The sequence below is a fragment of the Schistocerca nitens genome, chromosome 5 (genome assembly GCF_023898315.1).
Source record: "Schistocerca nitens isolate TAMUIC-IGC-003100 chromosome 5, iqSchNite1.1, whole genome shotgun sequence".
Lineage (NCBI taxonomy): Eukaryota > Metazoa > Arthropoda > Insecta > Orthoptera > Acrididae > Schistocerca > Schistocerca nitens.
The window spans coordinates 860731399-861019756 of record NC_064618.1 but is presented as its reverse complement, the minus strand read 5'-3'; the positions used below and the strand labels follow the sequence as shown (position 1 = coordinate 861019756).

The 288358-nt window shown below is 39.9% G+C and overlaps 1 protein-coding gene across 1 annotated transcript; it reads right to left on the bottom strand.

Moving 5' to 3' along the window:
- Nucleotides 1-86951: 86951 nt before the first annotated feature.
- LOC126260764 (kinesin-like protein KIF17) lies at nt 86952-274343 on the bottom strand. The gene is made up of 8 exons (XM_049958103.1): nt 274272-274343; nt 271057-271209; nt 252179-252464; nt 239407-239661; nt 146248-146387; nt 121294-121528; nt 100152-100318; nt 86952-87008 (listed from the first exon to the last, which is right to left on the bottom strand). Exons 1-8 carry the CDS (start codon nt 274341-274343, stop codon nt 86952-86954), a joined length of 1365 nt encoding a protein of 454 aa, XP_049814060.1.
- Between the last annotated feature and the right edge of the window lie 14015 nt (nt 274344-288358).

Here is a 288358-nt window from a genome sequence, read left to right as displayed (position 1 = left end):
ATGATGGTGATGGATGCACATTCAAGATGAAAATGTGCCTCCAACACATTAGTAATCCCAGCCTTTGGGATTCAGTGGTTGAGCTGACATCACATCTGCATTACTTCAACTTTACTTCAACTTCACAAATACTACAAAAACATTTAAAATACAGAAAAAAATTATCAGGGTTATAAAAAAGCTAAATGTAAAGATTCCTGTAGACCCCTTTTTAAAACTCTGAAAATATTGCCACTTCCTTGCTTGTATGTATAATTTTCACAGAAGGGAGCATCTTAAAAAAGGAAAATCTCTTCAAACATGACTATGATATATGCACACATGAAACTAGACAGAAGATGAACCTACACAGGAACACAGTAAATACAAACTTATGCAAAAGACGAGTGTATCATTCTGGAGCTATATTATATAACCATATGCCTTCGTACCTAAAATGCATACCAACATTAAATGCATTTAAAATAAAGTTAAAACAGTTCTTGATTGACAACTGCTTCTATTCTTTGTCTGAGTTTATGGAATATCATAATAAGTAAACTTCATTTACCAAATTTTGCTAATTGTCAATTCATAATATAGTTTACGTTGTGCTTATCATGTCATCTCACTTAATAACTGCTATTATCACATGTACAAGCAATGTTGGTACACCAACCTACATTATTATGCATTTTTAATATGTCAACAATGTAGTCAAAATGAGTACTGTATTGTAAACTAACTAGGTTTACCACTGTTCTATATCACATGTACAAACAATGTACGAAACTAATTCTTGGACCGATAAATAAATTTTTCACATACACTTGGCGAAGCCACCAGACAATGGTCAGGATATGTGGAGACAGGGTCTACACAAGTCAGTACAGGGACTAAATCCAGCACTGCTGCTGACTACACACACAAGCCCAGCTGGCACCGCAGCCAGCTTCTACATCATGGAGCACGTGCCATTCAAATGCCACTCACAAGCAAACCCTCTCGTTCACACATAAACACAATTGTTGTGTCACAGGGTGCAAATTCTCCTTGGGTTATGGACCTGTCTCTGGGTCTACTAAGGATACTGCTTTTGCATGAGCACCTTGAAGGATCCTCTCTAGTTACAAAAAATCGACTGTTTCCTTCTTTAAATTAGAACTAGAATGGAAATTCTGAACTAAGTCCTTGACCTGGAACCAGAGACGGTGGCAAGGGGGGGAGGGCTATGGGGGCTATAGTTCCCCTCTCCCCCAAATGGAGTATCATATAACACTGGATAAAATGACTTCAGAAACCAGTGAATATATTACTCCAACAGATTCAATCTTTTTTTTTTTTTTTTTTTTTTTTTTTTTTTTTTTTTTTTTTTTTTTTTATAATTAAGTAGCAATATAGGTTGCAATGTATTTCAAACACAGGTTAACAAAAAAATAAGAGTGGCAAATAGATTACTATTTAAACCAATAAATATCATTTAACTTAAAATGGGCATCTTATTATTTATTAATACACATTTTTTACCCCGAACTGTAAAACAGTTACCAAAAACTACTTTATGCAACACCAAATTTTACCAATTTGTTGGTGTTGGACCACAACTCTCCTTTTCTTAAATGATTTTCCATTCCACCAAAACCCCCCTCACCCCTCCATTAGCCCCCACTTGATTGACTTCTAGAATTGCCCCTGCCTGGAATGCAGGTGTAGTAGGTTTTATATTGTATTTTCATCTCCTGCATTTCACCTGTTTTTATACATTACCATGTACCTTATGCTGTAATATAAATTTAAACATGCCAATTCTTGTGTAAAACAAATATTCTCTAAGTTTCATTCTGATTTATTCCATACCCACAAGGATTAACTCACTATATGTCTATGAAATTAATAATGAGTCTAATTTAATACATCATAAAAAGTAAAGTAACTTTATGACCATTTCTCATCCATTTATATGCAATGATAGCATTTAAGCCAAATTTTGAATAAATTACGTTGAAAGATGCCTTCATATAAGGAAAAATCTACCCAAACACTTCAGACAATATATTTACCTCTATACTTTCTTCATCTGATGTAGTACGACGAGAAATAGTCTTACGCAAAGTTTGTCTCATGTTAATGTACCGCGCCTTCAGTAAGGAGTCATGTTTTCTTTCTCCACCTACAAGGCTTTTTTGCAATTTTTTCCACCTGCAAACAGATAAACACGTTTCTGTAATAGTTCAAAATCAAAAATAACAAATTAACACTACATGCACAGTTAATACAGAGAGTTATTATTTCAGTGTAAATAACTTATCACATTCAGAATGAACTTCCACTCTCCAGCAGAGTTTGTGCTGATATGAAACATCCTGGGAGCTTAAAACTTTATGGCACACTGGGACTCTGGGCATTCATGGGCAAATGCTCTACCAGCTGAGCTATCCAAGCACAGCCAATGACCTGCCCCCACAGCTTTATGTCCACCAGTACTCCCAGAAGAAAGGATACTGCAAGAGAAAAACTTAGCCATCATTTTGAGGATTGATTCCGAAATGAATTTTTATTCTGCATCCAAGTGTTGTCCAATTTGAAACTTCTTGGGAGTCTAATCTGGAACTTTTGCCTTTTGCAGGCAAGTGCTCTACCGACTGAGATACAAGAGTACAGCACATGACTTGCCCTCACAGCCTTACTTCCACCAGTAGCCCTCCTACCTTCCAAACACAAGTGACACCTAATACAGAAGTAACCATAATGATCTAGGAATCTTCCTCACATAAAACAACATTCTCAAGAAGTCATTTAATAAAAATATATGAAAGAATTTTAAAAAAAAATATGAGAGAAAAAGTGGGTCACATGTATACAATTATTCTGTACAGGACAGCAAGCATACTAGTATGCTATGTAATACATGCCCAATGTAGCTTGGCACTTTTTTCAGGGGATGCTGGGAGTGGAATAATTGATAGAAAATTTCAGACTGATACAGAGCCAATTCTGATTACTATCAAACTTAAATAAGCAACATCACTGAGTGCTGTAATAATATTTCATTGCAGAACCCATTGAAAATGCAATTTGTGAATAACAGCTGTTATTATATTTAAAAATTGGCAATAGACTATGACTTAACCTTCACACAGCTTGCTATCACCTGTGTGCAATCACCTATGATGACACTTATCCAAAAAGGAGGTCTGTTGTTTCTGTTAGTGCTTGCAAAATAATGATAAATGTTACAGTGCTACAGTGGGGAGGAGGAAAAAGATGCACTGCTCCATCCTATGTTAGTAGCATAAATAGTTAGAGCATACACAGTCAAAAGTGAGCTCAGCCAGAAAACGCAGAAGAAGTTATCCAGACTGAACCTGTTATTTAAAAAAAAAAAAAAAAAAAAATTAAAAAAAATGCATTCAACAGTCTTGAAAACAGTAAGTACCTGTTGAGTTAGACATGAGTTACTCTAAGAATTATTCCTCATCTATTTCATTTAGGCAAAAAACAGGAGAGCAACAAAGTATTGCAGATGACTTCAATAAGCTTGCAGTCTTAAACAGTTTAGCTTAACAGATCCAGATTTAAAGATAGAATCACCAAGCCTGTTTTAAAGTTATTTGTTTATATGTTTACTGTTCTGTAAAACTCTGCACCAGCCACAATGCTACCCCATTATAAATTTGGTTCTCAAACACAGGATGAAATAGTTGACTTTTGTAAGCAGCTGGAAATCCCCCTGACTATTATTAAACAATTGGAAGCTGTTGTGAAGGGATGCATTGGGAGATCTCCCAAGATTCATGCACCAGAGATATGAAAGGTACCTCAAGCAGTATCCTCTCCTATGGATCCTGTCTCCTCTACAGGAAGTATGGGATCTGTCACTGATCTCCACTAGGTGTTAGTGGCATGTAGGTGGTAGGGCAAGGCACCTTGTGTAGGGGATCAGGGAGAACTCCGGGTGTTTACTGATCCTCCTAACCAACAACTTTGAGTTATTGTCTTCCAGTGAAACCAAAATAGAGCCAATGAGACTCACTTCTCCAGTTAAGAAGCCTACTGTGTCAAGAGGAGGCAGTTTAGACATGTGGAAAATAATGTTACCCCTTAGGAAAACGGCAACAATGGATGGGAAGGAGACCAGGCACACTCAGTGTGTAGTCCTGTGGACCTTGTTCAACATGCTGAAGAGGCTATCCTGTCAGCCACTGAACAAACAGGATGCAACCAACTGTACCACACTTTGGAACAAACAGTGGCTACCGTCTGAGCTCTGAAATCATACATGAATCATTCCAGCAAATGTCAGAGAATGATGAGAACACCAGCATGGCATAAAGAGTTCCAATAAACTTCACAATCTGCAGTGTTGTCCTCAAAGCTGATCATGGCCCTCAGGTTTTTAGTTGATTTGCTACCTACAGGCAAGAGTATTAAATTCCTAGTGATGAATTGCTAAACAAAGGATTCACAAAAAATAGAATGTGATGTGCTCTTAAAAAACTGTGGAGCTCACATTATGCTAGTACAGAAAACTGATCTCCTCTTTTAAGTGTCTCGTCCTCCAAGGACATGTGATATTTGTCCATAGCCTTTTTGAACAGCAATTCTATGCCCAATCCAGAAAGCTGACTTAATTTCTGTAGCCAAGATAATTTCCTATGTCCTAGACAACATCTGAAATCAGTCTTTTCTTGATGTATTAGCTGCAACAGGTTTTATTTTTTTTAGTGTATTATATGACCAACATATTCAAGTTTTCTTCTGTTGATAGTATTGATAATTTCTAAACCTTCGTTCACATGCCACAGTACTGTAAAATTTCTGACTTTATCTGTCCATTGTGTCCTTAACGTGCTTCGATACATCCACATTTCAAATGCATCCGATTTCTTCTCAACTGTGAGCCTCTGATATGCTGATAGAACAGCTAGAGTTTGGGAAAAAAATAAAATAAAATAAAGAAATAAAAGAAAATCCAATCCTGATTCAAAACCACCATGTCTTAAAGAGGTAAAGGAAATAATCAATTATTTGAAGAACAACAAGTCTCCCGGGGAAGACAGAGTCACACCAGAAATATGGAAATTAAAAGACAATAATCTCAAACAAGCAACTCACAGAATTATATCAAACATTTGGGAAACTGAACAAATACCTGCAGAGTGGAAATGTGCATTAATTCATCCTCTCCACAAAAAAGGAATCAAAACCAATTCAAATAACTACAGGGGAATTTCACTGCTCCCTGTAGTATGCAAAATTATTTCAAAGCTCTGTTAAGTTGACTAGAAGAACAGGTGGACCACTTAATAGGAGAGTGTCAGGCAGGATTTCGCAAAGGTCAATCTTGCACTGAACAGATATGATACCAAAAGACAATGTTTCAGATGAGAAGGCGTAGAAATACAGTGGTAACTTTTGTTAATTTTAAAAAGACTTGTTATTCAATAGATAGGCAAGCATTATTTCACACTTTAGAGGAATTCAAGATTGACAGAAAAACAAGATCAATTATCCAACAGGCATCAACAGGTGCAACCTCAAAGTTAAATTCACAGGAAAAGCATCAGAAGCATTTCATATTCACATAGGTGTTTGCCAAGGAGATGTCCTCTCCTCCCTTCTACACTATGTTATCAAAAGTATCTGGACACCTGGCTGAAAATGACTTACAAGTTCATGGCGCCTTCCATTGGTAATGCTGGACTTCAGTATGGTGTTGGCCCACCCTTAGCATTGATGACAGCTTCCACTCTCGCAGGCATACATTCAATCAGGAGCTGGAAGCTTTCTTGGTAAATGGCAGCCCATTCTTCACAGAGTACTGCACAGAGGAGAGGTATCAATGTTGGATGGTGAGGCCTGGCATGAAGTCGGCATTCCAAAACATCCCATAGGTGTCAGGTCAGGACTCTGTGCAGGCCAGCCCATTACAGGGATGTTATTGTTGTGTACCACTCTGCCACAGGCCATGCATTATGAACAGGTGCTCGACCATGTTGAAATTTGCAATCGCCATCCCCGAATTGCTCTTCAACAGTTGGAAGCCAGAAGGTGCTTAAAACATCAATGAAGGCCTGTGCTGTGATAGTGCCATGCAAAATGACAAGTGTTGCAAGCCCCCTCCATGAAAAATACAACCGCACCATAACACCACTGCCTCCGAATTTTACTGTTGGCACTACACACACTGGCAGATGATGTTTACCGGGCATTCGCCATACCCATACCCTGCCATCGGATCAGCTCTGTGTGTACTGTGATTTGTCACTGCACACCACGTTTTTCCACTGTTCAATTGTCCAATATTTATGCTCCTAACACCAAGCGAGATGTCATTTGGCTTTTACTGGTGTGATGTGTGGCTTATGAGCAGCTGCTCGATCATGAAATACAAGGTTTCTCTCCTCCTGCCTAACTGTCATAGTACTTGCTGTGGATCCTGATGCAGTTGGGAATTCCTGTGTGATGGTCTGGATAGATGTCTGCCTATACATATTATGACCCTCTTCAACTGTCGGTGGTCTCTGTCAGTCAACAGATGGGTTGGCCTGTATGCTTTTATGCTGTACATGTCCCTTCATGTTTCAGAAACAGTGGACCTAGGGATGTTTGGGAGTGAGGAAATGTTGCATACAGATGTTTGACACAAGCGACACCCAATCACCAGACCATGTTCGAAGTCCATAAGTTCTACGGAGCACCCCATTCTGCTCTCTCACGATGTCTAATGACTACTTAGGTCACTGATATGGAGTACCTTGCAGTAAGTGGCAGTACAATGCACCTAATATGAAAAACATATGTTTTTGGGGGTGTCCGGATACTTTTGATCACATAGTGTATTTAATGTGGTTCTGAAAAAAATTGTGAGGACATGGGAAACACAAAAAAGGGAATCCAACTTGGTATTAAAAAAAGGGCAGAGAATCAATGTGAACTGTCTGGCTTTCACAGACAATCTTGGAATTCTAACCAACAATAGAGAAGACGCCAAACTTGCACTGGAGAAGCTTCACAAAATCTCATAGAAAACTGGCCTACAAATATGTTATGAGAAGAATCAATACATGGGAAGCAAGCTTGCAGATAATCTCCTCATTACAACTAAGTACAGGAAAGTGGTACGGGTTGCACACTTCATATAAGAGCTTGTGTGAACCTTTTTGTTGTGCCTTTCATGACTCAGCATCTCCGCTATATGCTGAGTAGCAACTTTCCTTCTCTAGTATTGTTACATTCCATCTTGGATATTCCATTGTTTGATTCATATAAGAGCTTAATATATTGTCAGTCCCCTGTATTTATAGAGAGTTTTTTTTGTCAAAAAAAAAAAAACATGATCTCTTTACAAATGGGAAATCCACAGCTGTGACACAAGAACAAAAGCAAACATTCACCTGGTTAGGCAAGGATTAAGCATAAATCACAAGAGGGTGAGAAATAAGGGTAACACACTTTCCAGCAAAGTACCCCCATCAATAAGAAACAAAAACAATAGCTTTAGGAAGAAAGTTAACGATTTACTAATGAAACATACTTTTTATTTTGTTGATGAGTACCTGAAGACAAAAATGCATTAAATACTTGACCTTATCTTCTCCCTAATAATTACTTTATACACTGACCTCCTGCTTGAGGTAAAATTTCTGTTTCTCACTGTTTCATAGAGTTATATTGATATAACATGCTTGCACTGATATGTAACATGATGTATTAAGATATTACCATGTATCTGCTCAATTTTTGTGTATTAAAATAGATGCTTAGTCTTTTGTCATTCTTTTTATTATAGCCACTACTGCATTCTGCACAATATGTGCACTGAATTTTCATGTACATTTTAATCTGTTTAGCTGCTTAATATAAATGTTAGATTATTGCTGTCCTTCTAAACATCTGATGTTGTTTGCAAATACAGTGTGCTAAAAGGTATCAGCACCATATCTTTGTGGTTACACAGTATAAGATTTCTGGGCTTTAAAGAAACAAATACTAAAATCTCCTCATGTTGTCTGACACATCCTAAACCCCTCCCAGTTGCCCGAAATACTTTCTCTCTCATCTGACCTATCCGCCAATGAAAGCATTCATAAAAAAAGGGTTGTCAGAGAGAGAGAGAGAGAGAGGGGGGGGGGGGCGGGGAGGGAGGAAGGGAGGGAAGGAGGGTTGGAGTAAATGGCACACGAAATCTACTTATGGAATGGCTGAGTAGAATATCGTCTGCTTGTGAAATACCTGACAAGGGCATACTTAAGGGAAGAAAAAGAGAAGAAGCTAGTAGAGTTTCTGGGCTGTTATTTTTGACTTTGTGCTTCCCATTAATAACAAAGTCAACATCACGGGAACATCCAAAATTAGCTGGAAGACTGCCAAAATGATGTTCAAACTGAGTACTTACAACAAACTGATGGAACCTATCACCTAAAGCAGTATATTCATTCTAGCAGCAGAAACTACACAGAGAAGTAATAAAAGGTAGAATATTTTGTGGCTGTGCTAACATTCACTAGCACAAAAATTTAACATAATAATAAAACAATTTATGTAACTAAAATGTGAATTTTTGCAGTGTGAAAAAGCAAAAGCAAAACAAGACAAAGCTTTAGAGTGAGTATGTTTATCTAGTCACTATAGCAGTGGAATAATTAACAGCTATTCTTAGTTCAACTAAACATAGACATCTCTGATCTCTCACAAAACAAAATCTGTATAAAAAAAAAGAATGTAAACTGTGTGCTTTTGTGTGTTCCAAAATATACAGAATAAAATGAAACATTGGATAACAGTGGTGTTATCAAAAGGTGTGAAATAAAAGACAGCTGAAAACATTTTCATACATCATCAGTCCACAGTAAATAGTGCAGATACTGTACATAAATATTTATTTGTTTGCTGATCCAAAGCAAAGAACACGGACAATTACAAAAATGTTATGCATGATCAGAAAAATTCCAAGTTATGAAAATTCAGTACCTAAGTGATAAGTCCCCCCCCCCCCCCCCCCCCCCCCCATGAACCATGGACCTTGCCGTTGGTGGGGAGACTTGCGTGCCTCAGCGATACAGATGGCCGTACCGTAGGTGCAACCACGACGGAGGGGTATCTGTTGAGAGGCCAGACAAACGTGTGGTTCCTGAAGAGGGGCAGCAGCCTTTTCAGTAGTTGCAGAGGCAATAGTCTGGATGATTGACTGATCTGGCTTTGTAACCCTAACCAAAACGGCCTTGCTGTGGTGGTACTGCAAACGGCTGAAAGCAAGGGGAAACTACAGCCGTAATTTTTCCCGAGGGCATGCAGCTTTACTGTATGGTTAAATGATGATGGCGTCTTCTTGGGTAAAATATTCCGGAGGTAAAATAGTCCCCCATTCGGATCTCCGGGCAGGGACTACTCAACAGGACGTCGTTATCAGGAGAAAGAAAACTGGCGTTCTGCGGATAGGAGCGTGGAATGTCAGATCCCTTAATCAGGCAGGTAGGTTAGAAAATTTAAAAAGGGAAATGGATAGGTTAAAGTTAGATATAATGGGAATTAGTGAAGTTCAGTGGCAGGAGGAACAAGACTTTTGGTCAGGTGAATACAGGGTTATAAATACAAAATCAAATAGGGGTAATGCAGGAGTAGGTTTAATAATGAATAACAAAATAGGAGTGCGGGTAAGCTACTACAAACAGCATAGTGAATGCATTATTGTGGCCAAGATAGACACGATGCCCACACCTACTACAATAGTACAAGTTTATATGCCAACTAGCTCTGCAGATGATGAAGAAATTGATGAAATGTATGATGAGATAGAAGAAATTATTCAGGTAGTGAAGGGAGACGAAAATTTAATAGTCATGGGTGACTGGAATTGGAGAGTAGGAAAAGGGAGAGAAGGAAACATAGTAGGTGAATATGGATTGGGGGAAAGAAATGAAAGAGGAATCCGTCTGGTAGAATTTTGCACAGAGCATAACTTAATCATAGCTAACACTTGGTTCAAGAATCATAAAAGAAGGTTGTACACATGGAAGAATCCTGGAAATACTAGAAGGTATCAGATAGATTATATAATGGTAAGACAGAGGTTTAGGAACCAGGTATTAAATTGTGGAAGTGGACTCTGACCACAATCTATTGGTTATGAGCTGTAGATTAAAACTGAAGAAACAGCAAAAAGGTGGGAATTTAAGGAGATGGGATCTGGACAAACTGATTAAACCAGAGGTTGTACAGAGTTTTAGGGAGAGCATAAGGGAACAATTGTCACAAATGGGGGAAAGAAATACAGTAGAAGAAGAATGGGTAGCTCTGAGGAATGAAGTAGTGAAGGCAGCAGAGGATCAAGTAGGTAAAAAGACGAGGGCTAGTAGAAATCCTTGGGTAACAGAAGAAATATTGAATTTAATTTATGAAAGGAGAAAATATAAAAATGCAGTAAATGAAGCAAGCAAAAAGGAATACAAACGTCTCAAAAATGAGATCGACAGGAAGTGCAAAATGGCTAAGCAGGGATGGCTAGAGGACAAATGTAAGGATGTACAGGGTTATCTCACGAGGGGTAAGATAGGTACTGCCTACAGGAAAATTAAAGCGACCTTTGGAGAAAAGAGAACCACTTGTATGAATGTCAAGAGCTCAGATGGAAACCCAGTTCTAAGCAAAGAAGGGAAAACGGAAAGGTGGAAGGAGTATATAGAGTGTCTATACAAGGGCGACGTACTTGTGGACAATATTATGGAAATTGAAAAGAATGTAGATGAAGACAAAATGGGAGATACAATACTGCGTGAAGAGTTTGACAGAGCATTGAAAGACCTGAGTCAAAACAAGGCCCCGGGAGCAGACAACATTCCATTAGAACTACTGACGGCCTTGGGAGAGTCAGTCCTGACAAAACTCTACCATCGGGTGAGCAAGATGTATGAGCCAGGCGAAATACCCTCAGACTTCAAGAAGAATATAATAATTCCAATCCCAAAGAAAGCAGGTGTTGACAGATGTGAAAATACTCTCTTTCAAATTCTAAAGGTGGCAGGGGTAAAATACTGGGAGCGAAAGGCTATTTACAATTTGTACAGAAACCAGATGGCAGTTATAAGAGTCGAGGGACATGAAAAGGTAGCAGTGGTTGGGAAGGGAGTGAGGCAGGGTTGTAGCCTCTCCCCGATGTTATTCAATCTGTATATTGAACAAGCAGTAAAGGAAACAAAAGAGAAATTCGGAGTAGGTATTAAAATCCACGGAGAAGAAATAAAAACTTTGAGGTTCGCCAATGACATTGTAATTCTGTCAGAGACAGCAAAGGACTTGGAACAGCAGTTGAATGGAATGGACATTGTCTTGAAAGGAGGATATAAGATGAACATCAACAAAAGCAAAACGAGGATAATGGAATGTAGTCGAATTAATTTGGGTGATGATGAGGGAATTAGATTAGGAAATGAGACCCTTAAAGTAGTAAAAGAGTTTTGCTATTTGGGGAGCAAAATAACTAATAATGGTCGAAGTAGAGAGGATATAAAATGTAGACTGGCAATGGCAAAGAAAGAGTTTCTGAAGAAGAGAAATTTGTGAACATTGAGTATAGATTTAAGTGTCAGGAAGTCGTTTCTGAAAATATTTGTATGGAGCGTAGCCATGTATGGAAGTGAAACATGGACAATAAATAGTTTAGACAAGAAGAGAATAGAAGCTTTTGAAATGTGGTGCCACAGAAGAATGCTGAAGATTAGATGAGTAGATCACATAACTAATGAGGAGGTATTGAATAGGATTGGGGAGAAGAGAAGTTTGTGGCACAACTTGACAAGAAGAAGGGACCGGTTGGTAAGACATGTCCTGAGGCATCAAGGGATCACAAATTTAGCATTGGAGGGCAGTGTATAGGGTAAAAATCATAGAGGGAGACCAAGAGATGAATACACTAAGCAGATTCAGAAGGATGTAGGTTGCAGTAAGTACTGGGAGATGAAGAAGCTTGCACAGGATAGAGTAGCATGGAGAGCTGCATCAAACCAATCTCAGGACTGAAGACCACAACAACAAACAACAAGTGATAAGTGATTGTGTTTCATGCTCTACAACTAAAGAGAGAAAAGTATGCTGCGAAGTATTACTTGTAAAAATTTTCAGAAAAACTTCACCGAAACTATTTAAAAAAGAGGCTTCCAAACTTACCTGCATAAGATATCACCATATGCAGCATTCCTGGAACAATGCCCACTAAAAAAAGACAAACTTTTTTTACAATTTAGCAAAAGAATACAATAAGCAATTATTAAGGCCATTGTTAAACAACAAACAATAATGATGTGAGAATTTTATTGTTCAGTATTCTACGTATAACTAATTTCTAGTGTTGAATTCTTGAAATAAAATATTTAAAATGATAACAGTTAACAAAATTATGTTAATCCAACATATTTTAGCCATATAATATTTGTCTTTCAAATATTTCAGTTAGTCAGATCTCTTAAAATCATACTAAGCATATCTTTTGTCATATTATTTGAAAGTAGGTTTATAAGAAAGCACTAGAGTCAGACTCAAGAGGTACATTGGTGAAGGCCATTTGACTAGCTTTTTTGTAACTTCTGTAGGCAAAGAATATTTAAAAAATGAATATGTCAATCCATGTCATAGGTGTTACAGCCACAGATCTGACAGTGAAGACATTGATCAGATAGGTCATATTATACCAATGGAAAATTACTGTCTCTATGGCCTCATAAAGACACATAAGCAAGAATTACAACTATTTTTTTTTTTCCACTGATGAGAAATATTTATCTCGTAGATGTAGCTTTTTGTCTAATAAGATTCTGTTCAGAGTTAAGCATTGTAACAATTGTAACAATATTGGTTTGTGCCTATTTTGGTTGACAGGATTCCCAGCTAATACAGACAAAAAATATGTTGTGATTCTTAAAAACTTTGGAACTAACAAGTCTGATTTATTAGTTACCTTTTACCTTACTCCTTGTTTACTTAAGTGCCTATTCTTGATTCTCCTTCTCTTATTGATAGCAGGTTTGAGTAACACATAACAGTATTATTTAAGCATGTGCCAACCTCCAATTAAGGTTTATTTGATAACCAGTTACTTGAACAGTCTGATGTTGTCACTGTCACTCACTGATTTATCTATGGAGAATTTTGAAGAAAAACACCTAACTTCGCAGTTTTAAAACTGACAGTGTTGTGGAGACACACAGATGATGTCTTCATAATGTGGCCCCACAGTGAGAATAAATTGAGAGTTTTTGGAGCACTATAACTCCATTTACAAACCTATCAAGTTTACTATGGAGTGGGAGAAGAATGGCTGTGTGCCATATCTGGATGGGCTCACAGGGCATTCTGTGTGCATTATGCCAACCCATAAAGACTATATTGGCACACCTCATGGGCTGCTGCCCCAGTGACACACTCTATGGGGAATGAAGGCATAGTGAACACCAAAAGATGAAGCAGTCGATCCGATAAACGGAAAAAATGTATTGGAGGCCTCTATGAGCAGGAAGACTTGTCTGATAATGTGATAGAAGAAGATGTATACTTGGAAAAGGCCAGAAGATACGGGAAGGTTTCAGTTAGATCACATTACAGTTAGGCAGAGATACCAAAATCAGATACCGCATTGTAAGGTATACACAGAAGCCAATATAGACTCAGATCACAATTTAGGAGTGATGGAGAGTAGGCTGAAGTTTAAGAGACTAGTCAGAAAGTATCAGTTTGCAAAAAAGTTTGATACAGAAGTACTAAGGAATGAAGAGGTTCATTTGAAGTTCTCTGTGTCCGTAGAAACTGTGATAAGGAATAGCTTAACTGGCAGTTATGTTGAAAAGAAATGGACATGTCTAAAAAGGGCAATCACAGAGGACGGAAAGAAAACATAGGTACAGAAAGGTAACTGCAAAGAAATCATGAATAAGAGAAGAAATGCTTTAGTTAATTGATGAAAGGAGGTAGTACAAAAATGTTCACGGAAATTCAGCAATACAGAAATACAAGTCATTTAGGAATGAAATAAATAGGAAATGCAGGGAATCTAAGGTGAAATGGCTGTATGAAAAACAAGGAGAAATCAAGAAGAAATTATTGGCAGAAGGACTGACTCAGCATTTAGAAAGGTCAAAACAACATTCAGTAAAATTGAAAGCAAGGGTGGTAACATTAAGAGTGCAATGGGAATTCCACTATAAAATGCAGATAACTGGGATATAGGCAGAACCAGCTTTCATCAGAAAACACAATGGGCCCCCACCCTGCCCTTCAATGAGTTCTCATTTGACACCACTGAAGTCGCAAATGGTAGGTTTGGGGTTGGAGGAATGTATGCTACAGATGTCTGTTGTGGAGCTTTTCTTGACATAACTGATTTGTAACACTGTGTTGTGTCACCCTGATGCCAACTGCTGCTAAAATTGCTGCTTCAGATGCAGTACAATGTGTCAGAGCCATACACCAAACATGATGGTCTTCCCTCTTGGTAGTGCCATGTCGCATTCAAGAGAAAAGCATTCTTGTGACCATATGGTCTCATGGCCACTGCTGCCAGCCATCATATGTTGTGGCAACATTCCTGCCAGGTCTTTCTGCAATATTGAAGACGGAACATCCAGCTTTTTGTAGTCCTGTTACATAACCTCGTTCAAACTCAGTGAGGTATTGATAACAGCATTGTTGTTCTGTTAAAGGGGTTCTTGACTAATACAAACTCACTATGTTCAACCTCAAAGATAATTAATGCTCATGACTGTTACAGTGTGTATTTAAAACAAACTTGATTTTCATCCTCACAGTGGTGCTACTAGTCCCCCTCTTTTGTGACTAGTGTGAAATCTGAATAGACATCATCTTTCAGATGTAGAAATGCGACTGCCAACTGTTGTTTATATTGCACAATTCGTTCTTAGTGGTGCAACTTTTTTTCTGTTAGTGTATAAACCTAAAATAATCTTCAGGTATTGCCTGTAGAAACAAGGAATACAAAAACATTACGCACAATATGTTTAAGAAAGTGTTAAAAAGAGGCTATTAACAAACTAATAGCTGAAATAAGATCTCTTGGATCTGTGGAGGAGACCAGTGACCTCAGTAAGTTTAAATTATAGAACTTGTGGCGATCATCGACCACTGGAATAGAGCAGAGTGGTATCTCTGCGCACTGACACGCTCTTAAGATGCGGGTCTTGGCACGCGCCTTTGTGCAGTGTGTGTTTACGTTTCGACCGGAGATGCTCGCCAGGCTTTTTTATGTGTGTATATGTGTAATTGTGCAGTTAGAATAAATACAAGTTTCATACAAGTGGTGTTCAGGTTATTACGGCAGCTAAGTGACCTGATTCCCATAGTGGTGACCCTGGACTTTTTCGATACGACCACAGTACGCGCATTTCTCATCTTTCCTCCTGCCACCGTTACGCACTGATGAACCACCACATTGTTTGTGACCCAGAGATTGCCATGAGTTTGCCTACAATTTCATTCATGGACAAATTGCCGGTTATTCAGCCATCGACGGCTCCAACTACAGTGTTAAACCCATGTGCACAACATAACCCCACTAGTACAGTCCATGTACCGTGGCACACACATGTTGCAGTGCATCCAAACGCATGGCAGTTTCCGGACTTCGTACCACAGGTGAAACAAGAACTTCCCTCACCACAGTGCTCAGCAACATCCCGTATGAATATATTACATACCAGCCCAACACATGACCAGGTACTTTCGCTCGAAGCACATACCGCTACGTTCCCAACATACCAACAGTATGCAACCGCATTTGCAGCAGCTGCGATGCCCGCGCCTACCACGTTTGCTCCGGTGCTGTGTGTGTTGTGTGGTCAGAGGCCTAATTGCGCTACAGTACACACACTCAACCCTACACCAGTTTCCGGGCCTCCACTGCCCCCCCCCCCCCCCCCCCCCCCCACACCGGCCACCATCGCCAACTTCCCACAACGCCACAGCAGTCACCTGTAGGGCGGTTTCCGAAGCTGCTGCAACTACAGAAGGACAACGCTATATCATGGTTTGTGTTAGTGGACAATATTCTGGACATTCACAGAGTGTGGGGAGATGACGCATGTTTCATTTGTTTAATTACCCACCTCCACGACTAACCGGACCTTGTCAGTGACCTATTGCTCTCGCCACCAAGCCAGCACAAATATGCCATCACAAGAGCTCACATCATCGAGTGCTTATCGCACCCTCCAGCAGAAGCCATCCACTACATAATTCACGACGTGCCAATAGGGGGCCGTACGCCTTCACAACTTTGGCGCCACTTAAGGGCCCAGGTGGGCAAGGAGCAACTCCCTGACCTCACACTCTGGGCATTGTGGCTTGTGAAATTACCACCAGACCTCCAACTACACCTGTTGGCTTACCAAAACACTGCTCTGGAGAAAAAACTACGACTGGCGGAGCAGGCATATTCCATCATCAAACATCGACAGGTCGCGCCTCCTGTTTTTCCGACACTCCAAATGTTGGCGACACTGCCGTCATGTCTACTACTTTTCACCGGCCGGTCGGCAGAGGCCAGGCGCGCGGCTCAAGCAACAGCTGATGGAGCTCCCTGGTGGCCAGATGGCCGTACATATTTCGGTTCCTCGACTGGTTGCCCTGCCCACCTCCACACGGGTGCAAAAGAACACGCCACGTCATGTTGCCGCCTCGCTGGCTCAGGCACAATACCCAGCATACCCACTATGCTGGTATCATATCACATTCGGCGATGCTGCGCATTCTTGTGGCGCACCCTGCAACTGCCCAAACGGGAATTGCGAGTCAGAATAGGTGCCACGGCTTGCACCGACACTTTAGTGCGCCAAAAACATTATCGACTGACCACCCCCACTGCCCACCATGCCGACAGACTGTACATCCACGACAGGATGAGCACACTCTATTTCCTCGTAGACAGGGGCGCCGATGCTTGCGCCATTCCTAAGTCGAGCGCCCCATCTTCGACACTGATGCCCGCCATGCCACTGCGAGCAGCCAACAATTCCGCAATTCGCATCCACGGTTCAGCGGAACTCCAACTAAATCTCTCACCTGATTTACACTGCACCTGGACATTTTGCATCACGGATGTTGACTGCCCCATTATCGGTATGGATTTCCTGCAAAACTTCCATCTCTCGCCAGATCTCGAGGCAGCAGCCCTCCTGCATCACGCTTCCGGCAACAGGATACCAGGGATTTTCGCCACCTTCCCCTGCCCCCTGCCACACACTGTGCAGAACGTGCCCATCTCATGACAGAGCTCTCCACCGCCCGGTCACACCTGACAACCCAGAGCCTCGAGATCACCGACCTTCACGCTGAAAACGCACGCCAGCAACAGCTGATCACTGCCACGTCAGCCGAACAGTCACGCACACGGGAGACAGCAGGGGACGCTTCCGCACTGCGGGGATACACCCAAGAGAACTCCACCGAGGCGCAGATACCTCCGCAACGATGCATTTTCCAGCAGGTCAGTGACATTCCTACCTCTAATGTAGTGCGTGTTACCCCACCTCGCCCCAGTGTGGTTCCCCAGGGTGTCCCGCAGGTGATAGGCGCGATTACTAATGGTACCTGTCACCGCTTGAACACCATGGAAGGCCCCCCAGTACGCAACAAGGCTCGACGCCTTAATGCCACCGAATTACAGCATGCAAAAACAGCTGTACAGGAGCTGTTAGATTCAGGTATTGTCCATCCATCCAACAGCAATTTGTCCTCACCTATCCATCTAGTGCCCAAGAAGGACGGTTCATTTCGTTTGTGTGGCGGCTACCGACAGTTGAACGCCAGAATGATTTTAGACATCTACCCTATACCAAACATACAAGATTTCGCCCAACAACTCCATGGTGCACGCGTTTTCAGTGTACTTGATTGCTGAAAAGCATACCATCAGATCCCCATGTACCAGTACGACATCCATAAAACAGCAATTATCACCCCTTTCGAACTGTACAAATACTGTTACATGCTGTACGGCCTCAAAAATGCTGCACAGACTTGGCAACGGTTTATCGACTCCATCCTTTTCTCACTCCCATACTGTTACACGTATTTGGACGACATCCTCATTTCATCAACTACCCTCGAGGAACACGAACAGCACCGATCAACAGTTCTTAGTATTCTCGTCAAGAATGGATTCCAAATCAACGACGATAAATCTCAGTTGTTGTCCGCTAGTGTGACATTTTTGGGCTATACTGTTTCCGCAGAAGGGACCTTCCCCACGTCAGACAGAGTCGTCTTTATACGCGACCTCCCCCTGCCCGAGACTTACCATGGCCTACGTCATTTTTTAGGGATGATAAATTTTTTCCGGGGGCACATCTCACACGCCGCATCCCTACAGGCTCCGTTGACTGACGCACTCATCAGAAAGAATACTTCAGGGCTCCGCAAGGTCCTGTTGGGCGACGACATGCGACGCACATTCGACGCACTAAAAACGGCACTAGTGAATGCTGTCACGCTCACGTACCCGGAATCTGACGCCTCAATATCAATCAATCAATCAATCACAGGGTTTTGGAGCATATATTGTATTTAAACATTATGAATCACCTCGAAGGGAACGATCTATTGATACGTAATCAGCATGGTTTCAGAAAACATCGTTCTTGTGCAACGCAGCTAGCTCTTTATTCGCACGAAGTAATGGCCGCTATCGACGGGGGATCTCAAGTTGATTCCATATTTCCAGATTTCTGGAAAGCTTTTGACACCGTTCCTCACAAGCGACTTCTAATCAAGCTGCGGGCCTATGGGGTATCGTCTCAGTTGTGCGACTGGATTCGTGATTTCCTGTCAGGAAGGTCGCAGTTCATAGTAATAGACGGCAAATCATCGAGTGAAACTGAAGTGATATCAGGTGTTCCCCAGGGAAGCATCCTGGGACCTCTGCTGTTCCTGATCTATATAAATGACCTGGGTGACAATCTGAGCAGTTCTCTTAGGTTGTTCACAGATGATGCTGTAATTTACCGTCTAGTAAGGTCATCCGAAGACCAGTATTAGTTGCAAAGCGATTTAGAAAAGATTGCTGTATGGTGTGGCAGGTGGCAGTTGACGCTAAATAACGAAAAGTGTGAGGTGATCCACATGAGTTCCAAAAGAAATCCATTGGAATTCGATTACTCAATAAATAGTACAATTCTCAAGGCTGTCAATTCAACTAAGTACCTGGGTGTTAAAATTACGAACAACTTCAGTTGGAAAGACCACATAGATAATATTGTGGGGAAGGCGAGCCAAAGGTTGCGTTTCATTGGCAGGACACATAGAAGATGCAACAAGTCCACTAAAGAGACAGCTTACACTACACTTGTTTGTCCTCTGTTAGAATATTGCTGCGCGGTGTGGGATCCTTACCAAGTGGGATTGACAGAGGACATCGAAAGGGTGCAAAAAAGGGCAGCTCGTTTTGTATTATCACATAGTAGGGGAGAGAGTGTGGTAGATATGATACACGAATTGGGATGGAAGTCAGTACAGCAAAGACGTTTTTCGTCGCGGCGAGATCTATTTACAAAATTTCAGTCACCAACTTTCTCTTCCGAATGCGAAAATATTTTGTTGAGCCCAACCTACATAGGTAGGAATGATCATCAAAATAAAATAAGAGAAATCAGAGCTCGAACAGAAAGGTTTAGAGTTCATTTTTCCCGCGCGCTGTTCGGGAGTGGAATGGTAGAGAAATAGTATGATTGTGGTTTGACGAACCCTCTGCCAAGCACTTAAATGTGAATTGCAGGGTAGTCATGTAGATGTAGATGTAGATGTAGATGTAGACATCTGACACATGCGACACTTCTATCGGCACTGTGCTCCTGCAGCAGGTGGCAGGCTCCGCACAACCACTACGTTTCTTCTTGCAGAAGTTGTCAGCCTCCCAGCATAAGTGGTCTGCTTTTGACCAAGAACTCTTTACTATTTACGAGGCAGTTTGGCATTTCCGAGAGGACATTGAGGGTACGTCAGTGACCATAAATAAAGACCACAAACCGTTGGTGGATGCTGTGCATAATCCCACAACCAACCTCTCCCCCCTGCCGTTTCAGACACATGGACTTAATATGTCAATTCACAACAGACGTCCATTATATCAAGGGTGCGGACAACATCCTTGTTGACTACATGTCATGGGTTGGTACGATCTCGTTTTCTTGGGACTTCAACGACCTAGCTGCCCAGCAACACGCAGATGACAACATTCAACAGTTACTGAATAGCGAGTCCACCTTGCTCTCAATTGAGCCCCGCCGAATTCCGGGTTCAGCCTTACCACTCCTCTGTGACATCACCACAGGTACTGCCCGCCCCCTAGTACCAGCCGCCTTGTGCTGTAAGTTATTTGCCACTATCCACGACTTAGCACATTCCAGTATTCGGGCTACCACACACCTCATAACAGAGCAATTCGTATGGACTGGGGTTAGAGCAGACTGCAAAAACTGGACACGGGCATGCATATCTTGCCAACGTGCTAAGGTCGGCCATCACGCATACCCACCATTGGGCTCGTTTGAGGTACCGAAAGGCAGGTTCCATCACGTCCATCTTGACCTGGTCGGACCGCTCCCTCCTTCTGAGGGTTTCCGATACATTTTATCTATCATCGACCTGGTTAGTCAGTGGGTGGAGGCGATTCCTTTAACAGACATTACCACCAACTCTGTCACACAGGCCTCCATCGCCTCCTGGATTGTGCGGTTCGGTTGCCCATCTTCGGGCTCGACGGACCGAGGACGACAATTTGAAGCTCTGCTCTTTGGCAAATTATGCGATCTATGCAGTGAAAACAAATTACATACAACCACCTACCACCCGCAAAACAATGGGTTGGTCGAGCACTGGCACCGCACATTAAAAGCAGTGCTGATGTGCCACAACAGATCTTGGTCCGAAGCTCTCCCCTGGCTACTACTAGGTGTCCGTTCAGCTTACAAAGACGATTTGCTAGCCTCCCTAGTGGAATTGTTGTACGGGGAACCCCTCGTCCTCCCAGCACAGTTCATCGAGGATTCTGATCCTCCCCCCCCAGTCAGAAGTTCCGACGCTTATAGAACGCGTCCGACACTTCGCCACGAAAGTATGCCCCCTACCCACATGAGCACACACGGTCCCTCATGTCTTCGTGCACAAAGACCTACATGTTTGCGACTACGTGATGCTGCGCGATGATACGGTATGACCTGCACTACACCCACCCTACTCAAGCCCACACAAAGTGATAAGCCGCTCGCCGCAGACCTCGACATTCTGTGCAATGGTAGAATACAAACAGTGTCCATCTCATGCCTTAAACCAGCTTGGCTCCTCAATGATGTGGCAACTTCAGAATACAACTTCCACCCTGACCACACTCTCATGCCACCTTCCATCACTAATACTTCAAATGCGCCGAACCCCCCCTTCGGTACCCATGACGCGTGTGACAATGCGTGTGATGATGCATGTGACACCAGTGGTTCGTGTTCTCCCCACAGCTCAGAGGCTGCAGGAAAGGTCGCGTGTGAAGGTTTCACCCCTCCCTCCCATCACCTTAGTGTTTCCGTCGACCGGCTGACGCAGACCAACGACGCCAGCATCACCGTTTTCGACGTCAACATGTCACCTTTTCCGGTCGAGGACCGGTCTCTCCAGCTATGAGATGGGACGCTGTTCGTCCTGCACGTTCCCCCCCCACACATTGGACGATTCAGCCACCCAGGTTACACTCCTATGCACGTTTGCAGTACTGACAGATGCGGAGGAGGCGGTAATCACTGCTTCGATTGACGAGGACGGCCACCTCTGCATTCACGTGCCACTCACAGCACACCACGCCCCCGCATCGCTGGGCTGCTCGATCCCAGTTTCCCGTTTTGGCCGCCCACTATGCCCACCGGCGTGGCACCGTGACTTCATCACAACGGACCGATCACCATGACAACCTACATCACTTCCTCTCACACTGTGCTCCGCACTGGTAGGGGGGGGGGGGGGGGGGGGGGGGTGGGAGGAGGCCTCTGTGGCGGTCATCGACCACCCAACCACCGGAATAGAGCAGAGTGGTATCTCTGCGCACTGACACTCTCTTTGGACGTGGGTCTTGGCGCACACCTTCGTGCAGTGTGTGTTTATGTTTCGACCGGTGACACTCCCCAGGCTTGTTTAAGTGTGTATATGTGTAACTGTGCAGTTAGAATAAATACGAGTTTCATACAAGTGGTGTTCAGGTTATTACGGCAGCTAAGCGACCTGATTCCCTTAAACTCAATGTCTTGGTCACATATTAGTTTATTACAATTCATAATTGGTTTTGGCTTTGCACTTATCATCGGATCTAAACATGAGAAGATAAAAGAAAATTATATAAATAGTTTTATAAAACAAGAAATGGGCATTATAAAATGTGTGAAGAAAGAAAAAAATTACACAAGAATTATGGCAGTGAACCAAAAGTGCATAGTCAGTACATAAAAGAACAAGAGTGGGAAGCATATATTTAAAGATTAAGTAACAACGTTTGGCACTGGTCATGAATTTTTAATAGATGACCAAGTAATATACTCTTGTCTTGGTCATTATATTTTTTTTTATAATTGCTCCTGATTATGTGTTTCATTTTAATAACATCATCAGATCATATCTGTAGTACAGAGTAGTAACATTAGAATGGATGGAAAACACTGTTATATAAATGATGTCCAGAATAACTGTGGAGATGCATAAGATGATATGTACCTTATGGATATGTATTAATTTTATTCAGCATCAAAAGTCAGGCTGGTTCTTACTGTGCACTGCATTACAAAGTAAACATGTCCAGCTATCATGTGGATGTCAGGAATCATGTACACCAAATATAATTTTCCACAAAAATTTTAATGTGAACTATTATTCTCCTTCTTAAATATACTAATTAAAGTTATCTAAATAATGCCTGAACATATAGTACTTTAAAATCATGTTACAGTAGATGTTACTGTGGATCAGAAATATGTGACTTGAATCACATTATGCCAAATTTGCAATATAAATCAATTTTTGATAATGTAATGTAATTGGATAGATAAAAAACAAGTACTCACCAAGAGGCGGCAGGAGAACACACACACAAAAAGGGTAAACTTATGCAAGCTTTCAAAGCCAGTGGCTGCTTCTTCCAGCAGAAGAGTTCAATGGTAATTAAGAGGGGTGAATAAAAAGGACTGGAGAGGTTTAGAAAAAGCTGCACAGCTTGGAAAAGTCACCCAGAACCTCAGGTAGGGGGTCTTACTGTCCAGTAAGCCATTTAGCTGACACAATGTAGAAGGACCAGTTGATGTCAACAAGATCATAAGATATATAATTTATTCACATAAATCAATATAAAAGTATTAGAAATGGAATGCAGGTGCTATTAATTCACCATTCTACATCAATAACTATATGAGGGCTGTCCACTAAGTATCCAACTTTTAGTTATAAAATCAGCGTTTATTTAGATGCATCTGTTTGACACTAGTCAGCTTCATAATTGTCCCCTTCAGCCTCTACACATCTCTCCTATTGCTGCTGCCCCTGCTGGAGGCATAACTGGAAAACTTCTTTCAGTATGGCTCACAGCTGCTCTATCAAATTCTGTACAATGTCTTCATTGCTCTGAAATCTGGTTCCTGTCAGGGACATTTTCAGTTTAGAGAAAAGCCAGAGGTCACTTGGTGCTAGGTCAGGGGAACAGAGAGGCTGAAAAACCACATCTGTGTTGTGTTTGGCCAAAAAACTCTAAATTAATTGAGAACAATGAGTGGGTGCAATATCATGGTGACCACTGCCCACAGGTCTGGTCATTTGCATCTCAAGTCTCCATGAAGGCAATGCAGAATCCATTAGTATTATTCCTTATTTGGATCAGTACCTTACCTTCTGGAGTGTGCTTTTGAGGGATCACGCCATGATATATGCTTCCATTATGATGACTGGAACTTTTTTCTGGGTCATACCCACAAACCCAGGACTCATCACCAGTGATCACCGGTTTAAGAAAGTTATGATAACTGATCACAGTGTCCTGGTTGCTCTGTGTAAATTCCAAATGAAGTTTTTTCTGCCCAGATTGTGCTGAGATCTCTTGGGGCCAAAATGTTGTGATAAACTGTGTTGAATGGATTCAGTACTAATTTTAAACTCGTTTGCAAGTTCACTGACAATGATTTGTCTATCCTGCATCACCAAAATCCTTACATGACCAATAACAATCTAATTTGTGGATGTTGAGGGCCTACCTGAATTTACTTCACTCTGCAGTGATGAGCAGCCATCTTTCAACTGAAGTCCTTTCTTTATGTGGTACTCATTGGTTTGTACCCAAACAGTTGTCAAATCTTGCAAATTGTTTCAACTTAAAAATTGCTGAGCTTAAAACATAATTTGATCCAATAACATTGTTCCACTTTTTCTGTCATTTTGCCCACAACACAAAATCTGATGACTACCATTTACATGTGTTCACTTGTCAACAGTCTGCCCCTGGTAGCTGAGTGGTCAGCACGACAGAATGTCATACCTAATGGCCCAGGTTTGATTCCCGGCTGGGTCGGAGATTTTCTCTGCTCAGGGATTGGATGTTGTGTTGCCCTCATCATCATCATTTCATCCACATCAACACACAAGTCGCTGAAGTGATGTCAAGTCGGAAGACTTGCACCACGCGAACGGTCTACCCGACGGGAGGCCCTAGCCCCATGGCATTTACGTTTTTACTTGTCAACAGCTAGCCAACAACTAGTAATTTCTGCAGTCAAGGAAAAAAATGTGGCACATGCATACATATGCCTACAGATGTAGGGAGAGCAGTGCTCTGATACCATTTCTTGTTTCAACAATAAAAAATAATGTTTTATACTTTGTGTGAGTAGCCCTTGTATTATGTGTGAACAGTAATTGAATAAGTCAACCTCTAAAACAGTAGCTTTCTTTCAAATAAGCCATATCTTTATGTTGCTGTTGTGGTATGTAGTCTGAACACTGAATGGATGTAGGTTTACCAACTAGTCTATCATCTGCAAGTCTTTTCATCTATGCTTAACTACTGCAAACTGCACTCATTTTAACAACCTTGGTGTCCTTCTACAATTCTAACATACTTCCTATCAAGATGTTACTCCTCATAATCAAGGAATGAAATATTGGTGCTTACTCCTGTAAGGGATCCGTGATCCCTCAAGCATAGATGCTAGTATCCAACACCCAGGTTGACAGTAAACAGGAGTCAATTGTTGGGCGCTGCAGGAGGCAGTGAGGCGAGTGTTGAGTGAGAGGTAGTGTGGGAGAGATGGGCAAGAATGGCTGTCGAGTGAGTTGTAAACCGTAAAATTTATCGAAGTATGACAAATGAGCACGTCCCCCTGATCGTCGTGGGGTTGACCCTCATTAATACTGATTCGCGAGTGATATGAAACCAAAAGTCACAAGTGCCGAATTACGTGTTTCGCGTCAACCGCGTCGGCCAGCAACAACCATGGATTGCAGTGAGGATTGTTGTGAATGTTAACCATCAGCATTGCGTGTGACGAAGTACTGAAAATCAGCAACCAATAAAAAGATATAACTGTAATTAGATGTGTAAGGTGAAGGTAGCAACTGCCTCAGAATTTGTGTATTAGTAGGATATATATATATATATATATATATATATATATATATATATATATATATATATATATATATATATATACCAGTTTGTACACTGCTACCTTTGTGGTCCTTAATAACAGACAAACTTTCAATCATTCCACTATTCATCTCAAAACAGCCACACTTGGTTGAAATACCCCTGAAATCACAGCAGGAAAACTGGTAGCCTTCATCCATTAAGCACACGGTCATATAATCATAATAATTAACTATTTGGTGACTTCAATAAATTATGCAAAACCCAATAAAGGAATTTAAATGGGGGTGTTTCACTCCCTAATTCAGTTGAGTATCTCTTCATTAGTTACTCAAATCACCTATATAAGCTTCAGCATTCTCCTATAACATCACATTTTTAAAAATTCTTCACTTATCTTTACCATTTATCAACCATTTCACTTCCATATAAGGCTACACTCAAGATAAAAATACTTTTAACACTTTATATTTGACATTAACAAATTTCTGTGTCCCAGAACAGCTTTCCTTGCCATTGTCTGTCTGTATTTTAATTCCTCTTTAATTCAATTATCAGGTCCACAAATAACAAAACACATCTACTGCCTTTAGTGTCTCATTTGCTACTCTGACTCACTCAGCATTTAATTTGATTACATTCCATTACCATTGTTTTACTTTTGTTTATGGTGATCTTATAAGCTCTATTTTAGACAGTATTCATCCTGAATGAGATTTTCACTCTGCAGCGGAGTGTGCGCTGATATGAAACTTCCTGGCAGATTAAAACTGTGTGCCCGACCGAGACTCGAACTCGGGACCTTTGCCTTTCGCGGGCAAGTGCTCTGTTGGTAGAGCACTTGCCCGCGAAAGGCAAAGGTCCCGAGTTCGAGTCTCGGTCGGGCACACAGTTTTAATCTGCCAGGAAGTTTCAGTATTCATCCTGTTCAACTGAATTTCCAAGTCCTTTGCCCTCACTCACAGATTATGATATCATTGGCATATCTTACAAGTTTTTATTTATTCTCCCCGGACATTTACTTCTTTTTCAGTTTTCTGATGGGCTTGCTTTACTGCTTCCTCTAGACACAATTGTGTAACATTGGGGCTACGCCATGGCTTTGTCTCACTCCTTTTGGTCAACATATCCCTTTGGTGAAGAAATGTGTTGCCCAACATCTACCTAACTAATGAATGTATTTTTATTAATTAACTAGTTTAGAATCACAAACTGTTTGGGAGTTTTTGTGATTATTTGTGCATATCTACTGTTATGGATAGACATGAGGTGTTTTAAAAGTTGAATGATGATAGCAGTTTCCTACGTGTGGCAGTACATCTACATCTACATCATACTGTGAAAGCCACCTAATGGTTTGTGGCAGAGGGTACTTCTGGTACCACTAACTGATCCTCCCTTCCCTGTTCGTCTTGTGAATGGTGCGTGGGAAGATTGATTGTTGGCAAGCCTCTGTATTAGCCCTAATTTATCAAATTATTTCATTATGGTCATATCGTGAGATCTATATGGGAGAAAGTAATATATTGACTCTTTCCAGGAAGTGTTTTCTCGGAATTTCAACAGTAAACCTCTCCTTGATGCACAATGCCTCTCTTGTAATGTCTGCCTCTGGATTTTGTTGAGCATATCTGTAATGCTCTCACACAGAGAAAATGATCTGGTGACAAAATGCACCACTCTTCATTAGATCTTCTCTTCCTCTTCTACCAGTCTCACTAGCACTCAAGAATTAACTTAACAGGTGCCATGTAAGCCACTTCCTTTGTGGACAAGTTATATTTCCTTAAGACTCTTTGTATGAATCTCAGTCTGGCATCTGCTTTTCGTACTATATGTTTTGTGTGGTCATTACACTTAAGGTCACTCCAGATACTTACTCCTAGATATTTTATGGTAGACATTGTTTCCAACAATTTCTCATCAACAGCGTAGTTATACAGTAGTGGAATTATTTTTTTTTATGTATGCATAATATGTTATGTTTATTAACATTCAGGGTCAACTGCCAGAGCCTGCACCATTTATCAATCCTCTGTAGATCATTATGTAAATCAGTACTGTCTTCTGGCATTGCCACTTCATTATAGACAACTGCATCACCTGCAAACAGCCTCAAAGAACTTCTGATGATTCCTACTAGATTATTTACATTCATTGTGAACAGTAAAGGTCCATCCTGCACACTTCCTTGGGGTGCTGTAGAAATTACCTTTACATCTGTCATTTTTGTTCCATTACAGGAGACATATTGACTTTGATCTGCAAGAAAATCTTGAATTCCATGACAACTGTGGTCCAACACTAATAAGTTCATAATTTTTCATTAACTGGCAGTGCGGAATGCTGTTAAATACCTTTCTGCAGTCAAGGAACACAGCATCAACCTCAGCGATATTGTACTTTCTGGCCTGCAGTTATTTCATGCTACTGTCTTCCAGCTTGGAGAAGCAAGGTGTGCCATTGAATAAAGAGCATACCATGGCAATTGTGCTGACATCTTCAGAAACGTATGACACATAGTTACCTTTCAGTTTGTACAGAAATGTCATTCATTACTGTCAGAAAGAGTTCATGCAATGTCATATCAAATGTATGAACACTAATTGTATATGCAGAGGTGCCTTATGTATACCAATTATAGCAGGAGTCATAACATGCACGGAAGTTCTTTCCTTTATTTAGTAGAAAGTTGAAAATTTGTAAAAGTTTCCAGAAATGTAATTTTGCAATGGTAATGCATATCCTAACTGAATCAACATCCTCACATGCGCGTGCGCGCACACACACACACACACACACACACACACACACACACACACACACACACACGCACACACTGCTTCATTTTCCCAGCACTGCACTCCAAATGAGGTATGTGGCTATCTGGAATAGTGGGAAACAGATCTAGTGAACACTGGACTCGCATTCGGGAGGACGACGGTTCAATCCCGTCTCCAGCCATCCTGATTTAGGTTTTCCGTGATTTCCCTAAATCGTTTCAGGCAAATGCCGGGATGGTTCCTTTGAAAGGGCACGGCCGATTTCCTTCCCAATCCTTCCCTAACCCGAGCTTGCGCTCCATCTCTAATGACCTCGTTGTCAACGGGACGTTAAACACCAACCACCACCACCACCAGATCTAGTGAGACAGAGAGTTGAGAGACAGGGGAGAGCAAAGTAAGGGGCTTATTGTGCAGGAAGACAGTATATAGAACTAAACAATGTGAATCTTATATGTCTGGGAATGGGGTAGTAGAGCTGGGGAAGGTGGTGCAAACAATGAAGTGGTAACAGGAGCAGAGATTGGCTCAGGGCAGGGAACAAATGTAAACTGGAGTGAAGAGGATTGTGGGACCAAAATTATAATGCAGAATTTTTTGCTGAACAAACCCTTCCTGACTACGGTTTTCCAGTTCCTGTATCCATTAACTATTCATTTTAAACAGATAATTTTCCAGACCACACTATAATGAGCAACACATATTGATATGTCTGGGTTGAATTTTTCTTCCATGTTTTTGCCAAATTAGGTGATTTAGTTGCTAGCTACAATAAAATTTGATACAATCAAATAGTTCACTCTTAGTTTTGAATAAAATACTGCATTAATTCTATAATCTCATTTGCTTCTGGTTCTGCTGAAGTTTGTTATTCTGTTACTGGTCTAAGCTCATTTCTCACACATGGGAAGTGTAATATCACAGTCGTCTGCACTGGTGAACTAAGGCTTAAATTGTTTATTCCAGGCGGATTACATGGGTTATTCTACATAATATATTTATTAAATGTGAGTGAAGATTATTGTCTTCCATCTGCTTAATGGCATTGTAATATTGTGTTACAAAGAATAATTCTACATATTCTTAAAGGGACAATATTGTTCAGAATTACAAAAGAAGGCCTATAAACATGTATCAAGAAACAAATACTTGTTGAGACATGGGCCATCCTGTCCTAAGACAGCTGGGCCACCCTGGCCCAGGACAGCCATTTTCCTGTTGACAGTGCAAGAGGTGCTCAATGTGGTTACTACTCTTCTTATACATCCTTCAGCCCTTCTCCTCAAAGAATCAAAAACTCATACACAAAAACCTTGCTGCTCTTGGATTTGGCCATATTCATGGTACACATGCTCCTGCAACATGTGGTATGGCATACAATAGTGCCTCTAAGTATCCTAATAGGTACAAAACTAAGAAACTAAGATAAGGTGAATAGGGACACAATGCAACTGGACATCCTTGACTAATGCATCTCTTATTTAATATATGGTGGCTGTAATATACGAAAAAAATTGTAAAAAAAAATTGTAATTTGCATATGGTTGTTAAAATGTTCTGTCCTTATTGTTATTCTTTTGGGCATCAGACTTCCTTACATTTTTGTTGAAGCTGCAGGCGGCGGAGGACTCCAGGGACACCGGTGCTTGTCGTAATCACGAAAATCCTCTTCCTGTAATTTACACTTCTTTAACATTATATTATTTACTCACGTATATAATACATCAAGATCATAATACTTCATCTCTAAAATCGTACATCATCATCATCCTTCTACATACAAGCAAAGTGACTGTCTAAAACAATAAAAACTGTACAACAAATTGAATGAGAACAGTTTTTGTTTGTTTGTGCTTTACTGTGCATTCATAATTAACATCTTTGCCAACCCTCTAGTTACTCAGTGTTTCATTTTTTTTTTTTTTTTTTTTTTTTAATAAATCTTAATTTTACAGCATCCTGGGGGCCTTTCATCATGTACTTATACAATCGCTCTCACACTGTACGTTGACATGATATGGAGATGTTCAGTGTCCTTTTTACTTTCATTTGCGTTTAGGGGTTGATATCCTTTATTGTCGGCTTCTTTTTTATTTAATTGAATGGAGATGTCAGCTTATCCTGTGTATGTCAAAGTTCTACAAGAAATTAAAATATTATGTACATAATATGTGAGTCCATTACATATTTAAATTTAGCATGCTGACAATAATGTCCAGTTTGCTCCATTCTCACTGCTGGGTTTTGCACTGGCTGATTTGGTGGCAAGAACTAGTTGCCAATGGTCAACATGCTGTATGCTGCTGTTACACATGCATGCACTCATTTTCTTGGTGTTGATGTCACACTGAGTGTCACACTTTCACCTGAGTGCCATGTATCGAAGAATTTCTGTGTCATTTATCTTCATTCCGGGTGCAGTGAGTGTGCGCTTATTGTTCAAAATCCAATGCTGTGGCAGAAGATCTCCATTTTTGCAGCCCTGGCATCATTACTACCCGTCGTACCCGCATTTTCAGTGCAGAGAACCCTTACCAACAGCATCCGTCGATGAGGTGAGTACCTGCTCGAACAACTATAGTTCACTTGTTCGTGCATCAAGTGTTGTGAGCCATGATATTCATAAGTTATTCCATTGCACACACATGTTCATGTCACCACACTTGACTGTACACTTGTTGAAAGACACATATAGCCATCCAGAACATTGTATAAATTGCTTGTCTTTGAAGATCATTTCTTCATATAAAGTTTGGTTTCCAGTGAAACTTCATACAAGTAGTGAGTTACAGAAAAATACACAACATGATAGCTTATACCTATGGCTGACATTCCATCCATTGGTTTTATAATGAATATAAATCTCTTAAGTTTTAAAATGTTATAAAAATTTTCATTAACTGGGCTCTGTTACTACAGTTTATTTGTTAGCTTGAACTTATCTTCTCCATTCACATCACATATACAAATTAATTACATATCACATTTTTATGGCGCATTACAAGCATATGATACATTTTTGCTTCATTTTATATATAGGCTTTTATCACTTATGGGAGCTCATTTCTTTCTTAGCTAGAGGAGGAAGAAAAAACATTGGAAATAGGACTAAAACATTGTGCATTGCTGGCCTAACTATGGTTGGCACTGCCTCCTTTGTGTGGTGTCGATCCACGGATTGATAGGCCAGAACATCATATGTGTATTATGTCTTCAAGTTGATCTTTGTTTTGTATACTTCCAGGACCTCAGTTCCCACCTAGTCTTTGACCTATACGTTTGTCGTGGAATAAAAGTATTGAAAATTAGAAGAGAGAACCGTGGTCATTACCTTACCACCTTGATATCTCCCTCAGTGGTGACCCCGAAGTTCGAATAATCCGTTGAACCGTGTACAAAGTGACTACCGCATCAGCTTCCGTGTTCCACATGGACCTTTGTCCGCTACACAATGGCCTTCTACAACATGCCACTGCCGCCCGGTATTCACCAGCAACAGCAACTAAATTCAAGCACGCCAGCTGCAGTCGGTGCCTGATGTGAATTTCCGCAGTCCTATAGCCTCGAGAACCCAGGGACCTCGTCAGGTGCAGTGGTTTTGAAGATGATTCCAGCGGTCTCTGACTCCGGCTTTGTTAGCCCTGAAGTGCTTCAGTTTTCGCCGCACAGTAGTACAAGAAACCACTACACACTGATACCGAACTTTAATGCAAGTACTGTAAATAGTGGGGAGCATAGTTTTCATAATGTGCCACAACAGGACGCCTTTTTGAATATGCAAGCTCCACATGTGTATCACTCCATGCCGGTTGCACACTACGTGAATGACATTCGCCAGCCTGTTACTCCGAGTGTTCATCAATGCAGTAATTTGAGTGCATCAGGTTCCACCAAGCTCTCTAGTGACTCTGTATGGACAATGCAGATGTGGAGGACTAATTGCATAATAACCTGTTGAGCAACCGCCGTGACCAATTTGACCTTCCGCTCCACGCCGGGCTTCCTGCTAACAGATTTCGCTTTCCCTCCAGCTACTATGAACACAGCCGGCAAGTCTGCTTCTCCTCTACTGCCCTCATGACGCAGAGTTAACTTTGACATGCCTACTCCTGCGTCCACGAGTGGCTGCCCGCATTCTTTGACCGCCAGTTCGTCAAACCTACCAAAACTTCCGGCATTCAAACCTGCTCACCCGGAATTCTGGTTCAACCTGGTCGAGCAAACTTTTAGTGTCTGTGCACTTGATGACAACGCCCATTTCACATGCCTCATGAGCCACCTCCACAACTGTGCTGACTTAATTTATGACCTGATTAAGTCACCTCCTCCAAACGAGAAGTACGCTACGGCTAAACAAGCAATACTGGAACATGTCTCCAAGACAAGAAGAGAAAATGTTCGACAGCTCGTCTATGAAGAATGCCTCGGTGACAGATCTCTGTCCCAGCTGTGGTGATGCCTTCGACTTCTCATCAGTGAATGCGACATGCCAGATGCCATGCTCACTGAGATTTGGACGGAAAAGCTGCCTCTGTCTGTCCAAATGGCCATCTCCACCTACGAAGATAGACCAAATAACGAACGCTTGCGTGCTGCCATCTGAGCTTACTCGGCTCTACTACGTGAATGCCGTGCCCAGCAGTCCGGCAGCTACTCCAGTTTCCAACCACAACCAGGGCCCCAATGTGGACGCCCCACTAAACCTAAGTCTGTCAAGCTCGCCGCACTACCGGCACCTTCACGTCCGCACAACAACAGCACATCTGACTCTGCAGAAGATTCTGGGGCGCTGCAGTCTGACCACCCGCAGGAGCTGACTTCCACCCATAAATACTGTTTCTTCCATGGAAAATTCAGGCAACATAAACCGCTGTGCTCCTAGCCAAACTTCAACCGCAGGTAGGCAGCGGCGCCACCTCCTGCGATGTAAACAACAGGTGCCGGCCCACGCTCCATTCTGTGTATAACACTAATGCTTTGAATGGATGAGTCTATGTCTGCAACTTGAACTCTGGCACAAACTTCCTCATCGACGTGAGTGCAGATGTTTCCCTACTTCCATCTCGTCTTGCTACCAAAAAGATACGACTACACAAAACTGTCCTACGTCCTGTAAAATCATCTAGTTTGTCTTGCTTAGGTTCTACTTCATATGCAGTGTCCCTCTCGCCTGAGTGCAACCTGAAGTGGTCCTTCCTGGTGGCTGACATCAACGATCCCATTTTGGGCATCGTCTTTCTAGTCAAGTGTCAGTAGTACTGCTAAACAGGTCCACCTGGCTAGGAAGTGTAATAACCCCTCCTCCGAGCTCTTGTCATGGACCAATAAGTGGCTCACGGGGCATGTTGAGTCTACACACCTGCACTTGGAACAACTTGAGCTACACCGTCGCCTCAACAACCTAAGTAATGAGTTATCTTTGGCACAGCAGCAGCTTGCAGCCGACAACGCCTCGGCAACACACAAGGTTAGTCGGTATCACTACAGTGTTCTCGTGCCCGAGTGCATTTGTGACCGTGTGCCACATAAACTGTACAGTGTCCGCGCTCCTGCCACCTCTAACTGTGTTAATTTGAGCGCACATTCATCCCCCTCCTCACTTGGGCAGCTAACTTCCCAGGTGCAGGTTAATGTTTTTGATTTACTGCCACCAACTGTTCATTTGCACCCGCTACCGCCACAAAGCTTGACAGCGGCGCCTTCGGTTACTAATAAACAGAGTACCAACCTTGTTTTGTGTAGCTCACTTGTTTGCCATTCCCAGCAACCCAACAGTTGGCACTAATGCAAACTTTCGCCACCCGCACCACAACTCAGCCTAGTGGCCACCGCGCACACTACACCACAGACAGTCGCATCGTGTAACGCGTCGCGCGTTTCCGTGGTTACAGACGGCACCGCCCACAAACTTTGCTTGCAAGATGGACCGACTATCTCTTGTTGACCACACTGTCTCAAGCCAGAACGCATGAAAGTGGCTCGCGAACAAATAGACAATCTTTTAACAGCTGGCATCATCGAACCATCTGCCGGATGCTGGGCCTCGCCTATCCATTCATCACAAAAAGCGATGGCACCTGGCGTATGGTTGGCGACTATACTAAGTTGAACTCTCTTACTATCATAGACAAGTACCCACTTCCTAACGTCGCGGATTTTAACCATGCTCTTGCAGGCGCCAAATATTTCTCGGTAGTGGACTGTAGGAGGGCCCATCATCAAATTCCGATGGCACCAGAGGATATTGAAAAGACAGCTGTTACAACACCTTTCGGCCTTTTCCAGAACCGGTTCATGCCCTTTGGCCTCCGCAACACTGCACAAACTTGGCAGAGATTCATAAACAAGGTATTGTTTCACCTGGATTTCTTGGACGACATTCTTATTTTCAGTCCTACTTTGCACAAGAACAAGGAACATTTGCAGATTGTTAAAGACACTCTTACCGCTGCCGGTGTTGAACTGAATAATAAGAAGCTTCTTAGGCTACATCGTGTCAGCTAAGGGCCTCACTCCTGCCGAGGATGAAATCAAACCTGTTTTGAATTTGCCACGCCCTCACTTGTTTAAGGAGCTGTGCAGGTTCATTGGAACAGTTAACTATTATAAGAACCACTTGCCTGCCACAGCCGAGGTTCAGGCTCCCCTAACAGACGCGCTTGCTGGCAAAAATACGACCGGTATCCGCCCGGTCCCCTGGACCCCTGTCATGGAACAAGCTTTTGTGACAAACTGAAGCACCTACTAGCAAACACAGTGACTGTTGCCCACCCGCATCCGGATACTACATTTTTTTATTACCACGGATGCCAGTGATACCACAGAAGGTGCTGTCCTCAGCCAAACTGTCGGAGATATTACCTCTCCTTTGCAGTTCTTTCCCAAGAAGCTCAACGGCGCTCAAAAATAGTACTGAGCCTTTGATAGGGAGCTCTTGGCAGTTTACAAGGCTGTGAAACACTTTTGCACCGAGGTTGAGGGTAGGGACTTCTACATTTTAACCGACGTCGCTTCAAGACTTCAGCATCAACATTCCAGGATTTGCTCCACGCTCTCCTCCCACACGGCCCGTGCCATTAGACACGGAGGAACTCACTGTAACCCATTTAAACTCTCACCAATGCCCCCCCCCCCCCCCCCCACCTCTGGGTATGTACTCCATACTGCGGGGGGGGGGGGGGGGGGGCTATGTGGCGTCGATCCATGGATCGATAGCCCAGAACATCATATGTGTATTATGTCTTCGAGTTGATCTTTGTTTTGTATACTTCCGGGGCCTCAGTTCCCGCCTAGTCTTCGACCTGTACGTTTGTCGTGTAATAAAAGTATTGATAATTAGAAGAAAGAACCATGGTCTTTACCTTATCACCTTGATATCTCCTTCATTTGTTTGGAAGGGAAGAAAGGATATACTCATCTACTGGTTCAAGGATTTATGAGGAAATGTTACTCATACAATCATGGACTAGTTGCCAAGGAACTTTTGCTTCATTGAAATAATGTGTACTGACTGATCATTGATGAAGTGTCATGTTGTTTCTTCATGTGCTAGTGCTGTTTACTTCAATCCATGTGTAGCTTAGTGAGAAATCTGATGTTTTAACCATCGTAGACCTATCTTTATTAAATACCTAGAAAGTCATTATTCAAGCTCTCATGTAACATGATAAAAAATTAATTGGTTTTTGTAAAATGTCATGTTTAAATGTTTATTTGTACTCTGCAGTGAATTATTGTTGTTGTTGTGGCATTGGCTGAGCCATAAGCTAATTATGTTTATAGTTTTGTTTTGCAGGAAATGGTGTGTTACTTCTCATTGCTGTTAATTTTTATGCCTATGTGTACAAATTAAAAGGATTACTTATGCCTACACACATTAATTTATCTTAAAATACACTCCAGAAGGAAAATTACACTTAGAATTATGTACAATTATCTTGTGATAAAGGAAAAAAATGTTACTGTGCTTCATCATTCTATAAAGTCTTTTATATCTTTGTGAGGGTAGAGACCCTTGTCTCTTCCTGTTTTCTCATAGGCCAGTCTGTATGTCCCAGAATATGATATTTTGGAAATTACATATGGTCCTGAATAGAGTAATTGCCACTTCTTATTCAGTTTGCCAACTTTTGTCGATTTAGAGTGAGTCTGTGAGAGGTCTCATTACCCTTCAAAAAACTGTTTAATACATTTCAGTTCCTTGTTATAAATTTTCCTTCCATACCCGTCCCTGTTTTCTAGAGTAACTATGGCTTGTTTGATTTTGTCTTGTAGTGTCATTTCTGTAGTGGGTACCTTTGGTATGGGCTACTCCCACTCATTTGTTTGCTTTGTTCAGAACATAAATTCATTAGGTGTGAAACCTGTTGAAGAATGTGGAAGGTTACTGACAACTTGCATGAAAGGAGTTACATACTCTACCCATTGGGTATATTTGTGAGGGATGTATGTCCTAATTAATGGGTTAAATTCCTTAAAGACTTGTTCAACTGGGCTTGCTTCTGGGTGAAAAAACATACTAATATGTTCTTTATGCCCTGTGAGGTCATAAATTGTTTCCACTTCCACCCAATGAAATATGAGGCATTATCAGTTAGTAGTACCTTTGGTTTACCTACTCTTCTCAAACAGTCTCTCTCAATTCTTTTTCTGATATTTGTAGCTGTTGCACTTTTAATGGCATACATTTTGAAATGTTTTGAGAAAATGTCATAGAGTGCTACTACGCATTTTACTCCTTCTTTATTTCTTGGATATGGACCAGCTATGTCCAGGGATACAATATCTAGAGGGTTTTGTAGTGAGTATTGGGCTTAGCTCAGTATATTTTGACATGTTGGGCTATTTTGATTTTTGACATATTGCACACTTTCTTAATACCTGTAGGACTCGCCTTCTCAAATTTGGAAAATAACAAAAGTGTTGCATTTTTTCAGTACATTTTCTCACACCATAATGTCCCCATACTTCACGTGTGTGTCTTATAAATTTGTCAGTATAATCTTCTGGGGTACACACACACACACACACCATTGACCAGATTCTTCGTGTTTCCTATGAAACAAAACGCCCTTGTACTCCTGATACCATTTACTTACCTTTCCACCTTCATCTTACTTGAGGTTTTGCATGACCTTGCTCCATCTTCGATCTTGCTGTTGTATAATTTTCATCTTCTTACAAAACTTGTGGTAACCAGATTGCTGTGCTGTACCTTGCATTAATAATGTTTTGATTTCTGCATGTTGCTCTGTTAATTCACCAAATTCCAATAAACCTTGTTGTAACCCAGTATCCTTCAGTATAAATGATCTCAAAATTGAATTCTTGTAAATATAGACACCACCTAGCTAATCTATGGTGCAATAGTTTACATTTTAAAATAAATGACAATGACTGGTGGTCACAGTAAACTTTGGTATTCTTGCCCCACAAAAAATATTCAAACTTTTTAAATGCCCATATTACCACAAAACTTTCCAATTCTGACACAGAGTAAGACCTTCCTGCTTCTGATAACATGTGACTAGCAAAACTGATGACCTTGGGTGCTTCCTTACCTTCTTCCTCCACACCTGGAATAAGCATTCCCCAGCCCTTGAGATGAAGCATTTGTGCATAGACAAAAATCCTTGGACATGTCAGGCTGGCTGAGAATGATTGCATTTACCAATGCCTGCTTAATGCTATTAAAGTCCTCTTGACACTTATAATCTCATAACCAAAGCCTATTTTTTCATAACAAATTGAGCAACACATCACTGCTCATCAGTTGTTGTGGTACGAATTTACGAAAAAATGAAACTAGTCTTAAAAAGGCTTTTAGTTGTCTTTTATTCCTTGGAGCTGGGCAGTTGTGTATGGCATCAAGTTTTTAAGATCAGGTAATATACCTTGTTCTGACACAACATGTCCTAAAAATTTGGCTTGCTCCTTACCAAAATAAGACTTTTTTAAATTGGCTGTTACTCCATAATCTGCAAATCATTGAAGCACCTGTTCAAGAGCCTGATATGTTCTAACCAAGTAGGTGTGGCTATTAGCAGGTCATCTACATACACAGTGACTTTGCTAAGTAATACTGGTCCTAAAACCTTCTCCAATGCAGATATAAACACTCCTGTGCTAATGTCCAGTTCCAAAAGGTAGAACACAGAATTCATAACTTCAGACCCCACAAACAAATACTGTATATTTTCGAATTTCTTCATGGAGCTTTATTTGCCAGCAGGACATTTTGAGATTGAGTAGACTGAAATATTTTATATTATAAAACTTAAGAAGCTGTTCATCCAAGTTGTCTGGTCTTACGTGTACTGGTACTATAATCTTATTGATACCTCTAGCATCGAGAACTAATCTTACAGAACCATCTGGTTTGCTTACTGGTAATATTGGACTACAATAGAGTGAAAATGAAGGTTATATAATTCCCCATTTAATCATATGATTGATCTCTTTCCTTACTGCCTCTCGTTTTGCCCATTGAATGGGATATGACATTACAAAAAATGTCTCATGTGGATGGACTTCAAATTTATATTCATAATCTTTTATTACTCCTGGCTCCTTACTGAAAACATTACATTACATTTTTATTGGTCCTTTTGATCATTTGTTCTACAAGGTATACAATGTGATATTGGACAAGTCATTGTGATTTACAATACATGTTTTTAAATCATACAAGAATATTTACATTGATTTAGACTTACTATCATCACAACTGAAGGTTCAGATTCCATACATTACATTTAACCTTGGCAAAAAAAAATTTATGTTTCGTGATATTCATCTATACTATAACAACATTTTTGCAATAAAAATTTATGGACAGCAGTTTTAAATTTTGAAGTGTCTTTTATTGTTTTAATGTTTGTAGGTAGCTTATTGTGTAGTATGTTTCCTGTTTGCAGAGGTCCATTCTGTTTTAATGTTGTGTGTGCATGTTGAACATGTATGTCCTGCTTTCTCCTTGTGTTACACAGGTGGATACTCTGGTTAGTTGACACAAGATTGTTGTTATTTTCTAAGATTTTCCTTACAAATATGATTACTTGTAAAATGTACAGACATGGTAGTGGAAGGATATGTAGTTTCTTGAATAAGGGCTTGCATGAGCTTCTTGATACAGCACTTTATATGGCTCTTATAATTCTCTTTTGGCATATAAAAAAACTTTTGCTTCGATGTGCAATCAGAAAGAATTTTGATAGTATAGCAAATGGTATCTGGCATACTTAAATAACAAGTTAGAAAGTTCTTGTCATTGCATCACATTTAGTACCTGTGATTCACTTAGTTTCTGCTTTACCATTTCATAACTAACCTCAGTGTTTGCTTCTTGCTCACTATCAAATTTGTTTGCGAAATACACAGCTGGAAAAGAATATTGTACTATGATTTTATGTCATTTGACTCTGGTTTGTTTTTATTACTTTCATCAGGTGTTTTGACTAAATCAATAGAAAAGATCTGATCCTTTACATAAAAGTGGCATTTACCATTACCTATGTCAATTTGTGTTTTGTACGTTCTAAACATGTCCATGCCAATAAGATAATTAAAAATAAGTTTGTCAATTATAAGAAAGTTGCACTTCACTGTAAAATGTTCAATTTGTACTGGAATAAGTGCCTGATGCTTAACCAATTTAGTCTTACTGCCTGTAGCAGTCAGCACCTAGCAATTTTGTACAGGAAAGGTTGGGAACTTGCCTCTCTTCTTCAGTTCACAAAAAATGCATTTGACATTAGGTTGATAGTTGAACCTGTATCTAAAATTAACTTTGTGTCAATCTGAAATATTTTCACCTTAATGGTTGCTTGTTCTTCTTTGACTTTATCTGCTATATCCAACTCATGCTGATACAAATCATCCTTGATGCCACCTTGTTAGTCAAATCTTATGAAACATGTTTGTAGTTCTGCCTTGCCCCCACTCCCTGAGAGGTCAATAGCCTGGGGCTTAACTACAACTGGTTGGTGTTTTCCGACGGTGTAGTGTGACTTAGTTCATTAGCTGGAGAAATTTAAGTGAGTTGCACTGTGTGTGTACTTCACCAATTTGTGTTGTTAGCTGCTGTGCAGTTATTTTGCTGCCCAAAGGTTGGCTGCAGTATGCCAAAAGTAGTATTATGTCAAATAATTTGGACTACATTGTTAAGTTCCTATTATAAAGTAAAATTAGATTGTATACTTTTGTATTGTACTACCAATTGTTATGCATGTAATTACATGTTTCACACAAATAAATTACAAATTACTATGAGGACCTGGCAAACCACACAAACAAGACAATCATTTATATGAACTCTCAGACAACCCCAAGACAGACCTACAGCTTGAACAAATAATGTTACCTGTCTCTCACATCAAATTAAGATGTGACACATCACAGAGCAGGCCATGTCCACTGATCCTCATGCCATTTACAAAATCAGTTTATGACACCCTTCACAGCCTGTCACAGCTTGCCAGGTGGCTCATTACAGAATATTTTGTATGGCCGAGGGTTGAAGCAGATTGTAGGAAATGGGTGACTGTCTGTATTCCATGCCAGCATAGCAAGACCTGATGGCATGCATTTCCCCCCGCACAGCATCTTAACTGTACTGAAAGGACATTTCCGAATCATACTTTTGGATCTAGTCGGCATTATACCCAAGACCAAAGGGTACATTTTTTTGGCCATCAACTGCCTTACCCATTGGAAAGAAGCAATCCCTTTACACAATATAATAGCCAAATCAAATGGCATCAACTTAACATACGGGTTTCCCATTTTGGTTACCTGATAACTATCATAACTGACCAGGGCCAATAATTTGAATCCCTCTTCTCTGCTGAGTTGTGCAAAGTATGCAGCATGTGAGGATTTCACACAACGTCCTACCACCCACAGAGCAAGGGGTTAGTGGAAAAACGTCATCAGACATTCAAGGCCGCTTTGATGTTCCATGACACCCAATGGACAGACACTCTACACTGGGTTCTGCTACGAAACCTGGCAGCATACAAAGACGACCTGATGTCATTGCTTGTGGAGGTGCTGTGCAGTGAATGCCTCACACTCCCAGCAGATTTTCTCCTGCCTTAACCACCATTAACGCCTACTGAACTGCCTTCATTGGTATAGAACACCCAGCAGGGTCATTCCATGTAAATGAGGAATCATTATAAAAAAAATAATTTTTCTGTGGGTTGGGTTGTTACTTCTGTCGGTTGGGCATTGAATTTTGTTGGCAATATTGATTTTTCCCTCCAAAACCTATTGTTTACTTGTGAGAGCCATTATTTTGAAGATTATATTGTTGAGTTTGTTCATGCAGAAGATTTGATCAATTTCAAGGTAAGAAAAAATCATGAAATTTATAATAATTCTTTATGGTTTATACATCACTTTAAATTGCTTAACTTCTTCTTCTTTTTGGTATATTTTTAGAAGCAAACAATTTAAGCATGATAAACAGAAACATTTATATAAGCTAACCCAAAATGTGTAACATGAGTTACCAAATGCAAATTTTTTAAGATTTTCACAAAATATTTAAAATACAGAAACTTATATTCCATGCTGTCCTTCACATAAGTGTACCTGATAATTTGGTGTCTCAAATAAATTTCCTCCTGGAAGCCTTCTCCTAGTATAGGACATTTAATTCATGTAACGTGAGTTACCATAATTTTTGTAGGATTAGTTATAATTTTGAGTAGTCACATTGGTTCTGAATTACATACAACACAACTAACAATATATTTCAACAAGTTTAATGTATATTTATCTCGATATGTCACATAAAATCCACAGGGAATAGGTATTTCTACTTTATAACAATTTGCAATTTTTGCAGAATGCCTTTAAGTGCAGCTGAAAATATGAGACGAAGAAGGCAGAAATTTAAAGATGAAGGCAGATATGAAGAGTATAAAATCAAACACAAGGAAACTATGAAAAAATTCAGGAAAAAGCAGCAGGAACAGGAAAAATGTTTGAGTAAAAGAGAAAAAGAAAGGATTGCTGCAGACAGGAAACGGAATATTAGAGAAAGAGTTGCCAAGTACAGGAAGTGGCTAAAGGAAGCATCTTCAGCTACACCAAGTAGTTCTGCCTCTCCACCATATAAAAATATGGTCTTCATCGGGAATAAACATATCAAAAGTGAAATGCGTACTTCCAGCATTGCCCAGAAATCAAAAATGTGTTATTAGAAGATTGTATCATACATATGTTGAACCTTTAGAAGTATAAACAGTCTCTAAACAAAAAATAAAGCTGAAATAATAAGTGCAGTGAGCAAATTCTATGAAAGGGATGACATTAGCAGACAGGCCCCTGGACGCAAAGACATTGTGACTTTAAAAGATGAGAAAGGTAAGAGTCAGTTGCATGCGCAACACTTGATGTTTTCTTTGAAAGAAGCCCATGCAATGTTTTGTGAAGAAAATGGCAAAGTGATTGGTAAAAGTAAATCACAAAATTAAGACCCAAACATGTAATGCTTGCCAATAAACTTCCACACAACGTGTGTCTCTACAGATATCACAAAAATTTCATCTGTGCTATTAACTCTCTTCATAGCATAGGACCTCAAATACCTAAGTAGACCAGTAACTGGCCAGAAATTTTTCTATGTGCAGTGCCTACAGCCGATTGTTGGTTGAGAAAGTGCATGAAATGTAAAGATTTATTGGCAGTTAATCTTCTTGATTTATGTACTGGTGTACGAGAGTACAGCGTGAAATGATATGTGTGGCAAGAGAGTGATGACTGAATTTTGAAAGCAGAGGAAGAAGGTACACTACAGAATCTTATTGATCGTATTCTTACCATGGGACCTAAATTTTTGGAGCACTGCTACTTCAAAAGAGAACAGTCAAAGAACTATCAGAGTGATAAGGAATCATTATCTTCTGTGATGCTAACTGCTATGATGCAAATCGATTTTTCTGAAAATTTTACATGTGTAAATAAAGATGAAATTCAAGGTGCACATTGGCAGCACAATCAAATTAGTATTTTTACTGCCATGATTTGACATCAGGTACTTCTCACCCCTACGTGTTGCTATCTGATAATCTGGACCACACAAAAAACACTGTCATTCCCTATGTTGATAGACTTCTTGAACAACTACCAAAAAATATTAGAAAAGTTACAATCTGGTCAGATGGTCCTGCTTCCCAGTTTAAAAACAGATATATTGCAGAGGCTATAAAAGTTCTAAGTAAGAGTCATGCCAAAAGAATTACATGGAAGTACTTTGCAACTTCTCATGGGAAGGGGTCAGTGGATTGAATTGGTGGAGCTGTCAAACACCAAGTTTGGTCTCTTGTGAAAAGCCGGAAATGTGTTGTAAAGAGCACAACAGATTTTGTAAAAGCATTGTGGAATTCTTCTTCTAATGTGACAGCAGTTCTTATGGGTGTAGAAGACTTTAGCTGAAGAAGCAAAAAACTACATCTCTTGGCCTTAATCAAGAACCGCAAGCCTTTCTTGAACATTTCTAAAATTCATCACTTGGAACTCTATAATAATGAAGTTGTGAGACACACCACTTCATCAGCTGCAGAGGAAAGCACTAACAAAACAGAAAAATCACTAGATATACAAGTAGATGACTGGGTGGTGGTAAAATATGACAGTTCATATTTTCCTGGTAATGTTACTAGAATTGAAAATGGAGAGCTTAAAGTTGATGTTATGATGAAAGATGGGAAATTTTGGAAGTGGCCTGAAATTAAAGATGAGATTTACTACACTAAAGACAAGGTGAACCCTCCAAGTGTTGTAAATTCCCGTGGTTATTTCAAGTTTGACTATGATGTGTGACAATGTAACGTGAGTTACCATATGTTGTAACGCGAGTTACCTGTTCATTGTGTTTTAATATTTATTTTATTGGAGATTAAATGTTTGGAACTTTGTTAAAATACTTATTAGATCTTCTGGTATTGTGTGTAAAACTTACAAGAAATGTTCACATAAAACAGAGCAGACTTTTGTATTTTCTTTAACATATGCAAAAGGCATTTCTTGGAAATGTAACGTGAGTTACCAACAATAATTATAAGATTTAGTTTTATGAATATAGCAATGTAACAATTATTGTGATAAAGGAATATAGAGCATTCTGTATAAACTATATTTTGAGGTATAAAAATATTTAATAGAAACATTTCCTTCCGTTAATTGTTCAAAACTTATATTATAAATATCACTTTGTAACGTGAGTTACCACGGAATGACCCAGCACCACATTAACAACACTCTCACATCCCCGCCTCATGCTGACAGGCTATGACCAATCTTCATCCACAAAAAGCTAAGCAGTTTCCCCAATGTACTGCTACATAGTGACATAGCTCATGCTGTTCATTCAAAGCACTCCAACAGGGGGAACAAACCTTCTCAATACTAGTGAAAGATAAACCCATCTCAAACCTTCTGTATGCTAATGGCAGAGGATGACAATGAGCTTTCCGGCTCCCTTGTCTCAACGTTCCCCTCTCCAAACCCTTCAGAAGTGGATCTTCATGACAATATGACAGCTTCAACATCGGGACTGGAGATGCATTCACACATCACACACATTGCTGATGGTGATCCTCCCCACCCCCATGCTATCGCAAACCCATCCCCCATCTCCCCCTTCTTCCCAGTCATTTATATCAGACTATGTACATGAGTGGACTGTCACCCCATCTGCTGTGCAGTGCTCCATACTGCAAGGGGTGCGAGGGTGGGGGGAGGATGACTGTGGCAGTGTAGCTCGGTCAGGATTGACTCTCCCTATCATATAAACTGCCACAACTGTGAACACGTTTCATCTGTAATAAAAAATCATGATCTTTGTTCATCAGTTCCTACTTGTACCTTGAGTAGGTAATGCATCTTGTATCTGTTTGGTACATAACAGTGGCAATAAAGTATGGATTTCTTCACCAAGGTGTCTGTAAATCTTTCTAATCAAATATTTATGATTGGTACACTCATAGAAGGCAAAGGAAGTGGGGTAGTGTTTCACCATGCATAAAGTACATCCATTGTCTTTCTCCAAGAATAATGTTCTGTACTAATGAAGACAAATTTCACTGTTTGTATTTTCAAACTCTGCAGAATTACTAATCTTTTCTGGTGATGGCACAACATCCAAGGAAAATGTATGAAATGACTAATGCAGAAAACAGGTGGAAATATTATCATTGACAAGAACATCACAGACAGAAAACTAAGGATATGTATGAACAAAATCAATAACAAATCACCAATGAACATTAAGAGGTAACCAACCTACACCACTGAATACTGACCATTCTTGACAAGTATACACATCTCAACAAGTATTTGATTTCAGACATATGTTTACAGGACATTTTTTTCTAGTTTGGATCAGTACTCTCTCTTTCATGAACATGGTCGCTTTTAGGGTGCTGTAACTCAATCAGTAAAAATGAAACCCTTATAGGATCACTATACTGGTCATTTATCTGTCTGCCTCTCTGTCTGTCCAACGGTTAAAAACCAATTTCCTCGGGAACAGGTTGATGAATCAAGTTAAAATTTATAACACAGTATTGTGTTTTCAATCTCTCATCAAAAGCACTTTCCCTCCCCCCAAATTATCTGTATTATCCTTGGGTCTCACTTTCAGCCATAAACCTGTATTTAACAATGCTGCTTTGGTGAAGGACCTACTTTCCTTTACACATAATGTCAACTGGAAATATCGCTTTGCAGCTCAATCCCAAAACCTTTCCAATAGCAAACCTGACATTGAACCCTGCCTTGAACAGTTCTATGATCCCAGCTTGATCCACCACCACTACCTCAGAATCATCCTTTACAAGTCTTCCAAGAATTTCTCACATCCAGCACTGCTTCATAACCTTTCCTCATGTCCATATATGACACTAACTTGTCCTCTACAGAACTCCAGGCTCTATATTCCCTAAAAGCTGATGACTCCATCATTATCCTCCCAGCAGCAAAAGGATCTACCATAGTGGTACTTGTCCGACAGGAGTACATTAGTGAAGGTCTACATCAGCTGTCTGACATCTCTACATACAGCATCTGCCATCAAGATCCCATCCCTGTGATTCAAACTGACATGCAGTCCCTCCTAAGAACCTCAGTCCCCTGACGAGGACTTACACCTCAATGCATAGAACTTCTTACCCCATCCAAACCACACACCCCACCTTTTACTTTCTTCCCAAGATCCAGAAACCCAATCATCCTGGCTGTTCTATAGCTGCTGGCTTCAAAGCACCTACTGAATGTATATCTGCCTTAGTTGATCAACACCTGCAATCCATAGTACAAAGAGCTCCCTCCTATTTTAAGGATACCAACCATTTCCTAGATCATCTGAAATCTGTGCCCGTCCCACTATAACCACACATCTTGTTTGTCACCACTGATGCCATCTCCCTCTATACCAACATCCCCCATGTGCATGGTCTGTCTGCTGCTGAACATTTCCTCAGTCTATGCCCACCTGATTCCAAACCTGTGACATCCTTTTTGCTCACCTTAATTAACTTCATACTTACCAACAATTACTTCACCTTTGGGGGGCAGACATACAAACAGAACAGGCCATGGGAACCAGGATGGCTCCTTCCTGTGCCAACCTTTTCATGAGTTGCATGGAGCGGGTTTTCCTGGGATCCATAAGCCTTCAGCCCTGTTTTGGTTCAGATACATTGATGACATCTTAGCCATGTGAACTCATGGTGGGGATGACCTGTTCAAATTCCTGGAATCTCTAAATACCTTTTCCAATTAAATTTCACATGGTCCTATTTCAAATTCCATGCCACTTTTCTTGATGTTGGTATTCTCACTGAAGGCTAGTAACACACTTCTGTCCACATCAAAGCTACTAACAAACAACAGTACTTAATTCTGACAGTGGCCATCCTTTCCATGTCAAACATTCCCTCCCATACAGCCTTGGCATTCGACACAAATGTATTTGTTCAGATGCAGACTCTTTACAGCAATACACCACCACTCTCACTTCAGCCTTCACTGGATATAATTATCCTAACAGCTTAGTTCAAAAGCAGATTTACTGGGCCATCACAGCCAATCCTGGTACTGCTGATCCCTCCAAAAAACAACCTTAGAGCACACCACATATCACCCAGTATTATCCTGGTCTTGAATCTATCGATCAGCTACAGCGACAAGGCCATGATTTCTTAAAATCGTGCACTGAAATGAGATCCATTCTGTCTGAGATTTTGCCAACCACACCTTGAATGGCCATTTGTTGCACCTCCCAATCTCTGTAATATCCTTGTCAGAACATATGCTCATTCGGCAACCATCTCTCCACCCTATGGCTCCTACCCCCGTGACCATCACTGCTGCAAGGCTTACCCTATGCACCCCTCCTACCACCACCTATTGTAGCCCTGTAACTGGCAAAACATATACTATCAAATGGAGAGCCACATGTGAAATGACACACCATATACCAGCTGTTGTGTAAACACTGTTCAGATTTTTACATCGGTATGACCACCACCCAGTTGTCAGTCAGGATGAATGGGCATAGACAGGGGGTGTATACAGGCAACACACAATATTCTGTTGCAGAGCCTGTTGTCCAACATGCCAGCCATGATCTTAGTGCCTGTTTCACCACATGCGTGATCTGTATTCTTCCCCCAGTCACCAGTTTCTCAGAACTCCACAGGTGGGAACTAGCACTGCACCATTTCCTTGGTTCTCGCCACCCACCTTACATTAATTCCTCTGTCTCAGCATTTCTTTACAATAACTTCTCCTTTCTTCACTCCATTTTAGTTTTCTACATCTTTCATTTTCTGGCAGGGATTCTGGGTGACTTTCTGAACTGTACCCCTTTCCCTAAACCTCTTCAGTCCTTTTCCTTCACCCCTCTTCCTTCCCTTTCAACACTTATGCCCTAATAAGGAGCCACTGGCTTCAAAAGCTTGTAAAAGTCAAAACGTTTTGTGTGTGTGTTACACTGCTGCAGCTTGGTGAGTAGATTTTTTATCTATCCATTTACATTAAGTCAAAATTTATGTCACGTACTGAGATCTACGGTCCCTTAATAGTGTGAAAAATTGAAACATGTAGGTTAATGCAATCAAAAGCAATTTATGTTACATATTGTGATATTTGCAAACTCACTTGCTGCAGCCTTCCTATTGACATAGAATCATGAAATTAGGCAAGAGGAAACATTTCACAGTACAAGAAAAGAAAAAAAATCCGAAAATTGTTAATTTTTAATTATGTCACATGAAAAATATTTCTTTTGTTATTTCTTATCCAAGTTCAAAATAAAAATTAAGAGTCTTGGAATTCCCAGGGCCGATATCTTGCCATCATGAATGTCAATAACAGACAAAAATCATCAAGATTCTTGATTCTTGGCAAGAATAAACTGTCTATATACATAATTAAGTTTGTACAGAACCCTCAGTGCACGCGACCTACTCACATCTGGCCATATTTTAGATAACCTGTACATGATTGGATCATGATCTGTTTGGATAATTTTTATGATTCTGTTATGAAATTACCTGGTTTCCTCCGGACAGTGCTCATCAGGGAAGTAATGTAACTCAATAAAGTGTTCCTGGAATAAAAGCAAATATAGAGTAAGTTGCCAAAATATATTAATATCATAAGTATATTAATATAAGATACTTGATCAAAGCTACAGCTTATATTTCTTTGAAATATATGCAGATTCACATAAGCACCTTATACTGAGGTTACCATTATAACAATATAGCAAAGAAGCAGCATATCTACACATACTTTACACAAAGTGAAAGCCATTTGATAAATTTTATGGCATTTTACTATGAAGGATAACCATAGAATCAGTCATGAAAGACAGATTAATGAGTTACTTGAATAGACATAAATTTCTGAATGAAGGACAGTTTGATTTATAAGGTGGTAGAAGCACAATATCTACCATACAGATTTTACAAAAGTGATAATTGAAGCTCTTGGTGGAGAAGACAGACATATTTATACACCTGTCCAAGATTTTTGACACTGTTTACCTTAAATTATTACTAAACATACTAGAGACACAGGTATAAGATGAGCAGCTGATGACTGGATCCTTTTGTACTTCGAAAAGAGGGTGCAAAAGATAGAGATTTTTAGAGAAACAATTATCAGACCCCAAACATATTAACACATGTGTTTGTCAGGGGAGTATTCTGGAAAGGGTTTCATTATCCAAATTTTATCTATTAAGTTCATTCTACAACCCCTACAAGCCTGTAATAGGAACTTTGAAATGTCCTATATATCAATGACTTTCTAAACAGCAAAATATATGGAGAAACAATTTCTTTTGCTTATGACAGCAATGAAACAGCCAGTAATGAAACACCAGAAGTTCTAACTCTGATGAGAAATGAAACCTTCATGGATATATACAACTGGGCAGTTTGTAATAAATTAACCCTCTAGGGGGCATGCCTGTGTATAAAGTGTACCACTCACAAATAACATCATTTTGTACCATTTCTTTGTTGTTTTACAACTGCAAGCCCATACTTATTCCTTCATTATTGCTTCAGCTAACACAGTAATAAATTGTGTTGTCATACTTCCAAGTGTGCAGCAGTAATATAAAATAAACAGCAAGCTAGGTGAGAAAAATTTATGATCATGCAAGAAAATTACTCAGATTCTGAGCTACCAGCAAAATCCCACAATGAGGCAGTTATCTACAAGACAATTAGTAATCAAATATGTGGTTGGCAGGGATCTGACAGAACCATATTCTTTAATGCTTCAAGAGGGTCATTACTGTGAGATAACACTTTTGTATGGCAACAGAGTAATGCAATGAAAGGTATATTTTATTATTGTTTGATTAAACAACAGTGATTTAGCTCATATAATGTTGGTTTATTTTATTATTGTTTAATTAAACTATGAGTGAACTATAATTTTGTTCATACATGTTTATTGGTAACATAAAGACGGCTATTCTTTACATGTGCGGTGTGCAATGTGTGCAACATGCCTGCTTGTGTTGATGGTTAATACTGAACACAGAGAAAATAAATATCATGATTCATAGATTGAAGAGGGAAAATAAGTCTGTCATTTTATACATAGACTGCATAGCAAAGTTTTTAGGGAAGTATATTCATTGGCAGTTGACAATGAATGAATGCATGAAGATACTGACAAAGGGAGTGGCATCAGGATGTTATGACTTTAGGATCCTATCATCATTATCTAAAATCCAGTGCCTAGTGGTGCTGTACTATTCCTTTGTTCACTCAGTTCTTGCTTACAGGATTCTGTTCTGGGCATGAAATGCACAAAACAAGGATGCAATTTTTACACTGCAGGAAATGACTTCAAGGGTAAGAATTACATCATTTTAATTGAATCAGCTATGGGTTCTTGGTGAAACATTGTAAATTAACTAAACAAACACTGTTTTTTGCCTTTTTTATGAAACAAGGCAAAAACAGTGTTTGCCTTGTTTCACAAAAAGAAGCAAAAAAGTGTTTGTTTAGTTAATAACAATTAAAAGTAATAATCAGTTCTTTGTATGGAAATATTTTAAAAATTGTTTATCCTTTTTTGTAGATGGTGCAGCCATCTATAATGAAGTACTATTTGAAAAATTTGCAAAAATATACAGTTAGATACAGATAACATTTGATTGTGTTGCAAAATGCTGTCAACTTTCTTTAAAGTTCAGAAATTTAAAACTGTACACTTCATAAAACACAAAAACATAGGCCACTGTGGTTAAATTATCAATGACTCACAACATTAAAGGTGACCACATTCCATGGCAGTATCTACTGAACCTGACAGTCCCATCTTTTCAGTCTTGTGTGTGTGTGTTTCATTTGCGCGCGTATGTGTGTGTGTGTGTGTGTGTGTATTGTCTATTTTTGACAAAGACCTTGTTGGCTAAAAGCTAACTTTCTGACAGGCTTTTTGTTGTGCCTCTCTGTGACTCAGAATCTCTGCTATATGACAAGTAGCAACTATCATTTTCATTGTTCTGTTGAATTTACATCAGAGCTGTTTGTGACTGATATACTTTGTCTTACAGGATACCTTTATTCCTTGAGTAGTCAATGGCTTTTTATAGACTTTGCTCTAATCTGGGTTAGTTTTGGAGGAAACAGTTTACAAATAAATTAAAGGCATTATTAATAAAAGTGTTGCACTTCCCATTCATGCTATGAGCATTGTACATGTCACTCCAGTTCATGTCTTTGAGGAGTTTCCTAAAACAATCAATTTTTTTACTTACTGACTACCTTCTTGAGCTCAGGTTTAGTAGATTTTATACCCTGATCAGCACCAATATTTAGCAAAAGGAACTGCATCTCATGTTCAGAGAGAGTACTTATTATTGATTTTATAATATAATTTTCTTCGTTAGACGTTTCTATACAAATATTATCAATGGCCATCTTTGAGCCCTTAGCTATTCTAGTTGAACAGTATGAATTCAGTTGAATGACAATGCTACTGATGCAATAAGTTCTTAATGGAAGAGTTTTCAAGAAAATCTACATTAAAATCATCAGCAACAACTAATTCTTTCCTTTTTGTTGTTAAATAGGGCAACAGAGTTTCAAAGTGGTTTATAAACAGATTAAAATTACCTGCTGGTAGTCCATATACATTTACTATTATGAATGATTTATTATGAAATTCTATTTCTGTTGAAAATGCTTCCATATGCAGTTCTAGGCAGAACTTATGAATGTCTATGTTATTAAATTATAACAAGCACATACAGCTTCTCTCTACCCATCTATTCTGCAATGCAAGGTAATGTGTTTCTTTATTTTAAAATGTACTGAGCTATATTGGAACACTATGACTGCTTAGTCAATGTTGTCAAATGAGTAGGATTGAAAGTTGTGAAACTGTGGTTCAAATGGCTCTGAGCACTATGGGACTTAACATCTGAGGTCATCAATCCCCTAGAACTTAGAACTACTTAAACCTACATCTGAAGTCATCAATCCCCTAGAACTTACAACTATTTATTTACTTATTTTATTTATTTATGCATTTATTTTACCTGGCAAGATTATGGCCTTCAGGCCCTCTCTTACACCTAACCAGGCATACTCAGATTGAACAAATTACAGTTTCTACAGAACATTAAGGACATATAACGTGTTATACAGTATTAATGTAAAAGAAAAGATAATAGAGATTACAACAGTAGTACAATGATAATTATAACAATCAAAAAAATAATTACAACAATCAAGAATAATAATAATAATAATAATAGTAATGACTATGTATATGAAAGTAAACATATTTTTCTTTTATGAATGTCAGTCCTATTGCTAGTTGGGAATTTTCTCGTTATGTTCATGCAGCTTGTGAGTTATTCTCATCGAGCAGAGACATAAGACAATAGAAAGAGGTGAAAGAGATATAGAAGAGGTAGATAGGGTAGAGGAAGAGAAATAGAATGGTAAAATTCGAAGCTATGATGGAGAGGAGAAAGAAAGAGATGAGAGGGGCACAACAATGGTAGCTATACCGTCCCTAATATGTAAGTTTTGAGTTCCCTCTTGAATGTTGAGTGGTTCTGGATAAGACGCAGATCACAGGGGAGCGCGTTCCATAGTCGTATGGCTGAGATGGAGAATGACACGGAGAAAGATTTTGTGTTATGTAAAGGTACAGCCAAGATGCTAGATGTATCCGATCTGGTATTGCGGTTGTGGAATGATGATAGGTGTTAAATGTGAGAAGATAAGTATTGGGGGCATCAGTGGCTAAGAAATCGATGAAGTAAGCACATCGTGTGGAGATCGCGTGCCTTACATGGGCATATCCAACCTAGCTGGGAGTATGAAGGACTGATATGATCATACAACCATATATTGCACACGTATCTAACGCAAGCATTCATCACTAGCTCGAGGTATCTCGAATTTTCACAATTTGTGCCGTGTTGAACTACATCACAGTAGTAAAGATTAGGCAAGACTAGTGTTTGGACTAATTTTTGTTGAACATGGGTTGGAAATATTATTCTAAATTTTTGAATTGCATGTAGGGAGGAGAGTGATTTCCGGCAAGCTGTGACTGTTTGTTCTTCCCAGTTTAGGTGTTCATCCAAGATTATTCCAAGGTCTTTTACTGTTTTTTGGTATGGTAGTTGGGTACCAGTGAGGAGTATTTGAGGGACTGTTTCGCGAAAGTACCGGCTGATTAACTTTGGATGAGATATAAGTATGACCTGGGATTTCTTGGGGTTTAGTTTCAGACCTAGGTTCTGTGCCCATCGAGAAACAGAGCAAAGATCTGCGTTCATACTCGCATTGCAGGAGTGAATCACTGAAGGAATATCATTAATGTACAGTGAGAAGAGAAATGGACCAAGGACGGAGCCTTGGGGAACTCCAGAGCGCATGTTTTTCCATGATGACTTTTCCGACCCACAAATGACTTGTTGACTTCTGTTTTTGAGGTAGCTGTCGAACCAGTGTATTGCGCTGTTTGGTGTATTGCACTGTTTGAGAAATTCAGCTGTTTCATTTTAATTAGTAATATATCAAAGTCAACTGTATCAAAAGCCTTGCTAAAGTCAAGCAGTGTTAGGATGGTAGCTTCACGTCTGTCCATAGCATGTTTAATGTCATCAGTTACTTTGATTAATACTGTTACTGTACTATGGTGCTTTCGAAAGCCTGACTGATATTTGTCATGGATGTTATGAGTTTTGCCGGCCGAAGTGGCCGTGCGGTTAAAGGCGCTGCAGTCTGGAACCGCAAGACCGCTACGGTCGCAGGTTCGAATCCTGCCTCGGGCATGGATGTTTGTGATGTCCTTAGGTTAGTTAGGTTTAACTAGTTCTAAGTTCTAGGGGACCAATGACCAAAGAAGTTGAGTCCCATAGTGCTCAGAGCCATTTTTTTGTTATGAGTTTTGAGGTAATCTGTCAGCTGTTCATGGACAACGTATTCTAGGGCTTTAGATATCGCAGGCAGTATGCTGATCGGCCTGTAGTCACCTGGTGACTTAGGGTTGTCAGTCTTGGGTATAGGTTGAATTAAACTTTGCTTCCACTCAGTAGCATATGTACTACTGACAAGAGACGGGTTGAAGATGTCTGTGATAACTGGAATAATAGTGTCTACGATGTTCTTAATCATGCCAATGCTCACTCCATCATTTCCTACTGCCTCGGAAGAGATTCTCATAATTGCCTTGTGTACTGTGCCGGTAGTGAGATGTTTTAGGAAAAACTTGTCTCTCAAGAGATTGATATCTTGGGGCTGGTAATTTGTCACTGCGTGGCAGTTTACAGCTGTTGAGAAGAAATCGTTTAATTATTCTGCAGACGCTTGATAAACAGCGTCAGATCTTTGCTTCCCTATACCGAAACTGCACAGCTTTTTCCACAGTGCAGCAAGTTTTGATATGCCGCATATGACAGAGCGGGCATGTCTGATTTTGGCATTCCTCACGCTTTGCTTGTTTCTGTTTCGGAGTTTCCTATAAGCTTCGTATGCCTTGGGAGTTGGGTTACGCTTGAAGGCCCTATGTGCAGCATCACGTTTATTCATTAACTGGCGTAATGCAGTGGTGAGCCACGGAGTGGGAGCTCTCTTTACCTTGACAGTGCATTGAGGAGCATGTTTATCATACAGTGCAATAATTTTGTGACATAATTCCCGAATTTTTCCGTCTAAAGTCGGTTCATTTGCTTATATCATGCCAAGGGATATCTGAGCAATCCTTTTGAAGAGCGTCATGTTAACATTTTTTAGGTTTCTGTAGGTTACCAGGTGAGATTTTTCTTTGGTAGTATGCATCGAGTAATATAAGACTATCACGTCATGAGCAGAGAGTCCCGGAGCGGATGTCTGATTGGCGCGAATTATTTTATCTGGTCGCTTTGTTGCTATTATATCTATGAGTGTATGGCTGTGTGGCGTGTGGTGAGTTGGGTCCAGCGGTGTTAAACTCATATCATTGGAGTGGAACAGTCTCCTTAGTTTTTCTGCAGAGGGAGATTTTAACTGTAAGTTGATGTTTGTGTTGCCCATAATGATTATGTGTTCATACCGTGACACGACCGAGGACAGGGCAGACTGAAAGGAGGACATGGCACCGACGTTTGGAGGTTTATAGATTACTCCAAGTAGCAGTTTCTGATCTGATGTATTAATTTCGAAAAACAAGAACTCTGCTTCTCCTTCCCCTTTGCATCCTATGTGCATAGTATAGTAGGTGTCAGGTCAGAGCGAACATAGGCACCCACACCACCCCCGCGTCGTGTTTCACGATCTGCCCTTATGAGAGAGTAACCAGTGATTCGGAAAGCGTCGGAAGAAATGTTTGGTTTCAACCAAGTTTCAGAGACGAGGATAATATGGAACAGCGATTGGCAGAACAGGTCACAGAACTCGTCGAAGTGAGCCGTTAGCGACTGCGCGTTTGCGTGGGCCACAAAGAGCCCGCCGCTGGAACCGGTCCGTCCCATTGTGGCCGCCTGTAGGACCTAGTGCGCTCCGTTTACCTGCTGGCCGGAAGAAGGACAAAAGCTGGATTTCGCGGGGGAAGACATATTTACAGGTGTGCCCAAGGTCGTGGCTGACTCAAGCTTCTGTGGGCTAAAGGTGAAAGACAGGCTGGAGGTATCGGAGCAGGGAGCAAAAATAAAGATGGAAAGTGGCAGTAGTGGTTACGAAAAAGATAATAGTAGTAGTAGCGGTAGTGATGAGGATGAAAATAACAGATATAGAAAGGCGGATTTGAGGAGATTCCTGTTAATGGAGAACGTAAATTCCTGTTTGACTGACAATATGAATATACATGAGCACTTATGATAGACAAATAAAGAAGCAATATTTATTTGAAACAATTGACTGATTTTAAATAGAGAACTTATAGAAATAACGAAGCAATATTTATGTTAAAAAATGAAAAAAAAGAATGAAAATTAACTTATATTAGACAGAGTACAATATCAGACTTTGTGTCTCGTGAGATTTCGCTCAGTCTTTCAGTTTGAACATGTTCGTCACCGTTTTCCTCCCTCCTTCCGTCTTGACTACGATCCTGCCATCCTGGGTCCATACATGTTGAAGGCCGAACTGTGTGATCGCAGTGCTCAAAACTTTTAGTCTTTCGTGCGTCAGATCTTCCCTCAGGGTAACCCCACTCTTGGCAAGTTTTCTTTTCTGAGCAAACATGTCAGCTCTTTTCCAGTATGACACAAATTTAATTATTATGGGCCTGGGTTTCATGGCACCTGGTATTCTGCGCCCAACACGGTGGCTTCTGTCAATATCAGCCACGTCAATCTGCACATTAAGTTTATCATGCACGAGGCTAATGGCCAGGTCGTTGGTGTTTTCACGATCGTTTTCAGCTACCCCGAACAAGCGCAAGCTGTTCCTTCGCTGATACTGCTCAATTTCATCGGTGGCTGCAGACAGTTTAGCTTCTAGGTCGGCGGCTTTTTTCTCTTGTGCAGCCAGAGACTTTCTAAGAGACTGGATTTCAGTGCTGTTGCACCCGACTTAAACCCAACTAACCTAAAGACATCACACACATCCATGCCCGAGGCAGGATTCGATTCTGCGACCATAGTGATCATGCAGTTCCAGACTGAAGTGCCTAGAACCGCTTGGCCACACCGGCTGGCTGTAAAACTGTGGTTACAATCAATGTGGTGCAGTTCTTGTTCTGTTTACATGTTGTTTCTGATTTTTTATAATACTGATTGTTCTGTGTAAAATACTTGTGCTTTTGGTGATGAAATAATAACACTGAAGTTAAAAAGATAACTTAATGTCTTTATTACTATTTCATTCCCTTCATCAGTTTAAATAAAAATTATTAAACTACTTTTGCAAGACAGTAGCACTGATGCCTTTGCAGAAGTAATTACAGACCTATTACCATGTTTTAATTTGACATGTAATTTGATTGGAACCACTTCTGTTCAAGGCAATTTACTCAAATACTAAGCATTTCATAGCATTAGTAAATTAATTTCAGATCCTAGATGGTAAGTTGGTGTTAAAGACTTACAGGGCAACATGTGTTTTGACATCTCAGTATTACGATCTGTGACAAGGTTACATTAATAGTCACCATAATCAATAGATCATTTCAGGTGACAAAAGAATTTCCATTCTGTTATGCATTTAGGCCTGAGATGAATTATTCCTGAGGATTGCCAGATTGCATAATAACTTTGTCTCCTTTGACTGTATTCACTTCTAAAGAGGGCTTCTTTCATAAAGACAATTTCACGTGGAACTTAATGTCCATAGCTACTATTGATGTCTCATCACTTTAACAGACACTACACATCTGTTGACTTTCCTGCCATGATTAATAGAAGGAGGTTTATGATTTTCTATAAACTGTTTGATTAAAAGAACAGGATTTTTTGGTTTTCTGTAGAATGCTCAAATAAAAGAGCAGAGGTTTTGTTTTCTGTGAATTGCTTAATACAAATCCAGGATGGACTGTAACAATATTATGAGACGGAAAGTTGCTATTCACCATATAGCAGAGATGCTAAGTCACAGATAGGCACAACAAAAAGATTTTCACACTTAAAGCTTTCGGCTAATGTCCTTTAATAATAATAATAATAATAATAATAATAATAATAATAATAATAATAATTTTATTGTCTTTAAGCCATTACAGCAATAGACAAAGTCATACATATAATACAATACAGTACAGTACATGCTATAGAAGGACAGAATTGTTAAGATCTTTACAGTTTAATATCACAGGTCATGAAATCCTTTACATTGTAGAATGGGTTTACAACTAACCAGTCATAAAGTGTTTGTTTGTATTGTTGCTCTGGTAAATTTTGTATACCTTGTGGAAGTTTGTTAAATCATTTGTGGCCCATAAGTTCATAACTGTTAACTGATTTTGACAGTCTGTGGTAGGGCATATAGATAGAGCTGTTTGTCCTAGTGCTGTAACAATGTATATTTGCCCTGCGTTTTACTTTACGTAAGTTCTTTTTTGTGTAGATTAAAACATAATAAATATATAGGTTTATTACTGTCATGATTTTTTGTTGTGTAAACAAAGGTTTACAATGAGCCTTGTATGGTGAGCCTGTAATTATCCTAATAACTTTCTTTTGCAGCAATAGTATATCATGCACACAAGTGGAGTTTCCCCATAAAATAATGCCATAGGATATGATGCTTTGGAAAAATGAGTAGTAAGATGCTCTAACATAATTTTTAGGTACACAGTGCATTAATCGCCTTAACAAGTAGATTACCCTAGACAATTTACCGCTAATATACTTAATATGTGGATTCCAAGAAAGTTTATCATCCAAATATACCCCCAAAAATTTAACACAACTAGGATCATCTGATGGAAACTTGTCTTTTAAACTAAATACCATCTGCTGGGTTTTGCTTTCATTAAGCAAGAACCCATTTGCTTTAAACCAGAGTGAAGCTTGCTCAATTGTCTCTGTAACACATGTTTTAAGGCTATTAAGATCATTAATGCTGTTCAGAAATGTTGTATCATCAGCATAGAGTACTGTTCTGGATTTGATAAATGATGGCAGGTCATTTATCATTATTAGGAAAAGGAAAGGGCCCAGCACGGATCCCTGCGGAACACCTACCTCAACTTGTTCTATACTGGACATTTCTTTCCCAACACAGACGGCTTGCTTACGGTTTTGTAAACATGATCTTAATAGCTTAAGGCTGTTACTTTTAACACCGTAAAAGTCCATTTTTTCGAGTAGTATTGTATGTTCTACACAGTCAAAGGCTTTGTTTAGGTCACAAAAAGTCACTTGGGCAAAGCATTTATCTTCAAATACTTGATGGATGTATTTAACAACATTGTCTATGGCATCAATGGTTGACAGGTTTTTCCTAAATCCATACTGTGATCCACTTATTAATCCTATGTTATCAAAGTAAACAGATAATTGTTGGTAAATTATGCGTTCTAGAACTTTTGAGAAAACTGGGACTATGGATATTGGCCTGTAACTTGAGACAGAATTTTTATCTCCTTTTTTATGTACTGGAACTACCCTAGGCAGTTTAAGCTCATCAGGGAAAAAACCCTCCAGTATACACTTGTTTATACAATATGTTAGGGGGTACACTATACAGTCTACTAGTTTCTCAAACATGTTACAAGACACGTCATATATGTCTACACTGTCTGATGATTTTAACTGCTTCACTATTCTTAACACAAAACCAGGTGAGACCTCAGAAAAATTGAAGGTACTTGTGTTTGTTGATGACCTAGCAATATTTTTTGACAGTAACTGTGATGAGCTGATTTCAGGTTTAATTATAGCACTTCCTACTTCCTCAACTGATTTAATAAAAAAAGTCATTAAATTCCTGGGGAGAGATACTAATTTTGTCACTTCTTTTATCTTTGGCGACACTATTTGTTAGAGTCCATGCTGCTTTGCACTTATTGGTGGATTTCTCAATACTTCTGAGATTGTGTGCTTGTTTGGCTTCCACAATTGCTTTTTTGTACTCATTCCTAGATCTAACATAGGCTAGTTTAGCATGGTTGGTTTTCAGATTTTTATAAATATTGTACAACAACATAACTTGATTTTTCATAGTAGACAGCTGTTTTGTGTACCATGTATTTTGTCTATTTGGAACTTTTGCTTTTAGGACTCTGTCAGTTACTTTGCATTTCTTTATTGGTATGCAGTCATTAAAGTGTCCCAAAAATGCTTTGAGAAACCTATCAAATAGTACCTTTGCTGGCAGATAGCTGCTTAGAGTATAATGTGTCTCATCATAACACAGGCCAAACCAATCTCTGTTAGAAAGGGACGTACGAAACCTGTCAATTTTCTCATCTGTGACTGGTCTAGTGACCACAACTTCTGGGACAAACTTATTTACATAACTCTTATCAAGAGAGAACCTACTTGTATAATTTAAAGATACTGAATCATGATCAGAATATGGAAATACTGTCACAAAACATGATTCTTCTGTTGTTTTAAAATTTACAAAAATATTGTCAAGACATGCATGTTCTCTTGTAGGTTTGTTATTGACTGAATGTAAGTTGCACTGTCTTAGTAGGTTTTGGAGTTCAGTGACAGTACGTTTTTGTGTTGTGACATCGAATTCAGCATTCACATCTCCACCTATCACAATATCATAATGTATCCATCTAGTATCTGTAAGTACATGTAACAGCAGGTCCAGTTTTTCTAAAAATACATTGGTTATACCCTTAGGTGACCTGTACAGGGAAATTACAACTAACTTAAAACTGTCTATTACTATACCAGCAGCTTCAAAGTTCCGTTCATCACACAGAAAATCTAGATCTAATCTATTGAATGTACCGCTAAGTGATTTGTTAACATATATTGCCACACCACCTCTTAAATGCAATTTTCTGCAGTAGCTACTGGCTAGAATATAATCATCAAATTTAATAAATGTAAGTTCATTCTCACTAGCCCAGTGTTCACTTAAACAAAAGATATCAAACTTATTTTCTAATCCAAAGTCATTGACAATAAATTCTTTATCCCTTACTCCTTCAATGTTAAGATAACAGATTATAAAATCAAACCTGTCTTTCTTTACAGATGCACTATTTTGCTGAGAGGCTATTAAATCTCTGGCACTATTTATCTTATGGGCTTCTTCCCCTTGCTGCCTTCTACTAAAAAATCATTTAGACGTAATGGAGGTACAGTTTTCCGTTTGTCCGCTACACTTGATACTGCTTCTACTCTTGGATGTCTCTTCGCATCTTCTTGTTCATGGCATGATCTAAGTGGCTGGGTTCCCACTGTAGGTAGTTCAAATGTTGCTGCAGAATGGACAGCTGGATCACCTGTTGGTACACTTGTTGCTGAATATGCTGCCAGTTTTGCTGTTTCTGTTATCCTAGTTCCTGAATGAGGTGTTCTACCTGTTGTAACTGTAGTTACAGCTTCCTCTCTCCCAGCACATTCTTTTGTAATCAGTGATACCTGATGTTGTGTTACTGCTGCAACTGGAGTACATGGTAGGGAAGATACTTTAAAGGCGTCCTTTACCAGTGGTAGTGGAATAGGATCACTTTTCTTACATCTAGGAGAAACAATATCCACTACCATTTTGATCTTTTGACTGAGCAGCGATTTGCCCCATTTATTTAAATGCATACCATGTGTTGTGAAGTGCTGTCTTTCAAGATCGTCAATACTGAGGAAAAAAGCATTTGAAGTGGTGTTGCAGATCTTTTCATACATCCTGTTTGCTTTTTGGATTTCTCTGTTCACACAAGAAGATTCAGTAAGGTCATGTCTGTGTGGAATGCCTACAACAATAACTTTTTGATCCTCTGTTGTACGTAGCGCATCTCTTAGCACTCTGTTTGCTACTATTAGTTCATTCTTATATACATCGTTTGCACCGCCCAATATTGCAATGCATTCACTTTGTGTCACGTGATTATTGTTTTTATAGTTTTTCAAAACTTCTTTTAGGCCTGTTCTAGGTTTCACAACATTTGTCACATTGAGATCCTGCTGGAAACAAAGAATTCCTGCAATTCCTCTTCCGTGGCTGTCAGCAAGCAAAACTGTAGGCCTACTAAAGTTTTTAGGAGTCACTTTGTCAACAATAGACACACATACATCTACATCTACATCCATACTCCGCAAGCCACCTGATGGTGTGTGGCAGAGGGTACCTTGAGTACCTCTATTGGTTCTCCCTTCTATTCCAGTCTCGTATTGCTCATGGAAAGAAGGATTGTCGGTATGCCTCTGTGTGGGCTCTAATATCTCTGATTTTATCCTCATGGTCTCTTCGTGAGATATACGTAGGAGGGAGCAATATACTGCTCGACTCCTCGGTGAAGATACATTCTTGAAACTTCAACAAAAGCCCGTACCGAGCTGCTGAGCGTCTCTCCTGCAGAGTCTTCCACTGGAGTTTATCTATCATCACCATAATGCTTTCACGATTACTAAATGATCCTGTAACGAAGTGCACTGCTCTCTGTTGGATCTTCTCTATCTCTTCTACCAACCCGATAGAATCCCACACTGCTGAGCAGTATTCAAGCAGTGGGCGAACAAGTGTACTGTAACCTACTGCCTTTGTTTTCGGATTGCATTTACTTAGGATTCTTCCAATGAATCTCAGTCTGGCATCTGCTTTACCGACGATCAACTTTATATGATCATTCCATTTTAAATCACTCCTAAAGCGTACTCCCAGATAATTTATGGAATTAACTGCTTCCAGTTGCTGACCTGCTATATTGTAGCTAAATGATAAGGGATCTTTCTTTCTATGTATTCGCAGCACATTACACTTGTTTACATTGAGATTCAATTGCCATTCCCTGCACTATGCGTCAATTAGCTGCGTATCCTCCTGCATTTCAGTACAATATTCCATTGTTACAACCTCTCGATATACCACAGCATCATCCGCAAAAAGCCTCAGTGAACTTCTGATGCCATCCACAAGGTCATTTATGTATATTGTGAATAGCAACGGTCCTACGACACTCCCCTGCAGCACACCTGAAATCACTCTTACTTCGGAAGACTTCTCTCCATTGAGAATGACATGCTGCGTTCTGTTATCTAGGAACTCTTCAATCCAATCACACGATTGGTCTGATAGTCCATATGATCTTACTTTGTTCATTAAACAACTGTGGGGAACTGTATCAAACGCCTTGCGGAAGTCAAGAAACACGGCATCTACCTGTGAACCCGTGTCAATGGCCCTCTGAGTCTCGTGGATGAATAGTGCGAGCTGGGTTTCACATGATCGTCTTTTTCTAAACCCATGCTGATTCCAACAGAGTAGATTTCTAGTCTCCAGAAAAGTCATTATACTTGAACATAATATGTTTTACAAAATTCTACGCACACACAGGCTCTCGAAAATGCAACTCACACACACGACTGCAGTCTCAGGCAACTGAAAATACTCTGCCAGTGTCCACGGTTCAGATGAATAGCCTGGGAAATGTTATCACAATATGAAAAGCATTTACATTCCACTATATCATCCACTGTACAGTCCCTCTGAATGTGTGTTGAAAGAGCTTGAAAAATTGTACAGACTCCACTGTTTAACATGCCATAATTTATAGCATTCCTATATTCAACAATTTGAGGAACTCTTTGATGAATTTCCTAATGACTTGACATCCTTACAACCAGTTCAGGTACTGAAGATTGTTTCCATGGGATAAGACAGAGTGATTTGCAGCTAGCTTTAATGAATATCAGAAGGGCTGCTGAGGTATGCCAGAGGAGTGATAAGCACAGGAGAGTTTTGTCAATTCCTTAAAAGAGATCATTCAAATCATCCAAAAAATTTGGCAGACAAGAAAAATTGCAAAAATTCACATAAAAAATACGTCAAACAGGGATACATTCAAAAGCAAAATTGGTAAGTGGAGGTTTATGCCAGAGACAGAACCAAAACCATACTGACCAAAGTGGACTGAAGAAAGTAAGAAGGCCTTTGGAGAGGAGATGAAGGAATATTGGGAAAATAAGAAGAACCCTAAGAAATATGGAAAATCACCTGCCTATCATTCTTCAATGGGGACATCTGCTAATAATAATAATAAGTGGTTACATTTAAGAAGATCAAACAATGGAAAATGTAAGATGGAATGTAACAATATTACGTAATCCCCACCTCTTCCCCATCCTCTGCCCAATCTCCTGACTGCACCTAGTTGCCGTACCCTCTTTCCACCTTGTCCCTGCGTGCTCCCCAGCAGCACTTCAATGTCCACCACCCCTATCCCTCCCCATCCCTATCTCAGCCTCCTCCTTACCCCCACCCAGTCACCACTCCGATCATGCATTGTGTGCGTGAATTGCCTTTGCGCGCGCGTCTTTATGTGTATGTGTGTGTGTGTGTGTGTGTGTGTTGTGGGGTAATTAAAGTGGATTAGTATTGGGAAGACTTTTTTTAAGGAAGTTACATATCCACTGGAACAGTTATTAGTAAAAGAAGAATACTTTTAAATGAGTTATTGTTTAACTGTATTGATGAGCAGTATGGATCATCATTTAGATCTATTCAAAAACTCCACTGAACAGTTAAATAAACTAGATACAAAATTAGATGCAACTAATACATATTTAGTAGAGCAATTAAAAGATTAAGGTGAAAATTTAAAAGGAGACTTACAAGCAACCATCAAAAACTATATGAGCACATTGTTGATTTGTGATGAAAAAAATTACAAATAAACAGTACAATATCTAAATTGCATGCTGCAGTTTTACCTTTACGAGTAGATTTACATTATGAAATTATTGAACAATGTCACATACATGCAAAGAGATTAATAAACATTTCAGAGATGTAACTAGAGATGTGAAACGGATTAAGAAATTCACAGAAAAGAAAATTACAGAGGTAGATAGGCAAATTTCAAACACTACAGTATGAATAAATCATTTAGAGAAAAATGTAGGTGCTGACAGAACTGGAATCTCAGGTTCTACTCTTGCAACCTTGCATCTGTCACTGCACCTCATTCAATAGCTAACCAATACATCCTAAAGAGTAATGAAAGAGATTGGAAGGTTTTGTCATACACACTGTTCAAATAAACATATCACTTGATCTCAGATGATACCAAAATTTCAAATTATATTAAATGGACTATCCCATTTATATGCTGCAAATTCTGAATGTATGTATTAAGGGGAGTTTACAGGTGCATAAAAAATGACATTTTACAAAACAAGTCCTACAATATTGTTCACTCTTTCCTCCACAAAATGGTGAATAACTTATCTTTGTATAACATTTAGAAATATTTTATTTTTAATTTTGTTATACTTTGTGTATCCCTTATAAAAGAACGTAAAATCATGTATGTCAGTAATTTCTTTACATGTAATGTTTTATGTAAATATAGCCTTTGACTGCGAGTTTAACAACTAAGAGATGAAACTTCCTGGCAGATGGTTATCTTTGGTCATGCGGGAAGGAGGAGGATCTTGGAAAGAGGTGGTTGAGGGTCTTTGGATGGGGAGCGTGGGGTGGAGGAGGTGGCGATACAGATGTAAAACAATGTCTTGTTTCATATTATTGTAGAAGTGTTAAATGTGAATAAATGAATTAAATAATGATGTGCAAAACTAATGTAACGTTTGCTCTCTAAAAATCAAAATACCACATCACCCTACAAACCAGTTAGTCTCATCCAAACACAAAGAAAACCACGGGAACATTGCAGTGGAATCACCTCTAGACTTCACGAAGACAACAACGCAGCCATCGATATGAGTTAAGTACCGAGGTGTTCATACTTGTTAATGACCTCGGACTATGAATTTGAATCTCCTGTAGTGCCTGAAGTCACCATGTGGACAAAGGAGTAGGATAACTTATAGACTGTGGAAAGCTTAGGAAGAGGTCTGTTAAACCCGGAAACTATATAATTTTGGATGTGCACCTCTTTATATGCAATTATAAAGGCTATTAGTGTGTAGTTGAATTAAATCCATACAAAATGTGGAGCTAAAGAAACTGGAATCCATTGGACATGCACAATAGAGGATGGGCACACACCTCAGAAAATTAAAACTCTTCATACCACTACACTTGGTTCAAGAATCATGAAAGAAGGTTGTATACATGGAAGAAGCCTGGAGATACTGGAAGGTTTCAGATAGATTATATAATGGTAAGACAGAGATTTAGGAATGAGGTTTTAAATTGTAAGACATTTCCAGGGGCAGATGTGGACTCTGACCACACTCTATCACTTATGAACTGTAGATTAAAACTGAAGAAACTGCAAAAAGGTGGGAAATTTAGGAGATGGGAACTGGATAAACTGACAGAACCAGAGGTTGTAGAGAGTTTCAGGAAGAGCATTAGGAAATGATTGACAAGAATGGGGGAAAGAAATACAGTAGAAGAAGAATGGGTAGCTTTGAGAGATGAAATACTGAAGGCAGCAGAGGATCAAGTAGGTAAAAAAATGAGAGCTAGTAAGAATCCGTGGGTAACAGAAGAGATGAATTTAATTGAAAGGAGAAAATACAAAAATGCAGTAAATGAAGCAGGCAAAAAGGAATACAAGCATTTCTGAAGAAGAGAAATTTGTTAACATCGAGTATAGATTTAAGTGTCAGGAAGTCATCTGAAAGTATTTGTATGGAGTGTAGCCATGTTTGGAAGCGAAACGTGGACGATAAATAGTTTAGACAAGAAGAGAATAGAAGATTTCAAAATGTGGTGCTACAGAGGAATGCTGAAGATTAGATGGGTAGATCACATAACTAATGAGGAGGCATTGAATAGAATTGGAGAGAAGAGAAATTTGTGGCACAACTTGACTAGAAGAAGGGATTAGTTGGTAGGACAAATTCTGAGGCATTGAAGGATCACCAATTTAGTACTGGAGGGCAGCGTGTAGGGTAAAAATCATAGAGGGAGACCAAGAGATGAATACACTAAACAGATTCATAAGGATGTAGGTTGCAGTAGGTACTGGGAGATGAAAGAGCTTGCACATGAGAGAGTAGCATGGAGAGCTGCATCAAACCAGTCTCTGAACTGAAGACCACAACAACAACACAGCTACAGTGTCATATGGTAAACCACTGAGGGGTTGACTAACTGATAAAATAATAGGTCAGTCTCAGAGGTATTATGGAATGATCATCAGATATAGCAGAAGTGATTTAGAAAGAATGAAGAAAGCAGTATTGGTTTCAAATTTCAAAAAAATCTCTCAAATGACAGAAAACCAATACATTCACTTTGCCCATCTAGACCTGAACCATGGCATGAACTTCAGAAAGCTGTAGTTTCAGGAGTGTGTTTTAAACACAAGAACTCTATTCCTGAAGCTGTTGTGGAAGCCATCAAGTGAAATTACACCTCTCCCAAAAGTGTCTACATGGGTGGACTCAGAATCCCAATGAATCTTTCAATAGTCTGGACATGAATGCCCAAAAGTGTGTTTGCAGGTTTAAATACAATGAAACAGAAAATCAGTGATGCTATACTAACATTTAATGATGGAAGGATGGGGATAATAAGAGTTCTAGCCCATCTTATCACAACCACAGGCTGTCATACTGTAAAGGAGTTGAAATCATTAGACAAGTCTGGACTTACCAAGACACAGCATGCAGCAAAGATCATCACCAAGAAGCAAGTTCAGCCATCAGTAAGAAGCTTTTAGAGAAGGAGTGTGGCAAAGATGATGGCGACTCTGCTGTAGGTGCTTTTATGCCTTAGTTTAAAAATATTAGTGAGCGTTAGCATTTTTTATATTTTTTTTTATTTGAGTCATCTGTCTTCTGATTGGTTTGATGCAACCCACCATGAATTCCTCTCCTGTGCCAGCCTCCTCATCTCAGAGCAACGATTACAACGTACATCCTCAAATATTTTCTAGATGTATTCCCGCCTCTGTCTTCCTCCATAGTGTTTACCCTCTACAGCTCCCTCTAGTACCATGGAAGTTATTCCCTGATGTCTTAATAGAAGTCCTACCATCCTGTCCCTTCTTCTTTTCAGTGTTTTCTGCATACCTATTTCCTCTTTGATTCTATGCAGAACGTCCTCATTCCGTACCTTATCAGCCTCCTAATTTTCAACATTTGTCTGTAACACTACATTTCATATGCATCAATTTGCCTGTGTTTCAGTTTTCCAACATTCCATGTTTACTAAAATACAATACTGTGCTTCAAACATACACTATGTGATCAAAAGTATCCAGGCACCCCAAAAACATATGTTTTTCAAATTAGGTGCATTGTGCTGCCATGGGTACTCCATGTCAGCAAGCTCAGTAGTCATTAGACATTTTGAGAGAGCAGAATGGAGTGCTCCACAGAACTCACGGACTTCAAATGTGGTCAGGTGATTGGGTGTCATTTGTGTCATACTCTGTGAGAAAACTTGGATTTCATGGTTGAGCAGCTGCTCATAAGCCACACATTACACTGGTAAATGACAAACTATGCATTGCTTGGTGTAAGGAGCATAAACATTGGATGATTGAACAGAGGAAAAACATTGTGTGGAGTGACGAATCACAGTGCACAATGAGGGAATCCAATGGCAGGGTGTGGGTATGTTGAATGCCCAGTAAACGTCATCTGCCAGCATGTGTAGTGCCAACAGTAAAATTCGGAGGTGGTGGTGTTATGGTGTGGTCATGTTTTTTGTGTAGGGGGCTTGACCCCTTGTTGTTTTGCATGGCTCTATCACAGCACAGGCCTTCATTGATGTTTTAAGCATTTTCTTGCTTCCAACTGTTGAAGAACAATTTGGGGATGGTGATTGCACCTTTCAACATGATTGAGCACCTGTTCATAATGCATGGCCTGTGGTGGAGTGGTTACATGACAATAACATCCCTGTAATGGACTGGCCTGCACAGAGTTCTGACCTGAATCCTACATAACACTTTTGGGATGTTTTGGAACACCGACTTCAAGCCAGGCCCCACCATCCATCATCGATACCTCTCCTCAGTGCAGTACTCCGTGAAGAATGGGCTGCCATTCCCCAATAAACCTTCCAGAACCTGATTGAATGTATGCCTGCAAGAGTGGAAGCTGTCATCAATGCTAAGGGTGGGCCAACACCATATTTAACTCCAGCATTGCCAATGGACGGTGCCACAGACTTGTCATTGGCAGCCAGGTGCCCAAATACTTTTGATCACATAGCGTACATTCTCAGAAATTTCTTCCTCAAATTAACACCGCCTATTTGATACTAGTAGACTTCTCTTGGTCAGGAATGCCCTTTTTGTCAGTGCATCTCTGCTTTTGATATTCTCTTTGCTCCATCCATCATTGGTTATTTGGATACCTAGGTAATAGAATTCCTTAACTTCATCTACCACATGATCATCCATCCTGATATTAAGTTTCTCGCTCTTCTGATTTCTGCTACTTCTGATTACTTTCGTCTTTCTTCAGTTTATTCTCAATCCATATTCTGTACTCATTAGACTGTTCCTTCTATTCAGAAGAACATGTAATACTCTTCACTTTCACTGAGAATAGCAATGTCATTAGCAAATCATATTGATTTACTTTCACAATGAATTTTAATTCCACTCCTGAACCTTTCTTTTATTTCCATCATTGCTTCTTCAAAGTATATACTGAACAGCAGGGGGAAGCGACTACATCCCTGTTTTACACCCTTTTTAATCTAAGCACTTTGCTCTTGGTCTTTCACTCATTATTCCCTCTCATCTCTTGTACATGTTGTATATTACCCCTGTCTCTGTGTAGCTTACCTCTATTTTCCTCAGGATTTCAAACATCATGCACCATTTTATATTGTTGAATGCTTTTTCCAGGTCAACAGATCCTGTGAACATGCCTTGATTTTTCTTCAGTCTTCCTTCCATTATCAACTGCAACATCAGAATTGCCTCTCTGGTGCCTTTACCTTTTCCAAAGCCAAACTAACTGTCATCTAACATTTCCTCAATTTTCTTTTCCAATCTTGTGTATATTATTCTTGTCAGCAACTTTGATGCATGAGCTGCTATGCTGATTGCATGATAATTCTCACACTTGCCAGCTCTTGCCATCTTCAGAATTTTATGGATGTCACTTTTGTGAAAGGCAGATGGTGTATCACCAGACTCATCCACTATGCACACCAATGTGAACAGTAATTTTGTTGTCACTTCCCCCAATGATTTTATAAATTCTGATGGAAGACTTCCAAAGCTCTCTTAAATTCCGATTCTAATACTGGATCCTCTATCACTTCTAAATTTACTCCTGTCTCTTCTTCTATCAGGTCAGACAAATCTTCCCCCACATAGAGGCCTTCAATGTACTCTTTCCTCTTATCCACACTCTGCTCTGCATTTAACAGTGAAATTCCCATTACAGTCTTAATGTTACACTTGTGATGAGCATGCTGGGATAGTTTTTTTCCCCTTTTGTTTTGCCATTTGCCTACATAGAATTCTTTTTCATTTTTGAATTAATTACCATTAACATATATGAGAATAATCTGGATTTTCATAAAAGGAAAAGGTTCATCCTCAGCTTTAAAGAATATAGCACCAGATCTAGTTTTGTGCTTAGTTTTATGTATTTAATTGATTTTCTAATTTATTCTGACTATTCCTGGTTAGTATCTTTTGTTATAGGGTGAAATCAGTAATTGTTTTGTAACTTAAATTCTATTTATTTTGACTATTCCTAGTTAGTGTCTTTTTTTACAGGCTGAAATCAGTAATTGATTTGTAACTTGAATTCTGTTGATGATGTATAAACAAATATAAATTCTGTACTAATTATACACATTTGGAGGAACAACAAATACACTCCTGGAAATTGAAATAAGAACACTGTAAATTCATTGTCCCAGGAAGGGGAAACTTTATTGACACATTCCTGGGGTCAGATACATCACATGATCACACTGACAGAACCACAGGCACATAGACACAGGCAACAGAGCATGCACAATGTCGGCACTAGTACAGTGTATATCCACCATTCGCAGCAATGCAGGCTGCTATTCTCCCATGGAGACGATCGTAGAGATGCTGGATGTAGTCCTGTGGAACGGTTTGCCATGCCATTTCCACCTGGCGCCTCAGTTAGACCAGCGTTCGTGCTGAATGTGCAGACCGCGTGAGACGATGCTTCATCCAGTCCCAAACATGCTCAATGGGGGACAGATCCGGAGATCTTGCTGGCCAGGGTAGTTGACTTACACCTTCTAGAGCACGTTGGGTGGCACGGGATACATGCGGACATGCATTGTCCTGTTGGAACAGCAAGCTCCCTTGCCAGTCTAGGAATGGTAGAACGATGGGTTCAATGACGGTTTGGATGTACCGTGCACTATTCAGTGTCCCATCGACGATCACCAGTGGTGTACGGCCAGTGTAGGAGATCGCTCCCCACACCATGATGCCGGGTGTTGGCCCTGTGTGCCTCAGTCGTATGCAGTCCTGATTGTGGCGCTCACCTGCACGGCGCCAAACACGCATACGACCATCATTGGCACCAAGGCAGAAGCGACTCTCATCGCTGAAGACAACACGTCTCCATTCGTCCCTCCATTCACGCCTGTCGCGACACCACTGGAGGCGGGCTGCACGATGTTGGGGCGTGAGCGGAAGACGGCCTAACGGTGTGCGGGACCATAGCCCAGCTTCATGGAGACGGTTGCGAATGGTCCTCGCCGATACCCCAGGAGCAACAGTGTCCCTAATTTGCTGGGAAGTGGCGGTGCGATCCCCTACGGCACTGCGTAGGATCCTACGGTCTTGGCGTGCATCCGTGCGTCGCTGCGGTCCGGTCCCAGGTCGACGGGCACGTGCACCTTCCGCCGACCACTGGTGACAACATCGATGTACTGTGGAGACCTCACGCCCCACGTGTTGAGCAATTCGGCGGTACGTCCACCCGGCCTCCCGCGTGCCCGCTATACGCCCTCGCTCAAAGTCCGTCAACTGCACATACGGTTCACGTCCACGCTGTCGCGGCATGCTACCAGTGTTAAAGACTGCGATGGAGCTCCGTATGCCATGGCAAACTGGCTGACACTGACGGCGGCGGTGCACAAATGCTGCACAGCTAGCGCCATTCGACGGCCAACACCGCAGTTCCTGGTGTGTCCGCTGTGCCGTGCGTGTGATCATTGCTTGTACAGCCCTCTCGCAGTGTCCGGAGCAAGTATGGTGGGTCTGACACACCGGTGTCAATGTGTTCTTTTTTCCATTTCCAGGAGTGTAGTATTCTTCTATTTGGCTCTATTCAAACAAATTTGTTAGCAAAGTCAGCCCTTAATTAATTTCCAAGTAATTTTCAATTTTGTAAAAAGTATTGTTTGCGTAACTATATGCGCTAATTTCATGATTCAAACAAATAGTTTGGCATAACTCTTGTAGAAGAAACTGTTGTGGTGTCGATAGTTCGTATCGACCACAAAACTTAATATTTGTGAGGCTCTGTCGAGCCTCCATCTTAGCTTTACTTTAGTCAGTTATATTTCATTCTGTATGGATGCAGTGTCAAGTGTAAATATATATGAGCTATGACATATATGCAAATTAAGTTTTCTATATCCCGATTACTGATCCTGCTCCCATACTGTTAAAAAGAACCAATTTTTCAATGTATTCAGTTAATTGAATGAGTTAAGTTTTAATTGCAAACTGTGTAAATTTAACTTTGAACAATGTGTAATTTCGGTACCTATTATTGTGAGGTTATATAAGGGCCTGATTTTTGGTTCTGAGACAGTCAGTCCATGGCTGAGTTTCAGACAAGAAACCTTTATTGGTTATAACAACAACAATGCATCCCTGAAATAAGTGTAACACAATTAGGCCATATGTTAAAACAATGACAGTGTCTGTTCAATATGTACTGCAATATTCTGCAAGACTTGTGAACTGTGTGGTTAGGTTTTTACTGCTAGTAGATGTTCAACAGTTAAATATTGTAGCAGTATGTGAATGTTCGCCTATTAATGAGGCTTATCGAAAGTTAAACAATAGCGCGCTGGCCATATGAAATGTGTATTTGGGGGGTTGTGAACTGCGAAAGTAAACAACTGTGGAACACAACTGTGCACCTGTCACCTACATCATTTAAAGTATTCAGTGTTGTACTTCCACATCCCATTTTTCAGCCAGTATCATAACACAGTACGTTGATATCGAGGACAACAAACAAAGAAATAAAGTGGGTGAACTGTCACACACTCTTGCTTATAATCTCATTGAAGATGGTTTTGACTTTTCCATATGCTGAGTCAGTCCTTCCAACAGTCATTTCTTTTTCGATTTCTCACATTTTTCATGCACCCGTTTCATCTTAGCTTCCCTGCACTTCTTATTTATTTCATTCCTCAGTTACCTGTATTTCTGTATTGCTGAAATACCCTGAATTTTCATACTTCTTCCTTTCATCAATCAACTGAAGTACTTCTTCTGTTACCCACGGTTTCATTGCACTTACCTTCTTTTCACCGATGGTTTTCATTTGAACTTCTGTGACTGCAATTTTTAGACATGTCCATTCCTTTTCAACTGTACTGCCTTCTGAGCCATTCCATATTCCAATATATCATCATTCCTTAGTACTTCCATATGGCACTTCTTTGCGTATTCATCCTTGTTATATAATCTCTTAAACTTCAGCCTACTCTTCGTCACTACTACATTGCAATCTGAGTCTATATTGGCTCCTGGGTATGCCTTAAAAGCACTCATACAATTATAGTTGGTGGTGACTTCAATCTGCCCTTGATATGGTGGAAAAATTATATATTTAAAGCCGATGGAAGGCATAACATGTCATCCGAAATTGCACTGAATGCTTTCTCAGAAAATTATTTTGAACAATTAGTTCATGAGCCCACTCAATGCATAAATTGATGCAAAAGCATGCTTGACCTCTTAGCAACAAATAATCCTGGACATATAGGGAGTATCATGATGGATACAGGTATTAATGACCACAAGGCAGTTGCTGCTAGGCTGAATACCGTAACACCCACAACCATCAAAAGAAACACCAAGTACATCTATTTAAAAAGCTGATAAAATTGCTCTTAATGCCTTTTTAAGAGACAGTCTACACTCCTGATCTGGTCATGTAAGTGTAGAAAAGATATGGAATTATTTCAAACAGATAGTATTGACAGCAATTGAGAGATATATACCAAATAAATTAATAAGTAATGGTACTGATCCCCCATGGTACACAAAATGAGTCAGATTGCTGCTGCAGAAGCAACAAAACAGCATGCCAAATATAAAAGAATGCAAAATCCCAAAGATTGGCAAAGTTTTGCAGAAGTTTGAAATATAGTGCTTACTTCAATGCGAGGTACTTTTAATAATTTCCACAATGAAACTCGGGCACAGAATCCGGCAGAAAACCCAAAGAGATTCTAGTCATACATAAAGCACACCAGTGGCAAGACGCAATCAATACCTTCACTGTGTGATAACAACAGTAATGTCACTGGTGACAGTGACACTAACGCAGAGTTATTGAGCATGGTTTTCCAAAACTTCTTCAGCAAAGAAGATGAAGTAAATATTCCTGAATTCCAGTGAAGAACAACTGCCAAGATGAGAAACATAGAAGTAGATAACATTGGCGTAGCAAAGAAGCTTAAATCACTTAATAAAGGCAAGGCCTCCAGTCCAGACTGTATACCAGTCAGATTCCTTTCAGACTATGCTGATACAATAACTCCATATTTAGCAATTATATACAACCACTCACTCATAGAAAGATCTGTACCTAATGACTGGAAAATCGCTCAAGTCAATCCAGTACCCAAAAAGGGAAATAGGAGTAATCCAAAGAATTACAGGCCCATATCACTAACGTCAATTTGCAGTAGTGTTTTGGAACATATACTGTGTTCGAACATTATAAATTACCTTAAAGAAAATGTTTAGTGACACATAGTCAGCACAGATTCAGAAAATATCATTCTTGTGAAGTGCAACTAGTTCTTTATACTCATGAAGTAAGTGATATTGACAGGGAATGTCAAATTGATTAAAAATTTTTAGATTTCCGGACTACCTCTTGTCACAAGAGTCTTCTAATCAAACTGCATGCCTATGGAATATCACATCAGTTGAGTGACTGCATTCGTGATTACCTGTCAGAAAGGTCACTGTTCATAGTAATAGATGGAAAGTCATTGAGTGAAACAGAAGAAATGTCTGGCATTCCCCAAGGAAGTGTTATAGGCCATCTATTGTTCATGATACATATTAATGACATAGTAGACAATCTGAGTAGCCCTCGTAGATTGTTTGCAGATGATGCTGCCATTTACCATTTTGTAAGTCATCAGATGATCAAAACAAATTGCAAAATAATTTAGATCAGATATCTGTATGGTGCAAAAAGTGGCAATTGACCTTTAAAAAGAAAAAGTGTGAAGTTATTCACACGAGTACTAAAAGAAATCAGCTAAATTTCGATTATGCGATAAGTCAAACAAATCTGAATGCTGTAAATTCAACTAAATACTTAGGGATAACATTTATGAATAACCTAAATTGGAACTATCACATAGATAATGTTGTGGGTAGAGCAAACGAAAGACTCTGATACATTGGCAGAACACTTAGAAGATGCAACAGGTCTACTAAAGAGACTGCTTACAACACGCTTGTCTGTCCTATTCTGGAGTATTGCTGTGTGGTGTGGGATCTGCTTCGGGTGGGACTGATGGTGACATGGAAAAAGTTCAAAGAAGGGCAGCTTGTTTTGTATTATAGCAAAATAGGGGAGATAGTGCCACAGACATTATACGTGAATTGGAGTCGCAGTCATTAAAACAAAGGCATTTTTCATTGCGATGGGATCTTCTCATGAAATTTCAATCACCAATTTTCTCCTCCAATTGCAAAAACATTTTGTTGGTACCCATCTTCATAGGGAAATTAACTTCATGTTAACATAAGAGAAATCAGGGCTCGCACAGAAACATTGAAGTGCTTGTTTCTCCGCATGCCGTTCAAGAATGGAACCGTAGAGAGACAGCTTGAAGGTGGTTTATTGAAGCCTCTGCCAGGCACTTTATTGTGAATAGCAGAGTAATCACATAGATGTAGATGTAGAATGTAGTATCTGATTTCAGAATCTGTCTGACCATGATGTAATCAAACTGAAATATTCTCTTATCTCCCAGCCTTTTCCAAGTATACCTCCTCCTCTTGTGATTCTTGAATATAATATTCACTGTTACTAGCTGAAATTTACCACAGATTTCAATTAGCCTTTCTCCTCTCTCATTTGTGGTACCAAGCCCGTATTCTCTTCTACTCTTTCTGCTACAACTGCATTCCACTCCCCCATGACTTAGATTTTCATCTCCCTTTATTAACTGAATTACCCATTCATTATTCAAATACTTTCTCTGTCTCTTCATCTTCAGCTTGCAATGTTGGAATATATACCTGAACCGCCATTGTCGTTGTTGGTTTGCCCTGCATTCCTGATCATAATGAATCCTCCTCCCGTTCTACCACTTTCTCCTGCTGGTGATATTACCCCGAACTCATCTGACTAGAAATCCTTGTCTTCTTCCCATTTCACTTCACTGACCCTCCACTATATTTAAATTGAGCCTTTGCATCTCCCTTTTCAAATTTTCTACTTTACCTACCATGTTCAAGCTTCTGAGATTCCATGCCCCAACTCGTAGAATGTAATCCTTTAATTAGTTATTTAATCTTTTACTCATGGTCCCTTTCACCTTGGGAGTCCCTCTCCACAGATTGGAATGGGGAACTAGTCCAGAATCTTTTGCCAATGGAGGGATCATGATGATACCTCTTTAGTTACAGGCCACCTGTCGTGCGGATACATGTTATGTGTCTTTAATGTAGTGGTTTCCATTGCCTTCTGCATCATGATGGTTCTGATCATTACTGATTCTTCTGCCTTTAGGAGCAGTTTACCACCCAAAGGGCAAGAGAGTGCTCTAAACCACTGTCTGCTTCTCCATCCTCTTCGAAGAGGCCATTGACAAAATGAGGATGATATCTTACACCAAAGACTTTGGCTGCCAATGCTCATTTTTGTTATAAATTTAAGTAGTGGTGGGGTTTGAACATGGGACAAGGATGTTTCGGTTACTAATCAACAATGCTACCATTAGACTACTTTATATTGTCATCTCCATTAGTTCCAGGATAGTAAAACCGAGGGCACCCATGTCTGAAATCACAACAAACATAAAAGTTGGAAATCGCTCCAGCACAACTCAGTGTACAATTATAATAGGTGGAGCTAATGATGTCTACAAGAATGAACTTTACAAATCCACTAACAATTTGAAAGAAATTTTGAGCTTTGCTAGAACACCAGTAATTGTCGTTGGTATTCCCCATAGACACCATCTTATGACTACTTCTATTGTAAATAAAGAAATCATTAAGGCTAACAGACAGTTCAAGAAGATATGCAAAGCATTCCAGAACTCACATTTCATGAGTGTAGATTCACTGGAGAGAGAACATTATAACCAACATGGCCTGCATTTAAACAACAGGGGAAAGAATCTATTAGGTCATAAAAATCTGAGACTTCTTTTGTTCACTAGGCAGATGCAAGAAAAGTGAGCCCATTATTCCTCCACCTCCAGTAACCCAGTCTACAGCATCGTGTGTAGGACAACAATCACCATCTTCATCAGAAGCAGATCAGCCTACACTGCTGGCAGCTTCAACAACAGTACCTACTATGCAAAGTGAGCCCATTATTCTTCTGCCTGCAGTAGCCCAGTCTACGGCATCTTCTCCAGTACTACAATCACCGTCTTCAGTAGAAGCAGATCAACTTACATCACTGACAGGTTCAACAACAGTACCAACTAAACCAGCAGAAGCAATGAAAACCACCTGCCCCTTAAGCAAAAGAAGAGTGACACTACCAGGCCATCTCAAAGATTTTTTATTGGAGGCAGGCAGCAATCAGCCAATGCGGTGAGCACTGCAACAGATGCTAAGCATAAAGAATTAGTAGTTTTGTATCAAAATGTACAGTGTATAATTAGTAAGATTCCAGAATTAGAAGTACTATTGCTTGATGAACTAAAGGATGTTTCAGTTTTATGTGTATGTGAACATTGGCTAAAAGAAAATCAAGCTTTTACTGCCAGAATAACAGGATTTGAAATCGTTAGTAGCTTCTGTAGAGAAATTTTTAAAGGGGGAGGAACATGCATTTATGTCAGACAAGGAATTGAATGTAAAGAAATCAAGTTCAGTAAGATAAAAAACATTGAAAAAGTATTTGAATATTGCGTTTGCAAACTTACAGACCTTAAAATAATTATTATGTGTGTGTACCGTTCCCCATCAGGCAACTTTATGGAATTTTTGGACAAGGATGAAAGTCTTTTTAGTGAGTTAAGACATTCTACAGAAAGCATTATTGTACTTGGAGATTTCAGTGTCAACTTTAAAATCAACTTGTAATCTCCCCACGGAAAATTACCCTCTACCAAGCAATAATTAATAATTATCAATCAAATCATCCACATTTATTCACTTTTGGAAAGTATCTGATCGGATTTTCTAGTAATATATGCGCCGACAGCTCGTCGACGCCATGGTATTTTTCTAGTACGTTTATTCTTTGGAAGAATAGAGATACAGATATGTATTCTCCATGGTTGTTAGGGAGGAGTAACGAGGACCACTTCGGAAGTATCTGTTGGAAGATTATCGGGCTGCTAAAAGAGACATATTTGCTCTTCTTCTCGCTAAAGCGAGCTATTAACGTTTGTGCCACTAGCAGGTTATTTGGAGAGAGAGAAAAACTGTAAACGCAAATTAAGTAAGACTTGGAATCAACAGAAAACGGAACATGTACTGGAGATGGATTGAATATACAATTTTTCCTCAGAAATAAGGTTTGTGACCCTTTTATTCTAGAGTGAATGACGAATGAGTTCTCTGTCTGAGTCATTGATGACTGTCTTGGCCCTGTAATTAGTGGGGAAGTTTCAGTTGTCACGAAGAGAACCTGCAATCACCGCTATTTTATAAGTCGTCCAAAACGGCTTCAGACACATCTGAAATTCTAAATCTGTCGTAAAATGAACAAATTGTTCAAACGATCAATTTTCCCAACTGAATGCAGCGCTTAACAAAAATAATAGATATAAAGATCTTTTACAGCAAGCCAGCCACTGAATATTGAGACGAAGGGCTCCACCAGGGATTCTATTGGGCTGAGTTCACGTAATTAAATAATATATTTAAAACTGTATATAGATAAAGGACAGAGAGAGAGAGAGAGAGCGGATGAAATCAGAGAAAATATGCAGAATCCTCCATTAGTATAATTGTTTGCCTGTCTTATCACGGATCAGCCTAAAGATAAAACAGGAGGCCCTTACTTTGCTATACAGGTTCATGTGTGAGAGACATTACACCAAGTTAGCGGCAAGCTGCATTCACACACTTTCATCATTTAACAGTATAAATCCAATTATAAACTGTTTAAATGTTACAAAACTGACCAATGTCTTTTGTTCGCATAATTTAGCACCAACTATCTTTGAATACACTAGACATGGAAAGAACTCTGAAGCAATAATAGACCAAATATTTCTTGACTTACATAAACTAGACAATGTTGTAGAAGTGATTGACACTTGATTCTCAGATCATAGAGCACTAAAACTTAGTATAAATAATGTACTATGTAAAAACTCTAGGCTAAGTGAGAAACACATCCACAGGAGATGTATTAATGAGGACAACATTAGGATTTTTAATTCCTTGTTAAAAAATACAAGTTGGGATCCAGATAAACATGATAGTATAGACATGAAGTTTGAGTCATTTTTAGCTGATTACAAACATAACTTTGAAATTGCTTTTCCCCTTAAGAAAATGAAAGTAAAAGGCAAAATTAACACATGGATAACACAGGACATAAGAAAATCTGGGGAGCAACTCAGAATGTTAAGTAAATCAGCAAGGCAAAATCCCGCTTTGAAACAACGTGTTAAGTGTTATAGGAAATTATACAAGAAAGTAATTACTGCAGCAAAAAAGTTAAATAATGATTCATATATCAGTAGAAATAATGGCAACAAAAAATGAAATCAGTTTGGAAAGTGATCAATAGTAACTTAGGAAGAAGCAAAGTAAGAAACAACAACATTGTTATTAAAACTGAGGACAAAACTATAAATGATCCATTACACATTGCCAATATATTCAACTGTCATTACACAAGTGTAGTTCAAAACCTCATAAGAACCCAAAGTAGTACAGACATCAGTCATAACATCACATTGAATCCCAAAACTCTGTTTCTGTATCCTGTAACAGTACATGAGGTAGAGAATGCTATCAGCAAACTAAAAAATAAATTATCCTGTGGCACTGATGGCATTCCAGACAAATTCATTAAACACAGCGATATATTACTCCTCTTCTTGTAGATATAATTAATGCATCTTTGCATCTTTCAGTACTGGCACTTTCCCTAGAAAGCTGAAACAATCAATTATAAAACCATTGTACAAAAATGGGGATCATTATGATGTAAAAAATTACAGGCCTTTATCAATGTTATCTTGTTTTTCAAAAATTATAGAAAGAGTTATGTATGGAAGACTCTCCACTTTCCAAAAAAAAAAAAAAACTCAATATTGGTCAATGAACAAAATGGCTTTCGAAAGAATAGATCAACTGAAACAGCTACAGCTATATACAACTTTCTAAAACTTGTCCTAAATTCCATTGATAATAATGAAGTAAACTGTGGGGTCTTTTTAGATTTATCAAAGGCCTTTGACATTACTGATCATAAACTACTGCTCGAAAAACGTAGTTGCTATGGAGTCCATGGTACTGCTCATGCATGGTTTAAGTCATACTTATCTGGCAGATGCCAGAAAGTAGAAATAGTTCATGATGGTTAGTCATACTTTTCTGGTTATAAGGAAGTTAGTTATGGGTTGCCCCAAGGTTCGGTGCTGTGACCCCTATTGTTCTTGATCTTTATAAATGACTTGCCAGACTATTTAACACAAGCTGATTGTGTACTTTTTGCTGATGATACATGTCTCTCTATTAAAGTTCAGAATGAGACTGACCTTAACAGGAAAACTGAAATGACAACAGTTGAAACAAGTAAATGGTTCAGGGACAACAGTTTATTTGCGAATGAGAAAAAAACATTATGGATGAATTACAAACATGTGTCAAATAATGTGAAGCCAAATATAACTGTGAAGCTAGTCCAACAGAATATACTACAAACGCCAAATACAAAATTCTTAGGAATTTGGTTAGATGAGCAGCTAAAGTGGGACAAGCATATAGATGTGCTCAATAAAAAATTAAGTAAATGTTGCTATGTATTTAGAATGCTCAAAAATTGCTGCTGTGATCAAACAGTATTGCGTACATATTATGCATTTATGCATAGTCTTTTGCGATATGGTGTCATATTTTGGGGCAATTCAAGTCAGGCAAAATGCTCTTTTATTATTCAAAAATGAGCGATAGAGATCATAAAAGGAGCTGCACCTAGAGGTCCATGTAGGGAATTTTTCAAGGAATATAAAATCATGACTCTTCCATCCATTTACATCTATGAAGTCTCACCCCCAGTTTTCTTCTTTAAACAGTGAGTTCCATGACTATACAACAAGACAGAGTAATGACTTTCACAGAGAACTGCATAAGAAAGCCCAGTACAACAAGAGTACAATATCCCACCTGAAAATTCTCTACAGTGCTCTTCCCTTAAAAATTAAAAGGATTCAGAAGCTGAGCAGTTTTAAAAGTGAACTCAAAATAATGTTAATTAGTAATAGTTTTTACAGTGTCAGTGAATACATGAATTCTTCTGAAAGATAGTGTGCCTTCACCTATCTTATAATTCACTAATATACAAACTTGTGTCGCAGGGTAGACTCTTTTATGGACACACAAAAATTAATTAATTTGTCAATATAGAGGGTTATAATCATTGTTTCTTGTTGCTGTCCATTATACACAGAATATATGTAACTTATTTGTGTCCTATACTGTTACAAATTTATATCATGTAAGCTATAATTGTGTTTGCCTGTATATTTAATTCAGATTTGTATACTGATATTTTTTACATAATATGTTGTTATTCATATTTTTTCTGTATGTAACACATGATAAATCCCATATCATTGTACATGATAAAATGGGTGCTCAATAAATCAAATCAAATCAACTCATATAAAGGTACGTTGTTGTTGTGGTCTTCAGTCCTGAGACTGATTTGATGCAGCTCTCCATGCTACTCTATCCTGTGCAAGTTTCTTCATCTCCCAGTATGTACTGCAGCCTACATCCTTCTGAATCCGCTTAGTGTATGTATCTCTTGGTCTCCCTCTACGATTTTTACCCTCCACGCTGCCCTCCAATACTAAATTGGTGATCCTTTGATGCCTCAGAATATGTCCTATCAACTGATCCCTTCTTCTAGTCAAGTTGTGCCACAAATTCAAGAAAATATAAGGCAAGAGTGATTTGGAGGGTAGAATAAAGGACAAAGGAGCATAACGCAAATGTAATAAGGCCAAAGTTTGAGTTAGGTGATATTAGGTTGGTGAAAGTTTATCACCTTAGCTCAAGTTTAGAGTAAGAGGTGTATAATTTGTTTCATAAATATGAGTGTCTTTACAAGGTGTTAAACATAGCGCATTCAAAAGCAGTGTTCTTTTAGCAGATTCCTCAAACAAATGAGCAAAATGGACTATATAATGTAAATTTGTTTAAAATATTTATTAAATAGAAACAAGTAATCAGGGAGTTCAAAATCTTTGTGAGTTTAGGAGAGTGGTACTTATGAGGCTTACATGTTGATTTCTGTTTAGTGATTCTTCCTCTTTTACTATTCTATCTGGTTTCAACTACATTTCCTTCTACACACATCAAAAGAAGTTTTGCATCACCCCAGTTTCCAGAACTCCTGAAGACAGACGTTGACTGCGGATGTTGAATCACAGACACAGTCACTTTGACTGTTCATAAATGTCATTAAACCCACTCAAAGATGTAAACAACCATGCATGAACAGCGTCTATTAGATGGAGGGGTCCGACAGCCGATGAAATCCAGTCATTCCATCATGAAGGAGGTACATGGCACATGTTGTCTGTGGTTCAACCATGCCTATATGTCCAATACCACAGTTCAATCATGTCCACATTATTACTTTGTGCCAGGAAGGACTCTCAACAAGGGAAGTGTCCAGGCATCTTGGAGTGAACAAAAGCAATGTTGTTTGGACATGAAAGAGATACTGAGAGACAGGAACTGTCGATGACATGCCTCGCTCAGGCCACACAAGGGCTACTACTGCAGTGGATGACTGCTACCTACAGATTATGGCTCAGAGAAACCCTGACAGCAATGCCACCTTGTTGAATAATGCCTTCTTACTTTCTTCAGTCCACTTTGGTCAGTATGGTTTTGGTTCTATCTCTGGCATAAACCTCCACTTACCAATTTTGCTTTTGAATGTATTCCTGTTTGATGTATTTGTTATGTGAATTTTTGGAATATTTCTTGTCTGCCAAATTTTTTGGATGATTTGAGTGATCTCTTTTAAGGGATTTGGACCAAGGTTCTGCAGTAGTTGAGCTACAATTCCATCTTCTCCCGATGAATTATTATTTTTGAGCTTTATAATGTGATGACAAATTGCTTCTGAATTCATGTATTCTTGTTGTAATCTGGGGAATCTCATACTTGGTTGTGAGCAATTTAGAAGTTGTGAGAAATATTTGGATAATTCTTGACAATTTTCTTTGTTAGTTAGTGTCAGTTTTCCATTTTGTTTCCTGAAACAGAGGTTTCACAGAGTGTATCCTTTGATTTGATTTGCAAAAGTTTGATTTGTAAAAGTTGTATGTTTTGTGTTTCCTAAAATCGTCTTAATTCAGTTTATTTGTTCATTAAGATATTTTCTTTTAGTTTGTCTAAGTATTTTAACTGTTTGTTTTCTGACTGTGAAAAAATTCTCTTGTGTGGTTTCTGATTTGTCGCAATTACAGTTTAAGAATGCTTGTTGTGTCTGCTCTATTGCATTATCACAATTTGAATTCCACCATGGGTGCTTGGATTTTTTCTTTAATTGGATCAGTTCTCTTCCTGTTTGTAGATTGTTTTTCACATACTTCTGTAATGTTTGATTCTTGGGTTTTTTCAAATAAAATTTGAGAATTGGTGGTGTTTTCCTTCGGTATTTCCTTTTTGGTGTGAATTTAATTTTGCCTCTGGTAATACAGTGGTCAGAATCTATATTTGCCCTTCTTCAGACTTGAACGTTGTGTATTTCTTTTTGGAAATCATAGGAGATTTCAACATGGTCTATTTGAAATTCGCCTTGCTGAAGGATCAGAGATTGCCATGGTTTTTGCTTCTTAGGGTTCTTTCGAAGTGATGTTGAGATGATTTTTAGATTGTTTTGGTGGCACAGCTTGATAGTCTGATGGCATTCTTGTTCATGAATTTGTGTGCAGGGTAACTGCCAACTGTTTGTTTGTCTTTTTTTTCTTTTTTATTTTTCTTTTTTCTGTTTTTTAATTTACATTTCCTCTCTTTGCCAATGTGTGCAATGAAATCACCAAGAAGAATTTTTACATTCCATTTGATCTGGATTTTCTTCTTAATTTGTATCAATTTCTGGCAAAGAATTATTCTTGGCCTGTCAATGTCAACAGAATGCAATGTACCCCTTTAAATATATGTGTGATCAGATTAAAATTTGTTGTTACTTTGAAGTTCTGAAATGCTGCATGCATAATTAAACTTTCATGTTGGTCCATGCTGGAGCAGCTTGATGGACTTCATTAGCACTGCAGTTGTACTGGTGCTGGAATCTGTTAAAGTTCACCAACTTTCTATGAAGAAATGTGAAATACTTCTTCCCTTAACACCTGCTTGTATAGCATCACAGTGTACAATCACTTATTATACACACATCAAAAAAAGGTTTGCATCACCCTGGTTTCCAGAATTCCTGAAGGAGAGACATTGACTGTGGTTATTGTATCACAGACACAGAGCCTTTGACTATTCAGGGATATCACTATACCTGCCCAAAGATGTAACCAACCATGCATGAGAAGTACTGATTAGACGGAGAGGGTGCAACAGCCAATCAGTTCCAGTCATTCCACGAGGAAGGACATACACGGCTCGTGTTGTATTTAGTTCATCCATGCCCAGATGGTCAATACTGTGGTTTGATAAAGTCCACATTGTTACTTTGTGCCAGGAAGGGCTCTCAAGAAGGGAAGTGTCCAGGCGTCTTGGAGTGAACCAAATCGATGTTGTTCAGACATGGAGGAGATACTGAGAGACAAACTGTCGATGACATGCCACTTAGGCCTCTCAAGGGCTACTACTGCAGTGTATGATGGCTACCTAAGGATTATGGCTTGGAGGAACCCTGACAGCAATGCCACCATGTTGAATAATGCCTTTCATGCAGCCACAGGACGTCGTGTTATGACTCAAACTGTGCGTAATAGGCTGCATGATACGCAACATCACTCCTGACATACATGGCGAGGTCCATCTTTGCAACCATGACACAGCAAAAGCAAACACACTATCATGCCTAATACAGTATAGAAAAACCATTCGCATTCTGAACAGCTTCCATTTATCTTGGAATGGATAAATACAGGTCCTGTATGGTTTCCAGGAGAATCTTATAGCATTCCTCCTGCAAAATAGTGGCAATATGTGGTAACATTGATTGAAGTGGATAGCAATCAACACCAAATACTCCAAAGTAGACTACAATGTTTCAGTAACATTGAGATCTGGTGACTGTGCTGGCTAGGTGAGAGCAACCATTGATCCACATGCTTACAAAACCAGTCCTGCATGATGCGAGCTATATGAACATGGTCCCCATTGGTTTGGAACACAACACTACCACTGGAGACAAAACCATGGGATGTACATGATCAGCCAAAATAGTCACATAATCCTAGGCACTAATGCAACCTTGCAGTGTAACCATTAGGCCCATGGAATACCATGACACAACAGCCTAAATCCTTGTCATGATTCACTCTTGGGATGTAAACTTGGCCAGAAATAGGAAACAGTGTGAAACAAGATGGCGCCAAGTGTAAATTGTGGTTGTGTTAATTACCAGAATAAACTTAACATAAACATTAAAAATTCTTTAACATGTAAAAACTTTGATGTATATCATGATGATATGTGTATTGCATGTTTTGTTATTAAAAAAGTTTCGGAAGGAAGACATGGGGTGGTCCAAAATCACGAAACTGAAATCGCACATGGAGCTAGTACCTCGTCTTACGAATTGCGAGAGCCAATCCAAAGACTTTGCTACTACAAATCACGCACTGTGAAGGACATAACATACATAAACTGTAAAACTGTATACCATTTCGCGTGTGTAAAGGCAGATCCAAGACGAAAACTATGGTGTTGCAGAAGGTGTAATGAATATGACCTAGACAAAGCACTACAGAAGAGCGACTGCAAAGTCGAAATTATTGCTATGCTGTTAGAAGAGGTACACACCTTGAAATGCAAATATACCAATAACAATCAATGTGAGTGTAAAACAAACAGTGATCTTGTAATTGATAATGATACTAGAACCAGCAGTAACAAATATGTTACCAACTGTAAAAAATGCGGGAAAACTGCCAAAAGTGGTATAGCATGTGTAAAATGTGAAATAAAATTTCACTGTCAATGCACAAAGGTGGACTGCTGACTGAAAGGAAATGAGAAATTCACGAAAATGTGGAAGTGTAATACATGTAGGCCTACCGATACACTAAGAAGGGCCGCAAATACCCCACTAACAAACAGATTTGAAGTGCCTGATGTAGACAGTAACGATGATGCTCTTGGAGCTCATACAGAACATTCTCAATCATCGAATGCTACAGTAACTCTTCCTGAAAGCACTACCGCTTCTGAACTTCAACAAGGAGATATTCAAATTCCATGTGATGCTGCTGTTCCTGTTCAGAAAACCATTAAACAAATTTCCCAAGAAGAGGTTAGCATCCTGTACACAGAACCAAGCAATCAATGTAGGCCAGTAGACCACCTACAAAGACAATGGCAGGCTGTTTCTGTCACAAAACATGGTAGAGACTGTGTAAACTTTCCACCATTGGAAAACAGATTTAGTGTCCTTGAGCATGTTGATGCTACAGGAAAAAAATTAATGTAGACTCACAAGTCAAGGTGCATAACACAAGTAAGGTTAATGAAAGTGAAGTGAGTAATAGGTGTAGCAACAATATTACATCAACTGCCAATAGAAGTGAAGTGAATAATGGGTGCAGTAAAAATATTACGTCAACTGTCAATAGAAGTAATGAAACCGAAAACCCCAAGAAAGCAAGCTGCAGTTGCAGACCTAGGCCTGTGAAAATACATTTATATGCAGACAGTCAAGGAAGGAAATTAATGGATATAGTTGAAAACAATTCAAGCCATCATATCTCAGCCACAATAAAACCTAGTGCAAAATTTAAAGATGTTGTAGCAGGTTCTTCATCAGCAGAAGCTATGGAACTGGCAGTTTTTCTGGCTGGATCAAATGACGTAGGAAGAAAAGAAGAAACTGCAGGAACTACAAAATATGAAAATCCTCAACTTTTCAATACCATGTCAGCATGATATTCCATCCTGGTCTTGCGTGAATGTTGAAGTGAGAAGAGTAAATGAAGAAATTAAGAAAATTTGTAAATACTTTAAAAATTTCTGTTTTGTAAACATAACTAACTTAGGTACATGATTCCACACTGCTCATGGTCTCCGTCTGAATCAACTCGGAAAGAAGTATGTGAGTAATGAAATCATAAAAGTAGCCAATGAATTAGGCATAGCAAAAATCGATAGCTCTGAGTCAATACAACTTAGATTTAGGGAAAACTCTTTTTGAGAGATAGCAAAGAAGGGCCGAGACTAACAGGTTTGCCCAGATTCACACTGGACGACCAGATTAAAGATAAGAATAATATAATAAATGTCGGTAACACTAGAGAGAAATATAGCAATAATGACGATTGCCCCCAAAAAAAAAAAATTACTCGCCAACTTTGTCTCTCAAGATAGGTTATCTCAATATTGAAAGTATAAGTGGAAAACACGTAATTTTAAACGAATTTGCAAATGAGAACCTATTTGATGCATTATGCTTAAGTGAGCACTGGTGTAAAGGAAACAAAACATCTTCTCATGTACCAGATGATTTCCACTTAGCAAACAGTTTCAGCAGAGACCAGCATATTCATGGGGGTGCATCAATTTACATTAAGAAAGCATTAATAAATTGTAGTAATGAACTAGATCTAGGATTTCTGTGCAGTGAGATACATTTTGAAGCCACAGGTGTATATGTGGATCATCTAAAAATTGCTATTGTATCTCTTTATAGATCACCAGATGGAAGTCCACTAATATTTTTAGAAAAACTTGAGACTTTACTAAATTTCTTTCTTAGTCCCCAGTGGAAGAAATAGAGTATAGTGATTTGTGGTGACATCAATGCCGCATTTGATGTAAGCAAAGACGTGCACACTGTAAATAAATATAAAAACCTGTTACGACAATTCAACTTTATTTTTGCAAACTGCAAACCCACAAGACAATCCGCTTGTGGCGACTATCGACCAAGTCGCGGTTAATATCTTTGTTTTTGGCAAGCTCTTTGCTTAGTCTGTGGTCGCGCGCGAAAGTGTACGGACGTGTACCGAGAATTCAGAATGTAAACAACTGTATATGTGTGCTTACAAAAAATAAAAACAGTGTTTATTACATGTGGTGTAGCGTGCATCATTGAATTCGGCAACCCTAGTACGCTAAACCCATACTGGTGACCCCGAATTTTGTTCGCGAGTGCTACAACGAAACCTTAGACCGTCGAACAGTACACAATGGAGCGCTTGCCACCTGCTACACCGACCACGTGCCAACTAAGTGTTCCAACGGACGCTTCGGCATGGTTTTACAACTATCCACCGGGTGTCCGCAATAGTTCTACTAGCTGTACTCAACAGGACAGTGTTTATACAATTCCACAGCCACGTGTTCCGAGTGCTCAACAGCCGACACAATGTGCTCAAACCCCAGTGACTATGTTTACAGGTTTCCCAAGTGCAAGTGTGAATTTTCCACCCGAATCAGTGACTGTACAAATCGAGCCGGATGCTCAAGACTGGAGAGTTCATATTTCTGCCGGAACTCCGGATTTTGCACCAACCCCCCCTACACCACCAGCGACCGCTTTACCAGTGTTTCCGACGGCACACGCCGTTCCTGCCGCGTGTGTTCCACAAACATTAGGTGATTTTAACTATTTTAATGCACCTGTAGGGGAGGGGCCTGGAAACTGTATTCCGTCGTTCGCCGCACATCGGTCGACTATGGTCGATTCTACCGCGCCGGTCCATTCTACGCCCGTCGGCGTTACTCCGTCGACCGCCCGATTCGTTGATTTCTCGACCAAGGTCGAGCCAGCCGCGCCTACCGTGCCGCGTGCCACTGACAGTGGCGGAAGCTGGTGCACCGCTACTGCACCCGAGACAATTATGTTGCAGAACTATGGACAGGGAGAGACAGTTTCTGATAAACATTTACATCAAGACTTTCCCACCCGTTGGCCGAAGCTACCACCCCTTCGCAAGGATCACCCACGCACATGGTTTGCCTTGGTCGACCACGTCCTGCAGCTACACGGCGTCGCCGACGACAATTCGAAGTTCCTATGCTTACTGTGTCACCTCCATGACGAACTGGATCTGATCTGCGACATTGTGGCTTCGCCCCCCGCTACGGACAAATATGCGTTCACCCGACGCACCATCCTCGAGCGACTATCCACATCGCCAGAGGAAGCTATCCGCCTCATCAGTCAGGAATCGCTGGGATCCAGGTCCCCGTCGCAACTCTGGCATCATCTCCGCGCTATTATTTACACGCATCACATGCCGGACATTACGCTTTGGACCATCTGGTTGCTGAAACTTCCCCAGCAAGTTCAACTTCACCTTCTACATGTAACTTCGGCCCCACTAGATGCCAAACTGAAGATCGCAGACCAGGTTTACAACATTCTGCCCCCCCCCCCCCCCCCCGCATACCCCCCCAGGGTGCCCTCAGGCCTCAGGGGTTGGCACACCTGCGCGGCAGTTCCCATCCTGCAGTACAGAGTGCGCACGACTCGCTCCACGCATGCGCGCGGAGCCAACGCCGCCTGGCAACCGCCGCAGTAACTCCTCTCCTACCAGCACTACTGCAGCGTCACCATCAGAGGGAACTACAAACAAGTCCCCCTCCACTGCCGCTTCGACCTCAACCAGCACGACGGGCGACGGCACGCGCCGCCCCGCTTGGTGTTATTTCCACTCCCGCTTTGGCGACGCGGCTAAGAACTGTCGTTCTCCATGCGCGTTCCCAAACTAATAACGCGACCCAATTCAGGCGCTACGGGCCGCGTTGAACCGCACAGACGCCTATCACTAAATACTTCTTCTCCTCACGCACCAGGACGCTTGTACGTGAAAGATGCAGTGTCTTGCCTTTCATTTCTAGTCGACACGGGGGCCGAGGTTAGTGTGATACCTTTGTCCGCAGGTATTAAATTCGAGCTTCAGCCTTGCCCCCCGCTTCGAGCCGCCAATAATTCCCTGATCCGCTCTCATGGAATAACGAATTTAAGCCTTAAACTGCAGGACATTAATACGCCCTTACAGTGGACTTTCGTTATCGCGGATGTGGATGAACCCGTGCTTGGGGTAGATTTTCTCTTAGCCCACGCACTGTCACCCGACCTACAACGAGGTACACTAACCTTTAACTCGGGAGACCGTACCACCGGTTCAGATATCTTACCCCTCTCATCCGAAAGCGCCATTCTGCTGTGTGAGCTAGCGGAAACTGCTGTTGCAGTGCTTTCTCTTAGATCACACAACGACGAACTTCGGGACAGCAATGGGGCCCTCCGCTTACGCATCGCCGCCGTGCAAGCCAAGCTCACAGACACGCGTAAGCGGACCGCCCAGCTGTCGCACACGGCCACGCCCCCAACCCCCGCACCACTTCCTCGCACCGGCAGCCGACGCCGCGTGACATTTCTACTGCCGGACGGAAGCTGTACCCGCGACGCTACCAGGTACCCCACCGAGCTCTTCGACAAGGACTACCAGTGGATCACCGCCACTGCTGCTGAACTGCCGGCCTTGGACACACACACGTGTGCATTACAGGTTAGTCACAGTGCAACGGGTGCTGGTCCAGCATCCCCATCGGTGTTCGCGATCAATAACGGTACTGTCCACAGAATAAATACCACAGAAGGCCCACCGGTACGTGCAAAGGCTAGGCGTTTAAATCCGGAAAAACTTAAACACGCTAAAGCTATTGTTCAGGAACTTTTAGATAATAAGACTATCCGCCCTTCTTCTAGTTGTTGGTCGTCACCCATTCATTTGGTGCCTAAGAAAGATGACACTTTCCGCCTCTGCGGTGACTATCGGGCGCTTAACGCCAGAACAATTTTAGATAATTATCCCGTCCCAAATATTCAAGACTTTGCTTCCCAGCTGCATGGGGCACAAATTTTCAGTGTAGTCGATTGTCATAAGGCGTACCACCAACTGCCAATGGCACCTGAGGACGTTGAAAAGACCGCTATCATCACCCCGTTCGGGTTGTTCGAGTATTTGTTTATGCCATTCGGCCTTAAAAATGCTGCACAGACGTGGCAACGGTTCATCGACTCGCTGGTTGGAAAACTGGACTTTGCATATGCGTACCTGGACGACTTGTTAATTTTTTCTTCCTCCCTCGAGGAACATGAACAACATTTAAATACAGTGCTCCAACTATTAAAAGCAAACGGTATCGCAGTGAACAATACTAAGTCACAACTCCGCCGCACCAGTGTCACTTTTCTGGGCCACAGAGTTTCTGGCGACGGCATCCGCCCCCTAACTGAACGGGTGGAGGCCATTAGTACGGTGCCTTTGCCCAAAGATTTTCAGGGCCTCCGCCGCTTCCTTGGAACGGTAAATTACTACCGCAAACATATTCCCCGCGCCGCCGACATACAAGCCCCACTGACGGATGCCCTCGCAGGAAAAAACACATCAGGGTCTCGGGCGGTCACGTGGACTCCAGATATGCGTTGCGCATTCGATAATCTAAAGTCAGCCTTACAGACAGCTGTTACGCTTGCTCACCCCATTCCTGATGCTCCCATCTCGCTTACTACAGACGCAAGTGATACAGCAGTGGGGGCAGTACTTCAGCAATCCGTGGGTTCTGTTGTACAGCCGCTCAGATTTTTCTCCCACAAACTGACCGCTTCCCAACGTAAATGGTCGACCTTCGACCAGGAACTGTTTGCTATTTACGCTGCTATCAAATATTTCCAAGACGATATCGAAGGTCACCATCTCGTGGTATTTACCGACCACGAGCCATTGGTTTACGCTTTCCGTAACCCAGGTAAGGACTCATCCCCGAGACGTTTTAGGCATATGGACCTTATATGTCAGTTTATGAATGACATACATTACGTCAGAGGCGCAGACAATGTCGTCGCTGATTTTCTGTCTCGGGTGTCGGTTTTATCTTCACAACTGGACCTCAGTGAGCTCCCTAAATTAGAGACAGAGGATACTGAACTCGCAGCATTGCGTTCCGATATCAAAACAGGACTCAAACTAGAGTTACGGACACTTCCTGGGTTTTCATCACCCATCTGGTGCGACATTTCAACAGGACGCATACGCCCGGTGATTCCTGCACCTCTCCGCCGGGACATATTTAATAGTATCCACGACTTGGCACACCCTGGCATTCGCGCCTCCGCACGTCTGGTATCTGAACGTTTTGTTTGGCCCGGGGTGATAAAACAGTGTCGCAGTTGGGCACGAGCATGTGTGGCTTGTCAGCGCGCAAAAGTAGGACGTCATGCACAGCCCCCCATGGGTACGTTCGATGTGGCAAAAAGAAGATTCCAGCACATACACATCGATATCGTCGGGCCCTTACCCCCCTCAGGCCCCTTCCGTTACATACTGTCCGCAATTGACAGGTTTACCCGCTGGGTAGAGGTAATTCCTCTCACTAATATCACAGCCGATGCAGTGGCCCGAGCCCTGCTGTTAATGTGGATCTCGCGCTTCGGCTGCCCAGTCTCTGTCACCACCGACCAGGGCCGCCAGTTCGAGTCTGCCCTCTTCCGACAGCTTTGTGAACTGTGTGGGGTGAAACGATTTAGGACTACAGCATACCACCCCCAGAGCAATGGGCTTGTGGAACGCTGGCACCGAACGCTTAAAGCTTCCCTGATGTGCCACGGAGGTGAGTGGGCCGATGCCTTACCATGGGTAATGTTAGGCGTTCGGGCCGCGTACAAAGAGGACCTTGGCACATCCCTGGCAGAGGTACTGTATGGAGAACCCCTCACACTCCCAGCAGAGTTAGTCGAGCCTTCACTTCCTCCAGATCAAATCTGCGACTCGACATTCGTCGGGCAGGTCAAAGAGCTAATTGCTAACATCCGCGTGCCGCCTCCTCGACCACACACGCCCCCTCCCGTATTTCTGCATAAGGACTTGGCGTCGTGCACTCATGTCATGGTGCGAGATGACACCATCCGACTGGCACTCAGACCTCCATATACGGGCCCGCACAGAGTCATATCACGGCGTACCAACACGTTCGAAGTGCTCATTAACAGCACGCCTCAAACGGTATCCGTCTGCCGCCTCAAACCTGCATGGACTCTGGGAGAACTGCCCGATACCCCACCCAGTCAGACCCCATCCCCTGCTGCACCCACCTCGCATGAGGCATCTACCGACAGTCCATGGATGAGCGACGCCCATTCCCACACGTGTGACGTTCCCCACTCCCAGTCGTGTGACAGTGCTACAGGTGCGTGTGACATTCCTATGCAGAGTGATGCGTGTGATGACTTACCCTCCTACAGGCAGCCCCTCGCCTCTCCCCTGTTAGGATTCAGTGATGTATCAGGGACCAGCCCCAGAGCGTGTGATGTCACCGATGACGACTCGTGTGGAGATTCTGTCAACCCGTATCAGGAAGTAGTAGTGAATGTCAACACTGATCTTATTTGCAGCTCTAATGTGTTTTTTGTTATACAGCCGGGTAATGTGTACATCTTCTACGAACAAGCCAGCTTCCCCAGGGACAACTTAACTCACATTCATGTCCTCCAGTCTGTCCCCTTGCCTGTTGGTACTGACCCATCAACGGTCAAAGTCCTACGTACCGCCACAGGCATTCAGATCCGCTATCCTGGCCCCTCACAACCCACCATCCCCTCCCCAGATCCCTCAACTGCTGTACGAGGATTCACCCGGTCAGGCAGGACCATCCGCCCCCCTCGCTGGCTCGAAGACTTCAATTACTAACATAATGTAATGTAAGGTATGGTTTCTGATTAAACACCCTCTCCCTCCCCCTGGGTGTTCCCTTTACATGTATGCCCCAATATTTATGTTTGTGCTCCACACTCTAGGGGGGGGGGGGGGGGGGGGGGGGCGGGCTAATGTGGCGACTATCGACCAAGTCGCGGTTAATATCTTTGTTTTTGGCAAGCTCTTTGCTTAGTCTGTGGTCGCGCGCGAAAGTGTACGGACTGTACCGAGAATTCAGAATGTAAACAACTGTATATGTGTGCTTACGAAAAATAAAAACAGTGTTTATTACATGTGGTGTAGCGTGCATCATTGAATTCGGCAACCCTAGTACGCTAAACCCATACGCTTATCTCGACAACATACTTACAAATGTCAGTAGAGAGTTACTGTCTTCAGATGTAGCTGTCTTCGATATCTCGGACCATGACTCAGTTTGGATAAAAATAGGTACAGATAGGTCTAATATGGGCTATAAGGAGTTTAAAGAGCCTAAAATAGTCATCATAAGACCAATAACACAAGAAAAATTGTCTAATTTCACGGTCTCACTCAGTAATTATGACTGCTCACATATGTTTAACAATAATGCCCAGGGCTCTGCCAGTACATTGTTCGACAGATTTTTTTCATTCTTTCATAAATATATTCGAGACTAACTGCCCTCAACACAAATGTAAAGTTAGCCCTAAAAGTAACAGTAATAGACATAGGGATAAGAATCCATGGTATACCGCTCAACTAGCCAATATGAAAGGAGGTGGTTGTTGTATAGAGATTCTTACAGACTTCAGAAAACTGATATGGCTAAACAAAGGTACTCAAGAGCACAAAAGGAATACAAGCATTGTGAAAACACAATTGCTGAACCATTAACTCACCTCTGTGACTGTTCTTTCCAGGCAGGTATCATCCCTGAAGCTCTGAAACTTTCTAAAGTAATTCCTGTCTTCAAAAAAGGTGATAATAAAGATATGAATAACTACAGGCCCATCTCAATCTCATCCTGCTTTTCTAAAGTTTTTGAAAAAATAATGTACAAAAAAGAATGTTGGACTTCATTGAAAAAAAAGATTTACTAAGTTAAGCTCAACATGGATTCAGAAGCAACAAATCTACTGAAACTGCAGTATATGATTGCATAAATACGCTTTTAGAACTGTTAGATAGAAAACAACCCATAACAGGCATATTTCTGGATCTGTCAAAGGCTTTTGACACTGTTGACCACAAAATATTACTGGAAAAATTAGAACACTACGGTATCAGAGGAATTGCAAACAACTGGATTGCTACATTCCTAACCAATCGGATGCAGTGAGTCAGCATGAAATATACTTATAGACAAAGCAACTCAATAACCGAAATACTGTCAAGTAATAAAACAGTAAAGCAAGTTGTTCCACAGGGCTCAGTATTGGGACCCCTACTTTTCCTCCTGTATATTAATGACTTGAGCCTGAATGTTGATGCACACAAAACAATAATATTTGCTGATGACACAACCGTACTCCTCAAAGGGGAGAATACAGAGGCTGTGCAAAAAGCTGTGAACTTGGCTACTGATCAACTCAGCAACTGGGCAAAAATCAACAGGTTAACTATAATCACCAAAATGGCAGCTTCCATGAACTTTCACACAACACAAAATGCAAATTCCTCTCAGCCATTTGTCACTATAAATAACTAGTCAATAGATGCCGACACTGTTTTCAAATTCCTAGGTCTGTGGTTCCAAGATAACCTGAAATGGAATACACATACAGGAAAGGTAAATGCCAGGATTTGTACTGGCTGTTATGCATTGAGTGTACTGAAAACATGTGCTAGCCTGAAAACATTAACCAGTGCGTACTACGCTTACATACAAGCCCACCTAAAATATGGTGTAATATTCTGGGGAAATTCTCCAACTGCTCTGATCACATTCTGAATCCAGAAGAGAGCAATGAGGATTATTACTGGGAGCATACCCAGAGACTCCTGCAAACCCATCTTCAGAAAGTTGGAAATCCTTACACTCCCTTGCCTCTACATTCTTGAGACTCTAAAATTTTTCATAAACCACATAGTGCCAACTGACCCCAGAGTCGTAAAAAATAATGAAATACATGAACACAACACCACGAAAAATGCAAACCTGCATGTTATACGTACAAACACTCAACTGTGTAAAAAGGGAGTTTTCCACATGGGCCTCCAACTGTTCAACAATCTTCCCACTAGTATTAAGTCCATCCAAGGCAACATAAAATTTAGCAAAGCCGTGAAGTCATATTTGTTGTGTCACTGTTTTTACTCTGTAAATGAATACTTAGAATGGTAATCTTGCTGTTTGTGCTAAATTGAAAACATTGAGCAATATAATACATTAGGATACTATAGGCCTACGTTAATATATGTCAACAATGTTAAATGATATTTTCCGACATCTGCAACACACTGTGTACCATCAGATCACATGGAATAAATAAATAAATGACGACAAGAAACAACATAACCTAGTCAGCATTGAGTCATCAAAAAATAAATGCAAAAAAGCATGGACTATAATAAATTCATTGGCCAAAAGCAAGCAGAAAGCTGAGGTAGAAATTTCAGCAGATGAATTTAATAACTACTGTATAAAATCTATTAACCAAAATAGGGAAAGCAATGAGAGGCAACAAGAACCTGTAGCTGATCTCAATAGATATCATAATGTAGACTACACTCTGAAAGATAAATTCCTTTTAACAGAGGTCACACCAGATAGTGTTTTAACTACTGTAAATAATTTTAGGCCCTCTGATAGTGAAGATATATATGGTATTTCTTGTAATATGTCAAAAAAGATAATTGGGCACGTAGTATATCCTCTTACTAAATGTATAAACAGCTGTCTAATTGAAAGAGTATTCCCAGATGTATTAAAATTATCCAGGGTAGTGCCCATTTACAAGAAAGGAGACAAAAATTACCCATCTAGCTATCGTCCAATATCTCTGACACCTACTTTATCTAAAGTTTTGGAATCCATCATCAACTCCCAGTTGTGTGATTATCTGACATGTAATAACATTATTACTGCGGTGCAATATGGCTTTAGGAAGGGCAAATCCACAGTCCATGCCATTGGCTCCCAGATTAAATAAGTGCTTAATGCTTATGAAGTAAAAACTTTTGCTCAGGCTACATTTTGTGGTCTTAGTAAAGCCTTCGATTGTGTGGAGCATATTTCACTCCTCAACAAACTAGTTTATTGCGGAATCACAAACAGTGAAGCTGACATTTTCGAATCTTTCCTCAGCAACCGTAAACAAATTGTTTGTATTGACAAACAGAGATCACAGCTAGCTAAAGTTAAGTGCGATGTGCCACAAGACTCAGTATTAGGACCTCTGCTATTTATCCTAATGACAAATGATTTACCATCTTACATAAATACTCACTCCATTCTCTATGCAGATGACACCACTTTTTCAATATCAGCTCAGACATGGATATGCTCCAAACTGTGGCAAATGACACTATATCACAAGCATCAGTCTGGTTTTGAGCTAATGGGTTCCTGTTTAATGAGAGTAAAACTCAAAAGATTGTATTTAGTTTAAGAGACTTCATGGATAGTGTTAAGTTCTTAGGTATTGTTATAGATAGTAAATTGACTTTGGAGCCACATATTAAATACATTAGTGCAAGGCTGTCTAGAGTGACGTATTTGTTAAGGAAAAAAAAAAAAAAAAAAACCATGTACCTGCGGCCTATGCAAGATCAGCCTACTTTGCTTTTTTTCAAAGCATTATATCTTATGGGCTTTTAATATGGGGCAACAGCTCATACCTTAAGAAGAAAGAAATTTGAATTATCACAAACAGTGATAAACTGGCCCACTGGAAACCACTGTTTATCAACTTAAAAATATTAACTGTTATAAACATGTATAATTACACTGCACTACTGCATATAAAGAGCAACCTATCAAAATACCAGCGTAGAAGATGTACACTCTCATGGAACCAGAAATAGTAGCCATTCTGACATACCTTACTACAGATTATCCAAGTCACTGAACAGCTATGAAGTGGTGGGTATGAAGATGTTTAACAAACTGCCAGTAGTATGGGTAGAAGCTCCATTTGATTTATTTAAAGGCAAATTATTCAGTTGGTTAGCTGCAAATCCTTGCTACTCACTTCAGGAATTTTATGACTGTAAAATATCATAGTGGTATCGGTTTGGAGAGTAGAGCATAATTTCTTCAACTGAGTAATTTATGATGCAATGTTTTCATATTATTTGATTTTAAATATTGTATTTTATGAGAAACCAATAGTGTCATATTGATCTTCAACCCCCTTATATATGCTGTATAACTTGTATATATGTAACTTGACTTTGTCAATTGCTGTAATAGCTAAACGACAATAAAATTTCATTCAATTCAATTCAATTCAATTCAAGGCTCATCCGAGCAAATGACTTTCTTCCATTGCACCATAGTCCAGTTTTAATCGGCTCCATCCATCCAGCACTTCCTCTTCCTGTCCTGTTACAGGCTTATTCTATTCTATCAGAGTCTGATCCAGCTGTGAAAGCAGCCACATCATATACCAGCTTTGCTGCAGTCATTCCAGTTTTTTATGCTGGTATGACTACCGACCATCTTTCAACCAGGATCAATGGCCACCATCAAACTGTGACCAAGAACAAAGTGGTTCACCCTGCAGGACAAAATGAAGCTGAACATGACATGCTTGATTTCAGTGACTGCTTCAAGAAATCTGGATCCTCCCCTCCACTGCCAGCTTTTCTGAATTATGCAAATGGTAGTTATGTTTACAACACATTCTCCATGCCTAAATTTATCCTGGTCTCAACCTACAATAACCTACTACCCCACACCCTCTACCAAGCAGTTTCCACCCCTTATCCTGTCACCTATTCCCAATTCACACACCCTTATCCTCCTAATACGCCACTCTCTGTCAATGCATCCACCAGCATTTACTGCTCTCTGCTCCTCTCCTTTTCCATCATCCACTATCCTTTCTTCCCCTCCCCACAGCCTTCTGACACTTCACCTGGCAGCCATGACCTGTTGCCTTGTAGTCCCAGCATGCTCTTCTCTCCTCCCATCTGTACCCTGCTACTATAAATCCCCTTTCCCTGCCCCACTCCAGATTGTTGCTTTTGTTCAATGGAACACTTGCACCCTGACCAGAGTGACCAGAGACAGCAGTTATGTATGCATGAAGTGTGCCTGCTTGTGTGAATGTGTGTGTTTTCTTTTTGAAAGTAGGCTTTGGCGAAATACTTAGTGGGTAACAGTCTTTCCATAGTGCCTGTCTGCAACTCAGCGTGTCATATTTATGATGAGTAACAACCTATCCTTTTCATAATTGTTGCTATTACCAGTAATTGTTTGCCACTTATTCCAAAGGTGACTGGACTTGCTCAGTGTGGAATAGTCTTTTCATAGTGCATGTCTGCAACTCAGCATGTCCTCATTATGATGAGTAGCAATCTATCCTTTTCATAATTGTTGCTACTAACAGTATTTGTTTGTTCTATTGTCCCAAAGGAGACAGGACAACTGAAGACAGTAATTAATGTATCCATCCATACTGTAACATGTAGACTTCTTTATGTTATTTTATGTTAAACAATTAACTTACAAGAATGAGCATATTTTTAGAATTACAGAGGTTCATTGCATACCTTAGTATTGTATCTCTTTGATTCCAAATTGTTTCTTAAATTTTGCATCTCTATTTCCAGCTTGCACTTAGAGACATGTTCAACTTCCCAGTCTTGTCTCATCTTATTTAGCTTTTGTTCATACTCAACACGCAACTTTTCTTTCTCTTCTTCAATTTGTTCATCTGCTTCAAAATCAAAATAATTTATAATTTGATAATTGACTTTATAAGGTACAAAAATCAAAATACAGGAGTCCAAAACTAAATTCACACTATGAGTGTTAACATCTGGGAACAAAATGAGTAGTTATTTGCATCCTTATATTATAGTGGGTGAACGAAATGACATTCTTCAGGAACTAAATAATAGTGATGTTACTAAAATTATGGCTATGAATTATTTCGTGTCATGCTTGCATACAAGACCTTCTACACTTTCTTCTAGCACATTAAGAGTAGCAGGAATAAGTCGCATAAGTTAGTCCTTCAACACTCACTATATGTAGTAGAGCATGAAAGATTTCAGGATCTGAGATCAACAGCACTTTCTTGACCTACATATAATCCAGTGAAAAGTTTGTTCAAATGTGTCCCAGTATGTGCATTAGAAAATACAAGGCTATATATGAAAGAAAATCGATATTCTGCCCACCTCTCCTTTTGAAATTAGGAAAATAATATACTCAGTTAAATGTGAAAACTCATATGGAATTGATGGTATTTCCATCAGACAACGAAAAGCTTTTTCACAGTGGATAAATAGGACTCTAAGCCACAAATGTAGTAGCTCACTGAGACAGGGCACTTCTGCTCATAGACTGAAATATGCTATTTTTAAATCATTGCATAAAAATTTGGGCAGGCGTGATGCCAACAACTACTGCTCAGTCTCACTTCTGATAGCTTTATCCAAAATTCTTGAAAAAGTAATGTATTCAAAAGTAGCTTCACATATTTGTAAAAATGAAGTACTAACAAAATATCAGTTTGGTTTTGAGAAAGATGTTTCAACATAAAATGTAGTATATTTTTCACTAATCAAATATTAAATGCTCTGAACAACTGAACATCACCTACAGGGATTTTTTTTTGTGATCTCTCAAAGGCTTTTGATTGAGTAAATCATGGAATCTGCTAGATAAGTATGATGGAACAGTGCACAAATGGTTTACTTCATATTTAACTGGAAGAGTGCAGAGCTTTCAAATAAACAGTTCACATAATGCACAAAAAATTAGCAGGTTCCTCAAACTGGGGAAGTGTCAAGAATGAGGTCCCACAGGATTCAGTCTTAGGTCACTTATTGTTCTTATATATATATTATTGTATTGTATTGATGCAGGCAATCATAGTATTGTACAGTTGTACATATGATATTGGACAGGTCAAGAGAGCATATTTACAAGTAATTTTTACAAATTGATTTTTACATTATTTTGTAGTGAGGAAATTATCTATCTTAAACAAAACAGTCAATACAGATCATAGCATGACTTGCCACACTATCTCCATGAAGATGCAAAGCCAGTTATTTTTGGTGATGATACAAGTGTAGTAGTCACATCCAACAAACAAGAATTAGCTGAGGAAACTGCAAATAATTCAATAATTATTAAGTGGTTTTCTGCCAATTAACCCAATTAAAATTTGACATACAGATCTAACAGTAAATGGCATAACATCATTAATAACTGTAGAGTTTGAACAGAAGTCTCTAGTTAAGGCAGAATATTTAAAATTTTTGGTTACATGCATTGATAAGAAATTGCATTGGAGAAATACATTGATGATCTGCTGAAACATTTGAGTTCAGCTACTTATGCTATTAGGGTTATTGCAAATTTTGGAAATAAACATAGCAATAAATTAGCTTACTATGGTCATTTTCATTCACTGGCATAATATTTTGGGTGATTCATCTTTATGGAAAAAGTACTCATTGCACAAATGTGTTTAATCAGAATAATAGCTGGAGCCCATTCAAGATGATCTCTCTCTCTCTCTCTCTCTCTCTCTCTCTCTCTCTCTCTCTCTCTCTCTCTTCACTTACGAAATTTGTTATTAATAACACATCCCATTCAACAGCAATGTACATAGCTACAACACTAGGAGAAAGTCTGATCTGGTATGCATTATTCTCATTTAAACCTAACATTGGCACAGAAAGAGGTGAATTATGCTGCCACTAAAGTCTTTACCAAATAGCATCAAAATTCTGATAGATAGCCAATCAGCATTTAAAGCAAATTAAAAGAATTTCTGAGTGACAACTTTTTCTACTCAATAGATGAATTTTTACATATAAATTACTAATTTAACAATTATTAAAACATACTGAATTATGTATGTAAAGAAACCTTTAATAAAACTGACAGATCGTGTATCGTTACAAAGTGTTGTATTGTATTGTATTGTATTGTATTTTTATTGATCCAGGCAATCATAGTATTGTACAGCTGTACATATGATATTGGACAGGTCAAGAGAGCTATTTACAAGTAATTTTTACAAATTGATTTTTACATTATTTTGTAGCAAGGAAATTATCTATCTTAAACAAAACAGTTAATTCAAATCATAGAATTGTAAGGTTGTACATACGATATTGGACAGGTCAAGAGAACATATTTGCAAGTAATTTTTAATAAATTAATTTTACATTATTTTGTAATGAGGAAGTTAGCTATCTTTAACAAAACAGTAAATACAAATGTTGTATGGTAAAATACAAACAGTTAATACAAATGTAATAGTAAAGTAGTCCAGTGTATTTCATGGAGATGCACAGTATATAATAATCCAGTATATTTCATAGACATGCACAGTATATAATTTTCAGACCTAATTGAACATTTATCATAAAATTGTTTACAATTTTAACCCCTTTCAAAAAAATGATCAACTGCATAAAAGCAATGGTCCAAGAGATATTTTTTTAACTTATGTGTGAAGGCTCTTGGGTTCTTTGTTGCTTTGATTTCATTTGGTAAATTATTATACATTTGTATCCCAACATTTAAAACACTTTTTTGGTAGCAGGTAGTTCTAGACTGAACCATATGTAGGTCAGATTGCTGCCTTGTTGCATAGTTATGAATATCTCCATTGAATTTTAGTGTGCAGTCATTGTTTAACAGGTATGACTTGACAAATGAGATGATATTATAAATGTAAGCAGAGGGCAGTGTCATAATGCCATTTGTTTTGAAATGTTGTCTGCATGATTCGTTATGTCTTAGATTGCGTATTATGCATATTGCCTTTTTTTGCATTTTGAAAATATATCTACCTCCAGGTGAGTTCTCCCGAAATATGATTCCATACTGTAATGTAGAATGGAAGTAAGCATAATATACATGTATGAGAACAGATTTTGTGACTGATTTTTTGAGTATCCTTAAAATGTAACACAGTTGATAGCTTTTTTGAGATATAATTTGTGTGAGTCTCCCACTTAAGATTTTCTTCAAGCCATATTCCAAGAAACTTGACAGAGTCCACACACATAAGCTCTTGGTTATTCAGAATCACATCAGGCATTTCTCGTTTTTGGGAAGAGAGTCTGAAGTTGATGTACGTTGTTTTCTGTATATTTATAATCAGTTTGTTTTCGTTGAACCATTTGCTGAGTGACAACATAAGCAGTTTAATTTTTTTGGTTGTGGTCCTCTGTATCAGTACCTGTTATTAGTATACTCGTGTCATCGGCAAATGGTGTGGTATTCGTGATTTATGAAACAAATATTAATCTAATCTAATCTTGAAGACACTGTTATCACAAAATTATCAACAAGATGAGTCCCAATTGTAAGTCTAGGATTCTCAATTAAACAGTGAAGCTTTTGTCAATTGCAAAAAGCTACACAGGCTCACAAAAGAAATCTACATGCTAGTGACAATCATACGTATTACAGGTCATCAAGGAGAACTTGGATCATTAATTGTCATTAGCAGCCACAACTCATCCAAACAGTATGTGTATAGGGACAGCTGAACTGGTCCAGGAATGTCAGCTTAATACCACTAATGAAAAATCATATTCTGCTGTCACTACAAACCGTCAATAGGATCTCACCTGACTGAGGAACAACATGGTGAGTGCTAGCTGTTCTCTGCCAATTTTTTGATGCTTTCAAACAGAGAGGACTAAGGAGCTCCTGATAAAGACACCATATAAACTCTGGGGATCATCCATCTATTAGCCAATGTTCATATTGCATACTGCTGTCTGAATGATGGATAACCTTGGAGGAAGTCAAGAAAATGCTGCAGTATATCAGTGAACCGTTAAAAATTCCTTGATCCTCTACTGTTATTCTTGTGAAGAAGGAACTGTGGCATATCACTCTTCTGTGCTGACAACTGTTGACTGAGAATGAAATCACAGAAAAAGATTTCTCCCATTGCCAGGCATTGATGACACGCTAGACTGCTGGAAATGAGCACAGTATTTCTCAACTACGTACATACAGACAGGTTGCAGGGAAATCAACACTGACAAGGCTGACCACCAGGAAAAGGCTGCCTTCAAGCTCATTAAGGCCTCCAAGAGTTCAAAGTTGTGCTTTTTGACTATGTAACACTCCAGCTACGTCTGAGCTTATGTGTTCAAGTAAGTTCACACTGCAGGCACTTCCTGGATCTGAAATGTGCCTCTTTGCTGCCTAAGAAATAAAAATTTTGGAGTTTCTATTGAATGGCAATGGAGTCTGTCCAAATCCAAAGAAAATAAAAGCCTTCACAGATTTTCTGACTCTTTGGCACATTCATATTGTGACAGGTTTTCTTAGAATGTGCTAGTATAGGACTTCTGTGCAAAAGCAAGTACCTTGCAGGAACTACTGTAGGGAGACAATAAGTTTTCGTGGAAGGGGACAAGAAAGATTTTTCCTTGTCCTTAAAGAGAATCTAACATCTTCCGCTGTCATAGCATTGTACTATGAGGATGCTGAGACAGAAATTCACACTGACACTAGCGGTTATGGGATAGATGACGTTCTAGTGCAAATCAAGACAGGTATTCAATATGTTATAGCTTAAGCTTCCAGAGTATTATCCAAGTCTGGTATGAACTACTCTACAATCAACCCTATTTATTTGGCAAACAATTCACTGCTTTGATGGACTATAATTCTCTATGCTGGCTCATAAACCTGAAGGATCTGTAGGCTCAACTGGCAAGATGGATACTGAGGCTTCAGGAGTATGATATCACGGTTGTATACAAAAATGGATGCAGACACACAAAATGCTTTTCAAGAAATCTTGTCATTTAACTCAGCAGTGTGGACAATACCTCAGTCATCACAGCATTAAATGGTGCTGCTGCTGAACAGAGGGAAGATCCAGTGTTGTTGAAAACCATAGAAACCTTGAAAATGAGAAACTGAAGAAAGCATAATATATCAATTAAGAACTGGAACACTGTATAAGACAAACTGATGGGGTGGAAATGATTGCCTGGCATCCGAGCTCATCTGCAGCTAGCTATCCTGAAGTTTTTCCATTACACTCCAACATCTGGTCAGATGAGATTTGTGTAGAATCTGGACAGAACCAGGCTCACTATCCAGGTCTCCACCATTTCATTATACACTATGTGAACCACTGCAAGAAATGTCAACAATGGAAGGAATTGCCACAGTTACCTCTGGGACATCTGGTACCAAGTCCACCTGCAGTATTACCATTCCACTGAATTGAAATCACCTTCTTTGGGAGGTTCCCAGTTTTGACAAACAGAAATTGATGGGCAAATAGTCTGCATTGATTACCTCATCCACTATGTTGTCAGCAAAGTCGTGCTGACTGCCAAAGCTCTGGATATTGCAATTGTAGATCACATAATTTTGAAGCACAGATTGCCCAGAGTGACAACCTCTGATCATGGAAAGCTTTCCATCCAAGAAGAGCCCTTCTTCTTCTTCTACTTAAAAGTTTCTGTTAGTATATGTCATTCAGATAGCCTGTTACAATTTTTTCTCCACAGTCTACCATTCACTGTTTCCTCCCATTGTAGACCTCTTTGATTCACATCATCCTTCGCTTGGTCTCTTTATTTTGTTCATGGTCTTTCAATTGACCTTCCTCCAGATTCTGTCCAAGGCAGTGCTCTTCTTGGTAATCTTTTTTTTCCTGCTGGTTTAACATATTCAAAACATTTTAGCTGATTTCTCTCTATAGTTTCAATTATGGGACTGATCTGAAGTGTTTCATATTGTTTCATTTCTTATCATGTCCCTTTTGATCTTATCGAGGATTACCCACAATGCACAATCTGTCACTTTTATTCCACTCATATATTTCCCTGTCCAGGTCCAACATTCTGATCTATAAGTCAATGCTGGTAGATAATATGATTTGTGTGTATCATAACCTTTGCTCTGACTGGTATTCTCTAATTCCTAATTATGTCTTATATACAATAATAGAATTCTGAGTAATTTTCTTTCCTTTCTTAAATTTCTTCCTTAATGTTTCCTTTCCTAGTTAGATTACTTGCTGGATATTTAAAGGCATCTACTTCTTTAATACTTTTTCCAATACATCTTAACTCCATTTTTTTCGTTTTCCCCACTGATTTTCAGTACCTCGCTGTTTATTAAGCTTATTTTTATGTCTGCTTCATCAATTACCCTCTGCCAGGTATTTAGGTATTCTTCCAGTTTCTGCTCATTGTCTTCTCATATCATAACAGCATTTACATATGCTTTGATTTTCGTGTAATCTACAGTTGACCCTTGGTGAACTTTCCTTGTTGTGTCCATGACTATACTAAAAGAGCACTGTTGTGATCACACTTTCTTGTCAAACACATTTATCTTGTTCTAGGCCTTCCTGAATTATTTCCATTTGTTATAACATAATTCAGGCATCTGTTATACATGTTCCTGACTCTGAGTTGCACTCATTTTTGACAGTTCAAGCCTGTTCAGATCAGTTCCAGTCTATTCAGAGCTTGCTGTATCTCTTCACTTCATACAGTGTCATAAGCCTTTTTTATACCTATGAATGTAACTAGGATGTCTTTCCTGAATTCCCATTTCTCTTCTACTATCTGTCTAGCTGTAAATATGGCACCTATACCTAATCCGTCAGGCCAAAATCCTTGTAGTTCTAGTCTTAACTGTGGTTCTTTCTTGTTCCTGACTTTCTGCAAAAAGTAACAATGTAGGAAAAGACAGATTGCTACTTACCGTAAAGAAGACACATCAAGTTACAGACAGGCACAATTAAAAGACACTTACATTGTGTCTGTCTACAGTTTGATGTGTCTTCTTTACAGTGAGTAGCAATCTGTCTTTGCCTACATTGTTGATATTCTTATCTGGAGTTTCCTTGTTTGATTTCTGTAAAATTATATTTTTGTAAACATTCATGCAATGGCACTAGTAGCTGCAATAGGATTAAAGGATTCATCCAAAAGCTAAAGAAAATTTCATTCTTTTTTTGTGTGCCTTCCAATGACTCAGTGTTTCTAGTAGCTGCGGAGTTACCACATATATTTATTATGTCAGAACATGGGCTGAAAGAAAATGAAATTAATGTTTACAACATACATGAATATAAAAAAGTTGCAAATGTATGCAGATCTGATCACAAATGTGGAGGGGTGGCAGTCTATGTACACAGTAAAATAGAGGGTACTATTCCATGGTCAGTAGACAACTGAACAGAAATGATATTTGAAGCTGCAGCAATACAGACAACATATTATGAGGAGAAATGTGTGATAATAGGTATCTACAGATCAGATAAATGGATTTCTAAAAGAGTTAGAAGTGCTGTTGGATAAGGCTAGCAGGGAATTCTCCTATATTATTGTTGCTGGTGACCTAAATATTAACACACTAAAAGACAACTGTTATACAAGGAGTTTTCAAGATCTGATTGAAACTTATGGACTTCATTTAGCAGTAGACAGTCCCACGAGATACTGTAAAAATACAGAAACATTAATAGATCACATGATCACTAATGTACAACAGAGCAGGCAGACAGTACAGCTCATAAACACAACCATTGCAGACCACTATGGGGTAGTAGTTGAATTAGTAGGCAACATAGGGAAGCCAGAAAAATATTTAAAGAGTTTAGACAAACAAAGTAAACAAACATAGATAGGCTACAAAGGCTATTGGAAAGTGAAGACTCTAGTGAAGTATACTTAACAGAAAATGTAGATAAAGGATGCAGACCACTATGGGGTAGTAGTTGAATTAGTAGGCAACATAGGGAAGCCAGAAAAATATTTAAAGAGTTTAGACAAACAAAGTAAACAAACATAGATAGGCTACAAAGGCTATTGGAAAGTGAAGACTCTAGTGAAGTATACTTAACAGAAAATGTAGATAAAGGATGGGAATCATTCTGCAAAACAGTAGGCCATTACATAGATGTGGCATGTCCATTAATACATAGAGAAATAAATAAGAAGAAAAATAAAAATTTGGTCACAGTAGAGGTAAAAATGGAGAGGGGAGAGGTGAAAAGCATGTATGAAAAATGTCACTTAAGGCCAACCCAAGAAAACAGGGATGCATATAGGGAAAAGAAGAAAACATACAACAAACTTATAAAAGACACTAAATTGACATATTATGAAATATTGAAAAGACCATATGGTCTCTCATGAATGAAAATGTGAGACAAAATACTTATTTCTGACCCCAACTAATGAATCAGAAATTGTAAAAGTAACACAAGCCTAAAAACAAAAAACACTGAGGGACTTGATGGTATATCCACTAAACTAATTAAATGCTGCTCACAGTGGGTAGTAAAGGCATTAACCTGTCTGATAAGCTTATCTATAGAAAAAGGAATATTTCCAATGTGCTTGAAAAAGAGTAAAGTAATCTCTATACATAAAGGAGGCTGCAAAAAAGACCCAGGAAACTACAGACCTATAACCATTACATCTGCACTCTCTAAAATAATAGAAACCATAATAAAAGGACAGGTATACACTCGCACACACGCACATATCCGTATATGTGTGGATGGATATGTGTGTGTGTGCGAGTGTATACCCGTCCTTTTTTCCCCCTAAGGTAAGTCTTTCCGCTCCCGGAATTGGAATGACTCCTTACCCTCTCCCTTAAAACCCACATCCTTTCGTCTTTCCCTCTCCTTCCCTCTTTCCTGATGAGGCAACGGTTTGTTGCGAAAGCTTGAATTTTGTGTGTATGTTTGTGTTTGTTTGTGTGTCTATCGATGTGCCAGCGCTTTCGTTTGGTAAGTCACATCATCTTTTTATATATATATATATATATATATATATATATATATATATATATATATATATATATATATATATATATATATATATATAGACACACACTCTCCTGGAAATGGAAAAAAGAACACATTGACACCGGTGTGTCAGACCCACCATACTTGCTCCGGACACTGCGAGAGGGCTGTACAAGCAATGATCACACGCACGGCACAGCGGACACACCAGGAACCGCGGTGTTGGCCGTCGAATGGCGTTAGCTGCGCAGCATTTGTGCACCGCCGCCGTCAGTGTCAGCCAGTTTGCCGTGGCATACGGAGCTCCATCGCAGTCTTTAACACTGGTAGCATGCCGCAACAGCGTGGACGTGAACCATATGTGCAGTTGACGGACTTTGAGCGAGGGCATATAGTGGGCATGCGGGAGGCCGGGTGGACGTACCGCCGAATTGCTCAACACGTGGGGCGTGAGGTCTCCACAGTACATCGATGTTGTCGCCAGTGGTCGGCGGAAGGTGCACGTGCCCGTCGACCTGGGACCGGACCGCAGCGACGCACGGATGCACGCCAAGACCGTAGGATCCTACGCAGTGCCATAGGGGACCGCACCGCCACTTCCCAGCAAATTAGGGACACTGTTGCTCCTGGGGTATCGGCGAGGACCATTCGCAACTGTCTCCATGAAGCTGGGCTACGGTCCCGCACACCGTTAGGCTGTCTTCCGCTCACGCCCCAACATCTTGCAGCCCGCCTCCAGTGGTGTCGCGACAGGCGTGAATGGAGGGACGAATGGAGACGTGTCGTCTTCAGCGATGAGAGTCGCTTCTGCCTTGGTGCCAATGATGGTCGTATGCGTGTTTGGCGCCGTGCAGGTGAGCGCCACAATCAGGACTGCATACGACCGAGGCACACAGGGCCAACACCCGGCATCATGGTGTGGGGAGCGATCTCCTACACTGGCCGTACACCACTGGTGATCGTCGAGGGGACACTGAATAGTGCACGGTACATCCAAACCGTCATCGAACCCATCGTTCTACCATTCCTAGACCGGCAAGGGAACTTGCTGTTCCAACAGGACAATGCACGTCCGCATGTATCCCGTGCCACCCAACGTGCTCTAGAAGGTGTAACTCAACTACCCTGGCCAGCAAGATCTCCAGATCTGTCCCCCATTGAGCATGTTTGGGACTGGATGAAGCGTCGTCTCACGCGGTCTGCACGTCCAGTATGAACGCTGGTCCAACTGAGGCGCCAGGTGGAAATGGCATGGCAAGCCGTTCCACAGGACTACATCCAGCATCTCTACGATCGTCTCCATGGGAGAATAGCAGCCTGCGTTGCTGCGAAAGATGGATATACACTGTACTAGTGCCGACATTGTGCATGCTCTGTTGCCTGTGTCTATGTGCCTCTGGTTCTGTCAGTGTGATCATGTGATGTATCTGACCCCAGGAATGTGTCAATAAAGTTTCCCCTTCCTGGGACAATGAATTCACGGTGTTCTTATTTCAATATATATACACACACATCTAAAAACAATGATGATGTGACTTACCAAATGAAAGTGCTGGCAGGTCGACAGACACACAAACATACACACAAAATTCAAGCTTTCGCAACAAACTGTTGCCTCATCAGGAAAGAGGGAAGGAGAGGGAAAGACGAAAGGATGTGAGTTTTAAGGGAGAAGGTAAGGAGTCATTCCAATCCTGGGAGCGGAAAGACTTACCTTAGGGGAAAAAAAGGACGGGTATACACTCGCACACACACACACATATCCATCCACACATATACAGACACAAGCAGACATATTTAAAGACAAAGAATTTGGGCAGAGATGTCAGTCGAGGCAGAAGTGTAGAGGCAAAGATGTTGTTGAATGACAGGTGAGGTATGAGTGGCGGCAACTTGAAATTAGCGGAGATTGAGGCCTGGTGGATAACGAGAAGAGAGGATATATTGAAGAGCAAGTTCCCATCTCCGGAGCTCGGATAGGTTGGCGTTAGTGGGAAGTATCCAGATAACCCGGACGGTGTAACACTGCGCCAAGATGTGCTGGCCGTGCACCAAGGCATGTTTAGCCACAGGGTGATCCTCATTACCAACAAACACTGTCTGCCTGTGTCCATTCATGCGAATGGACAGTTTGTTGCTGGTCATTCCCACATAGAATGCATCACAGTGTAGGCAGGTCAGTTGGTAGATCACGTGGGTGCTTTCACACATGGCTCTGCCTTTGATCGTGTACATCTTCCGGGTTACAGGACTGGAGTAGGTGGTGGTGGGAGGGTGCATGGGACAGGTTTTACACCGGGGGCGGTTACAAGGGTAGGAGCCAGAGGGTAGGGAAGGTGGTTTGGGGATTTCATAGGGATGAACTAAGAGGTTACGAAGGTTAGGTGGACGGCGGAAAGACACTCTTGGTGGAGTGGATCACTTAGGGGAAGCCTTCTTGGTTACCCAGGCCTGCCAACCCAAAGTTTGGTACAGATTTATTGATGACATCTTCATGATCTGGACTCACAGTGAAGAAGAACTCCAGAATTTCCTCTCCAACCTCAACTCCTTTGGTTCCATCAGATTCACCTGGTCCTACTCCAAATCCCATGCCACTTTCCTTGATGTTGACCTCCACCTGTCCAATGGCCAGCTTCACACGTCCGTCCACATCAAACCCACCAACAAGCAACAGTACCTCCATTATGACAGCTGCCACCCATTCCACATCAAACGGTCCCTTCCCTACAGCCTAGGTCTTCGTGGCAAACAAATCTGCTCCAGTCCGGAATCCCTGAACCATTACACCAACAACCTGAAAACAGCTTTCGCATCCCGCAACTACCCTCCCGACCTGGTACAGAAGCAAATTACCAGAGCCACTTCCTCATCCTCTCAAACCCAGAACCTTCCACAGAAGAACCACAAAAGTGCCCCACTTGTGACAGGATACTTTCCGGGACTGATTCAGATTCTGAATGTTGCTCTCCAGCAGGGATACGACTTCCTCAAATCCTGCCCTGAAATGAGATCCATCCTCATGAAATCCTCCCCACTCCACCAAGAGTGTCTTTCCGCCGTCCACCTAACCTTCGTAACCTCTTAGTTCATCCCTATGAAATCCCCAAACCACCTTCCCTACCCTCTGGCTCCTACCCTTGTAACCGCCCCCGGTGTAAAACCTGTCCCATGCACCCTCCCACCACCACCTACTCCAGTCCTGTAACCCGGAAGGTGCACACGATCAAAGGCAGAGCCACGTGTGAAAGCACCCACGTGATCTACCAACTGACCTGCCTACACTGTGATGCATTCTCTGTGGGAATGACCAGCAACAAACTGTCCATTCGCATGAATGGACACAGGCAGACAGTGTTTGTTGGTAATGAGGATCACCCTGTGGCTAAACATGCCTTGGTGCACGGCCAGCGCATCTTGGCGCAGTGTTACACCGTCCGGGTTATCTGGATACTTCCCACTAACGCCAACCTATCCAAGCTCCGGAGATGGGAACTTGCTCTTCAATATATCCTCTCTTCTTGTTATCCACCAGGCCTCAATCTCCGCTAATTTCAAGTTGCCGCCACTCATACCTCACCTGTCATTCAACAACATCTTTGCCTCTGCACTTCTGCCTCGACTGACATCTCTGCCCAAATTCTTTGTCTTTAAATATGTCTGCTTGTGAGATGTCTGCTTGTGTCTGTATATGTGTGTATGGATATGTGTGTGTGAGTGCGAGTGTATACCGATCCTTTTTTCCCCCTAAGGTAAGTCTTTCCGCTCCCGGGATTGGAATGACTCCTTACCTTCTCCCTTAAAACCCACATCCTTTCGTCTTTCCCTCTCCTTCCCTCTTTCCTGATGAGGCAACAGTTTGTTGCGAAAGCTTGAATTTTGTGTGTATGTTTGTGTTCGTTTGTGTGTCTCTCGACCTGCCAGCACTTTCATTTGGTAAGTCACATCATCTTTGTTTTTAGATATATTTTTTCTACGTGGAATATTTCCCTCTATATATATATATATATATATATATATATATAGATGTCTGCTTGTGTCTGTATATGTGTGGATGGATATGTGTGTGTGTGCGAGTGTATACCCGTACTTTTTTCCCCCTAAGGTAAGTCTTTCCGCTCCCGGGATTGGAATGACTCCTTACCCTCTCCCTTAAAACCCAAATCCTTTCGTCTTTCCCTCGCCTTCCCTCTTTCCTGACGAGGCAACCGTTGGTTGCGAAAGCTTGAATTTTGTGTGTATGTTTGTGTTTGTTTGTGTGTCTGTCGACCTGCCAGCACTTTCATTTGGTAAGTCACACACACACACACACACACACACACACATATATATATATATATATATATATATATATATATATATATATATATATATATATATATATAAGATGATGTGACTTACCAAATGAAAGTGCTGGCAGGTCGACAGACACACAAACAAACACAAACATACACACAAAATTCAAGCTTTCGCAACAAACTGTTGCCTCATCAGGAAAGAGGGAAGGAGAGGGAAAGACGAAAGGATGTGTGTCTGTCGACCTGCCAGCACTTTCATTTGGTAAGTCACATCATCTTTGTTTTTAGATATATTTTTCCTACGTGGAATGTTTCCCTCTATTATAACTATATATATATATAGAGATGATGTGACTTACCAAACGAAAGCGCTGGCACGTCGATACACACACAAACAAACACAAACATACACACAAAATTCAAGCTTTCGCAACAAACTGTTGCCTCATCAGGAAAGAGGGAAGGAGAGGGAAAGACGAAAGGATGTGTGTCTGTCGACCTGCCAGCACTTTCATTTGGTAAGTCACATCATCTTTGTTTTTAGATATATTTTTCCTACGTGGAATGTTTCCCTCTATTATAACTATATATATATATAGAGATGATGTGACTTACCAAACGAAAGCGCTGGCACGTCGATACACACACAAACAAACACAAACATACACACAAAATTCAAGCTTTCGCAACAAACTGTTGCCTCATCAGGAAAGAGGGAAGGAGAGGGAAAGACGAAAGGATGTGGGATTTAAGGGAGAGGGTAAGGAGTCATTCCAATCCCGGGAGCGGAAAGACTTACCTTAGGAGGTAAAAGGACGGGTATACACTCGCACACACACACATATCCATCCACACATATACAGACACAAGCAGACATATTGGGCGAGTGTATACCCGTCCTTTTTCCCCCTAAGGTAAGTCTTTCCGCTCCCGGGATTGGAATGACTCCTTACCCTCTCCCTTAAAACCCACATCCTTTCGTCTTTCCCTCTCCTTCCCTCTTTCCTGATGAGGCAACAGTTTGTTGCGAAAGCTTGAATTTTGTGTGTATGTTTGTGTTTGTTTGTGTGTCTATCGACGTGCCAGCGCTTTCGTTTGGTAAGTCACATCATCTCTGTTTTTAGATATATTTTTCCCACGTGGAATGTTTCCCTCTATTAATTTTATATATATATATATATATATATATATATATAACAGAGGGGAAACATTCCACGTGGAAAAAATATATCTAAAAAGAAAGATGATGAGACTTACCAAACAAAAGCGCTGGCAGGTCGATAGACACACAAACAAACACAAATATACACACAAAATTCAAGCTTTCGCAACAAACTGTTGCCTCTCCTTCCCTCTTTCCTGATGAGGCAACAGTTTGTTGCAAAAGCTTGAATTTTGTGTGTATATTTGTGTTTGTTTGTGTGTCTATCGACCTGCCAGCGCTTTTGTTTGGTAAGTCTCATCATCTTTCTTTATATATATATATATATATATATATATATATATATATATATATATATATATATATATATATATATATATATATATATATATATATATATATTCAATTGTACTTTAATGACATTTTCTGTGAATATTCTATAAAATATATGTATACGTACTACTTTTTTGTAACTAGCTATGTAAATGTAAGATTTATGTAAAAATGAAGTGTCAAATATCATTATAAGAAATGATCCATGGACAAATAAATAAATAAAAATTTAAAATTTTTCAGAGTGTTGTCTCCTTTACTCCTAAACTATTTACATTCTGCCAAAACTCTTCTTATCATAAACGAAGAAATTTATTTAGTATGATAAATAGTATTAGCTCTGTAACCTTTCAGTAAAAGTTATTCCCAAGGATAAAATCCAGTGCATTTCAAATGCCACTGACACAATTTCTCCTGTTTTAATGTGCAATACATAACCAACAAATTATGCTCAAAGTCCATATATGTTTTTTTGAGATTTTTAGTTTAAAATCTGGTGTCTAAATCTGTCTTGCCACTACACAAAGTATCCAAAATCTTCTAGTGTCACTAGATCTCTTCCATGCAAACAACCTTCTTCCATGTTAGTAACAATTATATTGCACTCTTGCAAAATTATCACCAGACAGCTAATTCTGACACTATTTACTTTCAGTTCATGTTATTTTCTCTCATAATACATTATTTCAATTTCTTCATCTTCTGTGGAACTAGCTGGTATATACACTTATACTATAGAGATGAGTCTTGGTATTGTGTCCATCTTGGCTATGGGATGCACACACTATCTTGCTCATAGTAGTTTGCACACATTCCTATTTTCCTGATCATTATTAGACCTACTCCAGCATTACCCCTACTTGATTCTGTGTTGATGACCATGTATTCATCTTACCATAAATGCTGTTCATGTTACTAAAATACTTCACGAAGTCCTACTGATGCAAGTTCATCTTCATGAAACCTATTTTAATTTTGACCCTCATTTTGTTTCCAGTTTTCACTCTATGATTGTCTCACATATGTTTGTCTACGTTCTGTATCTTAGGATTTCTAATATAACATTCTCCTTCCATGAAATTTACTCTAGAGACTTCCATTTTCCTATTTCTCCCCATAACATCTATTAGTTTTAAATAATTCACCAAGCATTTAATTTACTCCATCTCTAAAAAAAATTGTTGTTGTTGTGAGCTGGCAACTTATTTATCAAATTTATCAGCATGACACTTAACAGTCGCAACCAAATATTTTCTTGAGTCAAGATCTTTCCAAAATATTATATGTAACTAACTAAACCCTGTAGGATTTTGTAATTCTCACATCATCTTCCAGTGCCTTTCATCCAGCCAGAGATTTTGTTTTGAAGCTACCTCAAATAGTATACAGATTTCACATTATGAATCATACCCTATTGTGCTTTGTCACTCTCTAGGGGTCTGAATACAAATCTCACTCGCTTTTTTTCTGAATCTTGGAATCCTTGACCCTTTCAGGCCTGAATTTTTTCTGGAGGAAGAAAAATTTTTCTTTTTGCTCTAATGCTCATAGGCGATTTTTTAATGATTTTAGGTGTATGGTTTATACAAATATATGCACCCATTTTCAAGTCATACTTTGAACATTTGTCTTCTTTTTATGGACTAAAATTAATAATTTTGTAATATTCACTGTTGTAATAAATAAACCGATAATTCAATAAGTACAATGCAAAATAATAATAACAATATTCAACAATAATAATATTCAAATATGCAGTGGAGTATAACTAACCAACAACTTCTGTGAATCCTGGCTGTGCACTGCTACATTCACTTGTTGATATTTTTTACAGTAATGCTCAACAGGTGGTAGCAGTTGTGCATGATGAAAAGACTGAACATTCACAGATGTGTACTGAGGTTTTCATTGTGGTAAACATTATGTGTCTGTTGCAGCTAATACACACTAAATATTAATGTATACAGTTGTAGCCAGAGGATCTGAAATGGTTAAAAATATTAGAGCCTGAATTTCCCTATTGTGTGCTTTTCATCTCCCATTTTCTTCAATGAAGACCCATGATTTTGCATTTCTTTTCTTAAAAATGGATATTCAATCTTTCGTCCACCTCACCACCTTACATTCTATATTTTGATACCACTCATTTTGACTTCCTTGCAGAATTCCCACTTAATATGGGTACTTCACTCATGTTAGCTCTCTGTGTTAACAATCCAATGGGGCAACAAATAATGTGTTTGTTGATCCAAAGGCATCTTCTTTACTGATATTAGAGACATTCCTAAATGCATTTATTAGCATGGTGAATGCATCTTTATTACTTTCTACAGTTTGTGTCATCGGAAGTTTCTCATTCTGATCGTCTCACCATGGGTAAGCTAAATGAGAACAACATTTTCCATTGTTATGTTAATTTTCTGATATTTAAGAGTATCAATGATTTACCATAGGCATGAATTCCTTCTGAAATGATTCTGGTTTCTCACTAAGTTTTTTGGAACCAATTGTATGAGACCTGAACCCCTCTATTACTCTTCACAGATTAGAAGAGGTGAACATAGCCTCATTCTGCAAATCTTTCAAACTTTGCTTTACTTAAGCTTTTAGTATTTACAACTTATTTCTAAATGGCCATGTAGCAGATATGCTGAATCGCAGATAGGCAGAACAAAAAGACTGTCACAAATAAAGCTTTTGACCAGTAATGACTTCATCAAAAATAGATCACAGACACACACACACAAATGCAACTCACATGCATGACTGTAGTCTAGGCAACTGAACCCACACTGGGCACTGGGCAGTGTGGTTTCAGTTCTCTGAGACCGCAGTCCTGTGTGTGAGTTGCATTTTTGTGAGTTTGTGTGTGTGTGTGTGTGTGTGTGTGTGTGTGTGTGTGTGTGTGTGTGTGTGGTCTATTTTTGACGAAGGCCTTACTGGCCGAAACCTTTATTTTTGGCAGTCTTTTTGTTGTGCCTATCTGTGACTAACCATCTCTGCTATATAGTGAGTAGCAACTTTCCTTTTCATAATACTGTTACATTCCATCCTGGAGTTTTCACTGTTTCATTTTTTCTAAATGACTGTTTCAAGCATATCTGTAATACACTGAAGAACCAAAGAAACTGGTACACCTGCCTTACATTACATAGGATCCACCGAAACATGCAGAAGTGCTGCAACATGATGTGGCATGGACTCAACTAATGTATGAAGTAGTGCTGGAGGGAATTGCCACCATGAATCCTGCAGGGCTGTCCATAAATCTGTAAGTGTACGAGGCGGTAGAGATTGCTTCTGAACAGCATATTGCAAGGCATCCCGGATATGTTCAATAATGTTCATGTCTGCAGAGCTTCATGGCCAGTGGAACTGTTTAAAACTCAGAAGAATGTTCCTGGAGCCACTCTGTAGAAATTCTGCACTTGCTGGAATTGCCCAAGTCCATTGGAATGCACAATGGACATGAATGGATGGAGGTGATCAGACAGGATGCTTAGGTACATGTCACCTGTCAGAGTTGTATCTAGATTTATCAGGAGTCCCATACCACTCCAACTACACATTCTCCACACATTTACAGAGCCTCCACCAGCTTGAACAGTCCCCTGCTGATATGCAGAGTCCATGGATTCATGAGGTTGTCTCCATACCCGTACATGTCCATCCACTCGACACAATTTGAAACAAGACTTGCCCGACCAGGCAACATGTTTCCAGCCATTAACAGTCCAGTTTCAGTGTCGACAGGCCCAGGCAAGGTGTAAAGCTTTCTGTTGTGCATTCATCAAGGGTATACGAGTGGGCCTTCAGCTCAGAGATATGATGTGTTAACAGATTCCTAGTACACTCTTGAAATTGTCATATGGGAAAATACCCACTTCATTGCTACCTCAGAGATGCTGTACCCAATCGCTCATGTGCTGACTGTAGCACCACATTCGAAATCAATTAAATATTGATAACCTGTCATTGTAGCAGCAGTAGCTGATCTAACAACTGCACAGACAATTGTTGTCTTATATAGGTATCGCTGACCACTCGCCATATTCTGCCTGTTTACATATCTCTGTATTTGAATACACATGCTTATACTAGTTTCTTTGGTACCTCAGTAAATAATTTCCAAATTACATTCCTGGATTATCCTTTATCTAAAACTAATTGTAGATAAAATTTATTCCTCGCTCCGACAAACACACACATCATAATTTCAATCAACTGTAAATAAAAAGTGAGAAATAAAAATTCTTTACTAATTTGTTTTGGTTCACTCCACTGTCTTTTCTGCTAAACAGTTGTATGGTGTCACTTGGTTATACTTTGTTTTGGCAATGAAACACCACTCTTCTACTCTTTTTATCTCTAGATCACTTCAGTCCCTTCAGAAAGTGAATCAAACTCACTGTTCTGCATAGTCATTCATCAACTGTTCAGATAGGTGAAATGAAAATCATGGCAGCAACTAATCTCATGGGTAAAAGTTAGACTGGAGACCTTTCTCAAAAGCCTATTTCATTGAGACAGTAGTGAAGAGAGTTGATTTAGACCTGACAGTTAACAGTTCCCATGGTATCACTTGTATCATAAAAGACAAGGAAATGTGTAATTCAACACACATATGCGGCAAACAGTTTTCATTGTATTTGTCAGGCTGGATAACTTAGCACATTGATTGGTTGTATGGTGTCTTAAGATCAAAGACCAAACATTGATAAATAAATTATCAGCCAATGAACTCCTGAGCGAAATAAATTAAACTTATGTGTATGTCTGTTGTGGATGCTGGGTGTGTGTGTGTGGGGGGGGGGCTATCAATCTTCTGGTGGGTTGACATGGCCTGCTATGTCTTCCTGTCCTGTACCAACCATTTTTTCATCTTAGGAGCACCCCGCCCAATGTCCCCCCATCCTGTCCCTTGTTCTTCTCCATGTTCTCCTATCCTAAAAAATCAGTTTGTCAGTTTTCAAATCCTTCTATAGTATCACATCTGAAACTCTTCCAATTCTCTTCTTTTCCAGATTTCCCATGGTCCATTATTCACTTCCATACAATGGTTTAATCCAAATGTACATTTCTCAGAAATTTCTTCCTCAAATTAATTGGATTATACCATAATATCACTTACATTATTGAAACTTTCTATCAGGACCATCTTCATTCACAACATATAATATTCTTGGTATGTACATCTTCCACTTTTTCAGTCTTAGACATCTGATTTCATTTTGACTGGCCTACCTCATTTTTGTATGTGCACTGATGTAACTGCTTTGATTGTGCAAAGTATTCCAGTCAACAGCATTAGCAGATGTACTTGCTCCTTTCCACAGTTTCCAATATCTCTGTTATCCATGCCTTGAACCATATCACTGACTTTAGCAATTATTTGATTTGTTGGTCCCAGAATTTCTACCTCACTTCGTAAATGTTCTGCTTATTGTTCTCATTTGTCATCAACTCACCCTTGTTTTGCTTCACCTCATCCTAGCTTTGCACAGATTTACAGAGTATCAAAATAATGAAAATGCAACATTCATTTGCAGCAGAATATGTGCAAATGATTGATTTTTCTCTCAAAAATACACACTGACAGTACCACACTAAATTGTGGGATCATCAACTCTTAATAGCACAAAGTGAATCCAAACAATATGGGATTGACTAATGAAGAGGATGAAAGGCTCTGAAAAAATAATGAATCTATGTGTTTCAAAGGGTGGCTACAGATCTTGGCATGCACATAAAAATTTTTGAAAATGATAAATATTTCTCCAATGTGTTCCATGAACTACTCTGTTCTATTCATACTGTTCATGTTTAGCAGATGTAGTGGTCAGGCCATTTTCTGAAGTTCTCTACAATGTCCATCCAACCACTTTCAAATATTACTTGCTCTGAGAACAAGTGCCTTACCCTGTTGTAAAATCCCACATATCTGGTAGGTATGGAAATGAATGGCATCCAGGAAGCTTTTATGCAATCACCTTCAGTTGTGTAAAAATACCAATGAACTTTACTAATTTCAATATAACACACTTCTGTGTATTTCTTTGAGACATAAAACTAATAAGAAGGACAAAGCTAGAAAGCTATTAAGAGTGAAGTACCTGACAACCAAGCACGATTAGTGCAAGATGTTTCTACAAGGTTTTTCAATCTTTGTATTTCCTGTTCATACTCTCTCAGAAGTGCATCTTTTGCATCTTCATTGATATGGGGCTTATTCTTGATATTTTTTGCTCTGTTAGCATAACGCAGTGTGCTCAAACTTTCTTCATAGTTACTATCAGCTGGTGAAAGGCATGCAATCATAAGTGTCTTTGTGTTGCCACCTAGTGAATCCTGAAAAATGATCAATAACAGATTTACAGTAGCAAATTACAAATATATTTACATTACATTTTTACAAATAGAGGATTAACAGTTCTCTGAGAAGTACTGCTGAATAAAGAACACACTCATGTATATGCATAGACACAAGTGTTACTCCATACACTAGGGAGAGAGGAATGCCCAAATTTTCAGAAAATGTTCTTCACATATTGGAGGAGAAAATGTGGTATATAGATATGGGTCTAGAAACAATTTATTTCCATGTAAGAAATCACCTTCAACAACTTTCATACTATGTTAATTATGGGAAGCACACAACACTATAATGTTAGAATACGAAGTATGAAACTCTTTCTTACATGAAGTTTTCAGTATGCCCCCATGGTAATGTCTGGTTAAGTTGTAAATCTTGGATTTACCTAAATGTAGCATAAACTGTTTAAAGTAATATTAGGGACACAGCAAGCACATAATGGTTTCCTATTGTCCATCATGGATTTGGTTCCTGAACAGTTTAGTGTAAAAGAATGCAAATGCTCACGTGACAAGCCAATTAGCACATGATCATGGCTGTGCCACTCATTATGCATATCACACAAGATAATAGAATAAAGGTGTCCCAACAATAGAACAGTTGAAGAACCACTCATCATCTTGGGTAGTATGGGATGCTGACATCTGCTACTTGCAATTGAAAGACACACAGAAGGATGAAAACGACTTCACCTTCTAATATGCCCACCCATTTTCTGTTTTTAACTTCATTAGTTGCAGTAGTACTGCAGAATCATGCCAAAATTAAATGTGACCTCTATCTGTCTGTTTAGTTTTTAGAAGAAACAATACACTGTTGATGATAACAGGATCACTCATCTACTGCAAATGTGTGTTAGTAATGTGCATTTGCATACAGGTACAATGAGCTCTGTGTGAAACTAGCCATAATTATGTGAAAGTATAAATTGCCACTAGCAGCAGCTATTCTTGGCCCTTCATTTAATAACTGTTGGATCAAGAAAAACAGCCATAACTAAATATCTGATCTGAGTTCCCTAATCATAAATTGTTTTTAAAATCAGAGGTCAGTTTCATACAATAATTCTTACCAGAGCCATAATTTAACTACTGCTCTCTCTCAACCAAACAATTTATGTGGTGTTCCATCCTCATACAATGACTGGAACACATCAAAATAAACTGATTTTTCCTTAGTACTAATTTTGCTTTGTTCCCTCATAGAGCAGCAACCAGAACTGCAAGAAAAGTTTATTTGTTCATAAGTGATCTGTTATATCTCAGTGTTCTGGGTACTGATTTCACCTCTGGCTGAGTTCGGTACATCACAGAGGTTAGTTGCATGATTTGCAGATTGAAGTGGGTTATCAATGCAGGTTTTTTTGTCAGTGTTTGGGGCAGCATTGTTGGCGACTTTCTGTTAGGGCCCCATCTTCTTCCACCCACAGATGAACGTCTGTTGCTTTCTTAAAGAACATGCTACTTGATGTGCTGGATGATGTGCCTTTACCTGTGATGTCAAAAGAAGTATTTTAGGCACAATAGAGTATCATCCTCATTTCAGTGTTAATGTATACAGGCTTCCACATATCATATTCCATGAACCCACTAGACTTAAATTTGTAAGAGAATCTGAAACTTTTGTTTCTTGAATTCTGGTACAAAATGAAGAGAGACTTTTTGCCTACATCGTGGAAGGCTGTGAAAACATGCAAAAATACTACACCAGTGCATCTGAGATTATGGAAAATATTTTAACATTTTGTGTAAGAAAGAGTTACATGTGATATGGTGACACATTCTGTTTCTTTGTGTTTCCCATGATTAACGCACTATGAAGAGTTGTAGAAAATGAGTTTTAATGTGGAAATTAAATGTTTCCATGACCATGTTCCTATAACATATTTTCTTCTTCCGTGTGTGAGTAATGTCTTCAGAAAATTTGGCTGCACCTTTTTGCTACATCTGAAAATCAGTTAACATTAAAAAATGACAGAACAAGGAAGTGATTAAGACAGTATAAAACATAACAGCCCACCAATCATCTCCAATAATTGATTAGTCTTTCTAAAATGAACACTCATTTGATTTAATCAGGGACACAAAACAACAGTGATCTTCGCTCCCTATTGCCCACACTGAAATTAAGTTCAGTGTCATTCTAATCAAGCTAGGCAGTGTTCTTGAAGAGTAGTAGCAGATCTTTTACTAGAATTTTGTTAGATACAATCTCTTCACATATTAATGATCCAAATGTCTCGTGTCTTTCGGTCTCCAGTGCTTCACATTGGAAGAATAAATATGGCACAGTTTCATCTCCCACACCACACAGTTTGCACGTAGCGGCTTCTTTTTTTCCATTCATACTGTGCAGGTGTTTCCTGAAGTTCCCATGGTAAGACATTGGACCTACAATGAGGAGGAGGAGGAGGAGGAGGTTAGTGTTTAACGTCCCGTCGACAACGAGGTCATTAGAGACGGAGCGCAAGCTCGGGTGAGGGAAGGATGGGGAAGGAAATCGGCCGTGCCCTTTCAAAGGAACCATCCCGGCATTTGCCTGAAGCGATTTAGGGAAATCATGGAAAACCTAAATCAGGATGGCTGGAGACGGGATTGAACCGTCGTCCTCCCGAATGCGAGTCCAGTGTGCTAACCACTGCGCCACCTCGCTCGGTATCTACAATGAGTTTACTCTGCCCTTTGTTGAGTCCAGGATTGAAGAACTTCTTTTAAAACATGTTTTCTGCATCATTAGTTCACCATATTTTGTTTTTGAATCTTAATTCAATATCCTAAGTGCAACCTCATGATCCAGCTACGTAGTGAAATTACTATCACCTTTGTGGTGATTATGGCAGGTTCTACTCCAACAATGAAGTCATTACTCCTCCCCAGCTATCTCTCATTACCAATAATATCCGAGTGACAGGAAGCATAACAGAATTGCCCTATTGCTTTCCTCCACCCTCACAAGGGATCCTGTAATGATCTTTCTTCTTGTAGCAGAGGCTTATGGAGATTTCAGAGCTGCTTGGGTGTCTAGATGAATAACCATTGTATCACTATGTAGATCCTCTTCTGTGGACACTCTGATAGAGAACATCTTCTCCTGGGAAATTGTAGCCAGGATCTTTGGTGCACTCTCTAATCTAGGCTGTACCCACCCCCAGCACCTCCTGAACAGTATTGTGGTTCATTCTACCACTGCTACCTACTTCCAGTTGTTACACTGAAACATTGTTGAAGCGCCTGTAATCTGTTGTATAGTTGGCTGGCATTTTCCAGGCCATTTCTATATTCACCACATTCATTATAATAGAGTGACATTCTGGATATTGTTAAGGTTTCCAGTATTTTCCAATTCAAATGGATATAAACAAGTTGGATTATAGTATGCAGAAGAAAATCATTGTTCAGGAGAGGGTCAGGAGTTACACTTCTTTACCATCCTGTCTCGAATCTTAATAGTTCTGTCAAGATTATGTAAGGAAGTAGTTATTAATAAGATTCAGTATAACACTGTAAAATATTGTATTATTGTAAACAGTCATTTTGAATTTCAAGAAGGAGATCATCATAAGCAAATCTGTTACAAAGATTAGTATACCAGCAGATAACAACATTCATGTTGGAGGTGTAATACACAAAGTCATATCTGTGTCATAGGATTCTGTTTGAGTGCAGCGTTTAAGTCGTGCACCAGCTGTGCCGAGGCTGGGTGGTGGTGCACAGTGCACGTGACCTGGCTCCATGTGGGCTTTTCAAGGGCTGAGCATGGTGTCAGCATCTGGTAGCTGTTGAAACTTCCAAACTTCTTTGTACTTATTTGTGCACGAGCAGCATGAACCGTGCTGATTAAGGGTGAGCACAAGGTAAGAAAAGAAACAGAATTTGATTATGAATCCAATGGTACACAGATATGACTGGAAATGTTATATGAGAGGAGAAACAGATACAAATAGGGTTGAATACAAATAATTCACTAAATAATTTATAACTGATACACTGTTCAACCCACAAAAGAGATCCAGCACTCAGTTTTTAGCTCTTGGTAAGACACATCTACGTAGCTATGTAGTTGCATGTTCAATAACTTTAATAATCAAATTGCAAAATTAATTGAAATCAGCATATCACTGACATCATGACACTACATGTGGACAGTGATAACACCCCCGCCCCCTACCCCCACCCTCTCACCCCCGCCCCCTTTGGATTTTAAGATTTATTATTTTTAGTGTCAAGGATGTAGGTTGCAATAGGTACTGGGAGATGAAGAAGCTTGCACAGGATAGGAGAGCTGCATCAAACCAGTCTCAGGACTGAAGACCACAACAACAGTGTCAATTTTTATTGTTTTATGTTTGTTGTTGTTGTTGTTGTTGTTGTGGTCTTCAGTCCTGAGACTGGTTTGATGCAGCTCTCCATACTACTCTATCCTGTGCAAGCTTCTTCATCTCCCAGTACCTACTGCAACCTACATCCTTCTGAATCTGCTTAGTGTATTAATCTCTTGGCCTCCCTCTACGATTTTTACCCTCCACGCTGCCCTCCAATGCTAAATTTGTGATCCCTTGATGCCTCAAAACATGTCCTACCAACCGATCCCTTCTTCTAGTCAAGTTGTGCCACAAACTTCTCTTCTCCCCAATCCTATTCAATACCTCCTCATTAGTTACGCGATCTACCCACCTTATCTTCAGCATTCTTCTGTAGCACCACATTTCGAAAGCTTCTATTCTCTTCTTGTCCAAACTGGTTATCGTCCATGTTTCACTTCCGTACATGGCTACACTCCATACAAATACTTTCAGAAACGACTTCCTGACACTTAAATCTATACTCGATGTTAACAAATTTCTCTTCTTCAGAAACGATTTCCTTGCCATTGCCAGTCTACATTTTATATCCTCTCTACTTCGACCATCATCAGTTATTTTGCTCCCTAAATAGCAAAACTCCTTTACCACTTTCAGTGTCTCATTTCCTAATCTAATCCCCTCAGCATCACCCGACTTAATTTGACTACATTCCATTATCCTCGTTTTGCTTTTGTTGATGTTCATCTAATATCCTCCTTTCAAGACACTGTCCATTCCGTTCAACTGCTCTTCCAAGTCCTTTGCTGTCTCTGACAGAATTACAATGTCATCGGCGAACCTCAAAGTTTTTACTTCTTCTCCATGAATTTTAATACCTACTCCGAATTTTTCTTTTGTTTCCTTTACTGCTTGCTCAATATACAGATTGAATAACATCGGGGAGAGGCTACAACCCTGTCTCACTCCTTTCCCAACCACTGCTTCCCTTTCATGCCCCTCGACTCTTATAACTGCCATCTGGTTTCTGTACAAATTGTAAATAGCCTTTCGCTCCCTGTATTTTACCCCTGCCACCTTCAGAATTTGAAAGAGAGTATTCCAGTTAACATTGTCAAAAGCTTTCTCTAAGTCTACAAATGCTAGAAACGTAGGTTTGCCTTTTCTTAATCTTTCTTCTAAGATAAGTCATAAGGTTGGTATTGCCTCACGTGTTCCAACATTTCTACGGAATCCAAACTGATCTTCCCCGAGGTCCGCTTCTACCAGTTTTTCCATTCGTCTGTAAAGAATTCGCGTTAGTATTTTGCAGCTGTGGCTTATTAAACTGATAGTTCGGTAATTTTCACATCTGTCAACACCTGCTTTCTTTGGGATTGGAATTATTATATTCTTCTTGAAGTCTGAGGGTATTTCGCCTGTCTCATACATCTTGCTCACCAGATGGTAGTTTTGTCATGACTGGCTCTCCCAAGGCCATCAGTAGTTCCAATGGAATGTTGTCTAGTCCCGGGGCCTTGTTTCGACTCAGGTCTTTCATTGCTCTGTCAAACTCTTCACGCAGTATCTTGTCTCCCATTTTGTCTTCATCTACATCCTCTTCCATTTCCATAATATTGTCCTCAAGTACTTCGCCCTTGTATAAACCCTCTATATACTCCTTCCACCTTTCTGCCTTCCCTTCTTTGCTTAGAACGGGGTTGCCATCTGAGCTCTTGATATTCATACAAGTGGTTCTCTTCTCTCCAAAGGTCTCTTTAATTTTCCTGTAGGCAGTATCTATCTTACCCCTAGTGAGACAAGCCTCTACTTCCTTACATTTGTCCTCTAGCCATCCCTGCTTAGCCATTTTGCACTTCCTGTCAATCTCATTTTTGAGACGTTTGCATTCCTTTTTGCCTGCTTCATTTACTGCATTTTTATATTTTCTCCTTTCATCAATTAAATTCAATATTTCTTCTGTTACCCAAGGATTTCTATTAGCCCTCGTCTTTTTACCTACTTGATTGTCTGCTGCCTTCACTACTTCATCCCTCAGAGCTACCCATTCCTCTTCTACTGTATTTCTTTCCCCCATTCCTGTCAATTGTTCCCTTATGCTCTCCCTGAAACTCTCTACAACCTCTCATCCTTTCAGTTTATCCAGGTCCCATATCCTTAAATTCCCACCTCTTTGCAGTTTCTTCAGTTTCAATCTGCAGATCATAACCAATAGATTGTGGTCAGAATCCACATCTGCCCCTGGAAATGTCTTACAATTTAAAACCTGGTTCCTAAATCTCTGTCTTACCATTATATAATCTATCTGATACCTTTTAGTATCTCCAGGATTCTTCCAGGTATACAACCTTCTTTTATGATTCTTGAACCAAGTGTTAGCTATGATTAGGTTATACTCTGTGCAAAATTCTACCAGACGGCTTCCTCTTTCATTTCTTCCCCCCAATCCATATTCACCTACTATGTTTCCTTCTCTCCCTTTTCCTACTGACGAATTCCAGTCACCCATGACTATTAAATTTTCGTCTCCCTTCACTACCTGAATAATTTCTTTTATCTCATCATACATTTCATCAATTTCTTCATCATCTGCAGAGCTAGTTGACATATAAACTTGTACTACTGTAGTAGGCATGGGCTTTGTGTCTATCTTGGCCACAATAATGCGTTCACTATGCTGTTTGTAGTAGCTAACCCGCATTCCTATTTTTTTATTCATTATTAAACCTACTCCTGCATTACCCCTATTTGATTTTGTATTTATAACCCTGTGATCATGTGATCAAAAGTCTTGTTCCTCCTGCCACCGAACTTCACTAATTCCCACTATATCTAAGTTTAACCTATCCATTTCCCTTTTTAAATTTTCTAACCTACCTGCCCGATTGAGGGATCTGACATTCCACGCTCCAATCCGTAGAACGCCAGTTTTCTTTCTCCTGCTAACGACATCCTCTTGAGTAGTCCCCACCTGGAGATCCGAATGGGGGACTATTTTACCTCTGGAATATTTTACCCAAGAGGACGCCATCATCATTTAATCATACAGTAAAGCTGCATGTCCTCGGGAAAAATTACGGCTGTTGTTTCCCCTTGCTTTCAGCCGTTCGCAGTACCAGCACAGCAAGGCCGTTTTGGTTAATGCTACAAGGCCAGATCAGTCAATCATCCAGACTGTTGCCCCTGCAACTACTGAAAAGGCTGCTGCCCCTCTTCGGGAACCACATGTTTGTCTGGCCTCTCAACAGATACCTCTCTGTTGTGGTTGCACCTACGGTACGGCCATCTGTATCGCTGAGGCATGCAAGCCTCCCCACCAACGGCAAGGTCCATGGTTCATGGGGGGGTGTTTTATGTTAAATTTGCATAATTTTTCCCACAATTTAAATTTTATTGATGATATACAAATTCTAATAATATCCTACAGAAAGGCATCATTTATAGTTGTACCGTAGGTAGTAAAGATACAATGAGAATAAACTATTCTCACCATTGCAAGCACAAAACTTTGATTTAAGGGCAAACTATGGTACCCAAAAATTATTATTTTATATGTGTATAGGGTAGAATTTTTCCACACAGCTAATAGCACAATGAGAATTTAATGAAACTTACGTAATTGTGTAAAACGACTGGCCATCACATGACATCCTTATGAGATATTAATGTGCATACTTTATGTGGGTGGGGATGCTGAGAGCTGGAAAATGGTGACAGTTTTCTGGAGGGGGTGACCAAGTCTTTAGAAACTCAGTGGCCACATTCCTCATGGTCACTCAGTATGGAAAGGTGGCAGACTCAGTTTGACTTGAGTTGAAGGAGGTAGCATGTACATGGATATGAATGGTGATAAAGCCACATTTGTTAGTCTCATAGATTTGCGGTAACTTCATTTAAATTTCTTGACTTAAAGGCATTTAGGACTGTGAACCATTGTGTTTTCAAAGTAATTAATTAATTTGTATAGTGAAGTTACAGTCCATTCTTGGGGGCTTGAACCATTTTATCATTTCAACATAACTCATGTTGTTCAGCAGTCAGCAGTTTTGTGGGAGATCAATGGGTCAATAAACTATTTTATTAAAACTTAGTCACCAATAGTTGGCATGTCATTTTGAAGCGGCATCTATGTTGAGCCTAGTAGACTTTAGAATTCCAACTAGATGTCAGCAACTACTTTTTATTAAATTTGAGGTGACTGAACCTTATGAAGAAGTCTGCCCCTAGACTAACAGAGAGAGCCAGTGATTTACGCATGGGTTAATTGCATTGCAAGAAACTGTCAGTAATGTCCCAACGGCTTTGAGTATGTTTCATTCTTCTAAATTTTAAACACCTTAACATCTGGAGGACACCAAAGTTGTAGAACAGAAACAGAAGGAGCATGAATGCTACACATTGCAACTCATCTTGCTAACTATTGTCTATCATCATGTAAAGATGGTGCTGGTCGGATTGTGTGGTGATAGGATGCTCCAAAATCAATTGAAAATAAATGGTTCTTCGTGCAGAAGGTGTAAAAAATGTGTAGTCAAAGGAATTCGGTGCATTAAGTGCAACTCTTGGTTACATGAGAAGTGCGCAAATGTGTGTCTGAAATTTATGAATGATGTTATTCAGTGGACATGCCTCAAATGTAAAAATGATGAAAATGCACGATTAACATCCACCCGAAGTCCTAAGGACAAAATTATTCGTCTTCTTCAAAGTGTCACTGATGCTCTGAAAGCAGAACTGACGATGCTAAAGCACGAAAATATTGCATTGAAACATGAAGTGTTGTGTATGTGAAAAAACTCCAGTACCAGATGGACATACTTCAGCAATACAACTGACAAACCACAAAAAAATTCAGCTGCCATTATGAAAGAAAAAGAAACTGATTAGTTTTGTTCCATAGATCATGAATACGACACTTCGTAATGATGTGGAACGTGTCAGGTTAATAAAAGGTGTCTACACAAGATACTACATTACACAAAATATTACATGACACTTAATTTTTTTTTTCTTTTTCTTTTTTTTGGGGGGGAAGGGGGTTGGGGGAGGGATATTACCCATTTACTATATCCAAAAATTTGTCTAAGTAGAAGGAGTTGCCATTCAGAAATTCTTTTAATTTCCTTTTAAATGCTATATGGAAGAATCAAACAAATATAAGTGGACCAGCGTAATGTACAAAACAGACTGAAAGAAACATTATAATAAGAACTGAATAAGTGAAATCTTTATTATAGGTGACTCATTGTTGAAAAACATAGTTGTTCCAAACTCCGAAATCAACATTTGAACTGGAATCAGGACACATCAATTGCATACACACCTTAACAATGTCTTAAGCTCATGAGAAAATGCAGCAAATAAGCATAGCAGAAATCCAGAAGGTATTTTTATCCCCATGCAAACAAATTCGCTTCGAAACAACAGTGAGGAAGAAATTGTAAACCACACAATGAACCTCATCTGAATGGCCAGAAGACTGTACTCAAATTCCAGAATAATAATAAGTGGGACTGTGTACAAGCAATCGGTGAGTGACAGCTATGTGCAGATAACAAACAGCAATATTAAAGAACAGTGCAATAAACTAGGAGTTGTTTTCATTGATCCCAACAAATTCTAAGTGCAAAGTGTCTTGCCAAAGGTGGTCTACATCTGAATAGGTTGGGCTCAAAAATATTCATTAAGATGTTCATGGATACTTGCCAGGTCACAAAAAATAAAGCAAATTGATAAGTGGTGAAGGGGGTGAAAAACTTGTGTAGCATTAAGAAAGACAGAACCAAACCATTATCATCTGGCAAGAAATGTGCTAAAGCCCATAACTAATAGTCAAAGCAGGTATGTTATCCACTGGAATATAAATGGTTTAAACACTGATGCTTCAAACAATAAAAACTCCAAAGTAGATGAACTGGAAATCATTCTGTCAGAATGTGCAAATATTAGAGTTGTTTGTTTAAATGAGCACTGGTTTACTGAGGACACAATTAAAATTCTAAACAAGATAGGGAACTACAGATTAGCAAGTCGCTTTTGCAGAAGAAACAAGTCACGTGGTGGCTCATGTATACTTCTACATAGTGATATACGTAATGAGACCAGAAACTGTTTTAATTACTTAAATGATGAATGTGTGTTTGAGAGCTGTTGTGTAGAAATAGTGGACTCACAAGCAAATGTTATAATAATCTCAAAATACAGAATTCCAGGGACATCAACATCAGTCCTATTTTTATCTAAGCATCAAATTATGCTAGAAGAAATATGGTGTCAAATTGAATTTCCTTGAATCTATTGGAGACAATGGGCAATCAGCAACATGTATTGACAATGTTCTAACTAATTATGTATATAAAGATGTGTATAAATTTTGTCTAGATCTAGGTATTTCAGATCATTGTGCAGTTTTCATTTAGCTGCCACAGACAGACAGGAACATTTCACATATGAAAACCCATACGAGCAGGAACTTTAGCAAAGAAAACTTGCTAACATTTAGTGAGAAACTAAAAGAGAAAACATGGCTTTTGATCATTGTAACTCAAGTGACGAAAACTTTGAGAAATTCATAAATAGTTTTCTTGGTGTCTTTAATGAAACATTTCCATCTAGACTGTGAAGCAATAAAATAACAAATAAAGTGGTTTACCCAGGGCATAAAAATTTCCAGTGTAAGGAAAAGGCAAGTGCATAGAGAATTAAAATATAATAAAGATATTGATTTCATTAAATATGTTAGACTCTATACAACCATATTTAAAAGAGTTGTCAGAGCAGCAAAACAACTGGAAAATTACAGGCTAATTTTAAATCATAAAAATAAGACAAAGGCTGTGTGGTCAGTAATTAAATCTGAGTTAGGTGTTAAAGCCTGTAACCAAGACATTTCAAAAATTGACATTGAAGAATAGAATAGAATAGAATAGAATAGGATATTTTTATTAGCCTTTCAGTATTTTTCATACAATTGGCTTTGTCAAAGTTTGCAGAGGGTTTTAGTTTCAGTAAGATATTCAAATATTTACAGAAAGGGGAGAAAATCATTATGTAAAACAATGTTTTATACAATAATTAAATACACACATAAGGAAAGAATCATAGTAAATAACTAGCTTATATAATATCAAAACATTTTCTTAATAACTTAGGTAAAACATATATTTTGATGATCAGTTTCTAAGAATTCTTCAGTTGTATAGAATTCGTTGTTTTTTAGCCAGGTTTGCAATGTATTCTTATATTTATTTAGTGGTACTGTATGAGCTGAGCATGGTAACTTATTGAAAAATTTTATGCTTAAGTACTTATAGTTATTATGGACTACAGCAAGTCTTGTGGAAGGCAAGTCCACCAGGTGACTGTTTCTTGTACTGTGTGCATACACATCACATCTCATGTTCAATTTTTTCAGATTTTCTCTGGCATATTTTAAACTGTTATATATGTACATTCTTGGCACTGTCATTACGCCAAGAGATTTAAAATAATTTCTGCAGGACTCTCTGGGTGCTAACCCTTCCATGCACCTGATTGCTTTCTTCTGCCATCTGAAAATACATTCAGCCCCTGGAGAGTTACTCCAAAGCAATATTCCATATTGCAGTTGCAAATGAAAAAAAGCATGTATGAGTGGAGTAGCAATTGCTTACTCACACTGTTTCTTAATTTATACAATAAGAAAAGTACTTGTGCTAGTTTACTACATAGATAATTGGTGTGTCCTTCCCATGAGAGCTTTTGGTCTATGATTAGTCCAAGTAATTTCACTGTTTTGTTTTCATTTTTAGTTACTTGAGATTAAATATTATTTCTTCTGTTTTTGTTTGATTTGTGCGCAGCTGGTTAGCCTGACACTAGTAATTAGCCATTTGCATCATTTCTCTATTTTTGTCCAGTACACTCTGTAAGTTATCTCCTATACTTATTAATGTCATATCATCAGCATATAGTATGTTCTTACACAGTATGTAATTCGAGAAGTCATTAACATAGACAATGAACAGGAAAGGTCCAAGAACAGAGCCTTGGGGTATTCCTCTTTCTATAGGGAGTATTTCTGACCTCTGCTTATTTGCATATACAAGTTGTAACCTATTGCGTAGATAAGATTTGAATAGATGGAGTGTATCATCTTCAATGCCATAGTATTTTAACTTTTTGATGACTATGTCATGTGACATTGAGTCAAATGCTTTACTTAGGTCAATAAGTGTTCCAGACATTGATACCCTTTTTTCATACCCTTCATAAACATTGCTCACCAAAGCTTCTACTGCTTTCACAGTTGATAGGTGTGACCTGAAGCCAAACTGTTGTTCATTTAAAATTTTGTTGGTTTCAAAATACCTGTATATCTGCTTATGCACACAATTTTCTACTAACTTGGATATGATTGGTACTATTGAAATGGGTCTGTAGTTATTTGGGAGGTTTCTTTCACCTTTTTTATACACAAGCAATGTAACAGTGAGCTTCAGTCAGTCGGGGAATATTCCTTCATCAAGTACTCTGTTTGATAGTGAGAGAAGTGGCATTTTAATTTCTTTTGCTATACATTTTATGATGAGATTACTGAGTCCATAATAGTCTTCTGTTTTGGAATTACTTAATTTGTTTATTGACTTATGAATATCATTTAATGTGATTCGGGTCCAAGTGAACTTCTCACTTCTTGTTGTTTTGCACAAGTGAGCAATGCTTCTGCATCAGAGGCAGAATTGATGGGTGGGGTGGTGACGCTATTTACAAAATATTCTTTGAGAATATTGCAGTCAATAGGGATACTCCTTTCTTCATTAGTATTATTAATTTCCCTTTTAATGACAGTCCAGGCAGCTTTACATTTATTTTTAGAATTTAAAATATATTCATCATTTGCACAGCACTTAGCATTTTTTATTTCTAATCTGTAAAGGTTTCTCATTTTAGTGTAATTTTCCTTGTCCCTATCACTGTTATGAGATTTGTCTTTCCTAATCATCAGTAGTATTCTGAGATTGTTAAGTTGTGGGGTGTACCACTTGTTAGTATTTAGTTGCTTATGAGTAATATTACTCTGGTACCTTTTGGTTACCAAGGGGCATGTCATTTCTACTATATGCTTGATCTCTGTCAGGAAAATGGAAAAACATTTATTAATTGTTTTCTTGTAATCCATTACATGAATCCAATCCATTTCATTTAACTGGTTTATCATTTTGTTTACGTTGGATTCACCTAGAATTCTATATGTCACTTCTCTCTCTGTAGAACTGAAGGCTGACTTTTCTATTTGAAGCCATAGCCCTGCATGATCTGATATTCCTAATTCTGTTACATCACACTGTATGGAGTCTCTTTGTACATTGCTAATTATGTTATCAAGGCATGCGTTCAGTCTAGTGGGTTTTTCATTGAGACAGTAATAGTTTAATGACTTCAGAGTGTTAATCATATGAATTACATTTTTTCTCTTTGCCCTAATATCTATGTTAATCAAGGCATATTCTACTAAGGTCTATAACTGAGTAATGCAATTTAAGGTTACTTTTGACATATATTGAGACCCCGCCATGTGTAATACTTTTTCTGCAGTAGCTTGTAACTAACTAATATCCAAGAGGAACACACAAGTCTATTTCAGTGTCTCTCTCTCTTTTTTTTTCAGCACTTGCTACCTTAAGTCCTCAATTATTTGCTGGACGTATTTGAATCTCTGTCATCTTCTTCAACAGTTTTTGCCATATACAGCTCCCTTTAGTACTATGAAGGTCATTCCCTCATGTCTTTACAGATGTCCTATCATCCTGTCCCTTCTCCTTGTCAGTGTCTTCCATATATTCCTTTCCTCTCCAGTTCTGTGCAGAACTTCCTCATTTCTTACCTTCTACCTAATTTTCAACATTCGTCTGTAGCACCACATTGCAAATGCTTCAATTCTCTTCTGTTCTGGTTTTCCCACAGCCCATGTTTCACTACCACACAATGCTGTGCTCCAGACATGCATTCTCAGAAAATTTGGCCTCAATTTGAGGAAGAATTCTTCCTCAAATTGAGGCCGATATGTGATATTAGTAGACATCTCTTGGCCAGGAATGCCCTTTTTGCCATTGCTAGTCTGCTTTTGATGTCCTCCTTGCTCCATCCATCGTTGGTTATTTTACTGGCTAGGTAGCACAATTCCTTAACTTCATCTACTTCATGATCATCAATCCTGATGTTAAGTTTCTCACCTCATGAGGTAACCTTACAGGATATGGACAAAAGGAAATAAAGTAAAAGAGGCATAATAAGAAATAAAACTAATATTTTATGAGAAATGGGAAGATGTATGTCATTGCCTAGGGTGACTGGAGTAAATAAGCTATCAACAACTGTATCATACGCATATACACTGTAATGGTAGAAACGACAGCAACATTATTCAAACCAAAGGGACTGTAACTTTAATTAAATCCAAACAATTTAGATGACCATGATCTTTAACAAAATGAATACCAGTTGGCCATAGCAACCAGGTCAACAATGAATATTATTCACGTGTTGGAGTATGTTCTTGGCACGTAAACCATGAGAAGATAAGCCAACTACAGAGAAGATTTTTGGCGAGCGATTTCAACGGCAATGGGTGCTGTGACAGCTTCCGACGACAACACTTCATCGCTTCACAGTTGGCGGCAGTGCAGCTGTGTACAGCAACGGCTATACAGCAACAGTCTGAGACTGTGCCACACACAAGATAACATCAGCAGGGCTCTGCAGCAGTTGGTACGTCAAATTAGGTGATCTGTACAGTGTACTTCCTCCAGAATCTGTGTGTAATTACTTAATTTGCAATAACTGACTGTGATTGACACTGACAAACATTGGGTGATGGTGGAAATATGTTAATAAATAACCAAAGTTTTTAGTGTGATACACACTTTAAGTTGTACAGTAATTTAAAAATATGTATATCATGGCTTTAGCGGAAATTCTAGATAAACTTAAAGCATCAGAAAAACTGGAGGAACTATCTCAAAACAGTAAAAGTCATGCAGATAAACCTCATAAACTATCTCAAATTAATAAAAAAGTTAGATGATTTACCCACAAAAATAGATAAAATTTCCAAATTAGAGGAAACCTTAGGCTAATTTACATAAGGAGTTTGAAATGAAAATAGTCAAGCATTGTGATATAGTTAGACAAGAAGTGAAAATACAGTTTAATGATATAAATGATGACACAGTTAGAGAAACTATATGCAATCAAATCTCAGAGATGCAAGATATGGTAGAAATATTATAAGTGAATAAAAAACTTATTGAAATTGCTAGTGATCCATATACTTTAACTAATTTGGAGAAGCATCTAGAAGAAATGAAACCGCAAAAAGTACACAAAAAAGTAGACACTACTAGCTGACTGTGATATTAATTATAAGAGTGAGTTACAAAAATTATGGAAGGAATTAGAAAACACTAATCACGAATGTAGAAGAAAAATAGCTAAAGCTAACATGGGATTATCTCCAGAATTATTAGAATAATTACAAACACAAAAAGAAATATTATATAGTGGGTAGAACAATCTGCAGAAGGTTTGGTTAACCTGAATAAAGAAAGAGGCCATTTCAATCATACAGAAAATTAGAATACAGGAAATGGAAATACAGGACATGAGGGAGAGTGCTATCCATTTAAATTTTCCAGAAAAAAAAGAGAGTAATTTTTGTTGGATAGATATGAGAACAAATAAAGATCACAATAGAAAGAGAAATAACAGCGAAATGAATAATTCAGAGGTTTCTGTAGTCATGACCCAAGCACCATTGACACTGCAGTAAAACAGAATGCATCTAAGGTCAAACAAAGCACAGATGCAAATAATTATCCAATAACAGTAACGAAAATGGGCAACATCCTGGGACATGAGCGAAAATTCAGGATGTAACAAAACTATCATAGGACCATACACTGAAAAATTAATTGCATTCACTCATAAACACATACAAGAGAATGGTTACTACAAGAAGATAATATAGAAGAGGAGGTGTAATTAAAACCAATAATCAGGGAAAAGGCATTACATATAAATGTAGATATTTACATAGACTCAGGGAGCAAAATTTCATTAGTTTCTCAAGAATACCTGCACACTCTCACAAAGAAAAATAAATGTCCTATATTACCACTGACAGGAGCCTATACCACAGGAATAGTTGGTAGTAAAGGAAAGCAAATCAGAGAAGAAACTCGGCTCTCATTAGAGATCAGTGATGTTGAATTTAATTAGTAGTATCCAAGGTGAACCAACATATATTGTTAGACCTAGATTGGCTATTAAAATATAAGTAAAACTTGACTTTGATGACAAAGTGTTATATTAGGCCAAGGAAGGCTCTAATCACATTACACTGCTTAGAATAAATAAGTTGCTAACTAACACGGATTTATTACTAGTTGCCACTGCTCAGTTTGTGAATGATGAAGAAGAAACAAAATCTGGAAGGGTGTTAGGAACAAATAAAGATTACATCTCAGGAATCCAACATATTAACTGAAGAACAACAACATAATTCATATATGATCTTAAAGAAATACAAGAATGTATTTTCTGAAAAACCAGGAGTGATTAGCAATAATGTTTGTTAGTTTAAGATAAAAAATAAGGAACTTTTTTTTTTTTGGGGGGGGGGGGGGATCCTTACCCAGTTCCCATAAGTTTAATACCAGCAGTGTATGAGGAAATACAGAAAATGGTAGAAAATAGGGTACGAGCTTATAACAACCCTTTACTTGTAGTAAATTCGGCAGCCGAACACCCTGCATGGGGTCTCCCGGCCAACAATGCCGTACGATCATTTCATTTACTTGTAGTAAAGAAAGCAGTGGGAGGAGTGCAATTAGTGTTAGATGAACAGGTTTTAAACAAACATATAGAGACAGAAAGAGACAGAACTGTACCTACTGGTGATTTGTTAATGAAATTTGAACAAGGAAGGTATTTTAGTTTAGTTGATTTGACTGCCAATTATTTGCAGGTTAAATTACATGAAAATTCACAAAAGTATGCTGTGTTCCTTTTTGATGGAAATACTTATAAATTTAAAGTGTTACTCTTTGTGATAAATATTTCAGTATCAGTGTTCATAAGAGCACTAGTTGAGGATCATGGTAAAGAATTGCTACAAGAATTAATTATTTATGTAGATGATGTGTTAATAGTATCAAGGATGTGGGAAAAACATTGTGAATTATTAACTAAAATGTTAGAAAAGTTTCAGAAAAAGGGTATCACAATGAAGTTAGCAAAATCGCATTTCGGAAGGGAAGAACTGAAATTTATAGGACATTTAGTAGAGAGAAGGGAATAAGACCAGATCCCAAAAGAATAGAGGCTGTCAAAGACAGTCTGGAACCATGAAATTTAAAACAGTTATGATCACTTCTGGGATTAGTTGGATTCTATCATCACCATATAGAAGGCCAACCCATGATCAATCCCAGGTTATTATCATTTCTGAAACAAACAACAAAGTGGATAGGGATGTAGGAGCATCAAAAGCATTCAGAAATAATTAAGCAGGCATTGGTAATTGCACCAGTTTTATCACATCCAGTAGTGCTTCTGAATATGGTATTGTGTGTGAACTGTTCCAGGGTGAATGGAATCCTGAGTTAGGAGATCACAGAACAACAGCGTTCTCTAGCAGATGTCTTGGTGAACATGAACTAAAGTATACAGTGACAGAAAAGGAATTGTTAGCTATTGTAAGGGATGTAAAAAAAGTCTGATACACTCATTTGGGGGTCCAAGATCATAATATATTCAGATCATCAGGCATTATCTTTCCATATGGAAAGTTGGTTATTGCACGACAAATTAATGTGATGGGGATTATTCCTACAAGGAGACCAGATAGAAATTAAATACATAAATGGTTCAGAAAATACAGAACTGGATGCATCATCATGACTATCTTAGGGTATAAATGACATAACAAGAACTGAAGGACTGGGAGTAATATTCAGTATTAACTTCTTGAAAATTAAGTTATATAAATGATGGAGTAAGACAGTAAGCATTAAAAATAAAACAAGATAGAAGAACAGGTGTTTATTGTAAGAAAAAGTTACAAAAATGTGAGAAAATGCCAATGTTGGTAGAAGATAAATCTATTTGGATGATGAGGGAAGAAGCATTATTTTGAAAGTTATGTACTATTAATGCACAGTAAAGCTATGTATTCCACAAGCCCCAGAAAATGAATAAACACAATTCTTACATAAGGGATACAGACATTTTTGCATGTGCAAATGTATTAAGCGTATGAGTAAGTTTTATTATTTCAAGAACATAAGTCGAAAAATAAGAACTATAAGTTAAAGATGTTAGCAACCAAGTATCATACAAGATGTATCATACAAAACCAAAGGCTCTGTATGATCTTACATCAGCAGATGTTTTTGGACAACTACCAACAGGAAGAGCAGGAGTAACATATATTTTTGTCTTAGTGGAATGTTGGTCAAACAATGGAAAATTATTTCCTACAAAGAAGACAACCACAAACACTATCATAACCTGCTTAAAAAGTATTTTGTAAATATAGGAAAACTAAAAAGATTATTGACCGACAATGGATCACAGGTTACGAGTAACAATTTTAAAGAATTTTTAGGTTGGAAAGGAGTTAAATATGTACACATACATCTAAATACGACCCATAATCAAATCTGTGTGAGAGGTCTGCGAAGGAAATTGGTCATTTATGTAGAACATATTGCTCTGATGAACATACAACTTGCATTCAGATGATTCCAGAGTTCTATGAAATACTGAACAAACTACCTCATATGTCAATAAGATTGTCCCCTGTTGAACTATTAAATAAGAATTTTATCAGAGAACCTTTGCTATAGCTATTTAAAAGGCCATTATCAAAAAAACATAGATCCTTAGGGAGTTTATTAAGATAGTAAATGACAATTTGAATAGGCAGGCAGTATTAAGAGTACACAAATACAATTAAAGAGCACAAATACCATAATTTAATGTAAATGATTTGGTACTAATAAGAGAATATTGTCAGAGTTAAAATATAAAGAAACAAAAAATAAGTTTTTCCCAAAATATGCTGGACCTTTCAAAACAATAGGGACACCACATCCCAAATCAGTATTTCTGATCAATCCCAGAATGGGATGCAAAAATCTGCCCTCTTGCAGATTAGATGGGGTGATGGCAACCGTGTTCTGAGTTAATTACTTCATTTCCTTCCATTTTAGTTTTCTATGAGATAATTTCTTCCTCTTTAACTATTCTGAGATCTGTCAACCTTCTCTTACTATTTTAGAGGAGGAGGAGGAGGAGCTTAGTGTTTAGCGTCCCATCGACAATGAGGTCATTAGAGACGGAGCGCATGCTCGGGTGAGGGAAGGATGGGGAAGGAAATCGGCCGTGCCCTTTCAAAGGAACCATCCCGGCATTTGCCTGAAGCGATTTAGGGAAATCACGGAAAACCTAAATCAGGATGGCTGGAGACGGGATTGAACCGTCGTCCTCCCGAATGCGAGTCCAGTGTGCTAACCACTGCGCCACCTCGCTCGTCTATTTTAGAGAGATTTAGACAACATGAAGGGTATTTATTAAAACTGTACAGAGATATCTGTACTTTGTAAACATAAATATACCATAATCTTTGTTATTCGTTGCAGGAAGATAAAGATTTACTATAAAAATTGAAGAAAATGCTAGAGTACAATACAATTAGGTATTTATTTCTATAATCTTAATAAAAATGACCCCAATACTTTTATATATTTGATATAGAGGAATTCGTATTTTTTACCATCCATATAAGTAATAGGTTGGATTTTATATATGTTTTATAGGGTAGGCTGTCTACTGGAATGAGTAACATATTTCTAAGTACAGAAGTACCAGTCACATGTGGGATATACAGGGTGAGTCAGGAGGCAAGGTACATGCTTTGAGGGGTGGTAGTATTGGTGATTCTGGACAAAAAAATTCATATGGATGTATGCTCTGTTCCAAATGGTTTCCAAGATAGTTATTCAAGAAAAACTTACAAAAATTATATCAAATGTGTTCCATCTTGGAAACCATTTGGAATAGGGCATACGTCCATATGAAGATTTTTGTTCAGAATTACTAATACTATCACCCCTCAAATCATGTACCTTTCCTCCAAAAATGACAAAGTACTCACACGATTGTTAAGATCCACAAAGGTGATTGACAAAGACATTAAGACAAATGACAACAATTAAATGATGACTATTGTATGACTATCAGATCTCTACTGCTTATCCATAGGGGTGGGTTAGGAACAATTTTCGGGATCTGCAATAGTGAAGTTGTGACAGTCTGTTCTGTAGGGAATGCCAACCATCTTCTCTCTTCAGCATCACAGTCTACAACCTTAGCAGAAGGGGAACCTTGGGTGGGGGTGGGAACAAAATCTGTCTTTGGGGTGTATTGTCTTTTTCTTCCCGGTCCTACACTTTCTTTTCTTTTTTCTTCATTAGGAGTACCAATTCTGTCCTCTCTCTTACCATGTACATATATTGCTATCACTGTAACCCTTCTCTTATCTGCACTGTATAGTGGAAATGACACCCTGGTTCCACAGGTAAAGCCGAGAGATCACAACAAAAATGACACAGAAACACAGACTAATTATTGGTTTCATTAACATGTTCAGTTTCCTCCAGTAAGCTGAATGGTTGGAGCTGAAGCTATTAGAGAAACTTATGTAATGCATAAACATTAAACGGTTGAGAAGTAGGATTGATGAGAGAAAAGAAGGAAGTAAGAAACCAAAATTTTATATAGATTTTGGGTAAGATTACTTTGCAGAGGAGTATCTTCAACATTAGAAATGGTAAAATCCCTATGGTCAGAGACTAGGTATAAGATTGTAAGCATGAAGGTGGAGTGTATCCAGATTTGTAGAGAGGTAGGAGGATGAGAGGGTAGGTTTACCTATGAAAGAGGGAACCTATACCTAAGGTCACACAGATCTAAGGAAGGAAGGACCTAAATGACTTTCTTTAATTACATATCCATGTATATGGATATATATACACAATGAAGGAGCACTTACCTTGTGAAAGCAATGCAGCACATTCAGTGTATCTGACCAGACACTTAGATGAGAATGCAGCAAATATAGAAATATAAAACTAAGAAAGTAAACTAAATGAAAGCAGGGAAGTGATCTCCAAAGTAGTTAAGGCATATGGACTTAGCAGGACTTGGTTCCGTAGACTTTCCCTTCTCTAATGCATGTTAAACAAGAACAATTCTGAGATTTGTAAACATGGAAAGCAAGATAAGATGAATTTTTTTCAGAGGCGCATGTGTAACACATAAATAATAACATGTTGAGAAATAGGAGTGATCAGAGAAAAGAGGGCAGTAAGAAATTAATATTTTACACAGGTTTTGGATAAGGTCACTGTGTGGAGGAGAAATCTTCAATATTAGAAATTATAAAAGCCATATCCTCAGAGATTAGGCATATGGTTGTAAGCATGAAGGTGAGGTGTATCCAGATATCTAGATTTATAGAGAGATAGGGGGATAAGAGTGTAGGTTTACCTAGGAAAAAGGGAACCTATACATGAGGTTAGGTGAATCTACAGACGAAAGAGAAACTGCCTCTGGTTTAATTACTTTACTTGTATGATACTGTCTTTCTGAAGTAAAAAGACAGAAATCTTTACACGGTCAGAAACCAAATGGGTTTATGCCCTGGTGACTAATGTAAGAAAATTGATGATGACAGTGTGTATCAATCTGATGTTGAAAGAAATGCAATGAATTTAGGTAACTTGAGACCTCAATATAAAAGTGAAATTAATCTATGGCTTGCTTATAAAATAAGTGACTCTGTCTCTAGCTGTGTAAGTTATTCCACACAACATATTTCACCTCAATGGGTGAATCTGTAGGGGTGCATGTTGCTGTAAAGCATGGCCTCACTCCCACTTTCCTTTTAGTAGACCAAAAATGCTTTGCATGTTTGTTGGAATTTATGTGCAGATGTGAGAAAGAAAAATGCAGGGACACTGCAGAAAGTGACAATGGATGCATAATTTGGACTGGCCAACGAAGTGTCACTTGCACTTTGTTGTCAAGCGTTGGGGTTGCTGTGGACTCCAAAGAAAAAAGGGGCCTGACAACAATGGTCAAGCACTAAAGAAAAATTAATGCTGTTAACGACTCTATGCCATGCTATCAGGAGTTAAGAATGAACATATGGTTTCAGTAAAGCACTGAAGCATCATGTATAAACATATTATCTGAAAAGCTTTGTTAATTATCAATTGTTGTGAGTTGATTACTTATTTGAATATAAAGAATTGTGGAAACAATGTTTTGTGATTTCATAGTGAGTTATTTAAATGTAGAAGCTCTCTTATAGCCCTCATCCCCCTGCAATTGGAAATGAAGTCAGTGGTTACATACGTGGCATGCATAGAAGGACCATAAAATCAAGAGAAAACAAGATAGTGGCTGGAAAATTCAGAAAAGAAGGTAACTGTTATTACACGGAAATGATTAAGGACTTCGCATCTTGCAATATATCAAAGATTTAAAGTCAACCGACAATAAGAAGAACACCCCAAAGTGAAATACTCTGAAGGGGAGGAGGAAACAAAATGACACTTCATGGGTCGATGGAGTATGTGATGTCACTGCAGCCATTACAAAAATGAGTCAAATTTTTAAAGAACTTGGCAATCAGTATGATGTTGCTTCATGCATTATGGGCTGGATGTATGAACTAATTCAGTTGTCTATGGTGTCATAAAGCCATTCTATCCCCTCCTGAGGCAAGCTGGCCCACAACTGTTGCAAGTGGTCCTTCATATCCTTAAACTGCCACTGGAATGGAGATGCCACCCAAAATGGTCACACACACGTTTCATCAGAGACAGATTTGAGGATCTTACTGGCTACAGGAGAACCTCAGCCTCACACAGACAGCTCATAGAGACATGTGCCATGTGTGAATGAGCATTGTCCTATTGAAAATTGCACCACACTACACATGAGACTGCAGTACGTCCATGGGATACTGTTGTGCCATCAGTGTGCCCTCAACCAGTACCACTTATTATCTGAAGTCACACCCAATAGCTCCCCACTCTGTAGCACCAAGAGTATCCTCACTGTACCTCTACAAAGAATAGGATCTCTCCATAGGTCACTGCCATACTTGCCAATAATGGTCATCTGGGGCAGTGCAGAACAATAATTTGTACCAAACACAATGAGATGCCATCCAGCAGCACTCTATGGATCCAAGTCACAGCATTGTTCCAGCACAGCCACTGTGTTGTGTGCTATGATGGTATCACTAGTACACAAATGGGATAGTAACTCTAGTCCAGCTGCTGCCAGTCTCTAACCAATAATATGGGATGGTATAAAATGTTTCAGGGAGTCTAATACTTGTTCTCACTGGCAGATGCAGATGAGATGGGATGGGATTATGATGTGCTTGGTGCACAATATGGTGATCATCCATTGCAGCAATCAGATGTCACTGACAGAAATTTGACAACTATGCTTACTTCATATTCCCATGTGGTCCAGCATTGGGCCACTGTCACATCCAAATGTCCCACAAATCTGGATATTGCACAAACTAGCAGTGAACCATATGAAGACCCTTAATGAAGTCTGTTTCCCTTAATGAAGTCTGTTTCAAACTTGTCAGGTAATGACGATACTGTCTCACATGAGTATGCAGCATCTTCGTGTCCATCACAGTGGTCACTTGACATACGACATTGTGCCTCTCATGTGCCCTATCGTGCCTACAACAACACTTAACGTGAACAACACTAAGGCACTCTAATGGCCATTCTACCTGCCACAGAGAATAGCAATTCTCATCATTTACATACCAGCTGATGGTGTGTATGTATACACAGTGACATTGATGTCCAATCATGTCTTCTGGGTGTTTTACATTTTTTGCCAGACATTGTGTGGTGTAATTTTATATAATGACTCATAAAGGCCACAAGTCTCTTACAATTTTCTTAGGTTGTACTGTAGTGAGTTGTTTCAGATAACTTTTTTTGAAAGAAAGTGTAGACTGTATTGGACTATTTATATCTCAAATAGCATGGATAGATATATACTTATCTCAAAATATCTTGAAATAATTTTCTGATGAAAGTTCAGAAGTCAAACAGTGAAAAGCCTTCTTATTTGTCAGATATGTACTGTAACCATGGAATTTTATCTACACCACTATGCTGCTGCTGCCAACGATAGTATAACAAATTTATATTCAGGATCAAATGTTAAATTTTTCATTTATGGCCTCCTACTATAATACTAAAACATGTCATATTGTCTGCATGATAAGCTGAATTTCCTTACTTGCAATAACCTCGTTAATTTTGAATCGCGATATGGTATATACTTTGATTTTCCATCTACCAATGATGATATCACATTTCCTAGAGCTGACAATGAAAGATTTATTTTTGTAGCTTCCTTCAGTCTGTCACCTGTTGTTCCTGCAACAAAGAAAAGTAGTTGTATTAATGTACTTAAGCAAAGTGTAATATAAGAAACTAAATAGTGACATAACAGAAAATGAATAATTCCAGTTCAAACAACATGAAACTTGCCCTCATGCAAAGTTATGTGTGCTCCCGCACCCACCCTCCCATCATATCAATGTTTAAATAGAAATTCATCAATGGAATAAAATGAGTTGTCAAGAAGAAAAGATTTTAAGTTAGATTAAATACATGCTGCAGCACTTGTCACACTTTTTAAGATGTTAGGCACATGATCAGAAATGTTTATTGCTGCACACTGAACTCCTTTCTGGGGCACTGACAGCTTAAATAATGGGATAAAAGGTAATTTTTCCTCTAGAGTTGTGTATAAAGATGTCACTCTTCTTCTCCAATGTGGTTAAAAGCAAAGACTTTTCCACACCACCTATTTTTTAACAAGCATTCCAGTATGAGCTGCCAAAGATGGTGATTATGTGTGTGTGAGGTGTGCTTGCTTGTGTGAATGAATGTGTGTGTTTACTTTTCTCAAGAGTACTATGACCAAAAGCTAAGTATGTAACAGTCTTTTCATTGTGCCCATCCACAACTGAGCTTATCAACTTTACGATAAGTAGCAATGCATCCTTTTCCTTATATTGTTGATATTCCAAGCTAAATTTTCCACTGTTTGTTTTTTAACCAACTAGTGATAACTATTTTAAGTGTTGCTCTGTCCGGAGTGTACCATGGGTATCAGTCAATAAAAGCACAACCAGCTTAATTGCCATATGCCATTAGAAACAATGTGTTGATGACAATGGTTTTGTGAACAATGGTTGATTGTATGTATGGATAGTAGTCCATAGTGCATAAATTCACTCATTAATTCAGTGCTGAATGACCAAAAGAAGTGTGAAGCCACATCAGTTAGAATCACAGAGTTAATTGAAGAGTGCTCATGTGAGTTAAGTTCTATCTTAAGTTATTTGTGTAATCAATCTCTTATCAGCGGAACATTTCCAGAGTGGCTAAAAGATGCTGAAGTTAAGCCTCTTTTCAAGAAGGGGGATAAAGAGATACCATCAAATTATCAACCAATTGCACTTTTCCGGCTTTCTCAAACATATTTGAAAAGGTTGTGTTCAAGTGTCTCCTTAAGCATCTGATTGCAAATGATATATTGTCCAAATTACAGTTTGGATTTCTGAAAGGTTCTGATACAGAGAAAGCTATTTACACTTACAGTGAGAATGTACTTAATTCATTAGATAATAAATTACAGGCTACTGGCATTTTCTGTGACCCGTCAAAAGCCTTTGACTGTGTGAACCACAACATTCTCCTAAGTAAATTAGAGTATTATGGTGTCACCGGCAATGCTGCGAAATGGTTTGAGTCTTATCTAACAGAAAACAAAGGGTGTCGTTGCGAAATACCTGTGCAGTAAGCAGTCAGTCTTCATATGACTGGGAATTAATTACATGTGATGTTCCTCAAGGTTCCATTTTGGGTCCATTGCTTTTTCTTGTGTATATTAATGACCTCTCATCTTTTAGATTAGATTAGATTAATTATTCATTCCATAGGCCCATAAAAGAGGGAATCCTCCTAGGTGTGGAACATGTCAGATAAATACATTACAAAAATGTAATTAGAAAAACTTCAGTTTCATTAATTTTAATGATCCTCAGCCGATAAACAGTAAAATTATGTACATGAATTAAATGTAAACTCCTAATATTTACAGGTTTAATACTTACATCTGCTTTCATTAAATCCATCATTCACACATTTGCTAGTTTCTTGGCTATTACAACCAAGAATTGTCAAAAATTAAAGTTATTCATTTCAGTGATCCTCAGTTAAGAACAGTCAGATTATGTACAAGATTTAAAATTAAACTTCCACTATTTACAGACTTAAGACTTACATTTGCTTTCCATACATCCATCATTCACACAGTAGGTAGTTACTTGGCTGTTACAACCAAGTATTGTCAAAAATTAAAGTATAATAAATTTTCATTAAAATGGTCTACTGCACTTGTTGAGAAACTCATGGATGGAACAGAGAGAGTTAGCCACCAAAAATTCTTTTAAATTATGTTTAAATTGTGCCTTGTCTGAAACTAAACTCTTAATGGTTGCTGGTAACTTATTGAAAATATGCGTTGCTGAATACTGGACTCCTTTCTGGGCAAGAGTAACTGATTTTAAATCTTTATGTACATTTTTCTTATTCCTAGTATTGATACTGTGTACTAAGCAATTAGTTGGAAAAAGATATGTATTATTCACAACAAACTTCATTAAGGAATAAATATACTGAGAAGCTGTGGTTAATATGCCCAATTCTTTGAATAGGTTTCGAGATGATGTTCACGGATTTACACTACTCATTACTCTTATTATACGCTTCTATACTCTAAATATTTTTTCTCTGTTTGTGGAGTTGCCCCACAATATGATACCATATGACATAATGGAGTGAAAATAAGCAAAATATGCCAGTTTTTTTATATTTATATCTCCTATATCTGACATCATTTGCATTGCAAACACAGACTTGTTTAGGCGCTTTAGCAGTTGGTTAGTATGTTGCTCCCAACTGAATTTATTATGAAGTTGTAATCCCAAGAATTTTACACTCTCAACTTCTCCTATTTCCATGTCATCATATTTTATACACACACCAGAAGGAAATCTCTTGGAAGTTCTGAACTGCATATAGTGGGTCTTTTCAAAGTTTAATGTCAGTGAATTGGCTATGAACCACTTATTAATGTCAGTAAAAATATGATTAGCTGTCCTTTCTAAATTTATACATCATTTTACTATTTATTGCAATGTTTGTATCATCTGCAAATAAGACAAACTTGGCATCTGGTAATGTAACAGATGACAGGTCATTAATACACTCCTGGAAATGGAAAAAAGAACACATTGACACCGGTGTGTCAGACCCACCATACTTGCTCCAGACACTGCGAGAGGGCTGTACAAGCAATGATCACACGCACGGCACAGCGGACACACCAGGAACCGCGGTGTTGGCCGTCGAATGGCGCTAGCTGCGCAGCATTTGTGCACCGCCGCCGTCAGTGTCAGCCAGTTTGCCGTGGCATACGGAGCTCCATCGCAGTCTTTAACACTGGTAGCATGCCGCGACAGCGTGGACGTGAACCGTATGTGCAGTCGACGGACTTTGAGCGAGGGCGTATAGTGGGCATGCGGGAGGCCGGGTGGACGTACCGCCGAATTGCTCAACACCTGGGGCGTGAGGTCTCCACAGTACATCGATGTTGTCGCCAGTGGTCAGCGGAAGGTGCACATGCCCGTCGACCTGGGACCGGACCGCAGCGACGCACGGATGCACGCCAAGACTGTAGGATCCTACGCAGTGCCGTAGGGGACCGCACCGCCACTTCCCAGCAAATTAGGGACACTGTTGCTCCTGGGGTATCGGCGAGGACCATTCGCAACCGTCTCCATGAAGCTGGGCTACGGTCCCGCACACCGTTAGGCCGTCTTCTGCTCACGCCCCAACATCGTGCAGCCCGCCTCCAGTGGTGTCGCGACAGGCATGAATGGAGGGACGAATGGAGACGTGTCGTCTTCAGCGATGAGAGTCGCTTCTGCCTTGGTGCCAATGATGGTCGTATGCGTGTTTGGCGCCGTGCAGGTGAGCGCCACAATCAGGACTGCATACGACCGAGGCACACAGGGCCAACACCCGGCATCATGGTGTGGGGAGCGATCTCCTACACTGGCCGTACACCACTGGTGATCGTCGAGGGGACACTGAATAGTGCACGGTACATCCAAACCGTCATCGAACCCATCGTTCTACCGTTCCTAGACCGGCAAGGGAACTTGCTGTTCCAACAGGACAATGCACGTCCGCATGTATCCCGTGCCACCCAACGTGCTCTAGAAGGTGTAAGTCAACTACCCTGGCCAGCCAGATCTCTGGATCTGTCCCCCATTGAGCATGTTTGGGACTGGATGAAGCGTCGTCTCACGCGGTCTGCACGTCCAGCACGAACGCTGGTCCAACTGAGGCGCCAGGTGGAAATGGCATGGCAAGCCGTTCCACAGGACTACATCCAGCATCTCTACGATCGTCTCCATGGGAGAATAGCAGCCTGCATTGCTGCGAAAGGTGGATATACACTGTACTAGTGCCGACATTGTGCATGCTCTGTTGCCTGTGTCTATGTGCCTGTGGTTCTGTCAGTGTGATCATGTGATGTATCTGACCCCAGGAATGTGTCAATAAAGTTTCCCCTTCCTGGGACAATGAATTCACGGTGTTCTTATTTCAATTTCCAGGAGTGTATATACAAGAAACGATAGTGGACCTAGTATGTAATCTTGGGGAACACCACATGTAATTTCTTCCCAGTCAGAAGATGTCTGATTGCCTACTGCTGGAGTGTTACGTAATGACACCCTTTGTTTTCTATTAGTAAGATATGACTGAAACCACTTTGCAGCACTACCAGTGACGCCATAATATTTTAATTTACCGAAAAGAGTGCTGTGATTCACACAGTCAAACGCCTTTGACAGGTCACAGAATATGCCAGTTGCCTCTAATTTGTCGTCCAATGAATGAAGAACATTTTCGCTGTAATGTTAGTGTAAATAGCTTTCTCAATATCAGAACCCTTAAGAAACCCAAACTGTGAATTTGACAGTATGTTAGTTTCACTAAGGTGCTTAAGTAGACACTTGAACATAACCTTTTCAAAGATTTTTGAAAAAGCTGGTAAAACTGAGATCGGTCGGTAATTTGACGGCATTTCTTTGTATAACTTCGGCATATTTAAGCCAGTCCAGGAATGTTCCTGTGACAAGTGATTGATTACACAAATAACTTAAGATATGACTAAGCTCACATGAACACACTTTTATTAACTTTGTTGATGTGTTATCATAACCACTAGAATGCTTTGATTTCAATGAATTTTATGATGGATTCTATTTCTTTGGGTGAAGTAAGTGTCAATTCCATTTTACTGAGATTGCTTGTGTGCACTGGTCTCAGATATTCCATTGCATTATTTACTGAACCTGACAACCCGATGCTATCAGTAACAGAGACAAAATACTTGTTTAAATGGCTTGCAACATAACATGCATTTGTTACCAGGGTTTCATTTATTTTTAGAGCTATTTGTTCCTCCTCATATATCCCATATTATTTTTATTTTATTGCTGGATGGATTTATCTTCTTCTCATAATGCCAGGTGTTTAGATTTCTGGATAACCTTCTTCAATACTTTTCAGTAATTTTTGTAATGAGCTATAATGCTAGTACCAAAGGTGTCCCTACGTATCAGATAGTGTTTCCTTTTTGTCTCACATGATATCTTTATCCCTTGTGTGATCCATGGTTTCTTATTAGACTTCTGCTTAATTTCAGTTACCTTCAGGGGAAAACAATTTTCAAATAAAGTGCTAACTTTATTAATGAATGTTTTGTATTTTCCATTTGTGTCTTGGATGCTGTAAACATCCATCCAATTTATTTCTTTGAGCAGTCTCCTAAATTTCTCAGTTTTTGACTGTTTTATTGGCCTTCAGTACTCAGTTCTGATAGATGTTTTACCCTGACAATTTTCAAAATTTAATGTTAGGTGTTGCATGTCATGGTCAGATAGCCCATTGCCAGATGCTAAGTTTGTTTTGTTTGCAGATGATACAAACATTGCAATAAGTAGCAAGTCAAGTACAGATTTAGAAGTAGCTGCTAATCAAGTTTTCACTGACATTAATAAGTCAATTCTTCACCATTAAACTTTGAGAAGACCCACTATATGTAGTTCAGAACCTGTAAGAGATTTCCTTCCAGCATGAGTATAAAATATGAAGACAAGCAGATCGAAGAGGTTGACAGTGTTAAATTTCTGGGATTACAACTCAAAAATAAATTCAGTTGGAAATGGCATGCCACAGAATTGCTTAAGAGCCTAAACAAGTTTGTATTTGCTGTGAGAATAAAGTCAGGTGTAGAAGACATAAATATAAAAAAACTTGTGTGCTTTGCTTACTTTCATTCTATCTACTTTCATCTTAAGAAGGTACATCAAAGACCCTAGGAATATTAGAATGTTTAAAAATCTAATCATTATGGTTAAAAGATAATGGCTTCTTGCTAAATGAAAACAAAACCCAGACACTTTACTTTAGCCACAAAGAGATTCCTAACTACCAGGAATTAGAAACTGTTAAATTTTTAGGTGTTACTATTGACAATAAATTGATGTGGGAACCACACATTAAAATATATTGGCTAGGCTTTCAAGAGTTATTTATCTAATTAGAAATTTAAAAAGACATATTCCCAATGACTATGTGAGATCAGCATATTTTGCCTTCTTCCAAAGCATCACCTCTTATGGAATTTTACTGTGGGGTAGTAGCTGTCATGTAAATGACACTTTACTTTTACAGAAGAAAGTAATAAGAATAATAATGGATTCTGATAAAACAGAACACTGTAAACCTCTGTTTATTAAATTGCAGTGTCTTACAGTAGTAAACTTATTCATCTACAATGTTTTAATGTACATTAGAAACAATATGTCTAATTTTGTGTTGAGAAGTGATATTCATAGCCATAATACTAGAAACAGAACATCTGTAGACGTACCATATCATAGATTATCAAAATCGCATAACTCTTACCTAGTTCTTGGACTAAGGATGTTTAATAGACTAAGTGCTGACTTTAAAGAACTGCCTGTAAATATCTTTAAAGCTAAATTATACAAGCTACTAGTGAACAATCCGTTTTACACCACTGATGAATTCTTTGAAGATGAAAATACTGTAATCTAATGTGTACCTATTTTATGTAAACCAATTTACATCGATATAGTAGTTTATGTAGAAATATATGCTCTTGACTTTGTCTATTGCTGTAATCAGCTGAATGACAATAAAATTATTATTATTATTATTATTATTATTATTATTATTATTAGTCTCAATCATGGGACACTGTTTACAAGGAAGATAATGTAGATAAGAAAACTTCAGTATTCCTTGACATACTGGGTCATCATTTCGATATGGCCTTTCCATTAAAACAAATCAAAGTACAACATTCAGCCAGAAAAACTGATAACAGGTGGATCACGAAGGGTAGAGATCACTCTATGAGCAGAGCATTAAAACAGATGATACAAATTTCCACAGTTATTTCAAATATTACAAGAAGATACTTCATAAAGTAATAACTGAAGCTAAACGACTAGCAAATAAAGCATTACATAAATGAGTCTGATAACAAATGTAAAGCAATGTGGGATATTGTCAGAAAAACTTTACAAACTGACATCAAATAAAAAACACCGGAATATCTTCAGCACAGTGGCCAACAAATAACGGACATCAAACATATCTGTGATACATTTAACAAACACTTTTCAGGAATAGCTAAAAGCCTATCATTTGGTTGCTCTTCACCAACAAAATCCTATGCTCCAAAATGTATAAGACCTGACAAATCAATTTTTCTAATACCTGCAACTTTGAAAGAGGTTCTGCTAACTATTAGGAATATGAAAAGTTCCCTCTCGTCTGGCCTTGATGGTCTACCTGCCTATGTAATAAAACAGACTGCCAATGAAATAATACAACCACTCTGCAACATAATCAACTGCTCAATGAATACTGGAATTTTCCCTCAAGCTCTCAAAACCTACAAGATAGTTCCGTTACACAAAAAAGGGGACAAACATGAAGTCAACAACTACTGCCCCATATCCCTTCTCCCAACTGTGTCCAAAATAATTGAAAAAATTGTATATACCCGTATAATGTCCTTTGTTGTAAACAACTCCCTACTAACAGCACAGAAGTTTGGTTTTCGTACAAATAAATCAATCAATGAGGCTCTCTTTTCGTTTAGTGATGAGACAATAGAAGCATTTAATGAAAAACATTATGCTTCTGGACTTTTTATTGATGTGACAAAAGTATTTCATCTAGTCAACTACACACTACTACTCCACAAACTGGATGCATATGGTATAAGAGGAGTCTGTAATGACTGGTTCCAGTCATATCTATCAAACAGAGGGCAGCTGGTAAAAATAGCAACAAATGACGAAGAACAGCCCATTCAGATATAATACCAGTCACATCAGGAGTCCCACAGGGTTCAACCTTAGGCCCCCTCCTCTTCCTTATCTTCATTAATGACCTCCCAGAACACCTACCCTCAACAGTACCTGTGTTATTCGCTGATGATACAAACCTCCTCTCTTGCAACATTTCTCCACACCAGGTGAGAGCTGACCTAGTTGACAGCAGTGAAAGGCTCCTTTATTGGCGCTATGAGAAAAAACTCCTACTTAATATGGAAAAAACGACTCATATGGTCTTCTGCCCATCAAACAACCAAACATCACATATGGAACCACTAATTATGGGCAAGAAAGTTATTGAACAAGTCAGTCAGACTAAATTCTTAGGTCTCTGGATAGATAACACACTGCAGTGGAATATCCACAGAGAGAAACTACTGTGTAAATTGAGTAGCTTATGCTATGCCTTCAGAATTCTTAGCCAAAGCTGTGACCTGACCACCATTAAAACTGTATACTTTGCACTAGTGAACTCAGTCCTCTCATACGGCACTCCATCCTGAGGGGCAATAAATAGGAAAATATTTGTTATGCAAAAGTGAATTGTCAAGGTCATGTTAAGATTGCCACTGCACACACCTACCAAACAAATCTTTAAAGAACTCGGAATATTACCTGTACCATGTATATACATCCTAGAGACTGTTTCATTTGTCAGTAAGAATCTTCATCTCTTCAAAACAAATATAGACAGTCCTGATCATGACACCCACGGTGTAAGCAACATTCATCTAGATAATCAGAGACTCAGTAAATGCCATGATGTTGTGAGGCACATAGGCAGCATACTTTATAAAAATTTACCTAGCTCAGTAAAGAATAATAAAAACTCATTCAGGAAGAAAGTTAACAATATATTGCTCCAGCATTGTTTTTATTCTGTTGCTGAATTTTTGGAGACCAATTTATGTCACGTGTAGCTTTAATTTAGTCTAATATGTCAATCTTGAATGACTGTAATGTAGATATGTGTGTTATGTATTCTGTCATATAGTCAATGTAAGAAAAAGTATTATGCTTCAATGATTCATTGCTGTAACTGTATCCCATGCCATGAACATGATTTCGTGGATAAATAAAATAAAATAAATAAAATTATGTCAAATGGGATCATATTCTGGGGCAACTCATCAAACCGAGCAAAACTTTTTAGGGTGCAAAAGCTAAGAATCATTTGTGATGTAAATTCAAGAACATCTATGTAGAAACCTGTTCAAGGAACTTTGTGTTCTAACCACTGCTTCTCAGTATATTTATTCCTTAATGAAATTTGTTGCAAGTAATACATGTCAATTTCCAACCAATAGCTCAGTCCACAGTATCAATACTAGGAATAAGAAGAATCTACATAAAGGCCTAAAATCACTTACCTTGGTCCATAAAAAGGGCCAATATTCAGGAACACACATTTTTAATAAATTGACAGCAACCATTAAAAACTTGGTTTCAAATAAAGCACTGTTTAAACAGAGTTTGAAAGACTTTTTGATAGGCAACTCCTTCTACTCCATAGATGAATATCTTAACAGAGACTGTTAAGTCAGCTTAAGTAAAAATATATGTTAGATTTCAGTTTTGACAACACTTCATCACAACAGTCAAGATTAGGTATTTTGCGTATTATAAATTTATTAATAGTGGATAACAGTGTTGCATTCTGACAGTGTGTTAATTCTGTAAATATTAGCTGTCCCAGTTTACTGCATTGTATTAGCTTATTTTCGACTATCTCCTGACAAATGATCGGGGTAGTAAGTATTATATTCAAATGTTTTATGTTTTTATGTCATATTTTCTGGCATGTACCACACCCATGACAATCATCTCATTTTTTGGGTCTATGGAACGAAAACCGAATCACAACCTTATGACAGGATAGAGAAGCCATTGTCTCACGTGTGTAACTTTGCTGACAACAATGTTCATATTTAGTTGTTATAATTAAAGTGCAGCTACTCATTAAGTTCCAATGTGGACTGTAATTATCGTATTGCAACAAAATGAGGAAGATGTGTTGACGAGTTACTATGGAACCAATATACACAGGAAAAACCTTAGTTCCAGCTGTGGCCACCAGATGCAAATCTGGCATTGTACACTGATTGTATTGTATGATGGTATGACATCCACACTGTCATTTGACAAGCCAAAACATAAGTGAGCAGTATGTATATTGAGCAGACAGACAGTGGGCTGTTAGTAAAACTGATTTATGTGAGTGGCAGCAATTACAGTGCTGTATTGATAAAGTATTGCTCACTGAAAGGTCAGAGAAGAGGTGATTAAATGGTTTAAAGAAGATGACAATGAAATTTGAAAACACGGGTGAGTGAGTGTGGCACCTGGAAGAGGAAGATTTCCTAGCCCAATGGAGGTTGTTGATAAGGTTGCTATTGTTATAACTGACAGTGCACCATGTGCTAGAGTCACGAGATTGTGTGTGCCACAGTTAACAATAAAGAAAGTTTTGCTGCCTATTTTACACTGGTATCCGTAAAAGACCCAGATTGTGCAGCATCTGGAATCTCATGATCCACAGCAACATTCTGAATTTGCTCTTCAGTTTCTGTCATAGATTGAAACTGATATGTGGCCAAACAATATTCTATTGACTGACAAGGCACGTTTTACACTACAGGGTGCAGTAAATACATAGAACTGCTGATATTGGATAATGTGAAATTGTGTGTTGTTCACAAAGAAACACTGTACTAACCATATGTAAATGTGTGGTGTGGATTCACAAGTACCTTTATTCTCATCCATTCTTCTTTGAAGAGAATACACCAACAGGGCCTGTTAAGCATACTGTGACATCTGCATGTTATCAAGACCTCGTACACGGAAGACAGCAGCTGTACGGAAAGCACTGTTTTCGTGCAAGATGTCGCTCACTCAGTGAAGGATCTCGAGGCAACTTTCCGCAAACGTGTTATCTCCAGAGATTTTCTAGATGCATGGCCTGCAAGATCACCTCATCTGAATCCACGTGACTTTTGGCTCTGGGGATATCTACAAAAAAGCATTTACCAGGGATGTGTTAAGTCTCTACCCGATCTGAAGCGGAATGACTGGACAAACAGTTCATAAAGTAATGAAAAAATAAATAAAAGTAATTGTCATGAGGGAGTTTCAAACATGGCTCGTCCACATTACAGTCCAACACTATGACGACATAACCACGAACGTAACCACGATGCCACTGCTGTCTGTCTGCCCCCAAATATTGCACTTCTTGAATTTGGAAAATTCACTGTTACTATTTTCCTTTTTTTTCACAGTTCAATACACCTTCTTCCTGTTTTCATGCCTGATCTGTTTTCAGTTTTTGACGGGCTGTCCACTGGGCCATTTTACCAATAAATCTGATGGGCGTGTGGTGGGGAGTTTCTCATGTAAGAACATGATGGTACACACTGATGACAGGATACAAGTAGATCAAACACTACGTGAGACAATGCATCCACTTGTCAACAGCAATGTTGTTTGGACATGGAGGAGATAAAGAGAGACAGGGACATGCATCGCTCAGGCCGCCCAAGGGCAGTGCAGTGGATGACCAATACCTACAGATTATGGCTTGGAGGAACCCTGACAGTAATGCCACAATGTTGAATAATGCTTTTCATGCAGACACAAGACATCATGTTATGACTCAGACTGTGCGCAATAGGTTGCACGATGCGATACTCAACTCCCAATGTCCATGGCGAGGTACATCTTTGCAACCACGACACCATGCAGTGCAGAACAGATGGGTCAACAACATGCCGAATGGACCACTCAGGATTGGCATTACATTCTCTTCAGTGATGAGTGTCGCAAGTGCCTTCAACCAGACAGTCGTCGGAGACGTGTTTGGAGGCAACCGGGTCAGGCTGAATGCCTTACACACACTATCCAGTGAGTGCAGCAAGGTGTAGGTTCCCTGCTGCTTTGGGGTGGCATTATGTGGGGCTGACGTCCACCACTGTTGGTCATGAAAGGTGCCACAACAGCTGTACAGTACGTGAATGCCATCTTCTGACCAATAGTACAACCATATCGGCAGCATATTGGCGAGGCATTTGTCTTCATGGATGACAATTTGCGCCCCCATTGTGCACATTTTGTGAATGACTTCCTTCAAGATAATGACATCACCCGACTGGAGTGGCCAGCATGTTCTCCAGACATGAGCCCTATTGAACATGCCTGGGATAGACTGAAAAAGGCTATTTATGGACGTCATGACCCACCAACCACTCTGAGGGATTCACACCGAATCGTCATTGAGGAGAGGAACAATCTGGACCAACAGTGCCTTAATGAACCTGTGGATAGTATGCCATGACAAATACAGGCTTACACCAATGCAAGAAGACATGGTACTGGGTATTAGAGGTATCAGTGTGTACAGCAATCTGGACACCACCTCTGAAGGTCTTGTCGTATGGTGGGACAACACGCAATGTGTGGTTTTCATGAGCAATAAAAATGGCTGAAATGATGTTTATGTTGATCTTTATTCCAAATTTCTGTACAGGTTCCGGAACTCTTGGAAGCAAGGTGATGAAAAACTTTTTTTATGTGTGTAGTTAAACTATGCATTGGTGCATTTGCTAAACCTTTTATCTTTCTAATTTGTCCATAACATAATAATAGCTTCGTATATTTCTGTGAGTTGATGTTGTGCTGTAATTGTTCACAAAATTTATTTGCCCACTAAATGCAATTTTTTATTGTATTTCAAAAACATGCTTACCTTATCATAAATACAATCATGTGGTAGAAAGAGCTAATTATCTATTTATAATAAATACGGAATATTTCAAAATTTCAAAAGTTACTTTTTATAATTATCTACTATAAAACGGGAGTGTGAGGTCGCGTGCAATTTTGACATGTAAGGGACTGCCCGATGGCAGGACCTCGGTATCTCTCAAAAGAATGAGCACATGGTCATCGAACGTCACTATAGAAACGTCGTTCACTCATTGCGGAGGCACGCTGAAGGACAAACTGATAGTAGGTGTGTATGTGTCTCCAATGTTGGAGGTGAGGGCGTGAAACCTGTGCAGGGTGAAACAGGGGGCGAGGCCGGAAAACCAGCGAACAGTGGCAAACATTCTTCATTGGAAGAGGTGTGAGGTGAGGTTGATGGGAGCATGTGTTCATTCTTGAACAAGGATGGATCGTCTGCAGAGTCCAACTGCGGTGGTGTGAGACCATCAGGGTTGATGAAAGGTGGTTTCAGGCAATGCAGAGAAATTTTCTGGGTGTGGTCTTTAATATGATATCAAAAGTCATGTCTCCCCACCACAGGACCTTGTAGGGGCCAAGATAAGGAGGTTGAAGAAGCTGCCTAACCGCATCATCACAAAGTATGACATGGGAGCAGTCGGAGTGCGTGGTGGGAACATAAGTCTCGGGCGGTGAGTGACTGATGGGCGGATGCAAACGTGCATCGGGCTAATGAAATTTGGCAAGGGTGCAAGATCCTCGCTAAACTGGGAAAGAATAAGTTCCTCCGGTAGGACTGGATTCTCGCTGAAAACAAATTCAGACATAGTCCCCTGTAGGCCAAGTTTATAGGTTGAGCGTAGACCAAGTAGCACCCATGGGAGAGCTTCCAACCAGAGACAATCATGGCATCAAAGGGCCGTCTTGAGGGTGCGGTGCCATCTCTCCACCAACCCATCGCTTTGTGGGTGACAGGCAGAGGGTGATGAAAAGGGAGGATTTGAACTGTCGACCCTGATTGGAGGTGATAGTTGTCAGGCAACTAAAACAAGCGCTCCATGAGCCAATGAAAGCCTTGACTACCATCTCGGCAGTAATGTTAGGGAGAGGGACAGCGCTGGCCCAGCGAGAAAAATAGTCGATAGTTGATAAGATATATCTATGGCCCTCAGAAGGAGACAGACGGCCGATCAGATCAATATGTACGTGATGGAATCGTCCTGCGGGAATGTCAAAATTGCCAAGAGGCGGGGAGGTGTGGCGGCTGATCTTCTTGCGCTGGCAAGCAATGCAGCTGCATCCCCATGTTTGACAGTCCCATTTGATATTCTGCCAAATAAAACATTCTGACATGAGATGTGTGCTGACTCGAACAATTGGGTGGGCTAGATTATGCAGGGCATCAAAAACCTGTTGGCGCAGCCCGGGTGGGAGCAAAGGGCGTAGGGTGCTGGTCAAAGAATCACACCACACCTCATCAGAAATGCCAGGAAATTTAGCCTTTGTGATAACAAGTGATGTTTGTGGGTCTCATATTAGAGCCTGAGAATCTTTGTCCGAAACTTGGAGGGAGGCCAGATCGGAAAGATCAATGATGCGGGAAACAGCATTGATCCGTGAGAAGAAATCCACAGTGACATTATCTGCACACTTGATGTAATGGACGTCTGTTGTGAATTGAGAAACCTCGTCAAAGGGGTGGTAACATTGAGGGAGTGGGTCCTCAGGTGGGTTGCAGAATGCTTCTGGCAGTGGTTTGTGATTGGTGAGGATGAAAAACGAATGTCCCTCTACTTCAGGGCGGAAATGTTTGATTGCCTTGTAAACAGCAAGGAGCTCTCTATCAAATGCAGAATATTTTCTGTGAGCCATAGACAGATTCTTGGAGAAGAAATGAAGGGGAGAAACCATGTCACCCTTGCGTAGTTGCAACACTGCCCCCACCGCAATGTCGCTGGCCAAGGGGTAGGGGTGGGCGAGTGTCACAGTGTGAGCTAAAGAAGTCTTCAGAGCCTTGAAGGCCTCTATCATCGTAGCAGTACAAGAAATGGGTTTCATACCAGAAGTTTGTTTGCCTGATAGCGTGTCCATCAGGGGTGCCTGAACAGTGGCAGCAGAAGGCAGATGGCAATGACAGTACTCAATGGTGCCAAGGAAATGGCTTAGCTCTTTGTAAGTAGCCGGGGGCGGCAGAGACGTGATAGCCTGCACACGAGATTTGGGAGGCTGTATTCCATCAGCGGGGATGGTGTAACCTGGGAAGGAATTTGTCGCCTGGTGAAACTGAAACTTGTCTTTATTGACCTCGATACCATTGGAGTTCAAGGTCTGGAGGACCGTAGACAAATGATTATCATGTTCCTCTGCTGAGCTGCTGAAAGCTCGAACTGTTGCAAGATAGAGTCAATGAAACGTTGCCTCATTTGTGCCACGTTCTTTAGGCCATACAGCATGAAGTGGTATTGGAATAAACCAAGCGGCATGATAATAGCCATCTTAGGAATGTCTTCCGGCGCCACAGGAATCTGGTGGTAGGAGCGTTTACAGAGAATAACACTGAAAATTGTGGTGCCAGATAACATATTAGTGAAGTCATTGATGTTCAGCACTGGTTAATTGTCCTTGATGGTATGAGCATTTAAGCATCTGTAATCGCTGCACATTCGAAAAGATCTATCGTGTTTGGAGATGAGGTAGATTAGTGAAGACCAGTTGCTGTCTCAAAGTTGCAGAATACCTGCCACCAAAAGTTCATTAACCTGCTGCCGTGTTGCACGCAACTTGATAGGGTTGAGGCGCTGGACCTTATGCCTAATAGGAGGGCCGGCAGTGGTAACTATCTTGTGTGTCGTTCCATCAGTGGCGAAAGAAACAGAGAACTGCACATGATATTGGTTAACATCCTGGTGCTGAGTCCTCAGATGAGTAGGGCACGATGAGGCATAGCTGTTCGCATAAGTGGGGAAAGGTAGCATGAAAGTCACATGTCTCTTACGGGAGTGTGGCATGTGCTTGTGTGGAGGGGATGGGTGCATGCGCAGTGCTGAGTGAAGGGCAACGGGCAGCCACTCTCCGTTGTTAACCTTGCACTGGACAACCGACAATGGCGAGAGGAGCACTGGCGATGCACGTGGGGAAACAATGGCTGCTGGGTATGTGGCCGGTGAGTGGGAGAGGGGGAATGTTTATCAACACGTGCGGTAGCTGACTGAAAGGTGGGGGTGGTCGCAACAAATGCGCGACTGTCATTAGCAGCACTGTTTCAAACACACGGCACTGGAAGAGACGAGCGCGATGGGGGGGTTGGAACGTCACACGCAAGTAAAGTTTGTGGTCTAACCTGGTGAGAGTTCGAGCTAGGCTCGGCCAAGCAATATTGTTTAGGTGGTGGCGCCAGGGACTTAAGTTGCAGAAGCGAGGTATGCCCCGCGACGAGCTCGCTGTAAGTGGATGTGATGCATTGTTTCAGCATCTCGTTGTCCTGGTGGAGTTGCATCACCGAGTCATATTCTGACAGTAGGTCAGTAATGGAGGTCACAATGTTTTCCACGAGGACGGAGCTTTCTTGTATGATATCGTATGTTGCGGTGGAAACAGAGTGTTGGACATAGGTGTAGGTGCACAGTATGTGAGTGTTTGTAGGATGGTTCAGCACTGAACCCTGTACGACATTTGGAGATAGTTTGTAATCGGACAAAAAATCCATACTGAGGATTGGATCAATGTCAGCAATGTAGAACGTCCACGGAAAACGAAGAGAAGGAGATGGGGTCACCGTAACCTTTACTAAGTCTGAGGTAGGTTAACGTCAACGCATTGTCAGCTTGTAGAAGTGACTTGATCTGTGAAGAAGTGGGTGGAGCCATCGAAGTAGGTATGATTGACACATCAGCACCAGTGTAGACCAGATACAGTGTCAGTCACATAGAGATGACCACTCGACCGGGCGGATGAGTGAATGGAGTGTAATGTAAGAGGACGCCTGTTAGGTTCCCTGCAGGACTCGGCATCTCTTAGCTCCAGTGGTCGGCGTTTGAGTGTTGGTATGGCAACCTGCACTTCTTGGCGTCATCGCAGAACACTTTGTGGTACCAGCAGAAAGGGTGAGGCGGGAGCCGATGGACTCAAACAAATGTGGTAACAGATGGATCTGTAGATTGTTAGGTAGTTTGGCAGACCACACAGCCCATAGCATGGCATCAGGCATGGTATGCTTGTTCATGAGCAATTGAAGGCCGTGCCAAAGTTGTGAGGACGTGCGTTCCTCCAGGTGCTCCTCGTAGAGAATCTCGATTATTAACTCTTGTGGTGAGCAGGCAAGTCATTCCATTATAGTCTACTTTGCAAACTTGTATTTTGGTGCAGGTGGCAGCGAAAGGAGCAGATCACAAATAAAATCTAAGTGGTCGTGTATGTGTGTGACGAGGCAGAGAAACTTTGAGTTGTCATCAGACACATGATGTAACTCGAACAGATGCTCGACAAGTGTGAACCATAATGCTGGGTTGTCCTCGTATAAGGGCGGTAGCTTTGGCAGGCATCCAGGAGGGGGTGATGATGGCAGCTTCGGTGTCTCCTGGGGTAGCACCTGAACTGAGGTTAAGTCAGAGGCCGGCGCAGTGGGCCCGGTTTCAAACCAGGCGAGCGAATCCGTAGTAGCAGCAGCTGGCATAGTTGACTGTGTGTCACAAAAACACGGTGCGGCAGGCACAGACTGTACCGTGGAAACAGGCAGATGGACAGCATGAGGGGGCCTGGAAACTGGACCATGAGTGATGAGTGCTGGATGGAAACGACCCGCTTCCAGATCAGGGCGATAGACCAGCGCGGTAGACACAGGCAGTTCTGTGGGAGCGGCAGGCAGTTGAGCGACCGGAAACAAGGACCCCCGCAAGTGAAGGGGGGAGGGGGACAGTGTGTGTTGGGGGGGGGGGGGAGGGGTTGGGAATGCAACCCGCATGGAAACTATCTGATGCATAACATGCCTGTAGAGCATGTGGCGGGCCACTGAGGTGAGGTAAGGGGTCCATGTTACGCGAAACACTGAATTGTGCATGTAAATTAGACACTACTGGAACACCATGTGCATGCAACAAATCCAACATGGTTTGTAGTAATGGCAATGTTGCATACAGACCAACAGTAACTGATGTAGCATGCTGGTGGGTGGCTAAACATGTGTTCAAATGGAGATCACTTTGTTCTAGAAACAATCGATTTGAAGAAAAACAATTTGGAATATTGTTCAGTTCAAGTTTCAGTATCAGATGGGCATAATCCAGTGACGTGAAGCCTGAGTCCATTGTTTGCTCTAACTGCGTGGTTGACGACTGTTGTAAACTAATGAGGTTAGCACACGCGTTGAATGAGAACATGAATCACTGTGCATAAATGATGAATACAGCGTTGACAAAGAAATGATGAAACTCGGTGAGCAGAGTTTTGCTTCCACATCTTCGAACAAGGCATTGTTTGGTATGGTCATTGCATAGTGCACATAACCTGTTGCATAAATACTGGCACAGAAGTCGTGAAACACGAACGAACTGCGGGGTCAACACTATGGGAACAGGATCGGTAATCAGGATCTAGAAAACTTAATTCCCATAGATGTTGTAGTTCGTATATATTTACATTTGACACTGCGTTCATACTGAATGAAGTATAACAAAGAACTGACTAAAGTAAAGTTAACTTAGAGTTCACAGATATTATGTTACATGGTCAATATGAACTATCGACGCCACGCAAGTAACACCCAGCAACAAATTTCCAAAATCTGAACAGTTCATCTGATTTTGTTGATCAACGTGTCTTTAGCAAGCTTTTAAGTGTAAACCTAAATTGGTATGAATTACAGGCATGTAACTTGAATAGTACATGAGTTATTGGAGGTCAAAGTGGCCGATTACTATTAACCGGGTCAGGGCATAAGTACTCCACAGTTACATGAAAAAATGTTAGCAGCATGCTTATAAATATATTTATTCATCTATGTCTTTGTTTATGTCTGATATGTACTATTTACGAAGAAGTTGGTTAAATATTTACTGTGTTTTAGAAAGCACAGAGACATTAGGCTACTGGCCTACCTTTTGTTTCCATTCCTTTGATATATGTTTATTTGATTTGTTTATGTTTTTAATAATGTGTGTTAGAGCATGTTTATGATCCAGCCATAGGAATATTTATTTAATTTCAAGTTATTTAAATGTAAATCCATTATTTTATATGTATTTCAATATGTCTGTGAGTGTGTGTTGGCTTGAAGACGTGGCGGGAGTGCTCTAGTCAATCACAGCACTCGTTAATGGGGAGACTGAATGGAAGTGCTGATCAGGGGAGTGCTGGACAGGAAGCAGTGATGGGCAGTTGCAGGAAAGGCTTGGAGAGTGGAGCAGTTTGCACATAGTCACGGGAGATAGAAATATTTCATTGTGCCGACCTGTGCACTTGTGAGACATAGTATGCATTTAGAAGTGAATATCTCATGAGCTATGTTGTTGCTCATAACTAATTACGTGAAGTAGGAATCTATTGTTCCCCTGTTATTTAACTTATATTTTATTTAATTGTTGGACCATCGACACTAATAAGTGTTTTATAGTAATAAATTGCATTCTTAAAGGTACTTCTACTATTGTACTGATCATTTAAAGCTGTTACAAATAGTACCTGCAGATTTTATTTAATTGCACTCTTTCATTTATAAATATCTGTGTTACATTCAAACTTCACAACTGCCGAGTGATAGGAACCTTCAACCATTTGATTCATGTGTATATTCATACTGTATATTGTGGACTCAGCAGTATTTGGCTTGTAATGTGGCAACTACATACCCCAGCACCTAGACAACAAAACCAGCCAAAACATTTAATATTTCAACTCTGAGTCTGAGGGTAAATAGTTGAGGGCCATCACACCACTTTATTTTAATTTTTGAAAGCCTGCAATTGGGGGCTCATCCGGGATTTGTGTCCTGAAAAGTGGTAATTCCTTTGCTCTATGTTATTCAGTATACTATGTGAAGTGTAAAAACCTTTGCAAAACCAGTAGAGATCTGCAGAATGAACCTCTCACAAAACAAAGTGTGAGATTGGTTTTTCTGCAAATAGGTTTCTGGAAATAGAGAAACTACGCAGTAATTTTCACAACTAACACAAGCTATCGATAGAGGTCCTAATCTACCACATGAAAATCAGATTGCTCATACCATAGTTACTGAAGGCTGGAGTGAGGAAGTCGATATGCATAACAGAATTAAGGAAGTGATTGATGCAGTCAAGAGTATAGAGAAAGGAGAGAAATGAAAAGCTGTTCTAATTTGTAATTGGTGGTAGTAATTTTGGAGGGATAATTTTATAGGTTTTACTTGGGAATTCATTGGTATTTTGTTAGTTTATTGTGGCAGTCTACATGTGCAAGAGGGGGAAGTTTACACTGAGGGTGTGTGGAGGTCAATGACCTCGTGGATTTAAGTAAAATATGTATTGATTTATGCTTTGTATAAGAGTCTGGCCAAGAATTTAGTGGTTAATTTGAAGGGTATTAAAATTGTAATTGTATGTGCATGCATTTTTGTTGCATGGAGATAGAAAGGATTTATTAATGTCAATCAAATAGCACTTGTGGGAATTTGAGCTTACTGTGATTCAGTGATTTGCCTGGTAACTTTGTTCCTAAAGTATCATTTTTTGCTGGAGGGAATCTTTAGCAAGGATCCTGGCTGGGTTTGGGAAATGATTTGTTGTCGGGTTTCTACTTTTGGTTTTTGTTGCAGACAAATTTGTCTTGATAAATGGGGGAGCTCAGAATTCAGAGGCAGACATGATTTCTGTAAGGCACATGGTCAAAAGACTGATGTGAGTTGATCAATACTTCATGCTAAAATCCATGTGAGCATGTGTAGTGCAATGGAAAAATTAATGCAAGAAGCGCCTTATCACTGAGTGAGTGGCACAAGAAGTGCTTAAAAATTCACACATAAGTGAAAGAGCATTTAAAAAATTTTATTTCTTGTCCAAAAATTGTTTATGCCTAACTGAAATGCAGGCATTTATTTAATATGCTCTTTTGTTCATAGTTTGTTAAGTTTATTTCAAAATTCACGCTGCTCCCACACCATTACAAAAATTTTGTTAACACTATTGGCCTGGCATTTTAATCATTTAATTCTGTTCTTTGTAATCTGTTTTATATGTACTTGTATGAACTCAAGGGTGCTACTTCTGAACGTTCTGACAAGCCAGAATGTTAATAAATGGAAGTGTGTGAGGTAATGGGCAAGTTGTGGCGCCATGAAAATATTCTAAGTTCGGAGTTGGCATGGCCGCATGGTGCCGAACGTTAGCCGTGGCAAGAGGGGTAGCCCAAGTAAGTGGTCCAGGCTGACCGCATGGCTGGGAATTCCATGTTGACACTGTGACGAGGAATGTGCTTTGTGTCGATGAAGAAGATTTGTATGCCAGGAGTGCCAAAGATGGCGGACTTTGTGAAACCAAAATAGCAGACATTTCACAGTTCATGTAGAAATTAATAATAGCCAGAGGAATCATGATAACTTGAAAAGAAACATGTACATTACCACTATTTGCACGACAATTCTGATGGTGTAATCAGATTTTCAATAACTTTATTTGTTTACAGTTTAGTATATGACTGTAAATTATACAAGTAACACCCAGCAACAAATTTCCAAAATCTAAACGGTTCATCCAATTTTGTCGATCAACATGTCTTTAGAAAGCTTTTAGAGTAAACTTCAATTCATATGAATTACAGGCATGTAACATGAATAGTACATGAGTTATTGGAAGTCAAAGTGGCCGATTACTATTAATTGTGTCAGGCCATAAGTACTCCACAGTTACATGAAAAAATGTTAGCAGCATGCTTATAAATATATTTATTCGTCTATGTCTTTGTTTATATCTGATATATACTATTCATGAAGAAGTTGGTTAAATATTTACTGTGTTTTAGAAAGCACAGAGACATTAGGCTATTGGCCTACCTTTTGTTTCCATTCCTTTGCTATATATTTACTTGATTATTATTGTGTTGATCTCATGACAGACTTCTAAACTGAGCCACACACAACTGATTTCAGCAAAGTGCACAGGTCTGAATATGATGTTGACACAACACCGAAACTAGTAGTGAAGTAAATAAAAAATTTTAAGTACAGCTGGAGGAATTTCATTTTTAATAAAAAATTTAATTTATAAATATCTGTGTTACATTCAAACTTCGCAATTGCTGAGTGATAGGAACCTTCGACCATTTGATTCATGTGTATATTCATATTGTATACTGTAGACTTAGCAGTATTTGGCTTGTAATGCAGCAACTACGTATCCCACCTCTAGACAATGAAACCAGAAAAAAGTTTTAATATTGTCACAGAAAAAGCTGAATAGCGCAGTTGCTGTAGTGTGGTGGTTATGACACGAGGCTGTTGCATTGAGGGTAGTAAGTTCAAAAATCACCTCAACCATAAAATTTTAATTTCTATATTCAGTTCGAGTACATTCTAGAAGTATCCACAAATGGCAAGAATCATTGTACTGGAATGTTCTGTAGCTGTTTACATACTGTATGTGTTCTGGCCATAGGCAATTCACTCTGCACTCTTGTATGTACAAGTGCTGAATAAACCTTCATTAAGTGAAGTTAGTGTTCATCAATCATCTACTTCCACCTTCTTCTACATGACAATACTTCACCTCTGAATCTGAGGGTATATAGTTGAGGGCCATCACACCACATCATTTTAATTTTTGAAAGCCCACAGTCTCCAACAATAAAGGCCACTCTGCTGAAGCTTTCTATACACCATTTACCTCAATACAACATGTCCAGGGGATGCTATGAGGTCAGATGCCAGTTGCAGTGCAGTAATAAGGCGGTACTGTCATGCCCTTACAGCCAAAAAATGGTCCACTCTTTCTGATGTCACACGTGGTCAGCCCTGTCCTGGTCTCCACGGTACAGTTTTGGTCTCTATAAACTGTCACTTCATCCGAGAAACCACAGAATGACTCACATTAAGCCATTAGGCCATGTCAGTTTGTGACTCTCCTGCTTCCATTCTTCCCTCCACAACAGAGAGTCTGTAGGCATCTCCTCTTTGCCATACTTCACCATCGGTGACTCTGTACAGAGCAATTTTGGATGTCTGACCACCTTGAAAACATTACCCTGCTTGATAGGTGCCCTGACATCAGTGGTGGCATGGTTGTCCATGGATCGGAATGCCATCTTCCGTGCAGTACATGATCATAATGACATCTGTTGAGTGTTTGTATGATTATATTGTGAATTACACAGAGGATGGAAATAAGTGATGACCATTGATATCAATGCAGTTCTGAAATTTCTTATCATGGATTGAGTGCTATTCCTGATCACACTGGCACTTATCAAGGCACATACTCTGATAATTCTCTCACATATCTTCAGGTGTAGTTGGAATGTATAAACAATGTCTTTTACAAATTCCCACAAGAAAAAATCTAGAGGCATCAAGTCTGCTGAATGAGCCTGCCATGACACATCTTCTCTGTGTCCAATCCAATGATTTGGGAATTGTCTCTGCAACTCATTTCTAGCCATCAGCAAAAAATGTGCTGGACACCCATCATGTTGATACCACATTCTGTTCCTTGCTCCTAATGGCATTTCTTCCAATAACCGACCTAATGTTTCTTGCAGGAATGTGGTGTACTTCCTACCATTAAGATTTCCTTCGATGAAATAGCAGCCTATAATTCTGTCCTCCAGAGTACCACGCCATACATTCACTGACCACAGTTTTAGTGTGCAACTTGCCACAGCCAACATGAATTTTCAGTTGCCCAATAATCCATGTTATAGAAATTAACATTTCCATGGTCCGTGAAAGTAGCCTCATCAGTAAATAAAATCAAATTAATAAATGTGTCGTCTGTCTGCATCTCTAGTTGAGCCCATCAGCAGAATTCAAAGCAATGCATACAATCCGTAACAGTTAATTCTTGGTGGAGACTGATATGGTAAGGATGATATTTATGGTGATGCAGAACACGAACAACACTACTCTGGCTCATGCCAGCTTCCTTTACAATTTGATGTGAACTAACATAAAGATCTTGAACCACAGTGGCAAGAGTACCAATTTCCATTTCCTCGTTAGAAACTTTCCTTTGCCAGATATGTTTCTGATGCGTTAAAAATCCAGTTGTTCTCAGTTTATCATCTACATATTTAAATGTACAATGTGTTGGGTGAGTATGTTGAGGATATCTTTCAGCGTATAAGTTTCTAGCTCTCACTGAATTTCATTGGCATTCTCTGTAAATGAGGAGCATATCAGCTTGTTCTTCGAAGGAATACATCATTCAAATTCGCTTGACTCGATGATACTAGTCTTACTGTTCCTATTAGTGTTGACCGAGCAAGGTGACACAGTGGTTAGCACACTGGACTCGCATTCGAGAGGACGACGGTTCAATCCCGTATCCGGCCATCCTGATTTAGGTTTTCTGTGATTTCCCTAAATCGCTCCAGGCAAATGCCAGAATGGTTCCTTTGAAAGGGTATGGCCGACTTCCTTCCCTGTCCTTCCCTAATCCAATGAGACCGAAGACCTAGCTGTTTGGTTTCTTCCCCCAAACAACCCAACCCTATTAGTGTTGTATTGAGAAACTGTTGTATGGTGTTTACATGTTAATGGCATGTTAGATGGATATATCATATTCGGCGAATATTTAATATTTGCACAATATACGAGAGAGAATTGTCCGAGCATCTGCTTCGATAAGTGCCAATGTGATAAGGAATACCACACAATCCACGATAAGAAGATTGCACCACTGCACTGATACTTTGAACACCTTCTGTAAATGGACATTCATTCCACCTTTGTGGCCATTGACCTTCAAAGACCTTACTGTTACACATCATTGGATTCGTCTCAATAGCTGCTATGAGAAAACAAGCACCAAACTACAGCATCCCATTTAAAAAAACAAAGTTGATCTTCATATCTCTGATGCGACCCCAACTAGCAACAAAAAACCAACGTCATATTATGGCCCCCACTGTCTTATGCAGTGTTTGTCCCACAAACTTTTCAGTTACTATCAAACTTTCGGAGTTATTCTAAGGTGGCAATAGTTAGTGACTCACCCTGTAAAATGAAGTACTATCTGAAAAAAGCAGCACAAATAGCCATTTAGAAATTGATAGATTTCAAATTGGAGCAAATATTGTTAAATTTTGTACAGAAATGTAAAATCTAGCACTTTACAAATGCAGACAGGTTTTACCCTAAGATTATAATGTCAATGGGCCATAAGTGGAATTGGTTCCTATCTTATAGTTTAGATTAGATTTACTTTCATTCCCATTGATCAATAGTTTGTGTCGGATACATACCAAATCAGACTAACAGGGGAAACCATCAAAGCAAATGGAAACTTGACAAACAACAAGCCGGAAGTCCAAAACATTTTGAATAATGATTTTTTAAATGTTGTAGAGAAAATAGTATCTAAATGTTCATTAGAAGCAGCAAGGCAGTTAATGAAAGAGGCCTTACCCATACAATTTGGTACAACTGAAATTCCATCCACCTCTCTTTCTGAAATTAGGAAGATAATAAACTCTCTCAAGAATAAAAGCTCACATGGAATTGGTAGCATTTCCAGCAGGATAACAAAAGCTTGTTCCAAAGAGATAAGTGAGATTCTTAGCCACATATGTAATAGCTCTCTGAAGCATGTTATTTTCCCAGATAGACTGAAGTATGCCATTGTTAAACCACTGCATAAAAAAGGGGATATGTCTGATGTCAAAAACTACCACCCAATCTCTCTTCTGACTGCCTTATCCAAAATTCTTGAAAAAGTAATGTATTGTACAGTAGCTTCACACCTTTGTAAAAATAAAGTCTTAAAAAAATGTCAGTTTGGTTTCCAAAAAGGTTTTTCAACAGAAAATGCTGTATTTGTTGTTGTTGTGGTCTTCACTCCTGAGACTGGTTTGATGCAGCTCTCCATGCTACTCTATCCTGTGCAAGCTTCTTCATCTCCCAGTACCTACTGCAACCTACATCCTTCTGAATCTGCTTAGTGTATTAATCTCTTGGTCTCCCTCTACGATTTTTACACTCCACGCTGCCCTCCAATGCTAAATTTGTGATCCCTTGATGCCTCAAAACGTGTCCTACCAACCGATCCCTTCTTCTAGTCAAGTTGTGCCACAAACTTCTCTTCTCCCCAATCCTATTCAATACCTCCTCATTAGTTACGTGATCTATCCACCTTATCTTCAGCATTCTTCTGTAGCACCACATTTTGAAAGCTTCTATTCTCTTCTTGTCCAAACTGGTTATCGTCCATGTTTCACTTCCATACATGGCTACACTCCATACAAATACTTTCAGAAATGACTTCCTGATACTTAAATCTATACTCGATGTTAACAAATTTCTCTTCTTCAGAAACGATTTCCTTCCCATTGCCAGTCTACATTTTATATACTCTCTACTTCAACCATCATCAGTTATTTTAGTCCCTAAATAGCAAAACTCCTTTACTACTTTAAGTGTCTCATTTCCTAATCTAATCCCCTCAGCATCACCCGATTTAATATGACTACATTCCATTATCCTCATTTTGCTTTTGTTGATGTTCATCTTATATCCTCCTTTCAAGACACTGTCCATTCCGTTCAACTGCTCTTCCAAGTCCTTTGCTGTCTCTGACAGAATTACAATGTCATCGGCGAACCTCAAAGTTTTTACTACTTCTCCATGAATTTTAATACCTACTCCGAATTTTTCTTTTGTTTCCTTTACTGCTTGCTCAATATACAGATTGAATAACATCGGGGAGAGGCTACAACCCTGTCTCACTCCTTTCCCAACCACTGCTTCCCTTTCATGCCCCTCGACTCTTATAACTGCCATCTGGTTTCTGTACAAATTGTAAATAGCCTTTCGCTTCCTGTATTTTACCCCTGCCACCTTCAGAAATTGAAAGAGAGTATTCCAGTTAACATTGTCAAAAGCTTTCTCTAAGTCTACAAATGCTAGAAACGTAGGTTTGCCTTTTCTTAATCTTTCTTCTAAGATAAGTCGTAAGGTTAGTATTGCCTCACGTGTTCCAACATTTCTACGGAATCCAAACTGATCTTCCCCGAGGTCCGCTTCTACCAGTTTTTCCATTCGTCTGTAAAGAATTCGCGTTAGTATTTTGCAGCTGTGACTTATTAAACAGATAGTTCGGTAATTTTCACATCTGTCAACACCTGCTTTCTTTGGGATTGGAATTATTATATTCTTCTTGAAGTCTGTGGGTATTTCGCCTGTCTCATACATCTTGCTCACCAGATGGTAGAGTTTTGTCATGACTGGCTCTCCCAAGGCCATCAGTAGTTCTAATGGAATGTTGTCTACTCCCGGGGCCTTGTTTCGACTCAGGTCTTTCAGTGCTCTGTCAAACTCTTCACGCAGTATCTTATCTCCCATTTCATCTTCATCTACATCCTCTTCCATTTCCATAATATTGTCCTCAAGTACATCGCCCTTGTATAGGCCCTCTATATACTCCCTCCACCTTTCTGCTTTCCCTTCTTTGCTTAGAACTGGTTTTCCATCTGAGCTCTTGATATTCATACAAGTGGTTCTCTTTTCTCCAAAGGTCTCTTTAATTTTCCTGTAGGCAGTATCTATCTTACCCCTAGTGAGACAAGCCTCTACATCTTTACATTTGTCCTCTAGCCATCCCTGCTTAGCCATTTTGCACTTCCTGTCGATCTCATTTTTGAGACGTTTGTATTCCTTTTTGCCTGCTTCATTTACTGCATTTTTATATTTTCTCCTTTCATCAATTAAATTCAATATTTCTTCTGTTACCCAAGGATTTCTAATAGCCCTTATCTTTTTACCTACTTGATCCTCTGCTGCCTTCACTACTTCATCCCTCAGAGCTACCCATTCCTCTTCTACTGTATTTCTTTCCCCCATTCCTGTCAATTGTTCCCTTATGCTCTCCCTGAAACTCTCTACAACCTCTGGTTCTTTCAGTTTATCCAGGTCCCATCTCCTTAAATTCCCACCTTTTTGCAGTTTCTTCAGTTTCAATCTGCAGTTCATAACCAATAGATTGTGGTCAGAATCCACATCTGCCCCTGGAAATGTCTTACAATTTAAAACCTGGTTCCTAAATCTCTGTCTTACGATTATATAATCTATCTGATACCTTTTAGTATCTCCAGGATTCTTCCAGGTATACAACCTTCTTTTATGATTCTTGAACCAAGTGTTAGCTATGATTAAGTTATGCTCTGTGCAAAATTCTACAAGGCGGCTTCCTCTTCCATTTCTTCCCCCCAATCCATATTCACCTACTATGTTTCCTTCTCTCCCTTTTCCTACTGACGAATTCCAGTCACCCATGACTATTAAACTTTCGTCTCCCTTCACTACCTGAATAATTTCTTTTATCTCATCATACATTTCATCAATTTCTTCATCATCTGCAGAGATAGTTGGCATATAAACTTGTACTACTGTAGTAGGCATGGGCTTTGTGTCTATCTTGGCCACAATAATGCGTTCACTATGCTGTTTGTAGTAGCTAACCCACACTCCTATTTTTTTATTCATTGTGAAACCTACTCCTGCATTACTCCTATTTGATTTTGCATTTATAACCCTGTATTCACCTGACCAAAAGTCTTGTTCCTCCTGCCACTGAACTTCACTATATCTAACTTTAACCTATCCATTTCCCTTTTTAAATTTTCTAACCTACCTGCCCGATTAAGGGATCTGACATTCCACGCTCCGATCCGTAGAATGCCAGTTTTCTTTCTCCTGATAACTACGTCCTCTTGAGTAGTCCCCGCCCGGAGATCCGAACGGGGGACTATTTTACCTCCGGAATATTTTACCCAAGAGGACGCAATCATCATTTAATCATACAGTAAAGCTGCATGTCCTCGGGAAAAATTACGGCTGTAGTTTCCCCTTGCTTTCAGCCGTTCGCAGTACCAGCACAGCAAGGCCGTTTTGGTAAATGTTACAAGGCCAGATCAGTCAATCATCCAGACTGTTGCCCCTGCAACTACTGAAAAGGCTGCTGCCCCTCTTCAGGAACCACATGTTTGTCTGTCCTCTCAACAGATACCCCTCCGCTGTAGTTGCACCTACGGTACGGCCATCTGTATCGCTGAGGCACGCAAGCCTCCCCACCAACAGCAAGGTCCATGGTTCATGGGGGGGAAAATGCTGTATATACTTTCACTAATGAAATATTAAAATGCTGTATATACTTTCACTAATGAAATATTAAATGCTCTGAGTAATTGGAAGTCACCCGTTGTGATTTTTTGTGATCTCTCAAAGACTTTTGATTGTGTAAATCATGGAATAATTCTAGATAAGTTCAAGTACTGAATGGAACTGTTCTCAAATGGTTTAAATCACACCTAATTGGAAGAGTGCAGAAAGTTGAAATAAGCAGTTCACATAATATGCAAAAAAAAAAACGGTGATATCTCAAACTGGGGAACAATCGAGAATGGGGTGCCGAAAGGTTTGGTCTTGGGTCCTCTACTGTTCCTAATATACATTAATGACTTGTGCCAATAGGAAAGTGTGGTGATGCTTCTCTCTCGTTAAAAAGGCAAAAAATGAACAGTTTTTCGTGTAGAGAATGTGAAAAGTGTGTGATGAAGGGTATTCTGTGTAACAAATGCAACTACTGGTTACACGAACAGTGTAACCAGTAATAAGTAAATCTAAAATTTGTCAGTGATGATTTTCCGTGGACATTTCATAGTTGTTTACATGACGAAACAGATGATCTTGTAAGTGCAATTGATAAGTGACATTGAGGCAATAAAAACCAAACCTTTGCCCATCAAGAAAGAAAACGATACATTAATACAAGAAAAAAAGTCCTGTGAGTGTAAAAACCATCAAACAGAAAAGCAAGAAGATCACGAAAATACTAATGAATGATCGAACATTAAAAACAAGAACATTTCTAGTGTTTACGTTGATGTCTCGGTAAACTCAGTAAGCCAAAAACCGGAAGATAAATATAAATGGAAGGTGGTGACATACAGCAAAAGGAAAACAAGGTGACAGGTACGCAACAAAAGGAAAATGACTTTTTAATAATTGGCGATTCACCGCTGCAGAATATCGCAGTCCCCAATTGCAAGATCGACGTACGACCTGGAATCAGAATGCAACAACTCGGTAAACATTTAAAAAATATGGTAAATGCAAGACAAGCTACTACAGAACCAGATTATAAAACCAGAGATAATTATAAAGGGGTGTTTATACATGTTGGAATGAATTCGTTAAAGAGCAGCAGTGAGGAAGAAATGGCAAAAGAAACAAAAAACATGATTCGTTCTGCAAGAAATATGTATGCAGGATCTCAACTGATACATAGTAGAATCATAAACAGAAGGTCAGTGAGTGAAAAATATATTGCCAAAATAAGCTGTGCTCTTAAAGAACAATGTGATTGTTTTGGGGCAGTTTTTATAGACCCAAACAAATTCCTATGTGAAAACTCACTAGCGAAGCATTGTTTGCATTTAAATAGACTGGGGTCTGTAACATTCAGCAGAATGTTTGCAGATGTCTGCAAAATAATTAGAAGCAAGGGAAACTAATATGGCCTAAAGGGGGTGAAAAATCATACACACTAGCTGGGAAAGAAAAAGATAAGCACCATACAAAATAAGATGATGCTAAAGAATTTGCCTCAGAATACAGCTCACAACACGTAAACCAACAAAGGAAAAATTACATAAACGTACTTCATCAAATATTCAATACTTTGGTAACAAAAAATTAGAAGCAGAAGTACTCCTGAGTGAAGTAAGACCAGATACATCATGCATCAGTGAACATGGGCTAACTGAAAGTAAAATACGTAATGTTGCAATAAAGGACTACAAACTAGCTTTACTTCTGCAGATCTAAATATAAGGGTGGTGGCGTTTGTATATACATTAAAATAGGTACTCTCCTAAAGAATGTAAACATTGAAGCTGCTACATTGCCCATAGCTAGAGAAAAAGACTTTGAAGTTACTGGTATAATGACAGAGGATGTTAAGAGTGTTTTGTGTGTACAGATCACCATGTGGCAATATAAGCATCTTTCTGAAAAAAAATTGGTAGTTTATTGAGAATGAATATGAAGAGAAACCTTATTATATGTGGAGACTTCAACATTGACATGGGAAAAGACACAAAAATAAGACAGGATTTTGAAGAATTGTTAATACAGCATAACATGAATGTAATAATAACTGCACCAACAAGAGTGACTTACAAAGTCAGACAGTTACCGACAACATAATTACTAATATGTGTAACTATGAGTCACATGTAGTTCAGACAGGAATATCTGATCATGGACAACTAATCAGCTTTTGCAGAAGTAATGATACAGTATCAAAACCAAAACAAACAACCAAAGAAATTAGGATCATCAGTGAACAAAATATCAACATCTTTACAACAATGTTAAGTAAGGAAACCTGGAATGAAACTCTATAGGCCCAGAGTGTAAATGAAAAATATGATGCATTTATTTCAACAACTAAATACCATTTTAATGTAGCATTTCCCAAAGTAAAGAGACAAGAAAGGCAGCAAGATCAAACACAGTGGATTACCAGTGAAATACAAGAACAACGAAGGAAGCTGCAGGATCTGAGAAGAATGGGCAAAGCTTAAAACTATAAAATGCTAAAAAGAAGTATAGAAAAACAATAAGAAAAACAAAAGCAAGAGCAATTGGCACCAGCATAACAAACTCAATAAAACAAGGCAAAGGCAGCTTGGAATGTGATTAATGCTGAAAGAAAGGAAAAAGATGGGTCAAACAAAGAAGAAAGTATTAGGTCAATTAAAACAGACAACACAGTGGTTGAAGCGGGAACGTGTTGTATCTCCGCTTACAGTTACTCATGTGCAGTGAACCGGCATTTATCGCCGCGCCCACGCACTATGCTCATGGGAGAGGCTTTGTGGCAATGAACGACTAGAGCGGTTTCGAGACAGGACACATTCATTTTTCCTACCTTCACAATAAATGTCACATAACAGTCTTCGCCGATGTTCGTCTACACGGGTGCGTTGCACCGGCGGCACGGCTCGGTCACCGATCCCGGAGGGTGTACACTCCAGTGACGAGCCGTGGCGCGACCGCGTGGACCGAGCGAGGCAAAAGGCCGCGTCACCGAATGTTCTGCTCCTGGCGCGACCGGAGGCGCCGTAACGTCCGCGAAGAAACGAAGGGCAATTGAACGGCGACTGCGTTTGCGACCGCGCGTACGCGTTTACGGCGGAGTCACGTTGACTCGACGCACGTGGTCCGCGGCGGAAGAACTGGGGAGACGTGTGTCGCGTCCCGTCGACTAGCTCGCACTGGGGGCAGCTTTGTTCCCGTGCGGTCCGGTGTGCGACGCACCGTTGCCGAAATTCCGCGTAACGGTACAGCTGCCCCTGCTTGTGTCGGCAGTGCCGTAGTTCAGCCCCTCGTGCGTTGGACGGTGCTGCCGCCACACAGATCCCCCCTTGGAGAGCGGAGCTCCGTAGCTGCGAAAACGCGGCGATCGTTCTGTGGCGCGCGTGTGTTTAAAGTTCGCGCGCTGCGTGATGGCAGTGCGGCAGCTTTGGTGGGGGTCAGTCGGCGTCGGAAGGGCGGCAGCCCGTGACGTCAACGCGCCGGACCGGCGAGCGTGCGGTGGGCGTGTCCTCGCGCTGGCAGCTAGTGACAGCGGCAGCAGGCACTGGCTGCGACTGTCCGTAGCGATGCGCGTGAAGGCGCGCGTTGCAGGTCATTGGTGGTGACGTCTCGAAGGCGCTTGCGCGAGTGCGTTGCCGTCGGAATAGAACGCGGGTCCGGGAGCTACTACGGACAAGCCGGGCGGTGTGGAGCGCGATGTCCGGAGCTCGACGGAGAAACGAATGCGGTAAGCTGGCGCGGATGCCGATCCGGCCTCAACGCCCGACGCGGCGGAGGCAAACGACGCGAACGCGGGTCCAGGAGCTGTGACGAACGCAGGAGACGGTGTCCGGGGCTCGACTGGAGTTACCGGGCGAAGGCACTTGCAGCTGGAGGTCGGGTCTCTACAGCGGACGGCGGCTCGCGGGCGCCGAATTCTGACGGCGTTCGGCGGCTCGGGCGCGTGATTGCCGGTTTGGGTGTCGTGGCGCGCTGGCGACGCAGCACGGCCGTTTGAATCGGACGCGGCGGCCGGCGCGCGTGACGTAGTCCGCTGGCGGCTGTGGTGGGGGCGACCGGTGCGCCTGTGGTGGGCGCGGTCCGGGCGGCCGTACCAGCTGCCTGGGCGTGGTGGTGGGAGGCGCACGTGGCGGCGCGATGACAGCAGGCTGCAGCTGTGCGTCACCGGCGGCTCCGGGTGCGGGTTCCGTCTGACCGCTGGCAGAGGGAGTGTCGTCCGTGATCAGATCTTCTGCCGGGTCAAAGAAATGCGTGGCTGGTGGAGCGGGCAAGACGTAGGCAGGTTTGACGCGGTCGATTGACACTGTCGACGGCTTTCCGTTGCACTCGATGACCAGCGTTTTGTCTCCTCGGGCGATCACGCGGTGCGGTCCACTGTAGGGCGGTCGAAGAGGTGGCCGTACTGCGTCGGTACGCAACATGACGTGCGTGCAGCGCTGCAGGTCGGCGTGGACGAATATCTTCCCGGTGCCGTGCCGCGTCGGTGCGTGTGCTCGGAGGCCGGCCATGTGACTGCGCAGACGTTCCGCCAGAGTGGGTGCCACGGCGTCGCGTGGGAGTCTTACATCTTCGACAAAATCGCCCGGGATTGTCAGAGATTGCCCGTAAACGAGGTCGGCAGGTGACGCGCCGATCTCCTCCTTCGGCGTGACTCGCAGGCCGAGCAGCACCAGTGGAAGCGCCTCTGGCCATGAGGTGTCGTGGCAGGTTAGAGCGGCTTTGAGAGTCCTGTGTAACCGTTCGACCATGCCATTCGACGCCGGATGGTAGCTGGTTGTCCTGTGTAACCGGGTGCCACACAGTCTGGCGACGTGCGTGAACAACGCGCAGTCAAACTGGCGTCCGCGATCAGTTGTCACGTGACTGGGACATCCGAAGCGTGCCACCCAGGTGTCGACGAATGCGGTGGCGACGGTCTCGGCTGTGACGTCCGCGACGGGCGTTGCTTCCGGCCAGCGAGTGAAACGGTCCACCATCGTTAGGAGGTACCGCTTGCCTTGTGAGAGAGGAAGCGGGCCGACGAGGTCCACGTGGACGTGCGCAAATCGGCGTGTCGCGTCCGGGAAGGTGCCCACGGGTGCGTGGGTGTGCCTCCCGACTTTGGCGCGTTGACATGCGGTGCAAGTGCGCGCCCATTCACGACAGTCCTTCCGAAGCCCGGGCCAGACGAAATGCGCAGCCACGAGCGTCGCAGTGGTGTTGGTGCCGGGGTGTGACAGTCCGTGGACACGGTCGAAAGCACTGCGCCGGAATTTCTCCGGGAGGAACGGTCGGTGCGTGCCGGTTGAGGTGTCACACCAAATCTTCCGTGCGGAGCCGGGGACAGGCACCAGCTCCAGTTGCAGGCCGCTGGAAGTGTCGTGACGGAAGCGGTGCAGTTCTTCGTCACTCTCCTGTACTTGGGCCACGTCCTCAAAGTTCACAGGGGGTGAAATAACGGCACACGCTCGGGACAAACAATCGGCGACGATATTGTCTATCCCCGAAATGTGTCGAATGTCAGTCGTGAATTGCGACACGTACTCTAACTGCTGGAGTTGGCGCGGTGAACACTTAGTGTGGTTGTTCTCGAACGCGTGGGTAATTGGTTTGTGATCGGTGAAAACGATGAACTGTCGGGCTTCTACGGACGGTCGGAAGTATTTCACCGCCGCGTACACCGCAAGCAACTCTCGGTCATAAGCGCTCCAAGCACGTTGCGAATCGGAAAGCTTTTTGGAGAAAAAACCGAGAGGCTGCCAACTCCCGCCGACGCGCTGTTGTAACGCCGCGCCGATGGCGGCCTGGCTGGCGTCCACGACAACAGCTAAGTCCGCGTCATGTACCGGGTGCGCGAGCAGCGTCGCTTCCACGAGATTCCTTTTTGAGTCCGTGAAGCTCTGCTCCATTGCGTCTGTCCAATTCACGAGGGTCTTTCCTTTTGAGGTAGGACCTTGTAACGCCTTAGTCAGCGGCTCTTGCACGGCTGCGGCGTTGGGCAGGTGTCGACGATAAAAGTTCAACATTCCGAGGTAACGTCGTAATTCTTTGTGCGTCTGCGGACGCGGCATGTTCTGTATTGCCTTCACTTTCTCCGGTAGCGGTGTCGATCCGGTGGGCGTAATTAAATGGCCGAGGAACTCAATTTCCGTCACGCCGAACTCGCATTTAGCGGGGTTAATGACGATGTCGGCTTCGCTCAGGCGCTGAAAGACGGTCGTTAAGTGGCGGCGGTGGAGTTCGGGCGACTTGGAATACACCAAGATGTCGTCGAGGTACGCGAAGCAAAATGGCAAGCCTCGCAAGACGCCGTCCAGGAACCGTTGCCAAGTCTGGGCAGCATTCCGAAGACCGAAAGTCATAAACAGGCTTTCGAAAAGCCCAAAGGGCGTTACGATGGCTGTTTTTTCGATGTCTTCGGGCGCCACCGGAATTTGGGTGTACGCCTTTGCGCAGTCAATCTTGCTGAACACTGCGCAGCCCGCCAAGGCGTAGCTGAAGTCCTGAAGGTGTGGGACTGGGTATCGGTCCGGCACCGTTCGCGAATTAAGGGCGCGATAGTCCCCACACGGGCGCCACGAATTGTCTTTCTTGGGCACTAAATGCAACGCCGATGACCATGGGCTGCTCGATGGTCGCACGATGCCTTGCCGCAGCATGGCCTCGAACTCTGCCTTTGCTGCTGCGAGTCTGTCCGGCGCGAGTCGACGTGGGCGACACGATGTGGGGGGTCCGGGTGTGGTTATTATGTGGTGCACCGTCGAATGTTTGATGTCTCTCGGTGCACCGGCTGGGCGGGTGAGGTCGGGGAATTGTTCCAGAATGTCGGCGTACGGTCCGGGGCACTTCACGGGTTTAACGCTGTAGTATGCAGCCTGCCGGCGCTGTCCCGCTATCTTTAAATTAGTTGTGGCGTCGATGAGCTGGCCGTTTGCGATGTCGGCTAGCAGCCCGTAGTGGCCGAGAAAGTCTGCGCCCAGGATCGGCTCATTGACGTCGGCCACGGTAAAAGTCCACGAGAACGTGCGCCGTAGGCCTAGATCTATATTGCGGCTGTGTGTGCCGTAGGTTTTAATAGCGGAATTGTTCGCCGCTGTAAGGCAGAGTGCCTCGGCCCGCCTGCGGTCTCGTAACATAGAACGGGGGAATATCGAGAGGTCCGAGCCCGTGTCGACGAGGTACCTCACGCCTGCCCCCCGTTCCGCAATAAACAGACGCTTCGATATCATATTGCAGCCGGGTGCGCCTAGGTCCGGTCGCAGCTGGCGTTTGGGTGCGAGCAAGGAGCGCGGCACCTGGTTGCTTCGTTGCCGAAGCGGGCGTGGTACCAGCAGTAGCCGCTTTGTGCGTGCTGTGACGTCTGCGGGGTACCGTTGGAGCGGCTGTTGCTGCGTTGCCGACTGCGCGAGCCGCGCCGCCTGTCGCCCGGTCTGCTGCCGCTGCGGCGCGTGCTGCCCTCTTGCTGCGATCGCGCCAACCGGTCGACTTGCGTCGAGAGAGCTGCCACCTGTGCGGTCAAGTTTTGCACTAGCTGGTGCAGGTCGGCATCCGATGCGGGTGCGGGAGGCGCTTGCCGCCACGGAGGTGGGGGGACGGAGTCGTAAGCTGCCGCAGCCGCGGTGCTAGGCGCCGTTGTCAGCGCGTCGTGCACCCTGTCGGCCAAGTTAGCGACGGCGTCCAGCTGCATCTCCGTCTGTGCGGCTATCACTGCCTGCACCTGAGCTGGGAGGCTGCGCACCCAGATAGTGCGTAACAGCGAATCTGGCACCATATCGGACTGCGCGAGGCTCCGCAAGTGGCGCAGGAACTGCGAGGGCCTCCGATCGCCGCATTCCTCTTGCCGCAGCAGTTGGTGCACTCGCTGTTCCTCTGACGACGAAATCCGCCGGATCAGCTCTTCCTTGAGCCGTTTGTAGCTCGACTGCGTCGGCGGGGTGGTGATTATATCCCGCACTTCGGCCGCATAGTTCTGGTCAAGCTGGCTCACTACGTGCCCAAATTTCGCCAGGTCGCAGGTCACGTGGTTGCTCATAAATACCGCCTCAACCTGGCTGAACCACATTACAGGGTCGCGCGGCCAAAAGGGAGGCAGCCTGATCAATGCCCGTCCAGCGCTTGACGGCGTTCCGGCGGTCGTAGGAGGCGTCGGTGTGGCGGGGATTTGCGCGCCAACATTGTCCTGAGCTGTCTGTGGCTGCGCGGCGTCCGCGCGTGTATTCCGTGCCTGTAGCTCACTCTCTAGCCTCGTGTTGCGTGCGAGCAGTTCTTCGACGGTCTTTTGCAACTCCTCTAGTGTCGCCATCTTAGTTCAGAGTCGAATCCTCGTACAATAGGGAAGTACACAGTGAAAATAACACAAGGGAAACACACGAAAAAAAAATAACACAAGGGAAACACACAAAAAAAAAAAACACTAAGCAGTCTGCGATCAAAACATACGCGCACAAAAAACAATACAAAAAAAAGTTAGTTAAAAAAAAATTTTACTACGGAGCACTGTTCGGCGCGGGCGAGCCTACTCGCGGTTCCACGTCTCTCGTACCGATGAACGTTCGTCACCACGTGGTTTTTTAGCCTCAGATCACGTCGGGGTCACCAGTGAAGCGGGAACGTGTTGTATCTCCGCTTACAGTTACTCATGTGCAGTGAACCGGCATTTATCGCCGCGCCCACGCACTATGCTCATGGGAGAGGCTTTGTGGCAATGAACGACTAGAGCGGTTTCGAGACAGGACACATTCATTTTTCCTACCTTCACAATAAATGTCACATAACAGTCTTCGCCGATGTTCGTCTACACGGGTGCGTTGCACCGGCGGCACGGCTCGGTCACCGATCCCGGAGGGTGTACACTCCAGTGACGAGCCGTGGCGCGACCGCGTGGACCGAGCGAGGCAAAAGGCCGCGTCACCGAATGTTCTGCTCCTGGCGCGACCGGAGGCGCCGTAACGTCCGCGAAGAAACGAAGGGCAATTGAACGGCGACTGCGTTTGCGACCGCGCGTACGCGTTTACGGCGGAGTCACGTTGACTCGACGCACGTGGTCCGCGGCGGAAGAACTGGGGAGACGTGTGTCGCGTCCCGTCGACTAGCTCGCACTGGGGGCAGCTTTGTTCCCGTGCGGTCCGGTGTGCGACGCACCGTTGCCGAAATTCCGCGTAACGGTACAGCTGCCCCTGCTTGTGTCGGCAGTGCCGTAGTTCAGCCCCCCGTGCGTTGGACGGTGCTGCCGCCACATGGTCACAGATGGTATGGAAATAGCGAACATATCGAAAAATAACTATATCAGTGTAGTAGAAAACTTAAAATTGGAAAGAAGTAGTCAAAAACAGAAGAGTATTAAGGTACCAAAAAGATCATGCAGCACTATGTTCTTAAGACCAGTCACGGAAGATGAACTGCGGAAAACTATACAGTAGTAGTAGTAGTAGTAGTAGTAGTTTATTCAGAAACTGAAGTCCAAGAAATCAGCTGGTGATGATGAAATATCAAATCATGTGATAAAGCTGGTAAGTAAGCAGATAATAACACCACTGCTGAACATAGCAAACTGTTCTTTCAGAGATGGAATTTTTCCAGAAAAACTGAAGATAACGAAGGTGGTGCAAGTGTACAAGAAAGGGGATAAGGACGACCCCAACAACTACAGACCAGTTTCACTTATACCAGGTTTCTCAAAAAACCTAGAAATGCTTATGTATACCAGATTAGTTAATTATTTGAACAAACATAACATTCTCTTACCCTCACAACATGGTTTCAGAAAGGGTAAATCTACAGAATCAGCAATTGCCAGTCTAACAGAATACATTTTACAGTCCTTAGATGAAAAAAAGGTTGTCTGTGGAATGTTTCTGGATCTTTCAAAAGCATTTGACCCCATTGACCATGAAATGCTGACACAAAAATTAGGCAACTATGGCATTCGAGGGCAAACAGGTGAATGGATAAAATCATACTTATGCAACTGCAAGCAGTATGTATCATTAGGAAACTCGTACCAATCGGAAACCAAACCCATCCAATATAGAATGCCTCAGGGTTCAGTAATGGGGCCATTGTTATTCAGGTGTCAGAGAGAAAAGCTAGAATCATGTTATTTGCTGAGGATATTAGTTTAATAGTTAGTGATATGAAGCAGTCTTTGCACAGTACTGTGGACCATGTCCTACAAGATATACAAAAATGGTTTAGTGCTAACAAGCTAACGCTGAATGCAAAAAATACTAATTATGAGCAATATGGAAAAATAAGTGAACATGACGACCTAAATCCCATCATAGAGGGCAAACAACTTGAAAGAGTACAGTGTGCAAAATTCCTGGGTATGCACATTGATGAGAAGATTAACTGGAAGGACCATGTGGTGAGCTTAGCACTAAAACTAAATTCAGCATGTTTTGTACTTAAAATAATTTCAAGAGTTTGTAGTAATGACTGTACCAGATTAGTATATTTTAGCTATTTTCAGTCCATTGCATCCTATGGGATAGTATTCTGGGGAAAAACAAATTGTCATCTAAATGAGATTTTCAAATTACAAAAACGTGCTATTCGGATAATGACCCACAGCCCACCTCAAACACATTGTAGGCCCCTTTTTAAAGCACTGAAAATTTTAACAATTCCATCATTATACATTCTGAAATGTCTGTTGGTGATCAAAAGAAATCAGGACAAAATGAAAACCAATACGGACTTCCATAATTACGATACACGGCAATGTAAAGATCTCCACATTCAAGCTGTAACAAGAACCCGAAGTCAGAAACATGTATTAAATAAAGGCATCAAACTTTTTAATGCACTACCAAAAAATATCAAAGAGCTGGAAAATGAGGATAAATTTAAAACTGTTATAAAGAACCACATGCTTGACAAATGTTATTACAGCATAAGTGAATATCTCTGCGCAACTGTATAACAATATATGTTTAAGTTAATGTGACAAATGAAATTACATCAGTGCATAAGAAATTATGTTATAAAAACACTTATTAGTTGTATATTGTATTAAACATAAGATAGATTAATAGGAATTCAGCACAGATAAAAATTTTGTAAAGATACTATATAGTTGTTAAAATGTACCCTGACAAATCCTATATCACAAATGTGATCATTGGGATGATAATAAATAAATAAATAAATGATATAGGTGTTGAGGAGGAAGAAAAGAAAATATTGTATGCTGATGACATGACAATACCATAGTGACCAAAATATGGAACAGCTTGAAAGAAGGGCATACATATCTGCAAATGTCACAGCTCAGTTCGAAAATGAACTGGTTATAAATCTAAAAAAGTCTATGTATGCAGTGTTTAAAAACAATGAGAAGGCTATAGACATGTATTTAGAGGTTGATGGAACAAGGCTGGAAGAAGTAGAGTCTGCTAGATTCTTAGATATTCTTGTGGATAATGAACTGAAATGGAAGGGGAAAAAAACATATTAATAATGTCTGTAAGAAACTGAGCTCTCTTGTATTCTTAATAATGCAGCTATCACAGTATTCAGACAAGAACCTTCTGTGTACAGGGTATCATGGATTTTTCAAACAATACTTATGTGGCGTGACTGTGTGGGGAAACTCAAACAAACAAGAGATAAAACGAGTGTTTACAAAAAAAAAAAAAAAAAAAAAAAAAAAAAAAAGGGCCATTAGGACCATTTTAAGAAGAAAAACCTCTGAAATGTGCAGAAACTGTTTCAAGTGTTTAGGTATTTTAACTTTTTCATCATTGTATATATACAAAACAATAATGTACATCACAAAAGGTAGTGAGGACTGGATTACAAATGCTAGTGTACACACCCACAATACAAGAAGGAAGAATGGAGTACAGAGCATACCCCATCGACTGGCAATGCTAGAAAAAGGACCCCAGTACTCTGGTATCAGACTACTAAGAAGTCTGCCTAAAAACCTGCAAGACAGTGTACTTGACAATGACTTTCCAAAGAAACTTAAAGACTATCTCATTGAAAAAGAGTTTTACGGTGTTACAGAATACTTATGGCATTAAATTTGTATATATTGTTATTCATTATCAATTATGTAAAAATTTAAGCTAAAGGGGTAGAAAAATAAGTGATGATGAATGTTACTACTTTGACATGTCCTATATTACATGCACATTTACTGTACACAATGTAATCTTACAGGATCAAATAAAATTCAATTCAATTGTATGGTCACGAAGATGCAAAGCTGGTACTTTTTGCCGATGATACAAGTATAGCTACCACACCCAACAGACAAGAATTAACTGATGAAATTGTAAACGATGTTTTTCAAAAAAATCATTAAGTGGTTCTCTGCAAATAGGCTCTCATTAAACTTTGACAAAACACAGTTTATACAGTTCCACACAGTAAATGGAATTACACCATTAATAAATATAGATTTCGATCAGAAATCAGTAGCTAAGGTAGAATATTCAAAATTTCAAGGTGTATGCATTGATGAGGGGTTGAACTGGAAAAAACACACTGAAAATCTGCTGAAACGTTTGAGTTCAGCTACTTATGCCATTAGGGTCATTGCAAATTTTGGCGATATACATCTCAGTAAATTAGCTTACCACACCTATTTTCATTCTCTGCTTTCGTATGGCGTCATATTCTGGGGTAACTCATCACTGAGTAAAAGAGTGTTCATTGCACAAAAGCGTGTAATCAGAATAATTGCAGGAGCTCTTCCAAGATAATCCTGCAGACACTTATTTAAAGAGCTAGGGATATTCACTGTAGCCTCACAATATATATATTCACTTATGAAATTTGTTATTAACAATCCAAACAAATTCAAAAGTAATAGCAGTGTACATGGCTACAACACTAGGAGAAAGGATGATCTTCACTACTCAAGGTTAAATCTAACTTTGGCTCAGAGAGGGGTAAATTATGCTGCCACAAAAGTCTTTGGTCACTTACCTAACAGCATCAAAAGTCTGACAGATAGCCATATAGCATTTAAAAGGAAATTAAAACAATTTCTGAATGGAAACTCCTTCTACTCATTATATGAATTTTTGGATATAGGAAGTGGGTAATTTCTCCACCCCCCACCCAAAAAAGAAAATATTAAAATTATTAAGTGTCATGTAATATTTTGTGCAATGTAATATCTTGTATAGACACCTTTTATTAACCTGACACATTCCACGTCACTACGAAGTGTCATATTCATGATCTAAGGGACAAGTACTAATCTAATCTAATCTATAGAAAGAAGGGTAACACAACTGGCCAAAAATAAGAATGACTCATGAAAGAGCAGCACAGAAATTCCGAAATACTTGAATCGGCAGACACTCATGCCAACTCTCTTGAGAAAACATACCTGCAAAATTTCTGAAGTATGCATTAAGTGAAGATTCTAGAAATATTCTTCAGCCCATATGTATCCACTCCAGTGGGTACCACAAAGATATGATTAAACTAATTACATCTACAGCTACATCTGCAGCTACAGCTATGCTCTGCGAAGCACTACAGAGTGCATGGCAGATGGTATGTGCTGTGGTAACAGTTATTAGAGTTTTAATGTTCCATTAATGTATGAAGAGTGGGAAGACTGATTACCTCAGTGTATGTTGTAATTACTCTAATCTTGTCCTCATGATCTCTGTGGAAGCAATACATAGTGGTTGTAGTATATTACTGAGTCATCATTTAAAGTCAGTTCTTGAAACTTTGTAAGTAGGCTTTCTCATGCTAGTTTATATCTATCATTTCATTTTCTTCAGCATCTCTGTGATACACACACACACACTCAAGAAAACCTGTGACTGTTCAATATCCCCTGTTAGTCCTATTTGGTATGTGTCCCCCACACCTATTCTAGAATAAGTTTCACAGGTGATTTGTAAGAAATCTCCTTTGTAGGCTGATTGCATTTCCCCAGTATTCTATCAATAAACCAAAGGCTACCACATGCTCTACCCAAAACCAGGACTATGTTCTGGTCCCATTTCATATTCCCATGAAGCACTGCACCCAGGTATTTGTATGAGTTATCCTATTCTTGCTGTGACTCCTTGATATTATAGTCATACACTTCTGAACATTTAAAGTAAGTTGCCAATCTTTGCACCACTTTTAATTCTTACCAAGATCTGATTGAATATTTATATAGCTTCTCTCAGACAGTGCTTCATGCAGATAACTGTATCATCTTCAAAACTATCCATATTGTCCACAAGATCATTGATACACAACATCAACAGCAAGCATCTCTACTCACTTCCCTGGTGCACACCTGATGTTACTTCATCTGACCATGACTCTCCATCCGAGATAACATGCTGCATTTTTCCTACCAAGAAATTCTCAACCAGTCACAATTTTGCTTGATACCGCATATGACTGTACTTTTGATAATAAGTACAGTTGTGGTACTGAGTAAAATACTTTTCACAAATCAAGCAATACTGTGTCTACCTGACTGTGTTGATCCAAAGCTTTCGGTATGTCATGTGAGAAAAGTGTGAGTTGGAGTTCACGTGATGAGTGTTTCCGGAATTTGTTCTGGTTGGTGTGGAGGAAGCCATTTTGTTCAAGATATCTCATTCTGTGTCAGCTCAGGATATGTTCTAAGATGCTATAAGAAATCAGTGCCAAGGATACTGAATGGTAGTTCTTTTAATAATTTCTACTATCTTCCGTGTATATTAGTGTGACCTGTGCTTTCTTCCAACTACTGGGCACAGCTTTTGTTTGAGGGACTGATGACAGGCTATAGTCAAAAGTGGGGCTAACTCCACTGCAAATTCGTTATAAAATCTGACAGCAAGAGAATATATATTTAAAATCTCATTTGACAAAACTCTAAGCAACTGGAAGTAGCACCAACATCATTTATGGAAATTAATACAATAACAAAAATTTAGAAATGTAGTAGGATACTATCCAGCTTATAGGGAGATTATGAATGTGAAAGTAGTAAGGAATGGTGAATTTGATTCTGATCATTACCTCTCTAAAATTAACGTCAAACTCCTACCTAATAAAGAACAAATAAAGTCACAAAAGTTAATATAATATAATACAGGCAGGCTTACTACAACAAAAGAATCAATTAAAAACTATCAAGATGAAATTAAAGTGGCTAAACATGGAAACTGGCAAGAAATATCCAAAGCAATTAATAATACTACAGACAAAACATTTCAGTCAATAAAAAATAAAAGAGAAATATGGCGGAATGAAATAGGCAAGGAAGCCATAGCAGAGAGGACTAAAAATTGGGAAAAATGGAAATGCTCAAAGAAAATTGAAGATTATGATCAATTTAAACAACAAAGAAAGGAAACAGCCAGTCAAAAATACAAAACAAGCCTTTGAAAAGAAGAACCTTTTGGAAATTAATAAAAATTTTGTAAAAAATGATACTCATGACTTTTATCAAACTTTTAAGAGCAAATTAAAGAGGTACCAAACCCCAAACGTCTGTTTCAAAAATGAAAATGGAAAAATTGTGTTAAACAATAATGAGAATCATGAAATACTACCAAGATACTTTCATCAGCTTCTAAACTGTCCTGAACCAAGCCATAAAAGGGTTCGATTTTGGGTCGATTCCTATTCTTTATATACATGAATGACCTTCTACTTAACATTCAACAAGCAAAATTCATATGTTTTGCAAACTTTACTAGTGTTATAAGAAACTGCATTAGAGAAAAAGCAACAGCAAAGTTATAAATGATGTTTTCTGAAGAATTATTAAGTATTTTTCTGAAAATAGACTCTCTAAATTTTGAAAAATGCACAACATTCAGTTCTGAACAACAAATAGAGCCATATCAATAATTGATGTAGCACTTAAGCAGGAGTCAGTAAGTGGGGTAGAATGCTCCCGAGTTTTGGGTGCACTTGTTGGTGAAAACTGTAACTGGAAGAAGCATGTTAGTGGCCTTCTAAAACAATTAAGTACAGCTACTTCTGCTCTTCATATAACGGCTAATCTCAGAAACAAACTTATCAACCTCCTGACATATTTTTGATATTTCCTCTATGTAATGTTATACAGGATAATTTTCTGGGGTAACTCATCACTTAGAAAGAAAGTTCCGACCGTGTAAAAGTGAGCAGTAAGAATAATATGTGGTGGTCACCTTCAGGTGTCATGTAGGTACCTGTTCAAGGAGCTAGGCATTTTAAATGTGCTGTCACAATACACGCTTTTGCTGCTGAAATTCATCATAAATAATCCATCGCAATTTGAGAACAGTGATGCACATACCTACAACACTAGAAGAAAAAATAAAAAAAAAGAAGAAGAAAAGAAAAAAGAAAGAAATATTGTTTTCAAGTGTAGTTGCATGATTAGGAGTAAAATGATAATTTGCTCATTAACAGTTATACCACTGGTCATTAAAATTGCTACTCCAAGAAAAAATGCAGATGATAAACAGGTATTCATTGGACAAATATATAATACTAGAACTGACATGTGATTACATTTTCACACAATTTAGGTGCATAGATCCTGAGAAATCAGTACCCAGAACCACCACCGCTGGCTGTAATAACAGCCTTGATATGCCTGGGCATTGAGTCAAACAGAGCTTGGATGGCGTGTACAGGTACAGCTGCCCATGCAGCTTCAACACAATACTACAGTTCATCAAGAGTAGTGACATCAATTGGTCACTAGTTTAGTATTGGAAGGAAGTGTGGGGGTCAAAATCATAGAGGGACATCAAGAGATGAATAAAATACGAGGTCTGTTCAGGAAGTTCATGAACATTCACAATTTCACGCCAGTGGTGTGTTGGAACAAAATACAATTAGCACCACTACACATGCCTGTGTTTAATATATAACTGCTGGAAGTTTCATTGTTGTATGTCTGTTAGTTACTGTTCAGTGCTGTATTGACTAGAATGTTGTGTTGCACAGTTTGCAAATTTCTAATTGGCAGAGTTAGAGGAGCAACATGTCTTCATTAAATTTTGCATGAGACTCAAGAAAACCTTTACAGGCATACAATAAGTGATGCAGGAAGCCTACTGTGACATGTTCTTAAGCTGTACTCGGTGTATTAATGGTTCACATGACTTAAAAATGGTCACCCATTAAGTTAAAGATGACTCTCATTCAGGACGCTTTCGACGTCTACCAACAATGCTCATGCCAGGAATGTCAATGAAATTGCACGTGCCAATTGGAGACTGACTGTCTGAGAGATTGCAGAAGAATTAAATATTTCAGTTGGATCAAATCATGAAATCCTGACACAGCATCTTGTAATGCATTGTGTTGCTGCCCAGTTAGTCCCACGTCTCATGAATCTTCTGCAGTGTAGTCGAAACGACCTTGGCAACATTTGAGGAGGCAACCTTGACAATAAGCAGCCCTCCTGTTCTTTCCCCATGTGATTTCCATGTAATCATCCTCAGCATTATCACTTAAATATAAACATTGTATCCAGTATTCATTCAGCCTTTAAACTGTGAATCAAGAAAAACAGTGTGTAAGCTAAAGTGTCTTGCTTTGCTGTGACATGTGAATGGCACAACAGGCATTATTGTATTTCAGTTGCTTTATTAGATGTTAGCTTATATCAAGAACATATCTGCCAAAATCTTTTTAAAATGTTCCATGACGCCATTTGTGTGTGGTTGGTAGGCAACTGTCATCCTGCAGATGATGTTCCATTGCGAAATTAGTTCTGAACCAAGTCTTGACTGAAAGACATTTTCCCCAATTAGAGATTGCTACAATTGGTGCTCCATGCTTTCAAGTTAAAGTCTTTTACAAGAAACCAGCATTTTCCAGAGTTTAGGCAGTCAGTACAGCCTCTATCACAGTGTTATCAGCTGAGCGAGCCAGTGTGCACTATTTCCCATTTGTTGTTGGGATTGTGGACAACAGTCTAGACCAACCATTGTTGCATGAGTAGGTGTGTCTATCTGCAATCTGTGCCTGCTTGTGACACTTACAAGAAATCCAGTCCAACAATATAGTATGGTTTCTTTCTGGTGAAACAACATATCTGAAGGCTGTGTCAGTGACAGTTATTCTCACAGCACAAGTCCCTGTTAATTGGATTTCTTTTCCATCCATAAAGCTTCAACAAATGGCCCTTGAATCTGAGAACGTAAGTTCCGCATGGTAATAGTGATTAGCACCTAATATCACAGAAAATGATGACTGACTAGTGCCGGGACACGATGATTGTTCTTCTTCTTCCTGAAATGTTACTGCTTATGCAGGTCATTCACAGGGACTGTTCCAAGTTTCTCTTTTCTCCTACCGTCTGTCACTTAGCATATCCTCCCATTGCAGTCCTCTTTGGTTCACATCATCCTTCACCTGACCTCTCCACATTGTTTGTGGTCTTCCAATTGGTCTTTGTCCAAAGTCTATCCATCCTAGGTCTCTTCTTGGAAGTCTTGCTGATCCCATTCTTTTAATGTGGCTAATCATTTAACCTTGTTACTCTCCATGGTTACTTTTTGGGGCTTGATCTTTTGGGTGTTTTGCATTATTTCATTCCTTCTGCCATATCAAGTGTGGTGAAGCAAGCTGGGATAATTTTAATTCACCTCTTGTTTTGCCATCTGCCTCCTTAAATTCGTTTTTTCACTTTTTACAGTTTACCATTACCATACATGAATATAATCTGTATTTTCATAACAGAGAAAGGTTGGCCCTCAGTTCTAAAGGATTTAACACCAGATCTCATTTTGTGCTTAGTTTTATGTATGTATTTGATTTTCTAATTTATTTTGGTTATTCCTAGTTCATAACTTTCATTGTAGGGTGAAATCAGTAATTGTTTTGTAACTTAAATTTTGTTGTTGACGTATAAATAAACTAACTGTAAACATTTGGAAGATGAAATGCTAGTAATCTGAAAGTATCTATTTAGCTCTATTCAAAATCATGTTAGCAGAATCAGCTCTTAATTAATTCCAAAACAATTAACAGTTTTGTCAAAAGTATTGTTTGTGTAACTATATTTGTTAATTTCATGATTTAAATAAATAATTTGGCCTAACTTTTGTAGTAGAAGGAACTGTTAAAGAGACGCAATTTTTCGATGTAGTCAGTTAATTTAATGAGTTAAATTTTAATTGTAATTTCTGTAAATTAAACTTCAAACAACGTGTAGTTTCAGCACCTATTATTGTGATGATATATAAGGGTCCGATTTTGGTCATGAGACAGTCAGTCCATGGCCAAGTTTCAGACGAGTAACCTGTGCTGTTTAGAACAACAACAATGCTTCAAATTAACTGTGAAATAAGTGTTAAACAATCAGGCTGTGTGTAAAAACAGTGACAGTGTCTGCTCCATACGTACCTGACTATTCTTCAAGAACTGTGAACTTGGTGGTTAGGTTTTACTGCTTGTAGCTGTTCAACAGTAAACTATCGTAGCAGTATGTGGAGTTTCGCCTGCAAACTACTAATAAGGCTTATGGAAAGTTTAAACAATAGTGCACTGCCCATATAACTGTGTATTGTGGTGCGCCAGTGTAGCAACGCAGTACATTGACACCGAGGACAACAAACGAAGAAATAAAGCAGGTGGAACCACTACACAAGGGTACCTTGTAGAGAGAGTGCATCTCTGTTGCATATTCTGCTCAGATCTTTCTTTGTCCAAGTCCAACATTCTGATCCTTGGCTGGTAATATAACTCGTACATCATGATTTTTGCTCTGGCTAGTATTTTCCAGTTTTTAATTATGACCCATATACTGAACAGCTACGAAGTGGTGGGTATGAAGATGTTTAATAATTTGCCACTAGAATGGGTAGTAGCTCCATTTGATGTATTTAAAGACAAATTGTTCAGTTGGTTAGCTGCAAACCCATACTACTCACTTCAGGAATTTTACGACTGTAAAATATCATAGTGGTACCGATTTGGAGAGTGTAGCATAATTTCTTTAACTGAATCAGTTATGATGCAATGTTTTCATATTATTTCATTTTAAATATTGTATTTTATGTAAAACTTATGTCACATATTGATCTTTAACCCATGTATATATGCTGTATAACTTGTATATGTGTAACTTGACTTTGTCAATTGCTGTAATAGCTAAACGACAATAAAATTTCATTCATTCATTCATTCAACAATAAAATTTTGAACAATTTTCTATTCTCTCCAAAATTCCATCTTTGATTTTCCCTTTCTTGGTTAATTTACTTGCTAGATACTTGAAGGTATCTACTTCTTTAATAATTTTTCCATTGCAAGTTACAGCCTTCATTTTTTTCATTTTTTCTGCTAATTTGCTTACTTCACTTTTTGTTAAGCTCATTTCTATGCCTGCTTCTTTAACTAACTTTTCTTCTAATTTCTGTTCATTTTCTTCCCTAATCATCATATCATCTGCATAAGCTATGATTTTCATATCACCTGCTGCTGATGATTTTCGTATCATCTGCTGCTGACCCTTGACGAACTTCCCTTAGGATTTTGTCTGTGGTCACATTGAAAAGCACTGGTGTGAGCACACTTCTCTGAGAAACCCTTCTGTTTGTTATAAACCATCCTGATTTTTTGCTGTCAATTATAACACCCTTCAGGCATTTTCTGTACATGTTTCTGATTCACAGTTGCATTCCTTTTGACAGCTCCTGTCTATTCAGACCTTGCCATAAGTCTTCTCTTCTAACAGTGTCATAAGTCTTTTCTATATCTATGAATGCAACTACAATGTCTTTTCCAAATTCCCATTCTTTTCTGCAACCTGTCTCACTGTAAATACGGCTTCTATACTTGATCTTCCAGGTCTAAATCCTTGTTGTTCCTCTCTTAATTGTGGTTCTATCTTATTCCAAATTTTCTGTAAAATTATCTCTTTGGAAATCTGCATGCAGCGTCACAAAAGTGCTATTCCTCTGTAGTTCTCATAGAGTGTTTTATCCAATCTCCACGAATCTTTCCATATGTGCATACTGTTCTCATTATTCTATACAGCCACTGAATTTTGATAGGTCCAGTGGCTCTGATCATATCCACTGTGATGTCATTTACTGCAGGAGCTGTGCCATTTTTCATGTCTATACAGCTTTCTCTACAGCAAAGATCTGCAGATATTCTGTTTCTATTTCCTCTTTGCTGGTGATATCTCCTTCATCTCCCTGTAAATCACCAGTGCATTTGTCTCATTCCATCCTTCACATGGTTTCGGGAATTATTCTTTCTATGGGAAAGTGATTGTTCATGATGTCAATATGATTTCCTGACATTTTGGCAACTGTCATTCATGAAGGATTTTCATCTCTGATGGTCTCACCTCCATAGATTATTGCCTATTTAGTTTTCCTGATACTGACAGCTGGATCTGTAGTCAGAACCTATGCAAGGTGAGGGAGAATAACTGCAGTTTAGTGGAGAGTTACATCATCCAGGACAGGGTGATAGGCTTTGACCTAAAATTGGCTGTAGTAATCAGCAGTTACCTGTTTTGGACAGAACTGCCCTGTTATTTGACATCTTGTAGTGTCATTGAACACTCTTCTTTTTTCACTATAGTGAATAATGTATCCAGCCTGTTCACAATGGAAGCATATTAGCATGTTATCCTCTCTTCTACACATGTACTGTTTTGTATGTGCTGACAAAATTGATACAGGAGTCCATTTTTTATAGTCTAGAAATTGATGTTCCAAACAGACACTTTTGGAACAAAATTGCAGAAGTTTTTTCCTCAATGGTCCTATGTGTTTTTTGAAGTGCTGAATCTGAATTTCATGTCTGCTGCCTTGTAGGAGGTCGGGCTCACAACAAAAGCCCATAAACTCTCAATATTTTTCGACCTTTTTTCAGTTTTCTCATATCTCAAGTACTATAAGTTTTTCAAAGATGAACTCTCTTCACAAAGTTGAAATAGATGAACTTTCCTACAAAATTCACAAGTCAGGCTTTATTTTCTGATGAGCAGTATCTGTGCTACAGAATGCTGAGAAAGCAGCAAATTTTTGGTCCTTCTGCAAAAAAGTCAGAAACGTTCACTCCCACCCTCTGAAACTTGTAAAATATACATGTTATCAACAAAAACCTCTACATCATGTGAAAATACATTTATTTCTACAAGAGATCTGTGTAACATTTAATTTTTGTCATAAAGGGAGAAGAAGCAAAGGAAAAATTACAACAAACGCCTTCTACATCCTGTAGCCACCTGTTGGTGCTGAACTTTCAGTACATTACACTTAAAAGAGGTTGTTTTGAACGAATTAATGAGTAAATATATTCGAAGAAAACATTAACATTATATTTTCAACATATTAGGTACATGCCACTGAACAGAAAGAAGAATATGAAATCTTTGTGTAGTAATGTAATTGTGTCTTGAAATGAGTGTATGTCTAGCACAGGACTGGGTCATCACTTCAAGTAGGATATCTGTCTGGAAAATAAAGAAAGCATTTAGTGATAGAATATGAATATAAAAGATAGATAAGTTGAATAGTAAACTGTCAATGTGTGTAGAAATACCTATGCTGATGTCATGGGTTCTGTTTCCTTACTCATCTCCATTTGGCAGGCACTGTTTCTTCAGCACTAAAAGATCCATGAGTAGAGTCTTGGACAATGGAAGATCCAATGACAGGGGCTGTGGAAGGTCCAAGCTGAACAGTGAGTTGTTGCTGCTCTTCAGCTGGAAAGAAAAGTAACTGAATGTTTAATGCTATCATAGAGAAAAATTGATTAGTAAAGTTTCTGAAAAATAGTACATGAATTAATACCCTTGGTCACCTCAGCTGCTTCAAGACAGTGATACTGCATGCTTCAGACAGTGGTACTGCAAGTTGCTTGTCTAGTTTGTCTTCGTCTTCCATATCAAAATTGTCATCAATGTTGGAGCACGATCCTAGACATTGCTAGCACAATTTTGTGCAGAATAGTCCTGCTCGCGTACACCCATATCAACCTTGACAATCTGTCTTGCATTTGCAAGATATAAGCTTAAGAAGTCTTTCAGGACGTAGGGGTTTCAGTTTGGTAATGACAGCCAACCCATTTTTTCCCACTTTCCTCCCCCACTACTCTGGATCAAAGAGTTTCTCATCTACTGCTGCACCTGATGGGCAACTCTGATGTGTTGTTGAGCTGCAGTTTCAGTGGGAGATATGGAAGACATTTTTCATAGTGCCTTGTAGAATGATGTCATGTATTGCTCATATCTCGGCTTGTTGATTGTTGTGGTTGGTTGGTTACCACTGTAGAGGACAGTTATAAATATATCACCACCAGCTATTGTTTCCTTTGAATTGGCTGAGGGATCAGTGAATTTAGTAATGTATCATTTGAAATCTGGATTTCTGCAGAGGGTCTTGGGTAATTTAAACCTTGCCTTGATTGCCTAACATGGACACAGAGTCACAATCACTCACTGTGAGGAGGAAGAGTGTGTGATTGGCAGCACTCTTCTCCACTGCACTTCCCAAATGGGAGAGGAGCTGAAGGGCTGTACCTCTCTCTGGACTGAGGGAATATACAATTGGGGTGATATGAGGACTTTAGAGAACCATCATTATGGCAAGAAGATCATCTTCCCCTGTAAGTCTTGTGGGCTGAAGCCACAAATTCTGCCATCTGCACTATCACTGTGTCTCCATCATCAGCTGCCCATCATTATCAAGATAGTTAGTCTATCCTTGTTTTTGTGCATTCAATAGAAAATTTACTTTTGAAACTGTTGTCAATTTTATCTCCACAAATGGTTTTTTGGTCAAGCTCCTCAAGCACTCCACGGACTTGATAGTCTTCTGCCCATTCATTTACCCATCAAACACAATTGTCACTTTTTGATTTTTCTTACTTCATACATCATGTATATATGAAATCACAAATTTGTTTGAAGGTATGCTCACTTGGCCATACAAGTCCAACAGAAGGCCTCCATTCATCACATATACTTTACTACTTGGACATAGAGCAATTAGGATGAAGATTGAAAAGAAATGGTTTGGCTCCCATAATCTCACTGAAACCCCTTGCTCCTGAAAAGCTTCTTCAGCTTATATCTTGCAAATGCAAGACATTTTGCCAAGGTGTTGATGAGCAGAATTGTTGTGCATGAAAGTGTGCCAGCAATGTAAAAGAACTTACTCCAGCACTGATGATGTATTTGATGTAGAAGATGAAGACAAATTGGATGAACACTTTGCAGTACCACTGCTGAGGCAACCAAAGGAACTACTTCATGTAATATTTTATAGCATTACACATCTTTACTAATCAATTTTTCCCACAACAGTGATCATTCAATTACAGTTTTTTTCGGTTGAAAAACAGTAACAACACACTGTTCAACCTGGACCTTCCACAGCCACTGACACTTTTCATTGACATTCTGTTGTCCAAGACCCTTCACATGGACATTCTTGTGTTCAAGACACTGCTATCAGAAAGGAGATGAGTAAAGGGACACCAGTAGAGGTACTTCTTCATAAATCTATAGTCCAATATATAACTTACCTGTCTTCTGTTTCCACGTTCTATCACTAATTGCCTTCTTTTTTCTACAGATGGAGAACCTACTCAAAGTGCTAACCCAGTCCTGGGATTGACATTCACTCATTTCATGACACATGTACATTACTACATACAGATTTCATATTCATCTTTCTGCTCAGTAGCTTATAGCAAATATGTTGTAAATGTAATATGTTAACACTTTTATCAAACATGCTTTCCATAAATTCATTCAAAATGACCTCTTTAAGCTAATGCACTGAAAGTATAGCACTGATGAGAGCTAGACAGGTGGAGTGGTCATTTGTCTGTAGGGTACATAAGTCATCTGTCGTCATTTTTGGTTTGCTCCGTCTTCCCTTATGAGAAAACTGGACATTACAAAGAACTTTTTGTAGGAAATTTGATGTACTTTCATGTTTTGTAGGGGTGTTTGTTGATAACGTGTATTTTACAAGCTGTAGATGGCAGGAGTGGACGTTTCTGACTTTTTCACCCAAGGGCCAAAAATTTGCTGCTTTTCAGCACTCTCTAGAGCTGATACTGCTCGTCAGGAAATCAAACCTGACAAGTGAATTTTGTAGGAAAGATTGTCTACTTAATTTTGAATAGAATGGTCATCTTCTATAAACCCACAGTATTCAAGAAGCAAAAAATTGCAAAAATTTTGAGATTTCATGCATTTTTGCTTGTGAACCTGGCTTCCTATAAGGCAGAAAACAAGTTTGGATTCAGCATCCCAAAAAAAAAAAATATAGAACCTTTGAGAAAAAAACTTTTGCAATTTTGCTACAGAAAAACCATCACTTGACTGGGCTAATATGTGTCATTGAGAATCTAGGATGTTATGTAATAGTTACACCATAAATTCAAGGTTTCTGACTCCATTAAACAATGTTGGTTTGTCATGTAGGTAGTCAAAACCTTGGTGGAGAATATAATTCAGTTGCTCCAGTCCTGAGTGGTACTGAGTTAAGAGGGGTCTGCTCCTCTGTGGCAGACAGTGTGACTTTGGGAGGAGGTGGGAGACTGGAAAGATAAAGCACACGGGAGATTTGTTTTTGTACAAGGTTGGGAGGATAATTATGGTCTGTGAAGGCTTCAGTGAGACCCTCGGTTTATTTTGAAAGGGACCGCTTGTCACTGCATATGTGATGGCCACAGGTGGCTAGGCTTTACGGAAGGGACTTTTTGGTATGGAATGGGTGGCAGCTGCCGAAGTGGAGGTATTGTTGGTGGTTAGTAGGTTTGATATGGACAGAGGTCCTGATGCAGCCATCTTTGAGGTGAGGGTCAACATCTAGGAAGGTGGCTTGTTGGGTTGAGTAGAACCAGGTGAAGCAAATGGGGGAGAAGTTGTTGAGGTTCTGGAGGAATGTGGATAGGATGCCCTCACCCTCAATCCAGATTGCAAACATGTCATCAGTGAATCTGAACACCAGGTGAGGGGTTAGGATTCTAGCTGTTTAGGAAGGATTCCTCTAGATGGGGCCAAGAATAGTTTGGCATAGGATGGTGTCACACAGGTGGCCATGGCCATACACTGAATTTGTTTGTAGGTAATGCATTCAAAGGAGAAGTAATTGTGGATGAGGATATAGTTGGTCATGGCAACTAGGAAGGAGGTTGTTGCTTTGGAATCTGTTGGGCGTTGGAAAAGGTAGTGTTCAGTAGTGGTGAGGCCATGGGCATTAGGGATGTTAGTATAGTGGGAGGTGGCATCAATACTGACAGGCAGGGTACCGTCTGGTAAAGGGACAGGAACTGTGAAGAATCGGCAGAGGAAATGGTTGGTCTCTTTTATATAGGAGGGTAGGTTCTGGGTAATAGGTTGAAGGTGTTGGTCTACAAGAGCACAGATTCTCTCAGTGGGGGCACAGTAACCAGACATAATGGGGTGTCCTAGGTGGTTGGGTTTATGCCTTTAGGAAGCATGTAGAAGGTAGAAGTGCGGGGAGTGGTAGGGGTGAGCAGAGAGATGGACTCAGGGGAGAAGTTCTGGGATGGTCCTAAGGATTTGAGGAGTGACTGGAGATCCTGCTGGATTTCTGGAGTGAGGTCATTGTGGCAGGAGTTGTAAGTGGATGAATGTCTGACAGGTGGTGGAGTCCCTCTGCCAGGTAATCCTTGCAGTTTATAGCAACAGTTAAGCTTTGACAGCAGGTAGCATTATAAGGTCAGGATCAGTTTTCAGATGGTAGACTGTGGTTCTTTCTGTGGATGTAAGATTAATTTGCATGCTGTGGGATTTTGGGTATGATGGTAGGCAGATTTCAAGGTTAAGAAATTCTGGAAAGTTAACAGGGGGTGGTTTGGAGGCAGTGGGGGTGGATCACAGTCTGATGGAGGAGTGACCTGATTTAGGCAGGATTCAACATTTATCTTTGGTTAGGTCTGATTAGTAGGGTTGGTGGCTAAAAAGTGTTTCCACTGTAGGGCCTGGGAGGAGGAGAGAAGGTGTTTAGCAAGTATATATCTGTTTGAACACGCTGATCTCTTTCATGTGACTTTCACAGTTAACTTGAGCATAGCTTGGAGCATTTAATGTATCATGCAATGCAATGAAAAAGATACATCACTATTCACCATAGAAGAGGATTGTTAAGTCTCAGACAGGTGCAAAAGACCTTCTTGTAATGTAGAAAACGCACACACATTCATGCAAGCACAACTCAGACATACATAATCACTGTCTCTGGCCACCGAGGATGGACTGCAAGCAAGTGTTTTCACCTCGATTCCAGTTTGCTTTCGCCATTTACTATCAACCCTGCTTCCTCAGGTTTCTCCTTTTTCCCCATACTTAATCTGTTCTGTCCTTTTTGTGCTTTTTCCCACGTATTTTTATATAATTGACATATTTTATGCCTTTTTAACCTCCACCAAGGATCCTTACTCCTTGCATCGGCATCAATACGCAAAAGTTTCCTTATCCCACATATTATTCCAGCATTGTTGTTTGGTTCATGGCAGGGCTGGTCATAAAATATATTGAAATATTAATACTTTTTCCAAAAAATATCAATATTTATTGGTGATATTTTTTTCCTGATAATACTGATATATCAACATCAGAATGACAATATTGAGTGCCAACATTTTAATGTTACAATTTTTGGTAAATATTTGAAATTGTTCTTTTGAAATTGTAGTGGGACATAATTTTACTTTCACTCAGTGAAGGAGTCTTATTACTTTCTGAGCTTTTATCATTTCTAGCCTTTCTGTTTGTTTGTGTAAAGCAAGTGTATGAGGCATAAAAAAAGATGTCCTATTGCACTGTAGGCTGGCAGTTTGAATGCAATAACAAGATTTCCGATGTGAAGAAATAGCACACCAGATATATTTAAAAAATAAAATAAAAAAAAAAATTAATACAACTAGTGTGCTATTTCTTCAATCAGCAGTCTTCAAAAACAGTTACTGAAAATGATGAACAAAAATGTAAATGTTAAGATGTCTTTACAGTGCATGTAGATGTGTGAGGGGAAATGCTGATGTAGTCAGCACTTGGCACCACCAACAGAAACTGCAATGTTTAGCTTTACCACGCAATTTTGACATTACAGCAACTAGGTCTCTGGCACTGGCAGAAATGAAAAACAGGGAAGTTGATATGATGTGTTCTGGACAAATCTGATATGTGATGAAACCAAACATGCAGTTACCATTGTTTAGCAAAGCAGTTATTGACAAGTGTGATCATGCATCATTTTCCTTTCAATTCTTGCTCTAAGGGGACAGGCAGGCTGCTAGCTTGTTGATTTACAAAATACTTAATAATAAATCAATACTTAAATATACAGCTCTAAAATCAGCAGTGTTTTTACAATGTGCAGCTGATATTTTTATAGGCATGTAAGTCAATATTTTTTCCATCTATATATCAATACTTTTTTCAATATATTGAGAGCTGATAATGGCATTTTTAAAAATATTGATATTTTTAAAAATATCAACCGTCCTATTTCATGGAGTGACTCGGATGGCCCTACCATTAAATTACCTATCTCCAGATGCAACCTCTCCTTCCACAATGACCTCCATCTCTTCAAATTCTGCCAATCCATAGGCCTTCCAACCTAATCATGCAAAATCAAGTAAATCAGGCCCAAACCCTCATGCAATACCTCATCTCCATCTGTAAAATTTTCTTGCTCTGTAGTCCCAAATTCCTGCAGCCCACCTCACAAATTGAAATCTTTGGCTGCCAGGAACTAGAGCAGCATGCAAAACACAACCTCAAAAAATTCTCCAACCTGTTCACCTTCTACTCCCTCCTTGGATTACCATTATCCACCACCCCTACAAAAGTCTCTAATCCTCCCCCACAGCTGACAAATCCTGTCTTCAGACCTACTACATTTACCACACCCTCACGAGTTCCCTCCCATCACCACACAGAATCCAGAACCCAAATACACCCAAAACACAGTGATGAACCTTACCTCCAAAAGCCCTTTCCAAAGGGTTCACCTTTTGCCCCACTCACAAATTCAATTATGCAGGACTTGTAAAAGATCTTCTCTCCTTCTCCCAGTCCCTACAGTGGAAACACTTTTTCACCACCAACCCTACCAATCACACTCCACCAAAAGCCAATGATGAACCATGCCTGACTCAGTTCACTTCTCCATCCAACTATGATCCACACTCACTGGCCCAAATTCACCCTCTATTAACATTCCAGAATTTCTTAACCTCAAACTTCCTCACCATCATTCCCCAAATCCCTCAACATGAAAACTTATAATCCTACTTGCCAACAAATGCTCCACCACTGTGATTTTGAACTGCTGGGATTACCTGGTGGAAGGACTCTGCCAGCTGTCAGATCAGTCCACCTACAGACATGCTACAGTGACCCCATAGCAGAAATACAACAGGATCTCCAATCTCCCCTCAAATCCTTAAGCCCATCCCAGAACTTCTCCCCTAAGTCTGTCTCTCTCCGCACCCCTACCAATTCCTCCATTCATACTTTCTACATGCTTCCTTAAGTCCATAGACTTAAGCACCTAGGATGCCCCATTGTGGCTGGTCATGGTGCCCCCACTGAGAGAATTTCTTCTCTCATGGACCAACACCTTCAGCCTATTACTCATAACCTACCCTCCTACATCAAAGTTACCAAACATCCAAACATTTTCTCCACTGATTCACCACAGTTGCTGTTCACTTACTATAAGGTGCACTACTTGTCATTATTGATGACACCTCCATCTACACTATCATCCCTAATGCCCATGGCCTCGCTACTACTGAAGACTACCTTCACAATACTTGACAGATTCCAGACCTACAACCTCCTTCGTGATCACTATCATCAACTACATCCCCACCCACAATTACTTCACCTATGAAGGTATCACCTACAAATAAATCCATGGTATAGCAATGGGCACCTATCCTATGCCAACCTATAGAGGAATACTTCCTAACTACCCAGAATCCCAAACCCCTCAACCGGTTCAGATTCACTGACAATATCTTTGAAATCTGGACCAAAGATGAGAACCACCTAACCACGTGGCACGTTCCTCCAGTAGAGTGATGAATGGTGCTGGTTTCAGCCTGTCCAGCCCATGTTTCATGGCCTGGCCCATATGGGCCCTCCTAGTCCACTAGGCTGGTGAGTACGAAGATGGCGTCGAGTGAACATTTTTCGTGTAGTGATGTCCCAGTTTCTTTAAAAAGTGATAGTGAGTTTTGTAAAATTTGCATGAAGAAGGTCAAAAGAGGTATCCTGTGTGCCGACTGCAAGTACTGGTACCACGATAAATGTGTCAAAGTCAATTTGAAATATATAAAAGGCGAACATGACTGGACATGCCGACAGTGCTTTGTAAGTGCCACGGAAAACGAAATAACAAACATGCTAAAGGCAAAAGAAAAAATAATAAGCATGGTAACAGATGATTTAGTATCAATCAATACAAAATATCAAGAACTTCTGAGAAAATATCAAGAGCTGGAAACTAAATATAAAGCAGTGGATTGGAATTATCACCTAACTCAAGACAACGCCGTTGTTAATAGTCATTCCGCGCAGGAAATGTGGCGTGTGCCAAAAAAAAACAAACAAGCAAGAACTACATGTAAGTACAGCCCCAGTGATACCATTATCAAACAAATTCTCAGCACTAGTAGCGGATTGTGGTAACACAATAGACATAAACAAACCAGAAAGTAATCACAAAACTCCTGCCAAAGAACCAAAAAAGAACTTGCCAACCTTAAGATGCACCAAAGGGATCCTTCTGTATGCCAACAGTCATGGAAAAGATCTATCCAAACATTTTCGAGAAAGTATGCCTTCGAAGCATTCAGTTTTCGCGAAAATGAAGCCTGGTACAATGTTAAATGCAGTGGTGAAGAATATTACAACAGAAACAAGTCAATTGGACAAAGACGCTCATGTTGTGATTATTGGCAGCGGCAACGATGTGTACAAAAACCAAAACAAGACAGCTCCGCGAGGCTTCTGTAACATATTACCAAAACTATTTCAAACGAGCATTGTCATCACAAACGTGCCAGTGCGACATGATTTACCACTGTGGTCGTGTGCAAACAAAGAGATTTGACACTACAATTCCAAGCTAAAGAAACTGTGTGATAAATTTAGCCATGTACAATTGATAGAATTAAGTAAGATGAGTCGCGATGAACATACAAAACACGGATTCCACTTAAACAGGAAAGTGAAGGCCAAGCTAGTTTCCCACATAAGCAAACTAAGCGAGAAAGGCAGTGTGGAGAAAGCTCCAATTGCTCTGAGCTTCAACAGCGAGACTTTTTTAGAATAAAGGACCTTAATAATAGTTTTCAGGGATGTATTTCGGATATGACTGAGTCCCGTGCACGCAAAGAAAAGCCAGGCTGTGAAGTAAGTGCTCAGTCATTGCAGATCAGTTCCAAAAAACCAGTGTATGCAAAATGTCATAAAAAGTGTAACTCAAACAATTTTGATTCGTGCAAGATGGTAAATAAACAAGAAGGGATAACACCCTTAAAGTTAATGCTCTGAAATGTGCAATATCTCAGAAACAAACTAGACATTCTACAAATATTCATAGAGGAACACTTGCCACATGTACTAGTAATAACGGAACATGGGCTAAAATGCAGTGAAATAATATACTATAGATTAGAAGGTCACATACTAGCAAGTAGTTATTGTAGGCAAAACCATAAAGGTGGTGGTGTGGCAATTTATGTTAATAAGGATGTAGAAGCTAAAAAATTTCCTTTCTTGAACACCACACCAAAGAAGAATCAATTGAAATGACAGGTATTGTACTCCACAGTAATGATCTTAAGTTACCAAAACATGGAGTGATTGGAGTGTATAGGCCACCAAATGCTGATGTAATGCTGTTTATGGATAAACTTAGTAGTGTTGCTGGTCAGGCTGGTTCTAATGACCTTAGTATATTAGGTGACTTTAATATAGATGCAAACTCAAATAGTATAGTAACTTGAAACTCAGTGATGTACTGACCACACACAATCTTGTAAATATAGTGAACTCTTTACACCAGAGTGACGGACATATGTTCCACTAGAATAGATTATGCTATAATCAACAAAGATGTTTTAGATAAGGTAAATTACAGTAACTTAGATTTTCTTTATTCTCACAACTTCTGTCAGGTGATAGAACACAAAAATTCAGTTGTGCCTAAAATAACAAAAATTGTGCTACAGAAACGAATGCTGAATACCTCAAATATTAATGCTCTTAAAGACAAACTAGCGAATGAGAAATGGGATTCTGTGTACCAGGTAAAAGGTTTGGATGAGAAATGGAATGAATTCTACTCAACCCTATTGCATCATTATTAATATAGTTGTCCAGTCAGAGAAATCCAGAAGGTAGTTAAACACTGTCAAAATGGAAGTAATCCTAGACTAAAACTCCCAACAAATCTGATTAGGCTCAGGCAGCAAGTACATGATCTAAACCAGCTTTATAAAGCTACTACTATGCAGGTTTTCAAGGAAAAATACAATAGGGCCAAGCAAACTTTTAAAACTGAAATTGTTAATCTAAGGAAGCAGATTAACAGCAAAACAATAAAACAGTCTGACAAGATAAGCAAAGCATCATGGAAGCTGATTGACAAATACCGAAAAGGTCCCAACAAGATGAAAGTGGAACCATTCAGCATAAGACATGACAGTAACATTATAAAAAACCCAGATACTGTATGTAATATTTTTAATAACTACTACATTTCTGGTGAACAATCAACGCATATTACAGATTCACAGGTACAGATCTGATGCCATCTCACACAGTGTACCGAATTTGAATTTGTGGAAGTGAATGAGCAAGAGGTCCGCAGGGCAATATACATGCTAAAGAAAAAATTTTGATCTGGATTGGATGGTGTATCCAGTGCTATTACTAAAGCGTGCTTAAAAGAAATCTCTAAACCTCTTACTCACCTGATTAATTGCAGCATTAGAAAAATCATGTATCCAACGGTTCTAAAAATGAGTGTAGTGAAACCAGTGTATAAAAAGGGAAGTAAGGAAGAAGTCTCCAACTATAGACCAATATCATTGATTCCCACTTTTAGTAAGATATTCGAAAGCATTATCCTTTCTCAGCTAAGTGCCGTTTTCACAAAACATAAACTGCTTATAGATTCGCAGCATGGATTCAGAAAAGAGCTAAGTACAACCACAGCAGTTACACAGCTCATTCATGAAGTTTACTGTCTGTTGGATCAGAAGATGCAGACTGCAGGTATATTTTTGGACCTGACAAGAGCATTTGATACGGTAAACCATAGGGTACTTCTTAAAAAGGTAAAATCTTATAGTATTGGGGATCAAGCCATGAATCTTCTAACCACATACCTGTTGAATTGTAAGCAAAGCACTAAATTTTCATACAAACTAGATAATAAAATCATGAACTCCCAGTCCACCAGTGAACCTGTATTACAATGTGTACCACAGGGCTCAATCCTTGGACCCTTTCTCTTCCTTATACACTCCTGGAAATGGAAAAAAGAACACATTGACACCGGTGTGTCAGACCCACCATACTTGCTCCGGACACTGCGAGAGGGCTGTACAAGCAATGATCACACGCACGGCACAGCGGACACACCAGGAACCGCGGTGTTGGCCGTCGAATGGCGCTAGCTGCGCAGCATTTGTGCACCGCCGCCGTCAGTGTCAGCCAGTTTGCCGTGGCATACGGAGCTCCATCGCAGTCTTTAACACTGGTAGCATGCCGCGACAGCGTGGACGTGAACCGTATGTGCAGTTGACGGACTTTGAGCGAGGGCGTATAGTGGGCATGCGGGAGGCCGGGTGGACGTACCGCCGAATTGCTCAACACGTGGGGCGTGAGGTCTCCACAGTACATCGATGTTGTCGCCAGTGGTCGGCGGAAGGTGCACGTGCCCGTCGACCTGGGACCGGACCGCAGCGACGCACGGATGCACGCCAAGACCGTAGGATCCTACGCAGTGCCGTAGGTGACCGCACCGCCACTTCCCAGCAAATTAGGGACACTGTTGCTCCTGGGGTATCGGCGAGGACCATTCGCAACCGTCTCCATGAAGCTGGGCTACGGTCCCGCACACCGTTAGGCCGTCTTCCGCTCACGCCCCAACATCGTGCAGCCCGCCTCCAGTGGTGTCGCGACAGGCGTGAATGGAGGGACGAATGGAGACGTGTCGTCTTCAGCGATGAGAGTCGCTTCTGCCTTGGTGCCAATGATGGTCGTATGCGTGTTTGGCGCCGTGCAGGTGAGCGCCACAATCAGGACTGCATACGACCGAGGCACACAGGGCCAACACCCGGCATCATGGTGTGGGGAGCGATCTGCTACACTGGCCGTACACCACTGGTGATCGTCGAGGGGACACTGAATAGTGCACGGTACATCCAAACCGTCATCGAACCCATCGTTCTACCATTCCTAGACCGGCAAGGGAACTTGCTGTTCCAACAGGACAATGCACGTCCGCATGTATCCCGTGCCACCCAACGTGCTCTAGAAGGTGTAAGTCAACTACCCTGGCCAGCAAGATCTCCGGATCTGTCCCCCATTGAGCATGTTTGGGACTGGATGAAGCGTCGTCTCACGCGGTCTGCACGTCCAGCACGAACGCTGGTCCAACTGAGGCGCCAGGTGGAAATGGCATGGCAAGCCTTTCCACAGGACTACATCCAGCATCTCTACGATCGTCTCCATTGGAGAATAGCAGCCTGCAATGCTGCGAAATGTGGATATACACTGTACTAGTGCCGACATTGTGCATGCTCTGTTGCCTGTGTCTATGTGCCTGTGGTTCTGTCAGTGTGATCATGTGATGTATCTGACCCCAGGAATGTGTCAATAAAGTTTCCCCTTCCTGGGACAATGAATTCACGGTGTTCTTATTTCAATTTCCAGGAGTGTATATATTAATGACATTGCACAACCCATTAACTCCCATATTGTAAGCTATGCAGATGACACGTCAATCTTATTCTATGGTAGCGAATCTAAAGAGCTAGAATCTCTTGCTACTAGTGGTGTAACAGAAGTAACAAAATACTTCAATGATCAGGGACTCAAGGTGAATGTCACCAAATCTCAACTACTGATATTTAAAGCAGGCAGTTCTCATCGCAACAAATGAATAGTGTGTGTAATATCTCTGCAACAGAAAATGAAAATTTGTGAAGGACATACCACATTAATTTCGCATGCGGAAAAGTCAGTAGTGCCATATATCTCCTCAGCCAGCTCGCAAAGATAGTTCCTAGCCAAGCACTGAAATTAGTATATTATGGAACACTTTACCCCTTTCTCAATTACGGAATTGAACTATGGGGCTGTGCAGCTGATGTACATTTAAAAAGAATACTACTACTACAGAAAAGAGCAATAACACTTATACATGGGATGGGACATAGAGATTCCTGTCGTGAAGTGTTTCTGCAGCATGAATATCTGACAGTATATTCTCTGTACATATTCAAAATAGTTGTATTTTTTATAAGTCAACCAACAGAAGCTATCAAGGGCAGTGAGGTACATGATCACAACACTAGAACAATGTGTAACTATTTCTGTAACAGAACAATGTTAAAAATGACTGATAGAAGTCCATATATCAGTGGTTTGATTTGGTATAACAAGCTACCAAATTCTCTAAGAATGTACACGGGAAATGTTTTTAACACAAAATTAAAATCTTTTCTAATAGAAAAATGTTTATATTCTTTCAATGAATTTTAAGACAGTGATTGTAACATGAGGCATTAGCATATCAGTTGTAATGTGATAAATGTAAAAAATAGACATAAGAAGCAACAGCTACAGAATATAGTGTATTTTATAAGTATAAATATAACCATAGTATTAAGTCTGACATTTGCAAAAGCCATCGTTATGATGGCTCCATGCAAAGAAAATGTAAATAAATAAATAAAGACCAAAGGGCCAGAGCCAATGAGCTTATGCGGCCTGGTGGCCTGCCACTTCCCCTACCCACTGGAGCGTGCATTGTGGTTACTTGTGGTGCAGCCTGTTCCTTAACAGCCCTGCTGTGTTACGTTCTAAGGCACCCCGCCCACCGACATAAAGCATTCTTTCGACTGAATTCAGTCCGTCAGAGCAACTCAATGAAACCATCAACACAGTCCATTTTCATTTTACATGTTGACTGAATTATTCACTACTTCTTTTCAAGTGAAATCAGTGTACAGTTTTTCTGTTGTTTCAATCATGTTTTCATTCTTTCAACTGAAACTGTTTCATTTGACTGAGCATTCATTTTTCTGTGTAAAACCAGCCTTTACTACTTTCATTAGAGATGTGTACAGATTGTTCCATGATGATATTTGTATCTGATGATGGTAGTAAGCCAAAACTGGTAATGAGAGATTTATGACATATGTGATCAAGGCAGAAAATTATAAATAATGTTCCCACCATGATCATGGAGTCATATACAGACTTGTCTTCAATGAGCACTTTTATGAGTTGAGTTTTGGCAGAAGTATACATCCAGGGTGTAGACATACCACTAGAAGGCAGCCCTACTTCCTGGGAGTACATGGGGTATGCCAAAGTAAGATCAAGTATAATACATGTTCAGTTAATCATGTACTAAATAGCCTAATTTGTCTTTTCATCATTCACAGTTAACTAATATATTACTCTAGATTAAATTGTTACAGATACAGTTAAGGTGATGTATTGTTAGGGGTACCAAATTGAGCCTAAACGTTCTCTTAGGGGAATGTGAAGAAAAGAAAGGAACCTTTCCAAATTTTAGAGACTGTCTGCATGCGTTTTACTGGTGTGGGATTTCGGTTTGGTTGTAGCCCAAGGAAACACACTCATTCCTGGAAGACTCGGTATATTTCATACAGACATCCACATTAGAACAAATCATACAGAGAACTGAACAAGCAAGATGCTGCGGGCTGTAAGGTTGCCAAGTCAAAGAACTTGTGATGGCAGAGATATGTTGTTCATACTTGTAGACACCACACAGCCCCCCCCCCTCCCTCCCTGCAGTGTAGAGCATGGTTTGAGCGCAGTGGAAGGGTGGCCTATCTGGTGGTGAAGGCAGTGAGGGAGACGGCAGTGATGAGATGGGAATGTCCATCTGTGGAGGCTGTTCCGGCAGGGACCACGCTGGGAGGTCGACGTGGAACTCCTGTAGGTGGTGTGGGTGGACAAGGTGTCAGCCCGTGCATGAGAATGGAGTGTATGGTGAGGGACTGTGTCCCCCACATGATCAGCTCACAGCATTTGAACTGTAACCATCCCTAAAGGGACAGGGAAATAATTGCAAAAATGCATTCAGATGTCGGGAAGGGGGGTGGGATTGTAGGGGGAGGTAGGCTGTAACAGCTCCCCAGGGAGGACAAGGTTTTCACCATAGATGATCTCACTCACGGTGCCCAATATCTGGTTTGTACAATGACCGTAGGCCAAGGAGAATCCACAGAAGGGCCTCGGTCCAAGACTGTCATGACACCACAGTGCTGTCTCGAAAGTGCGACGCCACCGTTCTACCAGTCCTTTTGCTTGGGGTGGTAGGCACTCGTGTGACATTTGTTGATACCACACAGCTGGCAGAGTTGGGCGAAGAGTGCTGATTCAAAATGCTGTCCCTGATCACTGGTGACGGTAGTGGGGCAGCCGAAGTGGGAAATCCAGGAAGAAACAAAAGCCTTAGCCACGATTTCGGTGGTTATGTTGGTGAGAGGTACAGGTGCTACCCACTGAGATAAGCGATCAATGCAAGAAAGAACACAACAGAAGCCCTCTGAGGGTGGGAAGGAGGCCAATGAGGTCCAGGTACATGTGGCAAAAGCAGCCAGATGAAACGTCAAATTTGCAGAGAGGTGGAACAGTGTGGCCAGTGACTTTGTTGTGCTGGCAGGTGATGCAATTCCAGGCCCAGGTCTGACAATCGCACTTTATGTCTCGCCACATGAATCATTCAGACATGAGGCATGTTGATGACTTAATTCCGGAGTGTGCTAGAGAATGTAGTGTGTTGAACACTACGGCAGAGTGGGTGGTAATGAGGGGTCAGAGGGTGCTTGTGGAGGAGTCGCACCAGACTTCCTATTGGACACCGGCAAATTTTGCTTTGGTGAAAGACAGCAAACTGGAGGTACTGTTGAAAAGTTGCTGTGTATCCTCATCCTGGTTCTATAGGGACACAAGGTCGGAAAGGTTGATGCTAATGCGGTAAAGGAAATCTGCAATGACATTGTTGGTATCTTTGATATGGTGGACGTCAGTAGAGAACTGAGAGATGAAATTGAAATGCTGAAAGCAACAGGGGGGGAGGGTCGAGAGGGGGGTTGCATATGGCATCTACTACTGGTTTATGGTCAGTCAGGATGTGGAAAGGTCAGCCCTTGACACTGGGGCGGAAGTGTTTCACCGCCTCATGAACTGTTAAAAGTTCGCAGTCAAAGGCTGAATATTTTTGTTGGGTGCATGAAAGTTTCTTCGAAAAGAACTGAAGTGGCGTGACCAGTCATTGTGGCGTTGTTGTAGGACTGTGCCTACTGTGGAGTTACTGGAATCTGTGGTGATGAAGAATTCAGTGTCCAGGATTGGATGAGTGAGGGTGACAGCTCGTGCAAGAGAGTCTTTCGGGGCCTGGAATGCTGCACACATTAGTTCCATCCACAGAAGACGGTGCATTCCTGAAGTTTGCTTGCCAGTGAGGGTGTTAGTGAGGGCGGCCTGAGTGTCAACTGCTGCAGGCAAAGGTTGATGGTAATAGTTTATCGTTCCCAGGAACCAACAGAGCTCTTTGCATGTAGTAGGGAATGACATGCACAAGATTGATTGCACCATCAATTCAGGGGAGGGGGTGGAGAGGGGGTATACCAGCTGCCGAGACTGTGTACCACAAGAATTGGACAGATTGTTGGTGCAGTTGCAGTTTGTCAGTGTTGATCTCAACTCCGTTTGATGAGAGAGTGTCATTTACTATTATGATGTGGCATTCGTGATCTTGCGCAGATTTGCTGAACATCAAGAGATCATCAAGAAACTCGCACAACTGACAGGAATGATAATCGGCGTTTCTGGAAAGTCCTCAGGTGCGACTGGGACTTGGTGATAAGTGCATTTGCAATCCAGTATGCTGAAAATTGTAGCACCCACGAGAAGGTGAGTGAAGTCATAAATGTTCAGTATATGATAACTGTCCATCTCAGTTTAGCGTTCAAGTGTCTGTAATCACCACACATACTAAAGAAGTTGTACTCTTTAGGGGTGAGGTGTATAGGTGATGACCAGTTACTACCAGAGGGCTGTAAAATTCCCAACTCAAGAAGTTCCTGTATTTGCTGGCGAGCTGAGCATAGCTTGAGTGGGTTAAGGGGTCAAGCCTTGTGGTGAATAGGTGGGCCCTCAGACGTGATGATGCGCTGAACAGTTCCATTCGTGACGGCTGAAACTGAATGTTCAATGACTGTGAATGGGCGAGGTGTGGTATCGGTTGATTTATTAGGATTACATGCCTTGGAAGCAGCATAGTTTGCTCAAGAGGGAAATGGCAGCGAAAAAGTCACATTTTTGTTATGCTTTCACCTGCGTGGATGGCAGTCTGTGAGTTCCAAGTGTCAGACGGGCATGAGCAGTGCGCGTAGAGGCTGTCTATTGTCCATAGTGTGCAAGAGAGGTGAGCTCGGTGGTGGTGGTGCTTCTGGCACGTGTGGAGCTATGGAGTGAGCCATGCGAGGAGGTGTGAGAGGGGGGGAATGTTTATCAACACACTGAGCGTGTGCATGCATGGCAGCAAGGGAAGGATCAGAGCTCGGATGGCTGGATTGTCATAAGGCTTGTGAGTGTCAGTTTGTGAAACAGATGAAAGAGACGTTGAACATACTTGATGGGGACGTGGGAGGAGGGGGTAAAACTGCATGGTTGAGACGAGTCACACAAGATAGGTGTGGTGTTGCTAACCAGTGTGCTGTTGTTGGTGGAGCTGTCAGGGGCGGCAGATGGAGGCTCAGGTGTTGGAACTGCTGCGTGGTATGAATTGATGTGGGCAGTGATCGCAGCAAGCTCATCCTCAGTGTGTGCAATGCTATATTTCAGAATGGTGTTCTCACAGCGGAGGGCAGATGTCTCGTCACTTTCCACCAGGACATGATTCACAGTTGCACAAGTCCTGCTCGTGAGAGCCGTGCACTGATGCACTAAACAGTCATTGGCATTTCCAGTTAGAGCAGCTGGCAGAACACGGTCACCCGGGATGTGAGGGTTATAGGTGTGGTGAAACAGAGAATCTTGAATGACATTTGGAGACAGGTGGTGGTGTGATAACAAGTCAATTCCCAGGATCAGTTATGTGATGTCTGCCACATGGAAGACCCAGGGGAGGGAGAGGCCATTAGTGAGGTGGAGTTGAAGCTTGATGGAGCTGCAGGTCTGGAGTGTAGATGAGTCCACAGCTCACAGGGGAGAGCATGTGCACGTAAGGGGGCATGTGACCATCGATTTAGGTACGATTGAGACATCACCGCCTGTGTCCACGAGAAAGTTGTGACTCAAAGAATAGTCTTTGACGTAAAGGCGGCCATTTGTTGTGACAGAGGTGTGGATGGAATGTAGCATAGGTTGGCACTTATCAGATGATTGGCTTTTTGGATGCTTGCAAGGGGGGCAGCACTTTTTTGCGTCGTTCCCGAATATGGTGTGGTACCAGCAGTAATGGTACGTTGGGAGAGGAGGCAACTGATTGTCCTCTATGCGTTCAGGTTGGTACAATGGGGTGGTCGGTGCAGGCACGATATGCAGCGGCTCGGTGGGCAGAGAGTGCATGTGCTGGATGCTAGGTGGCACAGCAGCCTGGGGAGCAAAGCACGGCCTGCCCCTGCCTGTAACCGGATGAGCTACTGGTGCAGGAGTGCCAACCTGTTGCGTGAGCTAGTGCTGGTGGCACTGTTGTGGGAGTGAATAGACCTGATCAGCCATCCGCAGACACAAACTGATGGATTCCAGAGCATGGAGGAGGAGATGAACCTGGAGATGTGCAGGTAGTTTTGATAACCGTACTGACCAGTGTTTTGTCCGGCAACATCTGTGTGCTGACCAGGAGGCATAGCCGGTGCCAAAGCTGGGACAGGGTGCGGTCACCAAGATGTTCCTCATACAGTATTCACAGAATGCGAGAGGCGCTCAATGATAGTCTGTACTTCAAAGTTAGCAGCGGTGTCAGAAGTAGGTCACAGATCAGGTCTGTGTGCCTGTGCAGTTGAGTCATGAGGCACAGGAATTTTGAAATGTCATTGGTGACACGGTACAGTTCAAACAAGTTCTCCACCACTGCAAACCACTTTGCTGGGTTGTCCTCGGATAGCGGTCAGTAAGAGGCCTGGTGGCAGCGACAAAGGCACAGCTAATTCTGTATCTGAGTCCCTCGTATCACTTGTATGACTGGACTGCCATGGTCAATGCAGATGGCACTGTGTAGGGTGCGAGCGAGCAGTCTGTGAGATTGGATGAGAATGGCACCGAAGCACTAGGAAATGATGCTGTAGAACTGTCTGATGCAACGTTCAGGACACGGAAGTCCAATACAGAAAGTATGGCACGGGCCATGTGAAAAGTGAGCGGGTAAAGTGAGCGGGTGAATGGCTGTAGCCGAAACCCCCTGCAAGTTTACTTGCGGTGGTGGTGGTGGTGTGTGTGTGTGTGTGGGGGGGGGGGGGGGGGTGGAAGAGTGGACATGCATGGAGCAGCACAGTAAAATATTCCCACCAGGCTGGCGACATGACAAGCTGGGGCATATTCAGAGGGGCAGAAACCAGAGGTAGCATCACTAAGCGGCACATTGTTCACATCATCAGGTGCACTGAGGGGCCAAAAAGTTACTGGGAGCAGAAACTGGCCTGGAAATGTTTACGATATACGCTGGGCATTGTCCACTTTGTAAACTGATGCAGTAGTAAAGCACCGCAGGAGCATGTTCGGTACACGTGGTCTATCCTAATAAAGGTGAGGTTGCACACAGCACTGTTGTAATGGTCACGCAGGTGGCCAGCATCTGGCACATAGTTTGTACCTGAAATGCAGAATCCATGTCAGCATGATGAGCTGCAGGAACTTTGCTCTCCTCATTATCATTCTCAAAATGCAAGTGTCGATGCATACTCGGTGGAGAGGCAAATCCTAAGTCTGCTGTCACATGTTGGACTGTTGTGTGGCGAAAGTCTTGAGGTGACAAAACTGCAGAAAATGTGATGTAGAATCCAGGTGGTGGTGAAGCGATGAAATGCCCTGCTGTAGGTGCAGGAGATTTGATATTCATGTGCTGCATAGCAGGATACATGGCCAAGCAGAACAAATGAAGGCGTAAACTTAATCGAGGTCATCACTGTGGGGTTTTGGTTGGGTTGTAGCCCAAGGACATGCATTCATTTCTGCAAGACTCAGTATATTTCATACAGACATTCACATTATGACAAATCATACAGAGAACTGAACAAGCAAGATGGCATAGGCCGTTAGGTTACCCAGTCAAAGAACTTGCGATGGCGGAGATATGTCGACACCACACTGGGGAAGTTTGGTGATGTACATCAACTAAATATCACTTGAATCTATCTCTTAAACACTTATTGAGCTCTTTATCTGTGTGCATAAATTACATCACCGGCTATGTATGTGCAAATCATAACCATGCACACAAGCCTGTTCACATTTTTGACTTCTGGAAAGTAATATTTACCAATGGCTGTATTTACTGCCCAATATATAATCATGGAAATGTGGTTCTGCCTTGAGCAAACACAAATCATTATTGTTTAACACCAAAAGATTTTTTGGTGAAGTTTCATCATCAGTGGGTTCATTTATTATGTTAGTATTGTATCAGTGTTGCCACAAGTTTCCCCAAGTGAAATTCCCTGATATTTCCCTGATTTTCAGACAAGTTTTAGCAATTTACCTGACAAATTTTGAGATCTCAAGGGTAAGTTAAGATGTAAGCTGACAATCTGTCTTTGCAGCTACTGTACAAGAAACAATAGTACAAACAAGGAAACATCTAAAAAAAAACTTGCAAGCAGATGGCGTTTCATGATGGGAGCAAAAATCTTAAGTACTAACATCAACATCTTTTGTAATGAACTGTTTTTTGATTGAGAAAGCAATCTGTAAATGTTTTTCATTAAGATCAATGATGTTATTTTATTTCAGTAACATGAAACACATTTGCTGATAAAAATATGTATTTCCTTGGAGTTGCAAGACAGATTTAAAATGACTTCACTGATTTCAGAAATAATCTCAGAAAAAGGTAAGCCTCTTGAAAAAGTGTATAAGGTGGGGAAGAATTGTGTAAACCAACACTGTAGGTGACCGCCAATAAAATTTTGGTTCTGTTATGTTTGTTATTGTTGGTTATTTTACAGGTACTTTGTGATTTTTCTTCTTCTTATTGTCCATACTTTCTAACATATAAACAACTTCTGAAGTTCCAAAATGTATTAGAACAAATAAAATGCCTATAAAATGCCACACTGTACAACATACTTGTGGTGAAACAGTCGCAATTCTGAAATCCGTCACCTGTAGCCTCTGGCCTGCTGTGGAGCACTGCAGTCCTGGGTCCAAGGATAAACCATGAAAATCCACTGTATTATGCCTCACACAAACAGACCCGGCCTAGATAAGACTTGCAGGGCCTGCAAATTAGTGGGAACCGAATGGCTTCAGATTGGCAGGCCCGATATCCACAGATACAGCCTGCGGTTTTGGCCCATCACGTAAATCCACTCTTGTGGCCAGCTATACATGACCCACAGACAGCATGTTTATGAAACGAGACCATGGTGATCAATCCATGCAATTGATAACATGATCAAATACTGTGAGGATCAATATGAATGAGGACAGGCAGCAACTTCACTGTAAAGATGATTGCTGAGCTGTAGCCAGGCACATAGAAAACACAATTACACTCTCACTCCTAAATTTTTAGCCATAGCTTTTGTCAGAAAACGAGAGTACACACACATTCACACAATCACTCAGACACAACTCAAGCACACATGACTGTTGTCTCTGGCCACTGTGTCTACAGTCTTGGAAATCAGATACAAACAAACCATTCCTCATGACTCCCTGCTGCTCGTTGGCAATTGGTAGGCTAGTGGCAAGAACTGGTGACAACACTGACTGTGAGCTAACGGGAGTGGTAGGAATGAGAGAAGCAGCAGTAATGTGGGAGTAGGTAAGTGGCACACGTACTCAGCTGTATCCAGCCAGCAACGATTCGTGTCACATCACTAAACAAACCATTTCATATACTGAGACAAAAATGAGATTTTTCCAGTGTTTTTTTTTTCCAAATTTCTTTGACATTTCCCTGATGTGTTTGAAATTCCCTGATATTCCCTGATTTCCAGAACCTGTGGTAACCCTGTGTATACTGGTGTTTATATGGCTTCCTGACAGTGCAGCTCATACCTTTCTCCAGTTTGTCTTCTTTTTTTCTGCTTTCTCATACCTCTGAAGATTGTGTAAACTCTACTTCTTAACATGCACTGTGTCACTGTTTATCAGATATTCACATGTTCCAAAGCATATTTGCATGCTAAACAAGAATAATTTGTGTTTGGTGTAGGCACTATCATGTTTCTATAATTATAGAGACCACCGGATTGTGAACTCATGTTAATATCCAGGAAACCAAAAGAGACACACAGATGATGCTGTTGGGCTGAGAAATTGGGTCTTTAGTTTCTTTCTGAACCTGAGTGGAGCATTGTCTTGGCAGACAAAAGTATGCAAGTAACCATATACCAAAAGGATCTAATATTACATTGGGCTACCCAGTAAAAATATTTGCAGATGTGCTTTATAGGTAACTGCATTACATGTTTCTGTTTAGTTCTACATTTTTTTTCCACAAATTCATTGAATTCTACTTGCAATCCTTCTCCTCTGTCCTATCTTCACTGTTTCTGTTGTTCTATTCTGCATTGCTACATCATAAATACGTGAATATTTAACTTGTAAAATTCTTGGGCATCTGGCTGGATCAAGTCATAAATTCTCCACGATATTTCAATAAACGGACTCACTGCCATCTGCAAGTGACCCCTGATGACTGCTGCAGGGACCACCTGCAGATGGGAACAAGTCAGTTTATTGAAATATTGTGGAGATATTATGACATGACCCAGGCAGACACCCATGAAACCAATGTGTTAGAAATAAGCTCAGAAAACATCAGATCATTTAACATGGATATTTCTCCACTAGACTGACAAAATGAATACTAAATTCAAGATCATTTATCATTCCTGCATACCAAGAGAATCACAAAATGAAAGTACAGGCTTTTATAAACTGTCGTTAATATATGTGTGGCACCTGCCAAAAGTGAAGCACACTGCTGTAATCTGGCGGAGACGTGGCATACAACAACAATTACAGTGCATCAGACTGGTAGGTGTTGCCCCTATAGAATATGTTCGTTCCATCTGAAGTTGGAAGCAGGATGCAACTCTCGTGCTGAGCATGCGCTGCAGCACTTGCCACATCACCCCAAAGGGTGCCCTGCCTAACACCTCAGTGTAAATTAACTTGCAACCCATCTTCGCAACATGAAGTTCTTGGAAATGTATGTAAGGCATCAACAGCAGTTATCAACCTTACCATCAACATTGTAGCAAAGTCATCAGTGCCACTAAGGGTTCTTAACATTGAAACAGTGAAGGAAAAGTTACTTAAAAGAGAATTTATTCTTCACTCAAGGCAGAATGAGTTGTCAACAGTATGGAAATATTTTTTGGGTGTACATTGTCCACAATCGAGAGAATATGATGGTTTTGTGCAGCACAAATATTGCTTCAAAAAAAGAGTCATCAACATCAATGTTAATCAGTTACAAATGAGTGAAAAAGAGAGGAACTCTTGAGACATGGAAACACTGCATCAATGTCTACAAGAATAAAATCTACTGTTATTAGTAGTTATGTATGACCTAAGGGTTAAGGAACTTATTTAAAGATCTTTTAGATATGGGCGTACAGTGTGCAAAATCTGGATGTATAAATGTTAACAACATTCTTACTCATCTGTCAACAATTTCATGGAATATTTCTGGAGGCAGCTGAAAAAAATCGAAGCAGATGTCCAAAAGGAAATCAAACGTTGCTTAGCAACCAATGCATGTGCCTTTGAAGTGGTTTTGTGGCGTGATAAATACACTAAAACTGAATAGATTGCCATTATATGACTCCCAAAATGCAGATTAAATCACTTGCTTTTATGCACAGTGGAATGACTGGCTAAAGATGCTACATCTTGTCTTAATATTCAAAGAGAAATTTTGTCTGAATTAGCAAAAAGTTGATATGACATTTCTGCTGCAGATTTAGAAGATGCAACATTTTCAACACACCTGGTGGTTAATATCAAATCAACCCTTTTGCCATTTCAACCGCTCCCATGTATAAGCACACTGCACTGCGAACATGCTAAGACATGTGTTAGATGAAGAGAGATTTTTCAGAGCATTTGCACCACAAACACTTATATTAATAAAAACTTCAACAAATTACTTCAAAAAATTGTTTGAGTAAGCCCCTCATCAAAATGGTAAAGTCCATGACAGATATCCACTGGAATTCCATTGTGAATATGATGAGAGTCTGTGACAAATGCTGTTGACAAGATCACAGTCATTTTATCAGAACAGAATCAAATGCATCTGTAGCGTCGCAAGTTGCTCCGAGCGAATGTTTGTTTTAGGATAGTTTGCTGTATGTAACTTTGGGGGCTGACATCTAGCGGCCTACCTGGGAGACACACGTGCATCTGTCACTGCCTGCCATGGGAAAGCTATTCAATGTCTCTTACTGAACACGTACATTCACCACCTATAAGAATCTAAATAAAGGATAGTAGTTTTTGTGTAATCGCTTCCAAAATTTGTATACTGCACTTTGTTATTAATAGAAAGGTGGTGTGAAAATCTCACCTTTCTAACGGGCATATTTTCAGAGATAGAAAAATTTACTTTAAAGTTAAGAAACACTAAAATTCACGTGGGAATATTTATGACTTGTTTTTGGTTGTCAATTGAAATACTCACCTGAAGTATCAGGGCACAGAATTATTTAATTGAAATTTAATTTAAAAATTTCAAATACCTTACAACTTTCATAGTGTGAATTCTAGAATAACTTCAGAACGAACTATTAAAATGAGTATTTATTTTATTATGCGTTATGTGAGCCTGTGAGTATATGAGAGTGTGTATGTGGGACATTCATCAAATTTCGATATTGCATTATATACCATTTTAAGACAGAGCACTGAAAGACCTGAGTCAAAACAAGGCCCTGGGAGTAGACAACATTCCATTAGAACTACTGATGGCCTTGGGAGAGCCAGTCATGACAAAACTTTACCATCTGGTGAGAACGATGTATGAGACAGGCGAAATACCCTCAGACTTCAAGAAGAATATAATAATTCCAATCCCAAAGAAAGCAGGTGTTGACAGATGTGAAAATTACCGAACTATCAGTTTAATAAGTCACAGCTGCAAAATACTAACGCGAATTCTTTACAGACGAATGGAAAAACTGGTAGAAGCGGACCTCGGGGAAGATCAGTTTGGATTCCATAGAAATGTTGGAACATGTGAGGCAATACTAACCTTACGACTTATCTTAGAAGAAAGATTAAGAACAGGCAAACCTACGTTTCTAGCATTTGTAGACTTAGAGAAAGCTTTTGACAATGTTAACTGGAATACTCTCTTTCAAATTCTGAAGGTGGCAGGGGTAAAATACAGGGAGCGAAAGGCTATTTACAATTTGTACAGAAACCAGATGGCAGTTATAAGAGTTGAGGGGCATGAAAGGGAAGCAGTGGTTGGGAAAGGAGTGAGACAGGGTTGTTGCCTCTCCCCGATGTTATTCAATCTGTATATTGAGCAAGCAGTAAAGGAAACAAAAGAAAAATTCGGAGAAGGTATTAAAATCCATGGAGACGAGATAAAAACTTTGAGGTTCGCCGATGACATTGTAATTCTGTCAGAGACAGCAAAGGAGAGCAGTTGAATGCAACGGATAGTGTCTTGAAAGGAGGATATAGGATGAACATCAACAAAAGCAAAATGAGGATAATGGAATGTAGTCGAATTAAGTCAGGTGATGCTGAGGGGATTAGATTAGGAAATGAGACACTTAAAGTAGTCAAGGAGTTTTGCTATTTTGGGAGCAAAATAACTGATGATGGTCGAAGTAGAGAGAATATAAAATGTAGACTGGCAATGGCAAGGAAATTGTTTCTGAAGAAGAGAAATTTGTTAACATCGAGTATAGATTTAAGTGTCAGGAAGCCGTTTCTGAAAGTATTTGTATGGAGTGTAGCCATGTATGGAAGTGAAACATGGACGATAACTAGTTTGGACAAGAAGAGAATAGAAGCTTTCGAAATGTGGTGCTACAGAAGAATGCTGAAAATAAGGTGGGTAGATCACATAACTAATAAGGAGGTGTTGAATAGGATTGGGGAGAAGAGAAGTTTGTGGCACAACTTAACTAGAAGAAGGGATCGGTTGGTAGGACATGTTTTGAGGCATCAAGGGATCAGAAATTTAGCATTGGAAGGCAGCGTGGAGGGTAAAAATCGTCGAGGGAGACCAAGAGATGAATACACCAAGCAGATTCATAAGTATGTAGGTTGCAGTAGGTACTGGGACATGAAGACGCTTGCACAGGATAGAGTAGCATGGAGAGCTGCATCAAACCAGTCTCAGGACTGAAGACCACAACAACAACAACAACAACCATTTTAAGTAACATGCAAGAGTTGCACAAGAGTGTCATTGGAAAATGATCCTGGGATTTACCCCCTTTGCTGAAGACGTATGAAAATGTGTCTGTGTATAAGGGTTAGTGCAGACCAGTTTTGGTGCAAGTATGATCATGAGCGAGTATTCTGATTGGCAGTCACTATGGTCAGCCAATCAGAATTGAAACGGTTCCCACTTGTTACTTGATAGTTATACTGGGAGTGAAGCTGGAAGAAGGGAGTCACTTGCTAGCTTTGAACACGGACGGTCTTGTTACTAGTGCCTGTAAAAATAATGTGTAAGATGAAGAATTACTTAGTGTTAGCGTTATTGGTGAGCTAAGTCGATAGTAGTAGTTGTCGTTGAGGACTGCTTGGCGAAATTTCAGACGTTTTGACTAAATCTGTTGGACAGATATACGCATGTGAAATATTGGCCTTCATAGAATCTGCATGGCACATTTCAGTATTCAACTACTGAGCATTTTTGGCAAGTAGTTTCGTTTTTAGAAATCCACAAGATGGACCGAATGTAATAACTCATATTAGTGGTGAAATTAATGACTGTGAAAATGTTGTATAATTTGAGTCGGGTTTGGACAGATTTCTGGCTGCTGTGCATGTGAAATGTGTGTATCAACTGGAAGAAAATAGCCAATAGTTTAAATGTGGACTGAATAGTACCTTTCCTTTGGTTATCAAAGACAAAATAAACATTACTGTGTGGAAATTTCTGACATTATTTTCCAGAAGCCACTCCATTTTCTTACTGCCTGATAAAATTGGATGACAGTATTTCTACAGAAATTTCTTTCATAACTAGAGTTGTGTGGCCTCAATAATTGTAGATATTAGGTGGTGTTTTTTTATCAAAGCTGCTTTTACATCATCTTGTGAGTATCTACATTGCCGAGTCAAGGGAGATTGAGCAGATGCCGTTCTGAGGTAGGTGAATTTTAATTTGTAGCCTGCAAAGTGACAACAACAAATATACATGTGAGAAATTAAACCCTGACCCCCCGCACATCGATTAGAAGGCTAGAATAGAGAACTTTGATTTATTTCCTCTCAAAGTTTCAAGACATCACTTAAAAGCTTCAAACAAATAAGCATAAAATATTCCATTTTGTTTTGGTAAGGTATTATGATACGCTTGCTCACTGCTTCATTCCAGAAACTACACCATCAAGATCAATGGAACTAGAGGTGTTGGTATGTATTCCTTCTGCTTACTTGTTAACAAGCATTTATTGCTGCTAAAGGAGATTGCTGTTTGGGTCTTATTTTATACCACACACAGAAATCACAGCAGTTAAGCATAGGACAGAATCTTTTCTGAAAGAGAAGAGATTCGTAACAAATATCTTGTCACAGCATTTTTGTATCCAAATATCCGAAACCTGAAGAATCTAAAGCCAGGGGAGAGACAGGAAATGTATAGCACTGTGTGCTGAATGTCTGATGCATTAAAGGATGGTAAGTTGGAGTTGTGTTACCAATGTGATGTACTAGCATTTGTTTAAGTAACTATATGCTTTCCTGAGCCCATTGCCCTATTTTCCCCATTTTTCCTTATGTTGAAAATTTGATACACTGGTTGTTGCAAACAACCACAACACAAAAAGAGTGCACACCCTTTTGTACATTACATGTCTGCTTTTTTTAGATTCAGTCAAAGATGGTTTGTCCTCTATGGAACAAAAGAAAAGTCGATTTGGTAATTTGATAAGTGGCACTTGCAGGAGAAGCAGCAGTATAGAAGATGAAATTTCACATTACTTAGCAACTGCTTACTCGCAAAACGAGGATCCATCTGCGTTACTGCCATAAAGGAGAGTAAATAAAAAAGTTTTCAGAGCTCTTCAAGTTAGCTCAACCTATACCACTAACCCCTGAAATAAGTGTATCTGCAGAAAGAAATTTTATCTGAGAAGGGCCACTTGTCAATGAGAAAAGATAATTACTAATCAGTCCACAAAATGTTAATGACCTACTGATTCTGCATAGCTTATAATTGGTAAGTTTTATTCTGTAGAAACTGTGTAATTTCAAAGAGTGTTTTATTTATATGGTGCAGTTATTGTTTTCCCTTAGAAATTTGTGGTGCCTAATGCTTTATTCTGTTTCTTCATTTCTAGGAACAGAGGACTGAGTCTAACAGTGAGGCAGTTCCACTCAGCAAACATTGATATTTATTTTACAGTGCAGCAAACTGCTCTTAAAAATTGGTTTGGGAGTATATTACTTTCTTTAATCCAATTTCAATACATTTGGAGTTCAAAATGTTGTGGTTTTATTTTTCCAAAGATCTGCATGTAAACCCTATCCTTTATCTCAGGAGAAAGAATCCAACCAGCTGAACGTGAAGTTCTTAATTTTCAGTTCTTATTACAGTACTGAATACCAATATTGGATTTTCATTGTTGTCCATTTAGATTACAGTATTTTATGTATTCATTTTATGAGGAAAATCGTGAAAGAAAGAGCTTTGACTATAAGGCCTACCTACAATGAAAAAAATGTGGAAACAAGGGGAACTGCAGGTTTCTTTACAATCCCAGCTTTTATTTAATTTCAGTCTGTTACTGTATCTTTACATATTATAAAAGTGTTTGTGACACTAGTAACAACTACAGAATATATTTACTGTGGATACATTCTTGTAATTATGTGTCCCAATTCTCAAACTGTGCAAATCAAACGTACATTGTGGGAATTAAAAGTGTTGCATTCTCATAGAGAGGAGTCCCTGATAATCACAGTTATTGTAATACTGGATTAACTCATAGTAGGAATCACAGAGCACAAAATGTGAATATGTTTTCTCTCCCCACATATCTTAAGTCATTACAAACAGATGCAAGATTAGCACATGCAGCAGTACCACAAAAAGAGCACATGGTGCAGCAGAGTGGTAAGTCAACAGGCTGGCAAGCTGGTCTGTCAGCTCACTGCTCTCACCTGGCAGTCTGTGTTCATCTTGCCAGCCCAGTGAGCCAGGTTGACCGGTCCATGGCCTGTACAGGCTAGGTCACAAAACACAGGCTTGGCAGGCTGAAACCAGAGCCATGCATGACTCTACTCAACACATTCCCCCCATTTGGTTCACCTGGTCCTACTCAACACAAAAATCCACCTTCCTTGATGATGACTTCCACATCAAAGATGACTGTATCGATAACTCCATCCATATCCAACCTATCAATCACCAGCTTGACAGCTGCCACCCACTCCACACTAAGGAATCCCTTCCATATTGCCTAGCCACCCATGACCATCACATCTGTACTGATGACCAGCTCTTTCCACTCACTGAGTTCTTCACAAACCAAAATTACCCTCCAAAACTTGTACAGAAACAGGTCTCCTATGCCCTGTCTCCTGCTTCCCACCATCTGGCCACAAAGGAGTGACGCAGTACTACCCAGGATTGGAGCAATGAATCACATGGTCCACCATGGTTTTGACTACACTCAGTTGTACTCTCAACTATCCTTCCAAACCCTCCCACAGAGGTATTTGGCAATCCATCCTGATCCATTCCTACTCCATCTCTGCTCCCAATCCCCTGCCTCAAGGCTTACACCCCTGTAATAGACCTAGATTCAAGACCTGCCCCAAATATCCTTCCATCACCTCCTGCTCCATTTCAGCTGCAACTGTCACGTATCTCACCAAAGGCAGAGCTAATGTGAAAGCAGTCATGTGATCTACAAACTAAGCTGCACCCACTGTGCTGCCTTCTACGTGGGGATGATAACGAACAAGGGAACTTCACAGCAAACATAAACATAGCCAAAGCCTTGCAGACAAACAAAAATTACGCGAAGCGAAATGTTGTGTGAGGAGGGCAATGCGAGAGGCGTTCAATGAATTCCAAAGTAAAGTTCTATTTACTGACTTGGCAGAAAATCCTAAGAAATTTTGGTCTTATGTCAAAGCAGTAGGTGGATCAAAATTAAATGTCCAGACACTCTGTGACCAAAATGGTACTGAAACAGAGGATGACAGACTACAGGCCAAAATACTAAATGTCTTTTTCCAAAGCTGTTTCACAGAGGAAGACTGCACAGTAGTTCCTTCTCTAGATTATCGCACAGATGACAAAATGGTAGATATCGAAATAGATGACAGAGGGATAGAGAAACAATTAAATTTGCTCAAAAGAGGAAAGGCCGCTGGACCTGATGGGATACCAGTTCGATTTTACACAGAGTACGCGAAGGAACTTGCCCCCCTCTTGCAACACAGTACCGTAGGTCTCTAGAAGAGCGTAGCATTCCAAAGGATTGGAAAAGGGCACAGGTCATCCCCGTTTTCAAGAAGGGACATCGAACAGATGTGCAGAACTATAGACCTATATCTCTAACGTCGATCAGTTGTAGAATTTTGGAACATGTATTATGCTCGAATATAATGACTTTTCTGGAGACTAGAAATCTACTCTGTAGGAATCAGCATGTGTTTCGAAAAAAACGATCGTCTGAAACCCAGCTTGCGCTATTTGTACACGAGACTCAGAGGGCCATAGACACGGGTTCCCAGGTAGATACCGTGTTTCTTGACTTCCGCAAGGCATTCGATACAGTTCCCCACAGTCATTTAATGAACAAAGTAAGAGCATATGGACTATCAGACCAATTGTGTGATTGGATTGAAGAGTTCCTAGATAACAGAACGCAGCATGTCATTCTCAATGGAGAGAAGTCTTCCGAAGTAAGAGTGATTTCAAGTGTGCCGCAGGGGAGTGTCGTAGGACCATTGCTATTCACAATATACATAAATGACCTTGTGGATGACATCAGAAGTTCACTGAGGCTTTTTGCGGATGATACTGTGGTATATCGAGAGGTTGTAACAATGGAAAATTGTAGTGAAATGCAGGAGGATCTGCAGCGAATTGACGCATGGTGCAGGGAATGGCAACTGAATCTCAATGTAGACAAGTTTAATGTGCTGCGAATACATAGAAAGAAAGATCCCTTATCATTTAGCTACAATATAGCAGTTCAGCAACTGGAAGCAGTTAATTCCATAAATTATCTAGGAGTACGCATTAGGAGTGATTTAAATTGGAATGATCACATAAAGTTGATCATCGGTAAAGCAGATGCCAGACTGAGATTCATTGGAAGAATCCTAAGGAAATGCAATCCAAAAACAAAGGAAGTAGGTTACAGTACACTTGTTTGCCCACTGCTTGAATACTGCTCAGCAGTGTGGGATCCGTACCAGATAGGGTTGATAGAAGAGATAGAGAAGATCCAACGGAGAGCAGCGCGCTTCGTTACAGGATCATTTAGTAATCGCGAAAGCATTAAGGAGATGATAGACAAATTCCAGTGGAAGACTCTGCAGGAGAGACGCTCAGTAGCTCGGTACGGGCTTTTGTTGAAGTTTCGAGAACATACCTTCACCGAGGAGTCAAGTAGTATATTGCTCCCTCCTACGTATATCTCGCGAAGAGACCATGAGGATAAAATAAGAGAGGTTAGAGCCCACACAGAGGCATACCGACAATCCTTCTTTCTGCGAACAATATGAGACTGGAATAGAAGGGAGAAGCAATAGAGGTACTCAAGGTACCCTCCGCCACACACCATCAGGTGGCTTGCGGAGTATGGATGTAGATGTAGATGTAGAAGTTGTCTGTCCTTATGAATGTCCTCCAACAAACTGTGTTCATGAGGCAGCTGGATCAGCACATTGCTGAACATGCTGCTCAACACAATGTGCTTCACTGTAATGAGTGCTTTGCTGCAAGTACTATCTGGATTCTCCCAACCAACACAATCTATTCTGAACTGCACAGATGAGAACTCACCCTGAAATATATTCAATGTTCCCATAAACCCCCAGACCTCAACCTTCAGTAGCCCTTGTCCTCCACCTACCTATCCGATTCCCTGGTCCCACTCCAACCTACACAGCCTTCTACTCCACCAATGCACCCACTAGTCTTTCTCCTCTCCTCTACTTTTCACATTTTCTGCCCCCCACCCTCCCACCCCCAAAAGCACTTGATGACTCCTAACAGCCTTGCCAAGCTCCCACCACATTCCTGAAAGCTCCAATAAGCAGCATTACACCCTCCCCCACTCCTACCCTGCTATTCATCCCTCTCCCTGTTGCAGGCTCCACCTTACCTCTACTACCCAGATTGCATCTCCAATCAGACACAGTTGCTCGCAGTCTGGCCTCCATGGCCAGAGACAGTGGTCGTGTGTGTGTGTGTGTGTGTGTGTGTGTGTGTGTGTGTGTGTGTGTTTTCTACACTACTGGCCATTAAAATTGCTACCCCAAGAAGAAATGCAGATGATAAACGGGTATTCATTGGACAAATATATTATACTAGAACTGACATGTGATGACATTTTCAAACAATTTGGGTGCAAAGATCCTGAGAAATCAGTACCCAGAACAGCCACCTCTGGCCGTAATACTGGCCTTGATACGCCTGGGCATTGAGTCAAACAGAGCTTGGATGGCGTGTACAGGTACAGCTGCCCATGCAGCTTCAACACGATACCACAGCTCATCAAGAGTTGTGACTGGCGTATTGTGACGAGCCAGTTGCTCGGCCACCATTGACCAGACGTTTTCAATTGGTGAGAGATCTGGAGAATGTGCTGGCCAGGGCATCAGCTGAACATTTTCTGTATCCAGAAAAACCCGTACAGGGCCTGCAACATGTGGTTGTGCATTATCCTGTTGAAATGTAGGGTTTCGCAGGAATCGAATGAAGGGTAGAGCCACGGGTCGTAACACATCTGAAATGTAACGTGCACTGTTCAAAGTGTCATAAATGCAAACAAGAGGTGACCAAGACACCCCATACCATCACGCCAGGTGATACGCCAGTATGGCGATGACGAATACACGCTTCCAATGTGTGTTCCCGACCATTTCGCCAAACACGGATGCAACCATCACGATGCTGTAAACAGAACCTGGATTCACCCAAAAAAAATTACGTTTTGCCATTCATGCACCCAGGTTTATTGTTGAGTACACCATCACTGGCGCTCCTGTCTGTGATGTAGCATCAAGGGTAACCGCAGCCATAGTCTCCGAGCTGATAGTCCATGCTGCTGCAAACGTCATTGAACTGTTCATGCACATGGTTGTTGTCTTGCAAACATCCCCATCTGTTGATTCAGGGATTGAGACATGGCTGCACGATCTGTTACAGCCATGCGGATAAGATGCCTGTCACCTCGACTACTAGTGATACGAGGCCGTTGGGATCCAGCAAGGCGTTACGTATTACCCTCATGAACCCACTGATTCCATATTCTGCCAACTGTCATTGGATCTCGAGCAACGTGAGGAGCAATGTCGTGATATGATAAACCGCAATCGCGATAGGCTAAAATTCAACCTTTATCAAAGTTGGAAACATGATGGTACGCATTTCTCCTTCTTACACAAGGCATCACAACAATGTTTCACCAGGAAACAATGGTCAACTGCTGTTTGTGTATGAGAAATTGGTTGGAAACTTTCCTCATATCAGCACATTGTAGGTGTCGCCACCAGCGCCAACCTTGTGTGAATGCTCTGAAAAGCTAATCATTTGCATATCACAGCATCTTCTTCCTGTCGGTTAAATTTCACATCTGTAGCACGTCATCTTCATTGTGTAGCAATTTTAATGGCCAGTAGTGTACATTAGAAGAAGACTCTTTGGCCAAAATCATACATGTTTAGCAGTCTTTTTCTTGTGCCTGTCCCTGATTCAACATCTCCTCTATATGGTGAGTAGCAATCTATCCTTTTCAAATATTGTCACTATTCCATTTCTCATCGTTTGATATGGTATCATGAGATTAAATTTTGTTGCCATTCATTTAAGGAGTTAATTTCACTTCTGTATGAGAAACAACTGTAACATTTTTATATAAATAGGTATTTGCTGAAAATATTCTACAAGTGTAATCGGTACAGTTGCATGGAGCTCAGTGCTCTTTGGATCACAGTGTTACTCCATGAACAGACCAGTTTTTGCATTATTAATGCAATGTAGATTCACTTATGTCTGAGGACTCATATGAGTAAGTTGATGTAACACACATAAACTTTTGTATAATAGGTGATTATTGGCAGCTGCCATGACTGAATTTTAAATTCAAGTAAATTTATATGAAATATAATGACTCAATGAGCGACAGAATTAAGTCAATTTGTACTGGAAGGTGTCCTGCTCATTCTGTAATATATTCTGATTAACGTTTAAAAGGTATGTAGTGGTTTTATTGCAAGTAATACAGATTCATGATTATAGCAATGAAAATAATCAGTTTCAATTATTGACAATAAAATGTAACTGGATGGATAAAAAAATCTACTCATCAAGTGGCGGCAGAAGAACGCACTCATATAAAAGAAGGTTACACTTATGCAAGCTCTCCAAGGCAGTGACTCCTTCTTCCAGCAGAAGGGTTAAGGGGAAGGAAGGGGGAGGGGGATGAAGGAAAAGGACTGGAGAGGTTTAAGAAAAGGGGTAGATATCAGAAAATTCACCCAGCACCGTGGGTAGGAGGAGAGTTACTGGATATCGACTGATTGTTCCACTGTCCCCAACTGATTGTTGGGGACTGTATCAGATGAGATTTAAAAATGATGTTTTCAAATCTCATGCAATACATCAATAGTAAAATCAGGCATTTTGCAGATGATGCAGTTATCTATAATGAAGTACTATCTGAGAGAAGCTGCATAAATATTCCGTCAGACATTGATAAGATTTCAACAATAAGATTTCAACATCATGCAGAGATTGGCAACTCACTCTAAGTACTCAGAAATGTAAAACTGTCCACTTCACAAAGTGAAAAAAACATAGTATCCTATGACTATAATATTGATGAGTCACTGTTGGAATCAGCCAATTCACACAAATACCTGTGTGTAACACTTTGTAGGGATATGAAATGGAATGATCACATAGTTTCAGTCATGGGTACTGCAGGTGGTAGACTTTGGTTTATTGGTAGAATACTGGTGAACTGCAATCAGTCCACTAAAGAGACTGCTTACGAATCACTCATGTGACCCATCCTAGAATATTGCTCAAGGATCAAGTGTGTGGGGCCAGGACCAGATAGGACTGACAGGTGATACTGAACATATACAGAGAAGGGCAGCCCAAATGGTCACAGGTTTGTTTAATCCATGGGAGAGTGTCACAGAGGTACTGAAGGAACTGATCTGGCAGACTCTTGGAGACAGACATAAACTATCCCGAGAAAGTCTAGTGACAAAGTTTCAAGATATGGCTTTAAATGATCACTCTAGGGATATACTACAACCCCCTACATATGGCTCACACATGGATTGTGAGGATAAGATTAGAATACTTAATGCATGCACAGAGGCATTCAAACAATCAATCTTCCACTTGTAATGGATCTGGAAGATGTGTTATTTTCTACCGGATTTGTCGATACCAAATCTAATGAGGGAGGTTGTAAATGTTTTCTTATATTTTTCTCAGAATATTTTTTTGTGAATTGTAATTTGCCTTATTTTATGCTAATTTGCTTATATATTTGAGAGTGACAGTGTATTGACTAATATTAGTAGATGTGACGAAGAATATCAAAGAGACTGGTTACAAGTGGAAGCTTATGTGTTGTGTGAAATGTCTTTGACGCTGGAGTCGTCTTTGACCATAGTCAGTCAGCAGTGAACTCTCGGTGTGTGTGACAGTGGAACAATGTGCAGGTCGCCGTTATAATAATTTGCTAGTGAACAGGAAAAATGAATAATGTTACTACTTTTTTTATATAAACATCAAGAAGGAACTACATCAAAGAAATGGTATTTGAAGCACCAAAAATGAGGCAAACGCATTGAACCAGGTCATTTCTGCAGCCGACGAAACTGCATTGTGGAATCATACTTTCACTAGATGACTGAAGCCAACACAAAAAATACAAATATCATCTTGTAAACATTTCACGGAAAAGTGAGTACTGTCACAAAATATGCTAAATTCAAGTATATAAAAATAGTGAGCATATTTCACACTCCATATGTGGAAGGATCAGAAAGAAACCCTAATAACTGTTACAGTGGGACATACTCTCTGCCAAGCACCTCACAGTGGTTTGCAGTCTATAGATGTGGATGCAGATGGCCAGAAGAGACTTGGACCATCGCTTTTCTGAATTGCTCAGATGAAAACTCTTCCTGCAATATATCCTATGTTCCTGCAAACCCCCTGGCCTCAAGCTTTGCTAATGCCTGTCCTCCACCTACCTACCCTCTTCCCAGAACCCATTCCAGCCTACACTGCCTTCTATTCCAACAACACACCAGCTAGTCTTTCTACCCTCCTCTACTCATCTACTTTTCCACTCCCCTTCCCCTTCCACCTAAACTTACCCCCTGCATCTATCAGCTCTATCCTGTCACCACTACATCCCTGCATGCTCCCACAAGGACCACTACACTGTGCCCCACCCCTACCCTGCTATGCCTCCCCACCAAGCCTCCTCCTTACCCCCATCAGCAATGGACTGCTTCTCAAGTCAAGCACAACTGCTGTCAAGTATGTGCGAGATGTGCTTATGTGTGATTTTTACTTTAGAAGAAGACCTTTTGGCCAAAAGCTCAAATGTCTTTTTGTTGTGCCTAATATCAATGTTTTAAACTTATTCTACAGTCATTAGACCCATTTCTCTGGATAGTACACTAGCACATCTGTTTGGAGGATCTCCTCATTATGTATATATTGGAATGAAAAGCTATCTACATCTAACCAAATCCAGTCCTCCATAACAAGTGCTGCAGTGGAAGGTTTAATTGAATCCCACAACAACCCAGTGCATGTTTATTTTTCACAGACTGTTTTAACAAATATAGTAGATAACATAAATATCAATCAACTCTTGTTTCTGATTTTTTAGTTAATGTTTTACTTTTAGCACGGGTGACCAGATACTCACTGTCACTTCAATAACATTGTTCAGAATTTAACACAATGTTAGCATTAGGCTGGATCAACTAAACAACCATTTAAAAAAACATTGCTACTAACCAAAAGGATGACAAAGTGAAATCAAATTTGAAGGGCATATTCATGCATGTTGGGACAAACTGTCAACACAGCAGTGAGGCCGAAATCATTAGTGAATGTCGAAACTTGATTCGTACTGACAAATCTTTTTATATTAAATAACGACTGGTAATAAATGGTATTTTGCACAGGAGATCATTGAGTGACTCTTACACAGATAAGATAAATGATGGAATTAGTGATCAGTGTGATAAGCCTGGTATGGTATTTATAAACCCAAACAAATTTATAAATAACAAATGCCTCGGTATAGATGGTGTACATCTAAATAGGCTAGGCTCAGTGACTCTGAGTAAAATGTTTTTGGACGTTTGCAAAATCACCAAAAATCAGGGAAACTGACAAAGTGTGGTGAAAGGGATGTTAAAACAAAAGAATCAACTGAAAATTTAAAAAAAATATATAGATATATTCCAACAAATGATTTACTTAAAAGCATTCAAAACAGCAATAAACATTTTCTAATGCATTGGAATAAAATGGTATAGCCTCAGATTTTTGTAACCAAAGTTATTCTAAAATTGTTGAACTTCAAGTTTTACTTTCAGAATGATCAAATTTAAAAAATTGTATGTTTAAATGAGCATTGGCTGACAAAAGACAGTGTAGGGATTCCAAACAAAATTAAACATTTTACATTTGCCAGTAGTTTTGTAGAGGTAACAGATCTCGTGGGACTGCTGCATCCTTCCAAATGACTCAATAAATTTTAAAGAGAGAACTGAGTTCAACTGTTTGAATGAGGAAGGTGATTTTGAAAGTTGTGCTGTGGAGCTAATTGATTTAAATACTGTACTTGTATCTCTGTGAAGAATTCCTGGAAGTGCTGTAACAATATTCTTTTTATCCAAATTTCAATGTTTATTAGAAAGGCTTCAGAAAGACAGAAAGAAAAAAATTGTAATTGCGGCAGACTTCAATATAAATGTATTAAATAATAATCATGACACTGTAAATTTCTGTGACTCAGAAATATGTTTTTAATTTAAATTTCACTCAATGTACTAGAAGAAATAGCCACTCTGAAACATGTATTGACAATATTCTGACAAATTATAAGTTTGAGGATGAAAGTAAATTCTGTTTAGATTTAGGGATATCAGATCATTCAGCACTGCTGATAGAGTTCCCAAAAATAGGGAAATCAAAATATGTGAAAACATGTTTTAAAAGGAACTTTAGAAAAGAGAATGGAACTATATTTTCCAACAAACTAAGAACTATAAACTGGCCTGTCAATAACTGTGTGTCAAGTGAAACAAAAATTTCAAAACATTCATAAACTGTTTCGTTTCCTAGATATTTTCAATGAAACTATCCCCCTCAAGCCTAGCGACAAAGAGTAGCCAATAAAATAAACTAGATTAAGCCAGGAATAAAAGTTTCTAGTACCAGGAAAAGACTGCTTCACAATGAGTAAAACATAACAAGAATACTGACTTTGTGGAGTATGTAAAGAGATATAAGAATAAATTCAAAAAAGTCGTACAGGCAGCAAAAAAAAAACTGGTTAACAACATGTGTATTAGTAAATATGAAAATAAATCAAAGGCAGTTTGTGGTATCATTAAATCTGAGTTGGGAGTAAAGAACAAGTGCCAAGAAATTGTTCAAATTAAAATAAAAAATTATATAATTATAGATCCTTTTCAAATGTCAAACTGTTTCAATGATTTATTCTTAAGTGTGGCAAAACCAGAAGTAGATATCACAGCCCATGAGAACAAGTTAGATGTCAACTTTGTAAATACAAAACAAAATGCAGGCCTGAAAATATTCAAAAGAATTATCCCAAGAGATGTAGAAGATGCTATAGTGTCTTTGAAAAACAAGAAATTAGGTGGGTGGGATGAAGTTCCAACCACTGTAGTCAAGACTCTTTATAACATCATTTCTCATACATAATTTAAAATTATTAATTAGTCATTTGAGGAAGGATATTTCCCAGATGTGTTAAAAAATGCTGAAATAAGACAATTGTTCAAGAAGGCTCACCAGATGACATGGGAAATTACTGCCCTATCTCCCTGCTGCCAGTTTTTGCTAAGGTGATAGAAAGGACTGAAAACTTTCTTATAGAAAACAATATTATAGTTAAAAATCAATTTGGATTTCAAAAGGGGAAAAATAAAATAAATGCTATCAAGGAATTCACTGAAAAGATAAGCTCTGCTTTACACAAGGGTGAAAAGGTCACAGGTATTTTTTGTGGTTTGACCAAAGCTTTTAGCTATGTCAATCACTTACTACTTCTGCACAAGTTAGAAAGATATAGGCCTGTGGAAGGGCAGTACAGTGGTTCAAATCTTATTTGTCAGAAAGAAAACAGAGAGTTATTCTAAATTCAAATGGAAAAAAAGTCATTCTTGGACTGAAAAAAGATTTGTACAGAGATCCCACAGGGCTCAATTTTAAGACCTTATCTTTTTCTACTGTACACAAATGATCTACCTTTAAGCAAAGATGCTCACTCTGTTTTATTCACTGATGACACCTCAGTTCTAATTGAAAATGACAATTTAGAACAAATTCATGATACTGTGGAAAATATAATGGGAAACCTAGAATTATGGTTTCAGCACAATGGATTAAAACTCAGTGTCAGAAAAACAATTTGTGCAGTTCTGTGCTAAAACATCATCAGCATCTCTCATAAAAATAGTGCATGGTGATCAGGAATTGGCTGAAGCAAGTTATGTAAAATTTCTAGGTCTAAATATTGACAAAAATTTAAATTGGAAGGCACAAGCTGACATGTTGACTTCTAAACAGCTTAGTTTATACAATGAATGTCTTGTCTGGTTCCACACACTTGGACACCAGGAAGATAGTCTACCACAGCTACTTTGAGACTATAATTTGATACAGAATAATTTTCTGGGAAAACTCTATGAACAGCCCAAGATTACTTGCACTTAAAACGACAATCATAAGAAACATGTGTTTAGTCTGAAGAAAAACATCATGTTACCCATTATTTAAAAAATTAAAAATACTAACTGTGGCGACAATCGACCGCCAGTAACTTCACCGGCGAAGTGCAGAGTAAATGGTCTTTGGAGACTGGAGTTCTTTGATTAGTCCTGTCTACTACTTGACTGAGTGATACACGTGTCGTGAATTTCTGCAATGTTTTCCTTGTGTTCTCTGTAATCATACGAACCTTAATAAGTGTCTTATGACAATAAGTTGGAGTTTTTGGTGCGTGGCCCATCGCTATAGCCAAAAAACCCACACTAACCATTCGATCTCTGTACATCTACGAAATTTTTAATTTAATATATAAAAATCAAAACTCACTTGACAATTTTCATTTCAACCACAGTTGCAGTACTTTTTGCAGACCCAGTTTCAAATTTCCCTCTCATAATTTAAAACTTAATGCTCAAACACCATTGTACATGGGATTAAAAATTTACAATAAATTAAATAACACAAATCTGTTAAATATGGCGTTCGACCCACTAAAAATATTGTTATTTAATACACTAGAGGAAAAGAGTTTGACCCACTAAAAAGATTGTTACTTAATACAATACAGGAAAAATTTTATTATTCAATTGAAGAATTCTTGCAAGACAGTTTGGCAATTTGAAAAGAAAAGAAACAATAAAGGTTATCTATTGTATAATAAATTGTTAATATATCATGTAAATTGTATTGCAAGCTGCAAAATGACTATAAGTGTTATATAAATGTTATTATTCAAGTGAAGAATTCTTGCAGAACAGTTTGGCAATTTGAAAAGAGATGAAACAATAAAGGTTATGTATTGTATAATAAATTGTTAATATATTGTGTAAATTGTATTGCAAGCTGCAAAATGACCGTAAGTGTTATATATGTTCTTGTTAAATTGTTCATGTCTAAGAATTCAGAAATGCCTGCTTGAATATGTTAATTATTGTAACCTTATTTTTTAAAAAGTAATTTGACATGTCTCCAGTACAAAAATCTTTGATTTGTAACTGTACGTTATGGATGAATAAACAACATTCTACATATAGTTCCACTCATTTTGCACTTACCTGCTTTACCTTGACGCTCACTTCCAGCTAAGTCTACCAAATTTAACTTTCCCTTTCGTATGTTTTGAAATTTCATTTGCATTCCATCAGCTTCTGATGTATTAACAGGGACGATTTCTACATGTATAGTAAAGACTGAATGCGAGCGTGAAGAATCATAATTCATTTGTGTTTCTGCTGTTATCCTATTGTTTATACCTTTTTGCATGAGTTTCTCACAATCATGTACACCTTGAACTGAATGAAGAGATATACCTGAAATATAAAGAGAACAAGACAAAGAATGCCATAAAACAATCTCATTGCCTCCATGTATATAAGTATCCCATACTCGCTCTGTTGTCAGATCAGCTGTTGATAATTATCCCATATCCAACAGAGACATGATTATTTGTTCATGAAGGAACTGCATAAAGAGTCAAGCTTGCATCATTCTATAATGCTTTCCTAAAAGTAATCAAACACTCAAATGACCAGAACAATTTACACAGAAAGAAGCTCTGATTTGAGTTATTTATAATCTAGCTAATGTAAGAATATATGGAGGTATTGAGTAAAATAGCAGCAGTGGTAAAAAACTGTCTCTGCCAGATTCAAATTGAATGAATGGTTTCTGGAAAGAGTGTTGTCATATTTGCAGATTAAACTACTACTGTCAAGGTTAACATTTTTACATTGATTAATAAGATATAGGGCTCAGCTTATATTTTTTGATAAAGCTTTGATTATTGAGGTCACATGCAGATATATTTTGAAGAATTTGGAAGGGCAGGACTGGGCAAATGGTACTCACCTTTGAACAGATTCAAGAATTCCTAGTATGCTGAAGTACTTGATACTGTATGGCCATTGCTTGAAGAATCACATGACATTTGACTCACATGGTATTAACACAAGGGATACACAAGAAACTATGAAGTAACCACTACAACAGTCTATTGCTCTGCTTAAAAATTTGACAGTTTTGTGAAACACAGGAGGAAATAGCACCAAAATCTGTCATCTGACAACTTCTTGTTGTATTTGAACAGGTTTACAATAAATGTATGGATAATCATGTTCAAATATAAGGCTGCTTTTTAAGTACAGGTAACATTCAAAAGTGGAGAAGTTGTCCTTCAAAAACGTTATTTGATTCCAAATCCAGATCAATATTTTATTTGATTATGAGTGACTGTAATGATTTACTAACTGGGTTGCAAATCAGAAATTCGATTGCTATTCACTTATTACAATACCGGGTAAAAATGTTACCAGTTGTTAATAAGCTTTAGAACATGATGCTGACATTCAGACGAAACAAGAAGGATACATTATCAAGAATGTAATGTTCAACTAATGAAATAAATCATATTAAGCTATCAATTACTGATAAAATTATTTAATTGGATGGATAAAAAATCAACTCACCAAGCAGCAGCAGAACACACACACATAAAAGACTTGTGATCGGCAACCTTTTGGAACCAGTGGCTCCTTCATCAGGCAGAAGAGTTGAAGGGAGAAGGGTGGTGAAAGAAAAGGACTGGAGAGGTCTAGGAAAAAGGGATAGATTTTGGGAAAGTCACCCAGAACTGCAGGTCAGAGGAGACTTACCATACAAGATGAAAAGGAAAGACTGATTGTTGGAGACTGCATCGGGCGAGGTTTGGAAACCTGACAGCTTAAAGGTGGAAGACAGGGTAATATGCAAGACAGAGATTACTACTAAAACATTGTGCATGAGTTAATAAGATTGAGAAGCTGAGTGCATTGTACATAACAGAGGTGGGAGGGGGTGGTGAAAAATAGACGAGAAAGACAATGAAAGATGTGGTAAATTAAAACAGAGTGAAGCAAAGAGTAGTTACAGTGAAGAAAAGCTGAGACAGAAGAAATTAACGTAAATTAAGGCCAGGTGGGAGGCGAGAACCTAGGACATGTTGCAGTGCTAGTTTACACCTGCAGAGTTCTGAGAAACTGGTGTCTGGGGGAAGAATTCAGATGGTGCATCTGGTGAAACAGGTGCCGAGGTCACGAATGTCATGTTGTAGAGCATGCTCTGCAACAGGATATTGTGAGTTGCCAGTATATACCCTTTGCCTATGCCCATTCATTGATAATTTGGTGGTAGTCATGCTGATGTAGAAGGCTGAACAGTGTTTACGTATTAGCTGGTATATGACGTGTATTTTGCAGGTGGCTCTCCCTTTGATAGTATATGTTTTGCCATTTACAGGGTGGTGGTAGGAGGGTGCAAAGGGCAAGTCTTGTAGTGGGGACGGTCACAGATTTTGCCCACCACACCTAGAATACCTTTCCGTCGTCCTCCCAATCTCTGCAATATTCCTTCTGCACCCCTCTCCCTATGCTTTGGCTCCTACCCCTGTGACCATCCCCACTGCAAGACTTGCCCTATGCACCCTCCTACCACCACCTACAATAGCCCTGTAACTGGCAAAACATGTACTATCAAAGTGAGAGCCACCTGAGAAGTGGCACATGTCATATACCAGCTATTATGTAAACACAGTTCAGCCTTCTACAGTGGCATGTCTACCATCAAATTTTCAGTTAGGATGAATGGGCATAAGCAGAGGGTATATACTTGCATCTTGCAATATCTTGTTGCAGAACATGCTCTACAACATGACATTCATGACCTCAGCTCCTGTTTCGCCACATGAGCCATCTGGATTCTTCCCCCAGACATCAATTTCTCAGAATTCTGCAGGTGGGAACTAATACTACACCATGTCCTTAGTTCTCGCCACCCACATGGCCTTAATTTACGTTAATTTGTTCTGTCTCAGCTTTTCTTCATTGTAACTACTCTTTGCTTCACTCCATTTTAATTTCCCACATCTTTCATTGTCTTTCCCGTCTATTTTCCACCACCCCTTCCCACCTCTGATACTTACAATACACTTAGCTTCTCATTCTTATTAACTGATGCACGATGTTTTAGTAGTAATCTCTGTCTTGCATATTACCCTGTCTTCCACCTTTAAGCTGTCAGGTTTTCAAATCTCACACGATGCAGTCTCCAACAATCAGTCTTTCCTCCTCTTCCCATATGGTAAGTCTCCCCTGACGTGCAGTTCTGGATGACTTTCCCAAAATCTATCCCTTTTCCTAGACCTCTCCAGTCCTTTTCCTTCACCCTTCTTCCTTCCCCTTCAACCCATCAGCCTGATGAAAGAGCCACTGGCTCCTAAAGCTTGCCACTCACAACAGTTCCTTATGTGTGTGTGTTATGCTGCCACTTGGTGAGTAGATCTTTCATCTATCCAGCTAAATAATATTAAGTTGAGAGTAATTGTTGTCACGAGAATAAATTACAGCAGCAAGACTCATCATGGAGACAGTAAAAACAGACATCAGTAGATGATGGGACAAGCTCAAATTCGAGAATTGTACTGAATCATGATTGTGATATTTTATTTGTGTATTAGTTGCTATTAAGACTTGCACTCTAGTAGATATTGCAGTCCGAGTTTTGCAGTTGCTCAAGCACAGCACTACAGAAGGTCAGAGAGGGAACTGATATACCAGCTTGACTGAGAAGTAGCTGAATGTGGGAAGGGGAGTAGTGAGCAGGCAGAAAATTAGATGCCAACCATGGCAATGTACAGTACGTACTTTGGCTCTTTTGGTACAGCTACCACATTTAAACTGGAGTTTGACTGAATCCATCTGTAGTAGGAACTGGATTGATTCTAAAACCATCCGTCTGCTTCACTTCTGCTGTGCAGCGAGCTACCTTAATTTTAGTATTAACTGTATTTTTCTTACTTGTCACTTCTTCTTCCATGTTTTTTTTTGCTTTTAGGAAGCTTTATTTGTCGAGTGCTATTAATAGTGTTCCATATATTTCGTGTTTGTTTTTAATACAGTCAGAGAGAGTCCCTTTAGTCAACCATAGTGCCAGTAGTGCTAGTGTTTGTTTTCAATACAGTCCAGAGACAGGTAGTGCTATATTCTTTGTTTTCTACAAGAAGTGGCTAGCAGTCACAGTTTAGTCAATAGTCAGCCACCTTTAGTGACTTAGCAGTCTAGTTAAAAGTTGATTAACTCTCTTCAGTAAATTGATTCCTTAGGATGGATAGGATGTGTGACTGCTGTGTACGGACGCAGGAGGAGCTGGCCACTGTTCACGAACAGCTGAACATGTTGATGGCCACAGTCAGCCATCTTCAGGCTGCTGCCTCGGAGTGTAGCGGCAGTGGGGAGTCTGGTGCGTCGCAAGGTACACCCCAGATGTTACATGCTTCACCCACTGTCCCTGCTGTCGAGACATCTTCGCGGGTACCGGGCGCGGTTGGGCCACCCTCTCCCCAAGGGGAGTGGCGGGTTCAGCGGCGTTCGCGGCGCTCAAGGCGGAGGGTAAATGTGGAGGCTGGCCGTGTGGCATCGCCCGCTCTGCCTGCGAGTGGACATGTGGCTGCTCCTTCAGCAAGGTCCGAGCAGGCACACGGGGGGAGGGGTTTATTAGTTTTTGGGAGCTCCAACGTTAGGCGGGTGATGGAGCCCCTTAGGGAAATAGCGAAAAGGTCGGGGAAGAAGGCCAGTGTTCACTCTGTGTGCTTACCGGGGGGTCTCATCCGAGATGTGGAGAAGGCCCTACCGGCGGCAATAGAGAGCACCGGGTGCATCCGACTGCAAATTGTTGCTCATGTCGGCACCAATGACTCCTGCCGTCTGGGTTCAGAGGTCATCCTCAGTTCGTACAGGCGGTTGGCAGAATTGGTGAAGGCAGAAAGCCTTGCTCGCGGGGTGGAATCAGAGCTACCTATTTGTAGTATCGTTCCCAGAACCGATCGCGGTCCTCTGGTTTGGAGCCGAGTGGAAGGCTTAAACCAGAGGCTCAGACGATTCTGCGGAGATCTGTGGTGCAAATTTCTCGACCTCCGCTATCAGGTGGAGAAATGTAGAGTCCCCCTGAATAGGTCAGGCGTGCACTACACGCCGGAAGCGGCTACAGGGGTAGCAGAGTATGTGTGGAGTGCACATGGGGTTTTTTAGGTTAGAGAATTACCTCCCTAGGCCTGACAAGACGCCTCCTGAGACGCGGCAAGGTAGGAGTAGGCAAAATGTAACAGGGAATAACAATATTAATATGCTAATAGTAAACTGCAGGAGCATCTATAGAAAGGTCCCAGAACTGCTCTCATTAATAAACGGTCACAACCCCCATATAGTACTAGGGACAGATATCCTAACCTCAGATTTGAATGTATACCGCAGAGACAGGCTGGACAGTGAAGGGGGAGGCGTGTTTATAGCGATAAGAAATGCAATAGTATCGAAGGAAATTGATGGAGATCCGAAATGTGAAATGATTTGGGTGAAGGTCATGGTTAAAGCAGGCTCAGACATGGTAATTGGATGTCTTTATAGGCCCCCTGGCTCAGCAGCTGTTGTGGCTGAGCACCTGAAGGATAATTTGGAAAATATTTCGAGTAGATTTCCCCACCATGTGATAGTTCTGGGTGGAGATTTTAATTTGCCGGATATAGACTGGGAGACTAAAACGTTCATAATGGGTGGCAGGGACAAAGAATCCAGTGCAATTTTTTTAAGTGCTTTATCTGAAAACTACCTTGAGCAGTTAAACAGAGAACCGACTCGTGGCGATAACATATTAGACCTTTTGGTGACAAACAGACCCGAACTATTTGAAACAGTTAACGCAGAACAGGGAATCAGCGATCATAAAGTGGTTACGGCATCGATGATTTCATCCGTAAATAGAAATATTAAAAAAGGTAGGAAGATTTTTCTGTTTAGCAAAAGTGACAAAAAAAAATGGTTCAAATGGCTCTGAGCACTATGGGACTTAACATCTATGGTCATCAGTCCCCTAGAACTTAGAACTGCTTAAACCTAACTAACCTAAGGACAGCACACAACACCCAGTCATCACGAGGCAAAAGTGACAAAAAGCAGATTACAGAGTACCTGACGGCTCAACACAAAAGTTTTGTCTCAAGTACAGATAGTGTTGAGGATCAGTGGACAAAGTTCAAAACCATCGTACAATATGCGTTAGATGAGTATGTGCCAAGCAAGATCGTAAGAGATGGAAAAGAGCCACCATGGTACAACAACCGAGTAAGAAAACTGCTGCGGAAGCAAAGGGAACTTCACAGCAAACATAAACATAGCCAAAGCCCTGCAGGCAAACAAAAATTATGCGAAGCGAAATGTAGTGTGAGGACAGCTATGCTAGAGGCGTTCAATGAATTCGAAAGTAAAGTTCTATGTACTGACTTGGCAGAAAATCCTAAGAAATTTTGGTCTTATGTCAAAGCGGTAGGTGGATCAAAATTAAATGTCCAGACACTCTGTGACCAAAATGGTACTGAAACAGAGGATGACAGACTAAAGGCCGAAATACTAAATGTCTTTTTCCAAAGCTGTTTCACAGAGGAAGACTGCACTGTAGTTCCTTCTCTAGATTGTCGCACAGATGACAAAATGGTAGATATCAAAATAGACGACAGAGGGATAGAGAAACAATTAAAATCGCTCAAAAGAGGAAATGCCGCTGGACCTGATGGGATACCAGTTCGATTTTACACAGAGTACGCGAAGGAACTTGCCCCCCTCTTGCAACACAGTACCGTAGGTCTCTAGAAGAGCGTAGCGTTCCAAAGGATTGGAAAAGGGCACAGGTCATCCCCGTTTTCAAGAAGGGACGTCGAACAGATGTGCAGAACTATAGAGCTATATCTCTAACGTCGATCAGTTGTAAAATTTTGGAACACGTATTATGTTCGAGTATAATGACTTTCCTGGAGACTAGAAATCTACTCTGTAGGAATCAGCATGGGTTTCGAAAAAGACAGTCATGTGAAACCCAGCTCGCGCTATTCATCCACATGACTCAGAGGGCCATAGACACGGGTTCACAGGTAGATGCCTTGTTTCTTGACTTCTGCAAGGCATTCGATACAGTTTCCCACAGTCGTTTAATGAACAAAGTAAGAGCATATGGACTATCAGACCAATTGTGTGATTGGATTGAGGAGTTCCTAGATAACAGAATGCAGCATGTCATTCTCAATGGAGAGAAGTCTTCCGAAGTAAGAGTGATTTCAGGTGTGCCACAGGTGAGTGTCATGGGACCGTTGCTGTTCACAATATACATAAATGACCTGCTGGATGACATAGGAAGTTCACTGAGGCTTTTTGCAGATGATGCTGTGGTGTATCGAGAGGTTGTAACAATGGAAAATTGTAGTGAAATGCAGGAGGATCTGCAGCAAATTGACACATGGTGCAGGGAATGGCACCTGAATCTCAATGTAGACAAGTGTAATGTGCTGCGAATACATAGAAAGAAAGATCCCTTATCATTTAGCTACAAAATAGCAGGTCAGCAACTGGAAGCAGTTAATTCCATAAATTATCTGGGAGTACGCATTAGGAGTGGTTCAAAATGGAATGATCATATAAAGTTGATCGTCGGTAAAGCAGATGCCAGACTGAGATTCATTGGAAGAATCCTAAGGAAATGCAATCCGAAAACAAAGGAAGTAGGTTACAGTACACTTGTTCGCCCACTGCTTGAATACTGCTCAGCAGTGTGGGATCCGTACCAGATAGGGTTGACAGAAGAGATAGAGAAGTTCCAATGGAGAGCAACACGCTTCGTTACAGGATCATTTAGTAATCGTGAAAGCGTTACGGAGATGATAGGTGGAAGACTCTGCAGGAGAGACACTCAGTAGCTTGGTACAGGCTTTTATTAAAGTTTCGAGAACATACCTTCACCGAAGAGTCCAGCAGTATATTGCTCCCTCCTACGTATATCTCGCGAAGAGACCATGAGGATAGAATCAGAGAGATTAGAGCCCACACAGAAGCATACAGACAATCCTTCTTTCCAAGAACAATACGAGACTGGAATAGAAGGGAGAACCGATAGAGGTACTCAGGGTACCCTCCGCCACACACTGTCAGGTGGCTTGTGGAGTATGGATGTAGATGTAGATGTAGATGTAGATGTAGATGTAGATGTAGACTTTAAAATTGGACATATACTTAAGAAGACTATTCGTTTTTGAAGGATATGGTAAAAGCCTAGATTGAGGCCAGTGGCATACTTCTCTGTTTTTTGCTGCAATGTTGTTGATACTCTTTGTGGGTTATGATGGAAAAGAAAGAGTGTGTGTCAGCTAGAGGATCTACAAAGTCTATGAGAGAGCAGCAGACAAATGATATGTTTGAGAGCAAGAGACATTCTAACCTTCTCACATCAGTATAGAAGTGAAATTCAATATGTATTCAGATATAAACAACTGCGTTCTCAGGCCCCACTGTAACCACAACCTCAGAAATCAAAACATATTTGGAATAAACAGCCAAATATTTGTGATAGCAAAGACATAAATTTCACATCTGTGTATGAGGATAATGATGATTAAAAATAGTGATACCACGGATGACAGGGTTAGTGAGTGAAAAATTTAGAACATCTTCTGAGACAGTTTTCCACTCTGAGTAGTAATCTGTTCCATTTGATGTGATCATTACCCTTTGTTTCCACTCCATAAGATATGATTCAAACCATTTCAAAGCAATACCCAACATTCCAACCTGCTGAGTTTGAAAAGCACCAGGGCATGGTTTACAGAGTCAAATGCTTTTGTAAGATCACAGAATATTCCTGCAGTTTTAGCTTTCCTATCTAACGATCAAGTAATTTTTTCAATAAACCTTTTTATTGTATCTGTTGTTTTTTTACCTTATTCAAAGGAAAACTGGTCATTTGAAATATCACACTGTGTGATGAAGCTTTCTATTCATAAAGCAGCAATTTTTACAAATGTTTGATATGACTGGGAGCATAGAAATGGGGTGATAACTTCCCAAATCAGCTTCTGAAGCTTTTTAAACAATGGTTTCCCTTCTGCACATTTCAAGAGATCAGGGAAGTAACCTTTCTCAAATGATTTGTTTATTATGACCTATTATGTTGTCAACTTTTTTGATTACTTTGGTGGATACCTACCTGCAAAGTCTTTATCTTTTAAAGAGAGTATGACATTGTCAACAAATTTTGTTGAGATTGTGCTGAATTATTTAAGAGGTTCACTAATACTGTCTTTCAATCCAAAACTATTTACTTTCTGCTCATAATTTCCTACATTTAAATCAGATTTTGCTACATTTATGAAGTACTTATTGAAGCAGTCACTCAGGTATTTGAGCTGGATTTAAAACAGATTTTTCTTTAAGTTTGATTTTTGAAATGTTTTGCTTGTAATTTTTAACACCTAATTCAGACTTAACTACAGACCACAATGTGTGATGTTCATCTGCTTTATTATCTCATTAATGGTCCTCTGTGTTGACGTACTGTATTGTTATACTGGCTGAAAAATGGGGGTGGAAGTTCAACACTGATTACTGTAAATGACATAGCTGACAGTTGCACAGTTGTTTCACAGTTCTTTATTTTCACTATTCTAACCCCCCTCCTAATATTACACAGTTCAGTTACATGGCTAGTTAAGTATTGGCAAATTCTGATAAGCCTCATTAATAGGTTGCAGGCAAACATCAGCATGCTGCTACAATAGTTTACTGTTGAATGTCTAGGAGCAGTAAAAACCTAACCACACTGTTCACAGTTCTTGCAGAATAATGCAGTATGTATTGAACAGACACTGTCATTGTTTCAACACATGACCTATTTGTATTACACTTATTTCTCAGTTAAGTTGATGTATTATTGTTGACCTAACCAGCACAGGTTTCTCATCTGATAATCAGCCGTGGACTGACTGTCTGGGGACCAAAACTTGGGCTTTTATATAACTGCAGGATATTGTTGATACACTTGTTGACTATTTTTTCACATAATCACCATGCTGTTCAATGTATGTGGTGAGCTTTGGTACAAGCTTCTTTAGGCCCTTCTCGAAGAACTCTCCCATCAATTCCTTCCCCCCACATCAGAACCTCTTTCTCCATCTGCTCAGCAGTTGGTAGTTTAATTCCACTCATGTATGCCTTCAGGAAGCTGCAAAGATGATGATTTGAATGTGTCAAGTGAGGAGAATATGCGGGTTGGTGGCGAGGGGGGCAGGGGGGGGGGGGGAGAGGGGGTGGCAGGGAATCCAATAGTACCTTGGTGCCTAGTGCTGTATGAGGACGGACAATGTCATGCAACACACTCCTCTTGTCAGCATTCCCCTGCTTTGTTCTGAATATTCCTTTTGAGATTTTTGAAGGTCTCACAATATCATCATGTGTTGTGGGTCTCCCCATGAGACAGAAATTTGGCCAAAACGAAGCTGTTTTGGCCCCAAAACATTGAGGCCATGACATTTTTGCCCAAAATTGTGGATTTTAATTTTTTGGCAGATGGGGAATTGGTGTGATGCCAGTGTGATGTCACTCTTTTTGTCTCAGGCATGTAATGAGCCACACAAGTTTCATCTCCATCACAACAGAGCTCAGAAAATTCTCATCTTCCAACTCAAATAGCTCAAGAAACATGCAGGCACTACTGACCCTATTTTTCTTGTGCTGCTCTGTCAGTGTTTTGTGCCCCATATTGCACACGGTTTCCATTATCCTAGTGTTTCTGTGAGTGTTTCATACAAGAGAATTCTGTAGAGTTGCGGAAACATCACAGAAATTTCATCCACTGTCAATCATGGTGGTCTTCACCAACAGTTTACTCGATTTTTTGCACCAACTCCTCAGTCAAAATGGAAGGCCTTCCACTCCTCTGTTCATTATGAATATTTGTTTTGCTTCCACCAAACTCCCTACACTACTTAAACAAATTTGTTCTGTTCATAACACCTTCACTGTAAACTATTTGATTCATGAAAAAATTCCAGCACCTGTTATTCCTACCATGAATAGGAAGCGGATCACAACAGATGGCTCACACTTGGAGGGATCTCTTACCAACATCTTTCACTCAACTGGATACTACAACATGAGTTTACATATTACCATATTTCTGTAACACTTACTCAGGTCAGAGGATTCCCCTCTACCACACAGTGTTGCAAAGCCTCAAGAACAAAGAAACACAGCCTATTATGGTCACAGTACACTTACTTTCTCAACATGCCTTATAGACCTGAGTAAGTCGATACTCCAGCAGAAATGGTAATGAAGAGGTATTAACCACAAAATGACTATTCATATACTTGAAAGACATTAATAATGAAACAATCAAGCAGACACAATGTCATAAGCTGCTATACACTGGTTTCAATGTATAGTTGCAGTATGAGAAAGGTGTGTAGTGGTGGTAAGAGAAAGAAACTTGTACAAATTACAACAAATACATTGGCTGTTATCTAATATCAATATGCTTAAGAAAATAAGTATTCCTTATTTTAATTTTGAACAAATGTGTCAATAACTGATGCGATTCTGAACGTTAACATACAGATAGTACAAAGGGTGGTCAAAAAGTTTTGCACAGTCATCTCTAATTTTTTTATTTTTTGCAGGAGGAGAACAAAATTTTTTGTGAACATACTTGAAACATTTAGCTATACATTTAGCCTACTCAATGTAGCCTCCATCAGCTGTGACACATCTGGCCCAACGTTCTTTCCATGATGTAAATGCACTTTGGTAAAATTCTGGGGGTTGACTTTTACACTGTCACTTGACACAGGAAATAAGGTTTTTCTCAATATCAAATGTTTTATCATGCAGGTGGGCCTTCAGACGATCAAAGAGGTACAAATCAGACAGAGCTAAGTCCGGATTGCAGGGAGGATGAGGAACAATTTTCCAACCCATTTTCTTGATTTTCTCCTGCGTCATAAGGGCTGTATGGGGTTTGGCATCGTCATGGTGTAGTCTGATGAGCTGACCCTGAAGTTGTGGTCTGCGGGCCTTGATGGTACATCGCAGCTTGTCCAATGACAAACAGTAATGATCCTGGTTAATTGTGGAGCCAGGTTCCAAAAAGTCAATGAAAATTACACCACACTGATCCCAGAAGGAGGAGACCATCACCTTTCAGCCTGGTGCTTGTGAAAGCCTTGTTTTTTTCTTCCGAGTGGAACCCAGATGATGCCACTCCATGTATTGGGTTTTGCTCTCAGGTTCGGACAAAAACAACCATGTTTCATTCTGGGTAATGACGCCATCAAAACACTGTTTCCACTCTTCAGTAAAGGTCTTTGTGAGATCCTCGCACTCATTCTTCCTCATTATTTTCATTTCTCTTATCAATAATCTAGGCACCCAATGTGTACAGATTTTTCTGTACCCGAGTGACTGTACCAGTGATACCACACTACCCAATGACAAATGAGTCATTTCAGCAAGCTGTCATGTTGTCACACATCTGTCATTTTGGATTATTTGATCAATGGTCTCCCTATTCACATCACTTACTGCCATCGATGGTCTACCACATCATGGATTGTCCATTGGAGAGAAATCACCTTCTTTAAACCTCTGCAACCACTGCTGGATACTGCTGCAATCCACTGTGTCCTCCTCATAAACAGGGAGCAACTTCCTGTGAATCGTTGTGACAGAGTCATCGTCGGTCTTGAAGAGGAACTCCATCACTGACCATTGTTGCAACCTGACATCCACTTCACAGTCCATTATGGCTCACCTGTAAATGAAAGAAAATACTTTTATACACCAACTTATAGCTAAGTGTTCCAAGCATGTTCACAAAAGATTTCATTCTTCTCCTGCAAAAAAATAAAAAAATTAGAGATGACTGTGCAAAACTTTTTGAATGCTCTTTTTATAATGTCAAACACTAATAGTATTTCCTTTGTACCTTGAACAAATACTCCATGCTCTGAATGTTCTTTGAGCTCAAGCTTATTTCTTCTGCCACTTCCAAGCAAATCTCTTATTTCATCATTATAAATCTCTAAGTGAGAGACAAGAACAAGATATTTTGTATTCTCAGCAAGAGCTATTTCTTCAAAAATATGCTCTATGGCCCGTGGTGTGACACCACGTTCAGAATAGTTATCGTAGGATCCTTGCATAGTGAAACTTTTTCCACATCCAGTCTGACCATAAGCAAATATTGTGCTGTTGTATCCATTTAACACATCCTGTGAGAACAGACAAAATGGATTACATTCAAAACAGTAAACATGCATCTTTCTGCTGTGTTATCATGAGGAGAGAACCATTCATAATTATGTAAAAACAGCTAAAGCAATTTGCATTTTTTAAAACAAAATCCAACCCTTAGTTATCAAGTGTGTTATGTATCTGTGTCTCAGATAAACCTGACAGTTTCATAATCAAATCCATGACTACTACCATCCACCACCTCTAGAATACCCTCAAAATCCCTGGAAAGGGATCACTGTGGCAGGGATTTTATGTGGATGCATCTGACAGCTGGTGAAGTCCTTTTGCAAGGCAATCCCCATGGTTCACAACCAAAGCACTGGAGCCTTTGTCAGCTGACAAACTCTGCCTCACAGACCTACTACCTTTACTACACACTCAGAAACTCTCCCCCCAACTATACAGAATCCAGAACCTAAACAGACCTGAAACACAGACATGAACCTTTCCTCTAAAAGCCGATGTCCCACAGAAGCATCAGTCCATTCCAAAGACCTTACCTTTTGCCTCACTCCCAAATTCAGATATGTTGGACTTGTTAAAGACCTTCTCTCCCTCTTCTGGTCCACACAACAGAGCACATTTTCACCATCAACCCTACCAATCAGACTCAACCCCCAAAGCCTATTTAACCCTACCTGACTCAGATCACTTCTCCATCTAACTGTAATCTATCCCCACCACCCCCAAATCACCTCTGTTAACATTCCCGGATTTCTTAACCTCAAATCTTACCTGACTATTGTTCCCCAAATCCGTTAACAGGGAAGCTAGCTAACCTTACACCTGCACAAAGAACCACAATCTAACACATAAAAATTGATCCTGAATTTATAATGCTACCTGCTGACAAAGGCTCCACTGCTGTGGTTGTGAACCATGGGGATTGCCTTGCAAAAGGATTTCACCAGCTGTCAGATGTATCCACATAAAATCCTTGCCACAGTGATCCCGTTCCAGAAATACAGCAGGCTCTCCAGGCTCTCCTCAAATCCTTAGGCCCATCCCAGAACCTCTCCCCTCAGTCTCTCTCTCTCCTCACCACTACCACTCCCCATACGCCTATCTTCTACACACTTCCTAAAATCCATAAACCCAACCACCCAGAACATCCCATTGTGGCCAGTTACTGTGCTTCCACTGAGAGAATCTCTGCTATTAGACCAGCACCTTCAGCATACCACCCACCCTCTTACTTAAAAGGCAGCTAACATTTCCTCCATTGAAGCTCCACTGTTCCTGCTCCTTTACCACACCACACCTGCTCAGCACTGTTGATGCCACCTCTCTCTATGCTAATATCCTTAATTGCTATTGAATGCTAGCTTTCCCAACATCCAACTGATTCCAGACCTACAACCCCATTCCCATCACCATGAGCAATTGCATCACTTTTGAAGGTATCACTTACAAACAAATCCATGGGATACAAATGGGTAAAAGCATGGCACCATCCTATTCATGGGCTGTCTAGAGGAATCCTTCCTAGCCACCCAGAATCTTGAATCCCTCACCTTGTTCAGATTATACTTGTTTTGTAAATAAAACCACCTTTTCAGGATGACCACACAAACAAACTTGTTGTTCAGATTAATTGATGATATCTTCGTGATCTGGATTGAGGGTGAGGGTACTGTATCCATATTCTTCCAGAACCTGAACACCTTCTCTCCCATTCACTCCACCTAATCCCAACAAGCCACCTTCCTCCTCCGTGTTGACCTGAACCTCAAAGAGGGCTACATCAGTAACTCCATCTATATTAAACCTACCAACCACCAGCAATACCTCCACTTCAAAAGTTGCCACCCATTCCATACCAACAAGTTCATTTCACACAATTTAGCCACCCATTGCCATCACATCTGTAGTGGCAAACAATCCCTCTCCAAATATACCAAGAGTCTCATTGAGGTCTTCACATACTGAAATTATCCTCCCAGACTTGTACATAAAAAGATCTCCCGCGCCTTATCTCTACAGTCACCTATCACCTCCTAATGTACCACCATACAGTCAGAGCACTCCCCTCATGAGTCAGAACCACCAAGAAATGGAGCAACTGAATCACGTTCTTCGGAAGGGTTTTGACTACCTCTTGTTGTGCCCTGAAATAAGGAATATCCTACCCACTATCTTTCCCACCTTCCACACATTGGTACTCTGCAGCACACCAAACCTACACAATATCCTCATCCATCCCTACTTCACCCCTCCACCCCAACCCCTTGCCTCATGACTCATATCCCAGTAAAAGAGTTAGGTGCAAGAGGCCATCCTCCCATTAACGGCCGGGGTACCTGTGAAAGCAGTCATGTGATCTACAAACTAAGCTGCTGCCAATGTGCTGTGTTAAACTAAGCTGCAGCCACTGTACTGTGTTCTATGTGGGCATGAGAAACAACAAGCTGACTGTCAGCATAAATGTTCACTGACAAACTGTGGCCAAGAGACAGCTGGACCACCTTGCTGCTGAGCACGCTGACCGACACAACATTCTTGTGACAATGATTGCTTCACAACCTGTGCCACCTGGATCCTTTCTACCAAAACTAGCTTTCCTGAATTGTGCAGGTGGGAACTCTCCCTGCAACATATCCTATGTTCCCTTAACCCCCTGATCTCAACCTCTGTTAGTCTCCATGCTTCACACACCTATGCCCTTCCCTATTCCCACTCAAAGCTAAACAGCTTTCTATTCGACCAAGACACCCACTAATCTTTTTTTCCCTCCTCTGTTTCTCTGTTTCCCCTCCAAACCCCCCTTCCTCCCTCAAACCTCATGACTCCCCCTAGTTGCATTACACTATCCTCACCATGTCTCTACATCCTCCAATAAGCAGCATTTTACCTTCCCCCACCCCTACCCTGCTGTCCCCCACCCTTCTCTTAATAGTAACCAACCTGATTACTTCTCCCATCAGGTCAAAGTCTCCCATCAATGGCCAGAGACAGTAGTTGTCTGTGTGAGAGTTGTGGTAGTGTGATGGCAAGTGTATTTTCTACTTCAGATGAATGCCTTTTGACTGAAAGCTAAAATGTGTATGAGTCTTTTCATGGTGCCTGCCTGCAACTCAGTGTCTCCTCTGTATGGTGAGTAGCAATCTGTCCTTTTCATTATATTGTTGTTACTCCATCATGGACCTTTCAGCGTTTGAAGACCAATTTTTTGCACAAACTTAGCACAAAGCATAGATGGAGCTGAATTGCTTGCTGAAAGAGGAGTGCTTGTATTTATGCACAGCACATGAATATTCTGAAATCACAGTAATATTAAATTAAAAAGAAGATCTCAGAATATTCCACAACAGTTAAATATCAAATTACAAACATTTTCAGAAAATATATATCACAAATCAGTGCCTCTAATTGCTGCCCTACATTGAGCAACGGGAAGGGTGCAGTACTGTTTCTTCTCCCAACAACAACAAAACACCAAACTGCTATTTCAGAACTTTTTATAGGTTCCATTATAGTATATTCAGCCCAAATTTTTTTGTACACCCTCACTATGCAAGCATAGTCATGTTTCAGTCATACTGTTACACTCCCACCACCACTGCTATATTTACAGCTAACCCCTCCTGTTGAGGTAAACGCTCAAGCTGGTCTTTAGGATCTTTATATGGTATGTCTCATTACTGAAGTACACATAAAGACTATAACAGGTCTTTTATGTGAAGAACATGAATAACACCTCTGTACTACTGTATTCTTACTGTAAAATCACAACCCTGAAATTCATACGATTTCTGACAATCAGTGTAACGTTTTAGGCACACTAAAACAGTAATTTAGAACTTCTCTGCATTTTGCACTGATGGAAAAGCTCGTATGAAGATACATAAGCTGTAACTACTGGGTGGTGTTTGGGTTTATTGTATTCCCAGTCATTATGCTGGGTGCAAAGTTCTATACAGTCTGCTGCATTGGTTTTCTAGTTGTCATAATAAACTGTTTGACTTACCCCTCCTGAGTATTATTAGGTTGAAATAAAAGCTGTCATTTCAGCCTCATGACTGCAGGAAAGGAAGAATTCCACAAAATTGTAGCATCAAGGCAGTAATGTATCTGACTATCCCCCCCCCCCTCTCTCTCCCTCCCCCTCACTTCCTCAATCTCTCTCTCTCTCTCTCTCTCTCTCTCTCTCTCTCTCTCTCTCTCTCTTTCTCTCTCTCACTCCAACATCAATGTAATGTACACAACCTGACAAAAAAGGTTAAGAATCAGAGTGGAAGGAGGAAATCAAATGAAACCTCAAGGGCAGAGAGTGAATGTGATGATTAGAGACCGGATTATATGCATCATAAAAACCTTAAACTACTCATGCAAATATGCATGGAAAATGCTTAAATAAAGTTTGAAAATGGTGCAAGATCAAATAATAAAAAAAACATGGTAGTTATTGTGTGCATTATATCTCAAAGTTGAACCTGTGAATATTAATTATGAGGAAGTGCACCAGCAATGTGAAAAATCGGTACAATTAGGATGCTGATATTTTCTGAATACTTTCTGGTAGTGATTAGGAAGGGGGGGCTTTTCTGGGATTGTTTTTTAAAAATCTGCAAAATGGGGACACACACCATGTTTCAAGAATTGTTCCTTCTTTTCTATTGTTGTCAGCAACAAGTGGATGCGATGTGAGTGAGTCACAGCAAAAAAATCTATATGTACAGGACCAACTTCAAGATATAATGCATGCAAAGGGGTACACTCACAAACTCTATAATATTTTATTTAAAAAACAGCATACAACCATGAACTTTTATGAACAGCATTAACTTTTAATTAATACAACTGGACCAAAGCCTCATTTACGATTTATTTTACCTTTTTCTGCTATTGTAAACATAAACGACCAAGTATGGTTCCAAATGTTTGGTAGTAGACTGTGTCTTCGATGACTCAAAACAACTTTATAATCAGAAAAGGGCCGTTCTACATCAACTGAGGTAACTGGTCAGTATTTGAATATGGGTGCTATGTCGTCACTTATTGTTTCTGGTAAAAGTTCATCTGTCCCACTAATATAGCTGTTAATTTGGCACAAGTGTTCAAAGTCTGGGTAATTGTTTAAAATGTTTTCAAACTTTTCTTTAAGTTTTCTTGGAAATACCTCCAGCAATAAGGGGTTCACTAGAATAATTTTATTTATTAACTGAATAGATTCATTCAACGCCAAACCTTGAGTTTCAAGCTTTTTAATACTTGCAGGTAATTGGGAAAAATGAGTGCTAATCACAGCAATGTCTTTTTCAATACTGGAATCATTGAAAGCTTCCTTGCACTGGCAAACTGTGAAAGCCTCTGCACTATCAAAGTCGTTTACTACCCCTCTAATGGCCTTGAAATGTTCATTGTAAAACAATACAGCTTCGACACATGTACTGCAATGAGTTACCACTGGTTAAGGAAGTAAAGGCACATTTGGTAGTTTTTCTTTGTAGGTCTTGATGCAAGCAGGAGCCTTTAGAAACACTTTCTTTGTGGATGAAATCAGTTTATTTATATTCACAAATGTGGAACGAGCTTCTTCAGCAAGGCGATGTACTCCATGAGCAAAGCACGTCACATGAATCAAATTGGGATAAAATACGTCTGCAGAAGAGTCTGGAAAAATTTTTCTAATACCCTCATTCACAAATCTAGCAATTGTACAATGATTTACTTTTTCAAATTCTTTGCAGGCTTCTAAGTAAGAAGAAGAAGGTTCTTCTTTTAAAGTAACAACAATTACACTTGCAATGTAACCCCCACAAGTGTCTGTAGTTTTGTCAACTGCAATCCAGATAATGCTGTCCTTGAGTTCATTGTTTATCTCTCCCAGAACATTTTCGTAAATTTTCAGTAAGTAATTTTTACACAATGTCGATTCATCTGGTATATTTTGATTTATGCAATATTTGGGCACGAAGCCTTTGAGGGTAGGGTTTGTAAGTTTGTGAAGAGGAATATTGTTTACAATGAATGCTTCACATAGACCCATATTAAACCAACTCTTTTGGTTACCTTTAGACAAATCCCAGCTACTTCAACTTGCTGTCATCAGAAGTTGTTGTGGTCCTTTCTTCTGCATTCCTGAAATATGAACACTTGTCTTGCTACAAACAATTTTCTCACAAACTTGACAATACAAAACGGTTCCATCGTATGGAAATATTCCAGGATGGTCAGCTATCCATGAAACAATGTTTCTTTTTTGGGGCGGCATGGCACACAACACATTACACACTAAATGTCGTTAACATGTTCAACTATAAACAAGTAAAACACACATCAAAAAAATTTTGCATCACCCCAGTTCCCAGAACTCCTGAAGACAGATGTTGACTGTGGATATTGTATCACAGACACAGTCCCTTTGACTGTTTGGAGATGTCACTAAATCCACCCAAAGATGTAAAAAACTATGCATAAGCAGCACCTATTAGATGGAGGTGGCTCGACATCCAATCAGTTCCAGTCATTCCACCAGGAAGGAGGTACACAGCTCGTGTTGCCTGCATCTGCATTGTTACTTGGTGCCAGGAAGGGGCTCTCAACAAGGAAAGTGTCCAGACGTCTCGGAGTGAACCAAAGCCATGTTGTTCGGACATGGAGGAGATACAGAGAGATAGGAACTGTCGATGACTTGCCTTGCTCAGGCCACCCAAGGGCAACTACTGCAGTGAATGACCACTAACTATGGATTGTGGCTCGAAGGAATCCTGACAGTAACATCACCATTTTGAATAATGCTTTTCGGCAGTCACACAGTGTCATGTTAAGATTCAAACTGTGCACAATAGGCTGTATGATGCCCAACTTCACTCCCGACATCCATGGCAAGGTCCATCTTTGCAACCACGACACCATGCAGCGCGGTACAGATGGGCCCAACAACATGCCAAATGGATTGCTCAGAATTGGCATCATGTTCTCTTCACCAATGAGTGTTGCATATGCCTTCAACCATACAATCATCGGAGACATGTTTGGAGGCAACACAGTCAGGCTGAACGCCTTAGATACACTGTCCAGCAAGTGCAGCAAGGTAGAGGTTCCCTGCTGTTTTGGGGTGGCATTATGTGGGGCCGACGTGCTCCCCTGGTGGTCATGGAAGGCACCGTAACGACTGTACAATATGTTAGTGCCATCCTCCAACCGATAGTGCAACCATATCAGCAGCATACTGATGAGGCATTCATCTTCATGGGTGACAATTCGCACCTCCATCATGCAGATCTTGTGAATGGCTTCTGTCACAATAACGAGATTGCTCAACTAGAGTGGCCAGCATGTTCTCCAGCCATGAACCCTCTCAAACATGCCTGGGATAGATTGAAAATGGCTGTTTATGGATGATGTGACCCACTGACCACTCTGAGAGATCTACGCCAAATTGCCATTGATGAATAGGACAATCTGGACCAACAGTGCCCCAATGAACTTGTGGACAGTATGCCACGACAAATATAAGCAAGCATCAATGCAAGAGGACATGCTACTGAGTATTAGAGATACTGGTGTGTATAGCAATCTGAACCACCACCTCTGAAGTTCTTGCTGTATGGTGATACAACATGCAACGTGTGGTTTTCATGAGAAATAAAAAGGGTGGGAATGATGTTTATGTTGATCTCTATTCCAATGTTCTGTACAGGTTCTGGAACTCACGGAACTGAGGTGATGCAAAACTTTTTTTGATGTGTGTAGGAAGCTAAACTGAAACAAAGGAGGTGTGACTAAAACCTTGCATAGTTTAATTTGTGTTGCTGACGCATTCCGTGCGACAGGAAAGGGGATTAACCAGGGGTGTTGGTGCAGGAGCATTGACTGTCTGCCTGTTCCTGTTCCTCTTCCGTAATGATTTTGCTCAACAGTGGCCTCTCCGTTAGTGACTGCACACAGTTCTAGGTCGTGGTCAATATGTGAGATATCAAAATTAGGTTGAGCTAGAGACCGCCCACCTAAATTTTTAAAATACTGTAAACACAGAGCGATTGCATTGTCACTAGTTTTTAGTTAAAATATGCAATAACTGATGGAAAGGAGCCAAATATGCAAATGCATATGCAACATGTAAATCCATATAATCCGATTTCTAATTATGGTACTTCAGTAATATCAAAATCGAGTCAAATTTACAAAGAACTCAGCAGTACAAGCACAGTTATCACATCCTCTGACCTGGATTCATGCAATGACTGGCCCACAACTACTGTAACTGGTTCTTGATATCCTCGATATTGACACTGGGACAGAGTTGGCATCTGAGCTGGTCCCACATGTGTTCTGACCTGGGGTTCTTGCTGGCCTTGGAAGTATTTCAACATCATGCAGATAGTTTATACAGTCATGTGCCATGTATGAACTAGCATTGTCCTGTTGAAAAATGGCACCATAATGCTGTTGCATGATTAATACATGGGGATGCAGGATGTCCATGGCACGTTGTTGTGGCATCACGGCTCCATCAGTCGCCAGCCATGACCTGAAGTCATACCTGATGCTTCCTCATACCATGACATCAGGAGTAATACCAAGTATTGTAAGAAAGAGACCTCTCCCATGGCTGCTGTCATACTTGTCAATAATGTTGCATGCAACCTACACATGGGACAGTAGTTCCTTAACCTGGATGCTGCTGTAAGTCCATTAGATGTTATTGGAAGTAAGGAGCATATGTGAAGGGGTTACAATGAGCTATGTGCACAATTCGGTGACTCTCCCTTGTTTTGGTCAGACATGGTCGATCAGAAACTTGATGATGAGTGTACCTGTCCTCACATTCCCATGTTGGAAATGTCAGGCCACTGTCACATCTGGATATTGCACAATTCGACCAGCTGGGGAAACTATGACCTACAGTGAGAATTCCTTCAAGCTTTGTCAGATGCTGACAAGACTATCTCAAATACGTATATGGCACCTCTGTGTCCTTCACAATGATCACTTAGTATCTGACATTGTTCATGTACCTTATGTGGGTTATTAACTAATATGTGGAAAAACTCTGGGGAATTGGTACACAACTTAGATATAAGCAAAAAAATTCATATATACATATGGTCAATTTTGTTTCTTAGTTACAGACACTTTTTTGATGTTATATGTTTGCTTTATTTCTATCTTTTCATTTTTTAAATTTCAGCTTTATTCTATTTCAAAGAATACATTATCTCCTTGTGGAGACAGGCTCTGTTGAGGAAAGGTCATTTCTTTGTGGGAGACCAAATGGTGTTAGAACATATGTTTTAGGAGATCAGCTACTTCATCATGTTAAGGACAATAATCACGTCAGTACCAGAGAAATAGCAGAAACTGAGAATCTGAGTTATGTGACAGCGTGGAAACTGTTATAAGAGCAACTCCTTTATCCATACCATCTTGCCTGGGTCATATTCTCAGCAACTTTCTAAAACTGTTCCCATTTCCTGAGTCTCACTAGTCCTTTTCCTTCATCCCTTTTCCTTTCCCTTCAACCTTTCTGCCAGAAGAAGGAGCCACTGGTTCAAAAAGTTTGTGCATTTGCATATCTTTTATGCATTTTCATCTGCTGTCATATGGTCAGTAGATTTTTTTAAATATGCATGTGATATTTCCTTACCCATATGTTTACACAACATAGATACTGAACATTCCTCTTAAACAAAACCTTGCTTCAATCCCATCATTTCAATATGCTTGTCTCCTTACATCCTATAGTGTACTGGCAATCAACAATCCCAGATGTACTGCCACAGACAGAAACCTATTGCCCATCTCTATCTTCAACTTCATTTATATAATAAAGCGAGCTAATATTTCATGTGTTGTAGTCTGGTATGCCATCTCACCAAGCAATCAAAGAACCCACAGTTGTGGCCAAATGATTGTGGTTTTGTCTAGTCACAACAAATGGAAACGATGATCTGTGTGTAATCAGCTCATATTCCATGACAGCTGCCTGTCTGTTGCACAGGTCTTTTTTCTAAATTTAATTGCACTGCTTCTAGTCAGTTCCATTAGTGTGCATCCTACTATATTTCAACATGTCTGAGCTGTCACAGGAGATGTTGCTAACTGAATTTGCATAGTCTCAGGTGCACAGATAGAATGCCTGCTGCTCACTGGTGGATTATTGATATTCCTACTCAAGAAACAAGCTGCACCACAACCAATAGCTGCTCCATAATTTCGCCCACACCAGTCAGGCTGAAGAATGGTTGTACTACAGGGCGCAATTAGAGGCATACTTCACTGCCCATAAAATAACAAGTATGAAGCCCAATGGTTACTTTTTGTTCACCGTTGGTCCCAGGGAATACCACCTCTGTGTGAAACTCTGTGTCTAAACTGTTCCTGAGAAAGTCCCATATGATGAGTATGTGAAATTGCTAGATGAATATTTTTTCAGTCATATCCATGTAGCAGGTGTACAATTTAAATTTTTTATCTTGGGTGGCAGCCTGCTCAGACAGTAAAATAGTGGACAGCAGCACTCAAAGGTCTCACCAAGCATTGCAAGTCTAAATGTTCATGTGGATTTAGCTATAGCTGCATAATGTTACATGATGCTGTTATGCAGAATGTCTTAGGCCCACAAGTCTATGGTGTAATTCTGAAACTGCCTGACCCTGATTTAAAAACAGTTCTGTCTATTGTGGAATCTCAAATAACTGAGGACCCAACAGAGGTTGATTTTGAGGCTCCATGCATTTCTTTTGTTTGTAGTGAACCAGACGCTCAGTCTCAAGTATGGCATAGTGTTCAAGTAATTAAGAATAGGGCTCTGACAAACAGTAAGAACAGTAAAAGTAAGAACTTTCAGTTTCATTTCACACAGGATGTGTAACAAACTTCTGGGAGAAACTGTTTTAAGAGGTATGATCAGGAGGATTGTCCATGCTAACTGCTTTCAATGTGGTAGTGAAGGTCACATTCAGACTGTATGTTTACAGGGGAGGCAAGGCAAATGTGACAGCCACCATGAGTGCTAGCATATGGCAGCCACAACAACACTGTCAACAAGTGTACGCAGGTACAGGTTGTGCCACTCACTCAAATGTGAGCTTAACCAAGTACTTCCACATCACAGAATTCTTTCATTGTTATACTCAGGAAGGTGCACAAACTTTTTGTTCATTTAAAAGTGTAAAATAGATAAATTAAGCTGCAGTTGGTCACTGGAGCTTCCATTTTCCTGATAAATAATGACACACATGACAGAATCGGTAGCCCACCACTACAGCAGCCTACTTCTATTTTGTCTGCCTACAATGGACAAGAAATTCCAGTCCTTGGCATGTGTAGTTTGTCAGCAACTCTCCAGGTAGTGACAAAGTGTGTTTCTTTTCACGTACTCAAATCTAAAAACAGTGCAAATATTTTTGGGTTCAATTTATTTCTTTTGTTCAGTTCATGCATTCAGAACAATATGCTTGAATTAATGTTTCTGTGCCTCACACTAAGTTTTTTGGTTTGTATAGTAAGTACAAGGAACTACTTGACCCAGGAACAGGGAAGGATAAAGACTTTGAAGTGCACAGAACTGTGAAGGACAGTATGCAGTCGCAATTTATTCATGCATGACATGCCTCCCCTGCATTACATGAGGAAGCTGCTCAGGAATTGCAAAGATGGCAAGACAACAGGGTTGTCCACCCCTTTTCTGCAAGCCAGTGGGCATCATCCTTAGTCATTCTGAAGAAGCCTTCAGATGGTTTACATCTGTGTGTGAACTTTAAGGCAACAGTAAACCCACAAACAGCAGTGGATTCTTTTCCTCTTCCATGTCCAGAGGAACTGATAGACAGGGCAGATACTTCTCGAAAATAGATTTGCATGAGGCATATGTACAGTTACCGCTGGATGAACAGTCTAAGCAATACTTTATGATAAACAATCACTTAGGTTTGTTAAAGTTTCAAAGATTATCATTTGGAAGTGCTTCAGCTCCTACAATTTGGTTCCTGGAACAGTTAACAGTGAAAGTCCCTTCCTGTACAAACTATTTAGACGAGACTGTCATCACAGTTTGGGCATTTAGACTGTTTGTTTCAAGTTCTTTCTGCTGCTGGCTTAACATCCAACAGGAGAGGTGCTATTTCTTTCAGACAGAAGTAAACTATTTAAGTCACTAATAAATGCACAGGGTACACATCCAACTACATTGCACTTGGCTGTGATTAGTGATCTGCTGGCGACCCATAACATCAAGGAGCTACAATCAGTCATGGGGAAGCATGCCTATTATATAAAATTTATTCCAAACTCTGTGCATATTGCTGCTTTGGTGGTGGTGTGTGGTCCAAAGAATGCCATAACACATGTCAGTAACTGAAAGAGGCATTGTTAAGTCTTAGATTCACTTTGACTCAGCTAAGCCTATCTTATGGGATTGGAGTGATGCTCACCCATAAAATTCAGCACCTTGCACTGAGGTCAATATAGTGTTGAGTAGGCAAGAGCTGGCACTCGGTTCAAGACATCAGCTACAGCAGGCAACATCACTGCGAAGGGCAGTGACAGTTAAAGTTTCAGATGAACTTGTATTATTGTAAATGTTGAATATTGAACCTTCTCAAAAGAACAGATTGTTGCTTAGTGCATCATGTGGTGCTTTTTAGTCCATGATGGTTGTAAATTATCCAGTATTACTGTGGCAAAGGTCTGTGTCATTCATTTACGTAATGGAGAGAATTAATATTTCATGTGTTCTAGTTTAATGTGCCACCTCTCCGAGCAATTGGAGAACCCTCAGTTGTGGCCGGACAATTCTAGTTTTGTCTAGTCACAACAAAAGTGGTGGTTATAATTTTTGTCTCTTACTATATCATTTAAAAGTATTTTAATAACTGATTGAGAATTTGAGATGTACAAGGCATGCGAGTAAAGTAATGAGACTGATAACACTGTGACTGATCTGTCAATGCCATGTTGTTCAGCTTATACAGATAGGTGTGTTCAAATCTTCCAGATGCTCAGTCCAAATTTCAGCTCTGTACAGCCATCACATGATATTTAAGAGTGCCATCAGTGAGGTTATGTTTCTCTTGTCTGTTACGAAAATTGAACAGGTTTCTTTTCTGTGTTACGAAAATGGAACAGTGGAATTTAGAGGAATGTAAATAATAAATTTCAGCTATCAGTCTTCCTTCTGAAATTTTATTGGCAGATCTAGATTTCAGCTAGAAACTAGCCATTCTCAATGCACTATCATGCACATCAAAACATTAGCATTCAATGAACTGTGAATGAAGCCCGACCAACAGGCATTAAATGCATTGATCAAAAATGATAGTGCATTGAGAATGGCTAGCTTCTAGCTGAAATCTAGATCTGCCTATAAAATTTCAAAAGGACGACTGACAGCTGAAATCTGTTATTTACAAGTCAATATAACAGTTGCTGCATGCAACAGCCTTCTGAATGGAAGGTAACATGATTTAGAGGAATGTTATGCAATCCACTTTTTCTGTTAAACTTGGGGAATCTGAAAGTGTGACCTTTGAAACGTTGAAACTGGTCTCTTGGGAACATTCCTTATCAAGAGCATAGATTTTTCGCTGGCACAAACCATTTTAGGAAGCCCTAGAAAAGTTGAAGATGAACCTCACTCAGGGAGACAACTACTTATGGTCAAAGTTACCTTCCTAAAAATATTTTCAAGAAGCATGTTACAGAGATTGATTGTAACATTAAACCTAAAGCATGCCTGGTGAAGACAACTATCAGTGGAAGTTTACACAAAAGAGCTCAAATAGAAGTGCTGATGGCACGTAGAGCTAGTTGCCACCTGTATACACCTGCATCGTTGACACAGCAAGTAACTGCCTACACTGTTGATTCAAATGAATATGCTCTCCTAAGCTATATTATGATGATGAATGTTAAGCATATCTTTCTTTGCCCTACTAACTTCACCGAGCGAGGTGGCACAGTGGTTAGCACAATGGGCTTGATTCGGGATGATGATGGTTCAAATCCGTGTTCAGCCATCCTGATTTAGGTTTTCCATGATTTCCCTAGATTGCTTCAGCCAAATGGCAGGATGGTTCCTTCCCTAATCTGATGGGACCAATGACCTGCTGTTTGGCAGTAAGAAAAGTGCAGAAGTAGAGGACAGATGAATGGTGAATCATTCTAGCAATAATACAGGCCACAAATGAGGATATCCACTGGCATAAGTGATTTCAACAAAGAGCAGATTGTTATTGTCCAGCATGTGGGAACGAAAATCTCAGAAACAGCAAAGCTGGTTGGTTGTTCATGTGCAATTCTTGTGAGCATATACTGAAAGTGGTTGAAATACAAAAAAAATCACAAGTATGTGCCAAGGTGTTGGATCTCTAAGGAACATCACATAATGTGGAGGTTGAAGGCTTGCCCACTTCATAAAGGAGTGCAGGTGGTGCTCTGTGGCAGCTGTAATGACAGAGTACAGTGCTCATGCAAGCATAAGTGTTTCAGAGGCACCATTCAGTGAATATTGTTGAATATTGGGCTTAGCAGTAGATGACCCCCTTGCATTCCCACATTGACCCAGTGGCATCATCAGTTATGATTGCAGTGGGCATGTTGTCACAGAAATTTTGCCTTTGAGTAATGGAAACACGTCACCTGGTCAGATAAGTAATGCTGTTCCAGGTTGATGGTCATGTCCGGATTCACCATTGTCCAGCTGTACGGCTGCTTGAAACATGCACCATCCCCTGACAAAGGCTGATGGTGGTAATGTTCTACTATGGGGGATGTTCACCTGGGCTTTCATGGAACCAGTAGTCATAATCAAAGGCACTATGATAGCTGTTGAGTACATGGACATTATTGCAGACCATCTGCATCCTTTCATGCTTGATGCCCTAAATAACAGCAATGATATCTTCTGGAAGAGTAGCTACCCATATAAAAATGTTATAATCATGCTACAGTGATTTAAGGAGTATGATGGTGAACTCATGCTGATATCTAGGTCACTAGTTTACTCTGAATCTAATGAAATATATCTGAGGTGTCAGTTCCATACCCACTAAAAACTAGCCCATCATTTACAGGAATTGCAGCACCTGTCAAAAGACATCTGGTGCCAGAAACCTCTGGAAGTCTACCAAAGACTTACCGAATCCATGTCATGCAGAATCACTGCTGTGTTGCTTTCCAAAGGTTGATGAACATGATATTAAACAGGTAGTCATAATATTTTGGTTTGTCAGTGTATGTCCTCCACATACCAGAATTTCTCTACCAACATTCTACATACATTGCGGCAATTAGTCATTCACTATGAAACAACAGTTTGAAGTTTATTAAACTTTCTGGATGTGTACATCACATAACATATTAAGTGATTAAACCTTCATTCAGTTTGGAACTGAGGCCTCATCATGAACACCAGTATACCAGTATAATGTGTGACCCCCATGGGCACAAATACATTCTTGTACTCATTGTAACAGGGAAGCAAACAACCTGTAAACATTATTTGGGAGAGTTTCTTCACATACCTGAAACACATATTTGTCCAGATCATGATGAATGCTGTGTAGTTACAATAGGAAAGCAGTGTGGGCTTGTAATTAATATAATGTACTCATGTCCAGAAAAGGAAATGGGATCGCATGGTGAGGACTGCCAAGGAGATAAGAGAAGGTAGCTCCAGAAGCCCCAGACCAATCTTGGAGGAGAGGGGAAATGTCAAAGGAAGAATACTAAACCATTTAGTGTCTGCTCTATGTGGTTGGCTCGGAACAGAAGAGACATTTTCAGTAGCAGCTCCAGGAGTCTTCAGTCTCATAAGGAAGGTCATCCTGTGGTGTGATCAGACTGGCAGGGTGTCTTTGTTGATGAAGATTCAGCCTATTCCTGCGTAAAACCATCAGTTGTTATCATATCAGCTGAAAGGCATTGGACAAAACTCCTAGCCTCTTTGTAAAATTTTTATAACAAAAATTTCTCACTTTTTACAAGTGGACAGAGTTTGGTATGCAGGTATAAATCTTCCCATGACAATGTTCTGTAATCTGTTCCCACCAGATCATGGTGGCACCCCGCCCATAACCTGTACTCACAACAGTCTCCATTGATAGGAAGTCTTTTTTTTCGGTACTGAAAACAAGCTTGCATAGGGATGAAATTTTAAGCAACATCTCCCACAGACATGGAAATACTGATATGTCAGTATGGTAGTGTTCAGCCAAGGTGGTCACAGTTTAAGACTTTCTGTTTCCTTCACAGTATACCACAGTCAACTGTGTCTACCCCCACTTCTTTCACACTACTGCTTAACTTAGATTAGATCACATTCAGTTTTCGATCCACAGACCCAAAAATGAGATGACTCTCATGGTATAGAACACATCAGAAAGTATAACATAAAAAAACGTGGAACAGTTGAGTACAATACTCACTTCCCAGAAAGTCTGTCAGGAGATTTTCAAGATATATGAATACATTACAGTAAACTGGAACTGCTAATATTTACAGAATTGATACACTATCAGAATGAAATATTTCTACGAACATTAAATAAATTTATTATACAAAAAATACCTAATCTTGATTGTTGTGACCAAGTGCTGCCAAAACTGAAATCTAACAGTCATTTTTACTGGAACTGGTCTAACAGTATCTGTTAAGATTTTCTTCTATAGAGTAGAAGGAGCTGCCTACTAAAAAGTCTTTCAAACTCTGTTTAAACTGTGCTTTACCTGAAACCTAGTTTTTAATGTTTGCTGGCAATTTATTGAATATGTGTGTTCCCGAATATTGGACCCTTTTTTGGACCAAGGTAAGTGTTTTTTAGGTCTTTATGTAGATTGCTCTTATTCCTAGTAGTGATACTACGTATTGATCTATTGGTCGAACATACATACATATTATTTGCAACAAATTTCATTTAGGAATAAATGTATTGAGAAGTAGTAGTTAGAATATACAGTTCCTTGAACAGTTTTCCACATGATGTTCTTGAATTTACACCACAGATGAGTCTTATTGCACACTTTTGCACTTGAAAACATTTGCTCAGTTTAATAAGGTACCCCAGACTATGATCCCATATGACATAATAGAATGAAAATAAGTGTTTTTTTTTTATATTTACATCACCTACATCTGACATCATTACAGTGGAAATACAGACTTGTTTAGGCACTTCACCAATTGTGTGATATGCTCTTCCCAACTGCATTAATTATAAAGTTGTAGTCCTAGAAATTCAACACTGTCAACCTATTCTATCTGCATGTCTTCATATGTTTTACACATGCTTGAAGGAAATCTGCTACAGGTTCTGAACTGAATATAGTGAGTCTTTTCAAAGTTTAATGACAGCCAATTAGCTTTAAACCATTTATTAATGTCAGTGAAAATTTGATTAGCAGCCATTTCTAAATCTGTACTTGACTTGCTGTTTATTACAGTGTTTGTATCATCTGCAAACAAAATCAATATAGCATCTGGTGATGTAGCAGACTAGAGGTCATTAATGTACAAAAGAAAATGCAACACACACAAGATGGACCCTTGAGCAACACCACATGTAAATCATTCCTATCAGATGAAGTCTGATTGCTTACTTCACAGGTATTTTGCAATGACACCATCTGTTTCCTGTTTCCTTGAATCATTTTGCAGCACAGCCAGTGACACTATAACATTCTAATTTACTTCTAATTTACTTACAGGAATGCTGTGCTTCACACAGTCAAAGGCCTTTTACAGGTCACAGTAAATGCCAGTACTCTCTAATTTGTTATCGAACAAATTAAGTACATCCTCACTGTACGTGTAAATACCCAGCTCTATATCATAACCCTTAAGGAACCAAAACTGTGACTTGGACAATATATTATTTCCAGTCAGATATTTAAGAAGATGCTTGAACACAACATTTACAAATATTTTTGAAAAAGTCAGTAAAAGTGAAACTGGTTGATAGTTTGATGGTATCTCTTTATCCCCCTTCTTGTAATAAGCTAGTGTGCATCAAAGCTCTCTCCTGCATTAGTTGGTCAGGCGGTGAATGCTGTGATGCATTGGTGAACTAAGTGTTTGTGCTATGGATATAAAGTTGGAAACCATAAATTACAGAATTAAAGGCAACTGTGACATTCTAAATACTGGCCAAAAAAGTTGTACTGGTGAAAATCTAAATGTATTATGCAAGTTGATGATGGCTGTAAGCCCAAAACACATTCTTGCATAAAACAAAGCTATATGAAAAATTGGCTGGTTACTGCATTTCTTCAAGAAATATTCATCTTTGCTTCCCCTCATCTTCACAACAGGTGGGTCATCTCATCCTGCTGTCTCAGTGACCTATACCTTCTTTCTAACCTTCTCCACATTATCTCTCTTTCCTCCTTGAAGAATGTGCTAACAGTCTGAAAAGCTAAAAATAATTTTATTCACTTTTAATGGCAATTTTGAAACTTCACATCATAAAGGTATGTACTGGCATGCCATTCTGTCTCTCTCATTTTTCATACATAATTTAGAAGGTAAATATCTTGTGGCACCAAATTCATATATTTTTCCCATAAATAATTTCTCTTATAAGTAGCTTGTGGTATTAAATTCATATAGATGTATAACACTTACCTGTACAAGTGGAAATGCTGCTTCGTTGTATATTTGTTCTGTTGTTGAAGAGAAGTTGTATGTTCCATCAAAAGTGAATGTCTTTGGAGGAGTAATATCACTAGGATTCCGTATAGAACATGAATGATAACTGGAATCCATAGATATAATGGGCTGTAAATATACACAATAAATTTTAACATCCAATTAACATATTTACAATGTAATAAATTTTAACATCCAATTAACATATTTACAATGTAAGTTTCAAATCATTAAGGCACAGGTGAAGTAATACATTCGACATGACTCTTCATTTAAACAAAAGCTGAGGTAACACCTGCCCCCCCCCCCCCCCAAAAAAAAAAACACACACACACACACACATTGGCGTGAGGAGGTTCACACATTTTTAAATCATCAATTTTCAAACTACTGGATTCACTGTAATGAACACTGTAGACATACTGCACACCTTAGCCACAGTGGTGTACCCTTTCTTCTGTTGATTATGTCTACCCCTATAGCTGAGAGGTCAGCATGACAGATTGCCGTCCTATGGGCCCGGGTTCGATTCCCAGCTGGGACTGGGTGTTGTGTTGTCTTCCTCATCATTTCATCCCCATCCAGCCCGCAGGTCGCTGAAAGTGGTGTCAAATGTAATAAGACCTGCACCAAGGTGGTCGGACCTGCCCCGCAAGGGGCCTCCTGGCCAATGACGCCAAACTCTCATTTCCATTTTCTGTTGATTATTCTCTTTGAACTGTGTCAGAGGTAATATGGATGAAAGACATTGTTATAATGAAATGTAAGAAGTCTCTCAAGTCTTGAGTCAGAGTATGGATGCATGATGTGTGGTTGTGTTGAAGAAATGAAAGTGAATACAACACAGTTAGTTAATAGGAGTGATACGAAGTGATATTGCAAGTCATTTACACAGAGCATATCTAACACTGATTATTTAAAATAACTGGAAGAATTATTGTTGATAATGGACTTATTTTTATGCAAGGTAAAATTGTGATTTTTACAGTGTGCATGTTAGAGCTAGAAATCACAGCGTCTGATATTTGATAAAAAATTCCAAAAGTGTTGAGAGACTTGACTTGAATAGTTATTTACTCTTTCTCAGTCATTAATAATATATACTTAAACTGTGATCATATTGGTTAGGACATGTAGTCATTGTTAGAAGCAAATATGAACATGGATGCATGTTCTGCTACTGATTAAATAGTCTCATTGTCAAAAAATTAATTAAACTGTGATAGCCACTTACTAGTAGAGAGCTTACAACATGAGAACACTGTGTTCTGTTCTTGGCCAGTTAGATCTCTGAACCTGACTCCCATGGATTTCTTTCTATTTTTTATGAATTTACATGAAAGACCTCATGTATGTTTGTAGGAAGGGGCAGCCACAGTATGGTAGGAACTACTTCCAATCATATAAGGTCTGGTTTACATTACATAACTTTATTCACGAGAGCAACTTTACATACATCTGACTCATACATTAACCAAGGACTCACTGTCTTTCCTTTCACTCTGTCCAAATATTGTCCACTCTGCATCAATCAGAGGTGTTTGAGTCTTTTGTAGATGTCAATATTCCTACAGAATGGAGTACTGTGGGAAGTCAATATCCCCACAGAACAGATTACAGGGGGGATGGGGGGGGGGGGGGGGGGGGAGTGTGCGTCCACAGACATAGGCATGCATGTGAGTAGTCATGCCATGACAGGTTTGTGAGCAGGATATAGCCAGACTGTTTCTCGGTGAAGTAGTACGTAGATGCACATGACCTATCGTGCTGTGGCAGGTGTGTTTGCAAGACCCAATCAGACCACTTCTCACACTGTTGTATGATGTGATGATGCTGTACAAGTGGTACTGTGTCAGGTGTTGTGGAGGCAGCTCACATGGTGCGCCAAAAATTTGGGGTTGACAATGGAAACTCAGTGAAGTCCTGTCCATCTCCGGTCAAATTTGATGATGGAGTTGACATGGGTGATGAGCATTAGTCATCATTCCTACTGACCAGCATGCTGTAATCTGGGTGTGTTGAGATACAGTTGTCCTGTAGCACCCACGCAAGTTTAAGTTGGGTGAGTGAGACAGTAATAGGTTTGCCACGCACTAGAATGTCGAATGTCTGTGGACCATGTTTGACCATCCTGTATGGGCCTGGATAAGGGGGCTTCGCAGATGATACTTGGCAGTCTGCATGAGAGACCCCACAGATGACACACAGGGCAGTGAAGAAGGCTGACTCAGATTGACAGCCCTGTTCAGCAGCATTTAGTGTGCCGAAGCAGGCAACCCACATCTTGATGAACGCATCAGCAGCTATCTTGGTTGTGATGTCACAGATAGTTACAGCTTCAATCCACAGTGCCATCCTGTTAATCACCGATACGAGGTAACGAAATCCTTCTGACTCTGGCAGGGGTCCAACAATGTCACGGTGTGTATGCCAGAATTGAGTCTTCGGGATGGGGAAGCATCTGAGGTGTTAGTTTTGTCAAGTGGCCAATTTGACAGCATTGATAGAAAAGCCCTGTTAGGTCTTCCACTTAAAATTTCAGGGAAGTTGCTCAATAATTATTTCATCCAAACAGATGTCCTGCTGTTAGATGTAATATCACATGAACCAGTGCAGTCTGATAATTTTTTCAGACAGTTCTTGTTAGTTTTGCTGTCATAAACAAGTTAAAGTAATCAAATATGGCTGTAATACTGATGACAGAGGATGGCATTCTATCTGTGTAACATTTGTGCTTGTATTTAGGCATTATCCAATGCTCTGCTGAGCCACCCAGATTTTAACCCAGCACTGTTTTCCAACCCATTTTATGTGGATCTCAAGACAGCATTACCAAAAAACTTATAGTATATATCCTTGCCAATCATAGTCAACTGAGTTAGGGACTTTCTTGTAATGGCCCCAATGACAGATCAGTCTTAAACTTGAAGCCTTTCTATTGTTTTACTGGCATTCACAAAACAACATGGATTGAAAGACATATACATTTTGCGACAGCACTTCATATCAGTTGTGCATTCTCTATGAGCTTCTGCTAAAATCGACAATGAGCTGCTTTCTTGCAAGCAGCTGTGTTTTTCTTCACTATGTGTAGATAAATAACAGAGACAGACTGAAGCAGCATATTATTGACACTACCCAATAGCTTCTGTTCCAATAATAAGTATTCACTTTTGTTCTAGTATGTTTACCTTGCATCCTTCTTCATTCTCCTTCCTACTGAGTGGTCGACATCGAACAATGACTTTCACCCTTTCAGACATCCTTCTGCACTCTTCACTTCACAGGCAATTATTTCAGCAGGTTGTCAACTTACTGATAGAGACACCAGTATTAGGTTTATTTGTGAGAAGACCCTGTGAAATATACAGCAATTAAGATATTGTTGCCTGGCGAAACTGTGTGTTAGATATCACGTATAACCTCAGTATTAGGTATGATAAATAGCTTGGTAATATCATTTGATATTTCATCATAATTGCAACAGCAAGACATTGAGACCTGTAAATATAGCAGCCTAACTTTTTAAATACTGTTACTTAATTTCAAGTATAGAAAAAAGCTTGAGTTGTTTAAGCTGTTTTAGTAAGTAGCACCCACAAAGGCAGCTCAAGATACACATGTGAGTCCAGATTTCTTCTGACATGCATGCAACACAATTTTGAAAAAGGGCTATGAACTGTGCCCATTAAGGAATTTTCCCTGGTTGTTGGGAGATTACATTAACATTTTCTAATGCAATTGTATGTTGTATTTTAATTTGCCATGCTACATTTACCTTATTCTGTTTACATAATCTGAACCACAGAAAGAAGGTTATGGGATGTGGAAAGAAGTTAATTACATACATTTTACTTCAGTGCAATACAACAGAATGATTTAAAGTTACCAAATATCATATTGTTACAGCACTAATGTAAATTACATAATCATGGAATCCCATGAACAGAGTATTTATTATTAGAGAAATTCTTATTTATCTCATTATTTTACACCTACCACATGCCCCCAGTTACCACAACCTCAAAAAACCATCTATCAAAACAGCTGCAGAACGATGTAGGACTAACTTTCCTCATTTACATCTACATCTACATCTACATCTACATGGATACTCTGCAAATCACATGTAAGTACCCGGGAGAGAGTTCATCGATCACCTTCACAATTCTCTATTATTCCGTATAGCACGTGGAAAGAATGAACACCTATATCTTTCCGTACGAGCTCTGATTTCCCTTATTTTATCATGGTGATCATTTCTCTCTATGTAGGTCGGCATCAACAAAATATATTTCAGAAGAGAAATTGGAATTTTGTGACAAAATTCCTCTGCAACGAAAAATGCTTTTGTTTTAATGATGTCCATCCCAAATCCTGTATCATTTCAGTGACACTCTCTCCCCTATTTCATGATAACACAAAATGTGCTGCCCTTTTTTGAACTCAAACAGGTCTATCCCAGACACTGCAGAGTACACATAGTGCTTATGTGCACTATAATATAGCACCTATTGATGGAGAATTTAGGTTTGCATTAAGTGTCTTTTATGGAAATACCTAGTTATTGTAACTACAGTAACTGTTTCCTTTTCACAGAAGACTACAATATGACTTAACTTTGAAAGGAGTAGTGCATATACAGTTTCGTTATTCTTTTGGACCTGGCTCATAAATGAAATAAAATTTAGTTATGAGAGATATTAAGGTCTTAAAATTAATTTATTTATGCTTGTCCCATGGACTGTAGCTGATAAATTTCAGCTGAGAGTAGGCCTCTTGGGTGCACCATACAATTTTGCACCCAATGGTGTATGTATTCAAGAGTAGCCTCCCATATTTGTAAAAATAAAGTACTAACAAAATGTCAGTTCAGTTTTCAGAAAGGCTTTTCAACAGAAAATGCTATATACGCTTTCACTGATCAAATATTAAATGCTCTGAATAACCGGACACCACCCATTGGTATTTTTTGTGATCTCTCAAAGGCCTTTGATTGTGTAAATCATGGAATTCTTTTAGATAAGCTAAATCATTATGGTTTGATGGGGGCAGTGCACAAATGGTTTAATTCATACTTAACTGGAAGAATGCAGAAAGTTGAAATAAGTGGTTCATGTAATGTTAAAACAACAGCTGATTCCTCAAACTGGGGGGCTATCAAGTATGGGGTCCCACAGGGCTCGGTCTTAGGTCCTTTACTGTTCTTGATATACATTAATGACTTACCATTCCACATTGATGAAGATGCAAAGTTAGTTCTTTTTGCTGATGATACAAGTATAGTAATAACATCCAAAAACCAAGAACTAAGTGATGTAATTGTAAATGATGTTTTTCACAAAATTATTCAGTGGTTCTCAGCAAACGGACTCTCTTTAAATTTTGATAAAACACAGTATATACAGTTCCGTACAGTAAATGGCACAACTCCAGTAATAAATATAGACTTTGAACAGAAGTCTGTAGCTAAGGTAGAATTTTCAAAATTTTTAGGTGTGTCCATTGATGAGAGGTTAAATTGGAAGCAACACATTGATGGTCTGCTGAAACATCTGAGTTCAGCTATGTATGCTATTAGGGTTATTGCAAATTTTGGTGATAAGAATCTCAGTAAATTAGCTTACTATGCCTACTTTCATTCACTGCTTTCGTGTGGCATCATATTCTGGGGTAATTCATCATTGAGTAGAAAAGTATTCATTGCTCAAAAACGTGTAATCAGAATAATTGCTGGAGCCCACCCACAGTCATCCTGCAGACATCTATTTAAGGATCTAGGGATCCTCACAGTAACCTCACAGTATATATATTCATTTATGAAATTTGTTGTTAATAATCCAGCCCAGTTCAAAAGTAATAGCAGTGTGCATAGCTATAACACCAGGAGAAAGAATGATTTTCACTATGCAGGGTTAAATCTGACTTTGGCACAGAAAGGGGTAAATTATGCCGCCACAAAAGTCTTTGGTCACCTACCAAACAGCATCAAAAGCCTGACAGATAGCCAACAAACTTTTTAAAATAAGTTAAAAGAATTTCTAGATGACAACTCCTTCTACTCATTGGCTGAATTTTTAGATATAAATTAAGGGGGGCAAAAAAAAAAAAAAAAAAAAAAAAAAAAAAAAAAAAAAAAAAAAAAAAAAAACCAACTTCAACATTAGTGTCATGTCATGCAATATTTTGTGCAATGTAATATCTTGTACAGACATCTTTTACTAACAGACACATTCCACATCATTATGAAGTGTTGTATTCATGATCTATGGAACAAGTATTAATCTAATCTAATATAATCTAATCTTTGTAGGCAGATAGAGTAAGGCGGATATAATGTATCTGTTCTAACTGCATTTACCATCTTAAATTAAATCAAACTTAAGCAAAGAGTATGTGCAATAAATGTACATTAAAGGAAATAAGATTACACTTTACAGACACATAAAAGGTTATTACATATTTTCTGTTACAATATAACATCAATATTTACTTTCCTTTTCAATACTCACACAGCTTGTTTATATACACTGATCAGATAGACCATTATGACCACCTCCGGCATGGATAACAGTGGCAATGCATCATGGCATGGAAACAATGAGACCTTGGTAGATCACTGGAGGGAGCTAGTACAACATCTGCACACATAAGTCACCAAATTCCTGTAAATTCCAGGGAGGGGGGCGATAAGCTCTGATGCCATGTTAAACCACATCCCAGATGTGTACAATCGGATTCAAATCTGGCAAGTTGTGGAGCCCACACATCTACATATACATCCATACTCCGCAAGCCACCTGATGGTGTGTGGCGGAGGGTACCCTGAGTACCTCTATCGGTTCTCCCTTCTATTCCAGTCTCGTATTGTTTGTGGAAAGAAGGATTGTCAGTATGCTTATGTGTGGGCTCTAATCTCTCTGATTTTACCCTCATGGTCTCTTTGCGAGACATACGTAGGAGGGAGCAATATACTGCTTGACTCTTCGGTGAAGGTATGTTCTCAAAACTTTAACAAAAGCCCGTACCGAGCTACCGAGCATCTCTCCTGCAGAGTCTTCCACTGGAGTTTATCTATCTTCTCCGTAACACTTTCGTGATTACTAAATGATCCTGTAACAAAGCACGCTGCTCTCCGTTGGATCTTCTCTATCTCTTCTATCAACCCTATCTGGTACGGATCCCACACTGCTGAGCAGTATTCAAGCAGTGGGCGAACAAGTGTACTGTAACCTACTTCCTTTGTTTTCGGATTGCATTTCCTTAGGATTCTTCCAATGAATCTCAGCCTGGCATCTGCTTTACTGACGATCAACTTTATATGATCATTCCATTTGAAATCACTCCTAATGCATACTCCCAGATAATTTATGGAATTAACTGCTTCCAGTTGCTGACCTGCTATTTTGTAGCTAAATGATAAGGGATCTTTCTTTCTATGTATTCGCAGCACATTACACTTGTCTACATTTTGATTCAATTGCCATTTCCTGCACCATGCGTCAATTCGCTGCAGATCCTCCTGTATTTCAGTACAATTTTCCATTGTTACAACCTCTCGATACACCAGAGCATCATCTGAAAAAAGCCTCAGTGAACTTCCGATGTCATCCACAAGGTCATTTATGTATATTGTGAATAGCAACGGTCCTATGACACTGCCCTGCGGCACACCTGAAATCACTCTTACTTCGGAAGACTTCTCTCCATTGAGAATGACATGCTACGTTCTGTTATCTAGGAACTCTTCAATCCAATCACACAGTTGTCCTGATAGTCCATATGCTCTTACTTTGTTCATTAAACGACTGTGGGGAACTGTATCGAACGCCTTGCGGAAGTCAAGAAACACGGCATCTACATGTGAACCCGTGTCTATGGCCCTCTGAGTCTCGTGGACGAATAGCACGAGCTGGGTTTCACAAGACCGTCTTTTTCGAAACCCATGCTGATTCCTACAGAGTAGATTTCTAGTCTCCAGAAAAGTCATTATACTCGAACATAATACGTGTTCCAAAATCTACAACTGATCGACGTTAGAGATATAGGTCTATAGTTCTGCACATCTGTTCGATGTACCTTCTTGAAAACGGGGATGACCTGTGCCCTTTTTGAATACTTTGAAACGCTATGCTCTTCTAGAGACCTACGGTACACCGCTGCAAGAAGGGGGGCAAGTTCCTTCGCGTACTCTGTGTAAAATCGAACTGGTATCCAATCAGGTCCAGCGGCCTTTCTTCTTTTGAGCGATTTTAATTGTTTCTCTATCCCTCTGTCGTCTATTTCTATATCTACTATTTTGTCATCTGTACGACAATCTAGAGAAGGAACTACAGTGCAGTTTTCCTCTGTGAAACAGCTTTGGAAAAACTGGAACTTGTCACTGTGTTTCTCCAAACACTCCATCACACTCTTGACCTCATGATATCACATCTTTATTTCATCTGGTCTATGTATCCTTAAATACTTTGGACAAGCAAGAACCTTAAGCAGAGCAAGCTGGACATCATGATGTTCTCTCCAAAGAAGAAGAGGAGGTAAATAACTTCAAGGCTATAAGAAATATCATCTAATAATCTAACACTATATGTTACAGATTTTCTGTGTACACGAAAAATCATGAGTCTGACTGTCTGGAGTGTGCATCCTCATACATAAATTCACTAAGAAACATGCTCCCAAGCAAACTCACTATTGATGCACCTCTTGTGTTGTACCAGAAAATTCCCATTGCAATTATTATTCTTAAAATTATTAATTAATCAATAGAACTGCTGAACTTTTTATATAGGTCAACTAAGCAAATATTTTCTCTTAGATTAAACAGTTCTACAGCCTTTTCCTAATCTTTGAACTTAGGCCCTTCCTGCAGAGAAAGTGTTGCGAGGGACATATCGGGAGCTGTCATCTTTCATATCATACCTTTTTGCTCATTTTTTTTCTCTCCAGATATTTAAGCATATTTCTACAAATGCTGTTACCATCTACAGTTAGCTTTTTCCGTAATGGCAATATTATGAAAAGGATATATTGCTAGTCACCATACAGTGCAGATATTGAGTTGCAGACAGGCACAACAGAAAGACCGTTAAACAAGTAAGCTTTTGGCCAAAAGGTCTTCTTCTGAATTAGACAATACAAACACTCTCTCTCTCTCTCTCTCTCTCTCAGGCAAATGCAAGTCATGCGTACATGATCACTGTCACTGGCTGCTGAGGCCAGACTGTGAGCAAACAGAGTATGATGGGAGAAGCAATCTGGGTAGTGGGAATAAGGAGGAAGTTGGGGCAGGGAGGGAGACAGATAGCAGGGTAGGGGTGAGGGATGGTTTAAGTGCTATTTGTGGGAAAAAAAAACAAAAACAAGAACATGGTGGAAAGAGGGTAGGGCAGCTAAGTGCAGTCAGTAGGTTAGAGGGAGGGCACGAGTGGGAGAGGGGATCAGAAAAGGAGATAAATAAAAAGTAGGTCGAACAGAAGGCAGTGTAGTGCTGTATTTCCTTCTCTGCTGAATTTTAGAATTAAGAAGTCTCATTTGTTTGTGTGTCTCTAATACATTTAAGGCAGACCTATCTACTGCTTTAGCTAGCATTTCCAGCTGACTCCCAAATTAAACAAACGAAACTAGAGTTCGTGTTATGCTGCTCCTCTTGAGTGATCTTTCATAAAATCATTAAACAGTAATTTTGGACAGTAAGGAATACTATTGAAGTAACTTTCAATTGCTTCCCAATCATGAAGGAGTCCAGAAATGGCTGGTGTTAATGAAAGTCACCTACTTAGCACATGACTTAAACTTTCGGTCCACTTGTAACCTCCCACTTCCTAATCAGCCTACTAGATTGTGATATAACTTATCGTGATCACATATTCCTAATGAAATTTTACAATGGGTAAGGCTGTCGTTACCAAAGGAAAGTAATGCCAGTTAGTTGGAGGAAAGTGTAGAACAGACTCCTCTGAAGGAAGAATCTATTATAAACTTAAACTAAATACTGATGATAATTTTGAAATGGGTGGAGAATAGTGCAATCGCTCATGAACTGCACAGGGGGAAAAAGGGTACCATGTAATGTTTACTACAAAAATTACTGATAACACAAAGAAAACACTGATTTTCTAAAAAGGGGATAATTAAATGGTCACCAGGTAATAGGTAATGGGAAAGAAACTTAAGCAAATAATCATCGGAGTGGCAACACACTTTTCCACAGCACAACAGTTCACTTTACAAGAAAATAAATGAATCAGAAAGCACTGAGTCTACAGTTACTTATCCTGAAATATTAAATTTTGAAAGTAAAATTAAACAGAGTTACTGGTTAAATGAATGACTGGCTTAACTTAAACTTTGTTACATAAAAAAAGGACTTTCAGTAACCTCAGTGTAACGTAATGCAAAATTTAGAAATAGGCAAGCAATTTACTTTTGATTATCGAAAGATTGAATGAAATTTACTTTAAGCAAATGAGCAACTGATTTTACTTTTAAAATAACAACAACACAATACATAGCAAGCCAACACAAGTCACTTGATAAGTGAAATGCATAATAAATGAAATTGCGAACTCTTAATTTGTGCTATATCTTTAGTTATAAGTTTTGCCAGTGAAATTTTATGTTACTTTAAGTAGCCTCTGTTTTGCAATACCAGAATAAACAGTTACTGAGGCAGAAAAGTTAGACTGAAATTGGTCATTAGGAAACACACAAAACTGGCAGTGAATATTTGATCAATTTTCATATTCTTACAACACTCGGTGATTGCATGGAAAGGTCCCTGCTTGGTAATAACATCTGAAGACAATGACAACATAGGTGCCCTACAAATTGTAACTATTGCAAGTGATTATTCAAGTCAGTCATACTTTGTGAAAGAAAATCAACTGCATTACTATATCTGTCACTTGACAGTCTTATGATATTGTAGCTGTGCAGTCGATGAAGAATGTGGCCGACGACAATGCTGAGCTGCCGCTGTTGCTGCTGCTGCTGCTGCTGTCTGAGAACCCTGAGTCATCTCCAGAGCCACGGATAATTATGGAACAGGCAACAGTTAGAACTGCAGCTTCCTCCGCCTGTCCACTCTATTGTGCTCTCAATACTTGTGAGTTAATGAATCAGACATGCCTCCACAGTCATTGCTATTGATACATTAAATAAAGTTCCCTTAGCTGTTACCCAGCAATTTACAATATTTTCATTATAATTACAATCAATTATATACAGTCAGAAATAAATACACTATTACATCAATTTATTATTAAACAGAGTTTCTATAATGGAGCTGACAGCTTCAGAGTCATAAGTACAGTATAAGTTATCAATGGATATTAAACGGAGAAAATTTTTGGATGGTGCAGAAAGTATTTTATCTGCATTTTCGGTGTTACACACTCTAAATTCACGAATTAAAAGAATGATTTTAATTCTCTCTTGTTTCGGCTGAGATGGAGAAGTAATTATATACCTTTAAGACTAGATTGTAAACATCAATATCCAATCTGTCAATTTCAAACTTAATTGTGTTATGTACGGCACAATTAGAATAATTAGCTTACAATAAATAACCGATTTTATTTCTTAGCAATTAACAGGTATTAGAAATTCCTCCAGGACCATGAAAATGCTTAACTATAGACTGAAAAGTTGGACTGACCCCAAGTTTAAAGAACATGTAACAAATTACAAAAAAATATATAGAAAAGTACTTACAAAAGCAAAATTACTAAGTAATGATAAATTAATAAGAAAATCAGGTAATAAATCAAAAACTATTTGGGAAATTGTGAAAAGGGAAACAGGTAAGGGCCTCAAGGATCAGGAAATAGTACTCAAAAATAGTGAAAATATTGAATTAAAAGATGAAACTCTGGAAAATTACATTAATAATTACTTTTTAAGTGTACCAGTGTCATTAAGTAAAAACTTTACTAAACATGAGAAATTAACAGCCCCAAAAGTAGATAGTAATATGTTGTTAACTCCCACAAATGATAATGAAATATTGAAGGTGAGAAAGAGTCTAAAATCAAAAATGTCTGCAGGTGTGGATGAAGTGCCTGTGTCAATAATAAAAAAAGTTGCCCAACAAATTATAAAGCCGCTGGTACATATTGCCAATTTGTCTTTCAGCGAAGGTGTGTTTTCAGAGAGGTTGAAAATCTCTAAGGTTAGACCTCTGTTTAAAAAAGGAGATCCATACAAGGTAGAAAATTATAGACCAATATCCCTTCTTCAATCATTTTCAAAAATTCTAGAGAAATTAATGAAAACCAGACTCATAAATTACTTAGATGCTCACAAACTTCTAAACTGCAATCAACATGGCTTTTGCTCGGGCCACAGCACAGAATCAGCTATCCATGCCTATACCAAAGAGATTGTCAGGAGTCTCGACACTAAAAAATGTGTAGTGGGAATTAACTTAGATTTATCTAAAGCTTTTGATACAGTAAATCACAAAATTCTGTTAAACAAGATGGAGGAAATAGGTTTAAGGGGAGTTACGAAGCAGTGGTTTGAATCATACCTTCAAGATACAACTCAGGTGGTAGACATCATCGCAGAACATAAAAATCAGAAAATCAAGTGGGTCTCAGATGCAAAGAAATTGGAAAAAGGTGTCCCACAGGGCAGTGTTCTTGGTCCCTTATTATTCTTGCTTTATATAAATGACATAAAAAATCCTAATATTTCTACCAAAATAATGTTGTTCGCAGATGACACTAGCATAATTATAAGTGATGACAAAAAATCATTAACCACCACGACTGATATAGTCCTGAAATATATTCAACATTGGTTTAATTTTAGTGAGTTAACACTTAATCTAAGTAAAACAAATTATATACAGTATGGCAAAGCAACTCAAGATATGGACGTCCAGTTAAAACTAATGGATAAGAAGATAGAGAGTGTACAATCCACAAAGTTTTTGTGCATGCACATTGATCAAAACTTAAGCTGGAAAGACCATCTCAAGTACTTATCCCACAGGCTCAATTCGGCATGTTTTACATTGAGGATATTATCTAGAGTATGCAGCACAGACTGTACTAGACTAGTGTATTTTGCTTACTTTCAGTCCATCGTGTCTTACGGCATAGTGTTCTGGGGTAAAACTAAATCAAGCTTAACAGATATCTTCAAATTTCAGAAAAGAGCTATACGAATCATAACACATAATTCTCCAAGAACTCATTGTAGGCCCCTTTTCAAACAACTGCAAATACTCACAATACCATCACTGTATATTTTTAAAAGCATTCTGTGTACAAGAGCACATATGAAAAATCTACGTAAAACTGAGGACTGCCATAATTATAATACTAGAACTCGTAAGAATTTGTATGTAGAAAGGGTAAGGACAACACAAACCCAAAAGCATATAAGTTATTTTGGAATAAAACTTTACAATGATCTGCCAGTGTACATGAAGGAAATAATAGATGAAGTAAAATTTAAGACTGAGCTTAAAAATTACCGTTTAAGCAAAACTTTCTATGACGTAGATGAGTACTTTGATTGTGTGTAAATTTATTGCCAAAAATTTTAATTTATATGTCTAAATTTGTACTTTATAAAAATGCCTTGAAAGTGATATTCCAGTATTATGTCTGTAGTACTTGTACTAGTATGATAACTTTGTTGTGACAATTCCTACATCATGTAAATGATTTACAGGAAGAAAATGAAATGAAATGAAATGAAATAATACATGGAATGTGTTTTCCCAAATTTCACATTGGCATTGTTTATTTATTTATTTATTTATTTATTGTTCCATGGGACCACATTTAGGAGAAGTCTCCATGGTCATGGAACGAGTCAATACATGAAATTATAACACGATTGTAGAAACAGATGAAATGAAATGTAAGAAACATATTCAGGCGACAAGTCGTTAGTTTAAATAAAGAAAATCAAGAATGTAACACTGGAATTTGCTTAATTTTTTAGCTCTTCCAGGAGCTCCTCGACAGAATAGAAGGAGTGAGCCATGAGGAAACTCTTCAGTTTAGACTTAAAAGTGTTTGGGCTACTGCTAAGGTTTTTGAGTTCTTGTGGTAGCTTATTGAAAATGGATGCAGCAGAATACTGCACTCCTTTCTGCACAAGAGTCAAGGAAGTGCATTCCACATGCAGATTTGATTTCTGCCTAGTATTAACTGAGTGAAAGCTGCTAACTCTTGGGAATAAGCTAATATTGCTAACAACAAACGACATTAAAGAAAATACATACTGTGAGGGCAATGTCAAAATTCCCAGACTATTGAATAGGGGTCGACAAGAGGTTTTCGAACTTACACCATACATAGCTTGAACAGCCCGTTTTTGAGCCAAAAATACCCTTTTTGAATCAGAAGAATTACCCCAAAAAATAATACCATATGACATAAGCGTATGAAAATATGCGAAGTATACTACTTTTCGTGTTGAAATGTCACTTATTTCAGATACTGTTCTAATGGTAAATAAAGCGGCATTTAGTTTCTGAACAAGATCCTAAACATGGGCTTTCCACAACAGCTTACTATCCATCCATACGCCTAGGAACTTGAACTGTTCCGTCTCGCTTATAACATGCCCATTCTGTCTGATTAAAATGTCAGTTCTTGTTGAATTGTGAGTTAGAAACTGTAAAAACTGAGTCTTACTGTGATTTAGCATCAAATTATTTTCCACAAGCCACGAACTTCTATCATGAACTACATTATTTGATAATGTTTCAATATTACACACAAGATCCTTCACTACCAAGGTGGTGTCATCAGCAAACAGAAATATTTTTGAATCACCTGTAATACTAGAAGGCATATCATTTATATAAATAAGAAACAGCAGTGGCCCCAGCACCGACCCTTGGGGAATGCCCCATTTAACAGTGCCCCATTGGGACTGAACATCATTACCACTCTCAATATTGCGGAGGATTACCTTCTGCTTTCTGTTCTTAAAGTAGGAGGCGAACCAATTGTAAGCTACTCCCCTTACTCCATAATGTTCCAACTTCTGCAGTAATATTTTGTGGTCAACACAGTCAAAAGCCTTCGTTAAATCAAAGAAAACACCTAACGTTCACAACCTTTTATTTAATCCGTCCAAAACCTCACAGAGAAAAGAGACTATAGCATTTTCAGTTGTTAAGCCATTTCTAAAACCAAACTGTACATTTGACAGCAAATTATGTGAATTTAAATGCTGCAGTAACCTTGTATATACAACCCTCTCGATAACTTTAGCAAACACCGATGGCATAGAAATAGGTCTATAATTGTCAACATTATCCCTGTCTCCCTTTTTATAAAGTGGCTTCACTACCGAGTACTTTAATCGGTCAGGAAACCGACCACTCCTAAAGGAAAAGTTACAGATATGGCTAAGTACTGAGCTAACATACGTGGAACAATACTTCAGTATTCTGCTAGATACCCCGTCATATCCATGAGAGTTCTTGGTCTTTAGTGATTTAATTATTAACTCAATCTCCCTCTTGTCAGTATCATGGAGGAGCATTTCAGGTAACAGTCTCGGAACACTTTTTTCTAAGAGCGCTATATGATTCCCTGTTGGGACTAGGTTTCTATTTATTTCACCTGCTATATTCAGAAAGTGATTATTAAGTACTGTACATATATGCGACTTATCAGTAACACGGACATCCCCACTACGCATTGATTCTATATTCTCTATCTGTCTCTGCAGACCAGCCACTTCCTTTACGACTGACCATATGGTTTTAATTTTATCCTGAGACTTAGCTATTCTATCTGCATACCACATACTTTTTGCCTTCCTAATAACTTTTTTAAGCACCTTACAATACTGTTTGTAATGGGCTGCTGCATTTAGATTGTGACTGTTTCTAACGTTTTGATATAATTGCCACTTTGTTCTACAAGATATTCTTATCCCTTTAGTCAGCCACGCAGGCTGCCTGTTTGTGCTAGTACCCTGTTTTGAACGTTCTAACGGAAAGCAACTTTCAAAGAGCACGAGAAAAGTCTTGAGGAAAGCATTATATTTATCGTCTACTGTATCAGCACTATAAACATCTTGCCACTCTTGTTCCTTGATAAGGTTTACAAAAGTCTGCACAGCAACTGGATCAGCTTTCCTAAAAAGTTGGTAACTATATTTAACATGTGTTGCAGCACAAAAATCTTTTAGACTTAAAATTTGTGCATCATGATCTGAAAGGCCATTCACCTTTTTGCTAACAGAATGCCCTTCTGATAATGACGAATTAACAAAAATATTGTCTGTGGTTGTTCTACTGTTCCCTTGCACTCTCGTTGGAAAGAATACGGTTTGCATAAGATTATATGAATTAAGGAGGTCTACCAGCATCCTTTTCCTTGCACAATCACTTATACAATTAATATTGAAGTCACCACATATAACTAACTTTTTGTATTTCCTATAAAGTGAACCAAGAACCTCCTCTAGCTTTAGCAAAAATGTTGTGAAATCGGAGTCTGGGGATCTATAAATAACAACAGTAAGAAGTTAAGCTCCACTAAATTTAACCACACCTGCACAACATTCAAACACCTTTTCAGTGCAGTACTTTGAAACATCAATTGACTCAAATGGGATACCGTTTTTCACATACATGGCTACTCCCCCACACCGCAAAGAGCTCCTAGAAAGCTGCCAGCCAACCTGTATCCTGGTAAAGGAAGCCTCTGAATTATCTCCTTATTTAAGAAGTGTTCAGATATACCAATAATTTCAGAGTCAACATCTATAAGCAGTTCACTAACTTTATCTCTAATACCTTGTATATTTTGATGAAATATACTAATTCCCTCATTAATCGGATACCCAAGCTTTGTAGAAAGTGGTTTCTTTGTTAGAGAGACTTCCCTTAAGCAGGAATACCTATCAGCTGACTTCAATCTAAAAAAGGTACAGCTCTAACACCCACAACTACCGGAATTTTCCCATGAGTGATCCCACCACCACCACCTATGCTGTCACCTATAAGTTTTGCCAACCTTCCCTTCCCATACCTGTTGAGATGCAGGCCATGTCTAGTGAAACCCGTCCTGCTGATAGACTCCACCGACACCACTGAAATGTGACTCATGCCTTCTGTCATCAGCGCACCCCCAAGTCTCATGTTATTACGCCTGACGGCTGTATTAAGATGAGGCCGATCGTGACGCTGAAACAGTTCCACGAAATGCACATTCGTGTTGCCAGTCTGAGTGGCTATCTTTTCCAGGTCACCATCTATGTCATACTCCCCATCCCTATCAATACTATTACC

Coding starts and splice junctions, on each gene's coding strand:
- LOC126260764 (XM_049958103.1), bottom strand. CDS start 274,343: ATGTCTGAAAGGGTGAAAGTCATTGTTCGATGTCGACCACTCAGTAGG. Junction 239,662..252,178: donor GCATGGAGTATTTGTTCAAG/GTACAAAGGAAA, acceptor TTTATATTTCAG/GTATATCTCTTCATTCAGTT. Junction 87,009..100,151: donor CAAAGAGATACAATACTAAG/GTATGCAATGAA, acceptor TTTTCTGAACAG/GAACAGCAGCATCACATGGA.